The 243,793-nt window shown below is 40.3% G+C and overlaps 9 protein-coding genes, 1 long non-coding RNA gene and 1 other non-coding gene across 16 annotated transcripts; 5 read left to right on the top strand and 6 right to left on the bottom strand.

Annotated features, from left to right (window-relative positions):
* The first annotated feature begins 15,213 nt into the window (after positions 1-15,213).
* On the top strand, positions 15,214-25,729 carry marchf7 (membrane-associated ring finger (C3HC4) 7). Its single transcript, XM_058629617.1, has 11 exons — positions 15,214-15,335; positions 18,032-18,222; positions 19,416-19,562; positions 19,667-19,838; positions 19,922-20,113; positions 21,612-22,773; positions 23,436-23,605; positions 23,694-23,797; positions 24,517-24,621; positions 24,940-24,988; positions 25,091-25,729. Exons 2-11 carry the CDS (start codon positions 18,046-18,048, stop codon positions 25,177-25,179), a joined length of 2,367 nt encoding a protein of 788 aa, XP_058485600.1. The 5' UTR covers positions 15,214-15,335; positions 18,032-18,045; the 3' UTR covers positions 25,180-25,729.
* Positions 25,730-26,460: 731 nt separating this feature from the next.
* LOC131459615 (uncharacterized) lies at positions 26,461-31,500 on the top strand. 3 transcript variants are annotated; one of them, XR_009240255.1, is made up of 4 exons: positions 26,567-27,202; positions 27,310-27,448; positions 28,001-28,067; positions 30,558-31,500. It is a non-coding gene; the product is annotated as an uncharacterized LOC131459615 (long non-coding RNA). The 3 variants fall into 3 exon arrangements; XR_009240256.1 differs by lacking the exons at positions 26,567-27,202; positions 30,558-31,500 and adding an exon at positions 26,461-26,543 and having other exon boundaries at positions 28,001-28,197; XR_009240257.1 differs by lacking the exon at positions 30,558-31,500 and having other exon boundaries at positions 26,567-27,205; positions 28,001-28,197.
* Positions 31,501-33,920: 2,420 nt separating this feature from the next.
* ly75 (lymphocyte antigen 75) lies at positions 33,921-65,090 on the bottom strand. The gene is made up of 35 exons (XM_058629294.1): positions 64,832-65,090; positions 61,784-62,155; positions 59,648-59,821; positions 59,237-59,398; positions 57,144-57,263; positions 55,254-55,394; positions 53,163-53,366; positions 52,832-52,995; positions 52,579-52,686; positions 51,415-51,503; positions 51,114-51,283; positions 50,009-50,208; positions 49,243-49,385; positions 48,253-48,331; positions 47,928-47,999; positions 47,436-47,559; positions 47,224-47,259; positions 46,447-46,616; positions 45,165-45,232; positions 44,963-45,036; positions 44,034-44,170; positions 43,392-43,500; positions 43,062-43,222; positions 42,048-42,177; positions 41,296-41,516; positions 41,054-41,216; positions 39,864-40,028; positions 39,647-39,769; positions 38,805-38,990; positions 38,154-38,377; positions 37,833-38,040; positions 36,845-37,018; positions 36,635-36,751; positions 35,641-35,823; positions 33,921-35,439 (listed from the first exon to the last, which is right to left on the bottom strand). The coding sequence occupies exons 1-35, from the start codon at positions 64,935-64,937 to the stop codon at positions 35,264-35,266; spliced, it is 5,253 nt and encodes a 1,750-aa protein (XP_058485277.1). The 5' UTR covers positions 64,938-65,090; the 3' UTR covers positions 33,921-35,263.
* A 1,472-nt stretch (positions 65,091-66,562) lies between these two features.
* pla2r1 (phospholipase A2 receptor 1) lies at positions 66,563-101,719 on the bottom strand. The gene is made up of 30 exons (XM_058629621.1): positions 101,418-101,719; positions 98,803-99,183; positions 98,534-98,707; positions 97,803-97,967; positions 97,267-97,380; positions 96,059-96,208; positions 94,153-94,347; positions 92,239-92,405; positions 91,361-91,471; positions 89,283-89,395; positions 88,965-89,134; positions 88,177-88,385; positions 85,887-86,032; positions 85,340-85,424; positions 85,103-85,238; positions 84,988-85,023; positions 84,380-84,540; positions 80,730-80,794; positions 78,571-78,662; positions 77,626-77,762; positions 76,126-76,243; positions 75,898-76,037; positions 75,664-75,802; positions 74,644-74,879; positions 70,735-70,924; positions 70,498-70,632; positions 69,961-70,083; positions 69,703-69,879; positions 68,694-68,729; positions 66,563-67,647 (listed from the first exon to the last, which is right to left on the bottom strand). Exons 1-30 carry the CDS (start codon positions 101,575-101,577, stop codon positions 67,433-67,435), a joined length of 4,476 nt encoding a protein of 1,491 aa, XP_058485604.1. The 5' UTR covers positions 101,578-101,719; the 3' UTR covers positions 66,563-67,432.
* On the top strand, positions 93,748-93,821 carry trnan-guu (transfer RNA asparagine (anticodon GUU)). The gene has a single exon. It is a non-coding gene; the product is annotated as a tRNA-Asn (tRNA).
* A 531-nt stretch (positions 101,720-102,250) lies between the features above and the next one.
* Positions 102,251-121,984, bottom strand: itgb6 (integrin, beta 6). The gene is made up of 16 exons (XM_058630154.1): positions 121,733-121,984; positions 119,170-119,239; positions 116,377-116,456; positions 116,067-116,265; positions 115,103-115,349; positions 114,848-115,013; positions 114,580-114,741; positions 113,303-113,398; positions 112,996-113,085; positions 111,290-111,424; positions 109,516-109,933; positions 109,206-109,428; positions 107,565-107,656; positions 104,543-104,662; positions 104,285-104,451; positions 102,251-103,102 (listed from the first exon to the last, which is right to left on the bottom strand). The coding sequence occupies exons 2-16, from the start codon at positions 119,222-119,224 to the stop codon at positions 103,004-103,006; spliced, it is 2,349 nt and encodes a 782-aa protein (XP_058486137.1). The 5' UTR covers positions 119,225-119,239; positions 121,733-121,984; the 3' UTR covers positions 102,251-103,003.
* A 6,318-nt stretch (positions 121,985-128,302) lies between these two features.
* On the bottom strand, positions 128,303-148,985 carry rbms1a (RNA binding motif, single stranded interacting protein 1a). Of its 2 annotated transcripts, XM_058629999.1 has the most exons (14): positions 148,508-148,984; positions 144,542-144,684; positions 141,758-141,816; positions 140,652-140,743; positions 138,819-138,976; positions 137,641-137,720; positions 137,414-137,514; positions 136,374-136,423; positions 136,181-136,271; positions 132,169-132,219; positions 131,196-131,297; positions 130,985-131,053; positions 130,693-130,770; positions 128,303-128,591 (listed from the first exon to the last, which is right to left on the bottom strand). In XM_058629999.1, the coding sequence occupies exons 1-13, from the start codon at positions 148,556-148,558 to the stop codon at positions 130,702-130,704; spliced, it is 1,116 nt and encodes a 371-aa protein (XP_058485982.1). In that variant the 5' UTR covers positions 148,559-148,984; the 3' UTR covers positions 128,303-128,591; positions 130,693-130,701. The 2 variants fall into 2 exon arrangements, with proteins under 2 accessions (XP_058485982.1, XP_058485983.1); XM_058630000.1 differs by lacking the exon at positions 132,169-132,219 and having other exon boundaries at positions 148,508-148,985.
* A 6,366-nt stretch (positions 148,986-155,351) lies between these two features.
* On the top strand, positions 155,352-161,149 carry psmd14 (proteasome 26S subunit, non-ATPase 14). Its single transcript, XM_058629451.1, has 11 exons — positions 155,352-155,536; positions 156,715-156,770; positions 157,168-157,239; positions 157,331-157,450; positions 158,064-158,134; positions 158,408-158,558; positions 158,688-158,795; positions 159,996-160,070; positions 160,163-160,288; positions 160,509-160,571; positions 160,685-161,149. Exons 2-11 carry the CDS (start codon positions 156,723-156,725, stop codon positions 160,781-160,783), a joined length of 933 nt encoding a protein of 310 aa, XP_058485434.1. The 5' UTR covers positions 155,352-155,536; positions 156,715-156,722; the 3' UTR covers positions 160,784-161,149.
* Positions 161,150-184,114: 22,965 nt separating this feature from the next.
* fn1b (fibronectin 1b) lies at positions 184,115-214,806 on the top strand. Of its 2 annotated transcripts, XM_058628853.1 has the most exons (46): positions 184,115-184,425; positions 185,059-185,184; positions 185,396-185,533; positions 185,626-185,757; positions 187,446-187,583; positions 187,674-187,820; positions 187,922-188,110; positions 188,224-188,406; positions 188,499-188,675; positions 189,468-189,623; positions 189,725-189,853; positions 189,948-190,091; positions 191,810-191,931; positions 193,745-193,913; positions 194,012-194,188; positions 195,101-195,229; positions 195,317-195,406; positions 195,487-195,681; positions 196,528-196,806; positions 196,893-197,156; positions 197,237-197,331; positions 197,772-197,940; positions 198,155-198,241; positions 198,453-198,644; positions 199,771-200,049; positions 201,039-201,230; positions 201,314-201,403; positions 202,210-202,476; positions 202,568-202,684; positions 202,753-202,914; positions 202,996-203,151; positions 203,250-203,366; positions 204,120-204,389; positions 206,644-206,831; positions 206,922-207,009; positions 207,421-207,600; positions 207,681-207,770; positions 207,900-208,088; positions 208,405-208,494; positions 208,890-209,338; positions 209,471-209,609; positions 210,030-210,191; positions 210,276-210,401; positions 212,993-213,099; positions 213,198-213,293; positions 214,104-214,806. In XM_058628853.1, exons 1-46 carry the CDS (start codon positions 184,284-184,286, stop codon positions 214,179-214,181), a joined length of 7,401 nt encoding a protein of 2,466 aa, XP_058484836.1. In that variant the 5' UTR covers positions 184,115-184,283; the 3' UTR covers positions 214,182-214,806. The 2 variants fall into 2 exon arrangements, with proteins under 2 accessions (XP_058484836.1, XP_058484837.1); XM_058628854.1 differs by lacking the exon at positions 199,771-200,049.
* A 995-nt stretch (positions 214,807-215,801) lies between these two features.
* atic (5-aminoimidazole-4-carboxamide ribonucleotide formyltransferase/IMP cyclohydrolase) lies at positions 215,802-224,606 on the bottom strand. The gene is made up of 15 exons (XM_058630428.1): positions 224,448-224,606; positions 224,121-224,247; positions 222,998-223,141; positions 222,194-222,282; positions 221,952-222,103; positions 220,138-220,294; positions 218,611-218,736; positions 218,415-218,522; positions 218,235-218,320; positions 218,055-218,144; positions 217,416-217,541; positions 217,235-217,327; positions 216,966-217,148; positions 216,214-216,369; positions 215,802-216,125 (listed from the first exon to the last, which is right to left on the bottom strand). The coding sequence occupies exons 1-15, from the start codon at positions 224,464-224,466 to the stop codon at positions 216,006-216,008; spliced, it is 1,776 nt and encodes a 591-aa protein (XP_058486411.1). The 5' UTR covers positions 224,467-224,606; the 3' UTR covers positions 215,802-216,005.
* Positions 224,607-231,339: 6,733 nt separating this feature from the next.
* mnx2b (motor neuron and pancreas homeobox 2b) lies at positions 231,340-236,052 on the bottom strand. 2 transcript variants are annotated; one of them, XM_058629696.1, is made up of 3 exons: positions 234,965-236,052; positions 233,155-233,315; positions 231,340-232,505 (listed from the first exon to the last, which is right to left on the bottom strand). In XM_058629696.1, the coding sequence occupies exons 1-3, from the start codon at positions 235,401-235,403 to the stop codon at positions 232,074-232,076; spliced, it is 1,032 nt and encodes a 343-aa protein (XP_058485679.1). In that variant the 5' UTR covers positions 235,404-236,052; the 3' UTR covers positions 231,340-232,073. The 2 variants fall into 2 exon arrangements, with proteins under 2 accessions (XP_058485679.1, XP_058485680.1); XM_058629697.1 differs by having other exon boundaries at positions 233,155-233,312.
* Between the last annotated feature and the right edge of the window lie 7,741 nt (positions 236,053-243,793).

Here is a 243,793-nt window from a genome sequence, read left to right as displayed (position 1 = left end):
TGCATTTGTTGTTCGAGTCGCCCGAGTGTGTGTGCATCTTAATGTGTGGATAAAGAAGAAAAAAAAAACATTATGAGAGCATAATACAGAACATTTGCGTGTGATGTGAACTGAGCTTTGATTTCTCCTCCTCTTCCACTCACACTCTGTCCGCACAAACAAACAAGTGAAGTGACATCGATGCAATAACGTCGAATGAAGAATGTTACCCCCTTGTATAATTATAGTCTTTAATGTCTCATTTAAATGCAGGAAAATAAAAGTCCATACATTCCATATGAGTCATTTTCAGACGGGAGCGCGTCAAGGACATAAAAAAAAAAGAAGAAAAAATCCATTTATCGAACAAGCTTTTCATTTTCATCCAGGACGTGTGTTTGAACTGCGTATACCTGAGAGCTGTTACAGAGGAGACACAAACCTCTCTACAGCATATTTCCATATAATGATTGGTCAGCATCACTGCTCTTTTTTCTTTAATGAATAAAATGTGATAAAAACTTTTGAGACAGCACAAGAAAAAATAAAACTCAGAGATAGACATCAGACACACTGTGAATTTGTCTTCATTTGTGTTTTAATCCTCTGAAAATTCACCCGTGACGTTTCATTCCTCAGACCAATAACAGTGGCGCTAACATTTGACACACATTTATCCATATTTGCAGAGAAATGCTCTGCTTGACAGTAACTCCGCGAGTAAGACTTCAACAATTACGGCCATGAAATAAACTCAGTTTTAAGAAAAGTCGAATAAATATTAAGCACGTGTGCTTAGAGTGACAGAAATCTGAAGTCGGGGGTGAATTAGTATCTGTCACTCAGCCTGTCACACCTGCAAGTCTGAATGTTTCCCGATGAATAATTGCTGACAGATGAAGCTTCGTAAGTATGACGGCATCAATCACGTTATCATCTCTTGGAAATGAAATGCACGTTTGTTGATCCCAATAATGAACTCATACACAGCACTGTGATACCTTTTTGTGCTATGGAATTAGCTTTAATGTGAACTAAATACACACATCTATTCATTTTTTTAAGGCAAGCACTGGGTCACATTTCTATCACAGTGTTTGCATTTGTGAATTAATAATTAATCGTCTTTAATATTTTTCTTCTATTGGAAAAAATTATCTTTCCTTCTTCCTTCCGTCCTTCCTTCCTTCCTTCCTTCCTTTCTTATTTCCTACAGGAATGTGTAAATGTGAAAGGGTTTGGACCGGACATATAGAGCAGTTCCATGTTTAACTAAGAATATACTATATAAATATTATATAAATACTGATATTTTATTCCTGCACAACCAGCACTATTTCTAATATTTCTTTTCCCTATTGTCTGTATAACTGTGGTATATGACGTTAAATGTTATTAATATTTTATATCATATTTTATCTATCAATCTATCTATCTATCTATCTATCTATCTATCTATCTATCTATCTATCTATCTATCTATCTATCTATCTATCTATCTATCTATCTATATTGTATCGTAACATATTTTGCTACATCACGTCATGTATTGTATCATATTTTATCATAAATCAGAATAATATGAGGCGTTACAGAAATAAAATAAAATAAAAAAAAATCAATAACATGCTTTGGTCATGATTTATATTACGTATTGTTTTGTTGTCTTTTTTAAATATAAAACATTTGGGAAAGACTAACCCACATCCCCCATGGAAATGTCATCAAACCCCCACTGGTGAGTGTTTGAGTTAAGCTGCTCACAAACAGACCTCGTCGGTTGGCGGTGTTAATATGTTACAATAAAATAATAAACCCAAAACAACATAAACATAAAACACATGCGCAAAACCCCCTCACCAGACTGTCTTAATGATATCTGGAGATGAGCATGTGAGCACAGGCTTGGGTGGGTCTGTGGGGGAGCGTGGTCTTCAGACAGTTTTATCACTAATGAAAACTGGTGCTGTGCTAATGAATACTGGCAGGCCACTCTTCCTCCTGGCAGTGTGCAGGCCTGCCCTTAGTGACGCCTGGTCAAAAATAGGGCACCACACTGCACAGTAATGATCACGCTGGTGACATCATCGCTGCCTTCAATGAGCTCTCCCCTCAGAGTGAACAAAGAGCAGCAGGCGCGCACGGAGGGAGGCAGATGTCACATTGTGTCTGGGGAACATTAAGACCAACAAATGTTTCTTTGGATTCTTGGAGAAGCTTTTGAGCCTCAGTGGTGGTCGCTGTTGTTGTTGTTGTTGTTATTGTTGTGTGGGTAAAACATTGCTTCTTCTACAGAGACACATGTTTAAAAGTGGGCTCCTTCTCTATTCTCAATCTGTTTTTTTGGGGGTTTTTTTTGTCTGCAAAACATTTAAATCTAAGCACATTTACACGGATTTGGATTTCTACGCAGATGGAAGAAGACGGTCCACAAATAGTTCACAAGCGTTTCGGATGGTGCCCCTCAAACATGCCACGTAAAGTGCTAACACATGTGGTCTAACTATTTCACAACTGTCACGGAGCAACTGACACACACACACATGCACAATCTTACTGAGGACACTCAGACATAATGCCTTGCCTGACCCCTTACCCTAACCTTAACCATCACAACTAAATGCCTAACCCTAACCCTGAACCTAAACCCAATACTAATGCTACCCCTAAAACCAGGTCTTAACCCCAAAAAGCCTTTTTAAAGTCTTCACTTGTCCTCAATTTTGGTCCTCACAAAGATACACATACAAGAACACACATGCGTTGACTTCCATTCCTTTGGACAGCCTATACCCAAGGCTTATCCCTAACTAACATAACTAGTTAAGAATCAGAATCAGAAACATACAGTGAATTTGCGTTGGTTCAGAATATAAAAGTAAAACTCAAATATTTAGATAATGTTAATGCCTAACTCTAATATTTACCAACACACAATTTGTATATTCGGCCTAAATTTACCTCAGAAATGAGGTTCTGCCTCATTAGGACCAGGTTTTGGTCTCCATGAGGCCGACTGGTCCTGAGAAAGTCAGTGTTTCTGCCAGAAAAGGTTCTAAAGGGGCAACAAATACACACCATAAACACAATGTGTTCCCTAACCCTAACCGTAACCCTAAAACCAGGTCTTAACCCTGAAAAAGTCAAAATGTCCCTACAAGGTCAAAAGGCCCTCTGAAAGAAGTGTTTTTACGTTTTTGGACCCCACAAAGACATAAAAACATGTCCACACACACACTTCTTCAGACACTGCATTGATTTCCATTCATTTGGACAGCTGAAACAAAGCCTAACCAGTTAATGCCTCACCCTCACCTCAGCCTCAACCACAATGAATAATAATCCCAACTTTAACCAGGGCCTCGCGAAAAATAAGTTCTCCTCTAGTGTGATCATGTTTTTGTTCTCCATGAGGACAAAATGGTCCAGACAAGGTCAGCGTTTGTGCAAGAAAATGTCTCCAAGTGGTCGCACACACACACAAAAACAACACAAACGTGCAGGGATTTGTCCACCAATTTAGTGCAAACTCAGTCAAATCACATAACACGGACACACTGGACATAAACAGGTCATTTGACATCGCAGGAAGAATATGGAATATCCATCCATCTTCTACCGCTTTATCCTCCACAAGAGGGTCGCGGGGGGGCGCCGTGCCAATCTCAGCTGACGTAGGGTGAAAGGCGGGGGACGCCCTGGACATGTCACCAGTCCATCACAGGGCCACACATAGAGACAAACGACAAAAACATGCAATATGGGGTTAATTGGACACTCTAAATCAGTAAAAACTCATTTTAGTGCAGGGGCCACATACAGTGCAATTTAACCTCAAGTGGGCGGGACCAGTAAAATAATTGCATAGTAACTTTTCCCCTTTGTTTCACACATAAATATATTCTGAAAAAAACAGAACTTTCTTGAGAAAAATAAGTGCAATTCTGACAATATTATGCCTAAGTTTACCATTTTAAACATGTGTACAGGTATCTGGCTCTGAAAAATAGATGTTTCAGTAATAGCCCATAAGTTTCATATGTTGAAAACAAACAGAAACAAGAATAGAATAAGTTTCTTTTCTTCCCCCTTCCACAGTTATATGCTTCTACTTTCACAGCCTGCACTAAAATCTTTTCAATTTTGGGTTACAATGCGTAAATTGTATTAAAGTGACGTTCCATGTTGACGTCTTTTTAAAGTGTAAAATCCCTGTAGCCGTCAGTTAGCATCACGGCTAAAAAGACGCTTAGTTTGTCCACTGTGGGCCACCGTAAAAACATGATGCTGAACACCTTGTTAAATTATTCATTTCAATAATTTCATCTTCAATTTCAGCTAAATTAATATCATTTTAACTACATTTTACACACTGAAAATGAACGTAAGCACAGTTCACGTCTTACTTCTAACGACACAGCATTCATTTCATCTATCTTAGGACCAGTTCGGGTCCTCATGAGGACGACTGGTCCTGAAAAAGGTCTTAAAATGGCATCAAACACTACAAATACTATCTGTTCGTCCTCATGCTGCACTATAATAAGACTGGACTTGACAGAACACAAATCTTTGGCCTCATTCAGCTTGAAAAACCTTGAAAAAACAACTCAAGAAAGCCTCACGACATAATATACGCTCTGCCGTGTTTGTGTTTATGAACGTTAGAAATAACCGACAAGCATATATTCTGGAGAGAGGTAGAGGTTCCTCTGAAGGGCCTTCTGCTCTTTGTGCTCCTGGAGACACTGGGCTTGTGTTGTGTCCTCCTCCTATAAACCGGCCTTTGTGGCATTCATGTGTGTCCACAAACACAGAGAGAGAGAGAGAGAGAGAGAGGGAGGAAGGGAGAGACAGAGGGAGGGAGGGAGAGAGGAAACAGATTCTCAAGACCTGGACAAGCCGTGGGAAAAGAGGGGTCTTGTAGAGGAAAAGCAGAAATGTCTCAGGACATTCCTTTGTGATTACACAGCGCTGGACAAATCCAGACATTCTTGTAGGTTTTTTTCCTCACGTGTCTCAACTTAAAGTCAATTTTATGAACCAAATATGAACGCCAACACCTCCGTATTCATTATATGTTGTGATTAGTGCTTCAAATGTGTCGAGCACTTTTGGTTTTTGTAGCTGTTTAAACCCGAGGTGGAAAGGGAAGAAAAAAAAAAACAGAAAATCAAACACTAATTTGCGATAATTGTGTTTTTCTTTTCATCCTTCGCTCGGAAAAAGTCTGATGTCATGTCGCACAGCTGGGGCGAGTGAACAACACGCTCAGAGAGACAGAGACAGAGAGAGACAGGTAAGTATCCATCTCATATCCACAGCAGACAAGGAATGAGAGGGTTTGAGTGAGAGAGGTTCGACTCTCAGGTTACATGCCAGTGATCTTAGCTGAGAGAGTTAGCTGCCCTCAGTGGGAGGAAGAGGGGAGAAAAACAAGAGGCATGTTCCTCCCTTGTCACAGCGAGCATGAATGAGAAACAACTCCAAGGAATGCTCCATTATCGTCCTATCAGTGCAGCTGGGGGGGGAGGAGAGCTCGCAGTCTCTTCTCTTCATGTTGCAGTGTGGAGAATCATGTGTCTGAAGAGGAGGAAGGGTGGTGTGTGTGTGTGTGTGTGTGTAAATGGCCTCTTTTTGTGGCATAAACACTGATTTCCCAGGACCGGTGGTCCTCATTGAGACCTAAAACCATGGTCCCAATTAACCCAATCTCTTAGGTTCGTGAATTGTGGTCCGGTTAAAGGGACACAGTGTCTGTGTGGCTTTGTGAGGACCAAAAAACAAATAAACCATAGGGAGTGAGGACATTTTGTCTGGTCCTCACAACTTTATAGGGCTTTTTGGGGGTTTGGACCTGATTTTAGGGTTAGGGTAAGGGGCTTTGTGTATGAAGGTCCTCATTAGTGTGCGTGTATGTGTGTTAATTGCCTCTTTAGGACCTTTTGTGGTATAAACACTGACTTTTTCAGGACAAGTAGTCCTCATTGAGACTTAAAGACATCTCCTAATGAACCTAATGTAGGGTTCTGGTTAAGGTTAGTAGTAAGACGTGAATTGTGTAAAGGTTCATTTATTTTGGGGTGAGGTATTAAAGGGATAAGATCTTCCTTAACACATATAGGTGTGCAATCCTGTGTGTGTGTGTGTTCCAGGTATTATTCATCTTGTGGGGACTTAAATCTGTTTACACTGTCAAGTTTAGGGAAAAAATCTGAATTTGTGGTAGGTTAATCGGTGGTTAGGTTAGGTATTAGGGGATTAAGGGGAACGCTTTGTTTGGTCTGGTCAGGAGGGGCTGGTGAAGGGAAAAAAAAACAAGGTCAAATTTTTAGGGGAAAAAACATTAATGGTCAGTAAGGGAGTGCAATATAAGCTTAAAGAATAATCAACATACTGTATATTTCATAGAATAAAGAAATAAAAGGGTATGTTTTGATATGAAACGTTAAATAATTCACAATAATGTATTTTATTATGATGCAAAATGAATCTGTAAATAATAAAAAGACAGAAAAGGCCTCTGATCTAAATGAATGAAATGAATGCAGTGCCGTGTGTGTTTACACTTTACAACTTTAAAGGGCTGCTGGAAGTTTAAGACTCTGGTTTAGTGTCAGGGTAAGAATTAGGTTTAAGTTAAGAGTTAGGTTTAGGCCTTTAATTCAGTGATGGTGAAGGTCCCTGTTTATTTTATTTTCATTTTTCTTTCAAAGAAAGAAAACCTGTTATTTAGAGATCGAGGTGATAAATAAGTGTTTTAATATACCATGAATAAAAATGAGTGTCACATCTTATGTCTGTGTCAAATGCGATATTATAAATCCTTTTGGAGTCGTGTCCATCTTTGCATCCACATGCTACACACATGCAGCTTTTTTTAAAGCATGAACTACATTTATTTATTTAAAATTGGGTCACTTTTTTATTTTATAAATTTTCCACAAATAACAGGACTCAAATAGATCTACAAATGCCAGTTTGTGTGTGTGTGTGAGAGTGTGTTTTCCTTTGTAAACAGGTAAAAACAGCAGTTTTCTTATTGTTGTTCTTAAATTTCATAAATGCAACAAACCACCGTTCTTTTTTTGTCTTATTACTAAACTTATTACACGATGTCGTCTTTATTTTCTGGGTCAAAACGACTCCAGATTAATTATATTTGGGTGGAGAGGGGCTCTTTTTGACTCTAGAAGTTGCAGAGCCCTGGGGTAGGTTATGCATTATTGCTACGAGTGCCAGAATGTGTGCGTCTCTTTCTCTGTGTGTATGTGTGTGTGACGCAGTGGAGAAGTGGCATTGGCCTACAGACCCACAAGTAGGATTGGGCAGCCCCCTGCTTCCCCCCCCCCCCCCACTCACCAGACCTTGCACTTCCTCATTTGTCTAGGTCATGTGTCCTTTTTGTGGGCAATTACTCTGTAGCTCCTCCCTCTCATATTCATCCCTTTCACTGTCGGCGGCTTCTCCTTCACCTCTTGTTGTGCCGGCCTTGGCTAGATTTACACTTTGGTGCGATCGGCGCTCACCGTTGTATACATGTCACTATTAAAAGGAGCGCTGGCCCTTTTAAGAGCCACATTTTTTTAAACCAAGTGTGCTGAGTATCTTGTTGACCTTCACTTTGTCATGGTGCTGCTGTGTAACAGCTCCGTCTGTCTCTGCTCCACACTGACCTTCCCTGCTTCCACACACACACACACACACACACACACACACACACTTAGCGTGAATTCAACGTGTTACAATTTAAAAAAATAAATTGATTTCACTCAGTAGGGGGGTAAAAAAACCAAAAAACACATTTGAGTGTGAATAAAATGTGTTCACACGTGCTTCCCGAGGTTTGCTAAATAAAACGTCGAGTTAAAAGTATGCAAATCAAATAAAAGCCCCCTAATCCAGGATTTAGTGCGATGATGGCATCTACAATGCCTTTCAAAAACAATTATTCAAATCAATCTCATTAAACCTGTTGAAATTGGCTTTAATTGCCTCCCTGACTAAACAAACACCACGTTCTGGCACAAACACACATCACAGAGAAGCTCTGCTCTCTCCTCCAAGGGACTAAAGTGTGAACTACACTGCCTCTCAGTGGCTATTAGCTTCATCTGGCTTTCATAATGACGTCACCCCCCTGGACAACTGTTTGTATGTGTGTGTGTGTGTGATCTAATGCCACAAGTATGAATATAAATAGGTGTTAATTAAAAATGCTATATTTATTGCAACATACTGTATGCTGATTGTCTTACTCAAAACCTTACCCAACTGTGATGCAACCAAACTCACGACTTGAATAATTGAAGAGGCTTTTTTTTACCCCCTCCTGTTTCTTAGTGTAATGACCTTGCTTGTTTTGCCTGGTTTTGTTTTGTTTTATTTGATCTTGTTCTACTTTATTTATCCCTTATTCTTGTTCTCGCTACATCGCATGAACCATTTACAACCATGTGTTTATGTGTCTACCTTTGATTTGTTTGCACAAACTTGGTGATTATTTATTATAAGGACATTTTACTCTAATGTTTTTATTCATTTTCGTTTTTGTTTTGCTTTCTTTTCTTTTCTCCATTGTTACATAAAATGTAAAAAAAATGTCGACCTCGCTACCTGCCCACCTACTTACATACATTTTTACCTATTTACCTACATATGCACCTAACTACCTACCAGGATTATCCAATCTCATAATACAGTCTACTGTAATTTTCAAATCAAAGTCAAAATATCATTTTTGGATGAATTATTGTCATGACATATACACATCTTATTCTCCAGACATATTCGTTTCACACGGATCTGCACAAATATCACACAGTTACCATTTTGAATGGAAATGAGAATGATGATGTAAAAAAAATGACCATTCCCGCGAATCATATTGCAATTCCTGTCACAATAATCGCAAATAAAGATAAAGATATGTATTCAAAATCGTTCAGCCCTTACCCACCTACTTACCTCAATATCTACATACCTACATGTCCTCATTTCCCTGCAGATCAAGGGCTTTGATGAACTTGAACCAGTAATAAAGAATTCTAAACGTCAGTTATGAATCCACTTCCAGTTATACTTAACTCCAAATGAGTTCTTTGAGGACTTTAAAACATCAATGTGCATTACAAGCTTTTCTATACACATGGTGTGTTTCCTTTATCGGTTAAGATGGTAAAAGGCATGTTTACCCGAGACTCCACAGATAATATTATTTTCATCATGGCACCTGAACATCTTGGACTTCATTTACAGGATTTTAGATACATTTTCTAAAGTATCTGCCTCCATTTGTCATTGTTTTCTCCCAGAAATCAAGTTACTCTGGATGATTGTGAGATAATCCACAAAAATATTCCCTGTTTCACCTTTTTTTTTTTTTGGATTCGGATCACACTGCTCTAAATCCTAGGAGGGTTTTGTAAGCTATTGGATGCCTTTTCTGAATTTTTCATGAATCTATTTGGCATTTGCTCAGTATTTAAGTTGCTTTAAGCAAAGTTTTCACTTATTAATTTTTGGCTTTTGTTTACAATGTCCTCCTTGGGGCAAGTTTTTTTCTTTTTTTTTTAAATGTCAGACTGCCGTGATGCACATTAGATGAATCACATGGCCCAGTTTAGTCAAAATTCAGTGACTGCTTTTGTGTGAGACTGTATGTAAAAGACATATATCTGAAGCTTGACTTTTAAAAAAAGCCAGCAAATATATTTAAATTGATACACTTTAGATGATTTAATGGATACTGCACATGGATTTTTTTTTTTTTTTAAACATTAATTGTATCATTTGTTACGCCCTCCTTGTTCTCATTGTGTCCTCTGCATTATTACTGATGTCCCAGATTTCATTATATTTTCCCTATGTCTTGGATGGCCATCATAATGGGGGAGTTGACTGTCATAATCATAATAATTATAATCGGATGGAGGGACAATGATGGATTATTATTATGGTACCAATGTAAACACAATTTCAAGTTTAAGTTTTGCAGTCACGACACTACAGAAGTTCACCAAAGTATCATCAGTGACATAAAAACATTTATCTGCAGAGCTGAACTGTTTGTAAAATGTGTGGTTTTCAGTCTTCCTCTTTTCCTTTTTCCCTCAGGTTTCCAGTTTAGGGGTGACTCTAGGTATTCTAAACTGGAAACCTGAGGGGAAAATGATGAAGATGAACAGCAGATTAATCCAATGAAGAGTAAAGACTAACCCAAATCAGAATATAACCACTGATTTACAGCCATGTCTGCAACATCTGATATCATTTTTGAAAAGGTAAACAAATACACATAAATCTTAACTAAAATGTTGGGAAAATTCTGCAAATTTGTTTGGGGACCCCAAAGAGAAAAAATCTCCCACAACCCATCTGTGGGTCCCACCCCAGTGTTTGAGAACCACTGGATTGGACCACTGCTGCCACTTGTGGTAAGTTTGTGTCACTTCAATAAATCCAAAGAAAGGATTTCAAACACCAAAGTCACACGATAACACATTTGAACTTCCTGATAGAGGCTGGAAAAGGCCGTCTATGGGATGGAAAGAGCGGCAAACCTATTCTTAAGATATTGTAGTCCTACACAGGTGTAGATTTTATTCAGTGAGCCTTTAGTTTCTCCTTCTGTCCCTGCTGGCACGCATGTTATCAGTGAGAGCGAGTTCAAGGCTCATGGTTCATGGAAATGGCGGCAGGCACTGGCAGCCAGTGGTGATAATGTGTTGATACCTCATACCACCGCACTACAAAAAACAGCAATATGTAGAAATATGGTTTTGCAGCAGTAAACATAATGTGGATGTGAGTCAGGGCCACAATGTGTTCTCTAACATCATCATCAGAATAATGTCTTATTCAGAATAAGCTCAACAGTCAGATAATTGGTTTCCATATAAACACCGTCAGTCATGGACCTGAGGCTGCTGAACTGCATTAACAACTTTATTTTATTCACAAGCTATTTTGTAGACTTTAAACCAAACGATGCCTTTTATTTCCAGATTTATTCCCGGGCTAATGTTTTGGGCGGCTTCACGCGCCACTTTTGCCAATTCTTCCAAATTTGCAGGGGAAAAAAAATAACCACATCGCAGCAGCGGTACTAAACTACGACACCATAACACATTTGAGTGCTTTCAGAAGGGAATACATTGGCACCTCTGAAGCCGTTAATAGTTCTGGCTTGTGACTTTTTACAGGCCTCGTTCCAGATGCAGATCACGACTGCACTGTGTATGACATTAATCCAAAAAATAAATCTTTTCATGGCAGGTTTTCTTTTTTTTCAAAAGAAACCTGAAAGTATTTTTTTGTAATAGACTCCCACTGACATTTTGTAAAAGCAGCTGCAGTAACAGTATTTTTCTGCACTTGTATTGGCATCACTCATGTGCAGTGGTGATAGGCTGAATTTCCTGAAAATAAAAATTATGATTGACTGCCTTATCTGAGCCACAGGGAGTCACTGTTTGATTTGGCCTGGTAAAATGTACTTGTGATAAAATCTGTGCGTCATAAAATGATCATTTTCTGTGACAGTATTTTTATAACATAGTGCAATAGAGATACAGGGGTTTCAGTGGTGAGGTCACGACACAGCCAGGAAGCCAAAAACATCCACTGAGGAACAATGAAGGTGTTCTATCAGCAAAAAGTGAGTCAGCTCCTATCACCCTGATTACATGCACACAATCGGAAGGGAAACAAATCTGATTCCATGGGACTTTTTAATGTTTACACTGACATATGAAATGCCGCTTTTCCACTTCGGACGTCCGATACAAGAATCAAACCGAACAATAACAGTAGATGTATTAAAACGACTTCAAAATCCTCAAAACGTGCGTTAATCTCCAACATTTAGCAAGGAAATGTCTGAAATCTCAATATTTAACAGAGGAGTCTGGTGTATTTAGCGACAGCACCGCTGAAAGTCGAGCCGCATCACAAACCCTGCGGCTGCGTTTCAGTTCAGTGACTAATCGTTTTAATGAACTGATTCTAATGATTCAGTTCCATCAAAAACAGCTGCTTTTAAAAATAAAAGTCATTCATCACAAGTTTGTGTGTAAAACAAAGTCACGGCAATTTGATGCAGCCGTGCAGTGATGACTCCGCCCACGTTGAGGAGGTACTATGGTAATGGAAAACCAAGCAAACCGTGAAGAGTCGAGCCGTGCAATAACGAGGCGGTACTATGTTGTGGGAAAAGTCGTCAAAATCAGAATTTTAAAAAATCTGATTCCATTTGACATAAAAATGACATCCGAGTGTAATCCAATCTTCCATATAATTATAGCTACGACCACACTTTTCACTTCCAATCACTTCAGATTCAGAGCAGATCTGAGGCTACGTTCACATTACTGCAGTGATTCATACATGTTTTTTTCTAGGGTTGCACATTATCAATGTTGGTTAAATGTATAATCAGACATTGGCAAACACGCCAGGATCCCCCAATATGACTAATGACTAAAACAGTCGGCTGTATAAGCTGCTACCACCTCTACTTCTATTCTTGTTTTTTTATTTATTATATTTATTTTGCACAATGATCTACATCTACTGCAATAGGAGTATGCAAAATATTGTGTTAATTTCACTACAGACTCAATGACTTCTGCATTTGGACGCAGGAAAAAACTGTATATCAGTATTGGTAGGGCTGGGTATTAATTATTATTGATTATATATGATTAAAAAATACATTAAATTGACAAAATTATATTTTAATCTTTAATCCTAAGCCTAATTATTTGTGTTATAGCACAACACCTAAGCCTCAAAATGTCCATCTGGACTTTTTTTTACTGATTTTAACCATAAAAGGGCCAGAAAATGTCCTGTGAATTAAGTGCTTTTGCCCATTTTTCCTAAATAACTTTCAATATCTGGCAGTTATTTACAATTCACTGCATGTTAAAATAGTGTATTAACAATTTAAAAAGAAGAAAAACAAAAGGTTTTATTGAAAAAAACCCACAGATTTTAGAACAGGATAAAACATATAAAACATTTAAAATAACATTTAACAGGCCAAAAAATGGAAACTATGTAAAGGCGTTTCAACAACTCTCTCCTCTCTGGTGACAGAGATGCTGATTTGCCGGCCTCCTGCAACAGCGTGAGTGAAATTACCGTTATAACCACGTGTTGACTTTGACGTGCAACTTCTCAGCTTTCAGAAAACATTGGAATGTTTCCAATAGCAAAAAACGTTGGAGTAAATTTCATTGTTTCTGACATAAAAACGTAAATATTTTTCACTTAGCATTAAAAAGCCAAAGAAATAAAGCAGGTACAGTATGTCATACATCTCCTATATCAGGATACAGCCTAAAAATAGTGAGATAGGGAAGTGAGATATCATTCAGAAGCCATATCGCCAGCAGTTATTGGCCAAAGCACTTGGATATCGGCAAAAAGTCATATATCATTTATCATTTCCAAATCCAAAACGTCAATTCAGCTTTTCACATTAGACTTGAGTCACTTCAATGTGTAGTCGTACATCAGCTGTGTATTCAATATGAGCCATCAAGTCTGATCTGTATTGAATTGGAATTTACCAATGTGAGTGGTAATGAGGTTATTATAGTCAACGAAACAACTAACTAAATATGGAAAACTAAAATTGAAAAAACATTTTCGTTAACTTGGCTGAAATGAAAATAAAACGATGTCATGGAAAATAACAATTGCTCTCATATATTGCTTGTTTCAGCATACAGAGCAGGTGAAGACTAGAAATCTATACCACAGGACTGAGTGGAATAACCATAAAAGAACATTTTACCACTCCTCTCAAATGTACTCTTTTTGAAACATTCGTTTCTACTGTCGTAAATCTCCTAGGCAGAGATTTGATGTGCCACATTTGGCCTGTCCCTGGTGTCAACACCAGAGGGCATTGAAGTCCATCCAACATCAGACCTCACAACTGACACAGAGCGTACACTCCATCTGATTCCAATTGAAAAGGATTTGAGTGAATGCCATTCCTGCACTGAAGGAAGTCCCGAAAACACTGCGGGCTAAACACAAATATGACGTTGGCCTAATCAAAACCTTGTCACCATCACTCCTAAATCACATTACAGGCCATTGCCAGCAGCTGTATCCTCTCAAACAGGAGGCTGTTGAGGGAATCAGACCTGTGTTCAAGTCTCTGCTTGACGCATGAATATTGAAATCTGCCTCCTTGTCTCCTCACCTTTCTGCTCAAGCAGCGGAATTGATTGCATGGACCGAGGTGTGTAAACTAGCTGCAGGACATTCTGTCACTATTTACACTGACTCACGCCTTGGTGTTGTGCATGATTTTAGGACTGAAAGAAAGTTTCTCACTTCCTCAAAGTCACCTACTCGTAACCATACACTTGTTTCTGATCTTTGACTGGCATTTTATTATCACACGTCGCTGTTTGTCATTGTTCTGCTCACACAGGTGGCTCTGACCCTGTGTCTCTTGGCAACGCGAGGGCAGACTCTGCTGCAAAAGCTGCAGCTCAACTTCCTGTTTGTGACCACAATCGACTTTGTTTCTCCAACTTTATTTCTTCATCAGACACCTTACGACAATTTTCGCCACAACGACTGATAACCGAAACTGAATTGTGTGTTTGTGAAACAAACTAAAACAAACTAAAATTGTTGTGAAAATGTGTTTAGTTTTCGTCTTTGTAAATTAATTTTTCCATACTTCTTTTCATCCTTTTGGAATCATATGAAGTGTATTTATGTTTTGTTGTATTTTCATTCATAATAAAATGTTTTCAATTTGTTTACAAACAATTTAACTAATAAAAACTCAACTAAAACTAAGCATTTCCAAAAAATAAAAAAAACTATCTCTTAAAAATAATTAAAACTAACTAATTTTAAAAACAAAATGTCAAAACTAAATAAAAACTAAAACTATTATAACCTTGCAACACACCTGGAAAGGAGAAGAGGGAGGTTAGGGATAGCTGCAACATTAACTCCACCAATAAATGTTAATAAATGTTGCAGACTGCACCTTTAAACGCACTAAAGAAATGAACTCAAAAACATTTGAACACAGGCCATAACTCTGTGTTAGTCTGTCTCCCACCGGATTGGCTGCTGCCTCTGTGGACTTCCTCATGTCCCTGTACTTCCCAACAAATGACTCTTTCAAAAACGTGGATGGACCATGTGCAAAATAACAGGAGCACAAAAACACCTGAGAGCAATCACCCTGTAAGCCACGCCCACTGGGTCACGACAAGTCAGCTGATCTTGTGCTAGCTGCAGCAGCAGCAGCAGCAGTCAACTGAGACGCCATAGTTGCTGTTGTGCTAAAGGGAGAGACGCTCAAACTCAAGGTGAGGAGGACATGTGCTGCCCGTCACTGTTGTGTATTCACTTCTGTCAGTGTGTCGTTTGTTAATGTCGCTGTCTCAAACAAGAACGGGACACAATTAGCGCACGTTTTTGCGGCACTTCTGAGCGTCAGCGTACAGAGAGGGCGAGCTAAGCAGATAGCTAGGCAGCTAACGGCTAACACCGAGGTGTCAGTTGTGGCCAGTCGCTGGAAAAAAACACAACAGCTGAGGTGTTTCATTACCACACGGGTCACACACACTTAACGTTAGTATTGTTTCAACTGTCTGCGCAGGCGGAAAAAAAGACAGTTGTCATGGTAACAGTCAATCAAGTAAAAGACCATTTGATCAGATTGAGTGAAACAGGTTTAGCGGTAAGAGCTTTTGTGTAGACTTGTCACAGACTAGCATAACACAACACAAACTGTATGTATGTATTTATTTATGTATTTATTTATTTCAAACACGTGCAACATTTACAATGACAACACATGAACATGAAAAGGAGTAGGCAGAAGTATAAACTTGTACCTATCCCATTCCTATTTCACACAACTCAATTTATGTACTACTTCATCCCATCACCAAATATTTACATAATTACAGTGTGTTATACAATGTTCTTAATGTTCTCAGTTCAGCACAAGAATATGTCTCACTTTAAACTGATTTATGTTTTCACTCTGCTTTAATTCATCTGTTAGACTGTTCCATAATTTAACCCCCAGGATTGAAGCGCACACACACACTTTTTAATGTTGTCCTGGCACAATGCATTTTTAAATTTAGCTTCCCTCTTAAATTATATCCCCCTTGTCTCTCTGAGAACAGTGTCTGTATTTTATGTGGATGTAAATCATTTCAGAGCTTGTATTTTTAAGAGGAGTTAATCCAGGAGAAGCTGTTGAAACTTTTAGTCACCACTATACGCTTGTCCTGACATTACTGTACATAATAAACCATGTCATTTACTACTTACGTACTTCCTGTTGTTGAAATATGTCATAAAAGTACTTGATAAATTATCCACTAATTAGAATAATCGTTAGTTTAATAATTACATGGTCAGATAAATGAGTATGTAGAACACTAAAGGAATAGTCAATGAAATCAAGTGACTTATTAACCGCAAATTAAACTCTTGTTTATCTCTCTCTCGACATGTGATTTACACTTAACAGAGGACGATCCCTGACACCTGTAAATGGTTGGCGACCTATGCATGCATAAAACAAGGAAAAGAAATAACAGTGTTAAAGTTTATTGAGCTTCCAACTCTGCCAAGGTTTTTAACTAGCATTTCTTACAATCTTTTACAATAGTATGTAGTAGAGAAAATGGAAATTCAATGCTGTACATTAAGATTTAAAAAATCAAAAGGGTGGCGTGAGATGGTTGTCATATTAGCAGTCATGTAGAAGATTATTTGATAATATTTGTTGCATCTGGAGCAGATAAACTGACTAAAAATGTTTTCAAAATGACAAAACTGTACTTGTTTGTTCAGGATGTATATTTTGAGTGTTGTTATTTGAAAAATAACAGCATTGCATATTTAATTTGTGCCGTATCTTAATACATTTTCACAATGACATGTGGAAAATGGAGAATCTGTGGCTCAGCGCTGTAAGCCAAGTTTCCACAACATTCCCCTTAAGTGTCAAATCAGAGGCTGCAAACTGTGAGTAGTTATTTCCAGGTCAGGTCATGTGGGCTAGGGTTGCCAGGTAATTTAAACTGAGCTCTGTCTTTAAACAGCTCTGCTATACATGCAATCTTCCATTTCCTAGGATTGTTGATTCCTAACATTATGGTCATTATGAAGGCTGTTTGAACACTGCAGTAGCTGATATTAGATGCTTTTAGTGTAAGCCAGTATAATTCGTATAAAGAGTTTCTTTTACTTTGTTGTCCTCCTGAAGACTTTTGTTCCATCACTTTTTTTTTTTTTTGATGAATTCCTTCCATGCCTTGCATTATTTTGTAGTTGATTTGTTTTAAAATGTTAAATTGCTCTGCTGTGGTTAACATTTCTTTATCTGGCCTTATTTACTGCTGCTCATTTCAGTCTGACAGGCTGCTGGCTTTGCTGGGCTATCTTTGACCACAGGTGCTGTAGCTGTGTGTCTGTGGATAAGAGTGTCATAACTCCCTCTCACGTCCTCTCTGGTATATCAGCTGATTTGTTAGGTGGCAACCGAAGTAACTTCAACTTTAAAAAAATAGAAAAAGTGGAAAAACTGCCGCCCTCTGCAGATTTACCAATGCAGATTAATAATAAATAATCTCAGTGTCTTATAACTGAAGAGACACTGTGAACTTGGTGCTGCCGTTTGGCTCCTCAGTAGTGTCATGTTCATGTGACGGAGTTCATAGTCCCAAAGATAGGCACTGTTTCTTTGATACCAAGTCTAAGAAGGAGGAACTTGGTGTTTACAGACACACTGTCACGTGTGCGTGTGCTGTCTCATGAAATTATTAGCACCCCAGGGCAGCAAGCCTCCTGTCACTTGACAGATTGTGAGGTTGTAGTCTGCTTATTTTTAAGTCTCTGCTGTAAGACTCATTGGGTGTGGCATAACAGCCACATTAGTAACCAAGTGAGCATCCTGTTGCCACACCGAGACCATGCACTTGCATTAGGCTGCAGTTCAAATTTGTTCTTTAATAATATTTTTGTGATTTCAACTCACAAGGTTCAAGGCGATCCATGATGGACTCCAGCTCTCGCCGGCTTCCTTTTTGTCTGTCCAGCACGCGCTCGTCCTACACATCCACTCCCTCCTCATCGCTGGGCTCCAGTAGGTTGTACAGTCGGGAGACGGTGCTGAGTAGTGACCGCTTGCCCAGGGTTTCATCATCTTACAAAACAGACCTGGACCAGCAGGTAAACCCTCAGAACAAAACACACACCCAATGTACCTACTTTTCTGATTTACCACTCCCTTGTTTTACTGTATGAGTCAAATTGAGAATTAGCTTTGTTCCTCCCTGTCATTGTACATGAACACCTATTTTCTTTTATCGAGTCTTTATTTATACAGGTAACCTCATTGTGTCAACCTCATTCGCAAGAGGGACCTGTTTTGAACACACATAAAACAATATTTACTTACAGACAAACAACAATACAGTACATTTAGTAGAAGCAAGATAAACCAAGCTAAAACAAGGAAGAGTCTCTGTGCTGCTGGGTAAGTTACCGGTTGTGTAACTTGGCCCAAACATGCAAAGGCCACATCGGGGGAAAAGGTGCGCAGATGTTGTTTTAAAGTGTCAGGTACAGCAACTGCAACTACAGTCTGTGTCATCCCACTGTAGCTATGGTTATATTCCACATGAGGCTTAAGTAAGAGTTTCCCGTAGGACCGCAGTACAGTAGCTAACTACATGTATCAGTTGTGCAAGAGCAGACACTTTGAAGGTCTTTTTTTAGGGCAGCCTACATTCTTTGGCACACGTTATGTGTATTTCAGTCCTGCTGCTCGTGAAGGGCCCGTCTCAAGAGATAGTGTTACTGTTGGCCCCGGCCCTGGTGGGTCGTTCCCGTTCTTTCCAGAACGCTCCAAGTTATGTGCAAACAAACCGCTCACCTTCCATGAATATTTATTTATTTATTTATTTATTTATTTATTGAGTGGTTATATACTGAGATTAGTTGATATAAGCTATCCTCTCAAAATGCCACAAGTTCAGGGACACATTTGTCACTTGAAAACTTAGTGACATAAAAACATTTTTAATGACATTTTATCAGTTCTGGAATTAAAGGCTAAAGTAATTGATTATTAATGACATAAAAAGTAGTTCTGTGATTGTCTTATGTGAATATTTACTCTTCTATGACAGTAAAGTGAATATCTTTGATCTGTTGGCAAACACTTGAGGATCTTAGGAAACGGAGATTGCCATTTTTCACATTTGACATTTATGTACCAGACTCTTAACCACTTACACAACTACAGTTTGAGGAAACTTTCTCCCCTGACCTCTGATTTTATTTTACTGCCCCTAATTTTGTATGTAGTGTATTTGCTCAGTAGGTAAATATAGATGTTTCACGTTCTCTCCTGTTTGTAGAATTCTCGTCTCCTGAGTTCCACCAGAGATTACAGCAGCTCCAGCAGTCGCTCCGCGAGCTGGAAGTTACCCACGTCTCTGGCGTCCTCCAGCAGATCTTATGATCGCTCCTGGAATGATTCCGCTCTTAGCAGCAGGAGTAAACTGGTACTGAAGCTGTCCTGTGTCATTTATTTGTGGCCGGAAAAATGCTGTCTGCTTGGTCTTGGGTATATTACTTGATGTCACTGATGTCTGCTTTAATTTTCCAGAGTGAATCCGATGGGAGGTTGGGATTGAGCTCCAGTCTGTTGAACACCAGTGATGATGGTGATTCAAAAAGGGCCAAACTGTCGTACAGCAACAGAGGACTGTACTCAAAAACGTCCAACACCTCGGCTACAGGTTCCACTTACTCCAGTCATGGGCTGAGCAGTGGTAGAGGTACATATTCCCATCAATTTCAGTCTGATTTCGGATAATTCATCCTGCAAATCTCAAAACATTTCCTTTTTTTCCCCCAACAGGTTTAGTCGATAAACAAAATGACCCATTTGATTCATCATGGAGCTCAAGCTGTTTACTCTCCCGGTCATCATCTTCCTCCTCCTCTTCAAAGCCACTGTCGTCCAGGAGAGAGCAGGAGACAAAGTATGAGCCCAGACTGTTAAGTCTGGGAGAAAGAAGAATTGGGACTGCTGGAGTGGCTTCGTCACTGTGTATGTATATTTTTTTTTTATGCTGTTACCTCAGATGCAGACTACACAGCAATGTTGTCACCATCTCCATGTAGACGTTTCATCCTCAGTTGTCGGACCGAAACATCACACTGTTGCTTTCTTGAGTAGTTCAATCGACACTTGACCTCTCAGTACAAAGAACTTTAAAAATCTGTTCCTCAAAGGGACTGTTGAGGTTTTTTTGAAGTGAGGTTCTCGTGAATTGTCGGTGTGTTACACACCTGCTGTTTGAAGGGTGAGATGGGGGAACTGCAGAGTACGTCACTCATTGTGTTGCAGTGAGCAGGGACTTCTCAAACATGTTTTCAGCAATGTAAAAAAAAAAAGAGCCTGCCAAAATAAACTCCCACAGTCTAATGATGTGCTATATCTGTATATTAATTCAAGGAATGTCTGTCTGTGTGTTAACCACACAACTGTTAAACTTCAGTTCAGTGCTGATTTTGGTGTTTGGATTAGAAATTGATGGAAATCACATTGAGTTGAGATCATTTTTGTGTGCAGTGCCAACGTCAGCAGTGTTTGGATGAGAAATATGAGAGCTATTTGTAGAAACGTGACAGAGGTAGAGCTAAGCGAGCCACTTTCGCCCTGCCTCACGTGGAGAAATGACACACGTCACCGTCCTTTGATCTGTGTGCGGGTTACTGTGGCAACCACTACAGAGTTCTTAATTAAAAGAAGACTCAAATGTGTGCAGTGACGACAAATGCAAGAGATGTCTGTCTCTTTTGTCTTTTCAGTGCAGACTCTGACGTTATTTGGAGAAGAAATGCAATGGAGCGATACGGGTGCTGTTTTACTAGTAATATATGTACATTTTCCTCTGTGTGCAGGTGCATTTATTCACGCCTTTCAGCAGGTGTGAGACTTCTAACCGCAGGTTGTCATGCTTGTTAATATCATCTTTTGATCACCAGCTGAGGCACTTTTAACAAGTCTGACCGTACAGATGTGTGTGTCATCACTGTGAGCATTTAAACAAACGACACGGAGAGGCAGAAATGAATGAATCAAAGACTTTTCCCATTCACCAACACTCGCATTCATTCAATGCATCTATTTTCTTTCTTTTATGATACTGCTACAATAATTCAACGGTCAGTAATCGTCAAGACGAGGACAAGTCTATACAAATGCAGACATTTACCTTCAGATTGGTGTAAGCAGTCAGTCAGCTGTGTTCTTCGTGGTATGATGGCTGTAGGAGGTGACGTTTCACAGCTGTAATGGGGATAAGGTTATCATACCATCTGAATCTCATGCCTCTTATATCAACAACTGCATCAAATCCATCATCAACACTGGAACCATTGAAACACTAATAAACGAGCTAACATAGATAAGGATAATAGCTATAATGTTTGACTGAAAACTTTCCCTGGAGTTTAAACTGAAAATGTCTCAAGACACTTAAAAGACACTGTTTAAGCAGCAAATTGTAAATGAGGCTTTATGATTTCTTCTCTCCTTTCAGATCAGACAGACCGGGTGACTTCCACATATGCACAGGGAGCTCGGCCTAAAGAGACTTCCTACTCTTCCTCTTCTTTCTCCCCCACTGTGAGAGAGAGGTCCTTCAATCACCACCTCTCATCCTCCGCCTCCTCCGCCCATCGCTCTACTCTCGCACGTGACTTGAGCAGCAGAGCCACAGCCCGTCTGAACACCTCCTCCACCCTGCACTCATCTCAGGAACAAAAGAAAATCCCTGTATCCTCCTCAGGTGGACCTTCCTCATACTCCTCCCACCCTTCATGGTACACCTCCCAGGCCAGACCAGAGGCCACACTCCCTCCAAGGCCGGCCCCTGAAGGTGCAGAGTCCGAGGGCCGTCGCTCCACGCGGCGCCTACTGTCGCGTTTGTTTTCTCGGCGCTCCAGCCAAGACTCTTCAAGTGGATCGTCCAGTGTTCGCTCTGTCGACGATGACTGTCCGTCTACCGGAGGAGAGTCTTTGGATGGAGATGAAGGAGGGAGGAGGACCAGTGTGGACTCGAATGCTGGAGGGTCAGAGACGACCTTGAGTATCCTCAGGAACCGTAGAGCCGACCTCACGACCATTCAGGAAAACAACACCGAGTATCGCAGAGCGTCCAGACTGCCATCATGGAGAGAGCCTGGTGTTGGCAGGAGTACCACCACCACCACCACCACCACCAGCAGCAGCAGCAGCAGTAACAGCAGTGGCTCCTCCTGGCTTTCCTCCTCACTCCGTGGACGCTGCCCTCCGCTACTCTCTCGCCTCAGAAGACACACACGGGATCAGAGCGCACGCTCAGCCTCGGGTGTGGAAGAAGACTCCAGCTGTCCACAGCATATCCCGAGGAGGTGGGACAACGTGGAGCACAAAGCGCCGCAGGAAGACGAGGAGGAAGACGACGGCGAAGACGAGGAGGATGAAGATGAGGAAGGAGCAGTTGGCGTAGACGCCTTTGGAGCACGTCAACCCTGGAGACCCGAGGACGAAACATTGCCTGAACTTGAAGATGGCTCCCTCTTTCCATCACGCCGCAGAAACTCACTCTTCACCCCAGCTTCCATGAGTCCACTGAGCGGTGTTGAGAACCTGCTGGACAGCCAGAAGGAGAAGCCTGTTTCCAGTAGGGATCAAGAGAAGTTGCGCAAGATCAAGGAGAGGTAACACAATTCAGCGTTTTCTTTTAAAGCATCATTAATCCTGTGAAATAGGGGAGTTTTCAATGCTTACAATAATTGGTGGGAAATATGCTGTTAAAGCTTTGATGTTTTTGCCATTATTTGGACAGAGATGGGAAAACTGGGTAAAAGAGTAGGAGAGAGACATGTAATGATCCATCTGTATGGCATGTAGTGACCAGCTGCTCGGGGTGTAGAGCCCATATGGCACGCGCCCTAACCACTGGTCGCCCTGGATGAGACATTTGAGTGTTTTAAACTGTGAGATAGACATTTCTTATTTAGTGTTCTACTTTAATTTGGGTAAAGTGGTGTTTGACCTTGTACGTACAGCGATGCTTTTTTTTTTTAGTTTGTGAATGACCTTGCTCTTTTAAAGTTACCTTCCAAAACAGCAAACAATTAGATTTACATTTTGTGTTTCTTGAAATTTAAAGAGAAAACAAGAGTATTTTTTTTCTGCTGCTGTTCAGTCCCGCTTATATTTCACCACCACAATGAAATGATTTAATTATTGGTTCATCACTGACTTCCGCACAAACTTTCAACCACATCCACCATTCACTCTTTGAGTTATTGCTGCTCATAAATGGACAACTGTGACCTCTTTTAGTGAAGTTAATACTCCTCTCTCCGTGCTGCAGGCTGCTTCTGGAGGATTCTGACGAGGAAGAAGGCGACCTGTGCCGTATCTGCCAGATGAGGGAGGAAGCGGCTTCTAACCCCTTGATTCAGCCCTGCCGCTGCACAGGAAGTTTGCAGTACGTCCACCAGGAGTGCATCAAGCGGTGGCTTTGCTCCAAAATTGGCTCTGGTAAATAACAGACCTGTGAAGATTGACAGCAGCATTTTTTCATTTCAATTTTTAAATAATGAAGTCCTATTTTTTCTCTTTGTCTCAGGTTCAAACATGGAGGCCATCACAACATGTGAACTCTGCAAGGAGAAGCTGCGCTTGAACATAGACAACTTTGACATTCAGGAGCTCCACAGGACACACGTGCAGGTGAGTCCCTTTGTCAGTGTATGAAGTCCTCAGAGGGAAAGGGAGACTGGTGTAAAGCTACAGTAGGCAAGATCTATGGCATTATTGATAAATAATAATAATTCCAGCATAATGTTAAACTTTGGGAGACTTTGACCAATCACAGGGCAGTTGAGAGACCTTGCACTCCCATAGGCTGTTTAGTGTGTTTGCTGCATCACAGGGCCACATAGACAAACAACATCCACTCTCACACGGTCAATTTTCGAGTGTCCAATTTGCCTAATCCCCATATTGCATGTTTTTGGACTGTGGGAGAAAAACCCACGCACACACGGGGGGGGGGGGACGTGAAAACTCCATGCAGAAAGGCCCTTATTCTGGTCTTCTTGCTGCTAACCACTACCACTACACCAGCCGTGTGGTCCGTGTTTGCAGTCATTAGATCTAAATATATGACGCAGTCTGGACCGAAACACCATACGAGTCTTGAAAAAGTTCCACCAAGGACCAGTACGAGTCACTGTATCACTTGTATACCCTTAGGAATCTGTGGTCTAAATAAAAGACACTGCCTTCTAGTGGTGACATCAGAGAAACATTGTACGCCTCACCTCTGACTTCAGACATCCACAGCAGTCAGTTATAGAAAGGGAACGATGACCATGTTGATAAGTGAAGATAAAAATCCTCAAAGACCTCATCGCTGAGACAAAGTGTGTGTGTTTGTGTCTCTGCAGTCAGAATATGATGAGTTCATCAGCAGTGGTCTGTATCTGGTGGTGCTGCTGCACTTCTGTGAGGAGAGGTTCTCTGATGTCCTGGGAGCAGTCGATACAGCCGGGGTGAGCGCGTGTGCACACACACACACACACACACACACACACACACACACACTGTAGATGTACTGGTGATTCAGCTTTCAGACGGATCAGATTACATCAGTGTTTGTCTACATTTGCCGGACGAGCCATTTGTGTTGTTGTGTGCGATCGGGTTACACCGTAACACTGCAGTGCGTCTAGTTATTACAGGAAATAGTTTTGTTTGCACGTAACCCTCGGGCGTGTCGATCCGCTGACGGACTCCTAGATTGTTTGAATAACGCATTGTGGTGGACGACATAGCTTGAAAAGAGAATTCTTCCCCTTTTTCTCACCCAGGTATTCAACCTGGTGAGAGTCCTTCAAGAACACATGGACAATCTTCTAAGTATGTGGCTCAGTCGTCCTCCCCACACGCCTTTTGTCCTGTCACTGCTACGTTGATTTTCATAGCGTTTGGTGTCAGAATCTGACTGTCTGTGAATTACAGGTGCCAGCGAGGAAAGCGATGGCGAGGTGCGAGACAGTCGACCGTCCATCGAGTTTTCCGACCTGGACGACGATCTGGAGGATTATTAACGATGTGGATAACGGGGGGGAATGAAAAACTGGGGTCAGTTTAGCTGAAGTCGCAGAGCTACTCCGTGCCGTGTGTAGAAGCTCGCCCAGTTTTCACATAATACGCTTTTGTGTTGATCTGAAAATGTAAGTGCACAGAGCGCACGTATCGCTTTCATTGCAGGTGGCTTTTGCAAAAAATATGCAAACCTGAAATGAACCAAGTGTGTGTAAAAGATCCTGTGCGACACTGCTGTATTTGTGTCTACGAGACTGCACTTTATTCAAATGTTAATATGATAAAAATGCAAGTCTTTTTTTAAACCGTTATACCACAAGTGCTCTAAAGTTTAAATAAGAGAGAGGGGGAAAAAAAGTTGTAGAGTGGTACGTAAGGTGTTCATGCTTAGATGGTGATTATTTACCTTTTGTTTTTTCTGACTGAGAAAAACAAAAAATGTAATCAGGCAAAACTTCTTCTTTATCTTTGTGTCAGTGTCTGAAATTATTTATGTTCAAATCTGGTGTTAAGGTTTTAATTTTGGAAATAAACTTTGATTGCAGACTGCCATTTTTGTTCATAGTCTTATTTACAATAAACGAGACACATGCACATAATGGGGTTTATGCTTGTAATTTAGGTTACTACTTAAAGGTTTAGATCCATGGTTCTCAAACTGTGGTACGTGAGCTTTAGAGCTGAAACAACTGATTGCTAAATTAATTGTCAACTATTTTGATAATCGATTATTCGGTTCGAGGTTTTCTTTTCATGATTAAAGCAAGATTTCTGATTGTTTTAGCTTCTTAAATGTGAATATTTTCTTTGTTTTTTTTTACTCCAGATAACAAAGAAATCATTAAAAGTGAATCAATTTGTAACTGTTTTTGGATAGGTAGTTTACAAATAAAGCTAACTTATTATTATTATTACAATAATAATTAATAATCATAACATTTTAAAATAAACCTACAGACAATAACTTTATGAACCATTGGGACGCTGATTTCTATTAAAAATATATATATTGGTATAGGGGAAGATGATATTTCTGATCTTAATTGGATAGCAATCCGTGTATCATTCGTTTTTCAAAATAAAACCAGAAACGAAAAAACGACTTTTCTCAATATTCGTTTACAAAATGACAATGAAGAAACGGATAACGACTCGTTTTTTCAATTTCCGATTTTGTGCTGTAAAGAAAAATGTAAAAAACGGATAACAAGTTTCCCGTTAAATTGATAAATGCAAGTTACGTGACCCGGAAGTGACCTGTGACTGGACAAGACAAGAAGAAGAAGAAGAAGAAGAAGAAGAAGACTACCTGTGATCGGGAAGGGAAGCATAAACTAGTGTTGGGACAACGAAAAAAACGTAAAAAGTATGGACATTTATGTTCTTTTTAATGGGAGTAAGAGGGTTACTCTGAAGCCAGAAACTGCGGTAAAGTGCGCCGTCATTCGTCTTCGCGTGGTCGAGCCATCCGCACCAACGTTTTTAAGTGCGCGCGTGTAGTCGAACTTACGGTGAGTGCTGGGAGTCGACTGAGAATGTCAGCGGTCGTTTGATACCGAGCGAAATCACTTCCGGTTTTCAAAATAAGACGTTACTAATACAAGCGCAATTAATCGAGCTGATTTTAAGACATTGATTTTTACCTTACAGTATGCCTGTCGGTCATTTGGGCCTCGTCGTAACCAAATTTTATATTTATAATTGTCAAGCCAGTTGGCATTGAATCGGCAACCTGGCATGGTAATATCAGGAGCAATAGGCCCGTGTGAGCGGCGAAGTGGTTCTGGATCATTCCTGGGAAGAAAACACCGGGAGAAAAAAACATTACGCCTTAATTTTATCTTAATTTCCAGAAGACATTTTTTTAATTACGCAATCACTCACACACAAAAAAAATAATATTTTTTTATGAATTGCTCTTGCTCTAAGTAGCCGCTTAGTTTGCTTATGCCTTCGGCCGACTCTGTTTAGGCAGCTTTTATAAGATGAGGGGGAAAGGACAGCAGGTGGCAGCATTTCCTACAGGTGGTGTTTTTTTTTCCTCCGTTTTAGCAAAAAAAAAATTAAATAACTATTTCAGCTGCCATTTTTCTCTTATTTATCCAGCGAGGACTTGAATTGATTAATTACAGGTGGAGCTGCTCCTGCACAAAGACACACTGATTTAAAAGCCCCTCTGTGTCAAACTATTTGGAATGTTCCACTTCCTTTGTCGGAGGCGGAGCTTCTTCTACGCAGAGGAAGACGAGGAGCAGCAGGAACAAACATGTGGTAAATGCAGTTTAAAAATTATCCACACATTTCTTAGATTCTCTGTTGACACGTACGTGTGTCTTTTCAAAAAAAGTGACTTAGTGTCAAATATATAATTATATAGTATGACGTCATACTGTCAAAAACTGTCCAAATATTAACTGTCACAAATATCCTGTCAACAAAAAGTTAAAATATGAACTGTCTAAAAGTGTCCCAGTATAGTATGTCGTAATATAAACATGTATATTATTTAGTAAACTGTCCAATTATAAACTGTCAAACATGTTAAACAATGTCTAAATATAGTATAGTCAACAAAAAATGTCACTAGATCATTAAAACTGTTAAGAATGAGTATCTAGTCTGGCCAGTAGGGGGCAGGTTAAGAAAAAAAACAGCAGTGGTTTAGTAGAAATTCAAAATAAAAGTGTCTGTATTGATATGGACCAATATATAGTTGAAGGTTTTCATGCAGCGCTGTCACTAAATACATCAGAATCCTCTGTTAAATATTGAGGTTTTATAAATGTTTACAGGATTTTTAAAGTCTTTGTAACTGATCTACAGCTTTGTTTGGACCAGGACCAGGAGCCAGGACCAGGACCTGGTGCATCCCGACACATTTCCATGTCAGGTGTAAACTAACAACAAACTATTGTTTTTAAAGAATTAAATCAAGCTTTCTGATTTTAAAGCTTCTAAAATGGCAACATTTTCTGTTTTCTTTGCTCCATAAAAACAAAGAAGTCATTCAAACTCAATAATTTTTGACAGAGCCTCTGTGTTTAATGTGTTCACATCATTTTTACATTGTTAACAGGTGAAAACTGTGGACGAGTGGCAACATTCAATCAATAAATACACCATTAAATAATGACTCAAATGGGTCTCACATTCATTCACATTGGAATTAAATACATACACGTCTTATAGAAATAATATATAAAAACATATAGAATTACTTAAATACTATTTAATGAATTATTTCATGATTTACTGCAACACAGGACCATGAAATAATTCATTAAATAGTGAAGGAATTATATTTGTTTTTTTACATCAAAAGAATTTGGTATTTTAATGAATGAATGTCACATTTAATAATGAGACATTTATGTATTTAATTCCAATGTGAATGAATGAATGTGAGACACATTTGAGTCATTATTTAATGGTTGAATGTTGAGTATTTAAGTATGTTTTTCATGTTGTCCCCGTGTGTGCGTGGTGCTTCTCCGGGTTCCCACAGTCCAAGAACATGCAATATGGGGATTAGGTTGATTGGTCACTCTAAATTGACCAACTGACCTGGTCAATTAGGCGGAGGTCTGTGAAGTCATGGGTAATCTACTATTGAAAGACTTCTAAAGGTGTGAGAGTGAATGTGTTCAATGGTTGTTTGTCTCTAAAACTCTTTTTCAGATGATTTTGGACGACATGCTATACTATGACCTTTTTGACTGATTTTGGACGACATCATCATCAGCATGAATGGCTCACACCATCAGAAGGAGTTTTGGATCTCTGAGGTTGTGAGTTCAACTCTCGCAATCAACCGAACGTCCTTCAACTTTAGAACGTCAGATCAACATAAGAATTTAAAAATACCAGCAACGTGTTGTTTTGCAGGTCAGGAAGAATAGCTCATGCTGGAAGAACAAGACTTGTTTGTCAAAGGTTATGAGTTCAAGTCTTATGGTGAACTGTTTAAGTGTGATGTTCAAAGTAAACAGTCAAAAACTCTAAGAGAACCTGAAGAAGAGAAGTTGCACGTAGCTCACTGGACTAGCATGCTGCTGTGAAACCCACAGCTCCTAAGTTCAGTTCTTGTGAGGACCAGGATATTTTAAAGGTCAACATCTAAAGTGAAGATTGAAAGGAGACCGAAAGTCCTAATTACAGTAGGAATTGGTGGTGCAGTGGTTTTGTTCACAACCATTCACATACCAAAGGTATCGCATTAAGACAGTTGGATGGGGGTGGGGGCACTTGTTTTGCTTGCTGGACTCTCCAGGAGTGGCTGTTAGTAAGTTTGACACAACCTGATGCAAGCTGACATGTGTGGCCACCCGGGGGGGTACGACTCACTCGCGCCCTGCTGGCCACTGGGGGGTACGACGCACTTGGGGTTGGTCACGTGGTGTTGTTGTGTCAGTCAGCAAGATGTTAGGTTTGGTTCTGTTCCAGTGAATAACTGCAGGGTTGGGAATTGGAACTCAACTGGAACTGAACCTGCCACCTCACTGTTGAGACACAACCTTATGGTTTGGAACAAAGCCACCACACCACAAAGGCCGCCTTCGTCTAGGATTGCTGTCTGCTTTTAATCTTGAGTTTGGATGTGGAGCTTTAAAAGCACCTGCTCCTCACAAGAACTGAACCTATGACTCCAGGACTTCACAGCAGCGTGCTTGTGCACTGAGCTACCTGCTCTTCACAGTTCTTCAGGTTCTCTTAGAGCGTTTGACTGTTTACGTTGAACACAGAACTCAAACACTTGAGTTCTTCATAAGATTTGAACTGACAACCTCAGACATACAAGTCTTGTTCTTCCAGTAGGAGCTATTCTTACTGAGCTGCAGAACAATACGTTGCTGGTATTTTTAACTTCTTGTTTTGGTCTAAAGTTTGAAAGTAGTGCAGAAGTTCAGTTGACAGTAAGAGTTGAACTCACAACCTCAGAGACACAAGTCATCTTCTGATGGACTGAGCTATTTCTGCAGATGATCTTGAGGAGAATTTATTGGTGTTTCTTAACTTCCTCATCCATTATTATTTTAAATTTGGCAGTTGTTAGAACCTGCAAGATGGCAAGGTAGGTTCCACAACAGCGGGGTTGGCCCAGTCCAGCAGTCGACAGGTTCTGGTCCACAACCACAGGACTGTTCTGAACATTAATTATTCAGGAGGTTTTGACTGGTAGTATTGAAAATAGGATTATAAAATGTGGTCGTCATCTCTGCCTCTGTCTCAGTCTCGGACTCTGACACATGTTTAGGTGACATACTATACTATGACTTTTTTTGACTGATTTTGGACGACATAATTTACCATGACTTTTTTTAGGTGATTTTGGACGACATACTATACTATGACTTTGAACATGAACATTGTTTAATTTCAGGTGGAGCTGCTCACTTTCCATGACTTGGTACATTCCACTGTTCCCCTCTGTGTCGATATATTTGGAATGTTCGACTGATAAACTTTGTGTTTATCAGTCGGAGCTGCTTCTTCCACACGGAGACAGAAGCAGGACGAGGACAGCGGAGACAAACATGTGGTCACTGCTGCCTAAATGATCCACACATTTCTTCTTCTGACGCTCTGTTGTTAACATTCGACCTGAGGGATCCGATCACAGGTGTTCAGATTACACCTGCTAATGCTAATGTGATGTCACTGCTCCACATGTAAACACACACACCTTTCATTTAATTTCTCTTCACATACTGTACAAATGATGTTGTTTTCTGATTGTTACAGAAAGACAAAGAATCCAGGAAATGTTAATGTTATTATTTTCTCCATTAATTGAGTAATCGTTGTGTTTTGTGATTTGCGGTTGTGTTTAATTTGCGTTTTTGTATTTTTTTTTTGTTATTTGTTGGTGTTTTCTTCCAGTTTGTGGTGGTAATTTGCACTTCAGGGCCACCGTAGAAAATGGAACGCTCATAACGAATAAATCTATGTAATTCGAACTAGTAATAAATAAATGGCAACACCAACCGATAGTGAATACAGTAAGCTGAAAAGTATAATGACGTAATTAAAGGTTAAAATGATGAATTTAATGGTTTATTTCATTGACCGTGGCTAGTTAATATGTGTTGTTACCAGTGGTGTAGTGGTCCCTAGAGAAGTGGGTATACTCTAAGTTTTTTCTCAGTTTCTCAGTTTTTTTTTTTTTTTTAAGTAGTCCAGAAAAAAAGCCCTGTTTTAGAAAACAGTGACATGTAAGACTACTTTATTTAATTTACCCAAAAATCTGTCATTTCTACTTGCTTTCGGTTATTTTTTGCACATTTATTTAAATAAAATACTTCAAATCTGAAGTTGACAATGCATCCTTGTTCATATTTCATCTTAAATAAAACACACAAATCATTCTCTTCCAAACATCAAAACCAATCAGATAAACTTAAAAGTGCACTGTCATAAAAGTACAAGTTCTTCAACTTTTAACATAAATACTGATGATTTCCACCATGGAGGCTGATATTTCCTCTTCATAGGTTGTACGCTGAACGCATCAGGAGTTGCTCGCGCTCAGTGACGTCAGCGATGGGCGGGGCTTGTGGTGGAGGAACACGGGCCTGAAGCTCAGGTTGTACGCTGAACGCATCAGGAGTTGCTCGCGCTCAGTGACGTCAGCGATGGGCGGGGCTTGTGGTGGACGCTTTTCGCGTTTTCCAAAGCTCAGGGCGGTTGTTGTGTCTGCTGAAAACACACACACACACCGCCGCTTGTTGTGTTCTTTCTTCATCTGTTGTTATCGTAGTAAAGTGGCACTGGCACCTGAGGTTTTTTTTTTGTTTGTTTTTTTTCACTGGCACCTGAGGCGTTAGCGATATTTTCCTCGGCATGACCCGCCCTCCTCTGCCTCTGATTGGCTCATCAGTCCTCATGACTAAAGTTAACCAATCAGTGAAAGCAGCGAGTACCAGCCAATTAGAGGCAGAGGAGGATGGCTCACAGATATTACTGAATGGTGCGCATCAGGGGGGATTTAGAAGTGGGAATACGCAATGCTGACTGAAAGCTAACTTATCGTTACAATTGCAATTTATGGCTAATATAATAATCATAAAATATTAAAATAAAGTCATGACAGAAAACCTGCAGACTCTAACATGATCATTTTATTAGGAACATAACAACACATTAAAAGTAGTTTTATAACTCTACATTCATTCACTCAACATGTTTATCTTCAACTCGAATTCACGTGTTCATGTGAATCAGTGGTGAAGTGAGCGCAGGTCTCAAATTTGCAATTCAGTTTGAATTTGTCTCAACTCTCTGCTTTCTGGTGACAAAGACACTGATTCGCCGGCTGAAATTACCGTAATAACCACACGTTTTTAACGTGCAACAGAAACTGTTGGAATTGTACGTGCAGTCTATGATGCGCTCTGTGTTAAAGGGTTAATTAGCTGATTCTAATGATTCAGAACATTGAAAACAACTGGTAACAAGTCACTAGTTTGTGTGTATAAAACAAAGTCACGGCAGTTTCATGCAGCCGTGCTGTGATGACTCCGCCCATGTTGAGGAGGAAATGCATTGTAATGGAAAAGAGTCGAGCTGAATATTGCTGATATTTCCTCTTCATAGGTTGTACCCTGAACGCATCAGGAGTTGCTCGCGCTCAGTGACGTCAGCGACGGGCGGGGCTTATGGTGGAGGAACACGGGTCTGAAGCTCAGGTTGTACGCTGAACGCATCAGGAGTTGCTCGCGCTCAGTGACGTCAGCGATGGGCGAGGCTTGTGGTGGACGTTCTCATGCTTTTCGCATTTTCCAAAGCTCTGGGTGGTTGTTATGTGTCTGCTGAAAACACACACACACCGCCGCTTGTTGTGTTATTTCTTCATCTGTTGTTATCGTAGTCAAGTGGCACTGGCACCTGAGTTTCTTGTTTTGTTTTGGTTTTTTTCACTGGCACCTGAGGCGTTAGCGATATTTTCCTCGGCATGACCCGCCCTCCTCTGCCTCTGATTGGCTCATCAGTCCTCATGACTAAAGTTAACCAATCAGTGAAAGCAGCGAGTACCAGCCAATTAGAGGCAGAGGAGGGTGGCTCACAGATATTACTGAATGGTGCGCATCAGGGGGGATTTAGAAGTGGGTATACGCAATGATGACTGAAAGCTAACTTATCGTTACAATTGCAATTTATGGCTAATATAATAATCATAAAATATTAAAATAAAGTCATGCCAGAAAACCTGCAGACTCTAACATGATCATTTTATTAGGAACAATAACAACGCATTAAAAGTAGTTTTATAACTCTACATTCATTCACTCGACATGTTTATCTTCAACCTCGAATTCACGTGTTCATGTGAATCAGTGGTGAAGTGAGCGCAGGTCTCAAATTTGCAATTCAATTTGAATTTGTCTCAACTCTCTGCTTACTGGTGACAAAGACACTGATTCGCCGGCTGAAATTACCGTAATAACCACACGTTTTTAACGTGCAACAGAAACTGTTGGAATTGTACGTGCAGTCTATGATGCGCTCTGTGTTAAAGGGTTAATTAGCTGATTCTAATGATTCAGAACATTGAAAACAACTGGTAACAAGTCACTAGTTTGTGTGTGTAGCGTATAAAACAAAGTCACGGCAGTTTCATGCAGCCGTGCTGTGATGACTCCGCCCATGTTGAGGAGGAAATGCATTGTAATGGAAAAGAGTTGAGCGGACTACGCACTGTACCTTTAAAGCAAACCAAATCACTCAGGACAAGATCAAAAAAGGATTCAAGAATGACTGGTAATTTTATTGGAAGGATATTGTACCTGATTTGAACAGATAAGTTTGTTCAGAAGTGGTGGGAAAGTTAAAAAAAAACAACACAACAGCAACAAACAAAACCACCATCAACATTTGGTTAACACCTAGGTATGAACTAACTAATCTCACCGAGACATGTCCACAAACTGAGAGGAAAGCTCAGGCTTCCGACATTCAAATAAGTCAAAGCATCTTTGGTTCATTCTCATTATAAAACAAGCGTCACACATTTAAACACACACACAAACACAAAAAACAGTGCAATTCAAAAGTAAGTCTTCATTGTGCTTTAAACAGAGTAGAAACTGCAGCTCCATAGCAGGTTAAAGTGCGTTCTCGCTCAGTAGTTTGAGTGCATAGTTAAATGAATTATAATAATATTGACAAGCAAATGTACACAAACAGGTGTCCGGTACATTTAAGACTGTCAAATGCGTTTGAAGCACAGCAGCAGAACATAACCTTCAGATTTTTCTCATTTGTGTCAACAACTGTCAAAAAAAAAAACCACAAATCCAGTGACTTCAAACTCATATTTGTTTCGCAAAAGGCACAATCAGTGACGTGTTCTTTCTGCTAATTTAAAGGCACAGTCCTTTTAAAATTGTAAAAGAGTTTTTCTGACTTCAGTGCAGTTTCAGTACGGATAATGTAGATGATCGGCAAATGCACGAGCCACAGACTTTTTCTTTCTTTTTCCTTTCTCTGGGAAAACGACGTGTAAAAGGGTTTGACAGGCAGGTCTGGGCAGTGCTGTGGGGAACTTACTTTGACTGTATTCTCAGGTACTGTCTTTTTAAACTGTCTGTGAACGCGCCGAAAAACCCCACGTTAACAAAAAATGACTATGGAGTTAAACGTTATAAATCGTATATGGTTTCGAGTCACTCAAACATCACTGCAGTTTGACCTTTTCAGGCCGAATGGAAGCGTAAGACTATTTATTCTCTATGTCCTTGCATATTTCTGTAAAATCAACTCAAAATCTTTTTACAGTCCACGAGGAAAAAAACAACAAACGCCCTAGATTTATTGAAACATCAACAAAAGTGTCACTGATCATCGTTCACCAGAGAATCAGCTGTATTTACATTCGCTTTGACACAAGGCACTAAAATAACCAAATTAAGAAACTCATATTCACAAACAATATTTACACTGTCAAAGTCGGACGTTTGACAGCTCAAGCAGGACGAATAAATAATTTTTTTTTTAAAAATGGGGGAAAATATCCGAGTCTGCTCTTGCTTTTAAAAGCCCACGAGGCAGGAACATCAATACTCCCTGAGGCCGTTCACTGAAACATGCTCAGTCAGCTTCCGTGACAATACTGGTGGTGTCTGACTCATCAAAGGTTCTCTTGTAGCGGACGGTGGAGGAGAAGTGGGCTCTTTTCTTCTTGTAGAGAATAAAACCCACAACTGAGAGCAGAGCGAGGAGGACGATGATGAAGAGACCCAGCGCCACAGGAGCACCGGAGGACTCTGAGGACACAAGGAAACAGAGATGAGTGCGTCTTGAACCGAGTCCCCATTCGTACTGAGTCTAGCGGACCATTAAGTGTGACAACAGCATTGTATGCTTCTTAAAAAGTGTTGACACAAACCTAATTCCGTAAGACAGACAGTAAATGTAACCACACAGAGAAAGAGTGGTGTCCATTTTGTCCTCTTTATGATACTCACTGGCTTTAGCTTGGCAGACAACGCGACTGTGGAGGGTCTGACAGTTGACAAAGTTCCAGACTCCTTCACTGTCTGCCATCATGACGGCGCAGCGGGGAGACGATGTCTTTCCTGCGTTTAAGACTTCAGGCTTCCAGTTAGAATAAGTGAGAGCTGAGCCGTCATTCCAGGAAACAGGCTCACCTAAAAAAAACAGAGCGATAAATAATGAGTGGAGGGAAAGGGAGAGAGACAGACAATCAGCACAATAGCGCCACATAAACATTCAATGACTGTTAATGTCTGTAACAACTACTTTTCTAACAGCAGTTATGTGTTGACACTGCTTTTCGCTCCATTTTGGTCTCCACCACTGAGTTGTTTATGTTCACCTGCTGGTCACTAACGTTTTCCTGTCAGCCATTTTGGTGCAAAAAAACACAGAACTGAAAAGCTAAAAGGAGCTAAAAGACACTAAAATACTACACGGAAGAATTCTCTGTGGATTTGTCACGACGAGTGGCACCTGACACATTATAAATAATGATTTGAAAATTATAAAAATCCAGTTGTATCTTTTTAACTCAGAAAGTTCAGCTCTTTAGTCATTTTTGCACAAATAACAATTTAGTGATGTTGAATTTTCTGCATTTAACCCATCCTTATTACACACCAGTAGTGTACACACACAAGCCGGCCGCAGGAGCAGTGGGCAGCACTTGTCTGCACCCGGGGAACAATAGGGGATTGGGTGCCTTGCTCAGGGGCACCCCAGCCCTTTTCAGCCAATTGTATTATTCCATTTTGCTCACAACACAGCGTCGGGAGGTGACATCAAATTCAGATGTGTGAGTCTTTCCATATCAAGTATTTCTTCAACTGTGTCTCGCTCTAGTTCTTCAAAGTGGAAGAAATCGGAAAGTTTTAAGAAGAAACAATAAATATCGTACCATGGACTTGTTACCAAGGTATGATTGTATTAAATCCCTACTCGATATCAAACCTCCGGGTTTACCTTGAGTATCCAAAGCGATGCCAAGCCAGACCCGACTGGTGATGAGAGGGTCATCAGAAACATACTTTGACACAAAGTCGTTCTCCTCTTTGGTTTTTAGGGTCAGCAGGTGAGCGTCTATCAAAACAAACAAAAGAAACGAGTAGAACACAGTTGCTTCACGTGAAAACTACATATAACCTTACACAACAACAACAACTACTCACTAACCCATGTTTTGACAGATGCTGCTCGCGCGCTCCATGCTGTAGACGCTGTAGTTGTAGAAGCTCATGTCGAAGGCGTAGCAGTGATCCTGATGCTGCACCCACTTTGTCTTGCCGTTGGGAAAAAGGCTGCTCTGAGGGCAGCGATTGGACTGGGGTGCTGCTTGCAGTTTGGCTCCTGGTTTGCGAGCACGCGGAAACAAGATGGACGACAGACACTCAAATGAAGTCAAAAACAGACGGGTCAAGACCAAGGGGCGGGTCCCAGGTATGGCTCAATACAACATCGGTGTTGATGAATGGACTCAATTTATTTAACGCGTTTTAACAAAAGAAATGACATTACGGTAAAAAAAAATCCTTTTGTTTTAGCTTTAGATCTCAGTCAAACAGCTTAATGGCTCACTGATGCTGGTGAGATGACATTTTGAAATCAGTACTAAAGTATTGATGTTCAATACCCAACCCAAGAAATGTGTGATTTGTGTGTTTATGATTTAAATATCATGCATGAAGTTCTGATTCATTTAGCAATCATATCTCTTGAAGATGCCTTTTTTTACCTATTCAAAATATTATTAGGTGTTACGGAAATTTAAAAGTTTTTTATTTTATTAATCCCCTTAGGGAAAGTATTTCTCTGCATTTGACCCATCCTAGAATTAGGAGCAGTGGGCTGCCACACTGAGTAGCGCCCAGGGAGCATTGGGAGTTGGGTACCTTGCTCAGGGGTACCCCAGCCCTTTTTTTAGCCAGGTGGGGATTTGAACCTGCGACCCTCCGGTTACAAGTCAAGTTCCCTTTCCACTTGGCCACGGGCTGCCATGTTTCATGAAACATGTGCTCAAATTTGCTCTTGTCACAATTTATATTGGTAACTGGGTCACAATAGTTGGTCATCTTTAAAAAGTGGGTCCCCATAAAGAAATTGTGGGAGACACTGCAATGACGGTTGGATGGTTCTACATATATAAAGCGGATGGGTGTCTTACTCTGCGAAGGGGTGGTGACGGTGGCGGTGTAGCAGATGGCGCCGTCTGCCAGCTTGTTGCAGCTGGTCTTTACCCAGATTCCTGCTGGAGTTATAAGAACACAGCTGGCCTCCGGTTTGTCTGACCTAGACGCCGGCATCAACTCAGAGATGGTGGCTTTATAGTCGAACGTTGTTCCGTCTGACCACTCATAGGCTGAGGCACTAACCTGCATGGAGGGAGAGACATGTGAGACCATCTGCTGCTCTGCAGCTAAAGTGATATTATATGAGACCGCAATGTGGATGTAATCCGCATGTAATTCGTTTTTCTCTGGCTTACATCTTGACTGGACAGGCCAATCCAGAGAGGGAAGCCATCTGTTTGGGCAATGAGCCTCACATGTGCACTGTGCTGGACGTCATGGACACTTGCCAAGTGGCCTCCAAGCTGACCACATTCTTCCAGAGCCTGGTGCCAGTTTACTTTGCGTGCTACAACCATGTAAGTTAAGTTACCATATTTCTGAAAATCCAGTGACGACGTGTTGTACTTCTGTTTTGGTTCTTGGGAGAAGAAGAATAAAAAAAAAATCATGTCAGAGCAAACTTGTATATGACATAGTGTATGATAATAATAAAAAACAACAATACACCAGGAGTGCTTCTTTGGTGTGGTAAATAATATCCGTCTGGTGCTCTTTAGTGTAGAGATCCAAAAAAATCGAAGACAACTTGAGAAATCTGAGGCACTGAAGTGGGTGAAGCCATAAATAATTCACGATTATTGAATCATATCAGGAGTAAAAACATGACAAGGCGTTTCCACCATCGAGGCCTTCATCAGGGCAAACGCACAACATGGCCATCCTTCGGCTGTTTTATACCTTGTGGTCAGAATGGCAGTCACATGATAATGCGATTGTCTTACTTGTAGTACTGTATATAAAGTCAGAGTTAAATAGGAATATGATGCCAAGTGCGACACACCAACCTTTGTCCAGCTTGCAGGTCACTATAGTCCTTTGTTTGAACTCTGGGAAATAGTTTGGATTTACTACGAGAAGCCAGCTGCCGTCATTGGTGACACCAGCCATGAACGGTCCGTCTACGCTTGGTCTGCCTTGCCCCCAGTTGGAGTATTGGACATTTGTCCCATCGTACCACTTCATCTGGTCATCTACAAGCGAACACAAACACTGTTAGCTGGTCATATGAAGGAGAACACGATCAATATTAATCCTGCCATAAACACATGGATACACCTGAAACACATTTGAAAAGAAGGAAAACAGAAATATAATCAAAACATCAGGTACAATAGCCAGTGTTTCCCAAAGTGTGGACCTTGGAGGTATTACAGTTAAGCCTCAGACGTCTATTTACCAAATGATTTGAAACATACAGTATGTTCTTTGTGTTAGGAAAGAGAAATCAAAACAACAAAGTATGTATGCCTCATTTTCTGCCTTATAGTTTAATGTTATACATACATTACACGGGTCATGAGGACAGAAGATATTTTAATTTCGATGTTATCTGTTAACTTCAATGCTGTGCTACATTCTTGCTAATTTGCAAATGTAGGCATGGGCCTCAGAAGTTTTGCTAACTTTTTAGGAAAGATCTGACTGAAGGAAATATTAATAACACTATATATTTTATCACAGTCTGCTGCTAAGCTAATGGCTTTTAGCAGCCATACATATAATGGCCAATGAGGTATTTGACTGTAATGGTCATGAGTTTGTGATTGGACCTGTAAGGGCATGCAGTGACCACAGAACCATGTACTGTACTATCAAAAACTTGTAGTCAAATGAATGAGGTGCCAACCGTTGTCGTCTTTAAACAGCCCCAACCACACAAACTGGGCCAAGGATCGGAAAGGAAGGAGTTGCTGCTTGATGAACTCATTCTCCTCTCCATTCCGGATGGTTAGGATGTCTGCATCGGGATCTGAACCACATATGCATCCTTATTACATTCACAATATCTTATTCAACGTTTCAGGAGCACGTCTCCACACAATAACATGTTGTACAATTCTTACGGATGTTTCTGCAGGTTTCCTGAAAGTTTCCTTTATTATACTCTTCCCATCGAGTGGCCACCAACTGGAAGGAATAGCAGTTGCTCTTGAAGGGGATCCAGTTTGGACCATTGCTCTTATGGGGACATTTTACGACAATGTCCTCTTGTGGGGTGATGACCTCTTCTGCAAAAGGAAAAAAAAAAGGAAAAAGATAAGCTCATTTATAATGCGCCATGAACAAAAAATAATAATATCTAAATAAACAAACAAAAACAAAAAAACATGTTCAGTAGTGCTGATCTGAAAGCTCATTAAGAATTACTGCTGCTGACCATCTGGTGAGGGCAGGAAACAATGGAGACCTTACAGTTGACCATGCCCTACTCTGTGTGTGTGTAAGCTAGTGTGCAGGATTATGCTCAAATAATTGATTAAATAAAAAAAAAACCTATAATTAATCTTACTGTCAACAACTATCATGGTTCATACACCTTTTCCAAGGTCAAATTCAAGCACTTTAAAAGATAATTTTAATGCTTTTCCAGCACCTTGCAGCTGTGGCAAATGAATGTCAATATGTACAAACGGTTTATATCACATTAAAAGAGATGGACTTTTGCTATAAACAACCAAAATCATGTTTTATAATAGTGACTGTCACATGCACAGGTTTATATGCAAATTATTCAGCCAATAAGATATTTTTTTCAAACATTGAAAACACAACAACTCAACCATTTTCAAGGATTTCAAGCAACCATGAATTAAAAAAAACATTTGTTGAATCGTGTAGAAAAACAATATAACAGTGTTGTATTGAAAATCACCATGGCAGCATGAAGCCAAAGGCTTATTTCAGAAATGAAGTAGTCAGTATGGACTCAGTTGTCCTCAAAGAGCTCTCTGCTCCACTCTGCTTCTTGCAGTTGTCAGGCAGTCTGTGCAACAGCGCAGACAGGACGGGGTGAGATATCTTGGTTATTTTTTATAACCAAAATAACACATTTATTGACGATTATCTAGATGTGAATGTCTATAGATAGTGGGAGATAGTGAGGGAAAGCAGAAAACCCCATAAAAAACACAACAGGGGTTTCTAACTACTTACCACTTTTCCTGAAGGAATTTACAAGGAGTGACCCAAATTACCTTATCAAGAAAAATGTTTCATGCATATCTGTACGTCTGTATTCTAACTCTCCACTTACTGTGTGGTTTATGGCAGATGGCACCTCCCAGCTCCTCCTCACACTGAGTGGCTTTCCAGAAGCCATCGGTGTCTAGATAAACACAGGAGCCACTGGTGACGTCAGGAGACCACCGACTGAAAACAGTGTGACTGTCGTCGGTCCAGTGGTAGTGCATCCCATCCTGAGGACAAAATGAAGAGAGTTGTGTAAAAGACAGTGGATTGTAAATAAAAAGGTTGGCTTTCTGTTGGCATGCTTACATCATTGCTGAAGAGGCCGATCCACATGGGAGTGCGTGCACGGTTCACACGCACAGTGAGAGCGGACTGGAAGAAGGTGTCGGCCACACTTGCCAGGTCCATGTTAATAATCTGGCACTGCTCCAAAGCTTCGGACCAGGTGAGATTTTTGGCTATCATCTGGACAGTGTGGTTATCGATGTGGAACGGCTCCGTGTCAATGTGGGGCTCCTCTACCTCATCTGAAATGAGAATGCTTTTTGTGAATAAAGATCATCATGTATTTATCTGAATATTTAATGCTTTTTATTAGACAGATAGATGGGAAAATGACATCCAACAGTGGATATGGCCGGATCTGAACTGTGGAAATTGCGATTAGTGGGGTAGCCACCAACCCCAGTATATATTATTTACATCAACATCAATGGTGAGAGCACAGACTGCAAAATCATTCCTCAAGCACAACAAGATCCTACAGTGGGCTTTGTATACCAGAAAGGGTGTCATCTTCAGCATGTGTTGAGTTACGTCAGCTGATAAAGTTACTGATGATCAAATTATTCTTCTTCATGTAGTAAACGTTGGTTAAATCATTTTTATTTAGAAGTGACTTTACACATACAGAAATATTTCAGGTAGTATATTCAGTTTCTACAAATAAATCCTCCTTAATGTTATAAACTGGACCTTTAATAACCTTTAATAATTGGATTTCATTTATGGTGCAGAATCTCAGTAAGCAGTAGGACATGCATGAAATAGACATTTACCTGCATAGTGTTGGCAAACAGCTGAATTTTGATAATCTGTGCAGGAGGAATAGTCCCAGGTACCCAGCATGGCAGAGTATTGGTTATTGATCACATACACACACAGATCAATACTGTCCGGATCCCATGACTAATGAAAATGAGAGAAAGTACAAACCAAAAGGAATTACATTACGAATACAAATGCAAAGTCTTTTTCTCTATTCTTTTAATATGAATGTTTTCAGACATGAACTCTGGTCTTTTCCCTGCAGGGGATTCTCTGAGACATGTTCACAATTGCAGAAAATAAAATTCTATAAAATGAATTCAGGAGAGGTTTTCCGGGGTCAAGCAAGCAGGAAGCGGAACACTGGCCCACCTGCTCACTGTGAAGAGATTTTACTGCTGTATTCTCACATTGCTTTAATTTTTTCCTGGCACTCTGACCAGAAAGTGACCTGGCAGAATAAGTTATGGTTACCAGATTGTTATCACATAGAAGGAGAGTTTTATTGCATGTCTGACAGCAGGTCATGTGGTACTGTTGTGCAATGGTAATGGAAAATAAAAGACAATAAGATCCTTCCATTCAAAATCTGGTACTTTTGCCATTTTTTTTTTGCCATTCACTCACACTTTCCTACAGCACATCTATGTGCCATGCATTTTCTCTCATACCCATTCACAGGGAGCAATGTGGGGTTAAGTGTCTGGACCAAGGACACATCAGCATATACTCTACATAGAGCAGCAGAGCCTAGAACCCACAAGCTTCCAGTTGAAAGATGACTCGCTCCACCACTGAGCCACCGTTAAGAGCAGGATAATGAAGGACAGCAGGAAAAAGAATGTAACTCCTCCAAAACCTTAACGATTTAGGGACATTTTTTATAGATGACAACATTTATGATTGTGATTCTTAAATGATTATTCTGCAATATATTATACATCATCGCTGAAATGCTGTACTGTGATATTAAACCCAACGCTAACTCAATGATCAGCTCCCTTTAAACACAGAGGTAAACTTACCTTGATATGTATAGCTTTGTGCATGCCCAACAGCAGGGGGTTAAAATTGAGGTAGTTCACTGGAGACTGGTCCACCCAACCAGGTTCACCATGTTTGATTTTCATACCAATCCATACCCTGTCCATGTGTCTCATGCTTGGCAAAATTGTGTTGATGAAATCTAAAATACACACGTTCATTATTAATACAACATTTTTGTCCTCAACTGGCTGTGCAACATGTATTTTCTGACTCTGATAAACAATGATTTGAAGAGCTGAAATAAGATCTTTATTATAAAAACACAACATGGTAAATGAACCATGCTTGTCTTGAGTAGCCATCCTTACCTTGTTCCACCTGATCTGATACAGTGACCAGAGTTCCTCTCATGGACTGGCACTCCTCGTTAGCATACTTGAATGTTACAGGCTTCAGGCTCGTCATTATTGTGTAGCACTGAAATCAAAGAGATCCGCATCATTCAGATTCTATGAGCTAATACAGACATTAATAATTCATGCTACACCTGCATGATGTAAAATATTTAGTGAGACCCTGTACTAAATACCCTACAAAGTACTTTTCTCATCAGTCTGAAGACACTTACTCATTAAATCAAGGTTGAATAACATTAAATATACAGTAACAACCAATTTCTTTTTCATATTGTATTATTTGTTCTTTTACATTACATTACATTGGTTCTTGTCCTTATGTACAATATTAAAATCTAAAATAATAAAAACTAAATAAAGCACTCAAAAGAGGGCAAATGTACCACAGTGAAAATACACGTCCTATTAGGTTAGAAATCTGTCCTAAAAAGCCATAGCTCTTCAATTCTGTTGAACTAACACAGCAAATGGCTTGAAGTAAATCATAATATTGTTTCCTTTGCTTTAATATATCACTTTGGTTCAGCAGAATCACTCAAGTGAAAGAAGAGGTTTATCTGTGTCATAGGTTGTTAAGAATGCAGGTACTTGTACCTTATTTCTGAAAGACACAGAGCTGTTTCCACAGGGAAGTCCTCCTGGCTGAGGCTCCAGAGGGTTTCTCTCCACTGAGGTGATGGCGTGTCTCTCACACACAAAGGACAAACGCTCGTCACAACTCGTTTGAAATTCTAAAAGTAAATGTAAGACAGTGAATGTGCTTTTTAGTAAGAAGAACTGTCAGTGTCCCGATTATAAATCAAATAAAAGTGTGAATATTAGCTTTTTTTTTGCTCCCTGAACAGTCAAATTAGTTGTTGGTCATTTTGTGATTAATGTTGCTCTAGATTAGTGCTTTCTTCTGCTTTCAGCTTCTCCCTTTAGGTATCGCCACAATGGATCCTTTGCCTCTATCTTGTCCTCTCCTATAATCACTATCCTTCCTCTGCATGTGACCAAACCATCTACTTTTATTTCCAAACTTTTCAACCTGAGCTGTCTCTCGAATATGCTCATTTCTAATCCTGTAAAAATCTCAGCATCTTCTGCTCTGACACCTCTTACTCCGTCTTAGTGTCACTGTCTGTAAACCATAAATCATGGCGGGACTCACTACCATCGTGAAGACATTCCCTTTCACTTTTTGTTGCTATCCTGAGCCTGGACGGCCCTCTTCCACCTGTCCGGTCCCCTACTCCCACTACAGATTACAGTATTATCTGCAAACAACTTTGTCTCATCAAAGACTCCTGCCTGACCTCATCTGTCAACTTGTCCATCACCACTGCAAAAAAATAGGGGCTTGGACTCTGGATTATTACTTTAAAAACTCATCAAAGCCTGACTGTAACCTTCCAATTTCTATAAATAGTTTTCTTTTGGCAGGTTTGACTAAATGAGACTGTGTTCTCGTGCCACACAGCCAGCTTTAAAAGGACATCCATAACACTCAGGTGTATAGAATCACTACAATATGTACTCACTGGGAAAGAAGCTTAGAGGACGCATAGAGAGGCACGCATTAGGTGTGTGGAAAAGCACCTGTGACTGGTCGAACCTACAAGACACGATATTTCACTCAACATCAAATTTTACAACATATATAAATGTTAATGTGTTGAATATTTGTATTATTTGGGTTTGTACAACATGAACAGCCAACGCAATGTGACTATATCAGCTTACGTCATGGGGATAATCCGGCCAGTTTGAGACAAATTCAACCACCAATTTTGCCTTGATGAACTTGAAATCTGTTTCAAGAAAAAAAAAAATCACAATAACATAATCGAAATAAATACATAATGAATGACATTGCCAGGTTTCTGAAGAGACAAAAAATCCTGAGCATGCCCATCAATGCCCAACATTAACAATTTCTTAAAAATCAATTTCCTGTGAAACAACTCTAAATCTCTGTAACATTGGTTACACAAGATCATTTAAATGATTAACTGTACAGTGCGAGCTTGCCAGTGAGTTAGTGTTTCACTTCCATAAGCTTTAAGAGCTCACAGGAGAATGAACAAAAACAGAGCAGTCAGAATTCATGATCACATGTATTTCACATTTTCAGAAAAATAAACTTGAGGGTGACTTCTAATGAACTGTGAAGCATATGCAGCTGAGCTTTCGTGAGAGTGATGACAGTAGTTTTTTTTAGTGGTTTGCTTGGAGGCAGAATTTACTCTACACAGTGTGTTTCAGGCCTCATTATATGTTCTCTATTATTCTGCTCTATTGCTTCCACTTGTATTTTTTAAGAAAAAAACTGACATCTTTCCGTGACTGCGAAAATGTGGAAAAAGAAATTCCCCAGTCATTAGTCTCTACAGATCTATTAAATCTGCCCTTGAGGAAAGAAAAATGTCAACAGTGTAGAGGCCAAAAAACAAGGGACAAAATTCTTGTTTTTCTCCAACTGAAATCACATTTTACTATCACTTTCAACTAAAATAATGTGTGATGTGATTTAAATGTATTTGCATCATTACTGTGCTTGGACAAAAACAAGGTTGCTGTGACTGATGCTTCTGCTACATGATTCAGATTCTACTTCCTATATTGTCATTTGATCTGTGTCCGTATTGTGTCCAATGAAGGGGGCACCATCATGAAACCAAGTTTTCTGAGTTTTTCTCAAAAGTCAAACAGAAGCTGAGACGTAAGATGTAATTTAAGATAGGCTTCAGGGTTTGACTCCTTGTTTTTTTTTTTTTTTTTAATGCTCTGGCAACATTGTACTACGTTGGACTGTCCCAGACAGAAAGATGACTGATGTAAAAGAATCATGGCAATTTCAAAGATGGTCGTTGTTATAATAATAACATATATCACACACAGGAAAATATTAATAACACATAAAGTATCTATATGACTGTAAAATAAACATAGACTAAAAAAAAAAAAATATATATATATATGTATATGTATATATATATTCACAATAATGAGGCCTCTCACTTACATTTTTTATGTACTGGTGGATCTGTATGGCAGCAGTGGTGCTAGCTGGTTCAGCCAGTTTGCTGTCATTCGCTCCGCAAAAGAGCTTTGCCTCCTCCATAGTTAGCTTTGGCTCCTGAACAAACCAAAACTCTGCTCCATCTACGAAGATAGATGTCTCATGGTGCCCACCTGAAAAGCACAACGGTGTTGGAATTCCTTTTTTTGGGCCAAGACAACAGATATACTACATGCACATAGACAAATGTATACTAATACAGATTTTGTGTATCATTCACAAAATAAAAATATAATACTTTGTAGGATTTTTGAAGTAGATGTTAGGCTTTGTTTGGGATCTCTGAGAAGAGACCATTAGCACTTGTTTGTTTTCAGTTTTCAGTTGTGGTAAGTTCAGGTCTGAACGTTGTCAAATTGTTATCAATATGTTCTCATATCCAATTCACAAAAAACACATTTGGACGTGGTTTGTGTGTCCACATTCCTGAGCATGCATGAATGCAGTTTGTCCTCAGGATGGATTAGAGACTACCTGGATTATTACACTAATACTCATTCGTTGATTTATTAACTAAAACTGTAAGTGGGTCATTTGATCTGAAAACACATTTTTATAAAAAAAAAAAAAAATTTATTATGAGTGGCACCTTTTTAGTAATAGACTGTCTGAGAAAATAACATTAGTCAGTAAATGCTGACCACTCACAGATCCATATTACAGATGTTACACATTCAAATCACACTCCAAACACAGATTCGAGAAAGATTTCATCATTACCAGGATTGTACCAGTCTGGGATCTTTGGTGTTTTTCCTGTTTAGATATAAACAAACATAAATTAGATACGGACCATGAACAATAGCACAACATCAGGTAGATGTTTAGGTTCTTAAAGAGAAAATCATTTTATTTAAACACAAACCATTTCACACAAGCACATGTTTTTGTGCACGCTCACACTACAGTGGAACTTGTGCGTATAGTCTTACCACGAGGTATTTGGCAGACCCACTCCAGCCTGGCATCACAGTGAAAGGGTGTGGCATAGAAAGGTGGGCGTGGTACGTCATGGTGCAGAAAGACAAAAAGGTGTTTCAGGGTGCTCTTGGTCGTCTAATGAAGACACAGATTGTTTACATGTGTATTTTCGTTAGAAACAATATCGATGAAACATTCTTCTTTCTGTAGTTTAATGACATCTCTCTGACAACACAATCACTATCTGAGACAATGGGCATTGTCTGACAACTGTTCTGACTGGAATGTTATTTCAGTGCAGTATGTAGTATGAGAGCCAGTGGGGCACAGTTCAGCTCTAAATCTTATCAACTCTGCCACAAATAGCGCTATAAATGGCCTTGACCAACAGATCAAGCTTTACAAAAGAGATAACCTTATCTCTCAATTAAACTACACATGCACAAGCATAAGCCATGGCTAGATTAACAACTTGGAGACTTAAGGCACAAACTAAAGCCCACCTTGAACGCAGCACAGTCCCGATTGTATGCATCATCCTCATGGAAATCATTGGGCAACACCTCCAGTGACACCTGTTGTGGCAAAAGTGAATAAACAGACTAAACAAACGAACAAACACAACATAGTATAACACTTCTATCCAAGCACATGTGGTTTGTTTATATCAGCAGCAGGGTTACTCAGCTACATTTAAAATGCAATTTCCAGCACAGAATTCACCATCTTGAAATGATCTTATTGCAAAAATGACATGCAAGATGTACTATACTAAGTATTCTGAGTTTAGGTTTAGTATACTATGCTATACTGTATTACACTACTCACAGGCCGGCCATCACTCCACTCCCAGGAATGATCAGATGGGTTTCTCCTGTTCAGGCCAACCCAGAAGTACCTATTATCACTGCAACAAGAAAACCAGAACACATGTATTGAACTTCTATCAAAGAAAAAAAGATTTTTAAACAGCTTTTAAGGGGATGTTGGCTTTTTATTCTTTGACACATTCTTGAGGGGTGACTATAGCTCAGTGGTACAGTGAGACAAGTGTATGAATGGGTATGAAAGATGAGTGATTGACTTGGGCAGACTGGAGGCCGCTGATTGGCAGAGTGTCGGCACTGGATGAGTCATGAGCGTAATGTCCGATACAGGAATCAAACTGAACAATGCTGAACTGTAGAGGAGTTAAAAAGACTTCCTGTGTTAATCTCCAACATTTGGTAAGGACAAGATCTCAATATTTAACAGAGGAGTCTGGTGTATTTAGTGACCACACTGCCAAAAGCCGGCAATCGTGTTCAGTGACAGACTGTCAGACTGAGTCTGTGCTCTGGTCACGCAGGAACTACTGAACGACTCTGTGAACAAATGGACTGGCGATCTGTCCAGGGTGTACCCTGCCTATCGCCCACAGCAACCCCTGCGACCCTCATTTGGAGGATAAAGTGGTAGAATATGGATGGATTGATGGATGATTCTAATGATTCAGTACACCAAAAACAACTGCTTTACAAGTCACTAGTCACTAGTTGTGTGTGTTGCGTATAAAATGACATCACAGCAGTTTCATGCAGACGTGCTATGATGACTCGGCCCACGTTGAGGAGGTACTATAGTAAATGGAAAAGGATACCAAGGATACCAAGACTTCAATTGTACTGTAACTGTATAGTGGTAAAGTACCATAAGGAGTGGAAAGAGTGTGTATTTTAAGGCTGAGGCGCACCACATTTTCTGTATGTCAGAATTTAAAATCAACATCAATGCTCTGACAAAGGATTTCATGCAGTTCTTGTATGCATGTGAGTCTACCTGATGGTTTCTCTCATGATGCTGTGCAGGGCTCTCATTTCAGTGTAGCTTGTGAAGCTGGGCAGGCGAGCTCCCAGAGCCTGACAGAACCTCTCAGCTTCCTCCCAGGAGCGTTTTCTGCTCAGCCTCTCCTCATGAAACACCTGACAAGAAACAATAGCTGCTGAAACAGCACCAGCGAGACTGGAGCATATTGTGAAAAAAAATCCAGTTGAGATATCAGATCTCATACTTTGGAAAATGTTACACAGATCATTGTTCCTAAGTCCCCCTGTAGTTCTTTTTTGACTGTGCTGGGTTTGTGTTTTGTTTAAAAGAATAGCGATATTGTCATATTTCCATTAACTTCCATTATGGGCTTAATTAAAAGAGCACGCAACCAATTTAGCAGTTCTTCCTTTTCGCAGCCTGCTATCTACATTAACCACAATGCAAGCAGACTTCAAAAAGTTTTGTCTGAGATTAGGATGCTAAATGTGGTTGAAAAGTACAGATGTCTGATAACTTACTTTTTTCTAACAAAAGTTTGTCACTTTCAAAATCAAAAGATTTAGCTGCAAACAACTCAAAGTACAGATTTCATTCACTTCACTTCTGAAGCCACAAGAGGCTTCATGCTTCTTCCACTGCTTTCCAACATCTGTAAATACATGGTGATGTGCAAAATAGTGTTCCCTTTCTACATCAACAAACATGGCTCCTCATGGAGTAAATGGTGAACAAGAAATTGAAAGATTCAAAGACAGTCTCACACACACACACACACCTTGTAGCAGTACTTGATATTTTCTCTGGACACCCATCCACCAGGACAGGGAATGCTGGGGTCTGGCTCCGGTGCAGGCGGTGGAGGAGCACTCATGTCGATTCTACAAATGGTTCCAGCCTTAAAAGCGGTACAGTTCCTCACTTCCCACTTGCCAAGCGGTTGTGCAGTGGAAATTACTGCACAACGTCCATGCTGATCTGAAAAAATCGTAATGTACAATATTTGTCATCATGACATACAGTAAAAGCAACCTGAGCATTTGTATTAAATATTTCAAAATGTCACATTTTCTGTGACTTATATGATTTTCTTCTCTACTAAACTGAATATTTTGTCTTTGCACAATACATCGGGCAAAGTAGGGCATTTGATGGTAACACTCTGGGTTATTGGCGAAATGGGATGGATATTTCTCAAAAATGATGCCAGAAGAAACCATTAAAAGATGGTAAACTGTGGCCATAAAGTGATGCACGTGGTCAGCAACAACACTCAGTTACATAGTAGCGTTTAAATGATGAATGATTGGTATTAAGAGCCCAGACTGTGCCAAGGAAACATTCTCAAACACTGATTACACCACCATCAGCAGCTTGGACTGTTGACATAAGGCAGTTTGGATCCAAGTTGATGCAAAATTATGATGCTACCATCTGTGTGCCTCATCAGAAATTCAGATTAATTAGACCAGGCTATGTTTTTGCTTTGGTATGTGGTCAAAATATCATATATATATTTTTTTTTATTTTATTTTTTTTAAATTATGCTTTAGTAAAGGACTTTTGGGGAACCTCCGCTGTCACTTTCCAAATTTGCCATTTCTGTGAATCATCCTGTGACCTGGACACTGCCAGCAGGGACAAAGGGAAAAACGGGTTTTAGCCATAGAGACTTTGGTGTGGGGAGGAGGTTTGCAAACTTCATTTTCCATGGCTGACTTGACAGGAGGAGTTTTTTGGTGAGCTTTTTGTTAAGCAGATAAAAATCTATTTCCTCTGTCCCTGCAAGAAATCACATTATCAGTAAGAGCGAGTGTCTGGGTCCAGTTTTTATTCCTACATCAGGTGCAGAGTGGAGCAGAAGTCGTGGGAGTTTTACTTACCAGGTTCAGACCAGCCCCAATTTGTGTATGGAACCAAACCTAGGGACCCTTCCTGGCTTAGCCACTGGTATTCCCCTGTGTTCTTAATGTCCTGCAGACCGATCCAAAAATACTGCGGTTCCTTGCTGATGTGCTCTCCAAGTAGACGGTTGATAAAAGCCTGCTCGAACCTAGAAAACACAGACATTTATTAGCAGGATTTTTTTTCCTGCCCAAATATACACGTTTCATAAGCCATGAAGGAGTGTCAAGTATACATTTGTGATAACACAGCAGGTTTGCAACCTGAAGAAACTCGTACCTGTTTCTTATAGTGACGTTGCAGCGATCTTTGAAAGACACTTGCATGGTGTTCACTTGATAACAGGAGTTGCCATGTCTCCTCCAACCCTGAGGGGATTAGTATTTGAGACTTCAGATACGTTGAGTTATATGAAAAGCAAACATGTTCCAGTGTGTCATTTCAATGCATAGTACTAATTCTGATACAAATCCAGCCATCTGCGATGCTATTATATTAAAGACATTCTCATCCGTACTTCAGCATGGATTTTGCATCAGCACGTCTCTTCTATTGTGGAAATGGCTGCCATCCCAGCTACACGTCTGCCAGTGAATCATCAGTCAGTACCTTTTCCGTGCACAGCCGAGTCACTGTTTCATTGAACTACCGTCATTGTACATTGTAAATTGTAAATGTCCCTATTGTGGGACTAATAAAGGATTGTCTTATCTTATCTTCACTGACTAGCATTTATTGAATGAAGCGTGTCCCACTCTAGGTGGTGATATGACTGCTTTCAGCGTCTTAGTATTTGGCATTTTGTGGTTCTCCTATTATACCACACACCAAAAACAACAAGCTGTCAAGCATCATATTCTGTGTCTCTATCAATCCATTAACTTCAAAAATATTTCATTCTTTAAGCTGACAGAGCATAAATTCAGTCCCCTCTTCAGTCTAAGACATTCTAGATTTCTCTCTGTTTTTCTCGCTGTTGTCTTCTTTATTTGTGTACCGGCTTCTTCTATTATTTCCGGATCAAAGCCCAGACAGGAAATGTGCAACATGTGCAAAGCGCGTGGTAGCCCTACAAATCCCAGCCATATTCACTGGGGGTTTACAGTAAGTCTGGTTTTGAGAAAATTAATTTTAGTACATTTCAAGTTGGACTAACACTTTAATGTGTATTCTGATTTTCAGATTAACACAATAATCACATTTTCAACCCATGTAAACATATTCAAAGATGTGTCACCTTTCATTGACACAAAGTCATCTTTTAAAATACACACTTTATCCTTTATGTCTAAATTTTGAGACGATTCGTAATGTACTACCACGCAGGTCATGCACACAATGATATCAGATATCACTTCCACACAGTGACATGAAGAGACAAAAAAAGATAGCATCTGAGCTACATTTTTCTTGAGAACAGTGGGTCATTTAGACAATACTTACATCTCCAAAGCGACATCCGGTCTGTGTTGCTGTTTGACTGACCTCTCCTTTTGTCTGACACATAAAAGGTAGCCTGGCTGTACAGTTCCCGACCCGCCAACCATGAGACTGTTGGAGAGCAGAAACAGGTTTGATTTCGCAGGCCTCATAAATAAACAAACCTGTGCCAAAGATCACAAGAAGACAAACACAGCTCCTTGGCAATACACAGATACACATACGTATACACACAGTACAGAATACAATACAATACCTCTCCAGAATAGAACACACAGCTTGTATCCTGAGTGGGCTCAAGTGGTTCATTAGGGCCCCAGAAAGTGAAGGTGACTGGTGCCTGGTCGATCCACTTAAAGACTGTTGTTGGGTCCATATTGAAACCGACCAGACCAATCCACACATCCAAAAACTGGCCGTCTGAAGGAAAATATCACAAATACAAAAGCACAGCACTTAAACCTAGACAGGGGTTTAGTAAGCACATTTAATACTCATTGTTTGTTGTGCAAGTAAATGAATATGGTGATTTGAGTTAATACATTTCAAAGCTAAACATTTTGTACAAAAAACCATGACAGATTTACCTCCATGGAACTGAGTGCTGATCATCTCTTTGCTGTCAATAGAGTGGAAGCTGGCCAGAAAGCCTTCTCGTTCTCCTGCTGTTTTGTTACAGTGCTCCTGGGCTTCTGTGAAGTTCTGAGGGTCATCCTTCACTAACATGTAACACCAGCCATTCCAGGGGACCCAACCGTCCACACACACTGTTTCACTATACACAGGAGCCTCTGTGGAGATGGGGCAAGACAGGTAGAGGCCGTGAGGGGCACGTAGGTCAATGACACAATTACAATTTTTTTTAAAGGTCTTATATAATCTGCATAATGTTCAACACCTTCTGTCCTTGGACTCAGTGTGAAAATGAAAAGGGAAGAGGATGGAAAGGAGGATCAACAGAGGAGTGATCTCACTTCTAGAACAGATAAATATGAAATAGCAGCTGTATAATGGAGGGAGAAAAACTGACACTGACACTACAGAGAGCCAAAGTGTAGCCACGCACACACATAACATGCTGGTGCCAACTGCCAATAAAAACATACAAAATCCTCCATTATTTTGACATGTTCTACAAATAACCTCCATCCTCCCCCAGGCTGCTCTTGCACACTTTTGCTTATTCACACACATACAATGACAAAGAGAAATCCCACTGCATAATATGTCAAAGAAGCTGCAGGGCAGTGTGTCCCCTTCTTTTGAGTATTATTTTTCTCTTTTGTTTTTGTTTACGGATTAGAATTGAATTGAAGTATCTTATCATGTCATCCCTAATGATTTACAGTCTGTCTTATCTCAACTATCATATCGCTTCTTCTCACAGAAAAGACTCAGAGTGCGCAAACATCCACAAAGGCCTCTTAGTTTCCCACAGTGTCAGTATGGGTCAAAACCAAAATCTAATAATCTCTGCCTTGGACCATAACCCCCAAAAATGTAATCAAAATCCATCCTTTCATTTGGAGTAACGCTGATCACTAACATGCCTGAAATACATGACCTTCTTGGCAGACGTAAGAAAATAAAGAAGCATAAGAACACTGAGTGAGTACATTTACATAAAGTTAGCCCAATTCTTGATATGTGGGGCTTCAGGGCTTTTGTCATTTTATAAACTGTATTTAAAAATGGTCATAGTCTCAACATCTGTAAGTGAAGCCAACGTGGAAGTGCCTGTCACCTGTATTAACTTAAATGGCCATCGAGGAACGTCAGTAAACATTTTTCTTAAGAGTTTATGGTCTCAATCAACAGTTTCAAATCTTCAATACAGAAATTCAAAAACCTAACATAATGCTGGCCATAATTCGAAACAAACTCCAGGCGTCACAATAGGGTTGACAAATCAAAGAGTGACATCATGGGGTGTGGCCACTTGGATCAAAACAGGTACTTGTCATGTTGGATGCATGGAACCTTTGTGCTGCAAGAACATTTGTTTTTAACCATGATGGCTTGTATTTGGTGAACTACATTTTACAGATGACAAACTATCGCAACCAAATTCTCTATGCAAGTCATGACCAGAGCAAATGTAATGTTTCTGACTATTTATTTACTACCATTTAGGTACACCAGTCATTTCCAGGAGATTTATGTTCGACAACAACTTTATTTTATGCATGTGTTATTTCATTTTAAAGGTTTCTTAAGAAAATCATCTGTTGGTTCCGATCAAGACACTGGAGCTGTCAATCATGTCCACTTCAAGATGAATGTAATATCTATGATGAACACTTTTCACTTGGACACAATGTTTATATTATTGTATGTAACAGCAGGTCAGTTACTTCTTTCATTCATGTCCTTCTCTCATGCCTGGTCATTTGAATCTGGAAACCTGGTTCAGACCAGCTGTGCTAGATACCTGTATGAATTTAGAGTTTAGAACAGCTCTTGGTCTTTCCATTTGTATTGGTCTTAAATAAATGTATGCAGACATTTTAATCATTAAGAATATTTGATTTATTTTTCCTCACTGAGAATTTCAACCACGGTGTATGTGGTAATAGTTATACAAGTACCACTTCTACTAACTTTCCGATCAGCTTCAGCCTTTCAGTCCTGTTTAAATGTGATTCAGACAAAATGGGGACGGGCAGCAGCTGTCCTACCTGTGCTTGCTGTGTGCGAGGCATTGACACTCTTCTTGCAGATGTATGGCAACTGCTTGTTGCACGCTTCAGATTCAAAGTTCTGCTTGGAGTTCAGAACTCCACAGTCTGACGCCGTGAGTGCGGAGATGGATGGCATTCCTGTGAAACACAGGCACCCACACAATGAATACAACACGATGACACACAGGAGGAGGCATTCACCACTTTTTCAAATCTTAAAAAAACCTTTATGCTGCAGTGCTGCTAAAACATGATAGTGCTAGCAGCAACACTGACATGCTGTAGATTATAGCAACCATAAAGAGCTGGTATCAGTAGAAGGCCAGACGGCTGCAGGATCCTTGATGTTAATATTTAAAAGAAAGGGGAAAAAAAAAAACAGCAAACATATTTCAATTGCTAGAAGGCTTTGTAAAGCCTTCCATTGAATAATATTATTGGTTTACTCACACTAACAACCCCAATGGCACACTGTGTCCAAAAACCAAGTACAATGACATTCTGTGGATTAACACTGACCTTATTGTTTCTCCGACTGATACCAAGTTGCAGTAAATAGAAGGGCAGCAGCAACAGCATATCATAACAGGATGCAGCTTAATTTGTGTGCAAGGAAAAGCAGGTGTTTCCACAATTGAAACCGTTTAACTGTGGCTTATGTTGAACCTGTTTCTATATATTCTGCTATGCTATTCTATTTTTAAAAGTAAAAATAGAATAGAATAGAAATACTTTATTCATCGCCAAGGGGAAATTGTTTTAACATAGCAGCAATACAAACAAATATTATAAACATAAAATGTAAAACAGTGGGAAGAAATAGTGCAATAATAAAGGAGTGGCATAATGGAGTGCAATGTCATTCTGTATGTCTCGGAGAGAAAATGTCCATTGTGCAAATAAGCAGTTTTTTGTTTTTTTGTACTATTACAGAGAGTCATTGTAAGTTTTGATGGCTGATGGCAGGAATGACTTCCTGAATCTGTCCTTGTGACCGCGGAGCTGTCTGAATCTCTTGGAGAATGTGCTCTCCTGGGCCTGGAGGATGTGGTGGAGAGGATGATCGGGGTTATCCATGATGGAGAAAAGTTTATTCAGCATCCTCCTCTCCACCACCGTTTCCACGGTGTCCTGTTTGCAGCCGATGATGGAGCCGGCCTTCTTTATCAGTTTGTTGAGTTTGTTAGTTTCACCAGCTCCAATGCTGCTCCCCCAGCACACCACAGCAAAGAACAGTGCACTGGCCACAACAGACTGGTAAAATAACTCCAACATCTTGCTGCATACATCAAAGGATCGCAGCCTCCTCAGAAAGAAGAGCCTGCTCATCCCCTTCCTGTACACAGCACCGGTGTTAGCCTTCCAGTCCAGTCTGTTGTTCAGCCTCACACCAAGGAATTTGTATTCCTCCACCATCTCAATGTCCTCCCCCAGTACCCTCAAAGGTTGTGGAGCTGTCCTCTTCCTCCTGAAGTCCACCACCATCTCCTTGGTCTTGGTCACATTCAGAATCAGGTGGTTCTCACTGGCCCACTTCACAAAGTCATATACCACTGTCTTGTACTCCCCCTCCTGTCTATCCCTCATACACCCCACCACCGCAGAGTCTTCAGAGAACTTCTGCAAGTGGCATGACACAGAGTCATATTTAAAGTCTGAGGTGTATATGGTGAACAGGAAGGGGGACAGCACAGTTCCCTGTGGGGCTCCTACATCACTAACCACCACATCAGACAAACCAACGTGGAGAAGATGCAAAAAGGTCATAACCTACACCCCGAGAACATTTCATTTAGAAATGTTCCTATAATGCTTGAGCTATGCAGCTCATAGATGGACAAAGACGGCCAAAAACATAACCTCCTTGACAGAGGTAATTATAATTACCTTGCTCCCAGCGCAGGAAGGAGAGAGGGGAGCCGTCAGACCACTGCCAGCCCTGAGACATGTCTAACTGGTGAAGGCCGATCCACATCCTCTCAGGCATCCCGCCAAGGCCGTCCAGCACTGCACAATATCACAGCACAGAGAGAGAAAGGCAAATTAATAAGGGAATTTGTGAGCGTCTGCAATAGAAATCATCACAATCACATGTAACTGTTAAGAGAAAATAATAGAATACAGAAAGGGGATGTGTGATGAGAGATAAGAGAGAGAGCGGTGGGAAAACATAGCAGTAAAGCCTCTAATGTAAGAGAACTATTACATTTCAAAATGTATCAAGAAGTGGTGTCTTTGAATGTCAGTATTCACTTATACATAGAGATCATACTGTTAAAGTATGTCATTTCTGCTGCCAGGGAGGGGCCTCTCAGAACACGCAGCAAATGGCAATGTGTAGTTGGGATGATCCATTAGTGACAAATACACACAATAAAATCCAAAAACAGAGGAAAACACACTGGCTAACTAGCACTGACATTTCATAGGGTTTGCCCCAAAGGTTATACCTGTTACAGTATATATGGTAGTATACAAACAGTAGTTTAGTATTTGCTATGTGCTTTATGGTAGACAATGAAGACACTGGGAATTGTGCATTGTTACAATTAGTCGAGGGTGTGTGAATAAATTCAGTCAAAGTTCTAATTAATCGATTACTAACTTAATCCTCAGATATTTTGATAATCAATTAAATCAGTTTGAGCATTGTTTTAAATCATTAAATCAAGCTTGGTGATCTTAAATGTGAATGTTTTCTGTTTTTTGCTCCGTATAACAAAGAAATCAATAATAACTGAATTGTTTTGGTTTATGGACAAAACAAGACATTTAAGAACATCAACATTTGGAGGTTTGGGAAAAACCCTTTTTTTAATTCTTAAAAATCTTCTTATGTTTTATGGACCACTCGATTGCATAACCAAACGGTTAATCATTAGTTGCGGGTTTGCATTAGTTTAGTGACATCATTAAAAGGCAACCAAAATTAAACGGTCCACTACCTTGAATATAAATATGTTGGAAACCTTTGGCTAATTTAAGTACAAAAAAATTGTATAAAAAAATTGTAATTTTTAGATAGATGAACGCACAAATGCATTATATATTTAAGAAGAATCTTCCTATAGCCCACTTTCAAACCAAACAGACACCATATTGTCAGCTAAGTGTGTGATTTTTAAACTACACTCAATTCCTTATTTATTCAAAGAAAAGTATCAATAAGAATCGATCAGAATCAGATAAGCAGTATCGATAAAATCCCAACAAAACCTATCCTTCATGGTGTGTTAGAGAACACTGATGACAGTCTTGCCAACCTGGATCTGTGACTATCACCACTGACGGCATAAAAGGCAAACCATATAATGTACATACATGTACATTTTGTCTACATAGCTTCTACACAGAACAGTGATGCAGAGAAACATTTTGAAACCACTTTGACACATGAATACTTCAGAAGGTGCAACAATTAAGTCATGCGATTTCCTCCTTCTTTTTTTGCAGTCTTTAATAATTATATACTTTGAATATATCTTGTGCTCAAAACTGATGGTGTATGAGAGGCATGGCAGATGAAATCTTATTGCACGATCAATTTAAAAAAGGACAAAATCCGAAACAACCAAAAACAACGATCTCAACACTGGCAGAAGTTGTAACCGTGTCACACATCTACAAAAACCACAGACCTTGTTTGGACTGAAAGTTTGCAGAGCAACCAAGATGGCACTTCCCCCCTTTTATTTTCCCATCAACAACAACAAACATATTACCACATAAAACGGATATACCTGTACTTCAAAATTGATTGATCATTTTTATGACATTATTCATAATAATAAATAATGAATGCAATCATATTGTTCTGTGCAGTGTGAATACAACATATATGTTGTTGTTTTTGCTCATTTTCTTCAAATTAATTAATATTATGTTTTGTATTTTTGGTCTTGGTCACTGGCTGAGAGAAACAAGGGACATAAAAAGGCAGAGAAGGAGGTGAAGAAATTGTCATAATAAATAATTCTCACAGGTTTTGGAGTGGAGGTCATTGGGGCTGGACAGGCTGAACAGCTCAGCTCCCTGACTGCGACATGAATCCAGAGCTTCCTGCCAGGTCACCGCGCCATTGGAGACAAACTCGTAACAGAATTCCCCTTCTGGCCCAGCGAACAGAGTCTGACAACCCTCCTCTGCAAAATCAAGGAAACAGAGTCTAAGCGCGTGTGTCAGTGTGTGTAAATTCTACATGTATTTATAGATTAAAAGCTTAAAAAAAGAAATACTTTTCCATGATCAGCTTCTGTCATACATTTTAGGTCAATAACATCACAACTACACTACATTTAGAAAAACATAGACTCTCTTAAAGCACTAAGAAATATCAATCTGATGACAAAATGATGATAATTTTTTTAAAAAATAATCAAAGTGCAACATGCCAGGTGTTAGACAGTGTCCCTTTTTTCTGTCTTGGTCATAGTCTGAGGTAGTAGCACACCAGGATAGTCCAGGGGAATCCAAGTCAGGGAGGCATCCATGATGCCAGCTGCCATTGTATTTGAAGGGGAAGTCACAGGGACTGCCGGCAGAGTTCCCATTCATAGTGTGGACAACTGCGTAAAAAGCACAGGTGAGGAAAGAACACAGTCAGAGGGAGAAAATAATCAAACTGGAGCCTGTAACCCATAGCTTTGGACTCCACTAAATTAGCAAAAGAAAAGTATAAAATGTTTGGAAAGCATGGAAATACCCAGCTTTCTGAATGCTTTCATGACTGTGGCTGGGTATGAAACCTCAACACTTTCTGTATGTATGGAACTTCCTGTGTATCACCAAAAATGTGTCATCATTCAATATAAAATATCGGAGCCAATAAGCACGCTGCATGCCATTTGAATGCTCATGGTTGGCTGTCTCAAGCAAGCAGGACGTTTAAATGTGTTTAATAAAATTAGGGCTGCAACAAATTTTTTTTATAATTGATTAATCTGTTGATAATGTTATCCATAAAATGTGAACCAATGACAAACCAGTTCAGTTTTAATGATTTCTTTGTGATAAGAAGCAGAGAAACCAGAAAACACTCACATTTAAGAAGCTGAAACCAATTCATCGATTATCGAAATAGTTGATGATTAATTTAGTAATCGATAAATCCTCGCAGCCCTAAATTAAATTAATATCAAAAAATGTACATCCAGGAATCAATATCATCGTCAAGATATCAATAGTGTATTGTACATTTTTAATCCAAGGGACATCAGCGATACTTGGATTAAGACTAAGACGCCTGTGCTAAGAGGCCTGTGCCGTGTTTGTGTCATTATACTGTGACCAAAATTGAGAAAATGTCACTTCTGCATATATGTGTTAAACAGGTGGTTTGATGCCTTTAAAATCTGTACAAGCACTGACAAACGTGACGTTCAACCACTTTGGCATCCACAAAAGTGTGTACAGGTGTGTGTGTGTCTGCCTCAAATAAAGCCCTGCTACGGTCTACAGCTGAGCCATAGTACATAAATAATCTGCTAACTAAAATAGTCAATTGTCATGACATGTGGAGAGCTCTGCAGCTGGAGTAATAAGATCAGGGAGTTTGCCGATCTCCAATCAGTTAATTTTATCGGCTCTGATTTGATCTTGGTATCAGCACATTTCCAATCAATACCCAGCCTTTACGAAGACTGAGCTGGGAAAAATCTGTGGATGTGTTTGGATGGAACAGCAGCTATGATGGTTAATGTTTGGATAGCTTTGCTGGAAGTTGGATGCAGGACATGACACGCTGCTGTTCAGAAATAACATCAGTTTATGAGAGGAAAACTTTTCTCTACAGTTTTTACTGAGCTCCACAACATAAATTCATTAAACATCAGTAAAATCAATGTGCCACTAATGATTATCACTCATAATGTTGCACCAAAAGCTGCAAACAAAAAAGTATAATCTACAATGGATTATTAGGTGGCTTTATTTAAAAACTATTACTAAAACTAAAACTAAAAACTATTTTGACATGAACATAATATGTGGGCCAGGCCATTGTGGCATACTCATGGACAACATTCTACAAATTCACAAAATGTACAATACAGTAAATCTTCAGGAACTAAAATTAACCAACAGTCAAGCTTTCCGCTCTCATTTTAAAAATGATTTTGAAGTCTGTAAATTGTAAAGTAAAGTTGCAGACAGAAATAGCCACAAATCGAAAGTAAAAGTTAGCTTTTATGTTTCCCTGCTGTACAAAGGCCATTGTAAAAGAAAAACAATCCCCAGACTTCCACAACACACACTTGACTGCTTTCCGGCATTAAAGACAAGCTAGAACTGATAGGCAAAGGCTATAACGCAGTGGTTTAAAATGTACCAGAACCTGTTTAGCCATGTGACACACATACCAACGAGGAGGTGGGTCCTCATTGCACACACACACAAACACTGCAATTAACGCAACCTTCAATCCTTGAGGGACAAGCTCCTTTCAGCATTAGTCAGACTACAGAGCATCATAATGGCCTAATGTGCTGTACTGATATCTGTATGTCAGCATGAGAGGAAACCACACTTACCGCGGTACGGCTCCTGGCAGACATCATCCTGGGACTCTCCTCTGACCCACGTATCAAAAGTGTCCCGTTTGGTTGCAACTTTGCCGTCACTGAAGGCCAGGCTCATCTGATAAACAGTGTAAACAGCCCCGCCCTGGCAATGCCACCACAGCAGGATGTTGGTGCCACAGTCAACCAGAGACACCGTTTTGGAGTGGACGTCCAACGCCAAACAGGAGGAGGTGGCTACATGGAAGAGACGGTGGCCTGAACCCCATTTCCACAGCTGGGACCTGTTCTTTGAATCACAGGTGGCGAGGTTCAGGTCTGTAGAAGCCCCCGAACCCAGGCACTTCCCTGTGCTGGAGTGCTGGATGGTGAATGCATTCTCGTCTATGATGACAGGACATGGAGAGAAAACACAGCACTGAATTAAACATGGCATCTGGTAATATTTTCATTACCAGGCTGAAGTGACTCATATCCCAAAGTTTTCCAGGGCTGTGAGGAAACAACAATCCAATCTCCAATACCCTTTTTAAAATCAGATCACTTCAGTATGTGGTCCTTCACCAACCCTATGATACGTGGCCATTCGACATGAATGAGAACAGTCAGATCAGATTCCATGCAGCTTTTTGCCTACATGCGAGCACTGAGCCTCGACATCATCGACATGCACTGCAGAGGGTGAAAGTGTTGTCCTATAGAACTAAATCTCATCCACAAATGTGCTGTGTTAACTTCACTTTCCCAGGTTCTTCTGTTGTTGATGATGGCACATGGCAAAATGCTATCTGTTCGCAAATGTGTTTTTAGAGGACAGTCATGCTCAGACACAAGACACTTGTAGTGAGGAATATAAACCATCAAATATACTCTGTAATCTGGGAAAAATAGGGGAAATGGCGAGAGAGCGGAGCGAGAAGCGGTGAAAGGTTACAGGCAGTGAGAGTCCCGTTCTAAGACACATGATTCTCCTATTAACAAGGATATGAAATCTCACGAGAATATGTATTGTGCAATATTTTGAAATAGCAAAATGGCTGGCATGAATATAAGTGACTGAAGGTTAACAAGCCTCTGACCAAACACAGCTGGACAGTATTTATCTATAAAATAAAATGTGACAACAAACTGACAGTTGGACATCAGACAATACATAAAATTGTGGGGGGGAAATTACAATATCCATTACATTCATTTCTATTACACCAAATTAAGATTGTTACAATCAATTGACTATCAACTATTCTGATTATAGTTTTAGATAATCTTCAAAATAAAACACTTCTATGGTTTAAGCTTCTTACATGTGAACATTTTGCTGCTTTGTGTGATGTATCAAAGTTCGGAAAGCTTGCATCAACAATTGATTAATTGAGACAATATTTGACATATTAAAATATAATAAATAATATAACTGTTAGTACAGACCATGCCAACCAATCATTAATATGCCACTAAAAAAAATAAACCCGAGCTGTGAAATACATGTAGATTTTAATCCAAGAAAAAAAAACATGATTAGAAATGTTTACGATGCCCAGGAAATACATTTTATAGACGACATAAACCAAGCTGCCATGACATTAACAACATTAATGTCTTCTAATATTGTGGCTGATTATCACAGAAAAGTGAAAATATTTGTTCTGAGTATTTTTACAACATACACTGTTATATTTTTAAAATTAATTTGCAAAAAGGCTCGGCCGACTAAAATTGTTCCATCACAGGAAAAATACCACCTCTCATTTTGATGTGTCAATGAATCTTCCATCTTAAAACTTATTGAAGCAGGAGATGTAGCACCTTACTTTGATCCACATTCGTGGGCACAAGTGGGAGTGGGGTTTTTCTGTGAGGGGAATTTTTTTGGGTTATGACTTATGACACACATAATGGCACAAATGGATGTGGAGGGTACAGTACCTAAAAAAACTGAGCCATACTGCAGCTTCACTGTGCATCAGGCTGCGTGAGAGTATTAATACTTCACTGAACATAAAACAGCAGCTGCATGATTGTAACACATATGACATACACAGAGCTATAAGGAGGATGGCTATACAATTAGTTTGACCCATCAGAATATGATTTGGAATTAATGTCACTGGGGGATGGGTAGGGATGGGCCGATTAATCGATTATTCAATTTTATAATCGATTAATCGGTTTGAATGTTTTCTTTATCATTATAAAATAGTTCTCTGACTTTTTTCAACATATTCCGACATTTTATGGAACAAACGATTACTTTAATTGTAGTAAGTCATGAAAAATAATCACAAAAGTGAAATCATTAATAATTCATGACACATACTCAACAAACAACACTGTCTAGCTCTAACATTACAATTTACAACATTGTGTAATTTGGATTATGGAACCGCAAGTAATGTTTATGTAATATTACAACATCTTGTGACATGCTTCTAAAATTACAAAATATGTTGGCAATATGTGCAATATTTTTCTTTTGTATTCTTAAACTTTCAGAAAATGGGTTTTGCTCCTCAGTGAACACTGAATAAACGTCTTAAACGCCTTCAATACACATAGGTAAAATTTGTGTTTGTGCAATGCATAGACATCAATAGTGAACCTTTTTTATAGTCCTATTTATGAAAAGTATAATTTGTATTTGAGCATAGAAATCAACATTAAGATAATCAAAACAATATGGTGAAATGTTATTGTTTGGGTAGCACATGTTCATATCATTGAGATGAGATCACCTTCAAAAACAACCGGGTGCCATATTTGCCTGCACTTGTTTAGTGCAATTTATCGCAATAATATCGTGAATTGCGATTCTTTTCGGACAGTAAATAGTCACGTGTTCACACGGCGCTCGTTATCTGCCTCCAGTTGTTTTGGGTGTCTGCGTCGTCAGCTTCGTGTCGTACTTACACGTAGTTATAATTACCCAGCGTGTGTTAGGGAGTGAAAGAGAGAGGGAGTGTGTGTGTGCGTGGGTGTGTGTCAGAAACAGCTTCGTCATGGCTGAAAAGCAAGTAAAGTGAAACAGAAGCGAAAGCAAACTGTCGCAGCGAAACTACTTACCCGAGCTGCGAAGGTTAGCCGCCGGTGAGCAACTCCCAAATAAAACTGTTGTCTCCAACACAGTCAACAAACAAAGGCAAAATGTCGCTTTGGCTAATTTCAGCATGGCAGAGTCCTTTTGTGGGATTCATAAAGAGCGTGTCGTCCCGCGGTGTTGAGCTGCGATAAAACACGAGCTCCACGCACAAAGTGGGCAGGTAACTAAACCAAACCCAGTCCTGCCCAACTGTCAGCTGTGTTGTTCGCTGCCTTCGCTCCGGCAATAGTATGTGTGTATGTACGCTAACGGGCGGCGTTTCCGGTTTGACCTTCAAAATATGACGGAAGAGTATATAACATAACATCAATAAATACATAAAACAGCATGAATTCCGAGATTAACATTCTGAGATAAAAGATAAAAAATAGAAAATCTTTATCTTAATCTGACAATTAATTTTCTTTCCTCAGAATGTTTTACATTATTGTAAAAAGTAAAACAATAGATTATATAATAAACCAAAATTAATAAAATATATTACTGTATGAAATTTGGATGGGTCAAATGTTTGTCTTTATCAAACTGTTTATGTAAACTGTAAACTGTAACTATAGAAAATACATCATTTTTATGTCACAACTTAATTTCATGCATGTTTTATAGAGAATATATTCACATTCATTGTTAAAGTTTTATGTTTGTTTATGTTTTTACTCCACAATTAGGCGATTAAATGAATGAAAAATGAAATGAAATAGCACTTAACAAAGCTGTGTGAATTTATGATTCTAAGTAAAGGGAACTGTTTTATTATTACTGTATATTTATTCTCGAACTGTTAAACATTATAGAAGGTCAGAATTAGGATGGGATAGGAAGTTGAGAACTTCTGCCATATTTATGTGCTCATACAAACAAGTTAAGAGAGGTATAAGTCAAAAAGCCTGAGAACGAATATAATACAAAGACACATTATCATTAAATCAAATAACTGTAACTAAGCCAAAATGTTTACCAGGTCAAATAAATTATAAATATAGAAGTCACAGATCATTTTGTCACAGTTTGAGAACATACGATTACTCATAAAGTATCATTGTTATCATGTTAATTACATTTTTCATACAAGTTTCCCTCTGGAATAAAAAATATAATTTGTTGTCTTCTTTTGATCCAGAATCAATGTGCTGTTTTTGTTACAAATTATATATTATTACAGTTATTATATATTATAATAGTGGCAGACAATTGATCAATGGCATGTTTGAACAATCCAAATTTTATGTAAGACTTTTATTTTGAAGGCAAAAAGTTTTGCAACTTTTTGTTTTCTGTGTCGGTGAACTTTGTCCACGCTCCCTGGTAGCCTGGGTGTTTTGTCCAATGATGTATAAAGAGTTAGGTAGTTTCCATAGACTAAAAGACACACACATAATGTTTTGCGACTTTTATTTTGAAGGCAAAAATAGTTTTGCATCTTTTTGTTTTCTGTGTCGGTGAACTTTGTCCACGCTCCCTGGTAGCCTGGGTGTTTTGTCCAATGATGTATAAAGAGTTAGGTAGTTTCCATGGACTAAAAGACACACACATAATATGTTTTGCGACTTTTATTTTGAAGGCAAAAATAGTTTTCCATCTTTTTGTTTTCTGTGTCGGTGAACTTTGTCCACGCTCCCTGGTAGCCTGGGTGTTTTGTCCAATGATGTATAAAGAGTTAGGTAGTTTCCATGGACTAAAAGACACACACATAATATGTTTTGCGGAAAAAACTTTCAGTCCTACTTTCAGTTTATTAAAACACAAAGACAGTTGTGCAAAAATACATCTCAAACTCTGCTTTGCATCCACAGACAGCAGTGCACAAAATACTCACCATCAAATTACAAGTTATGCCTCACACATTCTCTGTTTTGAATAAACAAAAAAGAACCCTGTTAATCATGTGCAGCATGTATATTTAAAAAAGAATGAAACACTGATAAGTAATAATAATAATACTAAAAAGTAATACTGATAAAAAACTGCTGTAACTCATGTTCAACTCCAGCAGCTCCTGGATTCTGAATGAAATGTACAAAAGTATGTATAATTACAAATATAATTTGAATCATTTCTCCCTTTTTTCAGTGTGCTGGTTATTTACGACAAGAATAATATTTTAGACCAAGAATTTCCTTCACCTGTTCAAATATTATTATTCAAAGCATCTCCTTTTTATTCTAAATACTTTTAAATGAAGCGTGAACCAAATGTACTTTGATAAAACTCTCAGAAACAAACAGTGTACAGCACAACGCTCACTAGCATCCCTTCTTATACAGTTGTGTTCATGTGAATATTTTGTTAAGTCTACATGAAAACGTAGGTTCTTCAGTGTCAACACAAGAAATACCTTCACCAACGTGTGTCATTGAAATGGTTTAAATAAATGGAGACATCAGAGAGCCACTGGGATCCTTTTGACACCTTCTCAGATTGTTACCGTCGTCATCTCACCACTGTCCTGAGGAGTCGGCATCAGTCAGACTCGTGTAGCGTTCGTACCTGATGGTGAAACGGCGAGAGACGGAAAAACGCTTCGAAAGACTTTGGAAACAAGGAAAAAAGGGGGCGATTTAGCGCTATTCTCCCGAGTGAGCCTCCAGGTCAGTCATCAACACATTTCCATCCGACTCGGACAGTGAGCCCGATTGTCTGTAATACGCGGTGCGGAGTATCGGGAGCCCACGGAAACGTGTGGAGTTCCTCCTGTACATGAACCACACTGCTCCTGCCAGCAGGGCAAAGATGAGCACAGCCACCAGCACTGCAGCAGCAATGACACCATGATGCAAACCTGAAATACACCACGTGACAGTTTTTGTTATCGTGTGCACAATATTATATCTGTCACATTTCTACCAATATCTGTTGTATTTCTTTTTCAAACAAGTAGGCACTGCACACCATGGTGCCCTCAGTAAGTTACCTGCCAAGTTTGACAGAGAGGCGGTATATGACACTCTGGAGATGATAATGGGTTGTTGTCACTTTGTTATGGTTGTACTTGGTGTATTGCTGTGCATTATGTTACATCAACCTGCCTAGATACAGTATAAATTAGCCAATGACTTCAATCTGTCGCATTTAATTATGGAATTAGAAGCAAACGATTTAATCATTCAAAAACATTGTATTTTATTTTTTTGAAAATACACTTTTTGTTTGCAATGATTGGAATTCTGTTTGCTCTGACTCGATTGCATTTGCGCTCCCTCACTTGTTCGCTTGCGTTTCCTGATTAGTTCTTTGCGCCATGGTTTTTTGTTTGTGATTCTGACCATGGGCGAGTCTTAGGAAGCTGCCTGCTGATTGGCTACTTAGTTTTGGAGCGACAGCTCAATTGAGATGGAAGTATTCACAGGCTTGGAGCCACTGTCCGTCTGGAATTTGTTTTCCAGACGGTTTTCCCTGTCGACGTGCGACAAAATAAGTATCTAACGTGTACGGACGGACAGCGACTCCGAGCCTTTGACTACTTCCGGTCCATTGAGCTGTCACTCCAAAACTCGTTAGCCAATCAGCAGGCAGCTTTCCCAGGCACGCCCAAAAAGCCACGGCACAAAGAACAAATCAGGGAGCGCAAACGCAAAAGAGTCCGATTCCGATCATTGCAAACATTGTTTCTTAAAAAGTGTAGCTTGCTTCGTGAAAAGTGTTGTTTGAAAATATTGACACAAATCCAATTCCGTACCTTTTTTTAAAACAAAAAACTAACAGGATATGAATCACTGTTAGTATGTATCAAATGCTGTGTCTCCACCTCACTCCTGCTTATAATGGCACCTATAGGACATTTTAAATGTGGCTTATACAGCATGTGTATGTGGAAGTGCACGTTACCGTTTAGTGGTTCCACTTCCACCTCAGCAATCTTATCTACAACACAAAACATACAGATAACAATATAACACATCATGTCTCATATTCAGAAAAATTCTTAATCACAGCCTTGATTAACTAAACAGGCAATGTGATTAATACATTTGTAGCTAAAAGTATATATTTATCAACATCTGAAGTTTAAATGAACACTAAGTATGCATGTGCAAGTACAGGACATTTTAATTTCAAGGCAAATCTCTCTATTAAGACAAACGCAAAATAAAATGACGCAATAACACACGAGTTGAAGACAGAAGTGTGAAAAACACAATAAAAACCAGGTGAACATTTTATTATTTTAGATTTATTGTAGATAAAGCAGTTCTTTGGGTCTTAAAACGAGAGGATAACATAATTAAAGGACTGATATAATCATGGATTGGTGGGGGTTTTTTCATGCGTGCAATGACAGTTCTAACAACATAATGACATTATTATTTTACTGGTTTACAGTTGTCATTTATGACTATTTACTGGCGATGGTGAAGTTGTACATTACATCTAAAAACAATCCCTCACCTCACACTTCCCTACCAAGAACCAATATAAGGTTCAGTCAGAACTCAAAAGATGTTTAATTTGTCCATTATGAGCTACTGTAAAAACAGGGTGGTCCAAAATGGCACCCTCCGTAGAGCTAACCTTCCCTCCTGAAATAAATATAAATAAATAAATCAGGTGATTGTACACTTGTATACATTTAAGTATAATTATCTTATTTTCAATTTCACACAACGTTTACACACTGGATCTTTAACTTTCTCTCATTTTAATTTTAAATTCAATATTGAATGCAAATTATTATAATTAAACGCATCGATTCTTCTCACATCTGGATCATACTTTCAATTTCTTTATAGCTACATTATTATTATTATTATTATTATTATTTCAATATTGTGAAATCAAAGCTTTGATAAGCAGCACCCCCTTTAGGCTTCAAACTACAGCCTCCGACTGAACTCACCTGAGTTAGTTTTGCAAACAAAGCCCCGCAGCTCGGTGCACGGCGACAGCTGCCAAACACCATTAGCCACACTGGTTGTGACACAGGTGTCTGCTGTCAGCTGCTTGGAGTCTGGGGCTTTATTCGGCCAGTTGGTGTAGTCCATAGATGAACCATCCACCCAGGCCAGAGAATCAGCTACAAACAGAGGCCACAGTTAAAAAAACACCACAGGCTGCGAGGACAATGTGATCATTTGCCACTGAGGCTCATACTTACTGTCAGTTCTGAAGTACATCCCCAACCACACGGTCTGATGACGCAGCCCTGACGACCACAGCTGTTCCAGAACAAAGCGATTCTCTGTCTCACTTTCAATGGTCAGCACATCTGAGGTGTTGACTAGAGAATAACAGAAGCACAAGAAACGACTCAACTACTACTGTGCCACAACAGAATATTTTTTATTTCTTTTCTTGCTAAGAATTAGATCAGATGTTGATACCACCCTTATTTTATTTATTTATTGATTTCATTTTACAAGCTACAGCCAAAAGTCAATAAGCCTAACTTAGCACTGAGACTTTCAGATTGTATCAATTTCTTGGAGTGGTACGTCATTAAAAGTCAACTGTTATCGAAAAGCAGTCTTTTTCTGGGCAGATCCTCTACTTGACCTGTAGGGGGAGTATGCATTCCATATGCCAGATCATAGTGAGAGAGGCCTCCAGTTCCTTTATGAATTTTCACTCATCTTCCATCGTTGTCATGAAGACAGACACACAGATAATTAATCACACCTACTGAGATTCCTACCTTTGTGCCTACAGTGTTCTCTGGACTCTTCAAATGTGAGTTTCTGCACCACAGGCTCAAAGCTATAACAGCCATGTCCAAATTTTACCCACGTGGCAGGACACACCACCTCGTATGATGTGAAGGGTTTATTGCCTGTGGGAGAGAATAAGAGAGAGAGAGAGAGATTTTGAAATAGCTGAAGAGAAGCAGTATCAAGCTCTCCGATTTTCAGGTTTTAACTGAAGCAGCACTGACTTGGTGTGGAAACATGACACAGTGCCCCCGGGATCCGGGTCTCACAGTCAGCCCTTCGCCAGCCTCCGTTTACATCCATGTACACGCACTCCCCCGTCAGAAAGTCGTCGTCGTCTTCGTCGTCATCGGCTGCATCCCAGTGAGCGTACACGGTGTCTCTGCCATCTGACCACTGATAATTGATGCCACTCTGTGACAAAGAGGACACAGTCACCAGATTTTCAGTCAAGAAGTGTCAGCTGTGTTGGCACTCGGCCTGCACCGCTCAATTCTGTATAATGCAAGCTAATGCAGCTGTGGATGTCAATCTATGCATGCACAGCAGTATTCATTAGTTTGATTAGTAATATTGGAAATAATACCTGTATTTTGTAACAGCAGCTTACTTGTAAAATTGCGCTACAACAGCCCAGTTTTACCAGTTTTAATGTAGTCAATTGAGTGAACTTAAAGACCAATTAATAAATTCTAGGAGTGAAGCTGCATATTACAGCAAACAGAATATCTTTTGCCAGAAAAAATGCTGTGTTTTCACTGCTGTGTGTTGTGCAAACATATCTTAGACTAGCCAACAACGCTCTACATGATATTTTGTGCACACAAACAGCGTAGCAACATGCCTAAAGTTAAAAATTAAAAAGTACTATGTGTACAACGGATTTACTGTGAAACAAATACAACAAAAGTGCAACTTTTAGTGGCAGCCATCTTGCAATGCCATGTTGCGGTTGGTGAGGTTGTTCCAAGGTTTTCGATTTGCAATTTAGAATAGAGTGCACCAAAATGACTGTGGCTTTCAGGATGCATTATCATTTTCAGATGATAATGAATTAAAGGCCCACTGTGTAAGAAATATTACATACACATCTCATGGTGAAAGAGAAAGTGGAGGAAGGAGGAAAGCAAGATAATCGTCTGCAGTACATTTTAAAGGCTTACTGTAAGACTACAAAAATGATTTCTTATTATACACTTACACAAACATATACCAGTAAACTGGTAGTTGATTACACTGCAGCTCTATGAGAGCCAATATCTCCAGTAAACCAGAACCCCAACCTAATTTTGTAAAGGTGAGTATGACCTGGAAAGACAGTTGGGAGGCAGTGTTCATATTACTGTATTTAATTTTCCTTTATAGGAACCCCTAAATCCTACACACTGGTCCTTTAAATTGTTAAAAGTTTAGTTCAAATCCTTAAAAGTTGTATGTACAAAGGCACTGCTGTAAGAAACTGTGTCAATACACCCTCTAGTGCATTATTAGAGCAATATTGTACTGCAGGCAATAGCACTGTTTACGTCTCTCAGGAGATATAAAAAGAAAACTGGTTAGTCAGGGCTTCACCCGACAGCAAGATTATTAGGTGAGAAAAAGGACTGTGGCTTTGTAAAATGGAAGACGAGTACAAGTCTTCAAACTTAAGCGCTAAACCTCACAGGGCTGGTCGGAGATGAACTCAAAGAAGGTGCAAACAAAGTATCCTGCAAGTGCTACACTTTTATGGACTCAGACATGGCATGAACTTTCCAAACAAGGTTCATCTCCATTGTTACCTCTGCCAGGGAGGTTATGTTTTTGCCCACATTTGTCTGTTTGTGAGCAGCATAACTTGAACAGTGAAGAATGATTGTGTGTGTTTTTTTCAATTTCAGAAGCAACTGGGAAAACAAGGGTGTTCTAAAGCATTTGACTGGGAACCTATTTCAGAAACACTATAAAATCTTAATAGCTTAAATTACTGTTTACTTTCAGAAAAAAATGAAAAAATAAAAATACTGCCACTGACTCACCAGATGTAACACAAGCAGTTTTCCATGAATAATTTAAGGAAGCCATAGTTATGCTACAACAAAAATGCAAGTTATGTGTTAGTGCAGAAGTAGAGAAACATAGCAAAATAAGAGAAGCGGAGACAATTTCTTTCCTTGACTAAGAGACTAAGACATTCCATGATATTCCTGAATCCAAATGTTAAGACTCTGTGTGCCGACAAAGCTTGTGCCGTACAGTAAATGGACAAAAGGCCAGGAGAAAAACCCTAGAGATTGTAGCTGCCCACTTACAGGCAAGCAGTTAACACACATTAGTGCGGCCAACCATTAAGAGCACTTTTTCTTCAACCTTCAGACCTGTAGGTAAAATATTTTCCCTATATAGATATTCAATTTAAAGCTACATGCCCTATTATTCAGAAGAAATTCTAAAATATTCAAATATTTCAATATAGGAACAGACAAATATGACCTGTCAAGTAGCGCACAAAATAGAGTAGGACAAAAACAGAGATATTCAATCAAATTGTATGATTTTTTTTAAAGTGTTATATTACAGAAGTGTTAAGCTAGCAACACTGCTATGTAACTGGCTAGCTAGCTTTATTAAGCCCCCCAAGGAGAAGCTAATTTGCCACCGTGAGATTGTGTTTTATCTGTAATTCATGCTTATTAATCAGCATTAAAGAAATTGTTTGGGGAATGGTGCTCTTGTGTTCTTCTTTTAATTAAGAAATATCACCCTCGAGGTCATGCTGTATCAGCGCAGCTGTGATGTAATCGCATGCACGAGGGTGTAAGTGTTCAGTGTAACAGATGCTATTTATTAGTTGACAGTAATAAGCTGTAACTGAATATTTTTTATTTATCTTATTTATTTATTTGCCTCTGCCAAAACAAATAGTTCTGCAACTGGCCCAACTTGACATAGCTCAGCAGTTTGTTTTACACTTTTTGTGTGAATCTGGTGAATTAGCACCTTGATTCAACAGCAGCTGCTCAATTGTTCCTGCTCAAGTAACTTGAAAAGGAAATATTTCAAGTAAATATTTCTTACATGACAGAATTTCTTTGCTCGTGATAGGTTTAACATGCCAATATTGTATAATTTTCTGGGACTGTTTATCCTCGTTTCAAGGCACATTATGGTTTGGAAAAGGCTGTAGATGTACAAGCTAGATTGAAAAATTCAAGCCAAGCTAAATTTGCTTACTCTATTGGCAGATTCCTTTTCTTAAAAGAAAATGTTTAAGAACAATTTAATAATTAGAAAAAAATTGGCTTATTTCTAGTGGGGCTGTTTTTGCAGTGTATGTACTGTAAATATCCTGCTCCTTCTCCTCTCCTAGTGAAATGATGTTCATCTTTTCAGCATAGTTTTACAGTGTAAAAAGTACATCAAGCATCCTGGAGTGATCAACACCATCATCATGAGACTCAAGCCTCTTTCACACTGAAATCACTGACTATAAACGGGATATTTGTCCTACTGCGATCTGTCAAAATAGCTGCTGTGCAAATGGCCCACTGTCCAGCATATAAATTATCTGTGAACTACAATTTGAGGTTTCTCCGCTTTATGTATGGATTATAAAACACAGAGTACATAATTGCTTATTCACTATGAGGGCAGACTGTTGGACAGGGTCGATCATGCAGTATCTGTTTCATTATGCTAAGCTAAGCTCAGGTAAGCCTATACATACAGACATGAGAATGTTTGCAATTGTATAATTTATACCAAAATTTAAAGGCCTCCTTAACATCTGGCATTAAAATGTGTTTCCTGTGATCGGATTGCAATCTGATAGCGCCTGACCACTTGTAAGTACTGGTGTAAATACACCTGAGGACAGATTGTTATCTGATCTGTGAAACCACTTCGGGAGGTGGTCAGAGATGCATTGTGACAACTACGTGAGTGGAAATTTTGTTGTTGACATAGCGACACACAGGATGTGATGCTGTAGTCTGCTGCTGGAAATCTTTGCAGAAGAAGAGGGGGAGGTGACATGGGGGTCTTATAAATAAAAGTATACACACACAACGCCACCTCTCTGGTGCAATCATAGAGTTGACATTCACAGTGCAGAAAATATACAGAGTGTATTAATTGCATGAGAGAATACATACGTCTTGACTATACAGTCCAATCCAGTGGGGGACTGCCAATCTGTTGACAAGGACAGTAAGGAAAGCCTGGTGGTAGGCATCTGTAATGCTCACTAGGTCAGAATCATTCTCTATGCACAATTGCATCGCCTCGTACCAGCTCATGTTGCCAGACACAACCTTGTAGCTGCGGCTCCTGTACTCAATATTGTCAGGGAGAGGGTGGTGATAGGAGTGGGTGGGGGGTTTGGATGGATCTGTAACAAGAACAAAAACAGAAGAGAGGTGAGTGTATTAAGACACGAATTAGAACGATAACTGAAATATAGTTAAGATAGTTTGGGACAGTAGCATTTTATTTAGAGGGCATTGTCCCAACATATGTGAAGCGAATAGAGTAATTGTCAATGTGATTTGTGACACCTGTGTCCCTCCAGCCAAAACATGTCAAAATGGCTGCCATGCCAATGACCCAAAGGGCACAATATTAATGCAAATATGCAATAGGAATGGAATAAGAATAAGAGGCAAGAGGCAAATGCAATACGAGAGAATGCAACATTAAAATAAAAATGCATGGTGTTACAGCAGCAAAGCCAGTCAAGGTAAAGGTAAAAATATTGGCTATTAAGATTATAAAAACAGGATAGATTATATAATTTAGACATTATGTATCCAAAATATATACACACCTTAACCTTTACAGTATTAACATGCACATGAGATATTGCAAAAGAACGTCTTCTCTTTTTTTTTTTAAATGTCTTAATCATAGGAGCCCAAAGCTGTCAACCTGTCAGAGTTTACTTCAAGGAGTTATTGTGACATCTAGTGTGAATATGAGAGTTCATAATAGAAGGAGAATAGGAACCTCTTCAGCTTCAGAAACCCTCAAAAAATGTGCAAAATGTCTGCATTCTGAAAAGATTTGTTTACATGGATGCAAAATAAATGATGATTTATTCCAATTACGCGTGTCCATGTACACGTAGCTCGCGACTGAACAAAACCAAAGAAAAGAGAGCGTGGAAAGACTCTTACCTTGAGGTTTTTGACACACAAATCCATACCCAGTCTCGCTGCACTTCTCATCGTACCACTTCCCCGTCAGGTGGAAGTTGTGGTTGTTGGACAGAACAATACACGGTGGCTCTTTAAAGTCACTGAGCCAATCGTCGTCCTGGTGGTGCATATGCAACAAATCAAGTAAGTTAATTGATTGATTATTACACATAAATACAGACATTGAGACGAGCAAGGTCAGCTGGAGCTTACAGCGAGGTAACTTCTCGGTTCTACTGGAGACCAGTTGGTGTAGCTGACTGATCTCCCATTGGTCCATTTCATGATGTCCCCGTCCCCAAGACCAATCCACACCCCCACAGAGCTGCCCTGCAGCAGCATGGTGATGTAGGCTGCAGTTTAAAAAAAATAGAAAATAATTACAATTTCTACGGTATTTGTATATAGACGTGTATTTGACGGTTGTAGAGTTCACTTTGCCTTGTTCAATCTCGTCCTCTATGGCAACCAGCGAGCCTTCAAATGAAGAGCAGATAGACTGGGAATCTTTCCAACTCTTTCCATCCTTTGGATCGTCAGGGAGGTGAAGCAGGAGACACTGCCAACACACACACAACACAAAACCTCAATATTAAATGGAACTTGGAGCCTTGTTCAGACTGTAGCCCAAATTGGATTTTAAGCGCATCCAGATTGTATCTATAGCTTGATTTTCTGGCAGTCTGAACAGCTAAAAAACACATAAGATCTGATTTTTCCAAAGCTGATTCAAACCACATACGGAGGTGGTATCGAAAGTGCTTCTGATCAGATTTTTACAGATCTGTTTCAAGCTGAACGTGAACTTCTCTCAGAAACAATAATGTAGATTTTCATATATTCAAGAAGAGAAAGTACAGCAGTTAGCTGGTTGGTTGTTATTTAACTGTACTTGGTTTCCATAATGATGCATTACTGCCTTCTTCTGGATTAAACTGTCCATTACGTCTCTTTCCTTTCTGTCCTCCCTTCCTTGTTGCCTTTGTCCTTAGTATTTAAACAGTAGAAAGATACTGAACAATGATGGTCTCAAATATGTGGGTCTGATCTGGTTTTGCAGAGTAATGACTGGCCACATTATCATCATCACCAAACCTTGTTTACGTTAGAAATATAATTCTTATGTTGACATATTTTTACATGCCCTGAAGGGGAAAAAAAGGGATTAGTTTAAAAAAAAATTATTTTTAAACTCACTCAAAAAGTCAAGGACAAATTTTGCATTTGTATTTGCATGTCATGGCCCAAGGAAAAAAATTATCATAATTTGGTAGTAAGCTGCCATCGTGTAGATTTTCATTTTTAAATCAAATGCTACTCCAGATGAGTCAGTGATTTGGGAAAAGTTCAGCTTCCTTCTTATTCTTGCGGCTGACTCAGCTTGAGCAGCATCAGTCGGGGGTCATGAATGTAAACACAAGCATCCTGCGTGAATCCCACGGGCAGCTGGGACCTCACAGAGGAGGCCGTTATAGATCTGATTTGTGAGGAAGAACAGGGTCACATGAGCAACTCCACTCTCTCTTTCAGCTCGCAGCACAGTGAGCAGACAGTCATTACACAATACCACAGTGTGGACAGGCATAAAGACACACTAAGTGTTTGTTTGTTTTTATGAGTACAGACGCTGACCACAGACAATACAGAAATGTAAAACTATAAACAGCAAAATACAAAACTAGATAAAGCAACTAAGACACAGCAGGAAAATCTGTGGAATATTCCCATCAAGAGAGTGAGCAAGTGTCTTGTCCCCTGCATCCGCCTAACCCGAATGTTCCCGGAAAAATGTCCTGCTGTTGTACAAATGTGCATCTGACCCAGGCAATCTCCTAGTGCATTGTTTTGTATGTTAATGACAAAATGTCCGCACCCAATCTTCACGTCATATTGTGAAAATTCTGATACTCTGCAATGCGTGTTTGTATCGTGTGTCCAAACCTTGTGTCCGAAATACAGCCATTTCTCGGGACATCCTCCAATGTAGTGCGGCTCTCTGGGAGTCTCCACCACAGACGCAGTCCTTCTCTTGCACACGTAGCCATGAAGGTCACTGCACTTCTTTGTCGACCATTTCCCTGCAACATAAACCTCAGTCTAACTCGGTATTTCCCAAACGATTTTTTAAAGATGGCAAACTATCATCTATATCTACGCTGTATAATTCATGACAAGAGCAAATTAGCACATAATGTAGCAACACATTTACAATTGACATCCATCTACCCATCATTATTGTAATTATTGTTAATTCACTGATTCATCTTATACTGCTAATCATCCACATGAGAGTCGTGGGAGCGTGAAAGTCGGGCTACACCCAGGATAAGTCACCAGTCCATCACAGGGCCACATAGAGAGAAACAACCGTCCACTCTCACACACACATCTACAGCAATTTTGTTTATTTTTAAAGCTCTCACTGGTCTCTTACCGTCCTATATTAACTCTTTAATATCTTTTAATGCAAGTCTCCATCATACACGTTCAAAGGACTGGCTCACACTGCAGGTTCCTTCTGTTAACACTGAATTTTGAAAATCCAGTTTTTCTTACTGTGCACCTGCAACCTGGAACACTCAGCAAAACCTTAGAGTGTCCAATTTGCCTCATCCCCAAATCTGTGTGTTTTACATTTTGAATTATTCAATTCAGATATTTGATTAATTAAGATCCTGAAAATCTTTTACTCGGACGCAAAGGACCTGTAAAGCCACGCAGAGAGAGATCAAAGCAGCTGAGCATCGGATCAGATTTGCCCTCTCTGCAGGACATTGCAGAGAGCCATTAAAATCATCAAGGACACTTCCCCACCCCAGTGACTGCTTGTTTTCCCCCCAAAAAAATCTCTGAATCTCCGATTCTGAATGTGTATATTATATTTACCTGTTGAAGAGGACATAGTGAGACAAAACCCGTGTTTCCCACTGATCCTCTCAGCCCAGTTCTGAAAGTCCACTCCAGTCTTGTCGCTCCAACTGCACATAAAGGCAAAAATCATTTTTTGGTGAATATTGCTATGATTCGAGCAAATCAACCCGTCAGAAAAAAGGAAATGTACATTGGAGATCAAACACTAATTTAGACGACGGGATGATTTGAGGGAAGTTCAGCTTGGCTTTGTTGTTAATTGGAGTTGCCCCAGCTTGAGCAGCATCAGTCGGGGGTCCTGAATGTAAACACAAACATCCTGCATGGATCCCAGAAGCAGCTGGGATTTTCACAGAAGAGATTTGTGAGGAGGAACAGGGTCACGTGAGCAACATCACTCCTCAGATGACAATTCTTTGCTTAGCTACGTCGATTCCCGTGTACTTATCACACACTAGGGCTGCATGATTCTGGAAAAAATGGGAATCACGATTTTTTTTGTGCTTAGAATTGAAATCACGATTCTCTGGCACAATTTTTTTTTACAAATTGAAATGTTTATTTCACTCATGAACAAATGATTAGAAACATTCAAGTAAAGTGCCTGAACATGGCCCAGCATAATGGGTATTAGTGTTGTTATTTAGAGCTGCAACTAAGGATTATTTTCATAATCGATTAATCTGTTGATTACTTTCTCGGTTGATCGAGTAATCGTTTGGTCCATAAAAATGTCAGACAACGTTAAAAAATGTTCATCAGTGTTTGTCAAACCTGGAAATAATGATGTTCTCCAATGTCTAGTTTTGTCCACAAACCAAAATGATTCAGTTTTAATGATTTCTTTGTTATGTGGAGCAAAGAAAGAAAGAAAATATTCACAATTAAGAAGCTGAAACCATCAGAAACCTTGTTTTAATAATGAAAAAAGCTTCAAACCGATTAATAAATTATCAAAATAGTTGACAATTCCTTTAGTAATCGATTAATAATCGAGTAATTGTTTCAGCTCTATTGTTATTATTGTTGTAGTGGCTTAAGTGACGTATGGTTTCCCCTAGCTCGACGCGTGACGTCATGACCAGGGAAAATGCACGATGTCACAAGCGAACACTTTGATTCTTGTGAAAACGTATTTGCGATATACATGATGAAATAAAATGCAGAAAAATCGTCATTTAGAAATGAGATCACGTGTAGTTGCGATTTTTTTAACAATTTATCGTGCAGCCCTATCACACACTAAAATGTAGGTGTAAGTAGGGATGGGTATTTGAGTATTTAATCATTTGTATGATTATAAAAATGTGACTATTGATTGTGACTCTTGATTATATTAAAAAAGTGTCTGATGATTCATTTTGGGTGCGTTGTCATCAGAATTCAGAGTTTTCTGAGTTGACATCTACTTGGTAACATGTTATGGAGTCATTGAAAGGTTACATTTTGTTACAAGTGACCTTCACAATAAAACACAGCAGGATGTCGCCACAACCATTGTGTTTCAGAACTCTGTTACCACAAACCCTGATATTTCAGCCTGATTTTCATGTTAACCTTAGTTGATCTTTGGGAGAGGTCGACCCATGTGTAACCCGTTTAGAAATCAAGATCATCAATCAACCTCTAATCATCCGCTCTCTGTGTGCACCGCAATAACAGCCCTACAAGACAGGCTGGACTTATCATTTCATAAACTGCTGATCTACTGGGATTTTCACACACACCCATCTCTAGAGTTTACAGAGAACGGTCCAAAATAGGAGAAAATCTCCAGTGAGCAGCAGTTCTCTGGGAGTAAAATGCCTTGTTGATGCCAGAGGTCAGAGGTGAACTCAAATGACCACTCGTTACAGCCGAGGTATGCAGACCATAACGTTCTCTGAACTCACAACACTGAACTGTGAAGCAGATGGGCTGCAGCAGCAGGGGACTACAACAAACCCTTCATTAGGTGAACAAAATACCTAAAGACGTGTATTGTTTTGATTGTTAATTCATTCATTAATCTTCTACCACTGCCAAACCCAGCTGACATACACCCTAGACAGGTCTCCAGTCCATCGCAGGACTGTGTCAGTTATATGCTTTTACAATTGTACTCTTTCTTTAGTCGCAATGAAGAAATAAAATGTCATGGAATGCTTAACAAGCTCCCACACACACATACACACCTGACCTCCTCTCCAGGCTGCCCAATGGACAGGCCGATCCACCAGTCAGTTGGGCCCAGGGAGAACTAAGAGAAAGAGATGAAAAGAAACTTTAGTTTCACTCTCCTCCTCCTCCTCCTCCTCCTCCTCTGCTGTCTTCACTGAGTTGGAAGTTTGCCTTTTTCAGACATGAGCAGCCATTGAGCCTCTGTCCTTGGCAAGTGCTTCACTTCCTTTTATCTTTCTCCTGCTCCTTTTATCCCCCACAAACCACAACACCACAAGAAAGTTCTTTCGTCTGGTAAAAAAAAAAAGAAAAGAAAAAGAAAAGCGCCCACTGCTACTGTTTTTTTTTCTCCTTGTGTGTGAGGCCACTCAAGCGTGAAGGTGTCAGTGTATGAGGGACGTTTGGGCTTTTCACTGTGTGTCTGTAAACACTTGAGTTTGTATGAGGGATAAGCGTGTCCTTTGTGTTCACGCTCATTCACGCACGTGTGCTTTTCTTTAGCTGTGCACTGGTAAACTTAACGATAACGCTGTGCTTTAAATTTAACTAAAACTTTGTTTGATTCCAAGCTGCATTATTGTATTACACAGTATCAACATTTAACACTTTTTCTGAAGTTAGTAAAACATGTCTTGCATTTTGAAAACCACTGGCATCCATCGAATTTGAGGTTTAATCAATATATCATAATTTTGGGTAATTTTTGCTTCTTTTTTTGTGTGAGAGGGTGCACTGTGGTTAGTTTTAATGGTAAAGTGTGTAAAATCTTGTAACATTTATTAGTGAAGTTGCATGTTGCATATAAATATCTCTCACTCTTCCCTTCCAAGTGCATTGAAGAAACTATTGGCATGTTTCCACCACCTCGCCTCGCCTCGCCTCGCCGCGGTTAAGTTGCGTCCAAAACAAGAATGGAGCCGAACAATGCTGAACTGTAGATCAGTTAAAAAAGACTTAACAATCCTCAAAATGTGCGTTAATCTCCAACAATAACCAGGGAAATGTCTGAAATCTCAATATTTAACAGAGGTGTATTTAGCGATAGCACTGCTGTTCTAATGAACTGATTCTAATGAAACAAGTGCTTTACAATTCACTAGTCACAGTTTCATGCAGCCGTGCAGTGATGACTCCGCCCACGTTGAGTAGGTACCTAGGATCCAGGGTTTATACCTGGTTCTCATGATAAAGGGTTTAGGCAATGGGCAAATAAAGGCATTACAGCAATATTGAAAATTAGGATTAGATGAACATGAATGATATTGGTACCTCCAAATAAGGGATTATTTTTGAGATAAAAGGAGATAAAAACTAATACAACTCACAAAATTGTTGAGGTATTCCAGAAAGCAGAGTAATCTCAGCTTCATATAAATGTTTGATGTCATGCAGAAAGATTTCCTCTGCACATTAAAGAAAAATGGGGAAAAGGATTGAAGGAACAAATACCTGAGGAAGAATGCTTTATTATTTTGTAAAATGCGGTGCATGGCCACAAGATCCAGGATTTGGAGAGAATTCAATTGGAAAAATGTGACCAGATTTTTTATTATAACTCCAAAGATTAGGAAAGAATTGGTATCCAATCAACAGCCATGTTGGAGCTCATTGGACACATGAATTTAGACCATACACATTTATTTTGGTCTTGCCAAAAGATTACAGGATACTGGGATAAAGAAATCGTGGGGACTGAAAAAGATACGAGGATATGAGATACTTGGAACATGTAAGATACTCTACTTGGGAAGCTTATCACAAGAGATACTACAAAAAGAGGACAAGTATCTTCTTAAAATACTACCAACGGCAAGCAAAAAAGCAATTATGAGATTATGGTATAGAACAGAACGAGGGTCAGCGGCTGTGCGTTGTGGAGTAGAAAAAGTAGAAAAATAAGTAAAAAAGGGAGATGCTAATTTACTGTTGTTCAAATGTTTAGATATATCTTTAATTAGAGCAGTGTGAAAATTGAATTAAGTTGTACACAATCTGTGTATAACTTAAATACCTTACACTAAACTGTGAAGATTTGCACCTGGATCATGAAATACCCCTAAAAAAACCTGTGCCTTAAGTACACTTTTTTAAATTTCTGACAATACCACAATAATAAATAAACAGTGATTACCGTTTTATCAATGCTGCATGTTGACAATTCTCATCTATAAAGCAAATCAGCGACTCGTGTTTCCTGACACTCAAGAGTCTTTTAGTTTTCTCAAAGTGCAGGACAAAACCTCTGTTGCAGCATTTTCACATTTTTTTAAACCTGAGGCAGGTTTGGTTCTGTGTGAGCACTTGTTTTTCCTCTCTACTCTTTGCACATTGTGAAGATGAACTGTTGGGTTTCACTCTATAAATTATTCACATCGTAACTTGGCACGACCAGAATGAAAGTGAATTGAATGGAGCTGTTACCTGCTTGGTATTGATTATACAGTTACATTATTTATTTAAAATATATTATATGATTTGTTTTTTAAAAAGTTCTATAGCCTCATTGATCTCTGAGTTTTGAAATCTATTTCATCGATTTTATTATAGCATTTAGTTTATTGATAGTGTTTTATATCATCAAATATGTGGGATCAGAGATCCTGTGGCGAGAATAAGGCAACACATTTTTCTGTGTTTTGGGACTGCCCGGTCATTTCAAAATATTGGAAAGAAATTAAATTGACCATGGAAAAAATTATGAAAATAGTTTATGTCTTTATGTCTGGGATTAAGACACTGTGAAGGGGTCTAAAGACCAATATTTGTATAATATCCTATTATTAGCGAGTAAGAAAGCAATTACGAGGAAATGGTTGGTAAAAGATTCTCCCACAGTCGAGGACTGGATCAAAGTGGTTGAGGATATTTTTATAATGGAAAAGCTAACATTCATTCTCAGGCTTGAACAAGATAAGTTTGGGAGATACTGGAAAACCTGGATAAACTTTATATCTACTTTAAGGCAAGATACTGGGTAATGTGATAAATCCACTCATCTGGTTCAATTTTCGTTCTTTGTTTTAGCAAATAGAGCGTTATGCATGTATACAGCAGATTATTTTATTTAATCTACAATTATTACCGTTTGTCTTGTTGTTTTTGCCATTGCAATTATTATAACTCTATTATAAGATGTTGTTTGCAGCAAAGGTTGTGAATGAGGACAGGTAAATGTAGAGCAGACAGATGTTCTAATTTCACAGCAGTTATTGTCTATTTTATTTACTGCTGTATATTTACCCTTTTTATTTATACTATTTTTTTATCAGTACCACTTGTTATTTTTGGATTCTTAAGTTCCCTGCCAGTCCAGAACTACTGTGATGGGAGAGAATGTGGGTGTTTTTGTAATGATGTGAATTTTTCCTTTCTTGACTAATGGCATGTAAACAAACTTAAGAGCAACATGTATAACAAAATGTTTTTCTTTAAATAAAAAAAGTTTAAGAACAAATACGCGGGATCATCCACTTTGGTGACCCCTAAAAAGATAATGTTATTATTATTTATTACTTTATTGCTCGTATGCATTAGATTCAAATAGTTTTAATATTTAAAATACTTTAATCTATGTAAAAATGTGACTGACTTAACTAACTGAGCTTTCAGAACAGCATATGTAGCAAGTGAATCTGTGTGTATGTGAGCAGAGGCTGTGACTCACCCGCCGTAAGCGATCCTTCACGAAGTGCAGCTCGTCCCTGGAGTGAATGGAGAGTAAGTGAGCGCCCATCATCTGACAGGCCAGAGACACAGAGTGCCAGTCGAACGGCTGCTTCGCCAGCAGGTACTCGGCACCGCGGTAAAACACCCAGGGCTCACTCTCTGCGGCGAACAGAGCAGACGTACAGCAAACTTTTTCAAGGAATAAAAATAGTACAAATGGTGTATATGTACATTTTATTCATTATATACACCAGGTCCAAATCGAGTCAAGTATGCCAGGCCCGGGGGCCAGAAACATGTTGGTATAAATGCTCACACACCCACAAAGACTAAAAACCTGTTTATAAATCTATAAATAGATTCTTAAAGTTAATGAGGTTCAATTACACAAGCTATGACACTATTGTATTCTCTTTTATCTACAGTATATGTATATTTACATCTACATCTAAAGTAGTATATCTATAATATACATATAACTAATGGAAAAGCAAAAAAAAAATGCCGTGTCGTGCCAAGGCGAGTCGAGTCACACTGAGACCATGTAGTGGAAAAGTGGCAAAAGTTGATATATAGGTGAAAATCAATGAACGGAATTATACTCACCCTCAGTGTACCAGTAGGGTTTTTTCAGTTTTTCACCTGCAACAATAATCACCGTTTAGTGAATAACATTTAAGGATTTGAATTCTTGATTTCTGACATGAGAATTATCACTGACCTCTGGGCAGCTTGCAGATCCACTCGTGTTTGCCGTCACATGGCTGTGGCATGAGAGTGTTGGTCAGGTCACTGTACACAGCGCAGTCCCTCCTGTCGTCCTCCTCGTTCTTATCTTCTATGAAGGACGTCACGACCTGCGCAGACACGGACAGAACAACAGAACAGGGAGGGTTAAATAAATCTCCTGGATGTCACTGAGGGTAAATGGGGCAGGTGGGCGTGTCTGTGCACTTACAAGAGAGCCATCAGACCACTCCCAGGCTCCAGGATAGTCAGGGTCTCTCTTGTTTAAACCCACCCAGAACCTGCGACCCAGTGTTCTACAGAGAGGAGCAGAACAAGAACACACACAAGAGTCACTCAGAGCAACCGATATTAACATTAGGGCTGCAACTAATAATTACTTTCATAATCGATCAATTTGCCAATTAATTTCTCGATGAATGAAGTACTTTTTTATTTATTATTTTAATTATTAAAAAAAAACACTCAAACCAATTAAAACATGGTTCTCAAACTGTGGTACGTGAGCTATTTATTACTATTTGATACTATGTATACCAGGGTATGTTATTGTGTAGAAAATAAATTAATCTAATTTCACTACACCAGAGTCTGAAGTATATGTGGGGAAAAGGAGGATGATGAGATATCAAATGATCTAATTGGTTGTACAATCATACTGATGGGTAGTATATTTCATTTCAGTCAATAAACCCTCCTAAATGCCCCCCACTAGACCGTTGATATGGTCTTACAGAGGTCCAGAGAGCTGTACCAACCCTTCAAACATGGTCGTGAGGAGGTGCTTAACAAACACCTGCTCCTCATAGTGGTAGAAACTGGCCAGCTGAGCGCCAAGAGCCTGGCAGAAGAAGTCTGCCTCCACCCACGAGCGTTTCATCAGGACTTTCTCATCATGGAAGACCTAGAAGAGCAACATATAGAGTTACACGGTCAATTAGAGGTGCAACTAACGATTATTTTCATAATCGATTCATCTGACGATTATTTTCTCGATTAATCGTTTGGTCCACAAAATATCAGAAAAACTTGAAAATTGTTGATCGTGTTCGTCAAACCTGGAAATGATGATGTTGATTAACTTTTAAGGATTTCTTTGTTATCCATAGCAAAGAAATTAAGAAGATATTCACTTTTAAGAATAGTAAATCTTGTTTTAATCATGAAAAAAGCTTCAAACCGATTAATCGATTATCAAAATAGTTGTCGATTAATTTAGTTATCAATTAATGGATTAATCGATTAATTGTTTCAGCTCTACGGTCAATGGAGAAAGGAAGAAATGTCTACTTGTGGAAAAGTGGAAGTCTACTTATGAACTAAATGTCTGCTGAGGTACAAATGACGTAAATGTAATCGTCGACCCATGTCACTTAAAGTACACGGTTTATGCAAACATCCACGTGCAGCCCATAATGTTGTGACGATGCCGACCGGTTGTGTCCACTGTACATGTTCCAGGCACAACATTACATTGGAATGGATCAGGACAATGGTCTGTATTCATGCAGAGCATTTCTAGTCTTGATGACCATTCAAAGCTTCTTTATGTTTATGTCAATCACAATTCAGGGGTTAGGAAAAGCTCCTAAACCAGGGGCCTCAAGCTCAAATGACCTGGGGGCCACTGCATATCTAGTGTGGCCAGTAGGGGCCAGTAAAGTGAAGTTCAAAAAACAACAACTGTTCAGTATGAATCGGCAATACAAGCTTAAAATGATATCTCAATGATATTGTGATATTAAATATTTCTTAGAATTTCAAATTAAAAGTGTTTGTTTTTGTATATGGAACAACATATGCAATTCATGATAATAAAAAAAAAGATAATTATGATGCAAAATCTATTAATATCAATTTTTTTAACACACATTTAACCACATGTGGCCCGAGGGCCGCAGGTTTGAGTCCTCTGCCATTAACCCTCGGCCTTCCATTTGAAAGATGCCTGGCTCCACCCACTGATTCATATGCATGACAATTAAAAATCCTACCACTGTGGAACAGCACACCTTCCATTTTGTATCGCTTTGAATCCGTAAACAAATCATGAAATAAATTAAAACTATCTTTATTTTATGGTTATTTTTAGTTTTAGTCGTCATTACACAACTGTTGACATTCGCGCTCAGGAAACGCTGTGGTAATACACAGGAAATTACATTTTGTATTGTGGCTAGTTCTCTCCTCCACTTTTATCTTCCTTGAAGCTTTGACCTCTGGGGGAATTACAAGTAAAAATCTGCTTCTTGTTGACATCTATGTATTTTTTTGCAAGTTATTTAAAACATCTTCAATAAAACCTTGGGATATGTTTAGGGACACAAAACAAATCTCCTGCGACCCATCTGTGGACCCTGACCCGGTCTTTGGGAACCACTGACGGCACTAAGGTATAGAGTCCAACCTATGAAAACTCAAACTGATGCTTATATGCAAAATCTTGCTACTCTGTTTTCAGCAAATCTACTTTTCAATGTATTTTATTGACTTATTTGAAATGGCTGATACATACAATCATTGCTACATGTTAATACAATGTAACTGAAGCTGTAAATATGGGATGTCAGGCTGTAGCACATTTGCACTCATTATCCCTGGTTAATCATTAAACTCTAAACTCTAAAACACCTTAGGTTCTCACACACTTTTACCCACAATGCAATGTGGGCATGGAATAAACTGCAAAAATACAGTAACTATATTTAGACACACTCAAATCCATTGATTCCTGTTTCATAAAGAATTGGGTGTGGGAGGCATGTGGTTGTTTTTCATATTTTTGGCATCTGTTATGTTACATTACCGCCTTATTCTTAGCTTTCCTTTGCAAATCCTGTCCTTCTTGTCTGATTTTCGTCATGTTTTGCTTGAGAGGTAAAAGACAAAGTTTTCCTGCTTTTCTAATGTGTTGTGATTTTCCATGGAAGTTCTTGTAATACAGATAAACAAATATCAAATAAAAAGAGAGAGAGATTAAGCCAGGATGACGTGTCAGAACAGAGACAAGAAGGGAGGTGAACGAGGGCAGAGGAACATGATCCAAACCTTAAAACAGTCGAGCAGCCCAGACTGTGACTCCCATCCTGGAGGACAGGGGGCGTGGGCGTCGATGTGGTGCTCTTGGAGCTGGAGATCGTGATAACTGCTCACACTCTGCTTGCACACAGACAAGGCCTTGAAAGACACGCAGTCTTTCACCTCCCAGTGACCCAGAGCAGGTCCACCTGACATCGCAACGCAACCACCGGCACTGACTGAGGAAAGGAGGAAACAGGAATGATGAAGGTGAAGCTTTTCCACTGCATAGTCCCGCCTCGGCACAGCTCAACTCTACATGGTTTGGTTGATTTTCCATTATTGTAGTACCCCCTTCAAAGTGGGCGGAGTCATCACTGCACACCTGCACGAACCCACCGTGAAAGCAGTTGTTTCAGTGTAACGGAATCATTAGAATCAGGTAATTAATGATCACAGTCACTTGAAATACAGTGACAGGGTTCGTGATCACAGGCTTTCAGCAGTGCTGTGGCAAAGTACACCAGACTCCTGTGATAAATATTGAGATTTTAGACGTTTCCTTTGCTAAATGTTGGAGATTAACGCATGTTTTCAGGATTTTTAAGTCTTTTTATTTGATCTACATCTCGGCATTGTTCGGTTTGATCAATCTCTGCCCAATCAGTGGTCGGCAGATTGCCTGGTACTAAAAAAAGTACAAGGTACCAGGTACTATTGCTAATGGAAGAGCGAGTCAAGTTGCGCTGGGACCATGTAGTTGAAAAGCATCAATAGTAAATCTCACGAGTGAACAAAAACCATTCCCAGCAGCCCACCTGGCTGATGTTTGTTCCAGTTAGTGAAGGTGAGCGGCAGAGAGGAGCTGTTGTGAAGCAGCCAGCTGTACTCTCCCGTCTCCCCATCATCTCTGAGTTGGATCCAGTAATACACGCTGCTGTTGGCCCCTCGCTCACTCAGCAAACTGTTTACGAACGCCTGCTCAAACCTGCAGATGTGAAGAAGAGCAGACGTGAGGACAGAGACTCCAGTGTGGCCACTAAACTAGTTCTTCGAAAAATTCTTCTGCCCCCTTTTTTCCAAGATAACTTTCACTTTCAATATCTGGCAGTTATTCAGCCGTTTAGGCTTGTCACCTGTTTTCCACAGTAAGGAGAGGAGCCTTGCAGTAATAGCCCATCAGCGCATAATCAAAACTTTGCTCCTGGCTCGTCACTGTGTAGCAGGAATGGCCATGACGCTTCCAGCCCTGCAATAAGAAAACCACACACCATGTGAAATCAGATTGTTTCAAATCAAACCACAAATGCCAATAAATCAATCATCACCAAGGCAATGAATGAAAAGTCCTTATATCACGGATCAGGTTTTTAAAATCATATCATCCACATTTGAAGAAGCTCTGTTCTCCTTTATGAAGTGCAGGATTTGGAGGAACACATGTGATTGCTCTGAGCTAAAAGCTATGCCTGTGGCTGATGTTGACCTGTTGATGGCGCTACATGAAAAGTTACCAGAATGCATCCATCTCACAGTGAAAGAGCCACATGTTTACGCCTCAAAACCAACCTCATGGTGGCAGCAAGTAGAAAGAACACAAAAAAAATACATATCTTCCTCTGCTCAAAAATCCTCATAAAATCACTATGGGAACTAAAATCTATGGACAAACACACGATCACAACAAAGAAAAGGAAATATAGGATTGTTTGCAAAACAGCAACAGGAATCACCAGAGAGACTGCCGGAGCATGTCCACTGATATTGTGCCTTCAGGGCCATTTTTTGACTCATGTTCCAGGACGAAAAAGCCCAATGAGTCAGGAGTCTGATATTCTTGTAAACAGAGTCAAGGAGCAACATGAATGCCAGACAATACGTCAGCAGCCGAGTGAATCAGCTTATTGTGCCTGTGAAGAGGGCAACGTGCTCAGAAGTTGACCTGCAGCAGGCGTGTGTGGCTCTGCCTGCTGCACGTCCTGCTCTCTATGGAGCTATTGTGACACAGCACAGCTCACACCATCCGCGCGTTTCACTTAGTCACAGCGCGGCCCAAGAATTCAAATGTCGCCAAATCTGATTTGCTCGCAATTCATTTGGCTATGTGAGAAGCCAAGAGGCCGGTTTCACTGAATGAAAGTGACTTTTGTGGTTGGCCTGTTGTGACACGAGAAGAGAAAATGAAAGTTCCTCAGAAAGTTACACATGAACACACAAATACAATCATTAAAATAAAAACCAAACATCTTGTGCTCATAGATTCTGCCGTTGCTGCTTTAGTTTCTCCTCTTCACACACATTTTATACTCATTAAAATCCCCTTTTTTTATATCCTTTTCTGTTACTGTTCAGTGTTTCCCCGAGGTTTATAGCTTTGGACACAAATGGCGTGTTTCAACTCGCGTCGTCTCGGCACGGCACGGTTATTTTGCGTTTCCACTAGCAATAGTACCTGCTCTGGCAAGGTTCCCAGAGAGCTGAGGCAATACTATGCGTGACGTCACCAGACTGCCGGCCACTGATTGGTCAGAGTGCCGTCACAGGAAGAGGCACGGGCGCAACGTCCGACACAAGAATCAAGCCGAACTATGCCAAAACTGTAGATCAGTTAAAAAGACTTAAAAATCCCAAAAAACTTGGGTTAATTTCCAATAATTACCAAGGAAATGTCGCTTTTTAACTGTTTTGTAGTGGAAAACCAAAAATAAACCATGCTGAGTAGAGGCGAGCTGGGACCATAGGTGGTATGATTGTAAGTTAGGGCTGAGCTGTATGACCAAAAATGTATATCACTGTATTTTCACAGTATAAAACTGTATTTTTCTTATGCATGAGCATGAATGACCTCCAGTGAGAGAGAGGTGCAGTTGAGTGTGTGTGAGGTCTCACTTTCTGCCTGTCCAGACTAAAGTAAAAGAGAGCCAGCAGCATTTTCATAACATTTTCAATTATTGAGGGTGACCTGGTTTCAAGGAATACTTCACAGATTTGTATTTAGCTTTGTATTACTCAAATAGGGGTAGTATTTTTGAAAAATGGTGCTTCCCAAGCTCAGATTCCCCTGAGTTGAGAAATATCTTCATTCTTTTCTTTGTTACGTGTACTATGTGTAACTATACTACGCTTATTCGAGTAATACACAGCCAAATGCAAAGCGGTGAAGTATTGCTTTAACACTACGTAAATGGGCTGGAGTAATTGTGTGCATTCCTACCTCAGGACAACCCTCATCCCAGGATCCAGACTGTTGGACGGGACTCGGGCTTTCTCTTCGACACACGCCGGGCAGTCGTTCAGTGCAGGGCGCTAAAAGCCAGGTGCCCTTCTGTGAAAGCAGAGCACCTGATCAATGCAAGTGTGAGAGCTGATCACCTCTAAACAATTCATTCCCACCTGCTACACAGTGATTGATTATGTTGTTGCCTCTGTTTGACTGTGAGCAGCACGATTCAAAAAGTAAAAAAAATAAAATGGATGGAATTCTCTGGGGATCGCAGGTTATGGCCCAAGGAAGAAATTATAAGACTTTGGGGGTCATCCAGATATAGATCTGAATTCCATATTTATTAAAACTGTTATTACTTTTGCGAGGTAGACACTGTGGAAAACTGAGCAGCCTTGGTGGAGGTTTGTGCTCGCTAAGAGTTTTCTTAAGTTTCTCAGTTGGAAGAAACTAAATCAGTAACTATTGATAATTGATTAAACATTGTGTTTGATGGTTCCAGTGTTTATATTGTTTGTGAAGGGATCGTGTACATTAATATTATAATGTATCATTTTAATTAGGGCTGCAACTACACATCGAATACTTCATCTATCTGTCTGTCTGTCTGTCTGTATTATCTATCTGCATATCTATCTCGGTTATAGAAAAAATGGTTTGTATCTATAGGCCCTAAAATGGTGGCACATATTACCTGTGATGACTTGTTTTTGGGTCTTTGTTTATTCATTTATTTGTACCGTTGGGTACTTGAAGTGTGCTGCTTTTAAATTAGCATTGATTTGTTGTTGTTCTTTTATGCCTTTTAAGCAATTTCCATGCTACTCAAAGACAAAGTGCTTGAATCTTGACTATAAGAGGTCTCCCACCTTCCTGTCTACTTTGGTGCAGAGTGTTGATGCGTCTGTCACATTGTGGGGAGGGTGATACTGATGCCAGAGAGTGAAAGTCACTGGCGAGCCGTCAGACCATTCTACTGCTGGTGCAGACGCCTGTTTCCGAAGACCAATCCACACCTCCTTACTGTCCCCAGAAACTGAGGAGAAAGACGACACATACACCGTGATATTCCCACAAACAATATCGTATTTACTTCAAAGTTGGAAACTTTGCCTGGGAAATTATGGGAATTGTTGGAAAGTTGAAGGTTGGGAACATAAATATAGTTGGTAAAATAAATATTGTAGCATAATCTTGGCGAAAACAGTCAGATTTTACAGGGACATAGCACTTACACTACTTAATGCGGGGCTACTGAGGCCACACCCCCTACGTGCGTGCCTCCATCACATGCACAATGATTTCTAGAATTCTGAACTACTAAAGCTACTTCTCTGAGCCCACAACACACATATGAAGCCACGCATTTGAGCCAATGGACGACAAAGTCAAGTAAGTTTTGACACCATAGTTTATAGTTTAGCAACTATTAAATCAAAAAGACCTTTCCATTAGTTCAGCTAACTATCTACATATCTGCATTTTCATTTTATTCAGCGTGTACATGGAGGTATTTCACGCCAGCTAAAGTTGATGGAAAGTCTTTGTTTGTGTGTAATTATTGTGCAAAGACATATACGTGAAGAATGCCAAGAAAATGCAGCAGCATGTTGCAAAAAATTGCCCAAAATTTCCCCAGAGCTCAACAAATGCAGCAGACAAGAGTTCCACTCCAGGCGAATTACCCCCAATTTCCAGATAATTCTCATGAATCTATCTGTGTGTGTGTTATTCGCATATCTCTAGAACCGATGGTCCGATTGACTTTAAACTCACTCACACAGCACTGTGAGTGAGACAAGGCACTGTCAAGCTGAGGCAGGTGATGAAGGCAGTGCTCCACTGGCAAGTAACGCTGCAGGTCAGATAAGGCGCCGTCAAGCTGAGGCAGACCACAGACTGCTCGCCCCACTCCCCTCGGGGAGGCGTGTTCAGGTCTCTCCGCACCCGAACCAGCAGGTTCAGATGAAGCTTCTTTCCTGCAGCTGTCACCCTACTGAACTCTAGCTCTGCATTCCGGTGACAACCAACCAACTGTTATGCAAGCATGTAGTTCAATGTTCCGTATTTATTGCATGCCATTATGTCAGTATCAGTATTTGCTTTTTTTCCATACACAAATAAAAATGTCAGTGAACTTTTGCTGTGCAATAGTAACAATGAGCACTCAAACACACCAAACCAACAACTACTAAAAACAAACACAAAAACAGATTTTTCACGGAAACTGCACTAGTGCACAAATTGTTCTTATTTTTTCAAATGATTTCCAATTCCTGCTCCTGTCTTTACGCGATGTATATGAGGTTAAATATGGCAGTTTTTCAATTGAATACATGTGGGCTGACATTGAGGCCACACTCCGTTCTCTACACACAGTCTCTGTGGCGCAATTGGTTAGCGCGTTCGGCTGTTAACCGAAAGGTTGGTGGTTCAAGCCCACCCAGGGACGGTTTTTGAGTTGCATATTAGTCACATTACAAAGTCAGTCTTATCCACCATCCTTGGTGATAAAACCCATATTGACCTATATACACTGCTGAACATAATCTTAAGGCCGCAAGTATTGACATTTCGCACTGGTGTATTGTAACCACGTTGTAAGTAGATATTCAAAATGCAATGGCAAGGCAACGCATCAAAAATTTTAAGAACATAGCCTTAAAAAGTAAAAAACAGAACTATAAGTGCCACCAAATATATTCTTGTTCCCATAAATTCCCATAATTGCCATGGAAAGTTTCCTAATCTATATGAAAAAGAATGTCATATATGTTCCTTACAGTTCGCCAAGACGCTGAGCAGGATCTCCACCTCCGACAGTGACCTGAGGCTGGTGAGGTTTGCCCCCTGAGATCCACAGGCCCGGGAAGATTCCTCCCAGCTTCCTGCCTCTGATTCAGGGAGGACTCTGTAGCAGAAACCATTATGAGGCCACCAGCCGTTAGCGCACTCGGTGTGGATGTACTGCCAATTCTCTGTGAGAGGACCAAGAATCAGGAGGAGAAATCAGAGCGGGAAGGACTGCACGCTAGACACGCTTTTTAACGCCATGTATTCACAGCAGACATTGTTTTGGTCTAGACGCCGACAGCGCTACAGAGGGAAAGAGGGAGAGGTCAAAAGAAAGTTGACTCCCCAGGTGCTGTGCAGCTGTTGAGCCAAAGATCTACAAAAGCTAAAAAAAAAAAAAAAAGTTTTGAGAACATTTTTCACTGATAATTCATCCCTGCTGCAGTCAAGGTAGGGGCTTTGTGTGTGTGTGTGTGTGTGTATACAAAAACCTATGATCATTGCAATATCAACATGCGCAAGAAACACAATGCAATAGATAGTTTTGGAACAGCAGAAAATGCTTTCACAAATCCTTTTCATTCAGTCATGTAGTTATATTCAATGTTACCGTGCATGTTTTCCTAATATTGTGCAGCCCTAATGTGTATTGATGCTACCTGTATGCACCTTTAGGACCTTTTCTGGTATAAACATTGATCTTGTCAGGACCAGTAGTCCTCAAATAGACTAAAACCTGGCCCTTATGAGGCAGAACCTCATTTCTGAGGCCTTTGTTCAGGTTAAAAGCCATTACTCAGTATCTGTATTAGTCCAAAATTGGCTAAAATCCCTGAATAAAATACTAGAAAAAGAAAATAAGTCAAAGAGTTTAGTTAGTCATGAAACCTGTGACATGTTGTAAAGGAAATATCATTATCATGTCACCATGATGTGAGTTAGGGCTGTATACTCTGTATGTCTGTTGTGAATTGGTCAGTTATGAGTAGGGATGCAACAATTATACATTTTGAGGCTAATTCATTGCTGGAGTGTTTGGTGCAATTCTCCTTATGCTGCTTTGCCAGTAGTAGTAGTCTACCATTGCTACCACTTTGACTGTCAGAGATACTTGCGTTTAATTCACTTCTGTACCAGCTCATTAGGGCCACTGATGAGGTAATGCAGCCACATAGCTGTAATTCAATGTAAGTGTTAACAGTGTATCATCAGACTCCATCTTTCTTAACTGTGCTGCTCTTGTTCATAAGAAAATACTGTAAAAAAACATCTGTTTTGTGAGTGTGACAAGAAACACTTTCCGGTAAAATAAGCAACGTTTTTAATCACAGTTAATGAAATTGGTTTAAGTTGCATCCCTAGTTCCCTTCAGGACAAAAATAGTCAGCCTGGGCACTTCTATGTAGTTGTCAACATTTTATTATTCTATTATGTCACTTTTTTACTTCTATTTTTTTATTGATTTTATGTTTCATACCTTTAATGTTGCTGTGTGTGCCTTTAAATCTGTAAAGCACTTTGGTCAACCTTTTTTTTAAAAATGTGCTCTAGAAATAAAGTTGACTGCATCCGAATGATACTGGTATTGGTAAACACTGAAGGTTTTGGTATTGGAATTGAACACGAAAAAATAGAGATACGATGTAAATTGTGGTCAGGTTAAGGTTAGGGTTAGGCATTAACTGGTTATTGTTAGGCTTGTTAGGCCCAGGTATTACTCATATTGTGGGGACCTAAATCTGTTTACACTGTCACGTTATGAAGACCATTACATAAATTAAGGTTTGGTTAAGGTTAGAGTAGGTCTGCAGGAAAAGAATGTAAGTCAATGTGATGTCCTCTGAAGTCATGGAAACCAGACTGTGTGTGTGTGTGTGTGTGTACAGATGATCTCACCCAATGGCTCGGCTCTCCTGGTGTTGTTGGGTGTTTTCTTGCAAATGTAAGGCAGAGCAGCCTCACAGGAAAGACTCTGCCAGCGACCATCGAAGGCTGAGTTGTACACTCCACACTGTCTGTTGTCCTGTAGCGGACTGGCAGGCAGCGCTGAGGGGAAAAAGAGTTCATTTTTTATTTACCTTATATTGTTTGAGAATGGCATCCAATAATTGACTGGGGACGCACAGATCAAACCCAATATTGGTATCACCCAGTGTACAGGTTATATTTGGGCTGACAATATGGGTCCCAAGCTGTTTTGTCCATGGTTTACATGGTGGCCCCTCACCTTTCCAGGCTACCTGGGTACTACGTGGATCCTAAATGGGCATGGGTTTGAAGTGGACGAGTGATACAGGTCCCACATGGTTTCAGTAAAGGGTGGGGCCTTAATGGAGCCCACATGGACATGCTGGCTGGGCAGTCTGATAATAAATCTACCTGAGACAGTGGCTGGTGAGTGTATATTGGAAGAATATTGACTTATTTCCCACAAACCGTGCTTGCACATTTCATACTTCACATATTTATTGGATTACACGCGGAGAAGAGTTTCATAACCAAAACCACTGGGTGCATAGCAGCAGCGGCGTAGCCAGTAAAGGGCCTGGGCGGACCAGCGCCACCCACATTACTCACTGGTCCCACCGGCCATTTTGTTACAAAAATTAAATGTTAGAAAGAGATAAATATAAACAAAATGCTCTGTAGAGCCGATGTGCTGCTGGTTCTGCAGGCCTGAAGATTGTCCACAACCTTAACCCTCTTATGACCACCAAGATAATGAGGCTGTCTGGATTTATTTTGATTTTCTGGCTGCCGTATTGTCAAAAAATATTCAATGAGTGAGTGCTTTTGCCCCTTTCTGCTCCATTTTCCAAGATACGTTTGACTTTCCATATCTGGCAGTTATTCAACCATTTAGGAATAAGCTGACGCCACAAACGTGTGACACAAATCCAGTCTGTTTATGTTTGCCTTTTTTCTACTTCTACTTTTTCTTTGACAAGATGGTCCGCCCACTTTTGTTCTGGCCAACCCCCAAAAAAAGGTCTGCCTACACAGCTGCTGCATAGAACGTGAAATCCTTCTGACAGATAGGAGTATACAGCAATTTTCAATCACACTCAAAACGAATGGCCATGAAATAAACAATCCTTCTGTACCTGTGGTGAAATTGACCAATGATAAAGGAGCTCCATCGGACCACTGCCACCCCCGACCATTCTTCAGGTGGTTGAGTCCAATCCACACCATCACTCCAACACTTGCTAGTCGATCTAAAGTCACACAGATGAAGCAAAAAAAAAGTTGTAAAACCGGATTTCATTGTGTAACAGGTTCTTGGTTGCACTACATGGCATTATGTTAACACTAACGACTGATTTACCATGAAACATATACAACAGACGTGCTATTAACAGTAAAAGTATAGGTGATCGTATGGTGACAGCCATCTTGGAATCCTGCTTGTTGATAAGTGGAACACAATTTGATTAAAAATCAATCTTCCAATCAAAACGATTTCCTATTATTCCTGTTGCAATCAAAACAAACAATGTTATTTTCTTAGAAATCGATTTTTGGAAGTTTTCAATTGATTTAGAATCTTTGGAGATAAGAATCATTATTTTTTTGGACACCTCTAATATCAATTACTGAACGCTGCATACACCTGTGTGTGTTAATATCAGATGCGTACCTCTGATGTACCTGTGCTCTGCCAGGCTACTGATGCTGAGCAGGTTTCCACCCTGCGCCTGGCAGGTTGACTGCGCCTGACTCCAGGTCAGGATGGTGTACAGGTTGAACTGGTAACAGGCGTGCAGCTCCTGGTTCGACTTCCAGAAATGCTCACAAGTGAAATCTATTTAAAAAATTTAAAAAAAGTGTTAGAGATGTCAGGAAATGTTGACAAAGGTCAACAAGTTCAACTTACGTACAGTATTTAATATTTAGTAGACAGATTTCTATTCAAAATATTTAATTTTAGACTGTATTTACAGTCCAGCTATCTATCTATCAACAATCTACCTCGCTAAAATCACTAAGTAACAGCTATCTATCAAAGTTAGCTAACTAGCCACCTAAGTTGGCTAACTAGCATCTATCTATCAGCTAGCTAGCTAAGTTAGCAGAGTAGCCAAGTATCTAATGTTGATAGTAAATTGTAAATTTCCCCACTGTGGGACAAATGAAGGACTATCTTATTTTATTTTGTGTATTATTTTGTCTAATTCTCCGGCTGTAGAAGCAGAAGAGGCTTTACTTCCGCTTCTGTAGTAAACCAACACTGCATGTTTCTGCTCGTCCCCTCGCTGTCCACTGTACATCTCATTTTCCTCGTCTTTCGCGTCAGTTCACTACTCTACTACTTTTGTACAGAACGTGTCTGTATGTCATGTGTTTACTCTGGTGTGTCTTGTCTCTTACCATGGACGGGACAGAAGCCCCATCGCTCAGCGTCGTCGTAGCGAGTGGTGGTAGCACACCACTGCAGATGGTCCTCACGGCCCTCACTAGTGCACTCCGAGTACCATCTGTTGTTGTATTTAAAGGGCAAGGCGCAGGGCATGCCGTGTGCATTCCCCAGCAACGTGTGGATATCTGCAAAGAAAACACAAACATCCTGTGCAGACAAGTCAAATGTTGTGAAGTCAAACTTCGCCAGTGACCTGAAAAAACACAGGACATTGATTTACCTTCATAAGGATATGAACACGGGCCCTCCCTAGCTGTGTTGTACCTTCTCCACTCATGATAAGAGTTTTTCTTCACCACCAACGTACGTCTGGTCACAGCCACCTTCCACTGGGACGCCCCATACAGCATCTTCCCACTGCAGCGCCACCACAGCGTGTTGTGGGTGGTGTCACACTCGAACATGCCGAGCGGCTGCGTGGTGTCTGAAACATTGAGGCCCAGGCACGTGCTGGTGCCCATGTTGAAGAGGCGGTGCTGGGAGACCCACTTCCACAGCATGCGTTGCGTTGGCCGCTCGCAGTCCTCCAGCACCAGGTTAGAGCCATCCACTGTGACACAGCGCTTCAGCAGCGTACTCTCCAGGATGAAGATTCCCTTCTCTGAAAGCAGAGGAATAAAGAGGTGTGTGAGCAGGGCAAGCACAAGACATAGGTTATTTAAGCAAAGAAAAAAATATAGACCGGTGGCTCTCATGGGAGACTTTTTTTTGGGTCCCCAAGGAGATTTGTGGAATTTTCCCAAACTTTTAGTTAAGATTTATGTGTATATGTTTTAAATGACATACATAAAATTAAGTTATAAACATCTCTTGGAAATTGTTGTAAATGAGAAATTTGACCTTGTCACAATTTATAATGTGAGTTGGGTCACAATAGTTTACCATCTTTAAAAAGTAGGTCCCCATATAGGCAGTTTGAGAAACACTGATATCGGCTATACATTAACCCCATGGTCCACAACCTGGGGTCCAAGCCCCCCTTAGGGGGGCGCCAGAGATCACATAGACACTCTACTGGATAATTAGAAGTCAGTATAACCCAAATAAAAACTATTATTTTTCAATTTATTAAGTTATTTATCAGCAACACCTGAACGTTCCTGTTGTGTAAGTACCAAAGACTCACCGGTATCAAAAAAAGAAAACAAGGCAATACCTTGGTTTTGATTTAATGGACGAACAGGACAGTTTTTATCTATATACACTGCGAGAATAGGAACAAAAACATACAACTGCTGTTTATTTTTGCATATGAACTTTTTACTTTATTCCTTTTTGCGTGCGTGCCCTGGGGGGCTTTCAAGGAAAAAAGGTTGGGAACCACTGCATTAACCCACAGATAACCCCCTTCCATTTATGAACAAAATATAAATAAAGTCACTCTCATCATCCGAACACATCTCTGACCATAGTCTGCACTAATGCTGTGCACACGGATGTCAACAAGGGGCATATTTTTCCTTTTTATTTCAAAGAGCTTTTTGGGTGCTCAAGGAAGAGAAGTGGAAGAAAAGAACTCGTAACACTATTTAAAAAAGTAATTTCCTGTGTGTTGTTGTTTTTGTAGAAGTCTGTTTGCGAGGTAAGAATACAATATATGTTTGACACAAATACACATGCACACATATTCACACTTTATTATGTTGTTACATACATTATGTTTTGGCTAAATTTACTTTAATACTAGATGTCATAAATACTTTCCATGTTCTTTCAATGTTGTAGTGTTTTCTATCATGTTGTATGTAGTGTGTCCTATCATGTTGTAGTGTTTTCTATCATGTTGTAGTGTTTTCTATCATGTTGTAGTGTGTCCTATTATGTTGTACTGTTTTCTATCATGTTGTAGTGTGTCCTATCATGTTGTAGTGTTTTCTATCATGTTGTAGTGTTTTCTATCATGTTGTAGTGTTCCCTATCATGTTGTAGTGTGTCCTATCATGTTGTAGTGTTTTAATCATGTTGTAGTGTTCCCTATCATGTTGTAGTGTGTCCTATCATGTTGTAGTGTTTCCTATCATGTTGTAGTGTTTTCTATCATGTTGTAGTGTGTCCTATCATGTTGTAGTGTGTCCTATCATGTTGTAGTGTTTCCTATCATGGTGTAGTGTTTTCTATCATGTTGTAGTGTTTCCTATCATGTTGTAGTGTATTCTATCATGTTGTAGCGTTCCCTATCATGTTGTAGTGTGTCCTATCATGTTGTAGTGTTTCCTATCATGTTGTAGTGTTCCCTATCATGTTGTAGCGTATCCTATCATGTTGTAGTGTTTTCTATCATGTTGTAGTGTTTTCTATCATGTTGTAATGTGTCCTATCATGTTGTAGTGTTTCCTATCATGTTGTAGTGTTCCCTATCATGTTGTAGTGTTTTCTATCATGTTGTAGTGTTTTGAGTAATGTTGTAGTGCAAGCACCTTCAGGGCCACTGTAGCTTTGAATGTGGCCTTTACGAATTAAATTATTATAAGTATCATTATCATTATAAACACTAGTGCAACAACAGCTATTCGAATACAGATGAGTGGAGGTAATGTGAGTCCAGTGGGGCTGAAAGTGTCCACAGACCAGCAGCAGCAGCAGCAGCAGCACAGACCCAGTGGGCCCCCAGGAAAGTGAGACTTTTCAAAACAACCCTAAGCACCACAGCCCGATAGGAACATGTTGCAGTGATTACTCCTTCATTCCTCCATAAATTCCCTCCCTGCCAGGTTAAAAGTGTAACACGACCACAGCGTGTTGACTAGACTTGTTTTGTTGACAGTAAACGTGAGTGTAGAAGAGCAACAGCAGCAGCAGTAACGCTGCACCCACAGATGAGATGAGTGAACTTACTGTAAAAGTCGGCGAGCTGCTTTTTGTCCAGGACTTCATCGTCCTCCTCGCTGACACACACGCAGCTTCGCGACACCAGCAGCAGCAACAGCAACAGCAGTCGTTCCGCGGCCACGACAGCAGAGGAGTGGAAGCTGCAGCCACACCGACCTGAGAACATGTCGACGACGGCGGGAAGAAAACGTCCGCACAACCCGAGCGAGACTCCCGGTCACAGCGGCTGTTTTAGACCCGCAGTTCTTCTTCTTTTCTTTTTTTTTTTTCTCTCCGTCTCATACAAAACTTTGACCAAGTGAAGGGGGCGGTGACGTCACGACTGACGACACGGCTGCTGCTGAGGCTGGAGGCTGCGTTTGCACTGATACAGTATAGTAGGCTACTTTATAAACAAACAAATATGGGGCAGACAGACAGGCAGACAGACAGCAAATAAACAGATAACAAAGACACAAATAGACAAAGAAACACAGCAGCCACACAAACAAACACAGCAGCCAGACAAACAAACAAGTAACTACACAACACAAATACAAATGAAAAGAAATCCAAGCACTGAATGCAGTTTTGTTGTAGTAGTGGGTAAAGTTTAGCTCAAGTTGTTTCTCAGTTCATTACTGGACTCTTCTGTTTTAAACACACTTTTTACTTACACAGTACCAGGTAAAACAATACAGTTAGGACAATGCACCGTGGGAGAACAAAATAACAATGAACTATACACTTGTAAACAACAATAATCTTGTATGTTTTCCAGTGCAATTCGTCTCACTCAAATGCAAATACACTTTCTATGAGGGGATTTGAGAACTACATTGTAATACAGTGAACAAATATTTCACAAGAAGACCAAAAAAACAGTTTTATTCCATTAATCCATTATTAACATTGAAGGCACAGCCTTACTTTAAAATACAACAAGCACAATAACATAGAAATACACACACATATCACCTGCATATTTACTGTACATTCATTAAAAATTAATAAAAAAACAGACTCTTTAATTTCAGTAGTAGGCCACTCATAGTGTTGAGTCCTCTTTTCCAGGCTGCATGTTACAGTCGAGGGAAACTTGTGTCAGTTTGCAGGATCATGCAACAGGAAAGTGCAGGGTTTAGTACACTGAGAGTGCACCTTTGCATTACAGCAGCAAATTCATCATGTACATAGTGTTCATCTGTTCACAGTGTTGTCGACTGTGATCATAACATTACACACACACACACACACACACACAGACATAAACACACGCCTCTCCAGAGCTGAGTGCTCTGCATTGACTTCCATTCATTTGGACAGCAGCCTGATCCCTAACCTTAACCATAACCATTTGCTGCCTAACCTTTACCTTAACATAACCACAATTCAAAAATCTTAGTCCTAAGCTTAACCAGTAGCTCAAAAATGAGGTTCTTCCTCATTAGGACCAGGTTATGTCTCCATGAGGTGACAAGGTCAGTGTTTATGCCAGAAAAGGTCCAAAAGAGGTAACAAATAGAAGTTAACGCATATGTGCGCACGCACACATACACACACGCACACCTAAGTGCACTCAGATGTCGCTTTGCATTGCCTCCAGTTCATCATCAGTAGTGATCCATTGCAATAATCTTGTCTCTCTCTTTGTTCTTGTAAGTGATATTTTTGAATGTCGTTGTTGAGCTTCTGAACAGTGGGTTGGTCCCCTGAAGAGGAGCAAAAAAAAAAAAGAGACACAAACACGTGACAATATGATAATGCAGGTCATTTACAGTTGAAATATGGATGATTTTTATGGGTTCCGGGTTTTTTTTTTAAAGGTAGAATGCACTGGAAACCTGCACACTCACTCTCACCGATAACATGGCTGCCACCAGGAACAGATGGAAAAACAGCTTTTAGCCACGTAACAGAAGGCTTACATAATAAAATCCATACCTGCTTAAGTCTTCATTAATGAAGAATATTGGCAGCCCCTATACAGCTGGAAAGTTTGTAAACCACTCTCTCTCTCTCTATGCACCAAAGTCCACGGTGAAAATGGACCATTTTAAATCATGGCACACATGAAGTGTACTGTACATCAGGAAGTTCAGTTATGTTATCATGTGACCTTAGTGTTTGAAATATTTTGTCCAGTTTTACCCAAGTGACCAAACCTATAGGTAAAAATTATGATTTTTCTGTTTGGACTTCGGTGCAGGAGAGTGAGCACTTTACAAATCTAAGTTTCTTTGTAACGTGCCCACCAGTGACACTTGGTCCAAGCCTTGGTCCCAAGGCTTGCAACTGCAGCGCTAATTCCAAACTATTTAGATCCACTTGTAGGGGGACGGGACCTCAACCGTGTCCGCCATCTTTGCTAACAGTTACGCTAACAGGACCAAGTGTCACTGGTGGGCACGTAACAAAGAAAAGAATGAAGATATTTCTCAACTCAGGGGAAACTGAGGTTGGGAAGCACAGTTTTTCAAAAATACTACTCCTATTCTAGTAATACCAAGCTAAATGCAAATCGGGTCAGTACCCGACCCAGATAGATGGGTTGTGGACTGTGCCTGATGGCCACATCAGCGAGATACGTAGCACAACAATGGAGGGTATCCAGCAGCTCCTGCTCTGTTTGTGGCTGTTTGTCTCAACAAGACGTCAAGCTTTTCATGAGAATAAACTGACTGGCACCCTTCCCTCCTACCAAAGGGAAGTGTGCCACTCCAGTCAGTTTATGCCAAAGAATGGAACAATAGGGGCTGGTTATTTTGGTACTTTGGTAAAAAAAAAAAAATAAAAAAAATCAAGCGGTTCCACTCGATAGAAACACGGCTTATGTTTCAATACCTCAAACAACCACACTTTAAAAACATGACCTATCACTTTAAAGGTCTTACCGTCTGCCATTTTGCCTTTGCCCTCTCTGCCTCAAACTTGGCGACCTCCTTACGGTCATGGACCGACACCAGCACCTTCCACACACCAAGCAGAGTCAGGCCAATGCAAACCACGGAAAGGGAGACTCCCAGAATAATCATGGGGATGTTCGGCGGCTCTGGGCAACCTGTGAGATGACGGCAGGCGAAGAAATGAGACTCGTGGCAGAGCTTTCTCTTTCTCTTTTCATCTGTTCCCTGTGTCACTGTGAGTCTTACCATACATCTGCAGATTGAAGGCAGTAGTGGTCCCCGTCTCACTTTCCATCACGTTGAAAGAGATCCAGCACTCATTCTCCGTCATCAATGAGCATGGCATAGAAGGGCTGTTGTCATAATCTGGGAGGAAATGTGAACATACATATCCATAAGGAAAGAATGAATCCATCCTATATCATCTTTCCTTTCCACTTTGTGCCCGGAATGTAAAAGGATACCCTTCCTTCTGTTGAGCTGTCGCTGTGATTTTCCATATCAAAGCCTTGAATCTGGTGTGTGTGTGTGTGTGTGCATGTGTGCACCAAGCCATTGTATTCCACATCTGAAGCTGAGAAATCCTCGGCGATAATCAGATATAGCTCTCAGCTTGCACAAGTATAGTGGGTTTAAATTAATCTCTTCCATAAAGGAGGACAGGCTCCTTTTGGAGCATTCACATGCACCACAATAGCTCTGCCTGTACGACAAGGTAAATAATATGTTCCCCATTGTCGACTGCTGCCTGAATGGACATGGATGGTGTTGTGTTAAGAGAAGGGGCTTCAGGCTCCAGAGGGACACCCAAGTCCATGCAGGTCAGCATTCCTCCAAACCCCTGACCCATGGGGAAACTTAGCATGGCGCTGTGCTGATACCACTATCAAAAACACCAACACACAAGAGAGCAGACTCTCATGACGACAATAATTCACGCCGTACTGTACGCAACACGTACAGTACGTGGCGGGTCTGACTCGAGGTGACTGGAGGTCGTCATCGTGGGTTTGCAGAGCAGTGACTGTCATGACTAACCTTCGCACCGCTGTGGTACGGTACAGTACGGTACAGACACATGAACATAACATAAATAATGATAAATAACCCTCATGAGACCCATCACATTGTTTGTGAGCCAGGAGTCTCAGGAGCTCAATTTGTCACTTTTGTAAATATAATCCATATTTTCTTTACAGTATTTAGTTCCTCTACACATCTAAATACATAGTGTTGATGTAAATTGCATTTCTCATTTTATTTTATTTTATTTATTTTATCTTATTTTAATATTTGTTTCTTTAGGTAATCTAAGCCATTCTGTTCTGTTCTGTCCTTTGTAACATGTATGCTACTGCACAAGTGAATTTCCCCGTTGTGGGATCAATAAAGTACAATCTAATATAATCTAATCTAATCTGAGCAAAAATTTAAAACCCAATAAAAGACTAAAAGTTGGATTCACTTGGATGAACCAACTCAACCCTACATAACTAAATAATACATTTACAAAGACAAAAACTAAGCACATCATCACTACAATGTTAGTTTGTTTTATAAACACACAATTCAATTTCAGCTAGTTATCAGTTCGTTTTTAAACTCTACCAGTGATCCACCGGTTACAAGCCCACGTATTATATTCACTTATGAGATATAAGATTATGTGCTAAATTTCCAGTCAGCATAAAATGTGGGTATTCCACATAAAGTCACATGCACATTTGACTTGAAACCTGCTCCACATCCTTTGTGCTGTCAGTGTTTACCATCATCACATGGCGACAGATGCAAGCGGACGCTGTTTTGTGAGTTCTTCCTTTGTAAACTACGACACGAAGCGGTGACATCCAAGACAAACTGGGTGGAGGCGACTGAACTCTCCCCGTGACACACTGAATAACAGGTTTCATGTATCACGCAGTTTATTTTCACACTGGACCGGCATGACCTTTTAATATTACGTGTGTTTTGCAAAAACACAAACGCGGTCCAGGATAAAATATGTACGGAATGCTGTGGAAAATACTGGAATGTCAACATGGTAATTATTTCAACATAAATGTTCATTCTCATGCAAATCTAGACATGGGATGATTAGAAAATGTTCTGTCACAGTTGTGATAATGATTCTTAGAACCTTTTTAAATTATTTTTAAATTATTTTATATATATAATAATATAATTTATATATAATAATATATAAATAATAAATATTAAATAATAATAAATAATATATAAAAATAATAATTTTAAATTATGGATATGGAGGGAAACGATGACCTAAAATTATTGTTATCAAAACATTACTGACATTATTACCATGTTGCCACACTTGGTAATGTGGGTACTAAGGGTAAGGAAATATTTCAGTCAATAACTATCCTGGTAATGATTAATTCACAAAAACCAGGTTATTGCAAATGCTTTCAAAATAATTTTGAGATTATATTTTTAACTTATATAACCAATATTTTTGTAATTATGTAATATGTACAGATCAGGCGGATATATCATTCAAGCTCCAATAATACCAGGAGGGTAAAAGGCTAAAATATGCACACACAATATCATGTATTTTACTCATTCAGTACTTAAATCTCTCATAATCACGCATTTACTACATTGTGATGTTAACTGTCATATTAGAAAATATCCTTAATGTATATAAAATAGCTCTACACTTAAAACAAGCTCAAGGAAAAGGAAGCTTACCCTAATAAGAATCTACTACCTGTTAATTGATGTTTTAAATATACATTTCATCATATTATGTGGGTTATTTAAGGTATTCATTCATACATTATTCCAGAGTTTATAAAAACATCAGTAATAAGTGTACTGAATAAGCATTACTTAACCATAATTAAGCATTTATTAACCCTTTATTATTGCCCCTGTGAGCCTTAAACAGCCACACAGGTCCAGAAACATGAGAAGGGTCACAAGGAACATTAATAGAGGGTAATACTGGTCAATAGATGCTTAATTGTAGTACGTTAATGCAGTCCTTGTTGAGGGATGCATGTTTTACACATCAGTGTCGCTTAAGGGAAAAAGATTTACAGACACAGAAACCCTTAATTAATGTTAACTAAAGAAAGGCATTTAAAGTGACTTAAACTCGCTTTTAATGTTATTTTTCACTGTCATTTAACAGTTATTACTTTACATTAAGATCCCTGAATTATATATATTGTAAAGGGTTATTATTATTCAAAACTGAATTCACTAAATCGGACCCTTTAAAGCATCTGTGGTCATTTACCTGTTGTGTTGATGTGAATCTTCAGAGCGCTGCAGCTTTGATTACAGGACTCCACATCGCCCTTATCTTGGAGGTGGCACTCCACACAGGTCCTGATGTTAAAACATGTGGAAGAACAAAGAGTCGGTTTTTACCTCGGGGACAACACAGGAGCCTCGTGAGGAGCCTTCACGGTGAATACAGATGAATCTCAGTGTTGGTCACTTATCAGAGTTTTCCCAAGGCTTCACTCTCTCGCTCCCCCTTTTATAACACTGATATCAAATGGCACTGGGCCTGACAGCTGCTTTTTCAGTGGAGAAAGGAAATCTCGTAGTGCTGTGTTGAGGACATTAGTTGTCTTTTCATGTCACATGAAAGGTATAGACACATGTGAACAAGGGAACCTGAACCCGATAGGCCTGAACTCAAAAGAACAGGCCGATCATGTCGTACAAGGAGACAATATCATATATTTTAGCTAAAGAAACAAAACAAAAAAAAAACCTTCACACTAAATGGATTTCAATCAGCCAGTTTCTGAATGGAGACACAGGAAATTAAAAAAAGTCTGAAATATCGCATTACGCTTGGCGGAGACGGAACCGATTTAAGATTCAGTGATTTAAGGATGACATTTGGAAAACGGCGTGTCTGACAAGTGCAATGGAAACATGGGGCTCTCTATTTATGACATCAAATTATGCCCTGATTATTCTTCTTCTGTGGTAAACCGGACTTTTTGGGGCCACCTACTCTTTATAACTCCCCATATTTGCTTAAATTGATATATCAGGCTTTTCATGTGGTTGCATTAAGCATCGACGCTGTCTTCATATGCCAGATTAACTCTAAGCTGTTTTATACATAGTCTTTTTCAAGCTGGAAATTTAAGTTTGTAAACTGCGCTTTTCATGCACCAAAGTCCATAGAGAAAATCAGCAATTTTACACCATTGCACACAGGACATGTTGAACCACTTACAACAACAAAGTTCAAATGTGTTATCTTGTGACTTTGGAGTTTTGAAATCCCTCATTTGGGTGTAGCTAAGTAATACAAACGTACAAATAATGTACAAATGTTTTTTTTTCATATTGCTGCTACAGTTTTCATTCCTGTTTTTCTTTTTGCACTACTTTTATATATATTTATATACATAAAAACACTTACTTACTTATTTATTTTTTATTAATCATAGTTAGGCTGAAGAGTTGGATACATGTATAGACATTTACAGTAAGATAAAAGACATTCCCATCAAAACTCAGAAGTGACAAAATTCAATGCTATGTGTTGGTGTCTTATCTGCTGCCAAGCAACGAAATTTCGTTGCCAGTTTTCACTGCTGTGTTTTCTGTGCAATGACAATAAAAGGAAGTCTAAGTCTAAAACGAGACAGCAGTAGACCAACAGCTCCTGTGTCCCTGTGAGCTAAAAACGGCAGATTTTTCTATGGACTTTGGTGTGGGAGAGTGAACGCTTTACCAACTATGAGATAAAGTGGTGAACGTATCCTTAAGATATTGTAGATTTAAGCAGATGTAGATTGTATGGAGTAAGGAGCAGCAAGACAGGCTGGTTCATGGAAAAAAACTGAACTATTTCTTCAGTTACAGATTAATTCACAGATTGGCATAAATGGCATAAATGTGTTCTCACCTTGCAGAGCTACAGGCGTCTCCACATGTCGGGCACTTCTCACACTTTTCTCCGGACGCTCCCGGCACAGAGCAGACACACTGTCCACACTCACACCTGCCCCTGCTGCTGCAGACCGAGCCGTCCTCTGACCCGCACGCGTCAGTGCTGCTGCTGCAGTTGCAGTACTCTCCTGTCCAACCACTGTGACAGCGACACTCGCCGCAGTCACACACTCCGTGGCCTACAACACACAAATGAGTTTCAATCACAGGCTCACTCACAAAAATAGGGTGCGGGTTATCAATGACACCGAAGTGGAACCACTGACCTCCGCAAAGTTCTCCTCGGAAGCGGACACAGGAGTAGTTGTTACACTCGCAGTGAGGTCCATAGATGCGGCCGAAGCTGGACGCATGACACACACACTGTCCGCAGGAGCACTGCCCCTGACCGCTGCATATCTCAGACGCATTGTTTGCGAGGCAGTTGCTCAACAATGCGCTCTCCTCATTGCATTCACACTCTGCTCCCAGGAAGCCTGGCTGACACACGCACACGCCACACTGGAAAGCTCCTTGGCCCGCGACGCACCGGCTGGTGTTTGCTTCAGGCGGCCGCTCACAGTCACAGGAGCAGAGAGACTCCAGCTCCACCTCCAGACTGTCCTGCAAACCCACCGGTTTGAGGGAGAAGTGGCGAAAGCCCGACAGGCATCCCGGGAGCTCCACTGATACGTTGAACACCACCTGAGGAGTGAAGAGGAAGTCACGGGTCAACTAGTTCTGTCTGCGTCAACAAAGAGCAAAGAAGACAAAACAGCCATTCACTCTCACACCTGTGGTGTTCAATTAACCTCTTCATGTTGTTGGACTGAAACCAGAGAAAACCCACACACCTCAGTCCAACTGGGATCTGAACCGGTGACCTTTTTGCTGTGAGACAACAACGCCGGCTACTGCGCCACCGTGTGAACACTTTAAAAAAATGTAAATTATTATCTATCTATGTAAGTTGACACAGAAACTTGATTGACAAAGTTTATTTTTTTTCATGTATTAGAACGAATAAGAGCACTGAAATGCAGACAAGTGTTGTTCAATACATGTTTATTTAATGCTTTTATGAATTATTTGTGATAATAACAGTTGTATTTTATCAGATGGATGGAAAAAGAAAAGTTGCAAATATGTGGGTGGCGGCAGTGTTGTATACACAGTTTTAATTAGATTTTTGAGGACTTAAGTTTTTGTTTGGTTTGCGTCAGTAGATATTCACACGCCTTGATTTACAGGAAAGGAGAAAAGTCGGAGGGAGAATGCATGGCATTAAATATCCTCAACAAAGCCACGGTGTATTTTTTGTCTCCATCTGCTAAACACTTTTATAATTACACATGAAACCCAACAAACATTTACAGAACAACACTATGACTCTACAACCCACGTATTGCGTCTGCGCTGCAGTGTACGCATGTATTTTAAATAAAAAATATTGTATAAACTACATATAAAATGAATGAAACACTTATTCAAAATAAATATAAACTTTTGGATGCAAAAACAAAGTCCTAGTTCCTTAGGATCATTTATCAAGTTTCTCAGAACACAAACAGGTAATGTGTAATTGGTTGATTAAAGGGCTGCAACTAACCATTACTTTCATAATTGATTAATCGGTTGATTATTCGTTTTGTCCACAAACCAAAATTATACAGTTTAAATGAATTCCTTGTTATATGAGTCAAAGGAAAATATTCACATTTAAGAAGCTGTAAAATCAGAAAGCTTGTTTTAATTGTTAAAAAAAAAACACTCAAACCGGTTAAATTAATCAATTAATGAATGAATGAATTATCAATTAATCGTTGCAGCTCGAACTGATTAATTAATCGGCTGATGCAGACCATTAAAATGACAAATATCAGCCCAATAATTCACTCTGTCTCTCATTCTCTCTCTCTTTTGTCCAAAGTATCTGTTTGTTGTTTTCTATTTCAGCTGAATGAGTTGATCACATGTAAACCATAGTGAACTGCAGCGGTCCGTGAGACACATAGTTATTATGAAATGCAATGAATGCAGAGCGATTTAAAGTCAACTGACCGTCTCTCCTGGTTTGATGTTGGAGCAGTGTTTGTGGTCAGCGAGGACTGTACCATCGGGGCAAATGGCCGTGAAGGACATCTGCAGCTCCTCTGTGTCTCCGAGGACTTCCAGTTCGATCTCTGATCGCAGTTCCTGGAAACAGTCCATTAAAAATGATAAAAAAAGTCAACGTGGGAACACTTTAGCACAGAGTAGAAGACTTCCTCTGCAAAACAATGCACAAAAAAGATGACTCATGCATATAACTATCAAATCAGAGCTTTGTTCTCCTTACTCTCACCCTGTGCTGACCTGTGACACATCGAGAGGGCCGTTATGAAACCTGCTATCTAACGCTCTCTTTCTGGGTGACTCATCCTCCCAGGTGTGCTCGGCTTCACAAAGCGCCTGAGGAGAGAGCGACAGCCAGACCTCGCCGTGTTTGACTGACTAACGGACTCTGTGACGGACTGTCTGCTGCTAACAGAGGGTTAATTGTGTGCTTCCGACGGGCGGCTGCGATTTCGACTTCAGTGTTGCTAAGGAGGAGAAAACAGGGAGACGGCGGTGGGATCAGTCCAAGTAAAGATGGATTAAAAGTAAAGCAGGAAAACAGATTCAAAAAAATGCACGTGTTTTTCTGTAAATATGCTTTTTTTTTTAAGTGCAGCAGCTTAACTATATATCTTTCTACAAAGCATCTTAAAATGAATCCATAATTGCAGGTGAAGAGTAAATACTAAGCAAGTGTCCTCTATATTTCAGGACACTTAAGAAGTGGAACTACAATCAGCCAGATAACAGAGTCTCCTCTCTTCAGTGTGGTGAACGTGGCAGAGAACTGGGTGTTAACATAACTGATGAAGTAATTAGAGGACAGCGCCGGACTTGCCACCAGTGGGAGTGGGGGTTTACAAAAGGACACAAAAGGAGTGCAAAAGGTAGATGGGGAAAGAAAAAAGGAAACAGCGAGCGAGCGAATGGGGAGGGGGAGAGAGCGAATCAGAGGAGATCAAACAGCAGGGGACAAGAAGAGACTTGCTGTCAAACATGCTGATGCAGAGCACCGGCGTGGTGCAGGGGAAAAATGTGATAGAGGAAAGAATGAAAGGGAAAAGCAGGAGAATGAAAAGGCACAGAGATACTGTCTCTCCCTGCAGTTAATGGAAGACGAAAACATTTTTCATGATTCAATTATTTTCATTCATTCACTTATTCTGCACACACACACACACACTTTTTTTTCTTCTTCTTCTTATGACACTGCATTGACTTACATTAATTTCCTGGAGACTTACTCTAACCTTAACTACTACTGGCCTAACCCTAACCTCATACTAACCATAAAACATGTCCTCACCTTAAAATGTAATCATTTACATTATGGGGACTTGATTCTGTCCCCATAAGGAAGACAAGTCCCCATAATGTGACCGTATAAACACATTTACGTCCCCACAACATGAGTAATACCGCTATTCTTCTTATGACACTGCATATACTTCAACAACAAAAACCGTACTGTCTAACCTTAACCTTAACCTAACCACAATTCCGTTCCTCAGAAATGAGGTCATTAGGACCAGGTTTTGGTCTCCATTAGGACTACTGGTCCTGATAAGGTCGGTGTTTATACAAGGAAGGGCCCGAAAGAGGCAAAAAATACAAGTATACACACACACAGGCTGCCCACTCATCCATTACCACTAAGATCATTTATTTACTTTGTACGCCGTCACAATCAGTTCCAGGATGTTTCGGGAATCTTTTGCCAGGGCCCCCACTGTCGCGCCAGGTATGAGATTTGCATAGTTCTATGGAAAGAGAGGGGAAAAAAAACAACCCATGAATAAACAGATAATCAAGACAGGCACAAATACAGTACACATGTGGGCAGACTTTGGCTCCCAGTGATGAAAAAGTAAGAGAAAAGAGCAGAGGAAGTAGAGAGGGCTAGTTGTAACAGGCCAAATGTAAATGTGCCAGCCTGAGGAAAACAATGTGTTCACACAGAGAGTTTCACCTCGGTACCTTGTAGTTGGGCGTCTGCTCCTCTGTCACGGCAAATATCAGTAAGATGTTGTTCTCGACCACCTTATCCATCAGCTGAGCCAGAGTAGGATACTCCTGAGAAAACACGGCGAGATAAATAATAATAATGATCATTTTTTATAACAAATGAAGCGTTATAGAGAGAGAGTGATTTTGAAGTGGTAACTTTTGTCAGTAGTGAGTGTGCACACTGACACAGCGATGACTCATCAGGGTTTGGATGGTGAAAATGAAAGACAGCACAAAACATCCACTGCTCAGATACCAACAAAGACCTGTCGTACTGTCTATACACATTAAAATGTATATAATCACAAAAACAGAGACAGAATGAACCGAGAAAGTAAATAAAACTTTATCATAAAGCAAAGAGACCAAACAACAGAGTATCCAACTTGGTGACTTTGTCACTGTATTTGGCGACTTTTCATAGCCCTGGTAAATTTTTTTTCCCAGCAAAGTAACTAGCGACAAATCTAGCGACTTATTGGCATTAACCCTAACTACTCTCAGAGAAGGAAATGTCACAGTTCTGCCGCACGAGTGAGCGTCATCTAGCTGTATTTAGTACGGGCCTGACTGTAGACCCAGAGAAAGAGAGAGAGTAACTGTGGATGTGCAGTGCAGCTGACCGTGTGTGGAACAATCGCTAATCTGTTCCTTTAAGTAAAAACATGCATCCATCTCCTACTGCTTTATCCTCCACATGAGGATCACGGGAGGGCGGAGCTGTGTCAATCTAAGCTGGCATAGGGCAAACAACCACTCTGACACTCACACCTACGATCAATTTACTGTAGAGTGTCCAATTTGCCTAATCCCCATATTGCGTGTCTTTGGACTTGGAGTTGCTTTTCATTGACAGCAGTTGTCAACACTGTCAAACAATCTCCAAACACAAAGGTATGACGACGACAGCGATGACGGCGGGACAGTGAGGCGAGACTATGACATCATCGTCGTCGTCTAGTGTCTAGTGCTTTGGAAAAACGATGACGATGACGACGTTAACGATGACGTTTTTTTACACTCCATGGTAGTCATGAGCAGGAATCACTACAAGTTCCAACGTGTTCCTTTCACTTTCTAAGACTTCAGGGGTTTCCACGGTATCCAGATCACGACTACAACCCAACCTTGGTTCATAATGTACACCCACAGAAAATGTCATCCAAATATGTCCTTTACTTTTTGACTTGTGCCGCTCAAAGACAGACAAACAAAATGTCCAATACTCGCCCATTCTGTGAGTTTACCTGCACTGTGGACATGGCGTACTCATTGTTGACGTCCAGGTGACACTGGCCATCGTTAGGAATCACGATGCCGGCCATCTTGCTGTCCATCCCGAAATGTGAGTCAGCGTCGCTGACAAACACCAGCAGCCGCATGGAATCGTTCCTCCAGCCGATCTTGTCCTGTCAGGAGACACACACTCAGAGGGTTAACTCAAAATCAGGCACTACATTCTGTGTTTGCATGAATTTAGGATTCAAAGAGAAAAAAAATCATAGAAAATCATACCCCACAAACTGCCGCCTGCATGATGGCGTCAAAGCCGCACTCCGGCAAGTCGATATTTGCAGACACGTGCTGCTTCGCGATGATGTCGTTGAACTTTTCCGCGTTGCTCGTCAGGGACAACTCGTGCCGGTAGCCAAATGTTGGCAGGCAGGTAAAACCCACGCTACTGTAAGACACAACATTTGAGAAGGGAAATGATATGAAACGGAGTTCTCGAATGATACTGTGGCGAAGTGAAGGGATGCCACTGTTTACCTGCAGGGGTTGTCCCGCTCTTCCTCTGTGATCCTGATGAAAGGCAGGACAGGTTTCTCCACAAAGGAGCCGAAGCCCATGCGGAATTTACTGGTGAGTTTGGCCATCTCTTTCGACAGAGTGGAGCCCAGGTCTCTGATCCTCTCCAGGTCGTCGATCATGGAGGCCGACAGGTCCATCAGATAGTACATGTCCACGGGATAGTCCTCCGTCTGCTGAATGTTGACCTGGAAGGTCAATTGACTGCCTGTTCAAAATCAAAATCAACACCTTACTTGTGTCTGAAAGTGAGGGGAAAAAAACTGCTCTGGAGTCCAGTTCATTCATCTATCATCTACCGTTATGGGCGTTCAATTAAATAAAAAAACAGGGAGAACATGCAAACGTGTTGCTGTGAGGCAACAGTGGGAGCCACGTGCACCACTGTGTGGTTTGATCTGTGCTTCCTGACACAACCCTCCCCTTTATCCAGGCCTGGGACCGGCAGAAAGAGTACACTGGATGTGGCCTCTCAGTGGCTGGGGTCAATTATTAAAAGCCCAATTAATCCTTAGAACACAGAGCATTTACTGCAAGCCATTTTTTCCCCATTAATATGTGATTAATTTGTGAAATTTGGAAATACGTCACATTTCAAAGTTCGCTTGAAAAAGAAATGGAAGAAAAATGGTCTATTTTGTGACTTTTGCACAATTATCACTACTCCCACTTTAAAAAAATAAAATATACAATATAAAATGAATCATAATTTTGACTCAACAACACATAAGAAAAACCCTGAAGATATGACCTATAAACACACACCAGTGATTTATTCCCAGTGTAATTTACCAAGTGTGCGACTGTGGCACAGATCCGTGCCACGTGAGCACTAAGTCTTAACAATGAGCAGCAGGAATTGGGTACCTAACCCTGCTCTGGAGACAAATCATTGATTCCAAACAAAAGGCTTTGGATTGCGTACCGGCTCGCAGTTTGAGGGACATTTTCTGTGGGGAGATCTGGGTGCTGTTCGCACTCTCCGTCTTCTTCCCAAATGGGCGGTCCTGGAGGATTTGGGCCTCGGAGACAGGGAACTCCAGGTGACTCAGGGCACATCCCTTTTCAAGTAAGATTTCCAGTGTGTCACATCGGTCGCTGACTGAGAACCAGTCTGTGAAGTTCTGGTGAAAATGAAGGAGAACAGACTGAAGACTGTGCTATAAAGTCAAGAAGAAGAAGAAGAAGAAGCTGCAAACAACATCCGTGTGTTTGGGTCAACTCTGGCTGCTCACCTCCTGTGCACACCAGGCACAGTCCTGACTGAGCTGCAGACACTGGTCACAAGTCACAGCGCTGCCAGCTGAACATGATCCTGCAGCATACACACAACATGAACACAACATGCTCTTATAATTAGCACTGAATAATTTGGGTCACTAGAGTCAAATCATGACACATCATTTTTTTTTAATGCAAAGACAAGAAATGGAAGATATACATTGCTTTAAAAAATGTTCTGACTCGTAGAGAACAGTGGTTCCCAAAATCTGGGGCAGGACCCAGACATGGGTCACAGGAGACGTTTTTTGGGGTCCCAAAACAAATTAGTAGAATTTTCCCAACACAGAAGATTTATGTGTATACTGTATGTGTTAAATTACACATTTTAATGTATTTGTTAACTTCTCTTGGTAATTATTCTTTAACCAAATTAAAAATAACATTAGGTGAAACAGATAGAGCTGAGACTGAGTTGATACATGAGGATAAAATATCAGGATTTATACTGTGAATTGGGTCACGAGTGTTTGTGAGCTGTAAAAACGGGGTCAAAATTGGTGATATATCGTCGTCCTTCCTTGTGCAATACATTATTATCGATACACCAGGGCAAATATCGATATTTTACTGAATTAAACAGTCTCTGCCACAAACTTTACAGCAGGATAATGGTAGCGAGAGCTACGTTAAGAGATGCTCTGTCCACGTTCAATATATAGAATTTGCACTTTGTTCTCCATGCTGTGAATAAATAGCAAAATCCTGCACTTTTTACTTTTCAGTCATGTTTTCTTTTCTTCAGTTAGACAGATATCGTGATGTATCGCAATATGACTGTCTTGCGATATATTGATTGGTTATCGATTGATTGATTGGTATTGTGTATCGCGTATCGTATCACATCATGTATCGTATCATGTATCGTATCATGTGGTACCCTGTGATTACCGCCCCTAGTTTCCATATAAAAAAAGGTTTTGGTATAGAACCTGCATTAGACCAAGCAAAGATGGAACAATTATCACAAAAGCTGTGGAAAAAATATAAAAAGTAATAATTAAATAAAAATACTTGGACCTTTTAACTACCTCAGCAATTTAAAGGGGTTTTCTGTGAAAAAAGTCCTTAGTTTCTCTATTAAAAGTGAACATTTATGTTTTGTCGTTGATGATAATATATATGATATCAATATAACTATTGTATTGTGAACAAGTCTAGTACAATGTGATTCATCATTCTCATGTCAGTGACTGAACATGAGTCACATTTTACTGATAATGTCAACAATAAATGACAGATACTGTCATATGACAGTATGTATTGTATTATACCACAGTGCACAGTGTTGTGTTTGTTTCCTGTTCTTTCTTCTAAACATTGATTATATATTGATTTAATAAGACTCTACAGGACCAAAGTTGTGCAGAACATAGTGACTGACCTGTAACATGAATTACAACTTCATTTTATGCATATTACTTAAAACATATACACATAAATCTTTCTGCAAATTAGTTTGGGGACCCTGTTCTAGAGGATATAGTATAATAAAACAAATATGTAATTATACGTATATCTTATTTCCACCCCCCGTGTACTCTACGTACACTTGAGCAATGAAGAACAAAGAATGTAAGTTGTTTACATTTGCTCCGTCAAGGGTGTGCTATTAAAAAAGTGAAAAGTGCATCAGGAGATGCTCACAAATGGTTATGAAAGCAAGATAGAAGCTAAATTAGGGCCTTATTTATAATTATCTACCTACATTACACACGGAATTGAACTAGCTCATGTTCATAATTAATTTTTTTTTAACCCTAACCCAAAGATCACTGTCCCAAAAGTGAAGTAATTTGCATTTATTTGTTCTGCTTTTTTTTTTCCCACCCAATAAATAGGTCACTATTGTATTTCAGTAAAAGCACCTTACTCATTTTATATTCAATGCTGAAGTCACTGATGTCCAGACTTGTATTTTCCTTTCTACCTTCTGGGCACAATTTGCATAAAAACATATGCGTATTCCTTAAAACAGTGAGGAGTGTTCACCTTCACAAAACTGGTTCTCGTATAACTAAAAGACACATGTGTGTGTGTTATAGGGCTTGAGTGTTTTCAAGAATTAAAACAAGTTTTCAGATTTGTCAGCTTCTTCAAAACAAGACATTTAAAAAAAAATTCTTCTGTGTGGCTATTAGTTCAAATCTACCAAGAAATTGTGCGTATGATGTGCACAAATAAACTAAATTAATTTCACAATTGATTTCACATGCTGATTAATCTATTCCTCGGTCCATAAAATGTGAGAAAATGTTGAAAAATGACAATCAGCGTTTCCCAAAAGTCCTAATAATGATCATCTCAAATGTCTTGTTTTCTCCACAAACCACTAAAAATGATTCAGCTTTAATGATTTCTTTGTTATGTGGAGCAAAGAAACCAGAAAATATTCACATTGAAGAAGCTGAAAACTGAAAAGAAGCTGTTTTAATGACAAAAAACACACACTGAACCAGATTATTCGATCATTAAAGTAGTTGATAAATTAACCTACAGTAATCGATTCATTATAAGCCCTAATTCAATGATGTGGGTTGAATAATTTTTATTTTTAAAAAGCCACTGGAAAAAACCTGTAATATTGTATATTATAATAAAATACTACATCTTTTTCTTAGTAGAATTTGAATAATATTAAAAAGCCATAAATAGCAAGATAGATCATTCTATCACGCACATTATTTGTCTATGATCATAAACGTGTTGTTTTTACAGTAGACAGTAAAAGAGCAGGCGGATCTTACCTTCCACGGCGTGGATCCAGTAGCGGAGAATCAGGCTCAGCAGAATAAACCCCATTAGTCCTCGCGGTTACTGGTTCACAAGAAACACAAGCAGAATATTTCAACTTGTCTCATATTTAGTTACAGCCGGAGTCAAACACGCAGCTGCCCCGCACCGTGTACCTGGACTATGACTGCGTGACTTGGTGACTGAGTGAGCGAGTGAGTGCTGCTGCTTTTACCTGCGCTGCCTTTTATGTCCACTTCCGTTCAGGTGAGAGAGCGAGGCGGGCACGAGGACATTTCAAAGCCAATGGCAGCAGCAGCACTGAGATTAATCTGGGTTTGTTTACACTGGCTTTTTGGTCACATTCAGACCTGATAAACTTAAAGCAAGGATTACGATTAAAAGGTCAATTTTTGAGCAATCTGAGCATGGATCTCGATTTTGATGAATAATAATAATAAAAAAAAATAAAAAAAACAGGATGGCAGAAATTAGAGGAATATTTCTAATACTCAAATGACCTGGGGGCCAACGAGTGTCTTGTCTGGTCAAGAGAAAAAGTGTGGGCAATATGAGCTTGAAATTATAACTATAACTATAATTATAACAATATTCCACCATGACATGGCAGTAAAGACACTCATGATGATATTTCACAGGACTTCAAAGTAAAAGTGCTTGTTTGGACATGGAATGATGTTGGTTTCTCTTAATAAACTATATAATTAGAAAGCAAATCTGAGTGTATGCACGGTGTGTGTATGTAAGGGTGTGATTTGGTAATTCTGTTCTATGCTTTTACATTGTGTTGTTCTTCTATTCTTGTCTTTTCTTACGTTTTACGTACGTTTCATGCTGTTCATTCAGATTCTAAGACATTTATTGTCCAACTATAGCAGTGATTTCCAAAGACTGGGGTAGTTTATTTTTTATTTAAGACAGGGACAGCGTATATCAATGAATAATCAAAATGTAAGTGTACAAGATTATAGCCAAAAGCCTAATTTTCATAAGATAGAATTTTTTTGAAAAAGTAAAAAAGTGAAAAAACAACAACAACAAATAAAACCAATCAATAACAGGCAAGTTACAGATTATGCAGAATTGGGACAGCTCTGTTTTCAAGCCCTGTTTGAGTTCTTTTTTAATGCATTCTAGTCGTGGAAGTGATGCTAGACCATGAAACACTTTATATTTAACAGTGTTATCCCAGTTTAGCAGTTCATGTGTCTCTATAAGTGGGTTGTCATATAGAGAGTTTGGGAAACACTGGTCTGTAGGAGGAAAGCAGTAGATGATACAATCACAAAATAATTCAAACCCATCAACAATAACAAAACAAATGGGCATGTACAGGGTGTAGTAGTGTTACAGGTGCAGTACAAGGTGCTGTATATTCATGTAATGCACCTTGGAGGTAGGTTTTATTGTGATTTATTGTTAAAGAACATTGATAAAACACATTAACACAAAAAATAGCTCTACCTTGTTTCTTTTACATGCTATATTATTAAGTAATTTTACTTTTACCTGCATGTGTGCGTAAAATCTGATTACTTATTACTTGACTCTACACAATATAAGTGAGGCGACTGAACTTTGACCCTAAGAGAACAGTAAAATACTGGAAGGCCACCACGCCATAAGCAAATACAGCTTGTACACTGGCATTAGCCAGGCACCACAGGAGGACATATTAATCTTTAACCACATGAATCAGTGTCATTGTCGTGCAAGAATTTCCTTCAGCTTCATGAAAACAAACACGCGGGCCTATCATGATAGGAAATATGAGTGTGTGTGTGAGGGGAAGGAGGGTGGAGCTGCGTAGGTGTCGCACCATTGACAGCTGCAGCGTGAATGTCTTGTGCAGCTTGGCCTATCATGATAGGAAATATGAGTTTGTGTGTGAGGAGAAGGAGGGTGGAGCTGCGTAGGTGTCGCACCATTGACAGCTGCAGTGTGAATGTCTTGTGCAGCTTGTCCTAACTCAGAGGAATCTCACAATTCAGCACCACGCCCCTCTGGATCTGGGTGAGTCCCCCATCTGTTACCCCCAAAGCAAGCCCACTCCCCGACTGACCACTGTCGCCCCTCTCTTCTTTCACTGACCCCTCCGCTCTCTGCTCTCATGCACCTTACCCGGCAGCTCTCTGTGAAATAGTCCTTTCATTCATAACACCTCCACATATCCACACTCCCCCGTTTCCACATTCCTCATTTAAAAAACATCCTCTGTGTTAACTTGTCGCTATAGTTTTTAAATGTCCTCAGAGATATCTCATGTTCTGCTCATATCCTTGTGTCCTGGTTGAGAACACGTGGGTTAGATGTCAGAGTTGCATCACACTAACATTTCAGCCTGACGTTATTCTCAATTTAAAATATGTTGCTGTCCAGTTTTGTTTTGTTTTTCTCTTCTTGTCTTTTAGTGTCTCATTAAAATTCAACAGACAAATGAATTATTCTCCCTCATCTCTCTCTCTCAGCACTGCACATTTCCCATGCATAGAAATAGAGGCATACATATATATATATATATATAAGGCACGTTAATCCCACAATGATCCAGCTCACCTTCAGGAGGAGCGTCCTCTGATAACATGCTGTCCCGTCTCGGTCTGTCCTCCCTGTCATCAAGTGAAAAATGGAAAATGGAGAGAAACAGAGGAGCTGCATCAGGCCAATACATTCACTCCCATTGTATCCGAGCAGTCGTCAGAGTAACAGTAAACCTATTGTAACGGCGCCCTTTATGAAGCATGGCGCTAGGGTGACCCTGCTGCCCATGTTCCTGTGGCTTGTGTGTGTGTGTGTGTGTGTGTGTGTGTGACTGGTGTGTGCATGCATTCTGGGGTCATGTGTGGGTGTTTGTACAGGCTCCAACTCGCTTGCGTGTGTGTGTGAGTGTGAGTGAGTGAGTAAGTGTGTGTGTGCAGGGGGAGGCTGGGATGATAATGAGTGACAGTAACAACTGCTGCCTGTGAGACCTTCACAGGAGCTCACTTCTTTATTGAGAGATGATCTAAGTGATGTGTTGCACTTTGGGGATTAAAGCCGGTATCAGCTGCGGCGCGACAGCAATGACTCGAAGAAATGGTGTTTTCTTGGTTATTTTGGTGTGTCCGTTTTGATGTTGCGTTACTTCCTGTAGTGAGGAGGAGGAGGAAACCACCTAAGAAACACAGCCTCCTTCTTACAGTGGTATGGCTGGAATGCAGGTGTACACACATACACATGTGAGTGCTGCAAATTAAAAGGCACGACACTATAAAAAGAGTGAAAGTACATGCCCCCCCACAAATATTTAATACTTTATATTTGCTTTACAATTCATACAACACAAACCAAGACTCAAAGGTCCAGTGTAAGACACTGGGAGGCAGAAATGTAATATACTACCAAAGTATGGTTGTATAATGTGTATAACCGCTTTAAAATACAACCCATTTAATAAGGCATTAGGGAAGGGTCCTGTTTTAACAAAGTATGCCACCTCGAATAGTCATATTTCTAAAATAGCCCAAACAAACAAATCAAACAGAATGTATGTTTCATGTTTTGAAGAGGAAGCGCTAAAGAAGAAAGGCTTAGCTCACCTGTGATGGAAATCTGCTGTCTCACCATTTGATGTCACTAATTCTTACAAGTGTCACATTAGAGGACAGTATCAAGTGACTCTTATTGTCACTTTCTCTCACTTGACAAAATTAAAAATGTTGTGTCACAGAATATAAATCAGTTTTTCCTACAACCATGCCTGTGACTCTGAGGCTACACTTTAGCTACATGCTAACTTCAGTAGCTAACAAGTGAAAGTATTATGTGTATGTTATGTTAATACCATGTTCACAAAGTAGAATGCAGAAGTACAGCTACTGGTATTTGGTGTAATAGGTAGCACTACCACCATGCCTGTGTGGCTACACTTGAGCTACATGCTAACTTTAGTATGCTAAGCGTTCAGTGCTATTACTAGCATGTGAAGGAATGTTTACCATATTATGTTCATCAATTTAGAAATTAATCTACAGCTAATTAGAATAAAATATATGGTAAACATAGCACATTAGCACGACCACCATGCCTGTGAGGCTACATTTGAACTACATGCTAACTTCAGTGGGCTAACAGTTTTGCAGTGCTAATGCTAACATGTAAAGGTATTATGTTTACCATACCATGTTGAGTAGTAGAATGCAGAAGTTTAGCTTCTGCTAATTAGTGTAATAACAATAATACTGCAACCAGATGGAGGCACTAAGAAGGGTTAAGTTGTTTTTCTCCTCAGGACCACAAATGTACTTTATCTATCCACACAACAAACTAAACCAAAAACCAGACAAACCTGATGGTGGTGCTAAAATGTCACAGGCACAGAGGAATTGTTGCTTAAATTCAAGGGTACAAATAAGTATAAAGTCAAGTCACGACAATTATTTCACTCTTTAAATTATATGACACCATAACTAAATTACAGTTAGTTTTAAAAACTGTGTTAAAATTCCATTATGTTCACATTTTATTAATTAAAATACCTTATGTAATTGTTGCAGTGTATTATCTTTACTTTCATCTACTGAATTATTTTAAAGTCAAGCAATGAAATGTTTAATTAACATTATAATACTGTGATCACTGAAGTCATAGTTAAACACGAGGCCACAGTGTCTAGATATAACCTGACATGATGTTAGAAGTTGCAAAAATACAGAGATGGTCATTTATTATTTTTGTCAAAATATTCCCCATGAGGCAATGCCCAAAATGCACGTTTATATTGTCCACTTATGTCTCCTGGTTGTATTTAGTGTAAATAAATATAAGAATGACTGTCACGCATAGTTAAGCACAGTTATATAGACAGAAATAGTCATAGCATACGTGATTATCGTTAATAATTACTGTTTTCCCCTCTGTTTTGTAGTTTAATCTATTAATCATGTGATATGATGCATATTATATGATATATCATACTGTATGCAGCATCAGGCTTCTCCTCCTGCAAATTTAGCTTTTTGCTTTGGTGTGATAAAGAAGTGAATCAAACACTTTTTGTACATTTCCACTGGCGTTCACAAACATTAACCATGAACCAAACCTAATTTGATATTGAAAGGTTAACTCTCCCACTTTAACATTTATATCAAGAGCTGGGTCAGCTCTGTATGAAGGCCACCATTTTTGCACCATCATGTTTTTACAAATGCAACAAAATAAACATCCTTTGAGTTCTGATGAAGGCTAGATAGGATGTTGCTAAATCCTACACACTGTAACACTGACAGAAAGACACATTTGGACCAACAGTAACAGTCCCAGTGTATAATAAGTGCAGGAAGCATCCCATGTTGACCGTGTATCTCACTAAATGAACGACACTGGATACTGTAGCAGGCCTCTCCGCTCTCAACGTCTGTGCCCCAAGTCTGACCTTGGACTTTCTCGAGGGATCAGTGCCATGTGTCCCCTCAGCTGTGGTGAATTAAGAGAGAGACAGAGAGCGGAGGAGAGGAAAGGCAGAGAAAGAGAGAGAGCCTACTTGCCATGTATCTAATGTTCAAAGGCTTAAAGCCCTTACAATAGACACTTGACTGATGTGTGTGTGTGCTACATGGGATGTATGTATATTCTTGGAGTCGGGGGTCGGGTGGGTGATGTGTGTGAAGGTGGGTGGCAGTGGGTGTGATGGCTAATCTTGCACCCCGATGGTTTTGATCCTCTTGACTGGTAAGAAATGGGGGCATGGTGCCTTTATGTCTCTGGGATCAGCTGCACTAAGTCTGCGCTTTAGAAGCGAGATCCGGTGGGCGAGTGAAACTACAAAGGCGGGGAGCCTGAAATAGACACACACATGCACACACACACACACACACACACTGAGTACCTCATCTGATCCAATCATAAGATCATACTAAAATATCTGACCATGAACATTGGTTATGGGGCAGTCACGGGGGACACAGCGCCCTCTGCTGCGAAACACCAGTCAAGCATATTGTACATTAATAATTGGACAGTGTAGAATTGCAGAGGTGGAAAGGTACTGAAATATTCTACTCAAGTAAAAGTACCACTATTTTGACAACATTAAAAGTACTGGTCTAAAAATGTACTCAAGTTAAAGTGAAAAAGTATTTATTAAATAGTAAGTAGTATTTTTAACAAGGTTGGTGTTCTTTCTCATGTCTTGCAAAAAGGACAAAAGGGAACACAAATCTCTCTTTAATTGTTTTTTAATTAACCCTTAGTGCTCACACAGCATGGATCTGTGCCACAGGTGAACCATGGTAAATTGTCGTGGGATTAATACACAATTCCTTATTGGACATTCTGAGGATGTGTGTTTATAGGTCACATTCAGGCTTTAAAAAGTGTGTTTTTTTTCCCATCTTCTTATTCTTTTCTTTTTGGGAACTTTGAACTGTGACCCATTACCAAATTTCACAAATTCAATGTGATTTTAAAAATTTTAAAGTACTTTGTGCTCAGGTGTGTTTATATAGTTGGTGATTTTTATTTTTTTTCCATCAGATTGCATAGAAAAAAAGGATATAAGACACTTTATATTGCACATTCTTATAGCCTCTGTATATACTGTACATTTTAACATAGTAATGTAAAAAGGCTTTAAGGGTTTTAAGGGTTAAAGGCAAACATTTCCAAATTAAAGTGCTGACAAAATACAATATGTAAACACATAATGTATCAGTCAAAATGGGTCAAAGGTCACAGATGCTTTAACTTTCTCACTTACTCAGGGGCCTCAATTAGCACCAATTCACCTGTCCTCAACATCCGATCACTTTTTTTTTAGTCAATTCAGTCAAATTACAATTTTTAAAAATGACTTACTACAATTGTGAAATCCCTTAAACCTTGAGATAAACATTATTTCAAACATGTGCTGCAGTGGCAAGAAAAGAGACCAGAGTCATAGCTGAGAAAGAGAGAAGCCATTTATTCAGCACTGATTTCATTTCAGTCTTTTCAAAAGGAGAGAGCAAGGAGAGGATTGTTTGAGAATCAGCTGAAGGTGACAGGTGATGCGATGAGGAAAACATGTACATTTTCTTATTTATTTATTTGTCTTTTTTTTAATTTTTTTTTCAACTTTTTTAATTTTTCAAAATTTCCACCCCCAGCAACAACAGCATCAGCATGGAAAAGTACGCTCAGTAAAAGCCTGATTACTGCTTATACATTTTCCCCCACTGTGAGTCTTTACCGCGACAGAACTATCGATCGAGGAGAAGAACCTCGACCATCATATCCTGTTTCTTTGCTTGGAGTTTTTTTTTTTTTTTTACATTGGAAATAACACATTTAAAGAAAAAGGAAAGCAAGGCAAAAAAAAAATCAAATCCAAATAAAATATAAAACTCACCCATTTTTTTCCCCCACTTTTGGCCCTGAATGTAAATAATCTATACATCCTATTTTATTATCACATGTGATTGTAACTGCCATTCAACTCCAATGAAACGCTGCAGTTTTTTTTTGCGTTTCACACATGATTGTTAATTATTATTTTTTTTTTGCAGGAGCCAACATCTGAGTCGCTTTCTCTCGATGATTTGGCATGAACACGATTCACGACCAAAATTTGGCTGAATCCCGGTTTAAAATCGAGGGGAGAGCTTTAACTGAACTCAAGGTAAAACATGAAGGTAGAGGGAAGTGGTGAGTCATCAAAACATGTGTCTAGAATGGAAAAAGGCAGAAGAACATACTCATTTAGGTCAAACACACTGGGAACCAGTAGCTGTCTTACTTTAAATCTCTACAACAGAGGTCTCAAACTCGTGGCCCACGGACCACATGCGGCCCCCCAATCGATTCCGCCAATTAAAGGTGTGTTTTTTTGATATTTATAGATTCATTTTGGATGTATTGCGAACTATATAACGTTCCGCATCACTTTTATTTTCAAACTATGTGAAGTATTGTCACAAATGTCGTTATTGCTATATCGTGATGGAATAACGTGATGGAATTTTGAGCACGTCGCCCCCTCCCCTACTGAACAGTTTTTCTTCTCCTGACCGGACGTGACGCTCATGTGGCGCCTGCCAGAGTTTGAGAACTCTACTCTAAAACGTAGCATCACAACTGAACAACACTCAAGTAGAGGAAAAAGAAGAAGCGCGGAGCACACGAAGATGAGGCAAAGCAACGGTGTTTCTCTGACAACCAGGGAGAGAAATGCTGCACGTGGGAGACAAACGGTACAAGTCCTATCCAGCCAGCTCCTGAGCGTGGCTTTTATTTTTTTTTTTGTTCTGCTTCGTCCACTCGGATGACAGGGGGCTTTACCTGCAAACCCCCACCACACCAGCAGGCTTCCGGCAGAACCATGAGGTAGATCACTGGTCAAGCTGACCACAAGAGAGAAAACAAACAAAACTCCCCAAAAGATGCCCGTTTTGGGTGAAAAAACATGTAACATCATAAAAGTACAGCTCTTGTTTCATATCATCCTGAAGTCTAAAATTAAAAAAAGAAGATAAAATTAAGGGGATTGCCTTGCTCTGAGTTTACCACCGTTTTTTTTTGTGTGTGTGTGTGTGTTTTTCAGTATTGCCGTTGGATTCTCATTGTCTTTTTATTGCTACCACATTTAGCCCGATAGCAAAAACACTCAACACAAATAGAAACCTCCTATGATTTCACACACACATGTTATCAGTCAGATAGAAATATGACACCTGATCAAGTCTCGATGAAGGATGTTTGATGTGACGTCAGGAAGGCACCTTTTCCAATAATAGAACATTAATTTCCTCATGAAATGAGCGGCGGTCACCTCTGTGTGTGTGTGTGTGTGTGTGTGTGTGTCAGCTGTCAATTCAGTTTTTTTTTTTTTTGTGGCCTTAAACAAAATGGGAGTGATTCTGAACTGTTAAACTTCAGTGCAAGTTTTTACTCGACATATGTCACAAAAAAAGAGGAACTATAAAATCATAGACACTTTGAAGGTGTGTATGTGTGTGTGTGGGGGGTGTGAAGCTCAATCTCATGCATTTTTATATCCTGTCATACTAGAAGGGGGGGGGGGGGGGGGGTGTTGAAGAGGAAGGGGTGGCTAAAGACAGGAGAGAGTCTGGGGGGAGGAAAGGAGGGGATCCTCTGGTGTTGGTTTCAGAATCCATTGGGGGGGGAAAGAGAAAAAGAAGAAGAGCATGTTGTTTCTTATCAAAATAAATCTTTTTTTTGTGTCTGTTTTTTTTTTTTTTCTTTCTTTCTTTCTGTAATTCGCCAACTGACTTGAGTCCATTGACACTGTCCTCATTTCCACCACAAGTGTTGGGGCTGTGCAAGGACAACAACAAAAAAAAAAAAGTTCATGTTTCTGGTCCAGTCAGAGAAGGCGGCAACTGTTTTCACTGTGACGTCATCGGCAACTTCCCATGTTGCCGTGTGGCTCACAGAAAGCCTGGAAATAAGAAAGCACAAGCACTGCTGTCACAACTATAAACTAATAAGAACACATGTGTATGAAGACAATGTTAATTCCCGGACCCTCTATAGCTCTATAGCGCCCCCCCATAAGGTGAAAACAGAGGCAAAATTGAGTTCCACCCAATTTCCCGAAACTTGGTGGGAAGACAGACCATGAAGAACAAAAAAGTCGACAGTAACCATGGCCTCAACTCAACAGGAAGTAGGCCACAATTTTGGCGTCCATTTTGGCGATTTGCACCCAAGAACTAGACGCTTTTGCGGATTCAAAAAAGTGAGGTCAGGGAACTGCAGCACTCCCTGACGTGCAGTGCTAGTTGTTTATAGGTTTCCTCATCCTGACTTCACTTGGATGTAGGGCTGCGACTAACGGTTGTTTTCATCATCGATTAATCGGGATGCCATAAAATGTCAGAAAAAAACCCCACAAACCTATGCAATCCATTGTCAAAATAGTTGAATAGTAATAGTGAATGATTAATCAAATAATCGTTGCAGCCCTACTGGGATGTGTGACCTTCGCTGTAAGTGTGACAACACATGGTCGTATAATGACTTTAAATTAAAAAAGTGTTTGGTTTTTTCAGAATAAGCCTTTAACATGTGCTTTAGGTGCCGTGTTTACATTTTTGCAAAACCTGCAACCAGGTTCTTATTGGACGCTACCAGCTGTCAATGTGGCACACTTCTATATTCCTTTTAAATGACATCCTCAGGAAGACGCCTTATTACTGTTATAAATCAAGTGAGAGGCACACGCTCATTTTCCCATAGACTTCCATTCAAACTGAGTACTTTAGCCACCAGAGTCGCCCCCTGGTGGCTAACTGCTATGCTTCCATTCTACTTCCAAGCAACCCAACAGCCCCTGGTCCTGTTTCTGTTGGAACAGTAAGCGTAAATGGTTTGCTTACATCGAGGTATCTAGCGTGTTTGAGCACGCTGTGTTATTGACGTCATCTCGTCCTCATATTCAAACAATGAGCAAGTCTGTCTTAACTGTGAGTTTCCAACGTTTGGCAGATTATAAACGTTAGATACTGACAATTATTTTGTTGGATGTCGACGGGGGAAAACTTGGGGAACAAGTTCCAGACAGACAGGCTACTGACTCCAAAACTCAGTAGCCAATCAGCAGGCAGCTTCCTAAGGCCCGCCCATGGTCAGAATCGCAAACAAAAACCAACACACGGCGCCAAGAACAAATCAGGGAGCGTAAAGAACAAGTGAAGGAGCGCAAACGCTACTGACGTTACTATAACATCTATTTTACAACAGTTGTAACAGACAATACCGTCTCCCAACTGTAGGGGGACGCCTAAAGCAAGATTGTGTTACTTTACCTTTTCAAACCCAAAGACCACTTTTACATTTAGTCTATGGACTATAACACAGTCTGCCATCTTGCACCACTGTGGCTCCACAGCAGCCCAACAGTTTTTCAGTTTCTACTCCGATAAAGAAAAACAGCTCCGCATAAACCAACGAAGAAGAAGGAGGAAACAACAGAGAGAGTGAAACGGTCTTTACATCCTTTCTGGTATGTGAAGGCCACCGTAGTTCCCTGACGCTCTTGGAAAATGGAGGGGTGAGTGTCGGGAGTCGTCTGTTAGTAATCGGAGTTAGTTTAGTGTGAAAGCTAAACATGGTTCAACAGCTCATCGAGGTCAATATGAATAAAACTGGCTTCACAAACGACATGGCAACAGATGTGGCAACTGCTTGACATTGAGAAACCCCATGTCAAGCAGTTACATGTATGAAACGAGAAATACTACAAAGATTCTGTGTTTTCCAAGAGTGGAAAATCAGGTCAGACACACATTGTTACGACATGTCTGAAAGAAGTATTTGATCGGTGCTTCTTTCTTCTAATAATACTCAATGAATTGTAGTAAAGTTCAACTTATATCTCTGTTGGTCAATAATGCCTCCGTTTTAGATTCATTACCCTGTAATAAAGCAAGCCCTCACAAAACCCCCTGTTAGTGTATGTGGCAGTAAAGTGGCTGAGATAACAACTTGCTGTTTGTGTCAGACCGCCGGCCTGCGAACACTCAGAAGCTGCAACGCACCTGCTGTGATTACTTGCTGAGCTGACTGTAAGGAGAGGAGTTGTTGGAAGAATCCACTTGCTGCGGCGTGCCGTTCTCCTGAAAAGAAAAAGCCGGCGTCTCTCATTTAGAACACGATAATAACTATCCTCGCGGAGATAATTGATGGCTTTGAGAGGACGGGCACTACAAAAAAACAACTCCGGGGCCTCATGAATGGAAGCAGATTGGGTGGCTGTTCACCGTTCACTGCAACAGGATACATCACAGTTAAAATGTGCAAAGAGATGAGGCTGAAATATTGTACACTTACAGGTGGTGCCTGCATGGGAAGATACTGAGGCATGTAGGCTCCCTGGACACCAGGGTTGGCAGCAAAATACTGTAAAATAAGACAGAACATTTAATACAAGCCAGACACAGAAAAGTGGGTTTATAATCACTGTATAAACCCTTTTAATCATAATTGTTACATTTATTTAACCCTAGTTTGGATTCATTTGACATCCCAGAATTCCACTCACCGCTCCACTGTTTCCCAGTGAGAGCTGACCCATCTGCTGAGTAAGCATGGCCGAAGGGTGCAGTGACATGGAGGGATCCACAGAGGGAGACATCACAGCAGCCTGCAACACAAGGCGGCTCAGTTAGGCTTCCATTCTCTTCCATGTTCAGGTCACATGACACACACACACAGTTCCACAAAACTGACAAATAAAACAAAGACAGTGAAAAGTGAGTTTCTGTCATATGTAGGATTTGGCACCGCAAACAAAAGAGTGTTTTCTTCTGAGTGGGATTTGATGCAAACTACTGTATATTAACAGTGTGACGATGTCGTATTTGAACATAAGGAACTCTGTGCTCCGGGGGTTCCATTAAGGGAAAGTATGACATCGCCAGCTCTGCTCCGTCTTCAGATGGCGTATACTCCTCTAAACATGATGCCTACGGGGGAATCAACCATTTCCTTGTGAAAAAAAGAGAAAAGAAGTGGGGGAGGGGGGGGGGGGGGCCAAATCAGCAGAGACACTTGTTCCGCTGGAAACCATCTGTTGGACGAGTCAAAGAGTCACAAGACTGTCTCTGCTTCAGGCATTTCCTGCTGGATCCAAAGAGGGGGGGAGGAGGAGGGCGCGGGCAGCGGGAGGAGGGGTGTCCCTTTCGTTGTTCCATTCCTCTTTCATACACACTCCCAACACACACACACACTTACATTATATACAGTAAATACACAGCAGCGGCTGGATTTCCCAGAGCTCAGCTCTGTCCTCCTACATTTTTGGGGAAAGTTTGGCGCCGCGTCAGCAGAACGGGCCAATTAAAGTTAACACTCTGACTTTTTTCTTCTGTGTGAGCTCAGAGATTCGGCTGTAGCGGAGCCACACACACACACACACACACACACACACACACACACACACACACACACACCCATTTCCTGTCGGCTACGCGGAATCGGAGGTAGTGAATGAGCAAATGTTGTTGTTCCCTTACCGGGTGTTGCATGAGATATGGTTGATGTGCCACCCATGAATGACTCTGTACCTAAGAAAAGGTCAGAGAGGGAAGGAGGGAGAGAGGGGCGGAAAAAGAGGAAGAGACAGACGAAAAAAGAAACAGAGAAAAGAGAAAGTTACTTGAGTGTTACAACTGCTCGGCGCATGATTCCACCTAATTTATGACGATGGCCTCTCTTGTTTTGGACTGTGTCTGTCTAATACGGGGGTTTAATTATCCTCCTCCTCCTCTTCCTCCCACACAGTATCACCTGTTTAGGTCAGCAATCCTCTGCCTCACTGACAGCCTGGACAGGATCCTTCCTTCCTCTCTTCAGTGGTTCTCCACAACCTCTTTTATGCTGACAGCACTGTTAGTCTTATTTTTTATTTTTTTTATATACAGACATAGGGCATGTGTGTGTAACTCTAACTGATAAACAGAGGGGGAAATAATCCTTATGTTGTCTCCTTAAGAAAAAGTACAAATTTATTTGAATTCAATCTTATTTAAAGGTCCAGTGTGTAACATTTAGCGAGGTTTAGTTTGTGTATAATCGCTTTAAAAGTGTTGTGTCTTAGAATAGGCCTTTTAAGTTGATTTATGGATGCCTTCATCTTACATTACCATGTTTCTACAACCAGCCAGAGCCTGTGTTTCAGGTTTTGAGGCAGAAGCTTCCTATGCAAACATAGAATAACAGCTCCACCCATGTAACCCTGATGCATAAACCAATGAAGAGGAAGGAAGAGACGGCAGAGAGAGAGAGAGAGAGAGGGAGAGGGAGAGAGAGAGAGAGAGAGGGAGGCAGAGTGGAGAGAGAGAGTTGTGAAAGAGTGCTAACATCCTTTCTGGTATGCAAGGGAAAGGGACGCGCTTGGGATGTGGGGGGGGGGGTTGAGCAGAGGAGTCCTGTGTTTGTTTCAATGTGCAGTCTCACCATTAGATGTCACGTATTGTTACACACTAGACGTACGAGTACATTTACCAGTGTACAAATCTACTTAAGTAAGAATAAAAAGTAGCTCATTTAAAATATACTCCAGTTTTAACAGTGGGTGTTGTCTCTCCCCTTTACGGGAGGATATACAGATATACACACTATCCTCTAAATATTTTAAAAATAATACAACCATTAACTGTGGATTCTGTGGTTATTTGAACAGTCATAGGGAGAATCTTTAAGCCAAAAGAGATAAAGTCCACAGGTATTGTTACTTGCCCTTTAAAGGCACAAAAAGAAGACCAAAATTGTATAGTATAGTTTAGTTTCCAGGGCACTGCATAGTCAGTAGTTTTTTTTTTTAAATTTGCTTAGCAAAGTACACTCCTTTTTACATCTACTTTTTTTATACTTTTAATTGCAATTGATTTAAAAACAACTTAATTACAGTAATACAAGTAAAGGTAATTGACTATATGCCTGGTCACTTCCTGGTTTTTCTCCTTTTTAACTTCAGGCCATGTTGACTCCCTTAAGGCTTAACTATTAAAACACAATGTAAACATGTGTGAGGTCCAATTTTTCCCCCTAAGCAACAACTGACCGGTTAATGTTAAGGGGCTGGCTTATATTTGAGTTGTAAGTGACGCCCTGTGCATACCGTCCATTCATAAACTTCCACCTCTGCTGAATCACCCGTATGCAAACCAACAGCTTCCACCAGAGGGCTCTTGAGCAACCACTTTTCAGGCCACGCCCGCAACCCCCATAGGAAAAGGTAGGCATCAGGTGCAATGCCCGAAGGTATAATGTCAGAACTAAAGGAAAGAGGAGGCATTGTTGATATTCCTAACCTGAGACTGGGAGATATAATCAGTCTGGCTTTGTGTTATCTAATTATGTCAATATCACTATTCACAAAGGCAATGACTTGGACTCCCTGGAGAGGAACTGTCTCCTCGATATGATCGAGTCTATTCCACGACAGCACGAGAACAAAAGCGTCTCCATACAGTCGCGGGACCATTTTGTTTTAGCTACAGTGGCGTGGAATGGAGGGAAGGGAGAACTACATAGACCGTCATACCAGGCGTGCCCATAATCCTTTGTGCTTCTTTCACTCTGCAGATAATAGTAAAGTGGCTACAGCAGATGATGCCCTATAGCTATGTTTCCATCATACTGAGAACAGTACCTTTACTTGGCAGGCGGGGTGTGGGCTGTGCCTGACGGCCACTTTAGCAAAATATGTAGTGTGACGGCAGCGAATGACGTCATTGAACGCAACACAAAAGACAACAATGGAGGACATCCAGCAGCTCTTTATTCCCCCTGCTCGGTTTGTGGTTGTTTGTCTCAACAAGACATGGAGCTTTGTATGAGAATAGACTGCGGGCGGGAGTGACATTTTTCTGTCGTGGGTGACCTTACTATACCATTTTACTGTGGTAGCATAAGAGAAGGGTGCCATGTGATAGGCACATACCGAGTCAACACACTTCAGCTCAAAACTGCTACCGACTCTCTACGAAGAGACCAAAACTTAAGTTACACATAGCTGCAAGAAATCAGCAGCTCCGTTAAGACCTGGTCCTCAATGATTCTATCGCATGTGGATAGTGCTAGGTATGGCTGTTCACACCTGGGATTAAAATGCATCTTGGATACGTCTCCTGTGACCACACTTGATCCAATCGAGCTTTCCCACCCCCATATTCAAGCACACACTGGCATCGTGTATGATTGAGAGAACAAAATTATCATTTTTATGATTCTGATGTCAGCGTGTGTGTGTGTGCGAGTGACAGTGACATAAAATAAGATTTTAACCATTATTGAATAGGAAGCAAGCCACACAATCGCGACATAAACACACAAACTAGTGACAGGCAAAGCAGCTGTTTTTTGGTGCACTGAATCTTTTGAATCAGTTGCAGTGCTGGAAGTGTGTAATGGAAAAGCGCCACATGTGTTGGCCCTGCGATGGACTGGCGACCTCTCCAGGGTGTACCCTGTCTTTCACTCTATGTCAGCTGGGATTGGCTCCAGCAATTAATAAATAGAAATCATATAGCAACCAGTAATATACATTAACGTATGGGTAATGATTAGTGTAAAAAAAAAAAGTGTTACAGGTCAGAGGACTTCGGCTGGGGAGGCGGTCTTTAATCTGTACTGAGGACAGATTGCGTTCACACATTTTTAAGAATGCGTCCACGTGTGTCCTCAAACCACCTCTGAACGTGGTTTTCGTGATCAGATCTGAGGACATACTGGGCGTGTTCAGACCTGCGGCATGGTGGACGTGATAGGATCACTCAGGATGGATGTTTATACATGGTCTGATTGGGATCTGAGATCATCCCACTCACCACGGGTGGATGGACTTCATGAGGTACAACATCGCAATAAATATGATTGTGTCATGAGATTTTGATGTTGTTACAGCCTACAACCAGAGCCAGGAGGGTGATTGACTTGAAAAACGGCACAAACAGAACGTCTGTGAAGCTATTATTTAGAATTTGTTTTAATAACAGCATGAGCACAGACGTGGAACGTGCAAACATGTTGCGAATATATCTGGTTCCCATCTGTTTGAGGGCTCCATTCAAAACAAGCTCCCACAGATTCATCACTCCCGTGCACATGAATTTCCGTCGGCGAACGTCACTGGTCGGAAATGTCTGTAGTGCATTGAAATGTCTGAATCGAGCGTCAACCCGAGCGAGATAAAGCATGACTCAAAGAGGATGACTCTCTAACTGCAGAGAAGAGGAAGATCTTCACTCCTTTGAAACTCTAATCTTCCGGCTTAACATCCATTTCACATGATGAAGTGTGAGGTGGTCCTGGCCAGTTTTATCACCTCTTCTTACATCTATATAGCACCTGCACAACCCTCCCACACACACACACACACACAAGCAGAAACACAGCCTAACGCTACATAAACACACCATAAATTCAAACGCAACATGCACGGGAGGAGTGAGGCAGTAAAAGGGAGATGAATTAAATTCAGACAGGTTAATATTCGCCCATCAAAGGGACGTTCTGCAGTACCTGGTAAGCAGAGACCGGAGACATGTAGGGAGACATCGCAGGCTGCACAGACATTATCCGGTTGGTCACTGGATACGGAGAAGGATAGTACCTACGGAAGAGACAATATTTAAACACGTAGATAAGGATTTATGGGGAAAGTAGAAAAAGGTTCAGTGTTACGATGATCTGCTCTGATATGAACACAACTTACCCATTCTGTACGGCTGCTGACGAGGGGTCGTAGGTGAGCGTCATTGCACCCTAAGGTCAGGAAACAGTTATTATTGGAGAAGAACTTCTCTACGATTACAAATAAATGATAAGAATGTTGGGCAAAGTGACTCAGGCAGTGTAACAAGAGACTTATTACACATTACTCCTTCAAAAAGGCATAATATTGCTTATTACTTATACTTGGGATGAAAATAAATAAGTTTCAATACACAACATACACAATAATTCATTAATACTTTAGTAAACACAATCAAAAAAGGATATTCAATTTTTATGAAACAAAAATGAGCAGAACTGCAAACATGGCAGCTTCTCAGCTAGCTAGCTATCTATCTATCTAATCTAGCTAGCTAGCTGGCTAGCTGAGAAGCTGCCTAGATAGATAGATAGATAGATAGATAGATAGATAGATAGATAGATAGATAGGTGTGTGTTGTGATGTACAGATGATAGAAAAATGGGAGGATATTCAATTTTTATGAAACAAAAATGACCAGAACTGCAAACATGGCAGCTTCTCAGCTAGCTAGCTAGCTGGCTAGCTGAGAAGCTGCCTAGATAGATAGATAGATAGATAGATAGATAGATAGGTGTGTGTTGTGATGTACAGATGATAGAAAAATGGGAGGATATTCAATTTTTATGAAACAAACATGAGCAGAACTGCAAACATGGCAGCTTCTCAGCTAGCTAGCTAGCTGGCTAGCTGAGAAGCTGCCTAGATAGATAGATAGATAGATAGATAGATAGATAGATAGATAGATAGATAGATAGATAGGTGTGTGTTGTGATGTACAGATGATAGAAAAATGGGAGGATATTCAATTTTTATGAAACAAACATGAGCAGAACTGCAAACATGGCAGCTTCTCAGCTAGCTAGCTAGCTGGCTAGCTGAGAAGCTGCCTAGATAGATAGATAGATAGATAGATAGATAGATAGATAGATAGATAGATAGATGTGTGTTGTGATGTACAGATGATAAAAAATGGGAGCGGCTGATGTGAAGGTACATACTAGTCTGAGATCGCCTGTCTGTCCATTGGGAACAAATCCACTGTGAACATGTTTCTTCCTTTGACTGTCCGCAAACTTACACAGCAAGGGCTGAGGGGGAGCTGTAGGCAAAACACACACACACAACAACGGATACATTAACTGTCGCTCGCTGATCAGTCGTCGCCACCGCCTCAGTTTTCATGCAAAAGGAAAATATTTCAGAGAGGAAAAAAATTATTTCCTACCCAGAGCTCCAGAAGCCATCTTGATAAATTTTCCATTAAAGTGGGAGATGACTGCGTTACACTGTTCTGTTGTGTCCATCCTGGGGGGGCAGGGATAATACAACAACCATTACTCACCACTAAATTGCACATGGGTCACTGTGGAGTAAAAGTGTCCTCAGCACATTGTAGCATTGTTAGGAATGATGCAAACGGGGATAGGCAGCATGTTCATCAGCTAGAGGTTCAGTATGAAAATGATTGTAAAAAAAAAAAAGCATGGGTGGATTGCAAAAGTCAAAGGAGCACACAAATGTTGCTTCTGTTTCCTGCTCGAGATCCGATTTGAATGGCTTGCAATTACAAACTCTGACGGCTGTTTAAACACAAAATCATAAAACAGGTCATGACTGAGTCTAGTTAAAGCACAACTAAGCAGGATATTGACACTATTTTTGACCCTGTCTTCACTCCCCCTACTGTCTTTTAGCAGAAAACATCAGAGCAGACGACCCAGAAGTCTAGGGTCTCTCTAGAAACACAAATTGCTTCAAGGCACTACAGACACACCCCATACCAGTTACCGGCTATAAGATCAAGGTTTTTAGGAGGACTATTTTAGATGTTCATCATGACAGAGCCAGTGAAAAGGAAGCAGTCAGAGGAGGAAGTGAGGAAGAGGAAATGACTGTCAGACCGAGCGTGTGGCCACACGTGAGTAAACATTGGATCGGCTTTTTTCAAATGGCGAGAATTCAAACACACAGAAGCATGCAAAACGGATGTCGACCGGCATGGACGTGGCTCCACGGCTTGTGTTCGCCGGCTCCAATAAAAACAAATGCATATGGTCAGGAGAGGGGAGGGGGGGGATTAAAAAGCAACAAGACCTCAGAGTTCTGCTTTAATAAGTCTGACTGTCACAAATTGGCAAACATGTAAAAAAAAATCACATTGGGAATGTAGCTGCATTGTTCAAATGCTAAGGAAAGGAAAACGTGATCTGATAGTAAATTTGGTGCTAGTTTATTTAAGTGTAACTAAACCCCCTCTTTCTGCAGCTAACTCTGCCCAATGCCTGATTTTGAAAAATGCCAAAGAAGCGGGCAGAGACCTGAGGAGAGTGGAATGGGTATATTCTACAACAGAGAAGAAATGAATGCTCCTTTAAACGACAATGCCAATTTTCTGCGACTGACCTGGCGAAGCCCACCCCTCGGCTGTTGCCACTGTAGTCTCGGAGGATGCGTGTGGAGACGACCTGGCCAAATGGCTGCAGCATGTTCTCCAGCTCCTTCTCATCCACGGAGAGTGGCAAGTTGGAAATGTACAGATTTGTTGGGTCCTGCTCCTGTTGCTGTTCCCGCAAAGATAGACACAGTGAATACAATTGCAGCGTTTCATATTAAAAATGTTTTGCGTGTGACATCAGACCACATGCCGACATGCAACTGCAGTTTCAAAACATATTTTTCTCTGGTATAAAACCACCCGGTGGAGAATGTTGCTAGCGCTAGAAGGTGCAGGTGTTGTGCCAGAAACTGAATCGGGTCCAGCTGTATCACAGAATTCATTTGGCCATTACAGCTGTTTGGGCTCCTACCTTGTGGCCAAGGGGATATGGTTGTGTCAAAATTACTTAGTTTCATTGGAGTACGGCATATTTTATATAATATAGCCCCCTCCGCCCATTTTACCCGTTGAAATACCTGTAAAGGGCTAGTGCAAAAAGTAACAAGCAGTATTACAGTTACCAAAAAGTGATTTGTGCTCTTCCACATAAAAGGGTCTCCAGGTAAAACGTTATAGCAGTTTATTCAAGAGAAAAGTAGCCGTAATCGTCATATATTCCATGATACAGCTTTAACGGGCTGTGGGTGCACCCGCGGAACCCAATGCATTTCTGGCAGGCAACCTTTTTTGGCATGACACCTATCTGCATCCCAGTTTGGGCCTTTCTGTGTGGAGTTTGCATGTTCTCCCTGTGTGTGCGTGGGTTTCCTCTGACATGTCCAAAAACATGCAAAGGTTAATTGGACGCTGAGGTGTGAATGTGAGAGTGAATGGTTGTTCATCTCTGTATGTTGGACCTGTGATAGATGACCTGTCCAGTGTCCATGGTGTGACCCTGCCTTTCACCCTATGACAGCTGGGATTGGCTCCAGGGGCCCCCGCGACCCTCATGTAGAGGATGAGGTAGACAATGAATGAATGAATGAATGAATTGTCTTGTTGGATGAGGATTAAAGACTCAACTGGAGTGTGGTTAAGGGTCAGAGGAAGACATATGGTTAAATAAACACTAAGCAGCTCCTCTGCAAACACACACATGAGCAGAGTCATGTACACCCTGTGTGGCAGCTCAGCAGCATCTCAATGGTCCTCCCTAGAAACAGCGGGAGAGCCGCGTAGCCTAGCTACCACAACACACAAAACAGACAGAGCAGCAACATGCAGGTCTCTAGACAGTCAGCAGTCCTTCATCAGTGAAGTGGGAAACAGGCAAGTGGGAAAGGGAAGTGACTTCAAAATATAAATAGATTTATATAATAATCAAGGCAATTTCAGTATTTGCGGTCCACAATTTATAGATGTGATGTCAAAGTATTCACTTTGTCGTCTAAAAGTGTTCAACTTCAGATGAGTCAACACAGAAAATCCTATATCTGTATGTATAACTGTTAATTATTACTAATAAAGTCATAAAATACCAGTGATAATGTGTAACATGTATATCATGTATCGTGTGTGTGAGAGAGAGAGAGAGAGAGAGAGCTGCTGGTGCTGTGTGCGTAACCTGTCACGCTGACTGACAGGTTATTTGGCGTAGGCAGACATGACATCTGGTTTCTACAGTGAGAGTAAATGGGGTCACGGGAAGAACAGCTTGTCAGCTGAGGTCATGTGACCACGGTCTAATGTCATTCGCCAACGCTCACCCGACACATGCACATGCACTGAAGAAGAAGAGATGCTCACAAGCGAGAAAAATACACACACAATGCACACGCACGCACACGTTTCTAACTCACCTTGGCCATCTGCGCCTGTATACCGCTGGTTTTCAGAGCATGTACAGCCTTTAAAGCAGCCGCTGGGCTGTCAAAGTCCACAAAGCCGTAACCTGTAGTTGGCAGAACAATATTTACACTGAAAGTCAAATAATAATAGAACCACCTATTATACACATTGCTTTACCACTGTTACTGACGGATTGGACCCACATTTACACTTATTCTTTACTACTACTACTACTACTACTACTATTACTGATTTTAAATGTCATGCACTCAATAATGCCCAGCCCATAAGGGCCTATAAGACACCACAAACAGGATACAAAGATGACTATGTAGCATCTAACAATATCCAATTTCCTATTTTTAGTTCTATAAAAAGAAACTGCACGATTCTCTTCCTTAATAACCACTTATTATCAATAAATCCAGTTACGGCATTGATCTCATGCTTAAATAACCAACGTACCATATCACAATCAGATAACCAAAATAAATCAGGGCTCGTTCCCTGGACTTCTTCAAACAACATTTTCCTCTGGTTAATGTACTACTACTAAATTAACACTGAAACCAATTTAATTAATTCTGGCCACAGCGAACTCCTGGAATCTATAAGTTAAAGTCTGTCTATGATAAATTGCACATACTGAACATGCAATGTTTCTGATTCATGACTATGTTTTGCCACCAGCCTGTCCGTCACTGGTTTCTATTTATTCCCATAAAGTGTAAACCCGCTTCTCCTGAGCTGGGTAATTCATCATCATCATCGTCGTCGTCATCTGCCTTCTCCTTTGTCAAACTTACTGTATGGCGCCACTGCATTGTGATGCGGTGTACTACTTTGTGCAGCATTCAAATGTGAAAATAAAAGCGGACACATTCACTGTTCACGTTCAGAAAGTGATGGATGACCTGACTCAAGTGTATTAGTCATAGCAAATTGATTTACATACTCATACGACAGAAATAAAATGGAAACTGGGAGCTGCCTGGAAGACATTAATTCAGGAAAAGTGGCGGAAGAGTGGAGTCACCATATCTAAACATGCAATAACGTTGTACATTTTTATTTTCTTACATTTCCTTCGTAAATAGATAGAGCTGGCCTTACTGACCTTTACATTTGTTGGTTGTCTTGTCCAGAATTGCCTTTGCTGACTGAATCTTTCCATACCTGGGCAAACATCAAAATGTAAATATGCATTAAAAAAATGCTCACCGTAAAGAAGCAACAACGAAAACACGCGTTTGTCTTTCAAGAAAACGTCTCCTCATCAGTTTGGCCTTCTCATATTAATGTCAGTGATATTTCTGCAGCACCGTCTGGTACAAAGTGTACCTTCTCTCAATGGACATTTCCAAAATGAATACATACAGGCCCTGCTGTATATCTGACTTTAAAATAAGTTGAATTGTGGCATAAGCCATGAGCTGCCTGCTGGCTGAATGCCTCGCTTACATACATCACCATTCAGAGCTTGTTGCTATGAAAAGCACTTTCATTTCTGCTTTGTGCTGGCAAACACCATTGGGAACGTGAACAAAACATGAGCAAACAGGACACAAACAGCTGCTGCTGCTGCTCAAATGAGTGAGTGCATCTCTTCATATGTTTGGGATTCAGCGGCAAAGAGAGCAGACAAAACACTACTAATTACGGCATTCACCGCAAAAAAACATGTACTCGGACATAAGTCTGGGTTGCTTAACATTACTTGTGTTTCTTTTTTATCCTGTTTACATTATCATGTTTGCCAATTTTACATGCCCCACATGAGCTATGATTAGGGTTGGGCAATTTGTATAGATATTTTTTCTATACCGTGACATGAGACAAGATATTGTGTTAGATCACAGATATACTGTATCTGTGACGACTTATCCTGGTTTTAAAGGCAGAATTATTTAGTGAAATATTATACATTAAATTAAAATATACATGGAATAATAACTTAATAACACTTCTTTAAAGTAAAGCCTAATTATTAGTGCCATAGCAAAACATTTTTTACCATATTTATAATCAATTTCTTTGTTTCGAACACATGTAATTATCCTTCATTTAACATTAAAAAGCCAAAGAAATAAACCACATATTAACTGAAATGAAAGGTTAAAATGGTATTTTTAAGTATGTAAGATATTTTATATGAGTGTATTTACAGTGCATTATCAGTCTCCTTTGAGAAGTTCAAAAATCTCAAAAGAAAACGTTTTTTGAGCCCAGAGAAACAACCTGTGTGCAGCTTTATATCCTGATATATCTCCTATATCCCGATATATAGCCTACAAATATCCAAATATTATTTATAAGCCATATATGCCCCAGCCTTGGCTATGATTTTTCTTAATTTGTGTGTTTTTTTGGATAGCCACTTCAAATGTTTTTCTTTGGTGAGACCATCTTATCTAAAAACATAATAATAAGAATTATTTTGAGGGTCACAAGCCCCTAAACAATTTGGGAAAGAACCTTTTCTGTTTTCTTGTGGTGAGTCAGATGAGAAGATTGATAACACTAACAGTGTAAGCGTACAGTCACTGTGACGCTAACACCCTCAGCTGGTTAGCTTAGCACAGTTAAACAAAACACACCTAATGTCAACAGCCATTTAAAACTCACTAATTAACATTAAAATGTTAACGTATAAAATGTGTAAATTTGTGGTTTTACAAGGCGTCAACATCGTCCCTCTGTTTCCAGTCTTTGTGCTAAGCTAAACCAGCATCTTCCAGCTAACTGTAAAAAGAGACACCAAATAGATGTAATTGTAGTGTCAAATAAAATGATTATTATCTAAGTGAAATACACTAGAAATACATTTATATAATGAAAAACCCCACCCCCCAAACAGTAACTTGTTGTAACTCAGTTTTACATACAGTATATATTTATACAGTAGGAAGAGACCTTGAAATTAGACTGAAATGACATTGGTATTTTAAACCTCTTGCCCTTTTTTTCAGCAAACAAAAACATCAGTGACAAAACACTGGTGTGCACACACACAAGACACACATAAGCGTACATCATCAAAGACCCTTATTTGTTTTCTTGCAGTGAGTTAGACGAAAAGATTGATAACGCTAGTAAGTGTACACTCACTGTGACTGGTTAGCTTAGCACAAAGACTAGAAACGGGGGGTAACAGCTAGCCTCGCTCTACTAAAGGAAACAAAATATACCTTATGTATACAGCCCTTTAAAACTCAATAATTAACATTGAAAAATCGATCTGTAAAAGTACTTGTTTGTGCTTTTACAGGGGGACTACAGGGTCCCCCTGTATCCAGTCGTTGTGCTAAGCTAATCTAGCATCTTCTGACTAACGAAAGAGAACCCAAATAGGTGTTTTTGTTAAGTGTCAGTTATTATTATCTGAGTGAAAAATACAACAGATATGCCTTTATTTAATGCAAAACACTAATATTAACTTAAATCACTACATACAGTATGTGTCTTTTAGCAGGAGACCTTCAAATTAGACTGAAAATTATTTTAAAATGCTTGGCCCAGCGACAAAACACTGCTGTACACACACATACCTGACACACATAAGCATACATCATCATCAAATACAGGATGTGTCTGTGTATGTGCTTTTGTTGCCTATTTCAGGTCTACCTTTCTTGATATAGTGACCTTGTGGGGACCAAAACCTGATCCTAATGAGGCAGAAACTCATTTCTGAGTTCTTGGTCAAAGTTAGAGGTATGATATGAACTATAGTGAGGTTACGGTTACACATTAATTGCTCATGGTTAGGGTTAGGGAATAGGTTTAGGCTGTCCAAATGAATGGAAGGCAATGCAGAGTGCTTAAAAGGATGGCTTTGTGAACCTGTGTGTGAGTGTGTGTGTGTGTTTGTGTGTGTGTGTGTGTGTGTGTTTGTACTGACTGGTGACAGAGTTTGACCAGGTCCAGGTCTGTCGTAGCAGGAGGCAGGCCGCGGATGTACAGGTTGGTTTTGCTGAGCTGCTCCAGGCCTGTGCTGCTGCTGTTGCTGCTGCTGCTGGGACTGGATGGAGTCATGGGGTAGGACTGCAGACAGGAAAACCTCTGTTAGGAACCGTACTGGAGCTTGATAATCTAATTTAAAAGCCAGGTCAGCGGTAATCACAGGAATGTCTCATCTCTGCGCGAGACAAAAAGTGTACAGACATGCATGCTAGTTGATCATGTCCTGAAGATGATAAGCTCTGCTCATCAATGATCCACACAGCAGTCTGACTTCTGCATCTATACCAGAAACCTGTGCTCATTTTAGTGTACTCATGTTAAGTAACTATGTATTGATTTTAACTCACTTGGTATGGACTACATTATGTATTTTTAGTCGTGATACTTTCACTTAGGGATAAATGATATTATCTGCAGACATTGGTTTTAAAATGTATTACTGGATATCAACGAACATGCCAAGATCCCCTGATATGACAAATGAGTAAAACTGAATAGGTTGTTACCTCTGAACTTGCGGCCTCTCCAATTATTATTTATTACCACCTGAGACATGAATATGAAAAATATGATATGAATTTCTTTATAGAACAGGCTAAATTACCTCTGCAGTTAGGCACAGAGAAATTTTTTTATATATACTGTATATATCGTTATTGGTATCAGTTATTGGCTCAAACACTCCCAATATATCGATATATTGGATATCAGCAAAAAAGTCCAATATCGTGCATCTTTATTTTCACATATAATGTAATATAAAGTAACTGTACAACATCTCTACCAGTGATTCACTTTTTCCACCACTACAGGGACTTAAGTTTATGTTTGACCTTCAGGCTCCTGGTTGTCGTTAAAGGGTGATTCAAACACATTCATTCATGAATGTGGGCAGTGGTGATTCACAATTTTGATTCAGTCTGTGTTCACCTCTCACATCCTGCCGTGGTGTTTATCAGAAACCCTCAGTTGTCTTCATTCTGATCCAGACCATGCCGCGCGGCCTCACGAAAGCATTTCCTTCCCCTTACTCATTCATTAAAATAGCTCCCAGCCACCCCAAACCCTCTCCAGATCAGATCAAAGACAAAGCATGGCAGAATCACACCATCTGTCCATAACCAAAGGACAATCCACTCCAAATGGCAAAGCCATGGGTGCAACTACAGCCATGCCAACACGAATCACTGGAATATTCTTCCCGGCTCTTGTGACGGTTAAAACATACACAGCAGCTTTTTTTTTTCTTTCTTGAACAGATGAGGAATAGATTGCTGTGGCAGAAACATCTGTTAGGCCTGTTATGTGTTCAAGTAGAAGCCTTACATTTTAGTCAGTGTGCAATTACCACGCTGACTTTATCTAAGACCACCACGGTTCGCATAAGGTCTCAGAGTGAGGCTACATCTACTCTACCAGAGAGCAGCCATTGGTAGATACTTCATTTCACACAGAAAATATCAAACCATACAATGTTACAGTTAGACGGATTCATTAATCCCCAAATTTAGACGCGGTTGGTTTCAGATTTAGACACAGCTATGGAGCTGAATATGAAATATGAGTATCTGGGATAGGGATGGGCATTTCTAGAAAAAAATGCTATTATGAATATTCAACAGTATTGTTGGTCACATATTTGAATATCTTAGACTTCAGCACATGATAGCTAGTGAAAGCAATGCAGGGTTCAATGCGCGTTGAGCTAACTGGAGCAGCTAATGAGATGCATTCAAAGACCTTGGTTAATACCATCACTTCTGAGGGATCTACAGCGCCTTCAGCTGAGAGGAGCAGATTCAAGGTGCCTTCAGGAAACCTTGTTTATTTCATCACCTCTGCAAACACACACAACGTCTGCAAACTAATATAGAAAGCCAGTAGTCTTTCATTGTTTCACTCCTGCGTGGTTTAGATTTGGTTACGTTGCCATTTAAAAAAAAGATAATTGTGACAATGACAATAAATGTAATCTAGCCTTAGAATAAGCCCTTTATACACAATAGGCAGGGGGCCTTGCTTCAGGGAGGCCGCCATCTTGCGGCACCATGTCTCTACAGCAGCCTAAATGGATGTGTGTTCTGAGGCAGATGCTCACATGCAAACGAACATCGGCTCCACCCACATAAACCTGATGAATAAATTAACAAAGACGACGGAGGAGGTAACAGCAGAGAGAGATAGAGAGAGTTGAGAGTTGAGAAAGAGTGTTTACATCCTTTCTGGTTTGTGACGGCCACCGTAGTTCCCTGAAGCTATTGGGAAAGGGAGGGGTGAGTGGAACAGTCGTCCATTAAATATCACTCATTCTTATACACTAAACCTCTTAAATAAGATGATTGTAAATAATCAGGTCCTGAGACGAGTGGGAAGATGCTGGCTCCCCCTTGTGGCACTTCACAATAAATCACTAGGATTGTATATTGGTGAGCTAGACTGCATTTTCTTTTATTATTTTTTTCTTATACTTTATTAATCCCTTAGGGAAATTATTTCTTTGCATTTAACCCATCCTCTACTAGGAACCTTCCTAGAATTAGGAGCAGTGGGTAGCCACTGAGCAGCGTCCGGGTAGCAATGGGTGTTGGGTACCTTGCTCAGGGGTTCCCCAGCCCTTTGACCTGGTGGGGAGTCAAACTGGCAACCCTGCGATTACAAGCCAAGTTCCCCTTCCACTTGGTCATGGCTGCCACACACTATGATCAACTTACTCTGTAAGATCGATTATTTTCTTGATTAATCGATAAGCGGTTTGGTCGATCATTTGTTCCCTGACCCTCAAACAAATAATCTCTTGTTTTGTCCACAAATCAATTTCATTTCTTTTTTTTTATATGGAGCAAAGAAACTGGAAAATGTTCACATTTTAGATGCTGAAAAATCAAAGAGCTGATTATTTCAAACTGATTAATCGATGATTGAAAAGGGTTCACGGTCAATTTAGCAATCGGGTCTATCACTGCATATATTTTCCCATCCCTACCCACAATGCTCTTCATGTGGTACAGAGCTGTGCATCACGTGCCTGCCTCCTATTCTCACCTTCCAGCTGAATCAAAAGGTGTGATGGGAAAGCAGAGGCCGGGTCCTTCATATTCATATTACCTTTTTGTTTCACCTGAGGTGTCAGAATGCAGCACATCACGGTTGACTCCAGCACACTGACACACATTACATGACATCTATCTGTGCTATCGTTCAGTCTTACTTCCTCTTTGCATCCACCCAGAATATATTAACCTCTAAAACACACTACAGTAACCATCATGCATATCGACCAGAGGAGGAGATTGACTGGGCAAACAAGGTTATATGGACATGATAAAGTATGAGTGGTAGATGTGTACATCAGCTCACAGGCTGCTTTTATCTCTCCATGTAGCTGCAGCTATCAAATTATATTCATTATTGATTAATCGGCCGGTTATATTCTCGATTCGTTGATTAGTGGTTTGGACCATGAAATATCAAAAAAATGTCTCGATCTGTGTTGTAAAGCAACGATATTCAGTTTACTGTCACATCAGGGCAAAGAAACCGATCATTTAAATCGGGGAACTTTTTTTTACTGAAAAGAAAAATATAACAATCAAACCATTTACTGAATGAATGAATTTAGTAGTCGATTAGCGACTGAATGATGATACAGCCCCACAGAGGTCGACTGTGATCTATGTTTTTTACGGAATGAAAATGAAGAGGTATTTAAATCAGTTTGATATAAATGTATATCATCCATATGGAAGCAGGAGAGGGCTCTCCAATGTCATTTCTGGCTGCCATTATTCCGACTGCTTATTCTAATGCTGCCTCGAGTGTTAGCAAAAAAAAAAAAAGTTGGCAATTATTTTAAAATATACGAATACATAAATGAATAATAGGTGTGTGTGTGTGTTTGGCCTACCTGCTTACGAGGGGCTGTCTTCAGCGGGTTGCCTGTGTTTGCAAAAATCATCCTGTAGGTTACAGATATTTCCCCCCCCCCCGAATAAAAATCGCAAAGAGGAGGCACAGGAGACGGAATCCAAGCCGAGGTGAAGGAGCTAATGGAGTAGCCAGTCAGTTTAGGGCATCCGCATACTGAACGGCCTGGTTAATAGTAATAAAGCCTCGGTCCTGGTCCTGCATAGGTATACTGACACATCTATACACTTTGATGCTCACCAGGCGATGGACCAACCCTCCGGTCCGGTTCATTGATCTACGACGTCCTGCAGCACAGCGCTTCAGTCCCACCTACTACAGACCAAACCATCTCCTTCTGCGCGCGGGGGGGGAGGGGGGAGTTTGTCGTCAAATAAACTGCGATGTCGCCGCATAAAAACTCACGCGCGCGGTTTTTGGCTTCGGTGACAAAGACGCACTGGCACGCGTGGCGTCTGCGGGTCCATTTATAAGGGGGTACAAAGTGGGCCCTTTTGATGGGTTGGATTCGTAGGCGCGTACTACACTCGCCGCCTTTCATGTTGTTGTCGTCCGCACATACCAAACATTCTTCACCCCCACCTCCTCCTGCCACACACACACACACACACACACCTAGCTGTTCTTGTTAGGACCCTGCCTTGAATTCCATTCATTTGGACGGCCTAACCAAAGTATCTAGTACCTATCCCCCCTTTTTAACCAAACCACAATTCACATGTTAACTCTAACTAAAACCAGTCACTCAGAAATGAGGTTAGGATCAAGTCAGTGTTTATGCTGGTTCATACCAGAAAGGGTCCCCCCCCCACACACACACACACACACACACACACACACACACAGGTTTGAGCAGCTGTTCTCCAGGACATTGGGCATTTGGACAGCCTAAACAAAGCCTCATCACTAACCTTAACCATAACCAGTTCAGCCCGAACCCTAAACTTAACATCAGTACCAGGTTTTTGTACCTTATGAGGACTACTGGTCCTGACAAGGTCCTAAAGAGGTCACAAATACACACACACACACACACACACACACACCCTTCCTCTTCCTACCCCTCCCCCCACTCAACACTCTACATGTCAGAGAATCAGGATGCAATGAAATATAAGCAGGGACTGGCCTCAGCTGGAGGTCACAGTCTCCCTGTAAAGCCAAAGTATATGGGTGAGAGTGGATTAACACATACACACACGCAAAAAAAGACCATATACACACATATATATATATAAACACTCATATACATGTATATGTATATCTATATGTATTTTTATGCCTCCTTTACTTTTCATTTAAATGAAGCCCACTGTGTGTCCACTGTGACCGTCACAATCTCATAAACCCCTAAATACATTTTTTTCCCACTTTCATTCGTGAGATCGATTTGCACACATGCAAGTTTGTCAGAGTGTCAAACAGCGCGCGTTCATTCACATTAGGCACATAAATAAATAGTGGGTCGTGCACAAAGAGGAAGTGTGTAGTTTTCTGGTTTCTCTCTCTCTCTCTCTGGCGCTTCCAGAATCAATTAGAAGGTGGAGCAGTTGCTTATTTATGCTTTAGAATCACGACACCACTACATGTCTGATTTGCGTTTGACCCCTTCGCTTTGTCAAACACAGGCTTGAAAAAGAAAAAAAAGAAGGGCTTTTGCTTGTTGCGCCCAGAGTGAGGAACAGCCTCCCTAATTACACCAGGTCCACCCCTTCAATAGAATTTGAATTGGTTATGTTCCAGGTCTATTCACTCTCTGTTTACTGACCTGGTTGCAAGTTTGTGTTGTTGTGTGAGGCTTTGTGTGTGTGTGTGTGTGTGTGTGTGTGTTTAAAGCTGTAATCATTATCATATGTTGAGCAGAAGCTCAATATATTCTAAAATAATCTTTGTTATTGATACATTTTTAAAAATCTGACTCAGTTCAGAGATGTTAAGGAAAGTCAATTGTGAATCTATTATTTCAAATTGTGTAAATTAACTTGATTTATCACTATACTTAGTATAGTATAACTAGTTAGTTAGTTAGTTAGTTAGTTAGTAACTATACCAAACCTTACATTCAGCATGTTGCTCAGTCAGGCTTTGTTAAAACACATCATTCTTTGTTTTAGATCCCACATTTCTTGAATTCATGTAGCACATTCTGAATAATTAACAAAACAAAAAAGGAAAAGATTGATTCTTCGGATTGAATGTTTAAGGATTTTTCTTCAAGGAGTTTTTTTGAAGTAAACATACAATTCAAAGGGATTCAAATGACATCTTTTGCGTCACTGTATGTTTGAGGATGCTACAGATTTTAGGTTTATTTAAGCTGAATTGGCTGACGCAGATGCAGTGGAGCAAATTCAGACTCCACTGACGTACTGTGTTTGTGACCCTGGAGGTGTTGTGGCTTAACTGTCTGCTGTCATTCACCTTTTCACCTAATTAGACTCATTTTATATACACATACAAACACGTTTAGGGACTCAAAGCAGTGTTGCTTGCAGCTCCTGCTGGAGATTTATAGAGCAGAGCTAAATCCAAATTCCAGCAGGGTGCAGAGGAGCTCTTAAAGCATCAGATTTCTCCTCCGTATTTCCTCTGCTGGTAGGATTAAGGTTTCATGCCGGTGTTGTGTTACAAGCTGCCTCTGATGTTCCTCAAAAAGTCATTCCTATCTAAATAATCAGCAGCAATAGTCTTTATACGGATGACATCCTGTGCTTGCTTGTTGTCTCCCAGCTTGGCTGCTCATGGGGACAATTTATTGATCACGAAATCCATCACATCAAATGTGGCTGCAGATGAGATTTCATGAGGGATTTGAATGTCAATATATTACAAAAAAACACATCTAACTTGCTTTGTTTCAAACTCATCCATCCACTGTTTGTCCCGGTCGTTTACAAATGACCTCCCTGCAACGACATGAATAGGTTTTTTCGGATTGAACCACTGGGAAGGTGTCAACCAATCATAATCAGCGTAGTATTCAATGAAATAACCCGGTCAGCAATAACGATTCACTAACAGAAAACAATCCATCTCCGAGGGGGAAATAACGACAGACCTCCTCATGTATTGTCTGAACTCATCCACTTATTGCTTACATAATATCCTTCAGTGGTGCGTGTCGCCTTTTTAAGTGTCATTATAAGAGGCGACAAGAGTTAGATAAACAATGAATTTGGAGGCAGCATTAATAATAAATGCCTTAATAACGTAGGCTGAATCAAATGGAGAAGCAGTGCAGTCCATCAAGAGGAAGTACATCCCTGGTTTAAACACAAGAGACTTTATATATATATATATATACATATAACTTGAATTGTGATGAGGTGCAGCAGGAGGTCGTGTGGGGTGTGGATAGGCTGGGACTGAGGAATGTGGATGATTATCTGCACCAAAGAATTAGCCTGCCAGCTGACCCATCTGGCAGCAACACTGCTGGGTGAGATTATTGAAGAGTTGCTCTGCAGGACTGGCAACTATCTAATGCATGAAGCCAAAGAGAGCTCCTCCACAACACCAGTGATGATGATTGTGGTGGTTTCGGCGCAGAGTTTGTGGCTCCTCTGGGAATAATGAAATGCTTGGATGTTGAAATATGAGAAACCACGCAGACATCACAGCGGCGCTCATTCTTTTTGGTATCAAAAGGGAGGCAAGACCAAGGTGTGTTTTTACACTCAGTTCATTTTTATAATGTATGGCTAATCGCTCTAACCTTATATTGACTTACAAATGAGGGAGCACAGAGAACTGATACAAGACTTTCTGCGGAATCACCTCCAGAACACTCACTCTCTCATGCTCTACCACTTTATCCTCCACACAAGAGCTGCGAGGGCCAATTCCAGCTGACATTCCAGCAAAAGGTGGGTGTCTTCATAGAGACGAACCATTCACACCTACCAAATCTGCATGTTTTTTGATTGTGGCAGGAACCTGGAGAAAACCCACACACAGGGAGAGCATAAAACTAAAGAACTGGTGGTGGATGTTCTCGTAGGAGGAGGCATCCAAGGAATGGATTCTGTGATGGTGACATCTTATAAGCACCTGGGTGTGTTCACCTGAACAATAGACTAAGCCTGGACTGACCATGCTGATGCTGCCCCCTACAGGTAGTGTCAAAGTGGACTCTGGCAATCTGTTGTGGAACCCGAGGTCTTTTGGAGTGCAGCGGGAGCCCTCTTTACGACTCTGTGGTGACATCTGCCATCTCTTCTGGAGTGGTCTGCTGGAGCGGTGCCATGTCGATAGCAGACAGAAAGAGGATGGACAGACTGATAACACCCCCCCCCCATAAAAAAAAACTAGATTGGTCCTGGGATGACCCCTTGACCCAGAGGAGGTGGAGAGGAGAATGATAGCCAAGCTATCATCTATGATGGACAACCTGTCCCGCCCCCTGAAGGACACCATCACAGCACTGGGCAGCTCTTTCAGTGGCAGACTGAAACAGCCCCCCCTGCTGCTGTTGGACGGTACAACAAGCACTGCTCTCAACATGTAACATGCAATGATAACCATTGTAATTATATTACAATATATATATATATATATTTTGGTTGTCTATACTGTGTATTATATTCTATTTTCTATAATCTTTATGTTACATTATAGATGTGAAAATGCACGTTTATTATTTATTACAGTTACCTTGACTGCCTTCGCTGCTGTGACACAGTAAATTCCCCCCACAGTGGAATCTTATCTTATCTTATCTTATCTTGTCTGGTGGTACTTGGAGGAAAATCACTACCAGGGTATATGATCAGAGTGGAGCTGAGGAGTTTTGACTGGAGTGTGTAGAAAATTAAACAAAAAATTAAACAATATTAATTAGAGTCACCTTATCTCTCACTCCATCTCAATCTAATTTCCCTATTCCAGTGTGTGAAGTATATGTGAGAAAGAGGATGATGATGAGAGAGCAAATCCAGAATAAATCTGCCTACTTTTCATTAGTTTCAAAATGAAAAGACATTATATTAGTGGCTCCATATTGTATACGTTACATGAAGACCTATTTGCAGATAGGGATGATTGCTTGACCATGATAGATAGATAAACAGTGAAATGAAAACAACATGAGCAAAAAGAAGATGACAAAGAAAAAAGATAGATTTAAGTAAAAAGATTTTAAGATTAATTTTCTTTTTCAAAAACGGTGACATTTTTATGATGTTAAAAACTGCTCGGCCACTCCTGCTTCATCTTAATCCTGTGTATAATGTGGTTAATAATCCCATAATCCCTTGCACATAATTAAAAGTTTATGGCTGTTCTAATATAAATCTATAATATTAGTTTTTTTTTTCTTTTTTCAAATGTGCTTTTGGAAGTCACATTGAATGACACCCTATATACATTTTTTTAATAAACTAATTATACATGTCTATACAATTACATTGATAAGGAAAACATTCAATATCTGCCATTAAAAAGGTCAGATACTGTGAAATATTATTGAAATGTTATACATCATACTATTATTAGTGGTATTCATATTATTATTAGTATTGTTGTTGCCTTCATGACTCCTTGTGTCTTATTTATTTATTTACTTTTGAATGGCATAATATTATAGCTATTATAATTGCAGCACATATGGAACAAGGGATGTGAACATCATGAAAAATAAATAATCACATTTAAAGAGAAAAAAATGGGAAAGTAAAGGGAAAAAATATTAAACTTCAACACACAAAACAAGCATAATGAAAAGTAGGAGGTATAACATTATTTATTTTTTATTAATTCATTAATTCACTGGTGGGAGAGAGAGTGTTGTTGATGTTTGTAGGGTTCAGGACAGCCATGTTTCGTGCGCCTCCCTGTGTCTGGATCTGGATCCATGGATGTGTTCACAAGAACAAGAACTAGAGCTCCGCCCCCTCTGCCTTTCTCTGCATTTCCCCCCAGTGGCCACTCGTGGTACCGCAACAGAAATACTAATGCGGCCCAAAAATCTAATTTTCCCATTGAACAAGAGATGCCTGTAGAACCGTGAATCAGAGTTACAAAAATGCTTTATTGAAGTATAGAATAACAAAATAAAAGCCTTCACGAAAACAGTCTATACTTGTGTACATAACAAAAAATAAAGAACACCGGGGGAGTATTTTGCAAGGAAAATACAACTTTTTAATACAAATCTTATAAAGTTTACAAAGGTTATAGGTTTTGACAGTTTTTTTTAATTTGTACAGTCACAAATTGAAGAAACATATAGTTATAGCAAAAAAAATGTTTTTTTGCTTTAAACTTTGTAAATTGTGAATATAAAAGTTGGTTAGTATAATAGATAAATGAATCAAATAGACTCCAAAGTCTTTTTGTAAATTGACAGGACCAAAAAAAAAGAACCAGCGTTTCTCGAGCTTATCCATGCAGCTTACATCAATGTCTATTTTAAGTTTTCGCTATTTTAAGTTTTCTTCCCCAACACACATTTTCAGTAAAGGCAGAGCAATGTGATACGCAGGAATGTGTCTTGTAGAAAATGTTCTTATTTAAAAGTTATTATAATACATCCATATCTGGGTCAGTCGTGACGTAATGGAAGCGACGGAAGCTGTTTTTTTCTTCACATTTTTTTTCTTCTTCTCATAATAATTTCCGGCAGTCTGTAGTCTGAAAGGTGCGATGCTGCCCTCCACAGTTTAAAGTTATTAACCAACAGTTCGAGGAAAAAGAAGGACTTTGATCTGCGATGAGGAACTTTGTACAGTACATTACACCTCTCATTATACAGCCTAATTAATACTATCACTATCATTATTATTATTGAAAGAAGATATTGAAAAACGGCGAGAACTGTGATAAAGAACTGTGACTGTTGAGAGAGCTTCAAACTGTGGGGGCAGCATTACACCTCTTAATGTACAGCCTGCCGGAAATTATCATTAGAAGAAGAAGACATCCCTGGCTGATTCATTGTTGTCAGTCAATTTAACGCCGCTTCACACAGAAAAACACACTTTTCGGGACGCCGGATAGTTTTGAAAAACAGGTACGTGGCGTCAGGTGCTTTAGATAGGCAACAAGTTTCGTTAAACCGCGGTGAGACGGAACCAATGCTAGTAAAATTTGCCTCTGTGGTGCGAGATGACACAGGCTAAATTAGCACGAGTAAGCTAACAGCACGCTAACACTGCTTTCTCTGACAGTTGATATTAACTCATTGAATCGAGTGAGTTAGTGTTACTCAGTTATTGATAAGTTAATCTGCTGTTATTATATTGCAGTTAAACACATACATTGTCATTTGTATAAATTGTTATGAACAAAATCTGGATATTTATGCTGAATTGAAGCTAACTAGCAGTTTGGTTGCTAATTTCACTTCAATTAAAGATTCCTTATGAACCTTCACTGTCACAATAATCTGTCATGTTTGAATGTTTAATACGCAATTTAATACGGTTGTTAAAGCAATTGTACGACAAGAGATGCATTGTACGCTAATCTAACTTTAAATAAGCCTTCAAAAAGAGTACAGTGTTAAGTTTGTATCAAAAATAGTTGACTCATCTGCACATAATATCCTTTTTTAAACTAGATGATTTCGATTATCTACTGAAATAATAATGTTTTAACTGTAAAGTTTACTTCAGTACTCAAAGGATAAATATTGTTTCAAAACAACCATGTTTGATAGTAAATGTATCTGCATCACTAACTACATGTACCCACAACAGTTCATACAGTGATTTATGCATTCATTGCAGTAAAAAAAGGGGAAAACACTGTACAATAGTACAGATATAAATAGTAGTATATAACTTAGTTTCATGCAAATAGTGTATCTTATAGAAAAACAGCAGAAAGGACAAATCCTCTCCATAGCTGCTTTAATTCCCACAATGTTGGTACAGATCAAGATGCATTTGACCTGTTAAAAATGTATTGTTAATAACAAGGAACAACAAGAATGGTGGGAAAGTGCAATTTTTGAAAACCAATACAACTCAAGAGCCAAATCTACAGGTACATATCTACTGAGATTATTTATTATCCTAAAGAGATGTGATAGTTGCATTTATGTTTTATTGGCCTACATGGTCTGGAAGTGTGCACATGTATGTGTCAAGATTACAGTATTCAATAAATATGTCTGATACCTTCTGGTTGCTGATCAGCTGTATAGTTTATAGATGGGCTGATGGTTTAGTTTTGTCTTTTTAACAGATACTGAAATGGATCGGCTTCTGAGGCTTGGAGGTGGAATGCCGGGGCTTGGTCAGGTAAGATATGCTCTAACCTTATCATACTTAAAATAAAACCACCTGTTTTTAGCTTTTACTAAATGACTGCCAACATTTTTGCTAAGATTACAATCAACTGCACACGTCTGTGCTTTCATTTTGCTTTATTTATTTATTTATTTATTTTTAATTTACAGAATCGCAGGTTTGAGACAAACCTGCAATTCAGTACCTTTTGTTGATATGCAGTCTCCCATTTTGATCTTATGGTTTAGCACAGTCACAGAGTTTGAAAGATTTAAAGGTACAACTCAACCCAGTAAATTATATGTGTATAAATTCTACGCAACACTTGGATTGTAGCGTTTGATCTGAGAAACTGCTGTGTTTTAAAGATCTGAACAACCTGTAAATAAAGTCTGTTTTGACTTCTCAGGGCCCCCCAACAGATGCACCTGCTGTGGACACAGCAGAGCAGGTGTACATCTCCTCTTTGGCCCTGCTCAAGGTAATTACTTTTTATCTGCACTCACAAAATGTTTCTATTTATGTTCATTTTTGTTTATTTAATTACTCCTTTGTGACTGCTTGTTCATTAGATGTTGAAGCATGGGCGTGCAGGTGTACCAATGGAAGTCATGGGACTGATGCTGGGAGAGTTTGTTGATGATTACACAGTGCGAGTGATTGATGTGTTCGCCATGCCTCAGTCAGGAACGGTATGTATCCTCCCTAATGTCAGCAATTTGAACACGAAAATGAGTTTAGGTGAATCCACTGAAGTTTAAATACTTTGTGAAAATGATGATGTTATAGTCCCATCTCTCTCGTGCTTGCATTTACTGTCCCTTATCTTTGTGTTCGCCGCCTTCCTCTTAAGTCTGGAGATTATTTGGGCTGTTCGCTTTATGATAACTTTTATTTTCTTTCCTTAGTCGCCCTGGCTTTCTATAATCCGTCTCGGTTTGTGTGATTGTGTAAATTAATCTATACTTGATCGAATAAAGCTTTGTTGACAATAAAGTTTGTACACGGTGTGCATGCTCAACATCTTCTACTCCAGTTTTGGTGTATTTTAGTTGCACTGCTATAGCACCATGTACAGACCTGGTATATCTACAGTATTAAGAAGCAGCTCTAGAAAATACCTGATCCATATGTCTCATGTAACATGCTGTACTGCATTAGGCTTTGCTAATGATATGTTGTTGGATAATACATTATTTGTACATATGTGTGTTTGTGTGTAGGATGATATGTTTATGTTTAAGTCTGGTCTGTTAAAGTTGGGCTTTGCTATATATCCTAACATAATGATTGTGATCCTCACAGGGTGTGAGTGTTGAAGCAGTGGATCCTGTGTTCCAGGCCAAGATGTTGGACATGCTGAAGCAGACTGGCAGGTAAAACTGACACCGCTCTCAGATTTGCATTTAATATTGATACATTTTTAGAAATTGTTTGAAAATATGCCTCTTAAGTCTCTCCCTTGACATTTAATGCAAAATTCAGACTGTGCCCACATTTCAAGCGTACTTCCTGAAAATACAGCAGTAAAATCTCTCATGAGTGGATGTCCTGCTTCCTGTGTGCTTAAGGGGCGTCTCTCATACATTGCAATACATTTTTTTTATCACAACAAATAACATGAACCACATTTGTGGTTTCCTCATCAGACCAGAGATGGTGGTCGGGTGGTACCACAGTCACCCTGGCTTTGGCTGTTGGTTGTCCGGCGTTGACATCAATACGCAACAGAGCTTCGAGGCCCTGTCAGAGCGAGCCGTCGCAGTGGTGGTGGATCCCATCCAGAGCGTCAAAGGAAAGGTAAAGATGTTAGGCTGCTGCTGCTGAAGCCTGTAAACCAGTAACCCTTATTTTAGGTACCCTACACAATATTAATGATTAATTGTGACATAAAGTCATGTTTAGTAAACTTGTATGTTCTGTTGTTAGGTTGTTATTGATGCCTTCAGATTGATCAACGCCAACATGATGGTTTTGGGTCACGAACCAAGACAAACCACGTCCAACCTGGGGCATTTGAACAAGCCCTCAATCCAGGTAACACATTGTACATGGCACTACGGCTGAGCAATATGGCTTTTACATAATATATGGATATTTTTAGTCTATATCCTGATATATGGGATATATTATATGGGGGTTATTAAGCTGCACACAGGTTGTTTCTCTGGACTCATCAAAAGTTATCTTTTGAGATGTTTGTGTCTTTGTGACAAGAGTAAATATTCTCTAAATTAAAATGGCTACTGTTTTTACATGATCTTAAAATAGGCTTTCATTCAGGTAATACCTGGTTTATTTCTTTGGCTTTTTAATGCTAAAAGAAGGATATTTTCATTTTGACCATATTTACTACAAATACGGTCTGCCATAACACATAATTTGGCCTAAAATGAAATAAATGTTATAAAGTGACTTTGTAAAAATAATTTTGTCAATTCCATTTATGTTTTAATAAATATATATATAATATTTAGTGTATTTCAGAATTTCACAAATGTATTCACTGTAATAAATCTGCTGATTATCAATACAACAGCCTTATAACCAGAAAGAGTCATCATAGATACCTTATCACAATGTGTTGATATCCAAAATTTAAGACCACTTTTTATCTCATGTCACAATATAGATATAATATCTAGTATTGCCCAGCCTGACATGACACCATCACCTTCAATCAGGTGTGAAGTTCTTAAATAGTTATGGAGATGGCTGTGAGGTAATATAGGAGTACACTGCTCTAGTTTCCCCACAAATACGAGGAGTTTTGTTAAATGTTTGTTGTTTGAAATGAGATGATGACTGGATTTATTCTGTTTTTCTAAGCTGTTGGTGAATTGTGCTAAAAAAACAAACAAAAGGTACAAATTGATGATGTGTACATCAGCAATTGCTGCAATGATAATCTTGATACTTTAACACTGGGTGGCAGCAGAGGTCAATTTAAATGGTGCAGGTCCAATTCCCTGACTGTCAAAGTTTATTAAAGCAGCTTTTGTAGTGAAGTCTGTGTCGTCCTTATTCAAAACAACTGTCTAACGTAATATGGGTTGTGTTGTGGTCCCTGTATAGGATGATTTATAGGATATATCCAGCTATTGTCTCTGTCTTCTCCTCACGCATATTCAAACAGAAATTATCAAACGTTGTTGAACATTAACACTTGTGTTTAAAGTGATGGACATTCTCAGGTCAGAGTAAAGATTAACTAAGTGTTTCTTTTGTTTTTTTTAGGCTCTGATTCATGGACTTAACAGACATTACTATTCCATCACCATCAATTACAGGAAAAACGAGCTTGAGCAAAAGGTTTGATGATTCTCTATTCATATCTTACTCACTAACATATAATACATGTTTTTTACTAGAAAAAAACCAACACGTCTTTTGCTGTTCTGTAGATGCTGTTGAACCTGCATAAGAAGAGCTGGATGGAAGGGCTCACCCTGCAGGACTACAGTGAGCACTGCAAGCACAATGAGACGATTGTCAAAGAAATGCTGGAGCTGACAAAGAACTACAATAAGGTGTGTTTGATGGATCTCATATATGATGAATAATCAGTATGAGTGTTTTTTTTTTTAATTCTTTAAAACAAGCTCTCTGATTTTTCAGCTTCTTAAAAGTGAATCATTTCATTAAAACCATTAAAGTTGTGTGGCCCAGACAAAGTGTCCCCACAGAGAGACACACACGCACACGACATTGTGCTTTGAGATGTTGACACTGTTGTGTTTTTAAACTCAGGCGGTTGAAGAAGAAGATAAGATGACCCCAGAGCAGCTGGCAATCAAGAATGTTGGAAAACAGGTAAAAAAAAAAAACTGTCAGGTTGCACCGAAATAGAAATTTAATGTAAAATTGAATTGAGCCAGGTTACTTTGTGATTAATCACAACGTCCCTATCATTTGTTTCTGTTCAGGATCCCAAGAGGCACTTGGAGGAGCATGTGGATGTTCTAATGACATCTAACATCGTCCAGTGCCTAGCAGCCATGTTGGATACTGTCGTTTTCCAGTGATGATTCCAGTTAAAAAAAAAAAAACAACAACAAAGGATGTATCATTTAGGTTCAGTGTCTCTACATGCTACATACTTTGCACCTGTAATGTTCAGTAAACCGACATCATGACGTTAGAGGTGAGCAAATCAGCCGCGAGTGCACGACGTAAGAGGAGTTTCATTCTAAATAATTTCCACACAAATGCACCGAGTGCAGCTTTAGTTATTTTTTACTTTCACAAAGACGTTATAAACCCCCGGTGTTTGGTCTGAACAAAAGACGCTGAGTAATTGTCTGGATGCACAAAGACGTGTATCATCTGTTACTAAAAAAAAAAGGAGCATTTACAGATTGTTGACAATAAAACTGTTTTCTTGTTCTGAATTCTCGTTCAGATTTCTTGTTCTGAGCCTAAATACGAAAAGGTTTATCACGGGGAGAGGAAAAGCAGCTCAATAATGGGTTTGCAGGATCTCAGCCAGAGAAGCAGCTTGTGTTGCAGTGACTCCAGTGAGCATATGGTCTTTCTCCTCTCTCTCGAGTATACACTAACTTGACGCAGAGTTATGACCGATGAGGCCTTCTGCCATTATATTGACGTCGGGAGGCTTCAGGTTACATCATTTCTGTTCCTGACTGAAATCACTGCAAACAACTCGGCATGAAATTGGTCTTCTCTCCAGTGTGAATGTTTAGCGGCTGTGATATGAAATGAAACACCTTTCTCTGGTGATTTGGGGGAGTGTGATCCCTTCATAGGTTATAAAGAATGATGACCTCAAACTGAACTCTTGCTGTAAAGGATTTAGTGAGCTAACCCAGCCATTACTTAAGAATGTAAGGACACATTTAAACTTTTAAAAATCTACAGCCCACCATATCTTTAATTATATGACTTCATAAATAACATTTCAATTTACATATTTGATGTTTTGATGGGTTCATTTAACTGAAAATAAATCTAGGAAAGTGATTGCTGTAAATGTTTACTTTATACCTACTTGTTGAGTTTGATCAACTAAAGCTTTACAACTTGACTAATTTTTAACTACATTTGTGGTACAAAACATGTCACTCTACTAATCTACAAATTAATTATTTCACACTAAGTTAACAGTCTGCAAAGCAGCTTTTTAAAAATGAATTCTTAATATTAGTAGTATCATAATTTCAAGCTCAGAAATAAAAAGAAAGATTTGATTTCTTGCTGCCCATGTGCAATACCTTTACTGTGCACCAGGGGGGCACGACCCACACTTTGGGAATCACTAATCTAACCTGATCCAGCTAATTTAAGACTTTATCAAAAGGATCCAACAATAAAATCAATCATCTTTATAACTAAAGTGGAAGAAATCAGAGAAACTGCTTTTTAAAATACGGTTTCTGTCATGAAAAATGCTCATTGTCAAACCAGTGTTAATGAATAATACTGTGTGTAGATTACAGGTAGATTTGCTGTGATGCAAATTCTGTTTATGGACTTTGGTGCCTGGACAAATCAGTTAAAAAAAACCTTCAGTTTCCAGCTTTAAAACGCTGTCTAATGGTAAGTATTGGAGACATAAAGTTTATTATATTTTTTATTTTTTTTTCTGACTTTCTTCCCATTCTCATACCACGTTAAACCACTTCCAACAGGCAGATAAGCTCAGTGGGGGCGGCCGTAAACAAGCTTTAATAGCTTTAATTAAAGCCGGTGTTGCTTGGTGTGGCTGAAGTGGACAGATCACTCCCATGAGGCTGCAGCCAAGTACACAACAGTCTGTCCTGGATCCTCAGCATAAAGTACGCACTCTCACAGACCAAGTGTTGCACATACGTAAACAATAGCAACACAAAAATGCATATGAATCAACGTTCTTGTTTTTGTGTGTGCGAACCGCTTTAAATTCTTTATTGTTGAATCACTGAGTTATAAAATAAGACGAGAAGACGATGAGCGTTTAAACCCCCAAAATCATCTGCTTGAGAACTATAAAGTTCCAGTTCATTACTGACCTTTAGACTCAGATTTTGAGGAAACCAAATTCCACTTCATGCCCCATTTATTAGCTTTTATGGAGTTTTTTTAATCCTGTGAATGATGGGATGTTTGTTGTCAGTCCAGCACATTTTGTACAGACTGAAATATCTCGTGTAGATCTGCTGGTTGAGGCAAATCAGGAAGTGAGAACATACCGTTTATCCACCAGGGGGCCACTCTTATAATTCAGTTTAACCCTCAAAATGTCCATCTGGACTTTCTTTTGTTTATTTTAACCATAAAAGGACCAGAAAATGTCCTGTAACTAAGTGCTTTTGCCCATTTTTCCAGAATAACATCCAATATCTGGCGGTTATTTACAATTTACTGCACGTTAAAATACTGTTTTAACAATTTAAAATGAAGAAAAACAAAAAGGTTTATTTGGAAATACACTGCAGGTATATCTAAACAACAGATTTTGAAATTTGAACAGTATAAAACGTAATTACAATAACAATAGAAAGTGAAATTACCGTAATAACCACATGCTGGCTTTGACGTGCAACTACTTTTTTCCATTACCACAAACTGTGGCGTAACTACGGTATTTAAAAGAACTTCTATGGAGAAAAAAGGAGCTTTAACTTCTCACTTGAATTATAATGTCTGTCAACATTTTCCTGAGCACTTAATAGTCTCAGTCATTTTCAATAGAACCTGATGTCAACTTTGTAAATCGATGTTCCCATTTAGCTCAAGATGAGTGGACACCAGTGTGATTGACAGCTGGTATCATCCAATGGGAGCCTGGTTGTGGGAGACATCTGTCAATTTCCATCCCCAAAAGCTCAAAATGCAACCCGTCATTCCAAGATCATTCCAATTAGACACTCATAGCAGAGCAGCAGTAAAATAAAAGTCAGAGTATGAAGTTATGGTTACGGAAAATACATCTAACACTGCTCATTTATGGGAAAAATTAGCCTAATTTTCACTTGATTTATAATGTCAGTAAACATTTTCCAGAGGATTTGGAACAGTGGTTAGCACTGATGCTTAGCAGGTGCTGGGTTTGAATCCTGGTCTGGGACCTGTCTCTGTGGAGTTTGCATGTTGTTGCATGCAAATTACGGGTGTATATTGACAAAAAGAACATTTCCATTCCTTATGTACTTAGTAACTGTAATATTATCACTGTTTTGTAGACATAATCCCTTGTTACTGGGTGTGCGATATGGGCAGACAATAATAATCTCGATATTATGCATAATATGCAAACTCTGGAATGTTTCTGGAAAACTACCTTCATTTTCTTTCAACTTTCAAGTTAAAAAATTTAAAGACTTATAACTGAGCTATGTGTAGAAACATTGAACTCTGGGTAAACATTCAGATGCTCTGCTTTATTGAGGTAAATTGCGCTGTGTGTATAATAGCGAGAGGTCATGTGATCATGTCGGCGCACGAGTGGTCATGTGACACTGAATCCTGCTGCACACATCCAGAGAATGTGGAGTTTCGTCTGTTTTTGTTTCAGCCGTTTTTGAAAAATACTCGTGAATGTGAATTTTGTGAACATTATTATCTTCCACTATTATATCTTGCCTACCACTATGACTGAATAACAGAGCTCTACCTCCACCCAAACTGTACTTCACCTCTCCTCACTGCCGTGTAATGCAATGTGCCAGACAGCTGTGTTCTATCACTGTAGAGTCTTCACTCCCATCCAGTAAACCCTGCCCCGCACGTTCTACCTGCAACGATCCTTGTTCTCTAAACACTAGCTATGAAATAAACAGGGAAGCTCATACCCACAGTGTTTTCTGGCAAATACTGGAATATATATATATATACAGTGTACATGAATGAAAAATGGTGCCTGCTCCTGTTTGAGGAGGAGGAAAGACAATTGTGGTATGTGGAATGTGCTGTTTTTTTAATGTCTGAATCCGATCGGTGGATAGTTTGAATAATCAGGAGTTGTACACGGTCAGTCAGAAATGGTAAAGCAGTTATTCCGCCTCCGGCATGCCAGTGCAACCACATGTTATCTCAGGAATATTTGTGGTGCGACTGAATTTGTTCCATAAAAGGGAGGGGGGGCGGGGGGGATTTACTGGAGCTGTGTTTCCGGGGCAGAATATTTTATATGGTTTTAATTCATCAGAAAACGGGGGGGAATATAACGAGTGCATGTGTTTGTGTTTAATATAAACAATGTGGAAAGTTGTTTCCTCAGTGATGGTGGAGGAGTGGGAGAGTGAGTCGTCTTTCAACTGGGAAGTTGGTGGTTTGATTCCTGGCCCCGTTAGTCGTCATGCCGACGTGTCCCTGGGCAAGATACTTATCCCTGAGTTTACGTGTGTGGCAAAAAAATCTGAAGTATGAGGCAGCTTTAAGTGATCATCAACATCATTTAAATACAGACGGTTTTCCATTTTAATTAATTAATTTTTCATTTTAATGAATTAATATTCTACACTCTATTCTACATTCTACAATATTCTATTAATAATAATAATAATAATAATAATAATAATAATAATAATAATAATAATAAAAATAACAATAATAACAATTTTGTTGTTATTATTATTTATCTATTGAAACTGAAGGAATTCTTCTTATTAATATTTTTCTCTCAAGTTAATCACGTTTTTGAGTTCCTGAACTTACCCCTGAACTCCGCATCAATCCTGGTGAAAATTGACGTCAAAAGTCAAAGTAATTCGTTGAAAAACGAAAATGAAAACTCAGCTTTCACTATTTGCCGTGTTCGGTACACATGTCAATCACGTCAGGACGGTCCAAAAAGTCAATGACGGCCATTTTTAATAATATTATTATATTAAAAGTGATGAAAAACTGCAAGCTTTTGGTTATAATTCAAACCCCCCCATTGTATCACAGACAGAAGGAGAACAGGGAGAGAATTCTCCTGCTGTTTCCATCATGCGCCTGTCGCTCCTGATATCAACACTGTCAAAACAAATGCACACAATATTTAGCACTCTGCTTGTTGCTCTAGGGTGTCAGTGCTGCGTATATCATTTTCTAAACAGCCGTTTTTGGGCTAATGCATACAAAAAGTTTCATTTTCAACAGCCTCCTCAATCATTCTGTGCTGGTGCCAGGCTGGAACAGTCTTCCTCATTCCTTCTCCTCTGCACAAGCATAATTATGTGGGGGCCGCCGGTCTGTATTTAGTAAAGCAGCGTGTAACATTAGGCCCTGTTCCTGACCAGACTGCTCGGTGTTATGGCCTTATAAGACAGGGTGACCTGCTCTGACCCATTTCTTTGCAACATGATTCACGGCACTGTCGTTACGTGTGTTTTGTTTTCCAGACTGAGTCAGAGTAGAGCAAACGAAGACAAACGTCGTGAGATGAGCCGATACCATACTTAGTATCGGTCGGATGCTGGTCACAATCACTGGCTCGCGTATAAGAAAGATGAGAATTTAAACTGTTTATCTCATGCTTCACGATGCACACACTATAAACATGTAACGGCATTTTAGCTGAGTCATGATCTGGAGCGTTTATTCGATTGGATGATAAGAAGAATATTTGTGACACAGGAGAATTGTGTCTTTAAAACGCTGGAATTTAAAACGTGTGAAATGACCGTATTGGACCGTTATTGGTAGATACTCAATCAATATCAAAAAAGTGACATTTGTTGACAAGGACAAATTCAAGAATTAAACGTCTGAGTCACTGAATCTCAGGGTCTTATTCATGAGTGAAGGAACAATGTAGCGTGAGATTGGCTTGAGCAGTAGCGGTCCCGGCTTGAATGACGCCCTGGGCTGTCCCTTCTTGGTTTGGTTTCATCCACTTCATGTGAGCAGTGAGGGCCCCAGCATCCAGCCTTGTGGTGCCCCCCAGCAACGTCTACAACTGCGTTGTTGAGAGCATCTTGACCTGCTGCATCACCGCGTGGTAGAATGATCGTGGAACATCATCAGAACTCCGCAGAGTCCGCAGAAGAGCTGCCTCATCCTCAGAGACCCCCCAACACGGACTGTTCACACTTCTGCCCTCAGGACGGAGGTACAGGAGTGTGAAATGTAGAACCTCCAGACTCAAGAACTCCTTCTTTCCCACTGCCACCAGCCTCCTAAACAGCAGAGTTAGAATAATGGACAAGACCCGTACGTACTATAATTTTGCACTTCTAAGGTTCTTTTGCACATCTACTTCGGTTGGCACAGTTTGCACAAGGATAAAGCAGCAGATAATGAATTAGAGATGGGTGAGTGTATCAGCTTTTTGAAAATTTAAATCCCTTGTTTTTGTCTATTCATTATTCAAACCCTGTTGTTTGCAGAATGACGTGGGAGTGATTCGAACTGCGCTTCAGCGTTCAGACACCGTGAGATGAGGAACTATTTGTCCTCGGTGCCGTCAGCCTGAAAACTGCTGATTGCTGGGAAAAGGAAACACTGACTAAGACCCCGTTTGTTTTCAGGCATGTGCATAAAGAGCTTGGGGGTGTGCAGTGGAAGGCCACTGGCCAGAAATCAAACCTGTGGCCATGCAGAGGATCGAGCCACCAGCCATTTCTCCTCATGTTATGCAACATGCAGCCATATGCTTCCAATCCACAGGAGAAAGTAGAGAGCAAATATAAGCACAAGAATTTACCAGAAACTCTTATCTAAATACAGATAAATGAATCGGGGGAATAGACCCCCGCACCCCTCCCCTCTATCTCACTGTGTTTGTTTAAAAGTAGATTTTGGAGACATTGGATTGTCAGCTGATAGGAAGGGAGGATATAATTGTGAACACAAGTACACAACGACTATCCGGTGCAGCCCATGCGGAACATGTCATTTAAGTTCATGGGGTGAGTCATCGCTTAATGTTTTGTATTCTGGTGCCACAGAAAACAATTTAAACCCTAATTGAGTTCCTCTTTGCATTTCATATGTGGGTTTGTTTGTTCCAGGTTGTACTCATGTTGTGGGGACCGACATCTGTTTACACAGTCACATTATAGGGAAATTGTCATTAAATCAAGTCCTCATAATGTCATTTATTACATTTTAAGGGGACGACGTGTTGTGTGGTTAGGGTTAGGCCAGTATTAGTTATGGAAATGAAAAGGAAATGAACGTAAGTCAATGTAATCTCCTCAGAAGTCAAGAAAACGAGACCTTGTCAGGACCAAAACCTGGTCCTAATGAGGCAGAAATTATATTCTGAGAAACTGGTTAAGTTTAGGTCTAAGGTTATGGTTAATGCTAGAGATAAGTCATTGGAGTGGCCTCAGAAGAATAGCTGCACTGTGTGTGTGTGTGTTTTGTGGGTTTCCAGTATTGTTGTGTTACTCGGTCTCGTATCCTGTGCTTCAAAGTCTGCGGTGCTTTTAACGGCCGTGAATGTGCCGCCGATGTTGTGATGTTACCGGTTGCCTGGGACTACATTTCCACTCTTGCCCCGATGATGTCACTGTCCACAGAGTTTCCGCCACAGCAAAGGGTCTGCACTTAACAGATGAAGTGTGTGTGTGTGTGTGTGGAGGTGTGTGCGTCTGTGACGTGCACTCAGACCGGCTGCGTTTGCACAGGGGAGAGGGTCAGCACCACGAAACAGAGGCGCTATTTTCATGGGTCTGGTCAGTGTGGGACGCGTCGTCTGGGTCAGTGTTGTTTCAGTCAATAAGGAACTCTGTAACACACACACACACACACACACACACACACGGGGAAATATGCAATTTTCTAGTAAAATTGTGTCCATTGTGTAAGAATTAGCGACATCTGACGATGAGACCGCAAACTGCAACTGACACTCACCTCTACATTTCCAAAGCGCATCAGTGAAGCACATTTTGGAAATCAGAAACTCTCTCCCACTCTATTTTCTATGTTCTCCTTCTTCTTTGATGGCTTATGCATCTGATTAAGAGCAGAACTTTAAATCTTTACGGTCGCTTTTACAACTTTTTGCTCTACGGCGCTCCCCCTACAGTTTCGAACTTCACTTGGGGTGTGTGTAGTGTCGTAAAGACTTCAAGAGGAACTCTGGGTCAGCGGCCCTGGTCTTGCAAGCCTGGTTTTCCACTCACAGACAGTAGGGGGCAGTGGAGACAGACCCCAATCTCCCCGCTACAAGACATTTAACCATCTCAATGACTCCGAAGTCTGTTAAATTAGTAATAAATCCTGCATAGTTCTGCTTTAAAGCCATTCATGCAAATTTTGTATTTTTATTGTAGACACACAAACAGCATCAAATACAGAATAAAATGATTGAGAAGAGGTAAAGAAAACCACAGGTTTATAATGGACTTAACATCTCTTTAAAATACACACAAATACACAAATTAGGGAAACTATAGTCACAAAGAAATAACACAATATAATTAAATAAATAGCAAAAAGAAATTCAGTAAAAAATATACACAGTATATGCCCATAAAACTCCTAAATGTTACACATAGGAGCTTTAAAAATGGGTTACATGCTGACTCTTACTAAGGTTTGGTAAGTGAGGAAATATGAATATTGTATAGCGCACGGGTAATAAAAATAATTGCCTAACTGACTTTAAGAACGCTCACTTATAGTGAGGCACCCCTCTGTTTTTATCATTGCATTACTGCTTTATTTTCACAGTAAAGGCGATTATTTTCTAAGAGTTTGGCAAGAAGTGTTAAAACAATAAAAGCACATACTACACATAATGCTGGATAAAAATCATAACACTTTGAGAAGACTGTTTGTGCTTAGTTTGACACTAACGTCGACAAAAGTTACGTATTGTCATACATTTTAAAAGACGGTTCTACAGCTTTTCCACATCCTTATGATGAGATATGTGTTGTGCAACAGTGATGTAAGAAGTACTATATGAAACATAAGTAACTACAGCTAACTTTAACATTTAAATAGGATCATAGCAATTATTATTTTGGCCAAATAGCATTAAATACACAGTATTTAAAGAAGACATAACGTTTTTCTATTTTCCTCTGACATTTTCTATTCTTTATTCTCTACAACAATATTTGTAAGTTTTTTTTTTATCATTCCGAGCCTATTTTCCCTTTATTTTACAGTTAGATAATTATTTTTCATGAGTTATAGAACTCCAAATGCATGTGACAGTTTGCTTAAATCACCACGTTGGCAGCAAAAGCTTCTGCAAGCGTCTGTCCAGTGCTAGTTTCAAGCCATCAGTGTTCACTGAGCACTTTAAATCCACATAGATCGCAGAACCAGACTGAGCATGTGTGGCCCTTTAATAAAAATGAACCCTCCTCAAAGTTACACACTGGACCTAAATATAAAAACTGACTTTCACACATCTAACTTCCTATTTTCATATTTGTCGTACGTAAGAAACCTCTAGACTTCTCCTTTGGCTGTAAGACACTCACTTTTGACCCAAACATCTCCACAACAAATATAATAAACATGTCACCCCTCCTTTTGGAAAAGCAGAACTCGTATTTCGATTTCATTTCTGCAATGCGTAGGTCAAGCTTAGTTCGAGCTGATATGCTGTATCTGCATAAATATCAGGGGTAAAGTTTGTTCTACATACAGGCAGGTATTGTGTGGTGGTTAATCACTGATTTGCTACTTCCTTTACCTGTGTGTGCACTTCACAGCACCTGCTGTGTCACAGCCTCCAGAGACCCGGATGATGAGCTAGCCGGGGGCGAACCCAGCCAAATCTGCCAGCGTCTGGCAAGTTTGCTGTTTTGGCCAACGACAGTCTCTGAAAAAAGGGAACAAATCATAAATGGGTGGTGGTGACGACAGAAAAGCAACATTTAGCAGCTTTTGAAAACATCCAGCACAGCAGCCGACGAAGATAGATAGTCATCGCTCCGAGAAAACTACAACAAGCTTGTTTGTTGACCGGTTTTATGTCGATCTGCATGTCATGTGGATGGTTTTAGGTCTATCCAATAGCATACAACTGAGAACAGTACCTTTGCTTGGTAGGCGGGGTGTGGTTCTGTGCCCAATGGCGACGCAGCGTGACATCATACCGGTGTGACGACATCGAATGCGACACAACAGACAACAATGGAGGACGTCCAGCAGCTCTTTTTTTCCTGCCTCAGCGTTTGCCTCAACTACCGTGGGATATTTACACAGACCACATTTTTCTGTCGTCCAATCAGCTGACTGTCATAGGTGGAGCCAGGCTTTACACTGGAGCCCCTTTTTGATTCGCTGCGTTGTGGAAATAAACGTCACGTCACACCGGAGCCTTTTCTGTGGCAGTCCCACGTGGATTTTGCGAGTCAATTCTATTTGCTTGTCTATTTTACGTTTGTACATTATACACTGTAAATAAAAACACTATTAAAGCATTTCCCTTTTGCAGGAAATGCCACTGTTCCAGACCCACACGCTAACACTTATCGGTCCACGCGACGTGTGAACACCTTTCCAGTGAATATTCCGGCGTTGCACCTTTAAACAATTGACTGACTTGTGGTGCATGTGATGTCATGTGCTGGATTCCTGCAGGGTATGATGCGCTGTGTAATTACAGGACATAAAAAATGGAGAGAGAGAGAGAGAGAGAGATCAAACACACACATGCATGCCCATAAACACTGCGATGATGTCATGCTTATTTCATGCCCCGGGATGAGATCGTTCACCCTGCAATGACAGTCTGTGTTTTGTCTGACAAAAGTCAGCCAAAGTGAATGTGAGGCTTGGGGAAATCACATGATTTCACCAAGGTGTGACTGAGCTTTGTACTTCAGGTCCTGCTTTTTGGATTTTTGTAACCTCACTCTACTTGATTTTAGCATTTTCTCGTAAGCACGGCACAAACCAGACATTTCATTTACCGGCACAGCTCAGTGGCGATACAGAAAGAACACCACACCAACATATTGTGACTTCATTACACGGCCGTTTTGAATTTGGGGAATATGAGGATGTTTTTGACAGGCTTGTAACTCTGTAAGTCTCATACAACAGTGTTGTGCCTGTTTTAAAGGGGGGAAGCTTTGGGAATGTCCTTTCCGTACATTCTTAATGTTTTCTCCATGCACTTCTAAGTAATCTGCTGGGAAATCATTTAATACGGTTTACCAGTGTGCCGGTGAGTCATTCTCCCACAGATTGGGGTTTTTTGTGCGTGCGTGCATGTATGTGTGTGTGTGTGCTGCACTGCATTACATGTAAGTCTTAGAGTCTGAGGTATTGTTAGAGCCATAATCAAATGAGCCCCGGGGTTTAATTTTACGGTAAGTTTGCTTCATTCAGCTGTCCATCTGGGAAGTCATAGATATCCTCCACTGTTGGAAGTCACATTCAAGCAGCAAATACTCTGAAGTGATGTGGTCATGCTGTTTGGTTTTCTGTGGCACATTGAGTAAAACATTCTGGCACTTCCCTCAGAAAACAGCACTGTAGTCTCACATTGGGCCAATTGGAGAGACGTTTCAGACCAAAAAAGGTAGTAGAGAGAAGTGCGGGGGATGAATAAATGTGAAAAAAATGAAAAGAAATTATACATGACAAGGTGGAATGATATCCATATTAACTTATTCTTTAATGTTGCTGCTGTGTAGTTACCAGCTCCAATTCCCTTAAAACCTTTTAGATCACTGGCTCTAACTTGTTTTTACTACTAATACAAAAAGAGATTAATTGATCATTTGACATCAATGTCTAAACAACTCATTGGGGCTTAAACGTGTAGAAATTGAAAGTAAAAACTGTAAAAATCTAGTTTTCTATTAATTTTGTTAACAAATTGCTAATATTACCACATTATAACTGATTTAACATGTCTATATACCACAGGTGTACAGCAGAGTCGTACCAACGTGGTTGGTAATCTACCTAAGGCCTGAGAGGACAACTGATACAGTCCCACAATCCAGTCTATATGGGTGTCCAGTAATGGTATGTGCTGGTCTAGGCACAAATCTCTTCAGTTTATGGTCAGTTATTGAAATTATACATCTGGAAGTAGGAAGTAGATACAAAAATCTGTGTATCTACTTCCTCTCTCTGGTCAAACAGCAGCTACTGCATTCAAATTTTGAAATGTATTTGTCCATGCTTGCATCACTGGTGCACTCTTATATTACCCTCTTGTCCAACCAGTACAAAGCGTACTGTCCCAGACTCCTCCCCCTTTTATAAATGCCAGAGGTGATGCTTCATTGCCTTTCTCTTTTCATTGTTGGAAGTGCGGTGTGAGTGACTGAGATACTGGTCTCACTGAACACCTCAGATTTCACAACCGGACCACTTGCCCCTCAGCTCTCAACCCACTTCTTGGCATTTTTTCCAATATCAGGCATTGAGCGGAGAAGAGAAGAGATTTGTTACCCTTTAATGTGTCTGCAGAACATCTGGGGTGGAGGTCAGGGCGTTCGATAGACTTTTAGCTTAAGACTGGAGTTTGTCTAACCACAGTCCTACAAGACACAAATTCTACTCTAATGTAAAGTTGGCCAAAGTGGGGACCCATTTTTTAAAATATGACAAACGACCATGTCCCAATTCACAATATAAATTGTGAAAAGAGTATTTCTTATTTTTGTGACTGTGCTGAAATATGAGCATGCTCCCTCGTGTGGTTTTAAAAGTAAAAGTAGCAGTGCTTTTATGTTGGCCGCCATCTTGGTTTCCGATGTCAGGTTTGGTGAGTTTGCTCAGAGTTTGACTTGGAAATTCTGAGTTCCGACTACAAATGGAACACACCATGGGCCACACGGCAAGATAGTGGCGAGCACTTTTGCCTTGCTGCAAAAAGACCCAGTCTGCCTGAGGGCCGTTATTGCTTGTTCTCCCTGTGTGTGCATGGGTTTTCTCTGGGTTCTCTGGCTTCCTCCCATAGTCCAAAAGCATGCAGAGGTTAATTGGACGCTCTAGAGTGACTGCAGGTGTGAAAGCAACTGCAGGTGTGAAGGCAACTGCAGGTGTGAAGGCAACTGCAGGCGTACCCCTCCTTTTGCCCTATGTCAGTTGGCACTGGCTCCATTGGCCTACGCAACCCTCATGTCGACAATAAAGCCGTAGACAATGAATGAATGAATGAAAACACGTCATTAAGGGCTTGAAAAAAATCAGCAGAATTATTTGGGCACCCAATTTGGGCGCCCAAAAAAATTCTCTGGGAATGAATGGCCTCCCCTTGTCTTCTACTTCTACTTATCACAATCACAAACTTTCCCTCTCCTGAACTGTACAATAGTTGCAGTCAAGTAGTTAAGAATATATTATTATAAAAAAAAGGCTAACTATCCAGTGTTCTTGTCTGCTGACAGGTTTTTGATATCAATGCCCGTTTGTCTTCATAGGAGAGATCAAACTTTACAGCCTCAACATCATCACCATCCTACCAATGCTAAAGAAATGCCATTATAGCCCTCCTGTTAGCCACTGCGAGCATCATTGTCTGGGTGCGAACTGTGACCCATCCTTCACTCAGCAGACTGCAGCCCTCCCTCCACAGTGGCAGCCTCTGAATCAAACCTCCCCATCCCTGCCGTGCACATCACAGCACGGCCAATCATTTCTCGTAGATGTGTCAAAGCAGGATCCTAACATGAGTGTGTCTGCCAGATCAGAGCCAGAGAGTAAAGATTCTGCTATGGTCTGGACACTCAGCGACACTACGCTTCTTAACATTTGAGCGAAATCCTTTGGTGACCTCCTGCAACACACAAATATGTGGCAGCAGCTGAGAACAAACATCCCTGTCACTTGCTGGCTGTGTTTGTTGAGGTGTCTGTGTATTTATGTGCATGGGCATATTTGTGGAGATGTCTGACTCTGTGTGTGTTGAAGGGGCCGTGCTGGTCTGCACACAAGCACTTTCCTTTTTCCTGTTTTCTTTCAGTCAATCATGAATTTCTACTAAGCAATAAAGTGAACAGAATCAGTGGGTCTTGTCATGCATTTCCCAAAACTGGCTGACTTCACCTGGGATGGGTCAGGTGGGCCCTGTCCTCTGTACAGGCCCAGGTGAGCTGGCAAGTCCATGTCATCAGCTGTAGACGGGAAGGAATGAGTAATGTTGCCGCCTGCAGCAAGGTACACAATTAGGGATATTTCTCTTGTGTGGAAAATGTCCATAGGCTCAGTTGCAGAAAATATTTAGGGGGGTAGCAGGAATTGCACGTATGTTAATGTGTGTTACAAAGTGGGTGATTTTTGAGAAAGGTTTGCAGGAAAAATGTTGGTTTTTATTGGCAAAAAAAAAAGAAGAGAAAAGTAAACTTGGCTTGTGAGTCGAGTCCCTGCCAGTTCAAAGGCTGGGGTACCCCTGGGCAACTCCCCTGGGTTCTCCTGGTGCTGGTCCCAAACCCAGATAAATGGGGAACAGCACTCAGTGTAAAAATCTGCCAAATCAAATATGGGGACCATTCCGCTTTTATATAAAATATTAATAGTATGTTTAGATGATAGTATAGATATCACAGTATATAAAAAATGCATGTTGAGTTCTGCCTCCCTTCTGAACAGGAAGCCACCAGGGGGCAACTTCAGTAAATTAATATTCTCAATCACAAGTCTTCTTTGATAGAACACGATTCCCACTTAGAGGAAAATAGATGATAAAGTGCTGCATTTATGAGATGAGAATAAAGAACTACAACTCTTAGTGTACAGCCTGCTGAAGATTACTATTAGAGGAAGAAAAAGCGTGATTGACTGCTAGTTCACGGGTGAGGTCATGAATCTTAAGTCTCCAAAACGGGAGATGGTATTTCTCAGGGTGAGATCACAACCGGCTGTTATTGTGACAGTCTGACTTCAGTCAGAACATGTAAACATGTAAGTCTGGTTGAAATTGCACTAACATAAATTTCCAAATGTCCCAGCTAATGAGACCGGGGGACAAATTACCATTGCATTTAATCAGACCCAGATTAAACGCTTTGCGTATTTTCCACAGTTCCTGATTCTGGACTGCGACCCAGAAATAAAACAAGAAGCCGTTTCACAGGAGAGGACAACAGTGAGAAAAACATAGCAACATGCAGACCAGTACAAGTACAGAGATCAAGTGTATGCTCTGCCAGCTTAAATAAATACATATTTTAAAGTTCTGGGAGAGTAGAAAGATTTGGAATAGCACTTGATATGCTAACAACTAGCCAGCTAAACTGGAAACCACGTAATGCTAACAAGCGTCTTGCCATGTAGCATAGGTGGAAGACACTTCTTTCAATTCGTTGCTAGTGCTTGTATACTAGGACAGTCTAATAGTCTAATTATACACAGAAGCTTGTTTTATTTGTGCATGGAAACAAACTGTGTGTCTGGATAATCTGGGCTGAGTTGGAAAAGATGTTTAGCGACGTAGACTTGCACAAAGCTCCGACACAACACTGCTGCTTTGGCAGGGAAAAGGTTTTGTTTTTAGTCCTTACATGTGCAAACTGGCAATAAGAGAGGAAAAGTGTTCAGAGTGAAAAAAAAATAGACGTCTCATAAACCTTTATTCTGCTTCACATGAGGTCACTGCTCTGAAAGTCTGCTTTATGTAGCTTATGTCGTCAGGCAGGAGAACTATAATATAACCCTTTCTCTGAGATTCTGTTATTGAACAATCACCCCTATTGCTATCCAAAAAAAGAGCCTATTGTGTAATAAAATAAAAATGGTAAAAGAAAGCATAATGGAAAATGCACAGTCATTACAGCTGAAAGTATTGAAGCTATGACGCGGAGCCAGATTGGCTCAACATTCTGGGCACAACAACTTTTACTGCACAATTTACTGGAATTAATTAATCCAGTGGACGGTATGTTGTGTTTTCCTGTTTATGTCTATTTTTTTCATTTGAGATCTGTTGGAAACTTTTACTTTTTCTGGATGGCCAGTAAAAGGTGTGTCCTCCAGGAGCTTGACCAGGAGAGATGACCAGGCAGGCGGATTGTGTTGACGGGATGCACGTCGCAGACACACACCAAAAGTATGAGTAACAAGGTTGTCAAGGGTCAGCTCAGAATGATTCTCTACCTCAGTGCCTTTGGAGCTTCCCCAAGGTGTTTTGGAAATGTGCCCTGTCTGTGTGAAGATTATCACCCTTCCAGTGGCAGCTTAATCAGAAATTTATTAACGAGAAGAACTGTAGACGCAGTTTTATAAGACAATCAGTCATAGTCGGCGTGACAGCAGGAAAAGTCACAGACGTTTTCACGTGGGCACCAAATTCTGTGCGTGTCTGTGAAGCTCTTTTTGCATCACTAACAAAGTAGCTAGTTTTTCGTTCCAGTGAGTAAACAAGATGCAGACTGGATTCCTCTGCTTCTCCCATTTGACTTTTTAAAACCATGTTATGTGAGTACATGAGCGTGTGTGTGTGTGTGTGTGTGTGTGTTTGAGGGCAAAAGTTAAAGAAAGTCTCACACCAACCCTCCACCACAGCAGAGAAAGAAAAACACTCGTTACCCCCTTAAGGTCACACTTATTTACACCTCATGTCATGGTGTGAAAACCCAGACGAGGTTTCCAAATCCCTGACTTCAGACGGAGTGCCACAAGCGATTGCTGTCCAGGAAATGGACGTACAGCTATTCTGTCAGGTTTAAATTGTGGAGTTATAAACCGTGTCTGAGCCGAGGTCACACAGATGTCTGCAGAGGTGGCGGGCGTCGGTCAGCGCTCACAGCGCTTTGCAATGGCAGAGCTTGTCTCGGATCAGGGTGGAAAAAAAGTTCAAAAAGGTGGAGGAAGTTCTTAATATTCCAGCAACATACAAACAACCTCCAGAGAAAAGGAAGATCCACAAACAAGAGGTCATATTTAAAGGGGGTATAATCTAATGTTAATATGTTAATATAAAATATAAGCAGCTGTTTCAGATTTAGCCATGAGCTGCTTTTAGATTTATATTAGCACTGAAATCCTGTAGTACTACTTAGTTCCAAAAGAACCATTCTTTGGCACCCTTCCCTTGGGGTTCCAGAGTAAATTCTCATACAAAGCTTGACATCTTGTTGAGGCAAACAGCCACAAATCGAGCTGAAAAAAAGAGCTGCTGGATGTCCTCCTTTGTTGTCCGTTGTAGTTTGTACCAAACTTTGGTACTGTACCAAACTGAAACACAGCATTAAATGCCCACTAGTGTTGGGCAGCTTCCACTACTGTTGCCAGCTTCCAGTCCCCGGGGGAGCCACATCTGGCATACTCCTAGTGCCATGTCCCAAGGTCGAATAAATGGGGAGGGCATCCAGTGTAAAACCTTTGCCAAATCAAATATGCGGATCACTGAGAACAATTGTTCATGGACGCTGGTGAGAACAGAAGAGGACACAAGGGACAGGGCAAGATAGAGGCAGATAATTGTGCTGTGACGACCCCCAAAGGGAGACTTTGCAAAAAGAGGAAGTCAAAGAGAGTGAGTAGAAGCACAGCTGGAAAAGAACGGGGATAATTCACAGCAAACAACTGTCCTCCCTGCATCAAACCAGGTGCCACCCCATGCTGAATGTTTCAGACGTTCTACTGCTGTTGGTGCTGCGTTTATGGTATGTGAATGGCAAAGGCTGGAGTCCAGACCCAGTTCATTTTCCAGAGTTTATGTCTTAAATCCTCTTCTTAACAAGCCAGAGAGGCATATACTGCTCAAGCAGAGACATTAGCCAGAAGTTAGCGAGCCAGTCAGTTAAAAAATGGCAGCGGATATTCAGTTTGAGCACAAACCACAACTTCCAGTCTTCTGTTGGAAGAATTTTGATGAAAAACCAGGTGGAGAGAGTACTTCCGCACACAAGGCGCGATATACGCCAGAGTGCGCGACACATTGCGGGGTGTCAGCCAATTCGAGGGTTGCCAGGTCAAGGCTCGGATAACTATCCTTGGCGACTACTTCGTCTGTTGTCGAAATATTTTTCTTTTGAAATCCTCCATTTGGATTTACCAAACGAGGCAGAGAGTAGAACAGTAGCTACTGTATCCCCTTGAGATTAAAATGCAGATTTTCTCAATGGACTTTGGTACGGCAGAGTGAGCTGTCTAACGACAAGATAGGGACGTTATCCTATTCTTCAGATAAGCAGACTTTATTTGGTTATCCTTTTGTTTAGTGGCTAAAATCTTGCTTTTTTTTGTGTTAAACGTGAGCATTTGCAGGCCTGAAAGATAAATTGATTTGCTTACGAACAAACGTCAACAGCTGATTTGCATGTCTGATCACTCTGCTCCTTCTGCGCTCCTCACCCATGCCGTGAGCTCATCTCCAGGGTGTGAGAGTGTCTCGTTTGACTCAGCGCGTAATTCCGTCGATGAAGCACCGCCATCAGCACTCGTCCGCCTCCGTCCTTCGCTTGTCAAGTCAAACCCCCGCTGTCACTCCTCAGCAGACCACACCCAACCCGGTTTCCACGGCGACCCTGTATTGTAGCACGCTGTTGTGGAATCTTTTGAGACATGAGTGTTCGTCTCAGTGACCTCTAGCCTTTGTCGTCAGCCGAGAAGCAGATGCTCTTCACATCCTGTGCAGAGAATTCAGACTGATTCAGACCTGACAAGCAGTGCTGACTGAGAATGCTGACAACCTCAAATTATCTTGCTCAACCGTTCTCCCTGTGGCAGTCTGCAGAAAGAACATTAATACATGTTTATTATGTTGTGTTTTTCAATTCATATACCAGCCAGTATTGCTTGGTCAATTGTTTTCATGTCATCGTTTTATATATCTTCTGTATTTTCACATTACTGTATTGAACCTTGTAAATCACTTTAAGTAAGTGCTATAATGTGTATAATTATTGTCATTATTGTAATAGCAGGGAGATGGAGTGGAGCATAAGTGGAACAGCCAGACATGGGTGTGACGGTCATGGTGTTCATCCTGCTCTCTGCTCTTTCCCCACTTTTCTAACTCCGTTCTTCCCACTGTCTTTTCACCTATTACCTCACACATTCCCCAGTCTCCCACTCCCTGCCCCAGTTATTTCATCCAGCTGTGGCCATCTGGCGGCTCTCGCTCTCCAAACTGCCTATCCAACGTTTGGTGAAGCCAGGGTGGAGTAACACAAATTAAAAACAAGCGCTGTCAAAAGGCACTGTGTGTGTGTGTGTGTGTGTGTGAAACCTGGTACACATTGCACTACACGACAACGTCTTTTTATAAACTGATTCGATTAAAGAGTTTAAAAGATTAAAGCCGCTTACTGGTTTCCCTGCTGCCATAAATATCTGGAGAACTTAAGTCACATTAAGAACAAATGGGATTTTCAGGGTTAAGATCTGGTTTTAAGGTTAGAATTGGGTTTAGGCTAAGGTTAGGGTTAAGGTTAAAAAACATAGGGAGTGAGGACATTTTGGGAACGTGAGGACATTTTGGCTGGTCCTCACATTTGGCTTTTTGAGGGTTAAGAATAGGTTTTAGGGTTAAGTTTAGAATTGGGTTTAAGTTAGGGTTAGGCAACATGTTTATAAAAAGACTGTCGCAAATGTTGCCTAACCCTAACCTAAACCGGACCAGGACCAGCCAAAATGTCCTCACGTTCCCAAAATGTCCTCACTCCCTATAGTTTTTAACCTTAACCCTAACCCTAACCTTAGCCTAAACCCAATTCTAACCCTAAACCCAGGCCTTAACCCTGAAAAAACACTTTAAATGTGGGGCTCAAACAAAAATTTCCCCACAAGGTCAACATGTCCTTACAAAGATGGGTTTGCACATTGTTTTGGACCTCACATAATTAATCGGTTCCTCAGAAATAAGATTATGGCTCATTTAAAAGGTTTAAAAGGCTTATGTAGAAAAGTGGTGGCACAAAATGGCGGCCAGGCCCTTTGCCTTAAATCAGGGGTGTCAAACTCATTTTTGTTCAGGGGCCATATACAGCACAATTTGATCTCAAGGGGGCCGGACCAGTAAAAATAGTAAAATAATAGCATAATAACCTATGAACAACAAGAACTCCTTTGTTTTTTTCTCCTTTGTTTTACATTTAATGAAGGATAATTTTACAAAACATGAAATTTCTTGAGAAATATAAGTGCAATTTCAACAATATCATGCCTAAATTTACTATTTACACAGCACAATGGATCTATAAAGGCACAAACATTTAGTCACGGGTATCTGGAGCATTTGACATTACGTTTAGATTAGTGTGAAATTTTAACAAATTCATTCTGTGGGCCGGATTGGACCCTCTGGCGGGCCGGTTCTGGCCCCCGGGCCGTATGTTTGACACCCCTGCCTTAAATATACATATGAAAGGCTGATTCTAAGGCTACAAAAACCAAATAACAAACAATTTAAATTGAATATACACTTATACAAACTTACTTATGTTTGATATATTCACTTTCTTCACTTTTTCAACTTCTTTCACTATAGGAAAAAACAACTCTGTCGTTACTGTATCAATTTTTACAGGTAAGTTATATATTATCAAACTCTGAGAAAACAAGTACTGTATATATCCAGATGCGATTGAAAGTATTCAGCTCCAAATTTATTACATACCATGATACAACGTGCAGAGTAAACATCGTGTTCTCTGTCAAATCTGTGTAACTCACTGTTTCATCCCAATGCAGTAATGTCATTTCCAGGTCTCATATCAGGATGTTCAGGTTTCACTATTCTGAGCTTCCAAATACAAATCACTTTGAGTAAAACGGGAAAACCAAATGAAATAGTGGAGGGACTATTTTTGAAATATTGACGTTAAGCACTGAAAACAGCGAGGCAAAGAAAACAGATAAGGTGAATAACCGTGATTGAAGCCAGGCTCTCTCACGGAGGCTTCGCCAGAGACGGCTTGTAAATCTGACCGTGAGAGCTAACAGGCCAGGAAATTAAGTCATAGAAGTGAAAACACAATTCAAGTGGGGAACCCAGCGTCTCCTTTGTTCACAGATCTTTAGTCGTCGCCGTCGTACAGCAGTTCCTTCGCTGCACTGCATGAGCGAAAGTGTCAGGAAACATCTGCGTGTACAGATGTTGCACTGTTACAAAAATAATAGCGAACCGTGCAGTGTTGTGATCCTCCACACTCTGGTGCTGCTGAATGGAAACTCTGTGGATGTGTTTTTTCCACACGGCACATGTTGGTGACTCAGTTGCACTCACTTTAAAAAACAACAACATTTTTTTGGGTGCTGTGTTCGTCCTCTGTTTCTGTTTTCCCCCCCGAAAACTGTCTGCTCACTGTTCGCTGTCAGGCACGACTCATTCCTCGAGTCCTGTGACAGGAATTACTGAACCACAGTCTCTCTCTCTCTCTCCCTCTCTCTCTCTCTCTCTCACAGTAGCTGCTTTCCAAAACCAGACCCATGAGTAAGTTCTGTGCAAGCAGCGACTTCTCCTCTGTGGTACTTTGTTTATAATCCCCCTTTTTTTTCATGTCCACAGAGAAATTAAGTTTGTATAAATTAACGCCACGTTTTGCTTTGTGGGCACTGACCACCAGCTTGTATAGTTCGAGTCACTTTAACAATCCAATAAAAATGGTTATAAATAGTGCCAAAAATACAAGGTAAAGTGTATAAATTGTACCTTGTACACTTGTCGGTTAAATGCAAAAGTGCAGCCGACAAAAACTGCATGTTTTTCTTGCACTTTAACAACATATTTCCTGCTTTATCGCACCATTAGACAATGGAAAATGAAGTTTGTAAAGTGTTAACGCTCCTGCACCAAGGACACAGGAGACATGAGGTCACTTTGTGTCCCTTTGGGACAAAGGATTTCAAACCCCAAAGACACAAGATGGCACATTTGGACTCGGTGATGGAAGCAGCAGATAACACACACTGAAAACTGTGTGAAAAATGCTGGGGTTTTTTTTTATATGGACTTTGGTGCGGTGTGCAAACCTCAGTTTCCAGGAGGAAACGGCTGTTAAACAGTGCGATAACGTGGGAAAAACTTATTCATAAGCTATCATAGAAATAAGCAGGTGTACAGGGTGCACGGCTGGTGTTGATAATGTGTGAAAACCTCATATAACGACACATTGAAACACCTGAACTTTACCTTTAATCCTCTTAAATATCATAAAGCTCAAACTGAAAATATTGTGTGTTAAATTTGCGTTTCAATTTTTATTTTTCCTAGACTCAAAAACACAAATATCAACCTTCATATTTAGGGTTACTCCTAAATCCTTTATGAGTGGAAATATCTTTTTTTTTTTTGTGGGGCATCTGTTTCCCTGTCCGACATAAAACGTCACACAGGCTAAATGTGAATTACAGACACGAGTAACACACTCGGCCAAACCAGACGGATGACAAATAAAGAAAGGGAACACTGTGATGAATGTAGAGCAGGTGGAGGCGGAAAAGAGCGAGACTGTGTGTGTGTGTGTGTGTGTTTATACGGTGGGAGATTAATAGGACTGAACTAAGACTTGACCAAATTAACTTAACAGATATATTTTTTTTGAGTTAATGTGGTAAAAGTAATTTCTGTCTTTGGTAAATTGGTGGCTGTTAAAAACAATGACTCAAGACCATGTGGAGAAAAATGATAACTTACGGTGGTGTCTGGACAGTGGGCGATAACAGTCTGGACCGCTCGGTTGACCAGCTGCTGTTTTCAGCTCTCAAAGATCTCTTTGTTTTTGCAGCAGTGCGTTTAATGTGCGTGATCTGTTAGTCCCTTTAGGTTAGGATCATCTAATCATTAAAAAACCAGCAATGAATCATTAACTAATAATCAAGTAATACACTATCATTAACAAATCATCAACTAATGACTAATTACTGATTAACTTACCATTACCTTGTTATAAACTCATGACTAAATGATACACGTTTCATTATCTAATAATCACTAATTAAGCATTACTTTCTAATGGTAAGCTTACTATTACCTAGTTAGTTGGTTGCTTGGTTATTTAGTTAGTTAGTTAATTAACTTTTTTGTAGGGATGCACAATATCTGGTTGACTAAAAAAATAAGGAAAACACAATTCATTACTAATTCTAATAATCCTCAGTTAGTAATTAACTAATGACTTGATGATTTACCTTAGTTAGTTAACATTTTGGTAGGATTGCACAAAATGATTAATGACTAAAACAAAAGGCTGCTTCCTCCTCTACAACTATCTTTTTTAGTTTTATGTTCATTTGTAGAGTGTAAAAAACATGATGTTAATTTCACTTTTCTTTTTTTTTTTTTGCTTTTGCAGCAGCATCATGAAGCCAGACTTGTTTTGTAAACCTCTGACCTTTAACGCCCTTTGACCGCGTCTTTTTATCTGACCTCTGGGATGCTCCTCTTTCATCTCCATAACGTGATGTTTGCGTCTGTCTTGGGTCACTTTTCCTTTCTTCATATCTTAAAAGTTTCCAGTGTCAGCATTGCTCACACTCAGTCCCGCCCTCCACTCGGCTGTGGCGGCGCGCGCGGGTATAAAACCAGCGCGCTCCCCTCTCCTCAGCCTGGTACACCAGCTGCAAGGAGCAGCGCAGGAGGGACACAAACCAAACAACACTTCTTCTATTTTTTTCCACCCCAAGCAAAAGTCCAGTCCTCCTTCTTTCAAAAGCTTTGCTTCATAACTAACAATCCTCAAGTTTCCTTTGTAAGATCCTTGTTTTCCTCCCCTCACAATGACCGGTAGCCCACTCACGGGGCTGCTGGTTGCGCTGTGCGTAAGCAGCGCAGTCCACTGCGTGCCAAGCAAGAACAAGAGACAAACTGGACAATACCGGGTGTATCCTGAGCTCCAAGACCCAGCGGCCCTCACTCCAGGTTAGTACATACACTTCACTGCACATCTGGAAATATCATTGGTGTTTTACTCTAAAACAAACACTTTTAGACATGATTTTACCCACACTAATGTCACAAAAATGACTTTATTCTGCACTAGATCTAATATTTCCTTTAAGATCAATCAATCAAGGCAAGGATTTTATTTTAGATCCAAACAAATTTGCAGAATTAACACTGAATTAAGGCAAAACCTAAGTAAATGTACATTAAATGTTATGTAAAACTTTCCTGACACCCCTATATTCCTTATGTTATTTAATTGTATTAAATGCCATTATATGCCATTACTATTACACTTTTATATGATGTATGTTATTGCTGTATTATGGTATTTTCATAGCTATGTTCTTTGTTTCTGTGCATTGAGCATTGAAACTCATATGATACAGTAGGCGACACATGGTTATCATGACGTCATTTGACCAAAAGTAAAGTCAAGTAAATGAAAGTCTGGTGATGATTAACTGTAAGAAAAACAAAACAATTAAGTCTATAAAAAAAGAATAAAAGATTACATTTAGTTTAATCAGAGAAAGATGGCTGAAGAGGAAGAATAAAGTCATTTTTTTTGGCACCACTTATTTGCTGTTGTTTTCTGTTCGTCTGTAGTCGGCTGTGAGGAAAACGGTCGGTCATACAGGCTGAACGAGCAGTGGGAGAAACCTTACCTCGGCAGTACGCTGGTGTGCACCTGCACTGTGGCCTCGGACATCAAATGCAAATCCAAGCCTGACGGTCAGTGAGCGAGCCCACGCTGAAATGTCTCATTCCCTCTCCTCCTTACTTCAGGGCCATTGTTTCACGCACAAAAACACCACATGTAGTGACTTAAGTGGCTATTAAAAACAAATGGGGACTCATTTAGCCTGTACTTGTTCTCATCATTGTGTCCTTAAGCAGCCACAGTGCGTTGACCTTTGGCTGTTTCCTCTGTTTCTAATCTCAGTGGTAGAGTCCTGTTATGACAAGTACAATGACCGCACATACCAGGTCGGTGAAACCTACGAGAGGCCAAAGGATGGAATGATCTGGGACTGCACCTGCATCGGCTCCGGTCGAGGCAAGATCAGCTGCACCATCGCAAGTGAGTTAAAAAAAAAAAGAAGCACTTTTTTAATATAAGATAGTGAGTGAAAGACAGTGGATTTAAGCTCCACCCGTTTGTGCCATACACAGATCGCTGCCATGAAGGTGGGAGGTCGTACAAAATCGGGGACACCTGGCAGAGGCCTCACGATACCGCCGACTACATGCTGGAGTGCGTGTGTCTTGGGAATGGCAAAGGAGAGTGGACCTGCAAACCTGTGGGTGAGTAATCAACTTTATATCTGCACTCACGGCTGCCACCACACACACACACACACACACACACACACACACACGCTTGGGCTACAGTGTCACCGTGTTTGACATCATTCTAAATATTTGACAGCAGTTAAAGCAAACAAAGAGTGCACTCTTTCCTCTTAGGCCACATTTTTATTGATTGTTTCTCGTGTAATCGTCCAGGGTGACTCAGACTTAACAGAATAAAAATAAAAGAATCAATGTTTTTAGGCAAATATTAGGAGCTATAGTCAGAAAAGGTTGCAATACTGCAGTATTGTTTGCTTCTTGCACTAATTGGAGAAATGTTGTGGCCACACATTCCTCCTCTCCCACATTTTTCTCTCTGTAAAAGTCATCCTTTATTCTCTGAATCTGCACTCTCCACTGCACTTTCTATCATTTTTCAAGGGTTTTTTCCAATTTACTATTTCCATAACATTTTTTATGCACCAAAAATATGCCTAAAAACAGGCGAATGGAAACCCATCTTGTTTTTTTTTAATAGAAACAGCTGCTGCACAAAGAGTTTATATCCCAGTCCCTAGTTTGCCTTTTATATTGTTAAATACACTATTTAAAAAATACAAACGCAAATACATGACAATGCAACACAATGAATTTCATCACAGATGATAGGTCACAAAGCACCAACACAACAATTGTAACAAATCATTTAAGTTAAAACAAGTACAGCTATGATTTGATTTGAGCCGACATTTAACCTTTAAATTAAAACGATTTTATATCAGAAATGTGATTTTTGTTTGGTACAGAATTCCATAATCAACAGCCTCTTACAGAGAAAGCCAATTGTCCAAACTTAGATTGCCCAAATGTAGATAGTCCAAACTCAGATTATCCAAACGTAGATCGTCCAAACCTAGATTGTCCAAATTTAGATTGTCCAAATGTAGATAGTCCAAACGCAGATTGTCCAAACCCAGATAGTCCAAACCCAGAGAGTCCAAACACAGATTGTCCAAACTTAGATTGTCCAAAAGTAGATCGTCCAAACGTAGAACGTCCAAACGTAGATTGTCCAAAAGTAGATTGTCCAAATATAGACTGTTTAAACACAGATTGTCCAAATGTAGATTGTCCAAATGTAGACTGTCCAAACACAGATTGTCCAAACGTAGATTGTCCATACACATACTGTCCAAACGTTGATTGTCCAAACGTAGATCATCCAAACCTACATCGTCCAGACTTAGATTGTCCAAACACAGATTGTCCAAATGAAGATTGTCCAAATGCAGACTGTCCAGACGTTGATTGTCCAAACCTACATCGTCCAGACTTAGATTTTCCAAACACAGATTGTCCAAACGCAGACTGTCCAAATGCAGATTGTCCAAACATAGATTGTCCAAACGTAGACTGTCCAAACGCAGATTGTCCAAACGCAGACTGTCCAAACATAGATTGTCCAATCGTAGACTGTCCAAACATAGATTGTCCAAACGCAGACTGTCCAAACGTAGACTGACCAAACGCAGACTATCCAAACGTAGACTGACCAAACGCAGACTGTCCAAACGCAGATTGTCCAAATGTAGATTGTCCAAACGTAGACTGTCCAAGCGTTTTGTCACATTTGACAGGATCAGTGATCTTGCGTCAGTGACAGTTGCGTTGAATGACATTGTGCCGCGTTCTCTGCGCAGCTGAGCGTTGCTACGACACCACCGCTGCATCGTCGTATGTCGTGGGGGAGACCTGGGAGAAACCGTACCAAGGCTGGATGATGCTGGACTGCACCTGTCTGGGCGAAGGAAACGGACGCATCACGTGTACCTCGAGGAGTAAGCAGATACATAAACACTCACACACGTAGAGAATGAACGCGCGTACAATTTACATCCATAATTAACCATTTCTGTTCTCCCAATCAGACCGCTGCAATGACCAGGACACCAGGAAGTCCTACCGTATCGGAGACTCGTGGACAAAGACTGATGCAAGCGGACAATTCCTGCAGTGTCTGTGCTTAGGAAACGGCCGTGGAGAGTGGAAATGTGAAAGACACAACACAGGCCGAAGTGAGTCCTAAAATTTGTGTTGAAAGTGTTAACTAAATGTCAGTAATCATGAATAAGACCCTCTCAGTCCTGACATCCACGCACTGCTCGCTGTTGTTCAGCCACAGGTGCAGTCGCGGTGAATCCCGCCCACACCGCGACCCAGAAGCAGATTGATGTCCCCGTTGAAGGAACCTGCCGCACGGACTCTGGAGCCAGCTACTTTGACGAGCAGCGCTGGATCAGGACGCAGGGCAACAAGCAGATGCTCTGTACCTGCCTGGGAAACGGCATCAGCTGTCAGGAATGGGGTGAGTTCAGGGGAGAAAGGAAAAAAAAAAGCAGGATCCAGACCGGATTTTTTCTTTCCTTCTTGCTCAAACAACACTGCCATTCTGCACTCCTCCCTCTTTTGTCTGTGTAGAAGCCAGAAGCCAGGTTTACGGTGGTAACTCTGATGGACGGCCGTGTGTTTTCCCCTTCGTCTTCATGGGAAAGACCTACTACTCCTGCACCTCAGACGGACGCACAGATGGACAGCTCTGGTGCTCTACAACCTCAGACTATGAGACGGACAAGCAGTACTCTCTCTGTACTGAGAAGAATGGTGAGAAGTTCACTTGAACTCAACCCTTTTATTAGTTTCTGCAACAACATTTATCATTTCAACTTTTTTTTTTGTCTCCTCCCCAATTGTAGCCATCGTGGCAACACGCGGCGGAAACTCCAACGGCGCCCTGTGCCACTTCCCATACCTCTACAGCGGCCGCAACTACACCGACTGCACCGCCGACGGCCGCCGCGACAACATGAGGTGGTGCGGCACCACCCACAACTACGACGGAGAGCAGCGGTTCGGATTCTGCCCCATGGCTGGTGAGCGCGTGGCCACTGATTTGACTTGAGTGTCTACAAAAATGGCTAGAAATGTTATATTAGTATTATTTATATTGTGGCAATGCTTTGTGATCTTTAAAGAGTTGGTGACCATGAAAGACGTTGGTCAAACCAGGCTGTGAACCGTCAACCTTTTTGAGCCGTATCTTGTTCTTGTGGGTGATTGCGTTTAATGGTTTCATGGCTCATTTGTTGACACTTTGGGTCTAAATAAGTTGGTTTGGTCATGGGAGAGTAAAAAAGTCTATTGAGGGTGTTACATAACACCATCACACACACACACACACATTCTCATGCTCATAGACATAATGCATTCCCTAGCCCGGGGGTCACCAACAGGGTGCACCAGGTCGTCTTAACTTGTTAAATCATTGTTAATAATTATTAATGGATCAGACATTAATCTAAATATCCTAAATCAGTAACAATAGAAATAATAATAATGATAATTTATAATTAAAGATAGACCATGCAACTTTGTTATTTCAGAAAGTGACCCCTTACCCTCACAACTAAATGCCTAACCCTTAACCTAAACCTTAACCATAACCAGTTATTGATTAACTCTAACCTTAACCATAACCACAGTTCAAAATCTTAGCCCTAAACTTGAACCAGTTCCTCAGAAATAAGATTGTGCCGAATTAGGACCAGGTGTCAGTGTCTATGACAGAAAAGGTCCCGAAAGAGATTACACACACTACGAGTGCAAAAACAAATCAAGTGAGACGAAATCTAACAGTTGCTCCTCGCCTGTCTCTGCCCATGCAGCCCACGAGGAGGTGTGCACCACCAACGACGGCGTGATGCACCGCGTGAACGACAAGTGGGACAAGCGCCACGACTCCAACGGTCACATGATGGAGTGCACGTGTCTGGGGAACGGCCGCGGCGAGTGGAGCTGCATTGCGCACTCACAGCTGCGAGGTCAGAGGGAGAACTCCAAGAAAAAAGTCGTATGACGGGACAGTAACACAGAGGAGTGTGTGTGTCATTTTCACTCTCTTTTCTCTCCTTCACATGTGCAGACCAGTGCATTGTGGACAGCTTGACCTATGAAGTAAACCAGGAGTTCTCCAAGCGCCACGACGAGGGCTACATGATGAACTGCACCTGCTTGGGGCAGGGACGCGGACGCTGGAAGTGTGACGCTCTCGGTGCGTTTGTTGGACAAATACATTTAATATTGTTGTTAATATAAAATCATCCTATCGTCTGTGCTGTTGTCTCACTGTGTGCGTTCTATCACAGATCAGTGTCAGGAGCCGCAAACCAGAGCCTTCTATCAGATCGGAGACTCGTGGGACAAAGCCATCCACGGCATCCGCTACCGCTGCTCCTGCTACGGCCACGGCATCGGGGAGCTGCGGTGTGAGCCCCAGCAGACCTACCAAGGTAAGACATATAATCTATATATAATCTAACATCATTTCACGTGCATCCAGTGCTGCGTTCACATGGTCCATGGTCATTCGGACTATTTTTGGTTTAAATGTTTATTACAGGGAGACTCTAAAAGTCCAATGTTTAGGAATTAGTGGCATCTAATGGTGAGACTGCAGATTGCAACAGATGGAGTTTTTCGCAAGCACATAAGGGAACTATGTTGGATTTAGAAAGTGTCTTCTTAATTTTGGTAGAAAGCTTCCGCTTCAAAGCGCCAAGTGCTAACTCTGGCCGGTTTTGTCCACTGTGGATACACGGCGACACAAGATAGCGGGCTTCATTAAAAATCGGCCCATATGAGTGATGCAGGTTCTTAGAAAATCTAAATAACGGTCCTGCACAGGTCAAATCTATATATATAATTAATTTAATTTCTTTTAATCCTTGATTTTCTTGAAAGTCACCTACCTAGATTTTAAATGAGTCAGTTGTATGGCTGTTTGTACATTTGTGTTCCAGAGCAAACGGGACCATGTCACGTGACCTTTCATGGTGCAAATCTGTTAAAATGTGTAAAAAAAAAGCAAGTAAATATTAAAATTTCAAGCTTAAATCTCAGCACCACCTCTTTTGAAAATCAAAAAAATATATAAATGTGATGACTGCCAGTTGTTTGGCTCAATCAAGGGCTCAATCCGTGCTCACTGCAAGACAAAGCTGCAATTATTATGACGTTTTCACGACCAAATAAGGTCAATTGTCTCAAACAAGACAAACATCTTGCAGCTGTTAGAGCTTTGTATGTGTTTGATTGATTGATTGATTGATTTATTTATTTATTTATTCTTTCATTTATTTATTTCTATTATTATTTTATTTATTTATTTATTTATTTATTTATTCATTCATTCATTCATTCATTCATTCATTCATTTATTTATTCATCCATTCATTCATTCATTTATTTATTTTATTATTAATTAATTTATTCATTCATTCATTTATTTATTTATATATTTTTTATTTAACTTTCTGATGACATGCTCACTCACTCCACCCCTCCCTCACCTCCTGTCACACGTCAGTGAAAATGAAACGTCCACCTCAGCTCGGGTTGCCGGGAATCAGGGGGTCGGGTTCAGGTCGCGGGGGTCTTTGCGACTTTGAAGTGAAGCGAATGACGAATTCCTTCAACTGTCCTTTATGAGTCTTGTTGTTGGGTGTAGTTGTGCCGGGGTGAAAGGGATGCTGGGGTTAGTTTGGTGAGCTTTAAACACACACACACACACACACACACACACACACAGTCTCCAGTATCTCCCTGCTGGTTGGGTAAACGTTGCTTAATGTGATACTTTGCTCTGTGTGTGTGTGTGTGTGTCCTGAAACATTGACCTGAAAAGTTACAGTCGCAACCTTTATCTCACCGTGAGGAGCCACAGACGAGTGTGTTGTTGTGTGTGTGTTCTGTGACAAAGTGTGATGAATATAGTGCTGTGGTGTTATTTCACACTGTCAGATGTCAGTGGGTGTTTGAGCTGTTTCACCACCGTCTGGTGGTTTGGTTTTAACCCAAGACAATCAATCCCTTTAACACCCCCCCACTAAAAGAGCAGCCCGACTCTCGCCCACACCGTCTCCAGGTAACACTGTCGTATTATACGTCTTTGACAAAGTGTGAGTCTTTGTTTCCTTTGTGTCCTTTTTCCTCCCACCTGAATCCTCAGACGGCCACAGACCAGTCCAGGTGATCATCACGGAGGCGGGAAAACAGCCAGACTCACACCCCATCCAGTGGAATGCGCCTTCATCTGTTCACATCACCCAGTACATCCTCAAGTGGAGAATTGTGAGTCATTCTCAAGTCATTAAAGGGACAGTTCACACTTGTTTAAGCCACATCACGGAATATTCACATAATAAAATCTACGTCCGCTTAGGTCTAGAATATCGATGGAACCTGACATGTGACATGTGTCCAATCAATCAATCGTGGTCGATTTTCCCGAGCTTCCTTTGTCAATGACACACAGTCCAGACATTTATCACAGCAGCAGCTTGTGAATGGGTTTGTTTCCCAAAACCCTGCTCTTTTTAATAATTCAATTCACTTTTATTTATTTTATTTATATATCAAATCACAACATACACTAGTACCGCACGCGGTTCTGAACGGGTTCGAGCCGACCCGTGCGGGGAGCCGTGGCACACGTACTAGTTATTTTCAGTACTAGTTATTTTCAGTACTAGTTATTTTCAGTACTAGTTATTTTCAGTACTAGTTATTTTCAGCGGCGTCCCCGCGCATGTCGTTCCAAATTTCGAGGGGGGTCGGGCAACGTATGGCAACGTTATAGGGCACTTCCTGTTTAAAATGGCAGACTTCCTGTTCGGTCAAATGTGTGTCCGTAAACGTGTTCAGGGAAGTTCCCTTGCCTTACATATCAAATTTTGTGCAAATCGGACAATCTTAGAGTTTACTTCCTGTTTCGGGCATTCCACTTCCTGTTGGGAGATCATCTTTTGCAGACATGCTCAGGACAGGTCCCTGGTGTCACATATAAGGTTTTGTGCAGATCGGACAACGTATGGCAAAGTTAGAGGGCACTTCCTGTTTAAAATAGCCGACTTCCTGTTCGGTCAATGGCGTCTCCGCAAACATATTCAGGGAAGGTCCCTTATCTCAAGAGCAGAGAAACCCAACATTTCACACAATGGGGGACAGAGGAGAGGCGGAGGACAGAAAGGGGGGAGAGAAAGGACAAGAGGGAGGTGAGATACAGACAGAAGAAAGAGACCAATAATAAACAAGAAAAAAATATAAAACATCTCGTCAGGTGTGCAAACACCTTTACAGTCGGACAGCTTTTTTCTGACTGAAAACTTAAGTTTTGTAAACCACTCACACTCAATTGCACCAAAGTCCATAGAAAAAAAATCAGTGATTTTACATCACGGCACACAGGAGTTGCCCATGACACAAACTCACCAAATGAGGCAGCAGCAGCAGCAGAACAGCCACTCCTGTGTCACTATGAGCTTAAAAACGCTTATTTTGTCTATGGTGCTGGGTGTGGTAGAGGGAGTGGCTTACAGAGGTTTAAAGAGCCGTGTAACTGTGGGAAACATATTCTTAAAATACCGTACACTTGATCAGACCGAGATTTTATTCCATGAGCATTTTGTGAAGGGTCAGTAATTAACCTTATGTATTCATATTATTTCTAAAAAAAAAGAGGGTGTTTTTAAATGTGTTGGCTGGCAGCGTCACAGAATGTGGGCAAAGAGTCTGAATGAGGGCAAAGACCTTTGAGTGCCGTTGACTGAAGTCTGAGCATGGACCAACAGGAAGATTAGAGGACGCATAAATACCGTCATTTACACTGTGCCGTCTTTAGATACTCCAAGGAAAACATCCTCCTCCCTTTCATTTGCTTGTTTTTGCTCCCGAGGCTTCAAAAACAAACTGGTTGAAAGGTTTAACCCAATTTAACCAAATCCAAACAGGTTTCCTTTGAAGGGATTTGTACGTTATGTACATCCAATTAATTCAAAGAGTTTTCCAGCTGCACGCAAACGCAGCAGGATGTGAGAGTTCAATCTTTTCAATTCTTCACTTTCTGAATGAATGAATAATTTTTTTTATTTTTTTTTTCCAATAGAAAAATGCAGGAGCAGCCTGGCGTGAGACCGCCATCCCTGGCCACCTCAACTCCTACACCATCGGCGGGCTGCGTCCAGGCGTCACGTACGAAGGTCAGCTGATCAGCCTCCTTCGCTATGGACGCCGCGAGGTCACACGCTTCGAGTTCACCACCACCCACGGTTCTTGTGAGTAGACTTGGTCCGGCAGACGTTCTCTCGGAGACGAAAGATTCGAAGGAGAATTCACCGGACCGTGACGTCCACTTTTCTTTTGTCTTTTACAGTGGAGACATCGGAGGGAGAGACGGACCAGCCGGCTCCAGTCGTGGACACATCTGAGTCCGTGACTGAGATCACCTCAAACAGCTTCGTGGTGTCCTGGACATCGGCCTCTTCTACCATCTCTGGCTTCAGGGTGGAGTATGAGCTCAGCGAGCAGGGGGCAAAGCCCAAAGTCCTGGGTGAGAGTCTTTTACCACCAGCACTGAGACTTCTGTAAATGCCCTGTTTTTGAGTTTGAATCACAGTTTAACCCACAAAAAAACAAGATGGCACAACAATGCCATGATTGACAGATTGCGAGACAGTTACTTTATGATGCGTCATGATATCGGTCTAATGGAAGAATACAAAATATTAGCAATCCACAATATTATCGGCACGATATTGGCATTTGGGCAATATTGGCCCATAATGAGTGATGACTAAAACAGGAGGCTGAATTGGCCGCTACCTCTCCAACTATTCTTTTTTTATGTTTATTCATTTTAGTAGAGAAAACATTACATTAATTTCACTAGAGCCGACACAACATTATTATTATTTGTAGTTAGGTGAAGGGAAAATGTATCGGTACTGGTATCGTTATCTGCCCTGGTATCGTTATCTGTCCTGGTGTTTGCGATATATCAGCATATCAGATATCGGCACAAATTAATTAATATAAGAATATACAGCATACCTTTTCTGTAAGGTCCAGTGTTTAACATTCAGGAGGGCAAAAATTAAATATATGGTACCCATAATTATGTTTTTCCTGGCATATTCTTGCTTTAAAATGAATAGAATTTGTTTTTGTAGCCTTACAATAAACCTTTTATTAGTACTTTAGGGCCAGGGCCTTGCATTATTGAGGTACTAGGTATATTTTGTATTTAAAGTGGAAGTTTAGTACACAAACAAAGTTGCGTGACAGCGTTTCTGGTACACAAAGGCCACCGTAGTTGCCTGGGTGAGTAAAACTGGTCTATTTAAGGGAATAGAAATAATAGAAAACATAATGTGCTGTATATGTTTAATGTACTGTACACTGTGCTGTCCCTACTACACTTCAAACAGATGATATACTAACTCGTGGTCTTCATCTTCTCCAGATCTTCCCCGCACAGTCAGCTCCGTCACCATCGCTGATCTCCTGCCAGGACGCAGATACAACGTCAACGTCTACGAGCTTCCGGATCAGGGACAACCAAACCTTATCCTGACCACGTCACAGACCACGGGTAGGCAAAGGAGCTCCTACCTCCACTTGTGTCATGACATGAAATGAATCTCAGGATCCTGCAATTTGATTGTCCTTGTTTTCCCAGCCCCTGACACGCCTGCTCAGCATGTCATCGACGACGTGGGCGAGACCTCCATTCGAATCAGTTGGACCAGACCTCAGGCTCCAATCACTGGTAAGAAAACCACCATCGGAGCTTTCTGTTAGGCGTCTTTTACTCTGGCTGCTGTGTGAGCGCGTACTTGTACCTGCCAGGTTACCGCGTGGTGTACACGCCGTCGGTGGAAGGCAGCAGCACTGAGCTGAACCTGCAAGACACAGAGACCTCGGTGAACCTGGTGGACCTTCGCCCCGGTCTGCTCTACAACATCAGCATCTACGCTGTGGAGGGGAACCGGGAGAGCGAGCCTGTCTTTGTGCAGGTCAACACGGCTGGAACTCCTCCTCCTGGTACGCGCATTATAGCACACACACTGAAGATAAGACTCAGCTGAGCCAATCAAATTTATATTCAAAGCTGATATTTCTGACTTTTTACTCCTTCAACCTGGCAACGCAATATACAGAAACCAAAGTGTTGCAGAAGAATACTTTATTTGCACATTTGATATTATATTATTTAATATAGATTATTAATCATTTAATTATCAATTACTAAATGAATCCTCAACTGTTTTAAAATTCAATTAATCTTTTTTTTTATGTAATTAAAACAAATCTGAGATTCTGAGATGTTTAAGATGTTTCTTAAATGTGGATTTGTTCTGGTTGATTTGCTCCATATATCAAATAAATCTGATTCATTTTGGTTTATGGACAAAACAAGACATTGGAGAACATCATCCGAATACTCGATTAATTGAGAAAATAACCGACAGATAAATAGATGATGTAAATAATGGTTAGTTGCAACCCTAATTTAATAACAGATGTAATTCAACAGATAGTCGGATGAGCAAAAAAACGAATTAAAGTTTTTCCTCATGAAATATGGTGTTGAGCATAGAGAATTTTTATTTTAAAGAGATTATGTACACTAGGGCAGTACCCGTCCAATATGTGCCTATTCTTTTACTGATATTTCTGGCAAATTCTGCGATTTGAGTGGTTTCCACTGATATAAGTGGTCACTGCACACACTGGTGCTCTTAGAAAGTCACCTAGCAAGTTTGAAGCCTGTTTTTCTGCCAATAAACCCATAAAAATGGAGCTTTAAATGCATGTTGAAAATAGGTAACCGACAAACAACTCAATACACTAACCCCTGACAATCAATCTATCACTTCCTGTCCACAGAGGAAGTCCCGGCACCCACCGACCTGCAGTTCTATGAGGTGACAGACGTGAAGATCACCATCACGTGGGCCGGTCCACCCAGCGAGGTGACCGGTTACAGGGTGATCTTCTCCCCCGTCGGCACTGACGGCACTGACACCAGGCCTCTTCAGCTGCCCATCTCGCCCAACGCGTACGCTGATATCACCCACCTGCAGCCGGGCAAACTCTACCGCTTCTACATCTACGCCATCAGTGGCGGAGTGGAGAGTGAGCCTCTTGTGGGGCAGATGTCCACAAGTGAGTGTCGCTTTGCAATCGCGAGCCTGAATTAGACAAAGGGAGATCACTCAGATTTGTGCCTGACGTCTCTTTCATGTTGCCAGAACCGGATTCACCCTCCGACGTGCGTTTCTCCGACATCGGCCCCGACAGTGCGCTGGTCACCTGGGAGGGTCCTCGTGCCGTTGTCACTGGATACCGTCTCTTACTGAGCATCGAGGGCTCCAACCCCGTGGAGAAGAGGATTCCAGGCAGGGTCACCCAGTATCCTCTGAGGAATCTGCGGCCAGACACGCAGTACACTGCCATCCTGCACTCTGAGCTGAACAATGACCTCAGTGAGGGTGTCACCAAGTATTTCACGACCGGTCAGTATTCGAAAAAAACCAAAACGGATCATCTGCGCAGAGTATGTTTGAATTTGTTGTTAAAATGATTGTTGTTCCAGCTCCTCAGATGGGAAATGCTCCCGTCTTCAGCACCGAAGTCACTGACTCTGCCATCACCATCTCCTGGATACCTGTCCGCAAGTTCAGCTACAGGGTAAGAGCCTGCAGGGATGTCTAGAGCAGCCCTTACCCAATGTAAGGCGGTTGCTGCTCATTTTGGAAAAATTTAAATATCTTCTGCATTTCACCAAGTCTTTAAGAGCCTGTAGGGTGATAAAACGGCAGGAAATAACATTTAAACTTTAAGTCAGGCCTTTGCCTGCCAAGGGTTTAAATAACTGTTTGGAAAACAAAGGAAAAACAATCAATATTTTAATGCAATTAGTGAGTCAAATAAGCATATGAAGTTTAAAAGTGTGCCGAAACAAATTTAAATCAACCATGTTTTTAAGGTTGCATACATATTGTCATTACTGTGTTTACACTTTGTCGCTCTGCCCCCATGTGGTCAAAAATAACCAATGAGTGTAGCCTGTAAGTGTGTTTTCTTCTTATTTTGTCTGATCTTCGCACGTCTGCCTCCTTCCGTCCCAGCTGTCCGTGCTCCCCAGTCAGCAGGGCGAGTCACCCAGGGAAGAAACCTCCGACTCCGGGCGCATCCATATTCCCGATCTGATTTCTGGAAACCAGTACTCCTACACCGTTCAGCCCATCTTCAATGGCCGCAACCGTGGAAACCCCATCACCCGCACCGTCGTCACATGTGTGTATCGCGTTCAGTTTAACCGAGAGAGAGAGAGAGAGAGAGAGAGAGAGAGAGTTGTCTGCTGAACAAAAACTTCTAAAAAAACATGTTGTGCAACCAGATTGAGTTCATACTGTCGCTGGCCCACGTAACACTGGACAAACCATTTGGCCGTGAGCTGTGGGAGAAGTTTCTCATGCTTGTATCACGGTCTGGTTCTCTGTCCTCACAGCTGTGTCCCCTCCGACTGACCTCAGAGTGGAGTCCAGCCCGAACACAGGAGATCTCACTGTCCACTGGGACGCCTCCAAAACACCAGGTAAATATTGACTGTGCTGCCCACGTACTGGCAGCCCATTGGATCACACCAAGTCTAGACCTTGGCCTTCAAATGGTTTTTCCCTTTTTATTTATTTTACTTTTTTAACCCTGACAAATGTCTCTTCCCGGTATTTCCTTTCCACTTCTCACAGCGACTCAACCTCTTGACACAATGTTCTAGCTCCTGCATATTTGTCGTTTTCCCACAGGCGTCACAGGCTACAGGGTGACGAGCACGCCCACCAACGGACAGCTCGGAAACTCTTTGGAGGAGTTCACCCGCGCAGATCAGACCTCCATCATCTTAGAGAACTTGAACTTGGGGATGGAGTACAACATCAGTGTCTTCGCCACAAAGGGTCATTTGGAAAGTGTGCCCATGTCCAGTATTATCACAACAGGTAGGAGCCACCAGGAGGGCACGGGCACTCATAAACAGTCTGCGAATGCACAAAAGAGTTAAAAAACTATTATTTCACCACATTTCAGTCATATTTTCATTATTCCCGAAGTTGCACTGTTTTTCTCGTTATGTCAAAACCTCTCCCCCATTCCCACCAGACAAATGAATTAATGTTTTTAACATTCCTTACTTCTTAAAACTTGGGACCGTCAATCGTATCATGTAAACGGCGTCAGCAAGCGCCGTCAAACTGCATCGTGGGTTCCGTTGCGTCGCTTGATAGAAGTTGAGAGACAGATATTCAGATTTAAGTCAGTTTACCCAGAGTATAGTGCAGCTTTGGAGGTCCGTTGTGTAAGAATTGCTGACACCTACTGGTCAGACTGCAGATTGGTAACGACTGCAGATACGCTCGCCTTCGCATACCAGAGAGGGCGTCGTCTGTGCAGTTAGTGATTTGTTTGAGTTTTTATTTTAACCCTTAGAACACAGAGCATTTCAGCTGCTTATTTCCATTACTATGTCAAAACGCACAGTATATACAGATGCTATAAGAATGTGCAATATAAAGTGTCTTATATCCTTTTTTTCAGCACAATCAGTCAATATGATGAAAAAAAAATTACATTTTCACCAACTATTTTAAGCAAAAAGTACTTCAAATGTTTAAAATCGGATTGAATTTTGTGACATTTGGAAAAACGTGACAGTTTAAAGTTCGCTAAGCTAATTTTTATGGTCAAAAAGAAAAGAAAAAACGGTCTAATTTTGTCACATCTGCACAATCACGGTCGCACAAAAATGTCACACACTGGACCTTTAATTATCATCACCTATACTAACATGACCATTGGCTGATGCATGGAGATCATAGATGATAAATGTGTTGCATGCTCAGAACTGCTTTGATTATAATGTGTTTATTTAATTCTGAATGTCTGTTGGACTGAAGTGATTTGGCATCGTCTCTGTCCAGCATGGCTCCTGTTACACCACACTGGCTGCTTCATTTTGGGAATGAAATGAATGTTATTGGTATAGTCACTGTAATTTTTATGGCTTCTGTCTGTCTGACTATCTGTCTAATTTTTGCTTGCGCTTTACACCTGGCCTAACCCTTCCAGACATTCCCAGACCAAGTCACATTGACTTTGTCGACATAACTGACACCACCATTGGCCTACGCTGGACGCCCCTGAACTATACCGCCATCACTGGTTACCGGATAATGGTAGTCACGTCAGGCCAGAACATGCCCATTTTTCAAGATATGGTGGACGCGTCTGCTGGTTATTACACCGTTCACGGTTTGGAGCCGGGCGTGGACTATGACATCAGTTTGGCCACTGTTACCGAGGAAGGGGAAAGCGAGCCGACCACATACACAAAGCAAACGCAAGCTGGTGATTTAACTCTTTCACTCAATCACTCAATAATTAAGAACAAGAAACAACGTACAGAAGATGATAATATTGATAGTAACAATCTATAACATTCCAAAAAAGGAGTGGGAAGAAGAAAATACATATAATCCCACTCCTTATACCCACAATTAGAGAAAAAAAAGATATAATTCATAATACACTGTAAAAATCGCTTACTAAAAATAAGCCAAATATTCTTAAATTGATTTAAATCTTGTTTCTTCTCATGGGGCAAACAAAAATACACAAAACTGAACACAATTTAAGAAAGTTCAACTAAGAAATATTCACTTAAAATGAACCTTCCAATTAAGCCATAATAATTTACACCTTAGCATTTCTTATATTTGTATGCACACCAACGTGTGACAGTGATTGTGTTTCACGTGTTTTACTTTATTTTACACAATAATATACTTCATAGACAGCAGTGGTGTTACTGGTAATTAAAGCTCAAAACTAGCTGTGGTTTATCGTATTTATTCTTAAAATTAGAACACAAAGAAATAAGCAAAATAAAATAATGCAAGAAATATTAACAATAAACCCTGAAAGTAACTAAAAAATTCCTGTAATTCCTTTGTTTAAAATGATTTATGCTTGGACGTACAGTATATTAAGATTAGTCATGTATGTCATAATATGCAAAAACTCTTCCTGATAGTGTGTAAGTTGAATTTTCCCTCCCTCTCTATCCTTGTTCATGTTTTCTCTTTATTTTGTAATAAATCTGTAAATTTAATGTAAAAATATCAATAGAACAAAATGATATTTGAGTGTTTTTTAATGTACATTTCCCCCCCCAGTACAAAGAATAGATGTTTCAAGTACTTTGGTAAATGGGAGAAAGGGTCCACCACTTTGGGAAGCACTGGTGCAGCAAACCTCAGAATTGACCATTGAACGACAGTTAAACTCTTTGCTGTTTCGATATCAGCTCTTAATATTTAACCCCTTGTTCCATCCAGCCATTCCAGCTCCCACCAACTTGCAGTTTGGAGGTGTGGGTCCTGACCACATCAGGGTGACCTGGACAGTCCCGCACGTTACCGCGCCGAGCGACATCGCCCGCTTCGTCATCCGCTACCACCCCGTGGCCACGGATGACGACATCAAGGAGGTTAATGTCGGTGGCGCCACCAACACCTTCCTGCTCCAGAGTAAGACCACACCGAGACCACATTGAGACTGAACTCTGTCCACTCCGGCTGATTAATCCTCTCTCTCCCCGTATTCCGTTTAGACCTGCTGCCCAACACCGACTACAGGATCAGTGTTGTGTGTGTGTACGCTGAACGAGAAAGTGAACCAGCCTCAGGAACTCAGAGGACGAGTGAGTCTGACTGTGATTTACAGTCTTTTTTGTACATTTGTGTCCAGTTAAAAATAGTGTTCCATCTCAAATTAAATTGAGAGAATATGCTATGGTATGTATTTCAGTATGACATCGTAAACGGGGATTTTATTGGCCTAATAATGATATCATGAGGATTTAAAAAGTAAAACTGTGATATAGTTGTAAAAAAGAGGAAAGTGCAGGAGCAATTTGTGTTTTTCGTTAGAATTATATGATTTTGATTATCAATATTTAGTAGTACTCTATTTAGCTGTGTTTTTCTTCATGAAATTGCTAGTCCTGTTGAGCCTATTTTAAAGTTTTTGATATTTAAAAAGTTTGGTTTTGGAGGGCGTCACACATTATTTATGTCATTTATTGGATGGGCCTATGTTTTGTTTTTTTACCAGAGTGAGAATGCAGGCAGACAGGATTCCTTTGGACAATAAAATCTCACAAAACAGCAAAACTGATAGGACATGGTTCATGGTTCGTTGGTGGTCTTTTGGTTAAGTTTAGTTGGACTTTGATTGGGATTTGATTTTGTTTTCTAGATCTAAATCTAGACATTTTGTCATTGTGCCATTATCTACATCTACATACAAATGAAATCTGAGACCTAATGCAGCAGAAAACAAGGGGTAAACCGGCTGGCATGTACTTTATTTAAATAGCCCTTTACAACAACCCACAGGTGACCAAAGTGCTTTACTAATAAGTAAAGAATTAAAATTAAAAGAATAGAAGTGTCACATTTCAAATTGTGTGTTATCTAAATCTTTGATCTAAATGTTTCCCTGCAGCTCTGGACTCTCCCACTGGTTTGGACTTTTCTGACATCCGCACCAACTCCTTCACTGTCCACTGGCTCGCTCCGACCGCTGTCATCACCGGCTACCGCATCCGCTATCAGAAGACCAGCGGCGGGCGAGCCAAGGACGAGCGGCTGCCGCCAACCAGGAACTACTTCACCCTGACTGGACTGACGCCGGAGACCGAGTACCGCATCGATGTGTATGCCGTCAACAACAATCAGGAGAGTCAGCCTCTCACTGGCACACAGGCCACCAGTGAGTCTCCATACTGGTCCCCACCATCACCTGCTGAAATCAGACGTCCACTCACACAATAATGCATCTTCTTCTTCTTCTTTTTTGTCAGTCTCTGATGCGCCCACTGATCTTGAGGTGGTATCATCCACCCCCACCACCATCACCATACGCTGGGACGCCCCCTCTGTCACAGTCAACAACTACAAGATCACCTATGCATCGACAAGTGTGTATTATTCAGTTCCCGGAATGAAATGAAAGCCTTCATATTCTAAGTGTCCTCTCTTTCTCCAGGCGGCGAGACTCCTCAAGAATTCAATATCCCGGGCACTCAGACCACGGCCACCATTACCGGCCTCAATCCTGGCACCGACTACACCATCACTGTCTACGCTGTTACGGCACGAGGAGACAGTCCTGCCTCCAACACACCGGTCTACATCACACACAAGACCGGTAAAGCAGTGCGACAGAACATTTAAAGAAATTGAGAATTTAAACAAAATCTAAAGCTCATTTTGTTCTTCTCTCCTTTAGATATTGAGCCGCCCAACAACATGAAACTGACTGACGTGAGTGACAACGCCCTCACGGTGCGCTGGTCTCCCGCTCAGGGACCAATCAGAGGCTACAGAGTCACCAGTGTGCCAAAGAACGGCCGCGGGCCCTCCTACTCTGAGATGGTGGCACCTGGTAAGACGGCACAAAAAAAAATGCTTTTTTTCCATCAACACAAACACCTTCCCCCCATCCCCTCCTTCATCTTCTGCTTCCCTGCTCTTGTGTTCCAGATAAGACACAGATGACATTCACTGGTCTGATGCCCACTGTGGAATATGTTGTGAGTGTCTACGCGCTGGGTAACGACGGACACCCCTCTTCCCCCGCGGTGGAAAACGCAGTCACGGGTGAGTTTGGTCCAAGACTCAGTTCGAAAGTTATTTGGTGTTACCAATTTCTAGTTAGTGAAATTCAACTTCTGCGTTCAGCCTGTCACGCCAGTAGTGAACACACACAAGCAGGTCATTGGGATTGGGGATTGGATGCCTTGCTCAGGGGCCCCCCAGCCCTTGGGTCAAGGACCTAGAGGAAACACTTAGAGAATGCAAGTGTCCAATGATGTCAATACACTCTCCCACACGAGGTAAACAGCCAGATCAATGTGAAAATCAAACCATTTGATGATGACTCCCTCATAATCCATTCCTTTTTAAATGACAAACAAACATGGCCATGAACATAAGCTCCTCTTTGGCAAAGGTAATTGTAAACTGAACTCTGAAATTGTCTCACATTTATTTTGGCATTGGGAATTCACTTGCGCAGAAATGTTATATTTGGCTGTTATGATCACAGACTTTTTTACTTAATTTCACATTCATAAATGCAAATCCTCAAACAGGAAACCACGTTTTCCTGCTGCTCAAGGCAGAATTGGAGCGTAACATTCCAACAACTGCCCCTGAAAGAACAACAATCAATCAAAGACAGTGGATATTTGCACAAAGTTAAATGTCTTTATTGTCTATTTATTTATTTCTGTGTCCATTTACTTTTGAGTTTATATTAGTTTGTGCTTTTCTTTCTGTACCTTTGTCAAAGTCTGTTGTTGTAATGTTGTAATGTGAAATGACCCCCCCCCCCCCCCTTATCTCCTGCAGCTATGGATCGCCCCAAAGACCTGGCGTTCTCTGACATTGACTCCACCTCCATGCGCATCACTTGGGAAAGCCCAGAGGGCACCGTGACATCATACCGCGTGCTGTACTCCAGCCCAGAGGAGGGCGAGCGGGACTTGCGTCCAGCGCCCAGAAGAGACCAGGACAGCGTCGTGCTGAGAGGCCTTCGCCCCGGGACAGAGTACACCGTGAAAGTCATCGCTCTGCACGGCCACACAACCAGCACACCTTTAGTGGGAACCCAGGCTACAGGTAGGAATACGGTTGTTTTTTTTGTTTTTTTTGTAATTTTGATTGTCTTGACTGATTTTGTTCTCAAAAACTAAACCAGAATAAGTTAGTTTTTGGATTACCTGTTTCAATTCAATTCTATTGTATAACGCCGCATCACAACATACATTATCTCAAGGCTCTGTCCATAAACAACATCAACAATTCACACAATGAGCAAACACTAGGCATCAGTGGCTCAAAGACTCAAAGATGTGGCGGCCATCTGCCTCGACCGGTTGTGGTGAAAGGAAAAATGGGAAACGCTAACCCAAGAAAGGGAGGAGAGAAAGGACAAGATGGAGGACAAGATAGTTCAGTGACATATTTATAGAACTACAATATCATTTATACAAGCAGCAGCAGAGATTGTTGATAAAAAATGATACTGATATCGACTTAATATATGAATGATATAGTAATTATAGCCGCGGAACTGGATCTGGATCCTGCAACCTGCAAGATGAGGACACAGTGAGGGTTAATATTTATAGTTTATTCATTATTTTTATTGAAAATATTTAAGTGACAATAAAAAATAAATGCAGGTTAGAGATAAGTGTTTAGTGAACAGTTGTCACTAACGCCCATAAGTAAAATCAAGGCTCAACACTTTCTGGAAGTGTTAATATTATTTATTTACTGTAAGCACTTAGGGAAAATTCATCCAAAGGTTACTAGAACTAGGAGCAGTGGGCAAAAGTAGGGGAGCAATGGGGGTTGGGTACTTTGCTCAGGGGCACCCAGCCTTTAACCTGTCAGGATTCTTACCAGCAACCCCACCGGGTTTCAAGCTAAATTCATTTTCTGATGAATTTTGACTGAATGAGACAAACACTCAGACAGTATGTGCTAGTATTTGTTACCTGTTTAGGAGATTTTCTGTCATCAGCTGGTCCTAATGAGGCAGAACCTCATTCCTGAGGAATTGGTTAGGTTTAGGGCTAAATTTGAAGTGTGGTTAGACTAAGAGTTCCAAGAATAATTTATGTTTACTTTAGGTTGTAGTTGAAGGTTATGAAAGGGTTCCATGTTTCTTTAAAAGCTTCTGTAAACTGCAAAGCTTGAATCCTTGAGTGATGTGGCAGGATTTGTCTTGTGACGATTGTTTTCTCAGCAGCAGAGCGATGAGTGAGGGGTTTTTGGTGTTTTTGTGGGAGGTGAACTTCTGAAAAAACACTCAAGAGGCAAAGTGTGGGAGACTTTTAATGGGACCCTGCAGGCCCAGAGGGTGGAAAGTGTCTCGGTGAAAACGATCCAAACAGAGTGAACCCGCTGACATATCCCGATGGCGTGAAGATAAATGTGGTGTCTGTGGTCAGGTGTCTGTGTCTGCCAAACCCTTTTTAAACATTTAACTCTGTTTGATGTGGGTTCTATGAATAGGTTTAGTTTGTATAAGTTTGTTTTAGTGGTTCATATGAAAGGTGTAAGTGCAACTGTCCGTCCACAAATCCAGATTGGGAGGGGGAGAGCCAGGTCATTGAACCTTTTTATTTCTGGTAGTGTTTGAAGTTTTGAAAAGTCTTGTGATTATTTATGAGTTCCTTCAGCTTCAACCTTAAACTGTATTATTATCTTGATGTAAAATTCATTTCAACAGTTGGTGTCATGACACATTTAAAGGTCCAGTGTGTAAACCTTAGGTGAAATCATTTTCCTTTGGCAGAAATTGAAGAAAAAATTGGACAATGTATTATACACAAAAAAAAAAGTGATTCCTTACTTAACTCAGGCTGCAATGTGTTATTATCCACCTCTAACATCAACACATGCATGATTTAAGTTATACCAGGGTTCCCACACCTTGGTTGGTCAAATTGAAGGACTTTTCAAGGTTTTTCCAGGACCAATTTACTCAAAATTCCAGGACTGAATGTGCTGGCACAGATGGGAGGGCATCTTGTAAGAGCCGCTTCGCCCATGGTGTCCACTTTTAATGATTTGCATCTGGACAAGTGATTGTCCTTGGGATCTTGGTCAAAGTCAGTCCATGTAACTTTCTTTGAATTTTCTTGGTCAGAGATCTTGAAATGTGCAATGTCCTCTCTTGCTAACAATAAACGTTACTCGTTTATTGTTCTGCATGGAATCTCACGTTGAATGGCGGCGAGAGACAGTGGACAGTGTCCACAGCAGGGCGAGTGATTACGACTTGCTTGTTCTGCGTAGGCCTAGTCTACGTCCATCAAGGAACCCTGTTTTACATTCCTTAACTATTGTTTCTGTGCCACAGTGATCCCTGCTCCGACCAACCTGCTGATCTCAGAGGTCGGCCCGACGACGTTCACCGTGTCGTGGCGGGCGCCCACTGCGCGCCTCACCGGCTACCGCGTGGTGGTCATCCCCAAGAACATCAACAGCCCCACCAAAGAGATGAACGTCGCCCCAGACACCACGCGAGTCGTCGTACCAGGCCTCATGGTAAACACGGTTTCCTGTCTCTGTATGGATCCATACATGGATTCAAAGTCAGCCAGTGAGTACATTTCCCTGTATGTGTCTGTATCTTAGGTGGCAACCAACTACCAGATCAAGGTGTTCGCTCTGAAGAACTCAGTTTCCAGCCGACCACTAGAGGGAGAGGTGACCACACTGGAAGGTAACTATTTCCACACTGGAAAAAAGGCCACCATAATATCATATTTTTTGCTTGCAAAATAATCTGCCAATGGAATAAGTGAAAATTATCTCGGTAAGAATTCTTGAAATAAGACATTATATTTAAGCCTTACAAGATAAGAGTGATCTTGAAATTAGCTGGGAAAACTAATTTTAGCTATATTTTACTAGTATTGTGATGTTCTGTGTCTCAGAATGGGCTTGTTAACCCTCAAAAGTAGCATCTTTTTTGTCATCCTGTTTGTTCCAAGTGTATTTAACTCATTTTTAGTTCTATAATAGTGACACTAAAAACAAGCTCCTTTATCTCACTTAAATCTGAGATACCTCAGTCATGTGACTCTCCCCTGCTTTGCTTCATGCCAGTTTTTCCTTCTCTTCCTCTCTGCAGACGTGAGTCCTCCTCGTCGCGTGCGCATCTCTGACGTGAAGGACACGTCTTTCACGCTGAGCTGGCGCAACAAGATAGAGACCATCACTGGTTTCCTCATTGAGGCCACGCCCTTTGGCAGCTCGCAGCCCACCGTCAGCAGGACCATCGTTGGAGAAACGACCACTTACACTCTCGCAGGTATCCCACGCACCTTCCTGCTAAGCAAACAATTTAAAACAGCAGGAGCAGTTTGTGGATTTGGTTTTGTTTCTCCTCAGGTCTGCAGCCGGGCACCTCATACTCCATAAACATGTACACTCTGAATGGCAACACCAGAAGCGCTCCATTCACCCTCACGATTCAAACAGGTAATACATGAGGTCATACACCCCTGCAATACTTGCATAGCCCACCAGGGGGAGGTTCACAGCCCTCACATTGGGAATTGCTGCTTGAGAACTCAAACTGAAATCAAAACTTGATTTCCCTGCACACAGGTCAACCAGTGGTCCAGGCTCCCAGCAGCCTTCGCTTCACATCTCTGACCCCCACCTCCATCTCCTTCACCTGGCAGCCTCCTCCCACACAGATCACAGGATACTACGTCACCTATGAGGAGTCTGGTGGAGCGCCGCGGGAGCTCCTCCCACGACCACATGCTGGTCAAAACTACGCCACCGTATCTGGTATGAGCTTTTTTCAAGCAACACCAAACTGCCACTGAGTATGTTTTACTATACGGCTTTTTATTAATTTGATGTGTTTTTCTTTAATATTTGCTTCTTTGCTTTCTTTTTTCAAGAGCATTCAAGAGTAATTAATAGAGACCAGAGAACAGATATAAAAAAATAATAATAATATCGATAATACATGTTACAAAGTACTTACCAGTCAAATAAATTAAGGACAGAATAGGACATGGTTTTATGCTTTTTCTTTTAATTTGTCTGAATAGAAATTAATTAATTCATTCATTCATTCATTCATTCTGCCTCTCTTCAGGTCTGAGACCAGCCACCGAGTACATCATCAAGATCATTGCCGTCCAGAACACACAGAGGAGCACACCTCTAGTGGGCCGCATCAGGACCCGTGAGTATAATCATGTTTCTTTACCGTACTGTGGTAAATGCAACGGTGAAGGAGATGCATTCAAATTATTTCAAGGGTAAACATCTCGTTGAATGGATGGGAGCTTTATTCTGCTCAGTGTTTGGCTCAGCAGCCCCTCAAATAATAAAAAAATAAAAATAAAATAATAATACCACCCCTACTTATTTTGAATGCCTTCAGAAATGTCATTCAAAATATCCCGTGTGTGTATTATGATGCTGCATTATGACACACTTTGCCACCAAGTAGCGCCACAGCAATGCTGCATAGCCATCGCCCCCTGCTGGCCGAGATGTGTTACAGCAGCTCTGCGCTCAGCCCCCCTCTGACTTATCTAACCTGCTTGCTTCCCTAACCCCGTCTCTCCCGCCCAGAACCAGACTCCCTGCTTCCCCTGCCGCTGCCCCACCTTCCCGGAGGGGCTGATGACAAGCTGGATGTCCCCGAAACTGACTTGGACAACAGTGTCCAGGTCGTGGGCACCAGTGGCCAGGATGCGCTTGGCGGTCAAGGCCAGAATGTGGAATACACTGAGTTTAACAACAATGGAGATAACAGGTTGAATGGGAACAGTGGTAACCCACTGTCTCCCTATGGGCAAGTGCGTGAGCCGCTGGTGTTTGTGCCCCTCCCCGACGCAGAGGGACGCAGGCTGCCCATACTGAAGCTGAACGTGCCCGTCGGCACCACCTTTGGTAACGAGACGGGAGTGCCACAGGAGGCCCAAACCCGCACCAGCATCTCCTGGGAGCCTTTAAGGCAGAGCAGCGCCTACCTGGTGTCCTGTCATCCTATCACACACTTAAATGAGAAGATGTTCCAGGTAAGAGACTAAAAAACTGCTCAAGCAAGTCTCCAGCGCAGGTTATTTATGTTATTAATCATTCACGTGGAGAGGAAACCTCTGATTCCATGTGGACAAACCTCACTGTTTTCTCTCTGTGATGCTTCCCAGGTCCGTCTGCCAGGCACAGCCACCACTGCCACCCTGATAGGACTCACACCCGGAGCCAACTATAAGGTGCTGGTGGAGGCTCTGAAGGGGGCGCTCAAACAGAAGATTCTGGAGCAGATCGTCACTGCTGGAAACACCAGTGAGTACAGTGAAGAGTGTGAGAAAATCTAGCCTTTTAAACTTCACTGAGATCAGTATACAGTATAAATGTCAGCCAGTGGCCAAGTGGAAAGAGGTCCTGGCTTGTCACTAAAGGGTTACAGGTTCAAATCCTCAGGGGCTTGTGTGAACCTCATTGATCACTTACTTCTTACTGGTTTTATCATAGAACATCCCATCACTCCAAACATGGCTTTTTCTTTGAAGAAAGGGACTTTGACGTCGACTTTTTGTCAATTTTATTTATTATTTTAATCCCGACTTCCTCTGTTGTTGTGGGAATGAGACGTGCGTCTCAGATCCACTGTCTGATATAATAATAACACATTTATCTCTGGAGATTTGGAAAACAAGGACAATTGCTGTGGTTTTTCATTCATCTTTACATTTCATTCTCCAGTTCCAGACGGAGTGCCCTCTACTGGGGACACATGTTACGACGCCTTTACTGCAACCCACCACGATGTCGGTGCTGAGTGGGAGCGAATGTCCGAGACAGGCTTCAAGCTGTGGTGCAGGTGCCTGGGGCTGGGGAGTGGACACTTCAGATGTGATTCATCAAGTAAGTTTGAAGAGTTTTTTTTTTCTCACAATCATGTTTAATAATTGAATTCAAATCACTGACTGTTATTTTGTCCGTTGTCAGAGTGGTGCCATGACAACGGCATCAACTATCGCATCGGAGAGAAGTGGGAGCGCCACGCAGACAACGGTCACCTAATGAGCTGCACTTGTTTGGGAAATGGCAAAGGAGAGTTCAAGTGTGAGCCACGTAAGTAACCCCAACTCTTAGGTTATTATAGTTAACGAAAACTAAAATTGAAAAAAAAACCAGTGCTAACTAACTGAAACTAACTAAAATTGTAGTGAAAATGTGCTTAGTATTCATCTTTGTAAATTTATTTCATACATAATCTTTTTGGGTTCATATAAAGTGTATTTTGGGTTGGTGTAGTGGTTAGCACTCTTGCCCTTCCAGCAAGAACACCTACGTTTGAGCCACGGTCGGAACAAGGGCCTTGCAGCATGGAGTTTGCATGTTCTTCCTGTGTGTGTGTGGGTTTTCTCTGGGTTCTCCAGCTTCCTCCCACAGTCCAAAAACATGCAATATGGGGATTAGGTAAATTGGACACTCTAAATTGACCGTAGGTGTGAGAGTGAATGGTTGAATGGTTGTTTGTCTCTATATGTGCCCTGCGATGGACTGGCAATCTGTCCAGGGTGTACCCCGGCTATCGCTCTATGTCAGCTGAGATTGGCACAGCACCCCCTGGGACACTCCTGTCGAGGATAAAGTGGTAGAAAATGGATGAAGTGTATTTATTTTTTCTCTGCCAGCAATTTTGAAAGGTTGTATTTTCATTCATAATGAAGTAATGTTGAGTTGGTTCATCTAGGTGAATCAAACCTCTAGTAATTTATTGTTTTTTTTGATTACCCACAGAGTGTGAGTGAAGTATTGTTTTTGTGGCTCTGTGTGTCTGTCTATGATTCCACACTTGCTTGCACTTGCCAATATGAGCAACAGAAGCCAAAGGAAGGTTGTTAGAATTTGTGACAGACACACATTTACTTACGTTGCCCAATAATTGATTTGAACACGCAACCTTCTGATTGGGAGTCAGGCATGCTACCATTGCGCCACATGGTCTGCTACACATATAAAACATATCAGGTTTTGTGGTTAGGTCTAAACCCAGAATATTTAACTTTATTTAGTATGCCGTCCAAAAAGTCATCAAAATGTTATAGTTTAGTATTTCATCAAAAATCAGTGAAAATGTCATAGTATAGTATGTCGTCCAAAATCACTCAAAAAAGTCATAGTATAGTATGTCGTCCAAAAAGTCACCAAAATGTTAGAGTTTAGTATGTCATCAAAAATCAGTCAAAATGTCATAGTATAGTATGTTGTCCAAAATCACCCGAAAAAGTCATAGTATAAGTATGTCGTCCAAAATCGGTCAAAAAAGTCATAGTATAGTATGTCGTCCAAAATCAGTCAAAAAAGTCATAGTATAGTATGTCGTCCAAAATCAGTCAAAAAAGTCATAGTGTAGTATGTTGTCCAAAATCGGTCAAAAATTTCATAGTATAGTATGTCGTCCAAAATCACATGAAAAAGTCATAGTATAGTATGTCGTCCAAAATCGGTCAAAAAAGTCATAGTATAGTATGTTCAAAATCGGTAAAATATGTCATACTATAGTATGTTGTCAAAAATCGGTCCAAAAAGTTATAGTATAGTATGTCGTCCAAAATCGGTCAAAAACGTCATAGTATAGTATGTCGTCCAAAATCGGTCAAAAATGTCATAGTATAGTATGTCGTCCAATATCTGTCAAAAAAGTCATAGTATAGTATGTCGTCCAAAATCCCCCAAAAAAGTCATAGTATAGTATGTCGTCCAAAATCCCCCAAAAAAGTCATAGTATAGTATGTCGTCCAATATCTGTCAAAAAAGTCATAGTATAGTATGTCGTCCAAAATCCCCCAAAAAAGTCATAGTATAGTATGTCGTCCAAAATCGGTCAAAAAAGACATAGTATAGTATGTCGTCAAAATCTGTAAAATATGTCATACTATAGTATGTTGTCAAAAATCGGTCAAAAAAGTCATAGTATAGTATGTCGTCCAAAATCGGTCAAAAAAGTCATAGTATAGTATGTCGTCCAATATCTGTCAAAAAAGTCATAGTATAGTATGTCGTCCAAAATTGGTCAAAAAAGTCATAGTATAGTATGTCGTCCAATATCTGTCAAAAAAGTCATAGTATAGTATGTTGTCCAAAATCAGTTAAAAAAGTCATACTATAGTATGTCGTCCAAAATGTGACAAAAAGTCATAGTACAACATACAACATACAACATACAATAATTGTGTATCTGTGCTTCCACATTTACTTGCACTTGCAAATATGAGCAACAGAGGTTTGTTAGAATTTGTGATAGACACACACACCAGGCACATGTTGCTCAACGTTGCCCAAGAATTTTGACCCTGATGTAGATTTGAACATGCATCCTTCTGCTCTGCAGTCAGCTGTGCCACAGTCTGTTACACACATAAAACATCAGAAAGGTTACGTCTAAACTCAGAATATTGAACTTTGTCAGCAGATTCATACTCAAGCTTTTATATCCTCATCAGACCCGCTCTTAAAACTAATTCAAGCTAACTCATTTTAAAATGAAAAAGTCAAAACTAATGAAAAACTATTGTATCTTGGGTGTGAAACTGATACACATTTGTGTCAACAGTGTGAGGCCATATTTGTCAACGACGTGTCTTGATGTGAACTGAACCTCTCTGTGAAACAATCTTTAACATAAAAATGATAAACCATCATGTTGACCCACTTAGATTCATCTGTCTGCTATGACGATGGAAAAACCTACCAAGTGGGCAACCAGTGGCAGAAGGAGTATCTGGGCGCCATCTGCACCTGCACGTGTTACGGAGGACAACAGGTACGACACGCCCCTTCGCTTTATTCGGCTACGATGTTTCGTAAGCGATGAGAAGCATGTGGAAGTAAACGCTTGATGGTGTTTGGTGTCATCGTCAGGGCTGGAGATGTGAGAACTGCCGCAGACCCGGTGCTGATGTGGACGTCAGTCTGCTGCAGCCGGTCAGATATGGAGACAACTCACCGCATAGACTGGTCAGTTTATTGTCAGTTCTGCTACATGTACAGGACATACACAGAATTATGGTGGTGGTGGTTGGGAATCGGTCTTGAATCATGAAATTATTATCATTTTTATTTTGACTTAGTTTCATTTCTCAAGATTTAAAGATAATTTTTATTCAACCCATTTGCTTTTGTTTTTTTGCCAGTGATTTAATACAGTTAATAGTTTTAGGCAAGACAACAGGGCCACGTGCAACTAATGACTATTTTTATAACCTATTCTGGTCTTTTTTTTTTTCTCTTCGATTATTCAATTAGTTGTTTTTGTTCCATAAAATGTTGAAAAATGTCGATCAGTGTTGAAACACCTTGAAATAATGATGTTCTCAAATGTGGAGTTACGTGCCGCAGTTGCACCCATGGGGATAATACACGACTCCTTATATGGACATCCTGTGTGTGTGTGTGTGTTTATAGGTCACATATTCAGGCTTTAAAAAAGGCTATTTTCTTCATCTTCTTATGTGTTGTCGATTCATTTTATATCGCATTTTTAGTAGCAATATGAAGCACAATAATTGTGCAGAAGTCACAAAATAATGTTAAATGATGATGTTAGAGTGACAATAAAAATACAGTTATAACCTTTTGACTTTCTAATGAATCAATGAAGGATATTTGACTCATGCAAATAAGGTCAAATTCTGCTATAACAAATTCTAAATTTGTCCATTCCATGTATTTTTAGTTTAATTTATATTATAATATTTATGTGTATGCAACAGCCTTTAAAACCACAGAAAGTCACGATATATGACCATATCTGTGATCTCTCTGCAGAATATCCACTGCCCCATCGAGTGCCTCCGACCCGAGCTGCTGGCAGACGCACACGTTCCCCAGAACGCCCGGGAATAAAGCGCCGCTCGTCTCGAGACCTGCTTTGCTCCCTCACCGTCCACTCGCTGCACTGTCTCACCTTGTAGAAACCTGAACTCACTCACTCACTCACTCACTGACCCGTTCAGCTGCAGATGTCGTAACTGCCTCGCTGCTGCTGCTGCTCTCGCTCAGCTGGAAAATGAAGACTCTTTTTTTTTTTTTTTTTTAACATTACCTTCCACATAATCTGTGCTTTGATCCTTGATGGAAGCTTTTATAAAGGTTTGTAATGAGTCATATTTATAAACTTGGCACTGGTTTCCCATTTTTAAAAGGAATTCATTAACATTACAGTCATGGAGCAGAAACTGTCAGAAAGTAAGCACTGAGTAGTTAATAATAATAATGATGATGATGTCGAAACTGTCCATGAAAATGTGCTTCTCTTTCCAAGTTGTCCTTCCGTCGCACTTTGAATCCTAACCTTTTCCTTTTTACTCACTTATCCCTTTCATTTCAACATGTGAATGTGTGGACTGGGATGAGAGAATTTGAACTGTTCTATTTTTGTACTTTGTTGTCGGTGCCAAAGTTGTTTTGTCTCTGTGACAAAAAGAAGTCCCCCCCGTTTGAATAAAGCTGGAGAGATGCTGACATCTAACCACGCTTTTGTGTATTTTGTTTGTGAAAATGTTCTATTATTATTATTACAATAGAAAAGAAACAGGCAAGTAGTAAGTAATAAAGGGAATTCTAATGAGATCCTAAATATGACACAAATGCTTCACTAATAAGTAAAGACAGAAGTTAGAGCATCAGGATAAATATCACATTAGCAACCGTTAAAAAAAGAGGTAAAAGTGTGGATTGGACAGATTATCGGTATTGCATGAGACACAAAAAAGTAATAAGACGTCTCAATTAAACAGGTATATTTTCAATACAGAGACTGAAGGGAGTAAACCCCCAAAACAGAAAGCCTGGAAGAGCCTCACAGCAGAAGAATGCAAACATTTGGTCACAGGCTTCATGCAGTTATTGAAATCAAAGGATTTGCAACTAAATATTAAGTCTTTGTAAACTCCAATCCCTTTGAAGTCTACCTGTTCCAACGCTTTCACTCACATGAAAAATGGGTGGGTTCAAACAAAAGGTGCCCATCTTCAGATCCAGATGTACATAAAAGCTGTAATGTTCAAACCCAGATGTTTTCAGTATACGGCAAATTAAGAAGGAATTGGCCTCACTGTTCCAATACTTTTGGAAGAGACTGTAGCTGATGGGAAATCCATAACATTTTTTTATCAAAAATCTATGGGAATCAAAGACTAAATTTACTCTGCAAGAAGCATGTGGCCCAATTCTGATCTTTACTGTTCCAGGCCTCATTTGCAAGTAGAAGTAGTTAACCAGTGTAAATGCAGAATTCAGATTTCAAAAGACAAAATCTAAATATGATACAGGCAACGTGAGAATTAGGCATCAAGACCTGCAGTGTAAATGCAGCCAAAGAAGAGGTTACAATTCACTCTAAATCAGAATCTATCAAGAAATCTATCAAAAAAGTCGAAATTCTGGGGCCCAGAAACACCTCCGTAGTTTGATATTTTAGTGCTGGACCAACAGAACATGTGAAAAAACAGTCAAAAACACCCGTTAACAGTTATTAACAGTTTATTCAACACCGACACATGACCTACAAATAACAGTTACAGTACCGCTCTAGTGTTTAGATCCCAGTTTAGGGAGGCGGTTAATGCGTTACGTAACCTCTTCAGAGTGGGAATGTTGTGAGTATCAGTGACGTTAGAAGATTCCAACCATTGCAACGGACGCCTAACTGAGAGCACGGCAAGGTGCTCAGTGGTGGAAGAGCCGCAGGTTGGTGTGCACCAGAGTGATGCCTTGCTCGTTACAGGCGTTAATCACGACCTCGTCCGCGGCAGAGCCGGCCGGAGCTGCGATGTAGTCGACGCCGCTCTGCAGAGTCACACGGGGGAAAGCTCGTTAATACACTACTGCGCGACTGTTCATGTGTTCATGCTCACAGCAGGAGTGCGATACTCACCCGTTTGGCGCGGTCTATGTTGTCTCTGAAGGGGAAGAAGGCGTCCGAGCTGACGGCCACGGCCTGCAGCGAGCCGACCCACTTCTTCTTCTCGGACTCGGACAGAGGCTCAGGCACCTCGTCGTACATGGACTTCCACACGGCCAAGTCTGGACCCTGTCAACACACAACAAGCCAAACTGTAGTCTAATGCACTCATAGTTATTAAGGTCTTTGAATTTCAAGGCTGAGAACAACTTTGCATTTGGCTCAAAGAAATTATATTTAAAACATTATGGTGTACATTTTACACTCAACAAAAACACTTTGTATGTCAAAAAAAACATGTGCCTCACTCCTATATTCACATTTAAAGAGCTTAAACAATCGGAAATCTTGTTTTAATCATGAAAAAAGCTTCAAACTGATTAATCGATTATCAAAATAGTTGTTGATTCATTTAGTAATCGATTAATGGATAATTGTTTCAGCTCTACTGTATATGCACTTGTTTATTTGAACCTTTTAAATGTCACGTCATCAACAATTACTTGATTTTTTCACCTGATTCAAGATACTATTTCTTTATGATGCAGTTGTAACTTTCCAGTTTACATTCCAATTTCATTTAGAAATGAATAAACTCTTGTTTCGAGTGAGTGATCGAGATGCATTGATAATCGTATATCGTGAGGCACCAAAAGATCCCCCCCCCCCCACCAATGCAAAGGCCTATAATCCTAAGGAGTTTGTTGCCTGCTGTTTCCGCTCACCTCTCCAATGGTGTCACTGACGTACTGGTCGATTGCATTGGCCATCTCTGCCCGTTTCACACCACTGCGGAATTTCATGTCCAGAACGCGCGGGTGGTGTCTCAGCCACCAGTTGTCAGCTTTGTCACCCGCCAGGCGCGTGCAGTGGATACGAGACTGCTGACCTGCGCCGATTCCAATCACCTGCAACACAAAAGACGGGAGACAAATATGAGCGGGAAAACAAACTGGCTCTTTCGCTTCTCTCCGTGTTCGCCGCCGGCTCTTACCTGTCCATCTTTAGCATAGCAGACAGAGTTGGACTGAGTGTACTTGACGGCGATAGTGGCCACAGTGAGGTCGCGCACTGCTTCCTCGGAGAGCTTAAACGATCAAACAGTCAGGATTAAACACCCGCGTTTAAGATCTATGGATGGGAATGGACCGAGTGATGTCACCATGACAACTCACCGAGCCCTTGGAAACGACGTTGCTGAAGAACTCCTTATCAATAAGAGCTCCGTTCCTCTTCTGTTTGAGACGTAGACCAAACAGCACTCTCACCTCAGACTCATCAGGCTCATAGTCTGGGTCCATCTGAAGCAAAAAAAAACACACGGTCACACACAAGTTATCATACAACATATTCAAAATCCTAGTAAGGAACTTTTTTGAGCAGTAGAAACTTTGTTGGTGTTTTTTTTGTTAATTTCAGAGGTATGTTCTACTGTCGTTCCGCTGTTGGACAGCAAAAATTTGTTTTGACTGTGCCCGCCCCCTGCTCTGCTGCTGTATACAAACAAACGCTCCCTCAGCCAGGTCTGATAGTATTGACAGAGCTTGTTTTCAGATGAAGGGACTTCATCTCTGACCCAACAAAGGCGGAACAACAACATTAACAATCCCAAAAACCAAAGTTGCCTTTCAACTGGAATGTCGAGCGCTTGATTCCCGGCTCCGCTCGTCTACATGCCGACGTGTCCCTGTGCAAGACAATTAAAGCCCATACTGAACTCATACTGACTCCAAAATTGTAATACTTTGCCCTGTTTGGCTGCCTTAGAATACTCCCTTTTAACTTAAAACCAACAAAAGATGGATAAAAGTCACCTGAAGCACACAGTATTTTCCACCCTTCTTTTTGGAGAGTATCTTCAGCGCCTCCTCGTCGTAACCAGGAGCAATGATACCATCAGACACCTGAGAACAGAAGCATTGAAGTAAGTTTTATGGGAAAAACAAAAACCAACAAGAGCTAAAGTGAACTCTTCGACACTTTGATCATTTTACCTCTCTGGAAATAATCCTGGCGGTTGGAACGTCGCACACGTCTGACACGGCAATGAAGTCTCCAAATGACGACATTCTGTCTGAACCTGGAGGATGAAGAACGAGTGAAAACAGCTCCATAAAAAAAACAACCTTCACCTCATCTGCTACACGGTTCTGTTTCTTGGAATGTTCTTCTACCTCTTGCCCTGGCGTAGGCCGTGGCCAGAGGTGTGAGATCCGTCAACATGTCGTGGACCATACAGACTTTGGCTTCTTCCTCAGTCAGAGGAACTCCGACTGCAGCTCCTTCACAAGAACGGAAGACAAAGAAAAGTCATCTTCCAGGTACACGTTGACATTGAGGAGAGATTGCATCCGTCTCTTTTCATCGTACCTGCAGGGCTGACGTGTTTGAAGGAGGCGGCAGCAGCGATGCCAAGAGCGTTCTTCAACTCTCTGACCAGCTGCCAGGCATTGAGAGCGTCACACAGGTTGATAAAACCAGGGGAACCGTTGACCACTGAGAATCAGAAACAAAAACTAATTTTTGAGAATACCTTTTTTTTTTGTGTGTTTTTTCTTTTGCATTTCTAACCACACTTTCCATACTTGTTTTAGACGAAATCTAGAGATATCTAGCCAATATAAATAATCATCTTAATAAGCAGAAGAACAAGTGTAAGTTCTCAATGTCACATAATCAAGTAGAGCTGCAACTAACGATTATTTTCATAATCGATTAATCTGTCGATTATTTTCTCGATTAATCGTTTGGTGTGCAGAATATCAGAAAACCTTAAAAAATGTTGATCGGTGTTTGTCAAACCTGGAAATGATGATGATGTTCTCAAAGGACCAAAATGATTGACTTTTAATGATTTCTTTGTTATCCAGAGCAAAGAAATGAAGAAAATATTCACATTTAAGAAGCTTAAATCTGGTTTTAATCATGGAAAAAGCATCAAACCGATTATTCGATTATCAAAATAGTTGCCGATTAATTTAGTAATCGATTAATAATCGATTCATCGTTTCAGCTCTATAATCAAGTGCTTGAGAAAATGCATGTGATGGTTTATACAAATACAATTTAAAAATAGCAAAAGGATTCAATGCAGAAAGAGAGACTAGACAGAGTACAGTAATCTGCATTAATACAAAGCGAATGCAGCAGTTGGTTAGTTCTGTTTTGCACCAACAACTAACCTATGTCATCCAAAATGACCTTTAAAGCTCATTTATTTACACGTTTCAGCTCGTTTCATTTTGAAACAGGATTATATCTACTTATAGGGAACACCTTTTGAGAAGGTGTATTTATAATATTGTATTTTATTGCTTGAAAATACACTTGTTTGCACTCCCTGATTTGTTCTTTGCGCTGTGGTTTTTTGTTTGCGATTTTGAGCATGGGCGGGCCTTGGGACGCTGCCTGCCAATTGGCTACCAAGTCTGGGAGCATCGGTCATAGTATTGTATTTGTATTTATATTTCTTCTACATTTTATTTTATTTATTTTTTTTACGTAAATTCCATACACTTAAAATTTCGTTGGACAATGACAATACAGTTTTCTGACTCTGAAAGCTAAATGGACCGGCAGTAGTAACGGGCTTGGAGTCACTGTCCGTCTTGAACTCGTTGCCCAAGTTTTCCACGTTGACATCTGACAAAATAATTGTAAATACCCAAAATGTACATTCTGACAAACGTTAGATACTTACAATGATAAGTTCCAGACGGACAGTGACTCCAAGCCTGAGACTACTTGCAGTCAAAAATTACCGTGCAAAGATCAAATTAGGGAGTGCAAAGAACACGTGTATTTTCAACAATAAAATACAATAGACATTTTATTCACGTCTTAAAAAGTATTTTGCTGTGTATTTAAACGCAAACTCTGATAGAGGTGCAGGTTTACCTTTGAGGGGCAGGGCTGGACGGAGCGTGAAGAGTTGGGCTGGTGCTTGGTGGGGGTTCATGCCGTAACGCAGAGACAGCTGGGAAACGCCAGCACTGTGCTGTCTGCGAAAGTAGTCCGATATGGCATCATCATACTGTGCCGTGTGTGTGAAGGCCTACAGAGCAGAAAACACCAGCATAAGAGCCAATTTCGTCACCTTTAGCTGAGTAATAACAAGCATATCTGTAATATAACGTGCGTCTATTTGTCTCGGCATCCAGTTCAGTCTGAGTACAAGGTGAAAGTTCACAGGTCATCAAATGTTGAACTGAAACACATTTCAACACTAGGGATAAAAAAAAAAAAGCTCCACTGAACTTTGCCTGACACTGACCTTCACCTCTGAGCAAACCTCTATGTGAACAGTCTTCTTCGTGTCTTTTTCTTTAACACCATCAACATCAACATGTTCAGGCTCCCGTCACTGCTGAGTGAGACGCAGTTTACCGCCCGAACAATACGAGCAACATGTTGATTATTAGGATTTAGAGGGAAATCGATAGGCAGAAATAAATAATATTTATACCAGTGCTGCACAATACAAATAAAAAAAAATTAATTTAATACAATATGGCTCGCATAAGGACCAACTAACCCATAAAAAAAACAAAACACTCAGACCATCTCAACAACAACAAATTAACCTCCCCCTAAAATTAACCAGTTGATTTGATATTGAAAACACATAATTTTGCAGGCAGTTTGAGAAACACTGAAATTAAAAACACTGACATTTTAAATTTTAAAACCTGCTCTACATGGTTTGGTGGTGTTTCCATTAGAATATAGTATAGTACCTAGTAGTGACTAGTGACTTGTTGTAAAGCAGTTGTTTTCAGTGTAATTAAAGATTTGTAAATCAGATTAAAGATTAATAAACTTAAGAAATGTGAGTATTTCATCCTCCTTGATGTTTTTTTTTTTCCTTAGGATTTGCTACCTCTTTAATTATTTTTGAAATGGATTAATTGGTTCAATTGTTTTTATAAATAATCCAAACCAAAATCATCTTGTTTTTCAGCTTCCTAACTGTGAGCAGTCTCTGGTTTCTTTGCTCCATATAACAAATGAATAACTAAAACCATTTGAGAACATCATCATCTCCTAACACTGATCAACATTTTGTCATATTATGGACCAAATAAAGTCTTCGGTTAAGTCAGAAAATTATAGACGAATGAATCAATTCTGAAAATAGACTCACAACTCACAACCTCATAAAAAATGACCACAAAAGTAACCTATACAGTATCTCTTGTAGTCCTAACTTTACTGTTTTTTCCCCTCGATATCTCTGCTCAAATCACTGGAAATGAGGGTCTCCCTCATGGACATGAAATGAAACTATCAGCATGTGGTTACTATTATGCATCAACCATACCGGCCTTAATTAAAGATGGTATGCTTCACATCTAAGTCCAAACACTGAAAACTCCTCACTCACAAAGAAACCCCAATTTAGTCAGTTGGGAACAAGTGAGTTAGGTGTGATCAAGAGGATCAAAATGGCTGCTGTTAAATCACAACTTCAGGTCACTTTATCATTTTCCATCTAGAGGTTCTTGCAAAAAGTTTTAAAAAAATCAAAATTGTTATCGTTGCTATGCAACTACTAGGAATTCATTGTAGAATTGATCTATAAGATGTCAAAAAACAGTTAAATGTAGAGGGAACGTGAAAATATCGCAACAGCAGCTTGTTTTTGTCAAACCCACAGGTCATCAGATTTCAGAGGGAATGTGTTTCTCCCACATAGTTGAAATACAACTTACTTTGAGGGCCAGAGTCCTGCGGGTGTCCAGGTTTGTGTCTTTGTCCCCTGAATCCTCCATCTCCTTGGCAACCAGCGAATAGTCAGCAGGATCACACACAATAGTGACTCGAGCGTGATTCTTGGCTGCTGCTCTCAGCAGAGTTACTCCGCCTGGGAGGAAAGGAAAAGAAAAGATTGAAGCAACATATAAACATAATCATTATTATTACTTTAATATTATTAAGCAACTATTTGGCGTACCAATGTCAATCTGCTCCACAGCATCCTCCACTGTAACATTTGGGTTGGAGACGGTCTTCACAAATGGGTAGAGATTGCACACCACCACTCTTGAAGAAGAGCAAGAAAAGCATTTAAATTTATCCCATTTTTTTTTAATCAAATTTGCCCTTTACTTTTTCAATTCTACAGCACAAAACCAGACCAGTGCAAAACAAACCCCTCTTGGTGGAGGCAATAAGTCTGATCAGTGTTTTGTGTCTTATCAAATGATTCACTCACGCTCTTTATCACATGCTCAGAAAATTTAAAACACTCAGTACAAGTCAATGAAACGTACTGATTTTTTTTGACCACATAAGCGTGTAAAGATATCAGCGTCTCCTCAGTCAAGTTATACATCTACCAGAATTAATCAAGTGTATTGTTTCATTGACCAGCGACACAGTGACGCCTGTGACCCTGCCACATCCTAAACAAATGAGAGTCACAAGACGAGCGCATAGTGGAGCAGCAGTTTCCCTATTAACCAGCTGCCAAATCAACGACACATGCTTTCTCATCTCTCACCAAACACATGACCTCATGATCAGCCTCACTGTCGCTTTGTAGTCATTTAAAAGTCTTTAAGAGTTCCACCCCTTTTGTAAGGACATACAAATGAGCAGCATAACCCAAAAGGCGGCGGCACAAATTTGGGTGACATTTTCTGAAGATGTAGGTCACGATGCAAGGAAGAAATGATGGTGGAAGTCTCCTTTGCAGAGGTTTGTGCTCTCACGGTGTTATTTTTTCCATGTGTTTCTCTCACACTCTCTCTCTTACCTGACCAGGCTGTAGCCCAGCTTCTCCATGTCTGCAGTGTCCGTGGGGGTTTTCCTGGCCAGGATGCCTCCATGGACAGCAGGGTGCAGGGTCTTCACTCTGCCTCCAAGCATCTCTGGGTGTCCAGTCAGCTCGGACACATCCCTAACACACGGCACAGACAGCACAGATCAGGACACCGGTCCGCAGAACCACAGCTGTACTGGACTTGACTTTGATTGCAATAAAATGTTGCGTGCACCAAACTCCATTTTTTAAAAGGTCTTTTCATGCAACCTTATTTAAAGATATGAAATTAATTTACTTATTTTTTGCAGATGATACTCAAATCTAAATTAGTTCTGGCCCTGCAAATATCTTTCAGAAAACTCATGACCTCCTTGGTCGCTTTAAAGATATCCACAGATGGATGTTTTCTACAACTAAAAACAATCTGCCCTCTATCCACTTTAGTAAATGCAAAAATCTAAGCTGTCATGTGAAAGCAAAATCTCAGATTAGAAAAATCACAATAAAACAAGTAGTCAAATCTAGTTTCCACAATTTTTGCAATTAAAAAACATCACTTGCTCAGGTACAACCTGAATATAATATATAATACACAATTTATATCCACTCTCTGATCCTCTTTACTGGTCATTCCCAGATCTAAGGAAAAATAAATAGGTGACAGGTACAGCTTTAAAAAACATAAATTGATGAATTTGTTGATTATTTTCTCCATCAATCGCTTAATTGGTTGGTCCATAAAATGTCGACCAGTGTCTCCCAAACCTCCAAATGTCTTATAAAAATTGTACAGTTTGAATGATTTCTTAATTATGTGGAGCAAAAAAAGCAGAACATATTCACATTTAAGGTCAAAAATCAGAGTTTGTTTTAAAGACCAAAAACACACTTCAATTAGTTCATTAATTATCAGAATAGTTGATAATTACTTTAGTAAGCGATTCATCCTTGCAGCCCCACTTTTAAATCAACCTTAGATTTTGCTCCAGTTTTTTTTCTACTTCCAACTTTTTCTTAGTCCATCTGTTGTTATTTTTTGTAATTAATTATTGTTTTAACACTGTTACTGGTTTCCAGAGCTGCTGTATAAACAAAAGTACATCACAGTAGTTACCTGACAGCCAGTGCAGCATCGCGCAGGGCTTTGGCGGTGCCACCTGAGGCCACCAGAGACAAGCCCACGTCCACCAGCCTTTTAGCGAAGTCCACCAGTCCAGTTTTATCAGAAACACTCAGAAGTGCTGCGGGGACACGCGACGAGGAGACAACACATTGTGTTTATTGACAAACAAGTGAAGAAAGGCTGCGTTTCAAAGAGGCGAAGCTCACCACGTTGGCTCATGTTAGCCAGTGAGCTAGCGTCCTGCATGTCGCAGAACAAAACTTTAATATGGCGACAGAGACTTCATTAAAACGTGCAAGAGGAAAAGTAAAGTCTTACCAAGTTCTGCGGAGGCCATGGTGACAGTGACAGTGTGTGTTTGTGTCTGTGAGCGTATCCAACAGAGTTTCACTCACTCTCCTCTCTGTGTTCGTGACTGACAGATGCGGAGGAAGGATGAGTTCAACCAACTACTACGAGCTTTTCACTGCTTCATCATACGCTTCAAAAGTACAAAGACCCGCCCATCTGACGCGGGCACGCCCCTGACACGCGAGCGTACCCGAGAGAGTTATGCTGCGCAAAACATGCGCATTTTTCATTTTCAGATTAAAAACCTGCATCTATTTCACACAATAGAACTGGCCAGATATAACTCACAATGAGGTTGACAGCGGGAACTAGATTAAATTTAATTTAGATTAAGTTATTGTTTAAGTAATGTTTTAATGCTGAACAAGCTCAAGCCTTGGATTATTATTATGCTTCGACTGCAACAGTAAAGTTTATTATTAAAATTCTAACGCCTCACCTTTTTAATACTTTTACTTCTAAAACGCAAGCACATTTTATATCACACAATAACTTTACACACTTAAGTAGAGTAAATGTCATATACTTTTGGTACGGTTATGGATGGATGATGTAACATTGTAAAAACAACTGCTCAGATGAACAAAATGAAGATGCAAAACTACAAACAAAAAAATAGCTGCTGCAAAAGAGGAAAAGAGCTTTACAATAAATGGACGGCAATTATTAGATACAGACTCAAAATAACCTGAAATACTAACAACAAAAAACTAAACTACAATATCAAAACACATAGTCATAAAAATGACAATTTCTTGTCTTTACACCTATTTTCCTATAGTGAACAATAAGTCAGAAGATAACAAAGACGTATGCCATTATTTATATGTCCTCAGTTCACATACAAACTTGGTAAGAATGGATTTTAATGGGGAATCGTATTGATTATATCAATAAATAATCCTGAAGTGAATTCCAGACATCTCTGTTTAACTTTAGATTGATACTGCCAGTACGGTAATGACCCAAAACCCAGGACCAAAACCTTTTAATGAACCAAATATATTGCTTATACTTCGGGTAAAAGGTTAGTTTTTTCAAATTTTCTTTTACATTTTCTTTTCTTTTTTCTTTTGTACATTTTCTTTGGCATTTCTGTCAGGCGAGGAGGTGTCATATTTTATTTCAACACCAGAGGGCAGACATGGGCCTTTCTGTTTCTGTGAATCTCTCTGGCTGCATGTTCTGATGGCATTGAATGTAAACAACAACAAGACCAACAAAGAAAACAACAAGTTGATGTGCAGTTTGAACATCTACGAGGCTTGAGACTATTTTAATCTGTGCATCTGTTATTATCTAATTTTTTTTAATGCTCTTTGTTTCTCTTATGTTCTGCAGTCAACCCCAAAAAATTCGTACCATATTTTTGTTATGTCTTCAAGAGGAATGAATACATATTTTAGTTAAAACGACAAAAGCAGCGAAGCATGGGTTTTTACCAGAGTATTTACAATGAATGTGAAATTTTGACATTATGATTAATTAAATCAAAAAACATCTTAACAATTCGGTTATGACAAAACAAGTGACGAACAGTTTCAGGGCAATCATTACAAAACATGCAGTTTTCTTCAATGTCTTTTTTAAATCTGTAGATTTTTTTTAAAATAGGTAGATTTTGTGAATAAGTTTAAAGGATTACTTTATTTGTAATTAGATATCAGTCATGAAGAAACCAAACCTTTTTCCAAGGAGTACCGTTCACAAACGTGTTCCAATATGAAATAACATAGGGTAATGACGGAAATGTCTTTTTGGAATATGGTTCTTATCATTTCATTGAAGTTGATGGAAGGATTGGAAAAACAAACTTTCCTTAAGGGCGTTGTCTGCTGGAGATAAACATGTACATTGTTCAATATCAAGCCTGGAACTGAAGGTCACACTGACGCAACGAGGGGTCACACTGACGCAACGAGGGGTCACGCACATCCGCCATAATTGGCGCAACACCTGTAACATTTATTTCCTGCAACAATAAATGACGCTCATGAAGACGTCTGCCCTGGCCACACCTCTTCAATAAACTTTATTGGCAAAAACAGTGCTTTTCCCATACTTAAGGACAGCGCTTTAAGTCGGACAGATGTGAATTTATTAGCCCCCTTCACTCACTCCTTTACTTGGCCATTAGTTAAGTGACAGGACACGAGCGTGCGGGAAACCCGCACCAATACATGTGATTACGTTAAAAGATCGCACAATCTGTTCATATTTACGTAATGAGCCTGACATTTCGCTGATTGATTAAACTGTGGGGTGTAAATATTTTTAACAGGGCCTTGATTTATAATCCAACAAAGCAAAAAAGAGGCCGATTTATTTGTCTTTCTATGAAAACGGGGGGTTTCTGGTAAGCGCTCGGTGTCTGGAGGCCCGACGTGACATCTCAGCCGTGACTTGAGTGATTCAATAGACAGTGAAACATTTTTTTATGGAAAGACACAGTCTCTGTGTGCATTATTGGTGGAAAATAAACAAAGAGGTAGAGGGCTGTCAGCACTTTTGTCAGGCTAACTGTTGAGAAAACTGACGGCGTTATCAGCAGTAACCGTGATTTACGCGGGGAATTTTTAATCAAGATGACTGGTGTATTCAGATTAAATTAGAAGAGAAATGGAATCAATGACCTCCATATATTGCTCTGCTGCCTTATGAATTAGCTGTGATTTTTGTACTGTGGTGGCAGTGGTGGGGAGGCCGTGTCATAAAAACAGGCCAAATGGCATTCGTCATAGAGCTGACAAGTCACACTACTAAATGAGGTCCTATTGATTCGCATGACTTTTCATCAGCCAAATTAAAAGCTGCAGTTTGAGAGCGGTTCCGTCTGCAAGGCCTGTTACGTATTCTCTTCTCGGCCACTAAATCACGTTCCAAAATGCCAATGAAAACTCCTTCAATTGGAACTTGTTACTGGGAAGAATTCGCGCGGTGAAGCGTACGTGATGCCGATGCAGTGGCAGTCGCCCTGTACTGAATTATAACATTTGTACATATTATTATTGTCAATGAACTCTAAACTTCCCCCCGCTCAGCCACATTTAAGCATCGGCTCATCCTGGTTAACAGTTATGACAGATGACAAACTAAAACTTTGACAATAATCATAGAAATAGCAACTCTTGTCCGTAGTGCTTTTACATGAACAGTATAACATGATCAAACACGTTATAACTACAAAAAAAACACAGAACTATATGCTAAAATTACACAACGATTATCAAATGATGAATATCAAACATAATCAGTACAATAAAATATAATAAAGCTAAAACTACACTTGATAATACACTGAAAGACAACCTACAAGTCAAATAATACTTAAAACAATGAATGTGTACAGCTCTGTATTTCTTTTCCCCAGCACTTAACCTTCGTTGTAAACAGTTTTTTATTTCTGATATTAATTTGACTTCAGTTGGCAATGCGTTCCAGAGTTGACAGCCGTTGATGGAGAATGTGGATTGTTCAAATGTGGTCTTATGGTATTTTACAGTTAGGATTCACCTCACTCCTGGTTACTCTGCTAGTATCGTGTTTTTGGATATTTTTGGATATACATGGATATATATATATGTATATATAGAAACAAATGTTATAATTCAGTATAGACTGATTACCCTAGACCTATCTTTAGTTGATTAATCAACTATTTATTTCAGCTCTATAATATAGGTTGTGTTTTTTTGAGTGCAGGGGAAAAAATAAATCAAATTTATTCATTGGAAGTCATATGAACTTTTTACCTGGAGCCCAATGAGAGTTAGTTGCTCTCACTATAAGTTTAGTTCCATCTTTATCCTTTAGCACCCATAACAAAGCTCTTTGAGGAGTTACACCTCATCCTCTAAGTCACACATTTTCTTTTTAAGAATATTTTTGCACGCTTTAGTTTGAAAAATGTGAGCTCAATCCCACATTGAGACACCATTTTGTCAACACTGTGGGATTTATGTACTGTTTGTAGTTAATTCTCTGTCACCTGTGGCCACATGACTAACTATAAAACATGCAATATATTATCATTTTAAAATGGAGATCATTGGTGAGCCCTTGTTTTTGTCACATTGTGTTATACGTGACCTATTTTTTTGCTGAACAGCTCATAAATTTACTGTATTGGGTTGTTTATCTGCAGATAGAATAGATCCATGACATCAATCAATCAATCAATCATGACATCAAAAAAGCTTACGCAAGCATTGAAATATTAATACCTTTTACATTTAAAATCAATATTTCTCATAATATTCTCATAAATTGTATTTTTTTTATTCCTTATATTTCACATCTCTGAACCCTTTGCTGGTGTAACTACGTGAATTTCCCCACTGTGGGATCAATAGAGTCTAATCTAATCTAATCTAATCTAGTCTAGTCTAGTCTAGTCTAGTCTAGTCTAATCTAATCTAATCTAATCTAATATAGTCTAGTTTAATCTAATCTAATCTAGTCTAATCTAATCTAATCTAATCTAATCTAATCTAATCTAATCTACTCCAGCAACATATGATCACATAGTCATTTATGTATAGTAATGGGAAACACCTTAAAATAAACCATTAAGTAATCATCAGTTAATGATAAACTAATAACCTGTGATTAAGTAATCATTAGTGTATAGTCAACTAATCATTAACTAATCACGAGTTAATCCTGACCCAGTGATTGTGTTACCTGGGGCAGTACAAGGCCAAGTGGAACAGGAACTTGGCTTGTGACTGGAGGGTTGCCGGTTTGAGTCCCTGCCAGAGTGTTGACGTTGCCATTTACTGTCACCCCAGACTTAACTTAACTACGTGTACATAACCCTTTAGACAAACCTGTACAAACTGCATACAATCTGCTTCTTTAAGCACGTGACCAAATATCAAGAATAATCTCATGCTTTCAGTCTGTTCTGTGTTGCGTTTGTGATGAACGTGTGATGCTGAGTTAATGCCCTTGCTGATTGTTTTTTATTCCCTCTTCACGCGAGCAGCTTGTGTCTGTCGGCCCACTTAAGAGTACATTTAATCACTATATAAATATGTGAGAGGGGACTAAGTGGCCCCGTACTGCATGTCCTCCAATTTGCTCTTTAATCACAGCCCTTACAGTGGAACCCAATAAAACACTGCGCCATACACACACACACACACACACTCATCATGCCGTTGCTCCTGGAAATTAAAATGGGCCCGTGTGACATCACCATAAGGCTTTTGATCGCTTAACATCCTCTTCATTAACTTAATTATTTGGCTATCAGTAAACCCCCACCGGGTAATTAATATATGAGAGCTTTTGTAGTAAATTAAAACTGGGAATGGAGAATTTTGCTTTGCTCACAGGCAGCAGTGACTATTTTTTATGTCACTTTAGTGGATTTCACTTGAAAACACAGACATACTTAAACCTAGTTTTGAGGGTCTTTTTACTTGGTCTTGTCTTCATTATTGTGAGGAATACAGACCATTGACGGAAACGGTCATTCAAAAATGTTACTGGTAAAACACAAACTCTCTCAAAAACTCTTTGGTGGTGATTTATTCACTCGTTCATTCAGAAGTCAACACAGAAAGGCCCACGGTCGTGGGGCGACAATGTTGTCCACTGCGTGTTATTGTGTATTCTTTTATTATACAACAACATCTAAACACAGCACACCGTGGTACTGCTCCTTTCCTTAGGTGGAGATGATCACTTATCAAATTAGCTGCTTTATCTGGGTATAAGACGCCAACACATTCCCTAATTATTGCTCATTTTGAGTGCATATACAGTATATATATATTTACAGTCCAAATATGGCACCTTGTCAAATCCTGGTTCCCTGATGGGTTATGGACCCTGCACTTTGCAGAATTAATTAAACAAAACTAAATTCAACTAATTTGCTAAGGTGAAGCTTGTTGGTTTTACAGACTATAATACTGTATGCTTGCGGTAAGTTACTGCATAATTCTTCAATTGCGAGTCAACTTGGTTATTTTCAGTGTCTGTAAAATAAAGCTTGACCTGATTTTATTTATGTACTGTATATTTAATCCACTTGCCTTGGTCTCAGTCCACGCTGGTCTTGGTCCTGGTTGTGGTGTGTGGTCTTCACGTCGATATTCTACTTCAACCTTTGTGGTATTGTTTTATCTGTCGAACACAGCTCACAACTTAATGCCAAAAAACTAAATTAACCATTAAATTAGGTACAGATGATTATGTCCTGACCAGTTTTTTCTTTTTACTTTTATGACCAAGTTCACGCAAAACTAATGTCATTACCATCAACTTTAAAGGAATACTTCACCGATTAGCATTTAGCTTTGTATTATTAAAATTTCCCCTGAGTTGAGAAATATCTTCATTATTTTCTTTGTTACGTGCTCACCAGTGACACTTGGTCCCGTTAGCATAACTGTTAGCAAAGATGGCAGACGGTGTTTACATTCTGGGAATGAGGTCCCGCCCCCCTCTGACCAAAGTGTCACTGGTGGGCACGTAACATAAAAAAAGAATGAAGATATTTCTCGACTCAGGGGAAACGGAGGTTGGGAAGCACAATTTTTCAAAAATACGACCCCTGTTCTATAGTAATACAAAGCTAAATGCCAATCGGTGAAGTACTCCTTTAATTGGATTAAAAGTTAAGTAAAGGTTATGTTGTGTTAGCATCGCCAGTGTGACCAGTGTTCATGCCGATGTGTCCTTGGGCAAGACAGCTTTACGCTAGACTGAAATCCAGACCATTTACCGTGTTCACCCTCAAAAACCTTCAGTAAAAAAGCACTGCGAGAAGAACATGAGAAGCTAATTCAACTCAAGAACATCTACTGCCCACGATGAAAGACCAACCAAACTTTCAGCGTACTTTCCCCTTTTTTTGTTTTATTATTTCTCGTTTTTGCCGTCACATTTTAAACTTCATATCTACACCACAAACAAGTTCCAGATAAATACGCGTACACGATTCCTGTTTGTTCAAATAACTTAATAAATTCATTTACAACGTGAGAGAAGGAATTCACACACACACACACACACACTCACACACACACACAAAAAAGAATGCACAATAATGTGAAACATGGGACGTCCTGCAGAAGAATCCCGGAGCAGCTGGTGTCTGTCGTTTCAGCTTCGGCCACAAACGTTGCAGCTTGTTTGACTTTGACGCGGCGAGCGGAGGAGGAGGAGGAGGAGAAGGAGGAGGACGAGGAGGAGGCTGCACCTCTTCTGTACATTCTCACGCTGTCTCAACAGTTCGCTGGTGTGGCCGTGCGTGTTTGTTCACTGGGTGGAGCTGCAGCTGTCAGTGGACGGACAAAAGACAAGGTGACCAGGAGGTCATTAAACACACACACACACATGAAAACAGCTCACATTTAGGGAGGAAATGAGCACCTTCTTCTTCTTCTTCTTTTTTAGCATGCTATGAAATGTACACAATATATTTGTACCACAGTCCTGTGTGTGTTTGGTGTCACATTCACAGACCAGACCAGACAAAGACCTTCATGTTTTTGGAAGTGTGTCCTCTTTAGATCAGAGTCCCACTGGCCCAGTGTCCCAGTGTCCCAGTGCAATGTCTCTGCCACACTCGTCTCCTCCTCACAGTCCAGCTCCAATCTTCCTGTCGCCTGCTCCCACTTGCACTCCGTCCAGCTCCTCGTCAGAGAAAGGGCTGTGGGGATTGTAGCCGACCTCTGTGCCGCGCTGCAAGAAGTCCGTGGGTCGAGGCATCCCCACGCCGTTGCCCATGGCAACGGGGAAAGCGTGCCTGCCTCCCGCCTCTTCTTCCTCCTCCTCCTCATCCTCCTCCTCGTCCTCTTCCTCCTCCTCCTCTTCCCCGTCCTCCATGTCGAGGTTTATCCCGCCGTCATCAGGACTGGGAGCTCGCCTGCTCTCTGCAGATTTGTCCTTGGCAGTCTTCCCTCCGTTGCGCAGTCGCTCGGCGTCAGACTGAGCCGACGCGCTGGCCTGCTCCTTCGCCTTCCGGCTGCGCTTCCACTTCATCCGGCGATTCTGGAACCAGATCTTCACCTGCCGAGGGAAGATGGGAGGGGGAAAAAAAGGAAAAGGTTTAGAAGATGGTGACATTTAGAGAATAAACTCTCCAAGAAATTTAGTTTTAATACATTTAAATAACACTTTTTGGCTTGTGTGAGGAATATAAAAGTGTTATTTAATGCAAGAATAATAATAATAATAATCATTTGAACATAGTCATCAAACACAAGAAAATAAAACTGTCATTGTTTTCATTCAGGTTTTTAGAGAGATACATTTCCTGTTGTTGTTAATCCTTTATTTTGAATGACAAATGAACTCTTTCACCTTACACTCTATGGTATGTCGTTTCCATAATACATAATTAACTACTGATCATAATTGGTGTTTACAGTATTGGTTTTCATGGCTGTAAAAATAGATTGTATAGATTTTAGAATTCAGGTTTTTTTAATCTGGTTGAATAAAAAAAGAAGACTTCTCCTTTTTTGGTGTTGCAATACTAAATATACTCATATATAATGTTACATCTAACAGTTTCCGTGTTACTTTAACACTGAAGAAGTTATGCTTATAAGTTATATCTCATACAAAAGAGTTTTAAAATGTAACTGTCCCTGATGAGAACATCTCTTCTGTGTTTTACTGTGATTTCTTTTTGTATGAATGCCGTGTTAATCACCTGTGTTTCAGTCAGCATGAGCGAGGTGGCCACTTCGAAGCGCTTGGGTCTGGACAGGTACTTGTTGAGTTTGAACTGGTTCTCCAGCTCCAGCAGCTGCTGACTGGTGAACGCCGTGCGAGGCCTCCGACACTTTCCCAGCAGACCGGACTGAGGGCCTGCTGCACGAGGAGGAAGAAGAGCGGTGTGAGTGAGGGAGTCTTCATCATGTTTGTCTCTTTAAGGTTACCTTTTATGATGGTCTGCTTTTGACTGTGGAACAGTGGCTTCTTTTAAATAGAAACTTAGATCTAGAGATGTCCTTGTCTTACTGTTGTGTGTTTTATGTTTTAATTTATTTGTTTGTTTTTACGTCTACCTCAATCACAACATATAGTTGTGATTGAGTCAGGCTGTTTATTTATTTTTTTCCTTTTTTTATTGCACAGAATGCTTTTTCCCCTTTAGGTTATCCTCATGTGGATTATATGGATGGATGGAGAGGGAGGACTTCCATATGTGTTCTATATCGTTTTCTCATACCCATTTATGCCAATAAAATTCACAATTAATAACAAAATAAAAGGACATAACGAAGATGATTATTAAAAAATGAAGTCTTCAACACTCTGTCACTGTTGTGTGTCTTCTGTTTACGTATTTATAAAAGGACCAAGGACGCGTGGGGTTCAATATCATTTTGTGGCTGGGAACAGGCGCACATATGTGCGCACTCCACGGCCATCATTAACTCTGAGGGCTTTACAGTTTATTGTTGACACACACACACGCGCACGCACACACTGTAGCAGCAGAAGCGAGCGCGAGGGCCATAAAAACACAGGCGTGCCATTAACGTAATGAAAATTCAATGAAGGCTTTGGGGATTTTATTGACGAACGACGGCGCGTTTTAGGTGTTTGTTTATAGTTTTCCTTCTCACACAAAGACAGTTTTCATCAGGTTGGCGTTTATAGAGAAATAAATGTTGCGAAAATGAAAATATGACCACGTTTGCAGGGCTGCGACTGTAACAGCACACATGCAGGCAATAATGTAAAGATACGCAGCATTATTAATAATAAAAAAAAATCTGACATAACAATCGTTCTTTTTTTTTAAAAAAAAGGTTGTAAATTAAAATGACACTGGCTGTAAAAAATGAATTTAATACACAGTGCTTTTCTTAAATCTTAAATTAAGAAATCCATCCGCGACGAATCCATCCCAGAATATATATAATTATCTAACACAAGGGATTTCATTTAAATCCTCACATCATAAAACAAATCAAATAATTAAGTAGGTTAGACATAATAATAATTAGTATTAATTAATTAATACTATAATAATAATAGCATAATATACTGTAGGGTATGTCTGGTTCTGTGAAACATTAACTTTGGTGCAGTGTTTACGACACCAAGTCAAACGATCAGATTAAATATTTTACTTCCTTCTTGATAACGGTTCAGACTAAGTCTACAGTTTTGTTTTGTTTTTGCCGCAAGTGACACATATTTGGCTCAGTCTGACAATAATTTAAAAACAAACGCTGATATACTGAAATCCTGGAAGAGACATAATAACTTTGTAGGCTGCAAAAAATAAGTGCAAAGTTATTTTTCTTGTCTCAAATGTGACAATTTGTTCATAAATTGATTTGAATTGTTGATATACAAAGATATTTTATAAGTTTAATGCGCCACTCTTAACACTAATCTGACTCAATCTTATTATTATTATTATTATTATTATTATTATTTAAACTGACGCATGGCCTTTACATTTTTGGACATAATTATTTAAGGCTTATTCATCTCATACTCACTGCTGTAGTCGGGCAGTCGTGGCATCATGATGCCCGCGCGGATCCAGTGCTCCAGCGGCAAATGTCCCGCCATGGCCGCAGCCTTCAGGTGATCCGGGTAACTCTGCGTCAGCTGCGTGAAACCGGTGTAGGCGAAGGCGGGGTGCTGGCCTGCAGCACTCAGCGCCGACAGTGGATACATGGGTGCCGGGTACATGCCGTGGATGGCGCTCTGTTGTAGTGACGCGAGTCCTGGATGCGGGAGACTGAGGGGGCCCGCTTTGGGGATTAGTCCGTTCTGGAGTTGCGTTGCGCGCGGGGACGGGGTGTCCGCGCGGCGGCAGGAGAGCGGACTGCCCGCGGGGCTGTCGCTGCTCTGACCCGGGGAGAGGTCTCTGCCGCACCGGTTGGTCTCATCCGCGAGCAGGGCGTCGATTCTGAAGTTTTTGGATTTCTCCATGGCGGCTTCAAAGGGCTGGACGGGTGCGCACACCTGTGCCGTGCGTCAGCGCGCAGAGAGCGGAGCCTCAATACACAAACTCTGCTCTTGTCCGTATTATTTCATAAAAGCCCACATGGATCAGCTTAAAATAAAGCTGTAAAATGCTTAAAAAGACATATTATTATACTAATTTATGTAAAAAAAAACGTATTTTGCATGCGCGTTTCCTTGAATCCGCACGTGTCACTCAGCAGCATCGCGTCCCTCCTGCTCTTTAATCTCAACTTAACCTAGTACCGTGCGTATGTGTGCGTGTGTGTGTGTGTCTCCATCCTTCTCCTCCCCTGCTGACACACTGACTGAAGGCCGTCCTGCACGAGCAGCATGAGCAGGGATTGGATGGAGGCAGAGCCGCATCTGACGGGCCTGTAATCAGCTAATTACTCGCTCGTTTCTCTCCCGCGGAAAGCGCTCAGAGTGAGGTAATGTCCAACCCTTGTCCCGCCTGAAAACACCTTCAACTGCATCAAAGTGCCGACGTACATTAGAAGATTAGGCGATTGTGTTTCCAGTGTCTCTCTTCCTCTCTCTCACTCCCACTGCCAGCTCACCACAGTCTGCAGACACCTTTGCCATAAACAAGGTGTTTTTTTTTGGAAAGGTTGGAAAGTCATTATTAGTGCCGCAAACTGCATCCACACCTTAACAAAACACGCATTGGCTGCTCTCAACAACAGTATGGGGTTATTCATTTCAGTCACACACACACACACACACACACACACATAGAAGTACTGATGTGTAACTAAAGGAGTACAAATGCTTGCTGTGAAGTGGGAATAAATAGAAACAAAAATAGACATAAGAAAAGAAAATAGTAGAGAAGAGGGAGATCAATTATTGTTGTCAATACTTTATGGAGAAGAGGTGGGATTTAATAAAATGTCAAATTCAGATATGTAAATGAAATAATTCTGTTGTTTTCTTTTATATATATTGTTTGCATGTTCACAAAAATACTACTAGTAGGATGAACTAAAACTGAGGTAATAGTTTTTGACAGTAAAGAGAGGAGGACTGCTGTCAGTAAACACCTTAAGACCATAAATGTCCATAACCTTGAGACCATGACAACGCTCCTGCTCGAGTTTTAACCGGGACAAAAAACAAACTTGTTTACAAATCACTAAATGGTTTAATACACTAATGACATATTAAAAGAATACACACCTGAGATCTACTGACTCAGGTCAGATAGTGGAACCCAGAGTTCAAACCAAATATGGTGAAGCAGCAGTTTTATAACCCCATACATTTTTAGTTGTTATGCTACAAACAATTGGAACAAACAAACAGTGGTAATGAAATCAGCACCTAATATGAATATTTGAAAGTCAAAGTTAAAAAAAACCACTGCATTTCTCATAAGATTTTAACATTTTTATCTCCTGCACTTTACATTCTTTTAATCATTTTTAAATTCATAAAGCAAATTATTGTCACTGTTGCACACAATCTCTTTCTCTCTTTTTATTATTCTGTGCAATTCCGGTTTATTTGAAATTGCAAATTGTAATGTGTCCAAATTTTTAAATGTTATCTTGTTTTCATGTCGAGTTGCCCTTGTGTGTGAGATGTGCTCTACAAATAAAGCAGCCCTGCCTTAAAGCACCTTAAAAATTCTGTGAACAATAATCATCCACATAGTAATTTGACTTTTCGACTATTTTACGTGAATAAAAAGCTTATTCATGTGCTGGAATTGCAAACATACGTAACAATATAATTGTTCCTTTTTTTGATTTAATCCACCCTTAAAAGAGGGTGAAATGTGACATGAGGAAGACGAGGTGGAGGTGATGCAGGACATTCTCTTTAGTGCTTTATTGTCGTTATTTGCCCCCCCACCCCTCCAAAAAAATAAAACACAAAATAATAATAACAATAACGGAAAAAAAAAAGCTAATTGTGTTGCAGGATGAAATAAAAATCAATTTCTTGGATGTGAATTACGACAATGTTTTTTTAATTAATAAAATTAGATCGGCCACTCCAATACACATGTATAGTCACTATACAGTCTTTATGCGGCCCTAAGCAGAATTTAATTTGGGGCCCTCCTCCCACCACCTCTTAGTCACCATGCGCTTAACTATTATTGATTCAAAAAATATGTACGTTATTTATGATAAACCAGTGTCACTCTGTTTATTTAAGTACATATCCAAATTTCACATCTAAAGTGGTATGCTGAACTTCAAAGAATAGAATAGAATAGAATAGAATAGAGTATTCTCTTAAAACAGAGAACAGAATGCAAACTTTAAAGTAAATTATATATATATATGTATATATATGTAGAATCTTCAACTCCAAAATAAAACCAAATAACTTCACATAAACACTATTACATATCTAAATATATCTTAAGATATCTAAATTTCTTTCAAGAACTCTTCTTTTTTTCTTCACGCTTCAATGCTTGGGGCCCCTTGATCACCAGGGGCCCCCAAGCAGACACTTATGGCGATTTTCCAATAAAACACTTCTAGCATCACTTGGCTCTACACAGACACGGCTCCATTCCATTTCCATTACTTCTCTGGACATTGGTGCGTATGACCAGTGTAAGTGTTTTATGATGGGGGTACGAGATAGAAAAATGATATATTAAAAGGACTAAGGTCAGTGGACAAAACAAGGAGCCAAATAGGACACAGTGGAATCAGGAAAACGTTTTCTAACTGTTCTAACTGCTCACTGTTTACGTATAAAAGTGTGGGAGGGGCTTTGCATGTTATCAGTGTAATGGGGGAAACACATCTGGATTTGCATCCATGCTGTTTGTAACTTTGTAACTCTGCAAACACAAAATAGAGCTTGTTGCCTCGCTAGGCCGAACCTACACATCTGCCTTCATTTCCCTTATTTCCTCAACAACAGTAGAACATCCTCAATGGCGGGTTTGATTCTCACACTTGCGACTCTTTCGCGGGCCAGCAGTCTGTTGACGTCACATTTTTGTATCAGCTCAGCTCACTTCAGTTACTATCCCTAATGGGAAAGCAAACAAAATGAGCAGAGTCGAACCGAGTCGTGCTAGGACTGTGTAATGAAAAAGCACCATTAGTTTCCCTTATGCATTGGGCCAGCTGTGCTCACATGAATAAACAGTGTAGTCTGATTGTGAGTGGGGGGGGGTTTGGTGTGGGATATGTAATTGGCCGGCGCGTGTGCTCGTGTGAAGTTGACCTCCAGAAAATTGGAGAGCCCTTGCAGCTCCTCCCACCTCTCTCGCTCTCTCTCAGGCAGATAAGTGTCTGTCTCTCTGGTGCTGATACAGAGGTAATTTGCTGCCCTCTGTGGCTGATTCTCTCAGCCTCCCTCGTTCCAATATCACATTCCCTGTTTTTATGATTTTAAAGTAATTTAAATGGCCAGAGCCACAGGTAAATACATCACCCGGGCCTGTAGACAAATGCAGGTGCACAAATGAGATTGAATCAGTGCCTGAAATGGTGCCCCCCCTCCTTCATCTGAGCAGCAATGACTTTCTCAAATCAAATGGATTGTTTTTTATGATTTTAATGATTAAAACTGGCAAAACAAGACTTTCAGACTCTCAGCTGTGCAGGAAATGAAAAATATGAAATAAATCAATTGAATCTTAATCTACTCCTTTATGCCATTCTTTTATTATTGCACTATTTTTTTTTCTCACTGTTGTACATTTTACGTTAAAGATTTTTTTGTATTGTATTGCTGCTGTGTTAAAACAATTTCCCTTGGGGATGGATAAATATTTCTATTCTATTCTATTCTATTCTATTCTATTCTATTCAATTCTAAGTGTTTTTTTTAAATCCTTTTTTTTCTAAGAAGTGAGATACTACAGGACACAGACATGCAAGTATATCACACATTGGCGCGCATAATATCCATAAAAATCCATAAAAATCCATAAAAATCCATAATAACCTTTCATAATAATGATATTTTGCCCAAAAGAGTGATGAATCATTTTTTTAAATAATCTCTCAACAACTCTCTAAATTAAGAACCAGTATTTGGGCCATACTGAAAAAAAATAATACAGTTTTCTCATTCCTCATCTTGTTGTAGGTCGTCATCTGAGTCATAATATTATGACTTTATTCTCTAATCATTGCGACTTTTTTCTCGTGTTCAACATTATTCTCGTAATATTATGACTTTATTCTCGAAAGCTTAAATATATGGACATAATTCTCCTTCATACAAAGTTTATCTTAGGGATGGGACAATACCACTTTTTTTGTGTCCGATACCGATATCACAAACTCGAGTATCTACCGATTCCGATCCGATACCGTCATTCTAGACCTTTTATGAACTATGAAGCTGTTAACAACACATTTGTACTGAATCATTTCAAAGACATCATTTTTCAACTGTGTAACAAATATTGTTCTCCCAAAAAGAAGAAATAAATTATAGTCTGTGCATAATGGAGCATGTGACATATAGGATTTTGTGGATTGTATCGGATTATACAGTTGTATCCATCCGATATCCAATCCAATGATTTTTGACTAGTATCAGACGATACCGATCCTGACCAATACCGAATCCCATCCCTAGAGAGAGAGAACCATTAGTTTGTTGAGTTCTGAAACCAATTGGATGATGCGTCGTGGGATGACACATTGGAGACTCATTGCGTTTACACTTCTGCTCAATGTGGTCGCAATGTGTCCTGTACTTACAAGTGGTCAAGCTCTATTCGATTGTAATCTGATCACAGAAAACACATTTTAATGCCAGGTGTAAAGGGGGGCCTCAGTGTTTTGCCTTGATGGACATTTCTCTTGATCATCAAGCTCTTTGTCGTTCTTTGGGAACATTTTACTTTATACAACTTGCTCTTTGAAATTGCAACATGGAGACGTACAAATGAGATTTCCTGTATAAGATTGCAGAGGTCTAGATATTCTAGCGGCCTCAGAGTCAGTTGGTTCAACATTTTAGTCCAGATTAGTATATATCAGGGGTGTCAAACTCAAATGACCATTGAGCATCTAGTCTGGTCAAGTGGGGGCCGACATAGAGGAAAAAAAGTGGAAAAAACAACTATTTATAGCCAATGGGCAATATAAGATATTCATTATGATATTAGACAGAATTGCAAAGTAAAAGTGCTTGTTTTGATATAAAATGATTCACAATAAAAACATATTTATGATGCACGAATTGAAAATTTAGCAAATAATGACGAGGATAATTGTGATTAAAACAGCTTAAATATATGTAATTTCATGTTGAGTGTAATACATTGAATAAAGCAATGATTACAACTGAATGTCTTATTACTATTATTAAAAATATTGCCGGTCTTATATTCTGTCTCTATTCCTTCACCTCGCACAGTGGTGGGCGGGCCGCATGGAATCGATTGGAGGGCCACATGTGGCCCCCGGGCCACCAGTTTGACACATGTGGTATATATAAACAAGGATTGATTGCCCTAACCTTCCCTTTTAATTCAGTAAAACTTTTAATATATTACTTCCACCAAGAAGGTTACGTTTTTGGCCGCTCTTGTCTGTTTGTCTGTGAGCAGCATAACTCAAAAAGTAAAGGACAGACTTGGATGAAATGTTCTGCAGGTTGTGGATTTTCTTTTTACACAATGCAACAAAGTATTATTTGCATGTGCTTCGAAATGTTTAGTCTTCAAGAAAATAAATGCATCCTTCATTTGAATTGCTTTGCACGATTCAATATAAGATAAATCAGACCATACCCAACTCAACAGGCTACCCAGCTCCTAGTACAGGCTCCCGCCTTGACTTGGCTTGGCAACGTCCTGCTACCAGGCCTCCCGACCTGTGCTGTGGAACCACTACACATGGTCCAGAATGCGGCGGCGCGCCTGGTCTTCAATCAACCTCAAAGGGCACATCTCACCCCTCTGTTCATTGAGCTCCACTGGCAACCCTTAGCTGCTCGCATCAAATTCAAATCATTGATGCTAGCCTGGGTCTGCTCCCACCTACTTAAATGCTCTCCTAAAGGCTTATGGGGCGTCCCTGTCTATCTTCAAGAAGCTCTTGAAAACACAGATCTTCCAAAAGCATTTTCTGTCCTAGCACTTACCCTAACCCTTACCCCTAACCCTACCCTGAACTATCTCCTTCTGCACTTTCTTTCCGCCATGGTTTTTTGTTTGCAATTCTGACCATGGGTGGGCCTTACGAAGCTGCCTGTTGATTGGCTGCTGTGTTTTGGACCAACAGCTCAATGGACCGGAGGTAGTCACAGGCTTGGAATCTGGAACTCCGACAAAATGATTGTAAGTATCTAACGTTTAAAAACCACAGCGTGAGGGAGCGCAAACAAAACTCCGATCATTGCAAACAAACAGTGTATTTTCAAACAGATAAAATATTTGTGAATGACTAAATCGATATTTTATTTGCTCCTTAAAAAGTGTAAGAAAAAATATTGACACTGATCTAAATCCATACCAAAAAGAGCACCAGGTAGCAGGTGCTATCCCTAATGATAATGCAAAAAAAGAACGGTTGAGTCGAACTGAGTCGTGCTAAAACAGCGAGGTCGGATTTAACCTTCCAGCAAATTTTATTTGCAATTTGTGTATTTTGATTTCGTTGCTAATTTGTCTTTGCTCAATTCATAAAGTGTTGGTTTGCGTCTTAAAAAGTGTTGCTTGAAAATCTAATTCCATACGCATGCACACGCATGCCCTCTTGAACCCTTGCCTGGAACTCTCCAAACACAGCACACACACCTTTGACGGCAAGAGGACAATTGGTTCAAAGAAGCCGACGGCCCTTGACATTGCATCACAAAGCCCAGATTTATCGTCAGTAACCTTAGCAGCAGTTTACTGAAACATTACAGAGCTTATCAGCAATTACAGGCATCATTTTCAATCATTACCACAGACATGAGACATGCTTACAGTATCCTGGAACAATCCAGGTGAGCTCTGGACTGACCCAAACTAACTGCCCGCTGGTCTTCACTTGTTTAAATGCTGATAAGACCCTTTAAGTTGCTATTGTTAGATAAGAATAATGCATTTTCAGGAGCTGAAATAACCCTTTTACAGCTATAGTTACCCTAAAGCACCATATTACTATCATTACAAATGATGAATGGTCGTGCTTTGGCCCATTTTTCCAGAATAACTTGCAATAGCTGGGAGTTATTTACAATTTACTGCATGTTAACATAGTGTATTAACAATTTAAAAAAAAACACTGGAGTTGAACACCAGATTTTGCATGTTAAATTTGAAATTTGAACAGTACAACACATATTTAAAATAATATTTGTTTGAGTCTTTGTCTCAATGTTCAAAAACAGGCCAAAAAATGGAAACTATGTACAGGCGTTTTTCCTACTTTGTCCCTTTCTGGCAACAAAGATGCTGATTCGCCGGGTGTTAAAGGGCTTAAAGAACTCTCCTTTATCTTCATCTTTCCTCTTCATTCACTTATCCCCTGATCTTCCAGATGTCCGTACAATAGACTATTTTTCTTTTTCTCTATAATAATTGTAAGGTTTTGCCTTAAGATAAAATAAAATTGAGTATTTAGTAGAAGTTTGACGTCAAATGCAGTATCTGGGTGTGAAATTCAATTTAGTACAATTTCAGTCGCACTTACATGTATTTTAAAAGGCTAGTTTACTACTAACACAAGATATCATGTAAATGTACTTATTTTCTGGGCTTTAGAGACAAATGGGAAGCCCATTTACTTGAGACGTGTGGCGGAGTTGAGTTGAACTTAATATTTACACGATTGTCTTCAGTCACATTCACTGCGCAGCTATCGACCGATAACCGCTTTCCCACCAGCTGTGTTCATGGAGTCCGGCGGCCGCACCGTGGCTGTGATAAATGGTTGAGACGCACAATGGGCTTCCTGTGAAGGGAAAAATCAAGTCTGCACACCCGCGGTAATTAGACTAATTCCCATAATGTTAAAGGCACATGATAAATCAGCTCGCCTTCTGCCAGACCTTGGGACCAAAATTAATGCTGTCTCATTAAAGAGATAAAGCTAATCTATGGGAGTTTTAGTCCTCTCCTGAGCCTCTGTACCACGTACCCATCATTTATTAACAAATATTGAGCTTTGCCATGTGACATCTTGCCCACTGGATGTGAATCTCTTTGCTGATTTCAAGTACAGAGTTTCTTTCTTCACTGTTGAGTCTGAACCTAATCAGACCTTCATCCAGAGAACGGTCTTTATTCCAACTGTGATTTGTAAAGCAAAGCTCAGATTGAACGGTTTGGAAATAAAATAAGAGCGATCATGTGCAGGGGAGGGACAGATGTTGAAGACCACAGAGAGGTGTTGTGAAGGAGGACATGAGGACAGTTGGTGTAACAG

The sequence above is a fragment of the Solea solea genome, chromosome 5 (genome assembly GCF_958295425.1).
Source record: "Solea solea chromosome 5, fSolSol10.1, whole genome shotgun sequence".
Taxonomy (NCBI): Eukaryota; Metazoa; Chordata; class Actinopteri; order Pleuronectiformes; family Soleidae; genus Solea; species Solea solea.
Note: the sequence above shows the minus strand (reverse complement) of the source record. Positions and strands in the feature narration are given on the sequence as shown.

Bases quoted from the DNA above. Each gene is read 5' to 3' on its own strand.
- psmd14 (XM_058629451.1), top strand. From the start codon at position 156,723: ATGGATCGGCTTCTGAGGCTTGGAGGTGGAATGCCGGGGCTTGGTCAG. The intron at 157,240-157,330 runs GTAATTACTTTT...CTTGTTCATTAG, and splicing joins CCTCTTTGGCCCTGCTCAAG to ATGTTGAAGCATGGGCGTGC. The intron at 158,796-159,995 runs GTAACACATTGT...TGTTTTTTTTAG, and splicing joins TGAACAAGCCCTCAATCCAG to GCTCTGATTCATGGACTTAA.
- itgb6 (XM_058630154.1), bottom strand. From the start codon at position 119,224: ATGGGGTTTATTCTGCTGAGCCTGATTCTCCGCTACTGGATCCACGCC. The intron at 113,086-113,302 runs GTACCGAGGTGA...CTCTTTCCATAG, and splicing joins AGCAGACGCCCAACTACAAG to AACTATGCAAATCTCATACC. The intron at 109,429-109,515 runs GTCAGTGGTTCC...TGTGTGTTGTAG, and splicing joins CCGAGGAGAACTTTGCGGAG to GCCACGGAGTGTGTGACTGC.
- mnx2b (XM_058629696.1), bottom strand. From the start codon at position 235,403: ATGGAGAAATCCAAAAACTTCAGAATCGACGCCCTGCTCGCGGATGAG. The intron at 233,316-234,964 runs GTGAGTATGAGA...CTCCTCGTGCAG, and splicing joins ACGACTGCCCGACTACAGCA to CAGGCCCTCAGTCCGGTCTG. The intron at 232,506-233,154 runs GTGATTAACACG...TTCCCTCGGCAG, and splicing joins TCATGCTGACTGAAACACAG to GTGAAGATCTGGTTCCAGAA.
- rbms1a (XM_058629999.1), bottom strand. From the start codon at position 148,558: ATGATTTTTGCAAACACAGGCAACCCGCTGAAGACAGCCCCTCGTAAG. The intron at 136,424-137,413 runs GTATGTACCTTC...TCCTGACCTTAG, and splicing joins AGACAGGCGATCTCAGACTA to GGTGCAATGACGCTCACCTA. The intron at 131,054-131,195 runs GTGAGTGGAATT...CTTATTTTACAG, and splicing joins CACTGGGAAACAGTGGAGCG to TATTTTGCTGCCAACCCTGG.
- fn1b (XM_058628853.1), top strand. From the start codon at position 184,284: ATGACCGGTAGCCCACTCACGGGGCTGCTGGTTGCGCTGTGCGTAAGC. The intron at 196,807-196,892 runs GTGAGTGTCGCT...TCATGTTGCCAG, and splicing joins TGTGGGGCAGATGTCCACAA to AACCGGATTCACCCTCCGAC. The intron at 204,390-206,643 runs GTAGGAATACGG...TCTGTGCCACAG, and splicing joins AGTGGGAACCCAGGCTACAG to TGATCCCTGCTCCGACCAAC.
- pla2r1 (XM_058629621.1), bottom strand. From the start codon at position 101,577: ATGTTCTCAGGTCGGTGTGGCTGCAGCTTCCACTCCTCTGCTGTCGTG. The intron at 88,386-88,964 runs GTGGGCTGCTGG...TCCTTTCCTCAG, and splicing joins CTGGAACAAACATCAGCCAG to TCAGTGCCGGTGGTTGCGTT. The intron at 86,033-88,176 runs GTTTGGATCATG...TTGCTCTTCTAG, and splicing joins GGCTGCTCGACTGTTTTAAG to GTCTTCCATGATGAGAAAGT.
- marchf7 (XM_058629617.1), top strand. From the start codon at position 18,046: ATGATGGACTCCAGCTCTCGCCGGCTTCCTTTTTGTCTGTCCAGCACG. The intron at 20,114-21,611 runs GTATGTATATTT...CTCTCCTTTCAG, and splicing joins TGGAGTGGCTTCGTCACTGT to ATCAGACAGACCGGGTGACT. The intron at 22,774-23,435 runs GTAACACAATTC...TCCGTGCTGCAG, and splicing joins TTGCGCAAGATCAAGGAGAG to GCTGCTTCTGGAGGATTCTG.
- atic (XM_058630428.1), bottom strand. The intron at 223,142-224,120 runs GTAACTACTGTG...GCCGTGTGTTAG, and splicing joins GATGCTGCACTGGCTGTCAG to GGATGTGTCCGAGCTGACTG. The intron at 218,523-218,610 runs GTACGATGAAAA...GTTCTTGTGAAG, and splicing joins CAAACACGTCAGCCCTGCAG to GAGCTGCAGTCGGAGTTCCT.
- ly75 (XM_058629294.1), bottom strand. From the start codon at position 64,937: ATGCTGAAATTAGCCAAAGCGACATTTTGCCTTTGTTTGTTGACTGTG. The intron at 51,284-51,414 runs GTACGAGTTTCT...TGTGTTTTCTAG, and splicing joins AACGTCACTATAAGAAACAG to GTTCGAGCAGGCTTTTATCA. The intron at 45,037-45,164 runs GTAAGCTGATAT...CGTGTCTTGTAG, and splicing joins GGCCGGATTATCCCCATGAC to GTTCGACCAGTCACAGGTGC.